Genomic DNA, 288,358 nt, shown 5'->3' with positions numbered 1-288,358 from the left:
AATCTCATTCCCCACAGTTACTCAGTACAATCCCTGTGCCAGCCAAATTGTTCTACTTTGTCCCATGAATGTATCATGGGCCCTCAGCTTCCAAGGCTTTGCTTACAATGATCCCTATGGCCCAAATGTCTTCTTTCCCCTCCCCTCACTTATCCAGCTTTGAAACCTGCTTCCAAAAGGCCTTCTACAATATTTTTATCAGTAAAGCACTTCAAATAGTACTTTGTTTCCCCCCCCCGGTTTATGCACTTATGTTATACTGTGTACTATGTTAATCTGTATTTATGTCTTGTTCCCCTGCTGGACTCTCAACTCAAGGAGGGCAGGACCCATGCAGTACAAAACATATAAATGCTAGACGTTGTTGTTGTTGTTAACTTTTAAACTTTGTATCTACCCTGATGATGAAAGCACTGGCTCTGTCCACAGCAGGTATTGAATAAATGTTTATCCAATGAGCTTTGAATGAACATCAGGAGCACCTAGACAGAAATGGCAATCATTCAGGCTAACAGCTAGTTTCAGATTTGCCCACAGGAGGATAAGAAAAGAATCAGCTCACATTTCAGATTCCTGATGGACCTTCCTCATGCCAGCCCTATAAAGGAGGTAGCATAGGTATCATTATCCCCATTTCAAAGATAAGGAAGCTAAGGCTCAGTGATATGTACAGTGTCACACAGCTAGGAAATGTTGGAGCCGGAATCTGAACTCAGGTCTCCTAAGGTCTCTATAAGCCCTGTGTTCTTTCCACTATATCATACTGTTTCTCCTCAGCAACACTGATTTCCTGTTTCTATGTTTGTAGTGATTTGGTGTTGACAGAGTAACATTTGTATTATACAGTAACCCTTGTTTACTAGGTCATAAATGTCAAGTTCCCTTGATTACCACAGGCTTCTGGGTTATAAAGAGCATCAGAGGAAGGAATCTTTACAGAAACCCTAGCAAGTGTTTGAACAGTTCCAGTGACAGGGAACTCACCACCTCATAAAGCATTCTATCCACTATTGGAAAGTTCTGATTATTAGAAAGTTCTGAGTCCAAATTAAGCTACATGTGATACTTTCAAATTGTTCAATATTTTCCCTCTGAAGCCACACAGAATGAATTTAATTAGGACAGCATAAAATTTAGAATCTAATATGAAATTCCCAGAAGATAACAGAAAGGTCTAAATTAAAATAGATCTTTAAGACAACTATCTCAGAAAATTCATTAAAATCAGAGTATAGTTTGAGAGACAACAGGACCTCCTTGAAATTACCTGTCAGATCTATAGCTAAAGAAAGAGTTTGTAACCAAACCAGAGCTAGAGAAGTTCATAGGAGGTAAAATGGACAATTTTGGTTACATAAAATTAAAAAGTTTCTGCACAAACAAATCAATACATGTAACTTAAGTCAAAATTAGGAGAAAAAAGGAAACTGGGTGAAAATTTATTTCAAAAAGGTCTTATTTTTCAAATATATAGGGAACAGAGCCTAATTTATAAGAATAAGAACCATTCCCCAACTGATAAATGGTCAAAGGATATGAATAGGCAGTTTTCAAAGGAAGAAGTAAAATCTAGCAATAATCATATGAAAAAAATTTCTAAATTAATAATATTTAGAGAAATTCAAATTAAAACAACTCTGAGGTATCACCTCATACCCATCAGATTGCCTAAGATGATGGAAAAAGAAAATGATAAATGCTATAGGGGATGTGGGAAATAGATATATTAATGCATTATTGGTGGAGCTATGAATTAGTCCAACCATTCTGGAGAGCAATTTGGAACTATTTCTGAAAAGCTGAAAAACTATGTATACTATTTGACTCAGCAATACCACTATTAGGAGAGATTAAAATAGGAAGAGATTCCATATGTACAAAAATATTTATAATAGCTCTTTTTGTGGTGGCAAAAAATTGGAAACTGAGGGGATGCCCATCAATTGGGGAAAGACTGAACAAGTTGTGGCATGTGGTTGTGATATAAGAAATTATGAAGGTAATAGTTTCAGAAAACCTGTGAAGACTTATATGAACTGATAGAAAGTGAAGTGAACAATTTTCACTTTAAAACACTACTGTAACAATAATCAGTTATGAAAAACTTAGTAACTGATCAATACCATAATGATCCACCATAATTCCAAAGGACTCATGATAAAAAAAAATACTATCCACCTTTAGAGAGAGAACTAAAAGACTCAAAAGTGCAAATTGAAACATTTTTTCTTTTTCTTGTTTTTTTTTTAAGAACATGGCTAATGTGGAATGTGTTTTGTATGACTTCATATGTACAATGGGTGTTGTATTTCTTGCCTTTTCAATGGATTGGGTAGAGATGGGGGGAGGGAGAAAATCTGGAACTGAAAATAAAAATAAAATTGAATTTTAAAAAGAGAGATGATAGGATCTTCTTGCAATAGGATTTGAATGGGATCTTATAATAATGGGCTTTGCAAATATATATATGTGTGTGTGTGTATGTTTGTGTATATGTGTGTGTATGTTTGTGTATATGTGTGTATGTTTGTGTATATGTGTGTGTATATGGTGCTTTTTCACAAATTCTTAGAACCAAGAATGTCAGAGCTGGAAGGGGCCTTAGAACATAGAATGTCAGAAGTAGAAGAAGGATGTCAGAGTTAGAAAGGACTTCAGAATATAAGTTGTTAGAGCTAGAAGGGAACTTAATTAAAAATTATTCAGATTTTAATGGTGCTTTAAGATGTGCAAAGCACTTTCCTCAGAACAAGCCTGACATAAGCAATATACTCGAAGTATCATTGTTCTTATTTTACCAATGAGGAAAGTGAAGTTCTGGTTGTTTCAATGGCTTGTCCAGTGTCACAAGCTAATAAATGTCTGAAGCAGGATTCAAACTCTTTTTCTGATTTCAAGGCCAGCACTCAGCTAAAGAAAAGATCTCAAGAACATAGAAATTATAACTAGAAGGGACCCAAAACATCAAATGTTAGAACTGGAAGGGGCCATGGAATTCATCTAACCCAAACCCATCTTTTGGAAATGGATAACCCGAATCTCAGAGAGAGTAAAATGACTTCTGAAGGGAGTTCTGCAACATGCCAGTCATGGACCTGGAATTTTACTGAAGGACTCCTGACTTCTAGTCCAGGGTGCTTTTCATCATACCTCACTGCTCTTTTCTCTATGAGAACTGGATACAAAATAAGTGTATCCTAATCTCCCATTTCTATGCATTTGCACTGGTCACCACACACTTCTGAAATGCATGCCTTCCATAACTCAGAGTCTCTTATAGTCTTCATAGAGTCTCTCTCTTATGTTAAGATCAGCTCAGGAACCATCTTCTGCATAAATCCTTTCCTGATTCCCTCCTCCATGGCTATTGCTCCCCTAAACTGTCTTGTATTTAATTTCTTTGTATGTATTTATTGACTATATTTATGCTGTAGATGTGTGTGTATATTTCTGTCTTTTCCATTAGCACATTGCTAGTAGGGGTTGTTTCATGCTTTGTCCTTGTATCCCCAGTGACTAGTACAGTATCTGGCATATGGTAGGAACTTAGTAAATATTTATAGATTGAAGGATTGTGAAATGTGGTGTCCTGGATATGGAGAACTGACAGTTACAACAGCTACCTCAAGAATAAAGTTGCTGCCAAAACTTCTAACCAACCTTTAATTTTAAAAAAGATTATCTTTATAGTGGAAGAAACGGGTTAAAATATGAATGTAACATAATGAATTTATTTATTTCCTAAATAAGTAGGGAAAGTCACTGGTGCAAAAGGTGCTACAAGCCCCAAATTATGTCAGTAGTATAGAGAGCACTGTAGCCCATAACTTAGCTTGCTCTGTCAGGATCATAAGAATCCACTATTTGGAAACAAAGCTTCCACAGAAGCAAAAGGTTGCTAGGCACAGGACCAACATAGCTAATGGCATAAAGAATATGCCCACTGGGTTTGCCCTGGATTTCTATACCAGGGAGGGGCACCAAGGTTTTATAAACGGGTTCAAGAGTAGGGAAGCTAAATTGTGGCTACAGAGATGAGTGTCAGGAGTGCCACCCATAAAGTATTTTTATGGCCAATGTTTTTGATAAAGGTCTCATTTCTTAAATATATAAAGAACTAAGTCAAATTTATAAGACTACAAATCATTTTCCCAATTGACAAATGATCAAAGGATATGAACAGACAGTTTTCAGAAGAAGAAACTAAAGCTTTGTATAGTCATATCAAAAAAATTATCTAAATCACTATTGATTAGAGAAACACAAATTAAAACAACTTTGAGGTGCCACCTCATACCTATCAGATTGACAGAAAATGATAAATGTTGGAGAAGATGTGGGGAAATTGGGATACTAATGCACTGTTGGTGGACTTGTGGACTGAGCCAACCATTCTTGAGAGCAATTTGGAGCTGTGCCCAAAGGGCTATAAAACCGTGCATACCCTTTGACCCAGTAATACCACTACTAGGTCTATATTACCAAGAGATCATAAAAAAGGGAAAAGAATTCACTTGTACAAAAATATTTATAGCTTCTCTCTTTGTGGTGGCAAAGAACTGGAAATTGAGGGGATGCCCATAAATTGAGGAATGGCTGAACAAGTTGTGGTATATGAATATAATGGAATATTATTGTGCTGTAAGAAACAATGAGCAGGCAATTTCAGAAAAGCCTGGATTTATATGGATTCATGCTGAGTGAAATGAGCAGAGCCAAGAGAACATTGTACACAGTAACAACATTGTGTGATGATCAACTTTGACAGATTTAACTCTTCTAAGCAATACCAACACAATGCCAAAAGACTCATGATGGAAAACACTCTCCAAACCAGAAAAAAAGCATTATGGAGTCTGAATGCAGATTGAAGCATACTATTTTCACTTTTGTTGTTGTTGTTTTATTTCTTTTCTTGTGTTTGTTCCCTCTTCTTCTGATTCTTCTTTCACAGCATGGCTAATGTGGAAATATGTTGAACATGATTGTAATGTATTATCAGACTGCTTGCTGGCTTTTGGAGAGGGAAGGGAAGGGAGGGAGGAAGAAAAATTTAGAACTCAAAATCTTACAAAAATGAATGTTGTAAACTATGTTTACATATAATTGGAAAAAGTAAAATAAAGTACTATTTTAAAAAAAATAGTCACATGGAAAATGCTTAATTTACTATTGATTAGAGAAATGTAAATTAAAACAACTTTGAGGTACCACCTCACACCTATCAGATTGACTAACATTACAAAAAAGAAAAAGGATAAATGTTGGAGAAGATATGGGAAAATTAGGACACTAATGCACTGTTGGTGGACTTGTGAACTGATCCAACGATTCTGGAAAGCAATTTGGAGCTGTGCCCAAAGGGCTATAAAATTGTGCATAACCTTTGATTCAGCAATAGCACTACTAGGTCTGTATCCCAAAGAGATTAAAAAGGGGAGGGATGGAGAGGACCTATTTGTATGAAAATATTTATAGCAAGGTTTGTTGTGTTTTTCTTGTGGTGGCAAAGAATTAGAAATTGATGGGATGTACATCAGTTGGGTAATGGCTGAACAAGTTGTGGCAAATGATTGTCATGGAACACTATTATGCTATAAGGAATGACAAGCATGCTGATTTCAGAAAAACCTGGAAAGGCTTACATGGATTGATGTAAAGTGAAGTGAGAAAAACCAGGAGAACATTGTACACATTAACAGCAATATATTGTACAATGATCAACTGTAGACACTTAGCTATTCTTAGTAATACAATGATCCAAGGCAGTTCCAAAGGACTCATAATGAAAAATGCTCTCAGTCTCTAGAGAAAGAACTATTGGAATCTAAATGCAGATCAGAACATACTATTTTTCACTTTTTAAATTTTTTCATGGGTTTCTTCTTATCTGTCTTCTTTCAAAACATTACTAATATGGAAATATGTTTTACATGATTCACATGTATAACCCTATATCAAGTTGCTTACTGTCTCGGGAAGAGGAAAGGTGATGGAACAAGGAAAAGAATATGGAACTAAACATTTAAAAAATAAATATCCAAAATTGTTTTTACATGTAATTGGAAAAAATAATTTTTTTTTTTAAAAGGAGTTCCACCCAAATCCCATGGAACAGAAGTATATACTTAGTCTGGCTTTGAATTCCCTTCAGAAGTGATTTACCGGGGGCGGCTAGGTGGTGCAGTGGATAAAGCACCGGCCCTGGATTCAGGAGTTCCTGAGTTCAAATCCGGCCTCAGACACTTGACACTTACTAGCTGTGTGACCCTGGGCAAGTCACTTAACCCCCATTGCCCTGCAAAAAAAAAAAAAGAAAAAGAAAAAAAAAAGAAGTGATTTACCCTGGTCAGATAAGCCCTTTGTCTGAGTAAGAATGCTGGGTTTGGTATAATGGAAATATGGATGAGTGGTAAGTCTCTGGGAAGTTTGCAACAACTTGGGTGTGCTGGTCCAGGTTTTTCCCTTCCTGACTTACCTAATATTGATTGAGATTTTTTTGTTGGCCCTAGCTGCTATACATATGAAAAAGTGAGTTCAGACCTTGTATGACATGCCTTTATTTCCCTGGAGATCATGTGTGATCCACAGCCATATATTCTTGGGAGCCAACACACAAAATACTTTCAAGGTGTGATGAGTAGTGACAATATGTCCTTAAAATATGGTCTCACAGAATTTAGAAACAAATTTCCCACAGAAACAAGAAGTTACTAGCCTCAGTGTTGACATATATATTTTCTCATAATTTAACTTAATCTTTCACTAGCGGGGAAACTGGGACACTATCCACTGTTGGTGGAGTTGTGAATGGATCCACCCATTCTGTAGAGCAATTTGGAACTATGCCCAAAGGGCTGTAAAGGTGTGCATACCATTTGATCCTGCAAGACCACTGCTAGGTTTATATACCAAAGACATCCAAAAAAGAGAAAAAGACCTATTTGTGCAAAAATATTTATAGCAGCTCTTTTTGTGGCAGCTAAGAATTGGAAATCAAGGGAATGCCCATCTCTTGGGGAATGGCTAAACAAGCTGTGGTATATAATTGTGATGGAATATTATTGTGCTATAAGAAAGAACAAGCAGGATTATTTCAGAAAGGCCTGGAAAGACTTGTATGAACTGGTGTATGGTGAAGTGAGCAGAACCAGGAGAACACTGTGCACAGAGACAGCAATATTGTCTGATGAAGAACTATGATCCAAAACAATCCCAAAGGACTAATGATGAAGCATTCTATCCACCTCCAAAGAAAGAACTGATATTGATTGAACACAGAATAAAGCATGCTATTTTCACTTTCTTTCGTTTTTTCTTTTATTCAAGTTTTCTTATACAACATTACTAGTATGGAAATGTTTTACATAATTGCACATGGATTACCTATATCTGATTGCTTACCACCTCAGGGAGGGGTTAGGGGAGGGAAAGAAGGAGGGATAGAATTTGCAACTAAAAGTTTAAATAAAAAAAAAATTTTCCACTAGTTGGAAAGCTTGTTTAGTGGTGTACAGCTTCATGAAGGCAGACAGTTGAATCCTAGATGCTGACTTAGCTCTCAAAGTCACCTCCCAAACGATTGTCTACCATGCCGACTTAGTATTGTTGGCCATGGTGCAGACAACTGGTTACAATGCTAACATGAGTGCCTGAGCTGTGGAGCAAAATACTAGCCATGGAGTAGTCTACAACTATATTGTCTTTAAGGTCTTTTCCAGCTACGAATGTGTAATAATGAAAATAACAACTTACATTTTCATAATTCTTTAAAGTTGACAAACCACTTTCCACACAGCAAAGCTATGGGGCAGTTAGTATAAGTATTGTTATATCCATTTTACAGAGGAGAAAACTGAGGCTAAGAGATGCCAAGAGATTTGCCCAATGTCAGCAAGAACTGTGCTGTGTGCATCAGAATTATGGTGCTTGGAATCCTTGTGCAATTTGTTGGTCTGGTTTTTCTTTATTCTCTTTCCAGAAGGAATTTTCACTTTACTTGGTTTTAATGTAGACTAAGAATAATAAGAATAGCATCATATACTTTAACTGTGAGTGTGACCCTAAGGCTCTGTCCTTGGCCATTTTCTAGTCCCTCTCTCCCTCTTTTTTGTCTATCCTTCCTTCTCTGTCTCCCTGTCTGTGTGTCTCTCTCTCTGTTTCTCTCTGTTTCACTGTCTCTGTCTCTTTGTCTCTCTCTTTCTCTCTCTTTCCTCCCCTTCTCTCTCCCTCCTCCATCCTTATCAGCTCTAATTAAACCCATGGGTTTAATTAGTATATCTTGTGTAAGACTCTCACATCTGGATATCTAGCTTTCATCTCTCCTGAATGGCAATCCCCTCACTCCCATCTGCAATTGTCTATTGGATATTTCAAGTTGGATATCCCATGGGCATTCCAAACTCAGTTTGTCATTATCTTTTCCCCAAAACCAATTCCCATTCCAAATCTCTATAAATCTGTCAAGATCACCACCATTTTTCTAGTCAGAAAATCTCAGAATTATCATTGACCTCCTGACTCTTTCTCACCCACATACCCAATCATCAAATCTCAGCATTCCTACCTCTACAATATCTCCTATAACTTCCCCCTTATCTCATCTCATATCTTTACTACCACCCCCTAATTCAGGCCCTCATCATCTCTTGCCTGGACTATTGTAATAGCTTCTTAATTGGTTTCCCTGAGTCAAGTCTCTCTTTTCTCCAATCTATCCTTCAAGAGTTACAAGTGATTTTCCTTTCATACTTAACGCCGCCCCCCCCCCTCCAATGACCAAATATAAAATCCTAATCTGGGCCCAACCCACATTTCTAATCTTACTATATATCACTCCCCCTTTATAGATTCTACAACCCAGAAAAATTAGTAATCCTTACCCTTGACACTCCATCATCTATCTCTGTGCCTTTGCACTGGCTGTCTGCCATATTTGCATTGCATTCCTTTTCCTTTACCTCTTCCTTTTGGAATCCCTTTTATCCCTCAAAATTGTGTTCAAGTGACATCTGCAAGTGAAGGTTTTCTTTCTTTTTTGGGGTGTTGGGGTGGGGCAATGGGGGTTAAGTGACTTGCCCAAGTTCATACAGCTAGTAAGTGTCAAGAGTCTAGGTCTGAATTTGAACTCAGGTACTCCTAAATCCAGGGCCAGTGCTTTATCTACTGCACCACCTAGCTGCCCCTGAAGATTTTCTTAATCCCCAATAAACTATAAGCTTTTTGAGGGAAAGGATGATTTCATTTTTGTCTTGAATTCACAGTTGCTAACCAAGTGTCTGGTACATGGTAGGTGTTTTGATTGACTTGAAAACAGGAAGATCTTGGTTCCAATACTGCCTCTAAGGTTTACTATCCCTATAATCCCAGTTACTTAATATCTCCTTGCCTGAGGGATACTCTGATGTATCTTCTAAATCATAGATTTATTTTATATAATTAAATTTTGCTGAATTTACTGCTTCAAGTAATTTTATTAACTTTACTATTTCCTAAGTAAATCACCATATTATCTGCAAAAAGAGGTAATTTTGGTTTTTTTTCTTTCCCTGTATATTTATTCCTTTGATTTTACTTTCTTGTCTTATTGCTACACCTAGCATTCCTAGGACTATATTGAATAATAGTGTTAATAATTGGATATCTTTGCTTTACTCTTGATTTTATTGGAAAGACCTATAGTTTTTCTCCATTACATGTTTGTTCTCGATCAATATTATCTATTATAATAAGAAAAGGTCCATTTATCCCTGCGCTTTCCAGTATATTTTTTTTAGCAAAAACAGGTGTTGGATTTTGTGAAAAGTTTTCACAGCATCAATTGATATAATTGTGGTTTTGTACTAGTTATATTATTAACATGATTCATTGTATTTATAGTTTTCCTCATATTCAACCAACCATGAATTCCTGGTATAACCCCAATGCTGTCATAGTACATAATTCTAATATTCTAATTATTCTAATATGTTGTAGCCTATTTGCTTATTTTTATTTCAACTTTTTTATAATAACATTCATTAAAGATATGGATTGTGATCCACGTCCCTCAGTGGAGTTACTGTATAAGGAATAATAAACTCACAGAATTTTAAACTTAGAAGAGACTTCCAAGGCCTATAATCCAATTTATACCTGAAAAAGAATTCCTTGTGCTGAAGAAATCATAAATCATTCACATATCTACTTATACAGATCATAAGTACAGGCATCGGGATTGGAATCCAAGTCTCCTGACCTGAAATCCAAAGATCTTTTTCTCATATCATGAATCTGAGAGTTTGTAATCCAAGAACCAGATCATTGACACTGTTGTAATGATAGACATAAGGAGTTCTTTTTATTTTGAAGAGGGCTAATGACATCACTGGGTGATGTCTTGACTTGTGTGTGAATTGGATTTAAATGAGGCAGAGTTGCCACAAGTCATCAGACTCACTCTATCTGCCAAAGTCATAGAACTCAAGTGGCAAGACAAAAGTCAGGACAACTGGCAATGGCATGGGATGCAGTGAATGACCATGCCTGACCAAGCTCTAAGTACTCCACAGCATCTGTTTCAGCTGCCTTCATGGCCATTGAGACAAATTGTTCTCATCTGCCGAGGAAAGTCTTCACATGCTTGGGGTAGACATCCCCCTAAGTCATCAGTTTGCCATTTGTTACCCTCAACCTGGTTTAGCCCTTCTGCCCCCTAATTTACTGGGGTGTGGCTGTTGCACATGCTACAGATTCTTGGCACCATCAGTGAGATTCAGATGAAAGGTGGACACCAAGGCGGATGAGCAGCCCTGAAAAGGGCTTAAAAAGCCTTCACACCAGGCGTGATAGTCCTTGCTGAATATCTCATACACCCCAGCTAATGGAATAGACTTCTTGAGGTGGGATTGCTATACCTCCCCAAGCCAAGAAATGACTTTAGAATGGTCATGATGCTGATATAGCACTCTGAACTAGATCACTTTTAAGGTCTCTGCCAACTTTAACATTCTATGAGTCTATGAGCTCCCAGATACCACTGGCTCTGGTGGGCTATTAGCACAGTATTGCATTAAGCCACCTGCCATAATACTGACACTATTATCTGATTCCTTTCGACTCAGTTTAACTCAATAACATTCATTGTGGGTGAGGCATGGTGCTAGATGACAGGAAAAAAACAAAACATCTGCCCTCAGGAGGCTTACATTCTATACATTCTATGTGGAGAATATAGCATAAACTCAGACAAAAAGGCTTTAGACTAGATGTCTTTATTTTTTTGTGAGGCAATTGGGGTTAAGTGAAATTGCCCAGGGTCACACAGCTAGTAAGTGTCAAATGTCTGAGGCTGGATTTGAACTCAGGTCCTCCTGAATCCAGGGCCAGTGCTCTATCTACTGTGCCACCTAGCTGCCCCCCATTAGATGTCTTTTGTAAAAGGTCATTCTAACTCTAAATATTCACACCTCACTGCACTAGAATCCAGACTCCCTCATTATACCCCAGAAATCCCTTCATCTTGGAAGATAACTTCAACCCTGGAATTCATACCTCAGTTCCCTCCCCTCCTATGGCCCTTGCCTAAGATTGGATGGCTTCTCTCAGAACCTCCATTTAAGAAGGATGCCATGCAGGCCATCTTTTCATTTCTCAATAGACTGCAATACAACTCCACCATGTACTTTCCTCTTCCCACCCCACTTCCACCTTCCTTTTATGTATAGTTGTCTCCCATTTAGAATGAAAGTTCCTTGCGGGCAGGACTTATCTTTCTTTCTACTTTTATTTAAATTCCCATATCTTAGCATGGTGTCTAGCACAGAATAGATTCTTTTTTTTTTTTTTCGGTGAGGCAATTGGGGTTAAGTGACTTTGCCCAGGGTCACACAGGTAGTAAGTGTTAAGTGTCTGAGGCTGAATTTGAACTTCTCCTGAATCCAGGGCCAGTGCTCTATCTACTGCGCCATCTAACTTCCCCAGAGTACATTCTTAACATAATGCTTTTTGACTGACTAAACTCTGGAGACTTTCAATCTAAATAAATGAAAGTTAATTTGATGAGGGAGAAAATACTAATGACTGGGAAAATAAAGAAAGGAACTGACACCTGGAGGAAACTGGATTCTAAGAGGTTCAAATGAGGAGGAAGTGAATTCTAAGCATGAGAACATGCAAAGGCATGGAAGTATGAGATGGTAAAGCATTATGGTAATACTTCTCATGCATAGCTCACAAAATTGTTGTGAAGGTCAAATGAAATTACATGTAAAAAGCACTTTTCAAAACTTAAAGTCCTATATATATATATATATGTCAGCTGTCATGAGCTATGATTAATACTACCATTACTAATAATAATATCATTATTAACAAAAGAAGAGATTGGAGGTTTCAGGAAAGAAGAAAGAAGGTAGATAGATTTCATGGAGCAAGGAAAGGGGCCAGACAGTTGGGCATGAAATGGAAAGGAGAGTCGACTATATCAGAGTAGATCATGGTGGTACATAGTACAAGTCATAGAAGATGAGGAAGTTGTTGTTGTTTGTCCTTCATTCTCAAAAAGGATCATGAAATCTGGGTGATGTCACGACTTGTTCTGAATTGGATTTAAATGAGGCAGGCCTGTGTAAAGTCACCAACCTCACTCTCTCCTCCAGAGACATCTAGGTCTGGTGGCAAGATAGATATCAAGATGACTGGAGATGGCCTCAGGTGTTTAAGGCAATTGGGGTTAAGTGATTTGACCAGGGTCACACAGATAGTAAGTGTCTGAGGTGAGATTTGAACTCAGGTCCTCTTGACTCCAGGACCAGTGCTCTATCTACTGTGCCACCTAGCTGCCCCTAGAAGATGATGAAATAATACTGATAGGAGTGAAGAGATCTAAGTTCTGATCTGAGCTCTGCCTATAGGTAGCTGTGTGATCTTAGACAAGTCATTTGACCTTCAAGGATTTAATTTTCTTCTCTGTAAAATGAAAGTGTGGACTATCTGTTCTCTAAGATATCTTCAATATGCCTCCGAATACTAGTCTCTATGTTCTAAGATCTCTTTTAGCTCTAATGTAGCCTACATTGGATTTTTGCATGAAAAGAGACCTTGAAAATCATCTAGTATCATTTTCTCACTTCAAGTATAAGAAAAGTAAGGTTCAGCAGGGCTAGATGATTTTTCTGAGGTCACACAGTGAGTCAGTTGAAGAGTCAATTCTATAACCCCAATGCTACCACTAACTCAATGTGTGACCTTGGGCAAATATAAAATCATAAGACTACCTCTCTAAACCTTAGCATCCCCCATTTCCTACTGGTGGCTCCATTTTGAGGAAGAGCCCAGGCCAGCCAGACTTCAGTCCCCTCCCCACAGTTCTTCTGACTTTCTAGACTTCAACATTATGACCCAGAAGAGATAACCTGCATCCCTCCTTCATTTCATCTCCCTTTTGTGTTGTCATCTTCTCCCATCAGAGTATAAGTTCCTTGAAGGCAGGAACTGACTCTTTGCCTGTATTTATATCCTCAGTGCATGCCCAGCACAGAGAAAGCACTTAAATTCTTGTTGCTTTGCTTTGCCTCTGTAAAATGAAAATGAAACACTAGACAGGGATGATCAGGCAAAGGACTGCAAGTACAGATCTTTTGGAAAATGGAAGAAAACAATTGCTTACAGTGGAAAGAGTTCTGGATTCACTTAGATGTGTATTCTAGTCTCAGCCCTGTCCCAGACTTGGGGTGGTTTATGCAAGTGTTTTCCCATTTCTGGGCTTCAGTCTCCCTATTTGTAAAATGGAGGATGGGTTGAATTAGGTGGTCTTCAATATCTTTCTTAACCCAGTCATCCTATATGCTTAGATTCTGTCTAACTAGCATTCTATGTTAATAATTGCTGATAGACTTCAGAACTCTGAACAGTGCAGTGACCAGTGTTGACTTCAGAAGGTTGATGATGAAGCAGGCTGCCTACCTCTTAGCAGAGAGGTGATGGATTAATGAGACACTCATTTCCATACTCAAGGAATGTGTCAGTTTGATTTGCTTGATTATGCTTATTTGTCACAGAGGAGGGCTTCTTTGGCGGGGTTGGGGGAGGTTGTGGGTATTGATCGTGATGGGGAAAAAAGAAGAAAAAAGGAGAAAGAGCATCAGTGGAACATTTTCAGAAGGTGATACAGACAAGCAGGGCATTTTTTCGAAATTAAAGTTTTATCGATGTACTTGTTTTTACATTGCAAACATTGACAAATCACCCCCACTCTGTGAGAATTCTCTGGTAAAACAATTAAGGAAAACTAATAATGCAATGACCTCATTTGAAAGTGAATGCAAATACAATGGTCCAAGACAATCCCAAAGGACTATTGATGAAACATACTATCCACCTCCAAAGAAAGAACTGATATTGATGGAACACAGACTGAAGCAGGCTATTTTTCACTTTCATTTTTTTTCTTTTATTCAAGTTTCCTTATACAAAATAACTAATATGGTAATATTTTACATAATTTCACATGGGTAACCTATATCTGATTGCTTACCACCTTGGGGAGGCAGGGAGAGAGGGAAGAAGGGATAAAATTTGAAACTCAAAACTTTAAATAAAAATGTTTATTATTTTTTTAAAAAGAAAGTGCATGCAATATTCTATACCTGTATCACTTCCCTCTTTTTTAATTAATTAAAATATTTTCTCTCTGCCACCCCCCCAACTGGAAAAAAAGAAAAGGAAAATAAACTTGCAGTAACAAATATGTATAGTTGAACAATACAAATTACCTCAATAGCTGTATACAAAATATCTTTGTATTTATATAGATATCTGCCTTCCTGTCTCTCTGTCTGCCTGATTCTGATTATGTACCCTAAATCTATCACATCTCTCTAGTGAATAGCATATTTTCTCATTGGTCCTCTGGAATCATGAATGGTCATCATATTGATCATAGTTTTTTTATTTTTCAAAGTTCTTTATTTTTGCAGCATTGTTGCTATTATATAAATTGTTCTGGCTCTGCTCATTTCATTCATCACCTATTCATTAAAGTCTTTAAAAGTGTTCATTTTTATAATATTGAGGGTACAGTATACATTGTTCTGGTCCTGCTTACTTCACTCTGCATCAGTTTATATGTCTCTCCATTTCTTTTTGAAATTGTCTATCTCCTCACTACCCCAGTTCAGGCCCTAATTCCCTCTCGTTTGGGGTAAATGCAAATGTAAAATGTAAATGTAAAAGGTAAATGTAAAAGAGTAAGTGAAGACCCTTCTACCTCTGGGAGTCTGATTCTGTGAAGGAGCTCTTCTCTAGCAACCAGAATGGTCTCTAATTCATTCTATATGAGCATTGGTGAAGAGAACTGTACTTGTTTAGCCTGGAGAAGGGAGATTTAAAGGGGACATAGCAGCTGTCTTCTAGTAACTTTCTTTCTAGTTCTGAAAGGCTGTCACATGGGATAAAGATGTATCCTTTCCATTTCTCTCCAGGCTACAATCCAGACTCTTCCATCATGCTCCAGAAAAACCTATCTTAGAAGATCATTTCAGCCCTGGAATTCACAGCTAGAAGTACCCTAAGTCCCTGAAGCTCCTTCCTCTGATTGTACAGGCCTTTCTAGAGCCTCCATTTCAGGGGGCACCCAAGTGAGCCATCTTTTCACTTCATATGAGGCTGTAACCCTCACTTATTTATTCCTCCTTTCCCTTCATCCACATTTTTTCACCTTCCTTTTATGTGTGGCACAGGGGATGTGGCACTGTGTTAGGAATCAGGAGATGAGTTCAAAATCGACCTCAGACACTTATATGTGCAAGTAAATTGCTTAACTTCTGTTTCCTCAATTACCTCACCTATAAAATGCAGCTAACAACACCTACCTCACAGGATTGTTGTGAAGATCAAATGAGTTAATTTTTATAAAAAGGGATTATCTGGGCTCAGACACTTGACACTTACTAGCTGGGTGACCCCAGGCAAGTCACTTGACCCTCATTGCCCCACAAAAATAAAAAATAAAAAAGAGCTGCTGTAAAAAGGGATTAGCACAGTGCCTGACACATAGTAAGTGCTATATAAATGCTTATTTTTCTCTCCACCCCCATTAGAATGTAAGTTCCTCTAGGACAGGAAAGGTTTGTCTTTCTGCTTATATTGATATCTCCAGTACTTAGTGAAGTGCCTGGCATACAATAAGGGGTTAATAAATGCTTGTTGACTGACTGAATAAACTTAGTAGAAATGTGGAAAAAGCAACAGATTTGAAGTCAAAGGACTCAGATCTGCTGTTCACTAGCTGGCTTTAGATAAGTCATTCAATTTCTCTGGATCTTCATTTCTTCATTTGTAAGGGTGAGGGTTGGACTAAATAACCATTAAGTAGTTGGACCAGATGACCTTTGGACTCTTTGATCATTGAAAGGATCCAGGAAAAGGAGCTAGGTATTCTAAGAAGCAGTGGTGAGAAGGAAGAATATGCCAGGAATGAAGACAGCCATCCTATACAAAACCATGGAAATGGGAGGCGACATGTTATGTGTGAAGACCATTGAGTAGGCCAGTCTCACTGGAATGCAGAGTGTGGAATAAGCCTGGAAAAATAGACTAGAGCCAGGATGGAAAGGGGCTTTCAATACCATAAAGAGGATTTTGTGTGTTAATCCCAGAGGCAATAGGGAATCACTGAAAGCTCTTGAGCTGGCAGGTTCCGAGTTGGCAATGGCATGAAGTAGATTGGAGAGGGGAGAGGCTCATGGTCAAGACACCAGTTAGGAAATGATTTCTATATCCCAGGTAAGATTTTTAGTTCCAAATTTTTCTCCCTCCCTCCCTTTCCTCTCCCCTACCCAAGACGGCAAGCAATTCAATATAGGTTATATATGTACAATCACATTAAACATGATGCAGGGGCAGCTAGGTGGCACAGTGGATAGAGCACCGGCCCTGGATTCAGGAGGACCTGAGTTCAAATCCGGCCTCAGAAACTTAACACTTACTAGCTGTGTGACCCTGGGCAAGTCACTTAACCCCAATTGCCTCACTAAAAAAAAAAAACCCAAAACCCAAAAAAACCCATGATGCAGATGTTTGATGGCAGAATTGACAAGATTTGGAAAATACTTCAATGCTGAGGTGAAAGAAAGGGAAGAGTCGAGGATGGTTCTGAGGTTGACTAGAATAGTACCCTTTCCTCATCTCCACCTGAGTCCCTCTCTTCCTCTCGAGCATCTTCAGCACAAAGCCTTTCTTGATCTCCCCAGCTGCTAGTGCCCTCCCTGACTACCATGTATTTAGCTATTTTGTGCATATTTGTATACCTTCATTTTATATTTATGTTACACATACTTGTATATGTACTTGTGGGCTCCCCAACTAAAATGTAAGTGACTGAGAGGAGGGATTATTTCATACTTTGTACTTACATTCTACAGTGCCTGGAATATATTAGGTGCTTAATAAATACTTGTTTTGGATTTATTTTGTTGTTCAGTCATTTCAATCATGTTTGACTCTTTTGTGACCCCTTTTGAGTTTTTTGTTTTGTTTTGTTTTGTTTTGTTTTTTAGCATATGATGCTGGAGGAGTTTGCCATTTCCTTCTCCAGCTCATTTTACAGATGCAGGGTTAAGTGACTTGTCCAGGTTCACACAGCTAGTAAATGCCCCAGGGCAAATTTGAACTCAGGAAGAAGAGTCTTCCTGACTTCAAGTTCATCACTCTATCCACTGCGCCATTATTCTCCATGTATAGGGAAATGAGCAGGTACTGACAGTTGTAAAGCATTGGTTTGAAATGAAAGACTAAAGGTAGGGGGATGGTTTGGGTTGCTTGCTTTGGTCCCTGCTCTATTGCAGAACCAAGAAACTAAAAATCCTGTGAAGATGGATAAGGGAATTGGAGATCATGTCATAGAATCAATTGAAGGAGCTAGATACAGCCAGCCTGGAAAAGTGAAACCTTAAGGGGAATAAGGAGAGTTGTCTTCAAATATTTGAAGTGCTGTCATGTGGAAGACAAATGACACTAGTTCTAATTGACCCCAGAAGGCAGAGCAGCGAGCGGTGGTGAAGCTTATGGTGGTGCTGGAGAGACAAGCATTTTAACTTCCTAATGATTAGAGCTATCCAAACATAGAGTCACCTTGTGAGGTTATGAACTTGATGCCACTGGAGGCCCTCAAGAAGAAGCTGGATGGGGGGCAGCTAGGTGGCGCAGTGGATAAAGCAACAGCCCTGGATTCAGGAGGACCTGAGTTCAAATTTGGCCTCAGACACTTGACACTTACTAGCTGTGTGACCCTGGGCAAGTCGCTTAACCCTCATTGCCCTGCCCCAAAAAACAAAAAAGAAGAAGAAGCTGGATGATTCTCTGGCAGAGAAGTTTAGAAGAGATTCCTGTTCAGGTACCTATGAGGCTAAGGTACCTCCAAGTTCTCATATTTTGTGATTCTATACTCATAGTCTAGAGACTCAATTTCCTTATCTGTAAAATGGGGGTGATAATACTTGCCCTACCTACCTCACAAGAACCAGGCACTTGTGGGGGCTTATCCTAGCACAAATCTGACCTTAGATACTTCCTAGCTGTGTGACCTTGTGAAAGCCACTTAACCCTGTTTGCCTCAGTTTCCCTATTTGTAAAATGAGCTAGAGAAGGTAATAGAAAACCACTCTACTATCTTTGTCAAGAAAACTCTAAATGGGGTCATGAAGAGTCAGAAATGACTGAAATGGATAAACAAATGCCAGCTTTGTGACCTTGGGCAGATCACTTCTCTCTGAATCTTAGTTTTCTCATATATAGAATGAGAATAAGAATATAGGAACAAGCTACCACACAGAGCTGTTGTGGGGATAAAAGGAGATGATGGAGCGAAAGTACTTTGTTCCTAGAAAAACACCATAGGGGAAGAATGATGATAGCAATAATGATTACATCACTACCTGCCTTGAGGCCTTGGTTTTACCTAGTTTTAAAATTGGGAGAATCGGGGGCAGCTAGGTGGGGCAGTGGATAGAGCACCGGTCCTGGAGTCAGGAATACCTGAGTTCAAATCCGGCCTCAGACACTTAACACTTACTAGCTGTGTGACCCTGGGCAAGTCACTTAACCCCAATTGCCTCACTAAAAAAAAAAAAAAAAAGAAAAAAAATTGGGAGAATCATTCATGCCATATATCACAGCAATAATAATATTTTTGGGGACAAGACCTGAGATTTCATTGGTATACAGAACTCCCAGTGAAGGAAAATCCCTCCACCAATGATCAGCAATATCTCTGTAACTTCTAGGCTTACAGGGTAGCCTAGGATACAGAGAGGATATTCTGGACTGCTTTAAGGTTTACCAGGTGCTGTCCTGGTAATAAACTTGTCAAGAGGATTAGTGTAAGCACGTTTTACTCTGGAGGCCACTGAGGCCCAGAAAGATTAAAGCAAATTGCCAAATTAATGTAGCTAGTTAAGTATCAACTGAGATACATTGAAAACTCTTTGCTGTCACATTTTACTTGTGACTCTGTTGTCTTGCATATAATAAACATTTAATAACTGCTAATTTTTAAAAATGTTTTCTTTAGACAGGATATAGCACAAGTTAACCAGGTTACCTTGCTGATATTCAATGGGTGTAGAAACCTGGTAGGAAATTGTATGAGGTTTTCTCATAAATTTGCTACCCTGTGGGCTCAGGGAAGGCTCAGTGTCTAAGAAATCAACAAGCCAATAGGTTATTCAGTATTGGAGGCCTTTGCTTTAATGCTCAAATCGTCCTATCCCTGCCTCATCTTCTCCTTGGTGCTTCCTACTGTTGCAGAAACAAACAAGAACAGCAAAAACAGGTTGCCTGACGCCAGGGCCAAGGATCTTTCCACTAGAACACATGGTATTGACAAAATATTTAATCATCCTGATGTTTCCAAGTATACAGGTATTTTAACCCAATCAGCCCCCTATCGGCCTCCCCCGGACCCTTTGTGACCATAAGTAACCCAGCCATTTCCTCTCCTCTGGACATGAGTTCCCTCATTTCTAAAATGAGGGTGGTCAGAGCAGATGTCCTCTGAGGCCAATCCCAGCGCTGACATTCTATGTTCTAGGACATCTGAGCTCTAGTCCTTGCTCTGGTATTTGCTAGCTGTGCTACCTTGGACAGATAGCCTCAGTTTCCCTCTCTGTAATAACTGACATGTACCTCTAGGACTTTAAAGTTTGCAAAACATTTTACTTACATGATTTCATTTGAGTCACAAAATAACCCCATGAAGTAGGTATTATGGGTACTTTTTTCCATTTTACAAATCAGACAGCTGAGACTCTGAAGGTACAAGGGGCTTGGCCACAGTCATATTGCTAATAAGTGGTCAGGAGGAGGATTAGAAACCAGCTTGTCCCAGACAGCTAGGTGGTGCAATGAATAGAGCACCATCCCTGGAGTTGGGAGGATCTGAGTTCAAATCCAGCCTTAAATACTTACTAGTTGTATGACCCTGGGCAAGTCACTTAACCCTCATTGCTTTAAAAAACAAGAGCAGCTTGCCCCGACTCCAGGACTCTCTTCACTATACTCTCTATCAAAAGAAGGGCTTGGGGCCATTTGAGGGGGTGCACACCTGGAATCCCCAATACCAAGGAGGCTGACAGTGGCAGATGTAGAGCATCAGACTAAGCAGATCTGTTGACTACACTAAGCCTGGCATCAATATGTCAAGCTTTTAGGAGGGGGAAGTGAGGACATGCCAGGCTGCCTAAGGAACGATGAGCCAGGCCAAGTCAGAAAGAATGGGTCAAAGCTCCTGAGTCCGTCATCCACAGGATCAGTCTGTGACTAGCCCCTGCACCTCCAGTCTGAGTGAGACAGGGATCCTCAGTCTTTAAAAAGAAATAAAAGGAAAGAAAACGAGGGGGTTGGACTAAATGGGATCCAAGGCCTGTTTCATCTCTAATGATGTAAGTTATATACATAAAAGTCTGTTGCTGCCTTTCTTTACTCTCACAAGGCCACTGCCCCCACTGCCCCCCTCCTCCCCTGGGCTTGCAACCTCTGAAAGCCTCATTAATAACCTCGGTCCTTTAAAGGTCCCCTAGGGGTTTCCTCCCCTGCATCCCCAAAACCTCATGCAATCTTCAGGAAACATATCAAAGTTGGTGGGGGAATTGAGACATGAGGGAGAAAAACTGGTTATTCCATTCTCACTGGGTTAATTAGAACTCTTTAACGAGACCTGCTCTCTCTCCCCCAGGGACCAATTTACCAAGGCTAGGTCAGCAGATGAGGCAAAGGGTGGGGAGGTTAGAACCAGTCTGACAGAGCAGGGAGACTGAGTCCCAGTAGAGGGACCCCAGCTGGGGATGTGCTTAAAGGGGAACATCCAAAGAAAAGTTTTTACCATATCTCTCTCCAGCTGGAAAATGAATTGTTTCCCACTCCCTCCGGGGTCAAGTCACAGAGAAATCAAATCACACAATATCTAACTTGGGAGAGATCTTAGAATACAGAGTGTCAGAGTGGGAAATCACACAATGTCAGAGATAGGTGAAACCTTAGGACATAGAATGCTATAAAGGCTGAAAGAGCCCTTATTGCAGGGAATATCAGAGCTGGGAGGGACCTGAGAACCCAGAATGTCAGAAAAGGGAGAGACCTTTTAACACAGAATGTCAGAGATTAAGAGAGACCTCAGAACAAAAGAATGTCAGGGCTGGAAGGGCCCTTAAAACACAGAATGTCAGAGCAGGGAGGAAGGTTTAGAGCACAGAATGTCAGAGTTGGGAGGGGCCTTAGAACCTAGAATGTCAGAGCTGATAGGAACCTTAGAAGACAGAATGCCAGAGAAGGGAGAGGCCTTAGAACACAGAATGTCAGAGGTGGGAGGGGCCTTAAAACACAGAATGTCCGAGCACAATGAGCTCTAAGAACGGAATATCAGAGATGGATCAAACCCTAGGCCATAGAATGTCAAAATCTAATATTAGAGTTAGAACAGAAAGGATATAGAGCATCAGTGGTAAATTGCTCTCAGAACAAAGCATAAGGAATATTATTGCTGAAAGGGGCTTTCAAACAGTTATTACCAAATGCTACAGAGAGGTATGCTCTAACACATGACAGTTTACACACAGTATCTCCTTTGGCCATGTTTGAACATCCTGGATATTCTGTTCTTGTTGAGTTTTCATGACATTGCTCTCTCAGTTCTTCTCTTGCCTGACTTGGAAGTCTCCTTCTCAGTCTCCTTTCTGGTATCATCCTTTATATCCCGATCCTTAACTGTGTGTATACCACAAGGTTCTGTCCTGACCCCTTCTACCTCTTGATGCCTTAATCAACTCACATGGGTTCAATTATCCTTCCTATGCAGACAATTCCCACATCCACGTACTCAGCTCTAGTCTGCCTCCTGAGCTTTGGCAATGGCTTATCAGACATTTTTAACTGGGCGTCCCATAAGCATCTCAAACTAAACATGTCTAAAATAGAACTCATTGTCTTCTCTCCTTCCCCTACCCATCTTATGAATTTTCAGATATCTGTCACTTTACCATTTTTTCAGTCACCTGGGTATGAAACCTTAAGTCACCCTCAGTTCCTCATTCTTATTCACTAGATATGCATTTGGTTTCCAAGTCTTGACAATTGTTACTTCCACATCTTTCACTTCCATTCCCTTTTCTCCACTCACACACTCTACCACATTATTAGCTCAGCCCTACATAACTTCTTGTTCAGATTACTGTCATTGCCTCCTAAATGAAGTCCCCCATCCACAGAGTGGCCATAGTATTATTCATAAAACACTGATTTGACCATATGATTCTCATGCTCAGTAAACTACAGTAGCTCTCTATTACCACTAGGATAAAATACAGATGGTCTATATTTGGCATTTAAAGTCCTTCATAGCTTGACTCTGACCCACCTTTCCAACACCATTACACATTATCCCCCTTTATGTATACTTTGGTCAAGCCACACTGGTCTTATTGCTTCGCTTCACATGTGATATCTCCCATCACTGTGCCTTTAGGATGGCTATCTCCCATTCCTGATTACTCTCCATCCTTACTTCTGCCTCTTAGAAGTTCTAGGGTTTTTTTTCCTAAACTGAGGTTAAGTACCCTCCCACTACATGAGACCTTCCTTAACCACCACCCCAAGTTACTGATGCCTTCCACCAAAAAATTATCTTCTTTTTCATTTTTTCATATACTTACATGTATATAATATAATCAAAACTTGAGCCCTCTGATTCCAAGTCATATTTAGGTTTTTCTTATGTTTTATTTTAAATAGCATTTTATTTTTTCAATTACATGTAAAGACAAGTTTTAACGTTCATTTTCTATATAAAATTTTGAGTTCCTAATTTTCTCCCTCCCTCCCTTATGCCATCCTAAAGACAGTAAGCAATTTGTATATGTTATTAGGCATGTTATAAAAGAAGAAACAGAAAAAAGAAAAAAAATCACAAAAAATAAAGTGAAAATCATATACTTCGATCTGCATTCAGAGTCCATCAGTTCTTTCTCTGAACGTGGATAGCATTTTCCATAATGAGTCTTTTGGACTTATCTTGGATCATTGTGTTGCTGAGAAGAACTAAATCAATCATAATTGATCATCATACTATGTTGCTATTATTGTGTGCAATGTTCTCCTGGTTCTGTTCACTTCACTTTACTGTAATCTCCTTGATAGTATTTTATTTAAAAGGTTTTCATCACTATTTATTAAGGAAATTTTTCTATAGTTTTCTTTTTCTGTTTTGGCTCTTTCTGCTTTAGGTATCAGCACCATATTTGTGTCATAAAAATTTTGGTAGGACTGCTTCTTCACCTAATAGTTTATATAGTATTAGAATTAACTGTTTGTTTTTTGGAATTAACTGTTCTTTAAATGTTTGGTAGAATTAATTTGTAAATAACATGACCCTGAGGATTTTTTCTTAAGGAATTCATTAAGGGCTTGTTCAACTTCTTTTTCTAAAATGGGGTTATTCAAGAAAGGAAAATGTTGGATGTGGAGGGGATATAGAAAAACTGGGATCCTAATCCAGTATTGGTGGAATTGTGAACAGATTCAACCATTCTGGAGAGCAATTTAGAATTATGCCCAAAGGGCTATAAAACTGTGCTTACCCTTTGATCCGGCAATACTAAGCAAACTGCTAGGTTTATATCCCAATGTCATCCCCCCAAAAAGAAAAAGATCTATTTGTACAAAAATATTTATGGCAGCTCTTTTTGCAGTGGCTAAGAATTGGAAATCAAAGGAAAGCCCTTAATTGAGGAATGACTAAACAAGCTGTTGTATATGATTGTAATGGAATATTATTGTTCTATAGGAAATGACAAGCAAGATGATTTCAGAAAAACCTGGAAAGACTTGTGTGAACTGATGTATAGTGAAGTGAGCTGAACCAGGAGAACATTGTGCACAGTAATGGCAATATTGTTTTATGAAGAACTGTGAATGACTTAATTATTCTCAGAAATACAATGATCCAAGACAATCCCAAAGGACTAGTGATGAAGCATATTATCCATCTTCAGAGAAAGAACTGATATTGATTGAACACAGACTGAAGAATGCTATTTTTTCACTCTTTTTTCTTTTGAGTTTTATTATTATTACATAATTGGACATGTATAACCTATATCTTATTGCTTACCACCTCAGGGAGGGAATTGGGGAGGAAGAGAAGGAGGGATGGAATTTGGAACTCAAAAATTAAAATTAAAATATTTATTATTTGAAAAAAATAAAAATAAAATGGGGTTATTCTCTTTCCTCTTCTATTAATATGGGCAATTTACATTTTTGCAAATATTCATCAATTTTGCTCAGATTACCAGATTTATTGGCATATAATTGGGCAAAATAGTTCCTAATTATTCTTTTAATTTCCTCTTCAATGATGGTGAATTCACCCTTTTTCATTTTTGATACTAGTAATTTAGTTTTATCAAATTAACCAAAGGCTTACCTATTTTATTGTTGGATTTTTTCATAAAACCAGCTCTTAGTTCTATTTATTAGTTAAATGGTTTTCTTTAAATTTTATTAGTGTCTTCTTAAATGTTTAGGGTTTCAATTTTGGCATTTAATAGGGGATTTTAAATTTATTCTTTTTCTAGCTTTTTTAGTTGCATGCCCAATTCATTAATCTGCTCTTTCTCTAGTTTATTGATGTAAGCATTTAGAGGTATGTATTTCCCCCTAAGAACTGCTTTGGATGCATCCCATAAATTTTGGTATGTTGTTTCAGCATTGTCATTCTCTTTGATGAAATTATTGATCATTTCTATGATTTGTTCTTTGACCAATTCATTCTTTAGGATTAGATTATATAGTTTCCAATTAACTTTTTATTTATCTCACCATGGTCCTTTATTAAATGTATTTTTATTGCATTATGAACTGAAAAGGATGCATTTAATATTTCTGCCTTCATATTTAGGTTTGATTTAAGGAAAATCTTCCTTTAAAAAAGAGTTATCCAAGAGTAAAATGGCCACCTCAAAGATGTGTGCATCCTGCACCCCACTCCCATTAAAGGCCTTCCACTGAAGACTGGATGACCACTTGTCAGAAATGTTAGAGAGGGGGTTCTTGAAGGACAGCTTGTATTTATGAATGGTCAAAGGAAATGAACAGACAATTTTCAGGGGGAAAAAATAAAAGCTATCAACAGTCATATGAAAAAATGCTCTAAATGACCATTGATTAGAGAAATGCAAATTAAAACAACTCTGAGGTACCACTTCACTCCTATCAGATTGGCTAACATGACAGAAAAGGAAAATTTCAACTCTGGGGGGGATGTGGAAAAATAGGGACACTAATGCAATGTTGGTGGAAATATGAATTGGTTCAACCATTCTGGAAAATGTTGGAGTATTACCAAAGAGCTATAAAACTCTGCATACCCTATGACCACTACTCGATCTGTATCTCAAAGAGATAAAAGAAAAGGGAAAAGGAACTATATGTATAAAAATATTTATAGTAGTTCTTTTTGTGGTGATAAAGAATTGGAATCTGATGGGATGTCCATCAATTGGGGAGTGGCTGAACAAGTTGTGGTATATGATTGTGATGGAGTGCTATTGTGTTATGAGAAATGATAAGCAAGATGCTTTCAGAAAAAAAAAGAAAAAGAGAAAAAAAGAAAAGAAAAAAAAGAAAAAGAAAAAGAAAAGATGTTTTCAGAAAAACCTGGGAAGACATAAAAACTGATGCAGGAAAACATTGTACATAATACAGCAATATTGTAATGATGACCAAATATGAAGGAGTTAGCTACTCTAATCAAGACAATGATCTAAGACAATTTCATAGGACCCATGATGAAAAATGCTATCCACCTCCAGAGAGAGAACTGATTAACTTTATTTGTAATTTTTTGGGGGGGTGAGACAGTTGGGGTTAAGTGACTTGCCCAGGGTCACACAGCTAGTAAGTGTTAAGTGTCTGAGGCTGGATTTGAACTCAGGTCCTCCTGATTCCAGGGCTGGTGCTCTATCCATTGCACCACATAGCTGTCCCTGATTAACTCTAAATGAAGACTGAAGCATACTTTTTCACACTTTCTCTATCTTTCCTACTTTTCTGCAATATACCTAATACAGAATCACATTTTGCATGATTTCACTTGTATAATTGAAATCATATTGTTTGGTTTCTCAATGAGTAGGGGAGGGGAAGGACAAAGTTTGGAACTCGATTTTTAAAAAGAATTTTTAAAACAATATTAATAAAAGAAGAAGGATAGGTTGGACTAGTGCCTTCTGAATTCTCTCTTAACTCTTAAGAATCAGATTCTGTGATTCTCAAATCCAATTTCATTGACCTGAATATGAATCTAAAGTGTGGGATTTTGTGCTGGGAATGGGGAGATCTGAGATTGTTTGGAGTCAGAGATGCCTTTGCTGCTAACTCCTCAGCCTCAGTTTCCTCATATGTAAAGAGCAGAGGCTACACTAGATGATTTCACTTTCAGCTCAAAAATCCTATGGGGGTTATGTTAGGAGATCACTGCTAAAAAGGACATTAGTATGACAGAGCATGAAGGCATCTTAGAGAATATATAGTCCACCCCTCCTTTTAGAAAAAAGGAAATTGGGGCCCATGAAGATAGAATGATTTTTTCTAAAGTCACATGACTAGCTTTGGGCAGAGCTCAGATCAGAATTTAGATCTCTTCCCTTCTGTCATTATTATAACCACATCTCCAGGACTATGTACTTGACTGGATAACCCAGTCTGACCCCTTGCTCTAGTGGGTAAGTCCACTCATGAGACTCAATTAGAGATTAGCAGATTGCTTGGGAAATTTTCAGAGAATTAAACCAAAGGGAGTTGGATGTCTTTATGGGGCATTTCCAAAGAAATGTGGTTGTCCAAAAATACCACCCTTCTCTGCTTTAGGGATATTTCTGCTCAAGCATAGAGGGTGGAGTAGTGTACAAACCCCAAAATGGGTGGGGCTTCTAGGTTGCTTCTTCGAGTCTGTCTGCTTCTGCCACTGCCCAGATGAGGTTACTCCCTGTCCCACTTCCAAAGCATTTAATATCAACAGTTGTGTCTTGGGGCAGTTTGTTTACTTTGGGGGCAGAAGCATCAACATTTCTAGGAGTTCAGCCAAGCCAGATCCATGGTCAGGAGTCTTCTATGTGGCTAGGGACTGCACTTCCACTATAGCAATCTGATTTCTTGAAGACTTTCAATTATGGGAAAACATTCCTCCTAAGGCAGCCCATTCATCTTTGTGGAAGTTAAACAAACATAAGAAGATTTTCATTAGATCCAGTCTAAATCTGCTGATCTTGTGCCACAGCCAGTTTCTTGCCAGCCACCTTGCTGGGGATCCTTTAGGCCAGGGACATTGCCCTGGAGAAATTCACTCTTTCAGCTCCCAAATTCCTATCTTGGGATGCCATAGTCCTGGTTGGTGAGTGGCTCACATAGACTACTTTATACATGCATGCATGCATGTATACATTCACACAATACACACACGCACATATATGTATCCAGGGTGGGCCAAAAGCCACGAAGGGATTTCAATATTTAATAACTATTTTTTGTTTTTAATTTACAATACCATTGCATAATATACAGTGTATATAAAAAATGAATTTATATTACATGCTAAAAATCAAATCTCATAAATGGTGAAAAATAGAGAAAAATAATTTTTAAAAAAGTTGTTAAAACATCATTACTTTTGGCCCACCCTGTATATGTATGTGTGTACATGTATGTATATGCATTATGCATGCATGCATGTGTGTGTGTCTATGTGTGTATAGGCAGCCCTTGCTATGTTCTCGGATTATACTTGGGCAATATTTTCATTAGATACCACCTTGTACCCTGTGTGCCCCACTCTGCTGTCCAGAAATCTGTGACTATTTACTATGCAAAGGATATAAATGAGAAAGAGGCATAGAGACTTTCTAGTCTCAGAATTCCAAGGAATTAGAGAACATAAGTGTTGGAAAAACCCTCAGAAGCCACCTAGTTGAAGCCTAATCTGTGCATTAATTCTCCATAACATCCCTGGTGCATGGAATCTAGCCTTCCCTGGAAGACCACCAGTAAGGGGAAGCCTTGGAAGACTCAGAACACTCCAGACCATGGTGTTCATAGTCTAATATTCACAGACTTTCTGCGGAAGCCATTCTGCTATCTCTTTTGCTTCCTCAATCTGGCTTTTCAGAAACACTTTAGATCAAGGTCTCCTTTCTTGGGTCTTGCCTGTGAGAAAGGAAGGAAGGAAGGCATTTATTATGTGCCTACTATATGCAACTGTTATCACATTTGATTCTTACAACAACCCTGGGGTGTTATTATTATCCCCATCTTACAGATGAAGAAACGGAGACAAGCAAAAATGACTTATCCAATGTCACCCATCTAGTAAGTGCCTAAGATTAGATTTTAACTCCTGACTCCTGACTCCATTTATTGTGCCACCTAGAAGGGCAAAATGAACTGTTGTTATTTACCCCCAGAGAGGGTGAGGGTATGATGGGAAACAGCAGATGAAGGCTTAATTAGACCCTAACAGAACTTCTTAGCACTCACTTCAATTCAATTCCACAAGTCTCCTGTGTATGTCTGTGCTATTGAAAAGAAAAAATAAAAGAAATGGAGGCCCCACCTGCAAGATATTCATGATGAAACATACACAGAATGGTTAGAGAATAATGTAAAAAAGCACAATAATGGTAACAATAATAACATATGGGTATTTTTATACTTTCAAGGAATCTCAGCACTTAAGAAAGAAGCTCAAAGAATATGTGGTCCAATCCATACTTGAATAGGAATTCCCTAAATTTAAAAAGAGGTCATCCAATATCTACTTAAAGAATTCTAGGGATGGGGATGATAACTACCTCCCCAAGCTGCCCATTCTTCTTTTATAGGCTCAAATTGTGAAATTTTATTTTACATTACGTTCCCAATCCCACCTCTGATCCTTACTACTTATGTGACCTCGGGTGATTTGGGTCTTAGTTTCCTCAACTGGAAAATGAGAGGGTTGGATTAAATATCTTCAGAGGTCCTTTCCACACCTAGATCTATGATCCCTCCCATATCATCTCCCCCACCTCCCTACTGCTCTTAGTTCTGCTTTCTGGAGACAAGGAGTAAAAGTCTAGTCATCCTCCCAATACTAGGAGACGATACTCACATTCCCTTAAGATTTCTCTCCCCCAAGCTCGATACAGTTCCTTCAACCAACCCTCTCCAGCTCCTTCCTTATCCTAGTTAACTTCCCCTAGTTGAGGCTGAAATGTGGAAGAAAAGGAGGGGAAGAAGGACCACTACATACACATACATAGGTATACATATATGCATGTGCATGTGTGTACATATATACATACACACATTTCTATAGAAATATGTGTATATCTATATCTATATCCATATCTATATATATAAAGAGCTTTACAAACCTTAAATCTATGTGTGAGATAATTTGATACAACAACCTTGAGAAGTGCTATTATTAATCCCATTTTATAGATGAGCCAAATGAGGCTGAGAGAGGTCACACAGCGTCTGAGGCAGGATTTGATCTTGGGTCTTTTTGGCTTTCTGGCTTGAAGTTGTAGACACTATTCCTCCATGCCACCTAGCTACCTCAAGTAATAGAAACAATGGTTTTCCCAAATATGGGGAGCTGGACACTTTGAGAAGGCAGCAGTTTCTCATGGCCCAATAATGAGGTCAATCCACAGGTGAAACCTCCCAGGAGGGAGATTATCTAGTAAGGGTCAGAAGAAGAAGTGATAAAGCAGTGCCCAGTCATCCAAAAGCAGCCATCTGTCCACCAGACCAACCCCAAAGAAACCTTGTCATTCTGGGGCACATATCCAGGACATGACAAAGAGACCCTGGAGACTAATCAAACTTGACAATCACTACCTGTCCCTGTTGATTCATGTGAAAAGAAGTACAAAGACAAGGAACACAAAGAAGATACGGGATAATTAGGAATTATAGAGTCCTGGGTAAAAAACTGAAGGTTTTAAAACATCACTTCTAGCAAGTGAAGGTGGGGCTTCTGAAGGGGGGGAAAAAAGCAGATTTCTGAATTGAAAAATCCATTAAAATTGTATGTGGGTAAAGGATTTTGTTTTCTAGACCACAACTTAAAATAGAGGCTCTTGACTTAAAAAAAAAATACAAGAATGATGAGTTTGTGATTAAAATGGAGAAGAAATCCGGGCATTGACTGATAAGGACTTTAGATTTTAGGAAAGCAGATCTTGGGGTTCAAAGAAAAGGAGGATCCCATGGGTTAAAATTCTACAGGAGAAGTCTGCCCTAAAGCATTCAGAAGCTCTCAAAAATGAAATCCTGAAGAGATCAACAACAATAATTCTCAGGAATAAAGGGAGGAGGTGTCTAGCGAGATTGATGTGACTGCGCAAGGAACTCATTAACTAACTTAATATATAGTAAGCAAGGGCGGGAGTGGAGGGGGGAAGAACAGAAGTGGAATTCCGCAGAACTGCTCATTCCTGTTAGAATCGTGTCAGGTGTTCTTACGGGACAATTGCTGAGGACAAGAAGAAAAAGCCTCCCCACCCCCACCTCCCTCCGCCTAGATATTTCAGGCAAGAAAAGAATCAAATTAGGTATAGGACGACTACTTATCAAGGACAGGATAAAGATTTTGGACCGTGGAGAGAAAACAGAACTCATTTGGCTCAGGAAGGCTGGCTTTCTTCAAAAGGAACAGGATAGAGAAGGAACCTACTCTGCCCTGGGTCTCCATTGTTGTCTCACAGCACTACAGCCCGCTGCCTTCCTCATTGAGAAGGACTCGGAAAAGAGCTGCACCTGATATCAAAAAACCGGAGTCCCCCTCCCCCTCTCTTCTTTTCCCTCCCCATCCCCCTCTCTGCATTCTTTCTCTCCCCTCTCCCCACATCTACTCCATTTGCTATCAGGAAACCTCTAAGCCTGGATTGGCAAGCATCCATGTCCCATAATCTGCTGACATGTGGGGAGATCGTATTGATCGTCGTCTGAGTCCTGGAATCATCCTAGAAAACCATAGCTTGCCTATTGTTATTTCCACTAAGTACCCACCAGGACTCCATCCAGGACCAGAATCTTCCATGGGAGCTGAGGGTCGTTTTTCATTTTTTTTTAAAGGTGAGATGTGTACATGAGCCCAGGTAGAAACCCCTGGTAGCCAGGGGCACCAGGAAAGGCTTCATTGAGGTAGAACGTAGCTTTAATATGAGTTTTGAAGGAAACTTGAGTTTTGAAGAGGTGGAGGCAAAGAGAGAGTGAATTCCAGGCATGAGGGACAGCCAGTAGAAAGGTGCAGAGATAGAAAATGGGTTATCATGAGGGCAAAACAGTGAGTAGGTTAGCATGGCTAAATCCTAGAATATAAAGACAGGATTAAAAGTGTAAGAAGATTGTAAAGGAAGCAACTCGGCCTGATTGTGACAAGTGAAATGTTAAGAGAAGAACCTTAAATTTGGTCCTGGTGATATTGGGGGGCTACTGGAGTTTATTTAGCAGAGGGTGACATGATCAGGTCTGTACTTTAGGAAAATAAAATTAGAAGCTATATGGAGGATGGATTGGGGTAGAGACAGTCTCCTGCAAAGACATGGAAATGGGAATGCCATGCACATCACTTATAATATATTGGGCTTTCCCAAATGCCCAAATTGCTGCAGCCTTTTTCTCTAAGTTTCCTTCCATCTGCTCTTATTTATCTTATCGACACCTACTTGTTATATATGTGTGTGTGTCTGTGTGTCTGTGTCTGTGTGTGTGTCTGTGTTTTCTGCCTTATTAGAATGCAAGCTCCTTGAGGCCAGGTAATGTTATTGCCTTTATTGTATCCTCAGTGCTTAGCACAGTGCCTGGAATATGGAAGGCACTTAAAAAATATCTGGTTGGTTGACTGGAAAAAATGCAATGTCATTGTGAAGAACAGCAAGTAAGTCACTTTCTCTGGACCATAGAGTGTATGAGGGCAGTAGCTGAAGCTAGATATTGAAGGGCTTTAAAGTGGTGACCCTTCATGGTCAACAGGGAATCAAAATACAAGATAAGCAATGGCAAGAGACTACCTAGCTGTTTTTAGTGATTTTATATTACCAGCTGTGGTTGTACTGTATCCAAAAGCAGCTAATCGGCCAGTCAATAAGCATTTATAAAGCACCTACCACGTGCCAGCCACGACTATGCTAAGTGCTTTACAAATATTATCTCATTTGATCCTCACAACAACCCTGTAAGGTAGGTTATTATTATCTCCATTTTACAGATGAGAAAATTGAGACAGGAGTTAAGTGACTTGCTCAGGGTCCCACAGCTAGTAAATGTCTGAGGCTAGATTTGAAGGCAGATCTCCTGACTCCAAGTCCACAGTTCTATCCACTGTAGTAGGTAGTCACCACTGAAAAACTGGCAGATGTATATGCTGGGCTGATGTCAGTGACCTCCAAAAGACCTCTGAGAATGTTAGAGATGCCATAGAACCAAAGAAGGGCCATTGCGGGTCCTATTTTTTAATGGAAGAAAGTAGGATCAGAAAGCTCTAGTCCAGTGATCTTGACTTTTATTCCCAGCAAAATACATTATTAAAGGGTTTGTTTGTGAGCATTTAGAAAGGAAAGCAATGATCACTAAAAACCAGAATGACTCCATCATGTAGATCATTTATGAAATATATGTTTCTTCTCTGCCAAGGTAACAAGACCAGTAGATAAAGGGAATGTTATAGGTTTATTTTTGCTTTATCCATTTCAGTCCTGTCTGACTCTTTGTAACCCCATGTGGGATTTTCTTGGCAAAGATACTGGACCGATTTGTCATTTCCTTCTCCACTCATTTTACAGATGAGGAAACTGAGGCAAACAGGGTTAAGTGATTTGCCTAGGATCACATAGCTAGTCAGAGACCAGATTTGAATTGGGGAAGATGAGTCTTCCTGATTCCAGGCCTGAGGTTCTATCCATTGTGCCACCTAGATGCCCCTTTTATACACATAGCAAAGTCTTTCATGCTTTCTTTATGGACAAACTATGAGTTAGATGATAGGACACTTAGGTGGATTGAGCATTGGCTGAAGGACTGAACTCAAAGGATAATCATAAATGGGTCAATGTCAGATTCTTGCTTAGGAGAAGATTAGACAAGGTGACCTCTGAGAGCCCTTCCAACTTCAGGTTCCATGATGCTCAACTACTGCTTTGCATAGTTTTATTTACCAAGGAGAATGGCTTTTCTGAGTTTGAAGGAAAAAACAAAAATTTGAAAGGCTAGCAAAGAGTTGACATTAAAGATAAGTGAAGAGATGGAAAAAGAGGACCAAACTGGTGTCAGTGAATTTGAGTCACCAGAATACTGAAATAACAGATGAACTGATTATAGAACCATTGTCAGTGATCTTTAAAAAATTGAGAAAAGGAAAAATGCTGCCAAAAATTAAAAAAGAGAAAGGCCTTCAAATTATTGGCCAATGAACTTGACTCACTGCCTGGAAGAATTCTAGAATATGTTATTAAAGATGTAGTTTGTAAACTTCTATGAAGTAATGCTGTGAATGATCACTAAGAGATAGAATGGCTTCCTTATGAATAGATCACCCTGATTTCCTTTTTTAATATGGCAATTAGACACTTGGATTTCAGCAAAGCATTTGCCAAATCAATCGACAAAGGCTTATTAAGTGTCTGGTAAGTGCTACGTAGGGACACCAATACAAAAATGAAACACTCTTTGGTCTCAAGGAGTTCTATTCTGTCAGGGTAGACAGCATACATGTAAGCAAATATTTATGAAATATATACAGGATAAATTTGGAGAGAGGAGGCTACTAGCAATTGGAGAGAGGATAGAGAGAGGTCTAGGAAGGACTTGATCAGACCAAATCTCTCATACTAGCCTTGTGAATCATGAGGGCTAGAAGGATTATACAGTTGAAGGATTCATAATTGGTTGAAATGCCAGATCCCAAAATAGTCATTAATGAAACAACTTGGAGGAAGAAATCTAGTGGGGTGCCCCAGAGATCTGCCCTTAGTGATTTGCTGTTTAAGATTTTTTTATCAATGGTTTGGATGAAGCCATTGTGATGAAATAATGGGATTTAGCAGATACTCAAAGACCCACCTGGAGATTAATCTAGACTGATTGAATCAAGTGAGAGTGATTGACTGCTGATTATCCTACTTCAAGTTAATTGGATTGTAATCACACCTGGCTATCCCTTAAGAAGGTATTGTTCTCAGAAGCTAGACTGTGAACTCAACTTGAGAACACCTTCAAAACCAATGGATTTGGATGACGCCAACCAATCAGCTTGAAGCAGTGTTCTAGACATATAAAAAGCTTCCACAATCAGCTTGCTGGAAAGTTCCTGATTAAAGCAGGCTGGTGGAGGAGGACTTGAGGAAGAACCCAACCAGGCTGGAACTCTAGGCTAGGTAGGACTTCTTTTTCTTAACTTTCTGAACTCTTTGTAAATATCTGTATGCTTTAATAAATGTTTAATGCCCAAAGACTGGTGCTGAAGCTTCTAATTTAAGGCGGCCACAATTTAGATTTTAAGCATCACACCATATTTACCAAATTTGAAGATGATGCAATCTTGGAAAGAGTTGGTGGACAAACATGATCTTGAAAGATTATGAACCCGAATAGAATAATGGACCAAATCTAATAAGAGATATATATTATATATACACACATACATACATATATACACATATATGTATATATATGTGTGTGTGTGTATAAATTTCTTCTTGGGTTCAAAAATCAAGTGCACAACTACAGAATATAGAAGATGTGGTTAAACAAATGGTTATGTGAAAAAGATCTGTATCTGCTTTTTAGTAAAAAACATCCTCAACATGAATCAACAATGCAGTATAGCACTACTGGGATTTGGGTTTGCATTCAAAGAAATGTATCATGCTGACCCCCTAAAGTGAATATCCCACTGTCCTCTGTGCTGGTTATACCCAATCTTGAGTACTGTGTTCAGTTAAAGGGCAATATAAATTTGGGAAAGACACAAACAAACAAGAACATACCCAGAACACAAACAAGTGGAGGAACCTGGGCAGGTGGGGGGGGGGTTCCACCTGGCAAAGGAAAGACAGGAGAGATACAATCAATTTTTTTCAAGTGCTTAAGGCAGAAGGATAACTCAGGGCAATGGATCAATTAATTGTTCTATGGCAAGCACTGTGCTTAGGGGATATAAAAACAAAAAGCCAAACATTTCCTGCCCTTAAAGAGCTCACATTCTAATGGAGAGCATCTTTCCCTCTCCTCCACACTCTCTCCAACCTTGGCCATAGTTAGACCTTCTGGAAGACTTATTCTTCTCATCAGCATCTGAGTAGTATGCCCAGAGTAGCAGTGATTGGTGGCAATGTTTTCATCAAACCTGAGAATAAACTCGACAGCTAGGTAGCTTCAAGAATCTACAAGGAACCCGGAATAAATTTATACCATACCTAAGGGGAACTTCATGAAAACTCTACAAATAGGGGTAGGGGGAGAGAAAGGATTTCATATAATTATGAGCTTTGAGATTATCCTTTTGCCATATGAGCTATCTAAACTCAACTTTACTTTCCTTTAGACATTAGATACACCTGTAAGAGAGTATGTTCCAAACTTTGTGGGGGGTGTTTTATAACCAGTGATCCCCTTATACTGCCTTAATAAATATCTTAAGTGAAAACCTAATTAAGTCTAGCTGGCTAATTGATATCAACTGAAAATTTTGGGGTGAAGCACATGGCTAGGGGTTTGTGAGATATATTATTAGGAAAACAACCTCCCTTGTCCCTCAGAGTCCCCAAGATCCCTGACGGGAGAGGTCACTAGACAAGCTCTGGGAACACAGCCTGCCACTGTGAGTGGGACTTGAAGTATGATTCCCAGAGTCTGTGTTATAGGAATATAAGACAAATAAAGGCAGAAATATGAAAACCTTAGATGGAAAGATACCAACAGCTATAGGGACTGGGAAAGGCCCCCTAGAGATTGTGACTCAAAGTGACTCTTTAAGAAAAGTAGGGATTCTAAGAGGCAGAGGTGCAAGTGGAGAGCATTACAGGCATCGGATATAGCCGGTGCAAAAGCACAGAAATGGTAGATGAAGTATAGTGTGTAAGAAAGAACAAGGAGACCAGTATGGCTGGACCATAGATTGCATCGTGGGGAATTATATGTAAGAAGCCTGCAGAGAGGGGCAGCTAGGTGGTGCAGTGGATAGAGCACTGGCCCTGGATTCGGGAGTACCTGAGTTCAAATCCAGCCTCAGACACTTAACACTTACTAGCTGTGTGACCCTGGGCAAGTCACTTAACCCCAATTGCCTCACTAAAAAAAAAAAATTTAAAAAAAAAAAGAAGCCTGCAGAGGTAAGAAGGTGCTAAGTTATAAAGGGCTTGAGGTTATAAATAGAGGAGTTTATATGTGATCCTGATTCCCCACCTATGGAGGTCAAACCACTCAAACTAAGGTGATCTTAGTTGAATATACACAATGTTGCAGGAAGAATATTAACTGTATGTCACCATGCAAATCATTTGCCATCTCTGTTACCCAGTTACCACCACTGTGAAATGAGGATAATAATACTTGTCTTATCAACCTCACAAGGTTGTAGTTTAAAAGTAATCTTTCCCATAAATACAAAAATATTTATTTTAAGATGATTAAGAATTGGAAATTATGGGGATGCCAATCAATCAGGGAATGGCTGAACAAGTTATGATATGTGAATGTAATGGAATACTATAGTGCTATAAGAAATGATGAAGGGGATGGTTTCAGAGAAATTTGTGAAGGCTTAATGAACTGATACAAAGGAAAGTGAGCAGAATCAGTTGGACAGTTTGCCCAATAACAACAATATTGTAAAGACAAACAGGTTTGAAAGACTTAAGAACTCTAATCAACACAATGATTCACCACACTTCCAGAGAACTCATGATGAAGCATGCTACCCACCTCTTGAAAGAGAAATGATAGACTCTTAGTAAAGATTAAGGCGCATATATGTGTGTGTGTGTGTGTGTGTGTGTATATGTATATGTATATGTATATGTATATATACATATACATACACACACACACACACACATATATATATATATATATATATATATATATATATAAATAACACGGCTAGGGTGGGAATTCATTTTACTTGACTAAATATGTTTTTAATGGATTTTCTTTCCCTTGCTTTTTCAATGTGTAAGATGGGAACAGAGACAGCAAGTGGAGAAGAAGGGGAATTGTGAGGGAAAGAACATGGACCTGAAAATAAAATAAAAGTGAATTTTAAAATACTCCTTGTGAATTGTGAAGCTTTGTAATAATGGGAGTTGTTGTTATATGTCATGACCCAAGAATCTCCCTCCCAAAATGACAGATGCATCATTTAGAGACAGATGTTTTGGCTTTAATTCAGTTCCTGATTTTCAACCCATCCCACAACCAGCCCTTAGCTCACTTTTATATTTATATTCTTTTATATTCATGGATTTTATGCATATATTAGGTATCAAATAAATGCCTATTCACTGATTGATTGAAAGTGCTTTGTAAATCTCAAAGTGCTATATAAATATGAGTAAATTTTTAGATTGATCCAAACCTGTGTTCTGCCTTAAGATTCAAAGCTTCGGAATTACAAAGGGCATACAATTTGTGAGACTTAAAGACTGAGAGTCCATGAATGTTTATTTAACATGTCGAATATGACTCATCATCCCCAACCTTGCGATTGAGTTGTTAGGTTGGCACCCAGAGTTCAGCTCAGCACTTTGGGAGGACCCACTTAGTAAATTTATGACACAATATGGACAAGAGCCTCACAGGAGATAGGCAAGAATGGATGGATCATGATCTACTTTGTAGTTTTCTAAGTATTACCCATAGAGATTTGGGGGGGTGGCAATGAGGGTTAAGTGACTTGGCCAGGGTCACATAGCTAGCAAGTGTCAAGTGTCTGAGGCCGGACTTGAACTCAGGTCCTCCTGAATCCAAGGCCAGTGCTTTATCCACTGTGACACCTAGCTGCCCCCATGATCTGCTTTGTTAGAAGGAATACGCCCACCTATGAGATCATATATCCACTGGAGTATCAGAGAATAACATCAAGTTAGCTTTCCTTTCTTTTTATTGAAATATAAGAAGACTAGGAAGTCAAGACAGAGGGCAGAGAATTTTACTGATATAAACTGGATGCCTGAGATGGGAATTAACTTGGCCTGTGAGGAGGACAGTGACAAATTAACTAAACTGAAGAAGGGAGGGCATAGACAGGGAGATCCTTGAATGTTATATAACGAACTTTATGCAGGAGGTCATTAAAGGCTTTTTAGCAAGGGAATAATGTAATCAGAGAGACAGCAATATAATTAAGCTATGGAAATAATCCAGTCTGGAGATGATAAAAGTTTGAGTTCTATTGGTGAACGCTAGTGGCCATAGGGAGGGGGAGGAAATAAAATTGGAAAGGTGGCAGATTGTGGAGGTCCTTAAATACCATGATAAAGCATTCGCCCTTCTCTTGGTGAGCTACAAAAGGGGAGGGATTTGATCAGAGGTGGCCTGTAGGAAGATGATTCTGGAAGCGTGTGCATGATGGACTAGAGGGGGAATCAGAGGCAGGAGACCATTTAGAACATTATTGCAATATTCCAGGTAAGAGGTGATAATTTAGCTATGTGAGAAGACCAGAGAGGTTGAACGCAAAAATATTTAATATTTATTTTTGGGTTTGGGAGGGGTGTTTGTTTTGGGGTTTGGGTTTGGGTTTGGGTTTTTTTGGCAGGGCAATGAGGGTTAAGTGACTTGCCCAGGGTTACACAGCTAGTAAGTGTCAAGTGTCTGAGGTAGGATTTGAACTCAGATCCTCCTGAATCCAAGACTGGTGCTTTATCCACTGCACCACCTAGGTGACCCCGAACACAAAAACATGGAGATCCTGGGTCTGGAGTGAGTTACCTCAGAAGCCATCTAGTCCAACCCCATCATTTTAGATATGAGGAAACTGAGGCCCAGGGAGGTTAAATGATTTACCCAAGGGTGAACTGATAACAAGTGTCAGAGGTAAGATTTGAACTGAGGCCTACTTGACTACAAAGCAACTGAGCTTTTCACTGTGTTACACTACCTCCTATAGATCTGACAGAAGTTAATAGTTGATGGGCTGTGGCAGGTGAGAGAGGGAAGAATCTACAGGACTTAGAGTCAAAATGGACCTAGAATATAAGAAGGTTTGATCTTTAAAGACCATCCAAGGGGGCAGCTAGGTGGTACAGTGGATAAAGCATTGGCCCTGGATTCAGGAGGACCTGAGTTCAAATCTAGCCTCAGACACTTGACACTTAGAAGCTGTGTGATCCTGGGCAAGTCACTTAACCCTGATTTCTCGGGGAAAAAAAGAGAAGAAAAGAAAAAAATCTAAGTAGTATGAGTCTGGTGATGGACTTTGTAACTGTCTAGCTAAATGTGGAGAGACTAAGCACTAGAAAGTTGGCCACAAGGAAATGGACATGTTTAGCCTGGAGAAGAGACTCACAGGGGACATGATGACTGTCTTCAAATATTTCACAAAAGAACTGTAGATTTAGAGAAGGAAAGGATCTTTAAGATCATCTCATCTAAGCCTCCCATTTTACAGACAAGGAAAATGAAACCCAGAGAAGTTATTTGCCCCAAAGTCATACAAGGTAGGAAGTAATGGAGGCACGGTTGGAAACCAGGACCTCTGACTCTTAAAAGCAATGTTCTTTTCACTGTGCCAGTCACACGGACAAAGGATTGGGTTTATTTTACTTAGCAAAGAGAAGAAATAGGAATCATGGGGTGGAAGTTACAGAGCAGTTGATTCAATTTCATTTTGATGTAAAGGAAAAACTCCCTAACAATTAGAGCTTCCCCAAAAGTGGAATGGACAGTTTCTGGAAGGTAGATGATTTCTTCACACTGGAAATCTACAAAAAGATGTGGGGTGACTTCTTACTGGGAATACTTTAGGGAGCATTACTGTTCAGATTCATGTTGAACTAGACCTTTGAAATTTCTTTCAGCTCAGAGTTTCTGGGATCCTCTGATTAAATCTTGGCTCTGACTGGTTTAACTCAACTCAGCTCTGATTTATTGGCTTGTTCATTACATAAGCGTTTTCAGACAGAGTAGAGAGGTGGCTGTTAGAGACATCTCCGCCCCCGCTTCTATTGGGCTCTGAAATAAGATTTCCAGGGTTGTCCTTCAGACTTTCCTATTCCAATCAACAACAGCACCATCTTCCCAGACACGCAGCTCTATTGTTTAACCCTGGGCAAGTCACCTTCCTTCTGTGGGTCTCAGTTTCTTCCTTTGTAAAAAATAAAATGAGGGTCTGAATTGGATGGTTCCTTCTCTGTAAAAATGGGAGGCTTAGATGAGATGATCTCAAAGATCGTTTCCTTCTCTAAATCCACAGTTCTTTTGTGAAATATTTGAAGACACTCTTCATGTCCCCTGTGAGTCTCTTTTCCAGGCTAAACATGCCCAGTTACTTTAATCAGTCCTATTACATTGTGGGTCCTAGTGCCCTCACCATTCTGATTGCCCACATCTAGACTCATTCCGGTTTACGAACATAATAATAAGAGCTAGCATTTGTACAGGACTTCCAAGGTTGGCAAAGCACTTTACATATGTTATCTCATTTGATCCTCACAACAATCTTTTTTATTATCACCATTTTATAGATGAAGAAACTGAGGTTCAGAGAGGTTAAGTGACTTGTCCATGGTTACACAAATACTAAGTGTCTGAGTCAGGATTCAAACTGAGGTCTTCCTGACTCCAAGTCCAATACTCTACTCATGGGGCCACTCGGCTGCTTTCCTGAGATGTGATGCCCAGTCAAGCACTGCAGATATAGTCAGATCAGGCCAGAGTACAGCAAGGTGATTAATCCACTTCCCACCCCCTCCTCACCCACTCCCCAAACACACACCCTGCTTGTTCTAGACACTGTTCTTCTCTTCATGCTGCCTAGGATAGCATTCCTTTTTTGGCTACTGCTTCTCACTGTTGACTCATTTTGAGCTTTCAGTCTACTAAAAAGCCCTGGACCTTTCTCACACAAATTACTGTCTAGCCACACCTCCCCCATTCCATATGTGTTCAATGGGTTTTTTCTGAGCCTAAGTGTACAAGGGGCATCAGAGTAGAGTGGGAAGATCATACAGTCAAAAGAGCACTGGACTTGGAGCCAGGGGAGCTGGTCTTACATCCCAGCTCTGCCATTTATTGTTGGTGGTCTTGGACAAGTCACCTTATCTCTGTGTGCCTGTTTCTTTATCTGTAAAATGATAGGATTGTGCCCTGTAAGTTCTCAGTTTTCCTACCTCTTCTGAGAGTATGATCCTGTGACACAGTGTCTGACAATGTCATAAGAAGATTCAATACCTCCCTATGGCCTCTAGCATAGAATGGTTTTCTCTGGTATTTAAAGCCCTTCACATTCTTTAACCTGTCTTTCCAATGTGGTTTCAAATGGACCATAGTTGATGTTCCCAATATACAATTCCTACCTTTGTTTCTTTCCACAGTCTGTCTCCCTTCATGGAATGCCTTCACTTCTCACTCCTGCCTTTTGCAATCCATTCCTCCCTTCAAGTCTCAGACCAGATAGTGCCTCCTACAAAAGATCTTTCCTGATTACCCTAGCTATTACTGCTCCCCACTTCTGAAATTACTTGATATTTCATTTGTCTATATTGTGGTTTTACTGATCTTTGTACATATTATTTTCCCCTAGTAGAATATAATGTCCTTGAGAGCAGGGACTATTATGCTTTTATCTTTGTTCCCTCCTCCCCTCCAACCTAGGACAGTGCCTGGAATGTAGTAGGCGCTCAATAAATGTTTGTTTATTGTTTAAATAAATTCATCTGAGTTGAATGGAATTGATTTGACCCTATTTGCTTTTCAACCCCATTGTGTTTTTTCTTGTCAGATCTGGCCCATTTTTCTAGCCTCTCCAGGCCTTTTGGCTTCTATCTGACATCCAGTATGTTAGCTATACCTCCAAATTTTGTGCAATATGAACACTCGATCAGCTTGCCGCCTATGCCTTCACCCAAGTATGAACTAAACTTTTAAACAGCCTAGCACCAAGGACAGATCTCTAGCCACTCCTCTGGATCTCCTTCCAACCTTTTGTTGTTATTCAGTCATTTCAGTGGTGTCTGACTCTTTGTGACCCCATTTGGAGTTTTCTTGGCAGACACTGGAGTGGTTTGCCATTTCCTTCTCCAGCTCATTTTACAGATGAGGAAACTGAGACAAACAAGGTTAAGTGACTTGCCCAGGGTGACATAGCTAATAAGTGTCTGAGGCCAGATTTGAACTCATAGAGATGAGCTTTCCTGACTCCAGGGTCAGCATTCTATGCACTACGGTGCCACCTAGCTGCCAGCCTTCCAAGCTTTAATGACTCCCTTTGGGGCCATTCATCCACTTTCAGATCTACCAATCATCCTATTGTCTAGCTTATATTTGTCTGTGTGGTCCTCAGGAATGTCATGAAAGGCTATTGCTAAAATATAGGCAAACTATTGTCTACAGCATCACCCTCTTCTTCCAAGCTAGTAATACTGTCCCAAAAAAACATAAAGCAAATAAGGCTAGTCTCACATGATTCATTCTATATGAAGTTATCCAGACTCTTTGTGATTGTTGGGTCTAGGCATCCACCCACGTCCCAGATCCCCCTAACAGTGTTATCATTTAGCCCACATTGTCCACCAGAATGAAATGAGAGACTTTACCAAATGCTTTGCTGAAATTCAAGGATGTTGGCAGCATTTCCTGGGTTGGTCACTCTAGTAATGCTGTCAAAAAGGGAATGAATTCAGTCTAGCATGACCCATTCTCAATGAAGCTATTCTGTCTTTAGGGATCACTGCTTCCCCCTTTTAAATGCTCCCAAAGTTTCTCTTTGAAAAAAAAAATTGAAAGAATAAAAAAAAAAACTTCTGGTAATCTGACAGAAATGGAAGTCATGTTCCCTGGCCTCTAGTTTTCAGATCCCACTCTGTTCACTTTTTAAAGGTAACAATAATAAAAGCTTCTTAGTATCCTCCTCCATGAGATCAATGTTTATTCAAAATAGAAAGGCCTGACAATCTATGCAGAAGGAAAAAACCCACAAATGGGTTTAAAAAATGTTTATTTTTTAGATTCCAATATTCAGTTTAATGATAAACATACTGAGTTAGGACATCAACACATTTGTTTAGAATAGATACCGCAAATGAGCATTAAGGTGGATTCGGAATTGAGTAGGAGGAAGAGACTGAGTTGTTGTGCTTGGAAAATTGTGTAGGGCTTTTAATAATCCCAAGATGCTTCCTGTTGCAAAGGCCCATTTTTCTTTTTTCTTTATTAGCTTAGAGTAAGCAAATTTTATTTATTTATAAGCAATATTTTATTTTTCCCTAGTTACATGTAAAGACAATTTTTAACATTCATTTTTAAAAGAATTTTGAGTTCCAAATTTTCTCTCTCCCTCCCTCACCTTCCCCCTCCCTGGGACAGTAAGTAATCTGATATGTTTGGTCATGCAAAACATGCTACCATATTTGAAAGATCCATTTTTCAACACAAATGTTTTCCCAGCAGTGTTCTATGATTGAAAATCTGAGAACCTCACAATCTTTGAATAACCAAAATTGCAGGTGACCAAGGTAAAGGAGAGATGCGTGATGGGAGCTAGGAAGCATGATCTCTCTTCTAAAAAGTCCCATAAGGTGTCTCATTGAGGAAATGTATCATCAGAAAAGGAGGCAGCCTGGTCATGTGGGGTAAGGGAGGGATAAAGGGTAGACAGCCAGGGGGCTCTACTGCCACCCCCACAATGTAAAACTGGATCTATGATCTCACCACCAAGAGGGCAGATTGCAACCTGTCTATGCCTTCTCACTCTCGGCAATTCTTGTCCATGTTTTTCCATAGATCTTGCCCAGATGACCTAACACTTTAATATTAGCAAAGTACTTTATAAATGTTATCTCATTTGATTCTCACAAAAACTCTGGGAGGTAGGTGCTAATATTATGCCCATTTTACAATTGAGGAAACTGAAGCCAAAAAGAGGTGAATGACTTGCCCAGGAACACACAGCTAGGAAATGTCTAAGGCCGGATTTAAACTCAATACTTCCTGATTACAAGCCCAGCACTCTCTCCTCTGTACTCTGACTGCTTCATTGATAATAATACTGCCTTATTTCAAAGCGGTTCCACATACATTATTTCATCGAATCTTCAAGAATTCCCTGTGTCAACAAATCCTCAAATTTGAGAGTTGTAAGGGACCTCAATGGTCATCTCCCATCGACCTACCACATAGTAGGTGCTTAAGAAATGCTTGCAGATTGATTCATAAGCTTGTTTTTTCTTTTACCCATGGCATCCAGAACTGCCTTTAATACTCCTAATGAGGTTTGGCCAGGGAAATGAGCAAACAGGAAGAAAAGATTAAAGACAGAAGGAAGCCTAAAACATAGAATGTAGGATGCCACAGCAGGAAGGAACCTTGCAGTATTGGGAATTAAAGTTGGAAATGACCTTAGAGGCCATCTGCTCTAATCTCTTTGTTCTAAAGAGGTGAAAATTGGGACCCAGAGATGGAAAGTGACTTGCCCACAGTCCCACAGTCATTACGTGGCAGAATTTTCCTCTTGTTATGAAATATGGAATCATAGCTAGAAGGAACCTGAAAGATCATCAAGTCCAACACCTTTTTTTACAGACAGGGAAATGGTCCCAGAGGGGGAAACTGATTTGTCCAAGGTCACACAAAGCTCATGAATAGCAGAGCTGGAACCCAGATCCGGGTCTTCTACTTCTTTCTCTGCCACTCCACTCCTCTTGCCTGCGCTAAATGAGCCTGTACAGGCAGAACTCATTCTGAATCCATCAATCCATCCATCCATCCTTCCTTCCTTCCTTCCTTCCTTCCTTCCTTCCTTCCTTCCTTCCTTCCTTCCTTCCTTCCTTCTTTCTTTTTTCTTTCTTTCTTTCTTTCTTTCTTTCTTTCTTTCTTTCTTTCTTTCTTTCTTTCTTTCTTTCTTTCTTTCTTTCTTTCTTTCTTTCTTTCTTTCTTTCCTTCCTTCCTTCCTTCCTCCCCCTTCCCTCCTTCCCTCTCTTCCTTCCTTCCTTCCTTCCTGAGACCGGCTTCAGTCTTCTGTGCCCCTCCCCCAACAAGTGATCATCCTTCCCATCCCCATTCATCTTGCCTCGAGCCTGGGATATCTGGAGCCTGCCTTCAATTATGAGCCAATAAATATGAGATGGGCAATGAGATGGTTCTCCCTCTCCCCCCGCTCTGCTCAACGTTCCTGAGGAGATTGGATTCCGTGTCGTTCATTTTTTATCTTCAGCCCTGTGTCGGATGGGGAGATACACAAAAAGGACGAGTAGGTAATTTTATCCTCTCTCTGCTTATCAGAGATGGAGAGAAGGGGGGAGCCATGCTTCCCCTGGGCAGATGCTTCTTCACTCCCCTCCTCTGCCCTACCCTCACAGAGAGCTCAACTCTCATCCCCACCCTCCAGCAGAGCCTCCCTAAAATCTCCAGCCCTGGCTCCCAATTCCTAGGGTCCTACGCCTTGCTCAACCAAAGTAGGGTGGGGGACCAGCCTAGGAATTGGGAGACCTGGTTCTGATCCCAGTTCTGCCACTGACTCACTGTGTGACCTTGGGAGAATCACTTAATCTCTGTTCTCTGTTTATACATCTGTAAAATGAAGGGATTGGACTAAGTGGGGGGAGGGGGAACTGAGGGATCCAGAGACAGAATCTGGAGCTCTGGAGCAGGATCAGTATGCCTTCAAAGGTGGACTAAAGTAAGATGTTATCAGTCCTGTGGTGGCACCATAAGGCCTCAGGGACCCAGGAAATATAACCAAGTACAAGGTTGTCGATTGGCACCAGAGGAGCCTGGATGCTGAGTCTGTGGCTCTTGGCCTGGGGCACCTGAGTTCTCCCTGTCTATGTCGAGGGTGGCAGAGGCACGCCAGCCCCAGCTGTGAGGAGCAGCGGGATGTAGGGCTGGGAGGAAGGTGGGCCACTACACTTAATTATTTCTTTCTACTTTCTCCTCTCTCCCTTTGCCCCCTTCCCATCTCCCTTTCTCCATCTTCCTCCTCTCCTTTTCTCCCTATTCCTTTTTCTCTCCCATTCCTCCCTCTCTCTCTCTCTCTCTCTCTCTCTCTCTCTCTTTCTGTCTCTTCCTCCTCTTCCTCCCCTTATCTCTCTCTCTTCTTCCTCCCTTTCTCTTCCTCCTCCTCTTTTCACCTCCCCCTCCCCCCCCCCCCGACTCAAAATGTGTTGCTATCACATTGGGTGAGTGATTCATCTTTGTCTACCAATGTTGGGGAACTGTGAAACCCTGCGGGGAGAGAGACAATAGCTGTCGGCAGTGACGCTTCAGGCGGCCTCTCCACTCCCGCCCCTTCCCCACCCTCCCTCTGGAGGCTCTCTCTGCTCCCTCCACTCCTGTCCAGTCAGCCTGCTGCCCGGCCCTCACTTCTCCTATATGTATTTGGCACAGCCTCTTCCTGGAGGCAGGGCCATAACAGGAATCTCTGTTCCTGGGGCAAATACCACAAACCATCCCTGAGGCATGCAAGACCTGCTGGAGCATCACAAGACCAAGGCAGGGGACGCTACTCCCACCCCCACTCCAGGAGGAGACTGGCCAACTGCTAGCTTCCTTTTTAACTAATTATTCTTAACAACAGTCCTGTGTCTGAAACATCCTGGCTGTGTGACCCTAGATGGGTCACTCTAAATTCTCTAGTGACCCAGGCAATTGTCTAATGCTGTGATTTGCAGAGTAGGAACTGACCAGTAGGCTGGTATTAATAGAGGTGATTACATCACCTGGCTTTCTCTATATCCTACATATGGTCAAATCCAATGATTTCTAACTAGGTGCTAAGGTCAGTTGTTTCTTCATATTTCATACCCCAAGAAGTATGAAGACAGATTACTTGAGGTGGGGCTGGTCTGGGGGTCAAGTGTGACCTTTACGACAAAAGAGAAATGCTTTTTTTAGAGGGATTAAAAGAAGGTATGAGCCACCACCCCTGCCCCTCCCTCTCCCAAATTCTCCAAGTATCAGGTCAGAGCTGTGAGGGACCCTAGGGATCATCGGGTTCAACTTCTTCCTTTTACACAGGAGGAAACAGAGGCCCCAGAGAGAAGTTATTTATTCAAGGTCATGGAAGCAGGACTGTTCAACTCTTACTGAAATGGCAGCTGAACTGAGGCAGAGCCAAAAGGAGCCTAGATATCAAAGCCTCACAGTCTCTTAGAGCTAGAGACCAGCTTGTCCAAACTCCTTTTAGGGAGGAAGATGCAGAGGCTGAGTCAGTGTCAAAGCAGAGGTAGAACCCCAGACTGCTGACACCCAGGGTGGCACTGTGTCAGCCAGGAGGTTGAAGTCTACCTCCCTGGGGGAATTGGTCCTTCCAGAGCAGAAGCCTTTGGTCATGTGACCCTGGGCAAGTAGCTGATCAGGGACAGGGGGAGGGTCTTGATCCTTTAAGTGTACCCCAGCCCCATGCTTCCCAACTCCCTTATGCAGGAAAGTTTGAGAAGACAAGGACAAAACCCTGGGAGAAAGAAAATGTGCCCTGGTTAGGAAGGCCCTTGCTAGGAAGGCTGGGCCCTCCAGAAGGGGTCGAAGGTCCATGACGTTTCCCTGGACTTTGTTCTGCTCCCTTCCTCATATCTCTTCCGGTGACCCAGGAAGGATGGTGCTGAGAGGGAGGAGACTCCTCTCTGGGGTGGCATTTTTCCCCTCACCGGGAGCACAATGGTACCCAGCTTTCACAGGCCTCCCCGTCTTAACTTACAGGATTGCTTACTACACTTTCTATCCAATCTTTCTTTTTTTGTGTGGGGCAATGAGGGTTAAGTGACTTGCCCAGGGTCACACAGCTAGTAAGTGTCAAGTGTCTTCAGGTTCTCCTGAATCCAGGGAGGTGCTTTATCCACTGCACCACCTAGCTGCCCCCTCTATCCAATCTTTCTAACCAAATTCCCACTTGCCAGTGTGTTGATGGTGCACCAGGCTTCTGCCCAGTTAGGCTGCTCCCTTTCCCAGGTGCAACAGTAAACAATAAGACCCCTGAAGTGTTACTGCTATTGTCATCGAGATGCCTAGTTCACTGGGCCAGGACCATGGTCTAAGCCAGAGCCCAGTATCCCTCCTCCCCCCTAGGGAGCTCAGGTTCCAATAGCCTTGACCTACAACTTCTCCATCTTCCTTCCATACCAAGCCTTGCCTTCTTGCCCTTGTCCCCCCACCCCAGCATCTTTACCTCCTCCAGGAAGATCTCTTGGATTAGGCTCTCTAAATTCTAATCATCTCTTTGCTCCACTTCCCCTCGGCACTCATCCAGATAGTTGGCCTCAAATCCCCCTGGATTTAGGATGTTTTTATATCTCTTGAAGGCTTTTTCAAATTGCTTTTTCTTATGTGTGTTTAGGTCATCCCAAGTGTTGTATGAGGGAACAGAAATGGCCCTGAAGAAAATCAAGATGGGGAAAGCAGCTGGACCAGGCCAAGTACAAATAGAGGAGGCATATAATGAAGATGACACGATTTTAAATCATTAAGCAATCAATTCATAAAATACCTTACATAGGGGAAGATATTAAATTCCTGGGGAAAATCATAGATATTATTATTATAACCAGGGAAAAGGCAATTGAAAAAAATATTGATAACTAGCAACCCATATGCTACCTTCCTATTTAGACAAAATCTTTTTGAGAAAAAAAAGTTTGTGTATATAGGCATAATATACACATATATATGTGCGTGTGTAGGATATATGTATATGTATATATATACATACATACACATGTATATGTATAAACATATGCTTATGTTTGTGTATGCTTATATGTACACATATACATACATACATTATGTGTGTGTGTGTGTGTGTGTGTGTGTGTGTAAGGTTAGTTTTTCCTTTAAAGACATCAAAACAGTCCCTGAGATTTAATTGGTTCCATCTGTGGACATGAATTCCTGGTCTCCCAAGTACAAAAGCATCAGCCCAGACACAAGGAGCTGGAGTTCTTCCCTAGGGTTTTGTGACCAACATTTGTGCAGCATTGTGAACAACAGTGGCACAAGAAAGTTGCCCTCCACTGAATCCATTGTATTCTCAATAAATATCCTTTCTCTCTTCTGAATGGCCTTCCCCTGCTACAGTTAAGTAAACCATATTTGTTAACTGTTAACCCAAAAAAGACATCATCTACACATATAAAGGGTATCCTCACTGAAGGTATGCAAAGGGAACAAGACTTTCACAAATGATATTCTATAACCACAGTTCTATAGTCACACAGAAAGGGGCAGAAAATATGTGACTCTACTATGCTTATTGCCTGTTGATTATAAAAAGGCATTTCATTTGGTAGAGCATAGAGCCGCCTAAATGCTCTCTATCAAAGTATATCTCAGGCATATGTTAAAATCTTTCAAGATCCCTTGGAAAATGTTGTTTGTCAAGCAAGGTATAAAACAAGGAGACATATATGATCACTGATGGTGTTCATCACTGTCATGGAGGATGTCTAGTATAGAATGCAAGTGCAAAGGGGTTGTCTATAGATAGATACTCCTGTTTTGGGGTAGTATTATATTAAGCCCCAGAATATTGCAGACTCCTAAATGAGGTCCATAATCACTCTAAAATGTTTCATCTAACTATCCACTCAGGGAAAATTAAGTGGATGACAAATACCTATTGTCCATTTTATGATATACAATTGGATGGACACTGTGGATGTCACCTCAGAGAGCTGATTAGTCAGTATTGTGGATAGACAATGATCTGTGTCTAGAATGTATTGAAGGTGCGATGATCCAAGACAACTCTGAAGTGTGATGAAATAATGGGATTTAGCAGATACTCAAAGACCCACCTGGAGATTAATCATTTTTACTGTTTCATCAAGGAACACCTGTTCCTAGAAGAAACAAAGGGGGGAATGTGATGAAATAATGGGATTTAGCAGATACTCAAAGACCCACCTGGAGATTAATCAAGACTGATTAAATCAAGTGAGAGTGATTGACTGCTGATTAAGCCTACTTCAAGTTAATTGGATTGTATCAAGTTAATTGGATTGTGATCATACCTGGCTATCCCTTAAGAAGGTGTAATTCTCAGAAACTAGACTGTGAACTCAACTTGAGAACACCTTCAAAGACAATGGATTTGGATGATGCCAACCAATAACCTTGAAGCAGTGTGTAAGGACCGCCTCTGTTCCAGATCTATAAATAAGCTTCCAAAAACAGCTTGAGAAGGAGTAGCCTTTTTTTTACCGGCTTGGCGGGACTCCTGGTAGCGTGGCACAGACGGTCTGACTCACTCCAAAGGTGGCCTAAATCGGTTTGGTGAGTTTTTATAAGGAATATAGACTAAGCCTAGATTTAAGACGATTTGTACTGTATTTCTATTTTCCTATCCTTCTAATCAACAACACCTTGTATACAATAAAGGCTCTATCTAGAAAACCAGAAGCTTCTTCCATTTACTAGTCTGGGAGATAAATTAAGGGAAGGGTTAAGTAGGGGAGATTTATGATCTAATATCCAATTTTAAATCTCACAGAAGGACTTATGAAAAATGCAATCCATCTACAGAGAAAGAACTGATGGTATCTGAATACAGATGGAAGTATGTTTTGTTTTGTTGTTTCTTTTTTCTAAAGTTTTTTGTCTGCTATGTTTTGCATGACTGCACATGTATAACATATTGAATTGCTTGAGTTCTTAAGGGAGGGATAGGGAGGAAGGAAGAGAATTTGAAACACAAAGTTTTAAAAATCAATGTTACAATTTGTGTTTTTTGTAAGGTGGGGAAAAATCCTAAATAAATAAATAGAATGTATTATTGAAGGAGAAAAACCTAGATTACCTTTGGAACAACTGTACAAGGAATCACCCCAAGCTTATCCCTGAAACAAAAGTCCATCTTTTTAACATCAACATTCATCCAATGAAACTACATAAATCAAGGTCTTTAAAGAATAAAAATTATGGGTCACCTAAAAGACAGTGCAGAAAGTATAGTAGAAATAAGTAGACAAAAGTCATCAATGAATAATTTCACCTAGGAAGCAGTGTAAATGTGAATAAGCATTTACCATGTGTCCAGCACTGTCTTTAGCACTTGAAATACTTTTTAAAAATAAAAGCTAAGTGATTTAAAAAAAATGTTAACAACCTTTACTTCATTTGATCCTCACAGCAATCCTGGGAGGTAGGTGCTATTATTATCCCCACTTTACAATTGAGGAAACTGAGATAAATGGAAGTTAAGTTATTTGCTCCAGGGTCACACAGTTAGTAAGTGTCTGAGACTGGATTTAAACTCAGGTCTTCCTGACTCTGGGCCTAGAGCTCTATCCACTGAACCACCAGATACATGAGTGGAAAAGAAGCTTAGCTGGTCATGTATAAAGATCAAGGGAAGGAACTCGGAGGTATCACAAATCTACTGAAATCTTGAAGTTTTGAAAAAACCATCATTCTGGGAGGTCCCTGAAAGCAAGGGCCTTACCAGCCTCGATAGATCAGGAGTTCCTGAAGGTAGGTGCTAGACTTCTCCCTTCCCTTCCCATATCAGGGTTTCTTCAAAGGCAGAGGTTCTGTCTCCCCATCAGGCCCTGGACTCCTTCATCTCAGGAGCTGTGTCTTCCCACTTTGTGTCCCCTCAACATTTGTTCCCTCCCTCATTTCCCACCTTCCATCTAAGGCCAGTTTTGCTCAGCAGAAGTGCTTGGTGTTTAAGGGGGGGAAGGGGGGAGAGTCCTGGTTCCTTTCTAGGACTTATAGTAAGGTAGCATTCCTTCTGAAGTGAGGAGTCATCGTGTTTTCACTACTCCATGGTTCAAAGAGAAACAATGTGAATGATTGGTTTTAGTTTGATTTTAATTTTTAGCATTTAAAGAGGACATTAAGATAAAGCACTTTACATTTGTTAATTCATTTTATTCTTCAGACTGATGCCTAGATGCCATGAGAGTGATGTATTGGGTCAATAAGATGGAAGTTACTTCAATAGAATGTAAGCTCCTGGACGGCATGGGTTGTTTCATTTTTGTCATTATATTCAAAGTTCCTCGTACATTGCCTTGCACATAGTAGGCACCCAATAAATACTGATTGAATTGACTCAAGAGGAAGAGGGTCATGAAATGTTCAGTCCACAGAAATCTGGGGGCCTGAAGATCTAGTATTTTGTGGGGGATGGGAGAATGGGGAGATGGGGGGGAGGGAGAGGATAGAGTAGTAATGTCTTGGGTCTGAGTTAGCAAGAGAATCCCCAGTGACTCAAAGCAAGAAGAAGCTGTAATAGAGGAGAATACAATTAACAACTGTCTATAATATATAGAATATGAGAGCTGCAAGGGATCTTGAAGATTATCTACTTATTCCTCGTTCTTCATTTTACAAAGAGGGAAACAGGTGGATGGTGGAAGGTCATATGACCATTTAGTTGCCAAGCTAAGACTAGAATCCATCACACTAAACTCCTAGTTTACTGTCTTTCCTAACACACATGATTCAAGGTGTTCCTCCTCTTGAAAGCCTCACAACAAAAGTCCTGTCTATATCCTGTTTGTACATGATGGTTGGCATGTTGTCTTCCCCAGCAGACTGGGAACTCCTTGAGGGCAGGGAATGTCTTTTAACTTTCTTTGTATCCCCAGACCTTAGCACAGTGTCTGGCACATAATATTAATAAATGTTTATTGGCTGACTGATTGCCCTTCAAATACTTAGCTGCTGCAATGCCTTTTTTAAATTTAAAGAATGAAGCACAGTTATGAGGACAACAGAACGAATATTAATTTCTCTGCTTTTCACAGGGAAATTGACCACCTATCTTCTCTTTCAAGCAGTCCCTTCTTTCTTTGGCACATGTTTAGCCACAGTCTGTCATGTCTCCCTCATTCCCCACCCCAACTATGTTCTTTTAACAATATTTCCCCAGATGAAAATGCAACAGGTATGATCTACACCCAAAAAGTTATAGGGAAAAGAGCACTGAACAGAAAGTCGAGGGGCCTGGCTTCTGGTGTCCTTGTTACCCTCCATTTTGCAAAAATTCAAGGTACTCAAGCCCAATAAACCTAATGGATGCTAAACCCTCTGGGTCTTGCTCTCTCTGCTTAGATATGTGGTGAGTAAAACTATATGTGTGGTCACCTTATTTCTGTACCAAGTTTGGGGAAAATGAGCTGGGGTTTCTGATATATTTGTTACTTATAAATTAGAAGCTTTGGCACCAGTTTGGGGGCATTAAGCATTTATTAAAGCATAACAAGTATTAGTAAAAAGAGAATATCTGGGTCAGAAAGTTAAAAAAGGCCAATCTAACCTAGAGGAGAGAATAGAGCTCAGCCTGGCCTACTTCTTCCTCCAAGTCCTCTGCCACCACAAGTGCCTCAGAGAGCCTAACCATGAGTAACTGAGTGTGGAAGCTTTTTATGGGTCCAGAGGAGAGGTGGTCCTTACACACTGCTTCAAGCTAATTGGCTAGCATCAACCAAATCCATTGGTTCACTGGACTTGAGGGTGGTCCCCTGTTAAGGTCAGATTTCACACCCTCTGATAACACACCTTCTTGAGGGCCAGGCAGGTGTGGTTTTAATTGAATTAACTTTAAGTGAGTTAATCAGCAAAGTCAGTCAATCCAATCAATCTTAATCCAATCAATTCCCTCCAGCATTCCTCAAACCCTACTATTTTCTCATATATAAGACAATTCAACAATATGCATTGGGTAAGTCTCTGGGGATCTGAAGACAAATACAAAATAGGCACTATTATGAAGGAATTGATACTCTACTGGGGCCATCTTACATAGCTATTTTAGACTCCAGAGGCTTGGGTTCTACTCCCAATTCCATAACTTTCCAACTGTTTGACTTTTGACTAGTCACTTTTCTTCCATGGGCTTCCCTTATCTTTATAAATGGAGAGGTCAGACTAGATTGTGTTCAAGGTTCTTCCTAGCCTTCGTATTCTACATTGTATGTTCTAAGGTCCTTTCCAGAATTAAAATTCCATATTCTAAAGTCTCTTCCACTACTGACGTTTTATGGGCTAAGGTGTTTGCTAGCTCCAACATGTTCTATTCTATGTTTAAATGTCCTTTCCAGATCTGATATTCTATGATGCATCTCAAAATCTCCAGGGAAAGAGGCAAAGCTGAAGCTATGAATTTTTGCACCTTTGGCAAGGTGGAATGAGCTGAGGATCTCACCTGGGACATAGCCCCAAGATGGTGCTATTGATACCCTCTGAGTTTCACACTTGGAGGTAAAGCCTTAGTCACTACTCCTCCTCCCTTATGGCTCTGGGAGAAGGGAGACATAATTTACAAAGTCTGCAATGTGCAATTAGCTCTTTGGCTCTCCTGAGATCCTGGGAGCCCCTGTGGGGAGCACAGAGCAGATACTGAGGGTGAAAGAAGAACACATTGGGCATAAAAGCCCCCTGGGCTAGGAGTCTGAGATAATTATGGGGCTGAAGAGTCATGGATTTGCCCATGGCCCAGCTAGCATGGTAAGGAAATATTGTGGATATTGGACATTAGGGAAGAGAGAGGATGGGAGGGAGGAAAAGAGAGGATGAATATGAGAAGGAGAGCAGAATCAAAGAAAATCAAGGCTTCAAGCCTGGGTGATGAGAAAGATAGTGGCATCAACAATAGAAACAGGGATTTGGTATCAGAAGTGTAGATATGGTATGGAGGAGGGGGAGGGAGTTTGTGAGGGAAAGCACACTAGACATCACAAATGCTAGGTTCTCCACCTAGATCTGTCATTAACTCACCGGGTGACACTGAGCATATCCCTTCACCTCTGAGTTCTAGGTTCCACTTTTGTAAAATAAGGAGCTGGATTCTAAGTTGGTCTCCAAGGTCTCTTCCAACTCTGGCATTCTGTGGTTATGTGGGAGTTCAGTGTTAGACCTCATCAGTTTGAGTTGCCAGCTAGAATATCTGGGTAGAGATGAGAGGGAGGTAGTTCAAGAGACAGGTCAGGGTTGGAGCTATTGATTTTGATTCATTTGCATAGAAGTGACGAGTGAGCTTATGGGAGTGGACAGGCTCACCAAGGAAAAGTGGATAAATCAAGTTAGCAAGCAGGAAGCATTCATGAATTGTCTACTGATACAAAAATAAAACAGTTCCTGCCCTTGAGGAGTTCACATTGGATTGGTGAAGACAACATATACATCTATAAGATATGCAGAATGAATTCTTTAAAATGCAAAGTAATTTAAGGGAAAAGGGAACTAGCAGATGGAGAGATCAGGAAAAGTTTTGTGGGGAAGGTAATGCTTGAGCCAAATCTTGAAGGAAGCCAGGGATTCTCCAGCCAGATAAGAGACAGGAGAGCATTCTAGGTGTGGAAGATGGCCAGTGCAAAGGTACAGAGATGAGAGAGGGACTGCTGTGTGTGAGGAACAGCAAGACATTCTGCATGCAGAGAGCACAAAGGAAAGGAATGGACAATGAGGCTGGAAAGGTAGGTTGGGATAGGTTAAGAAGGGCTTTAAAAGCCAAAGAGAAGTTTTATTTTATCCTAGAGGTGATGAGGAACCTAATAGTTCCCTATTATGCAAATTTATGGTGTGTGTTGGGGGGGAGTGAGTGAGAGAGGCAGAGACATAGGGAAAAAGAGACAGAAACACAGAGAGAGACACACACAGAAACACACATACACACAGAGAGAAACAGAGACAGACAAAAAGAGAGACAGAGAAAGAAACAGATACAGACAGAAACAGAGAGACAGAGAAAGAGATAGAGACAGAGAGAGACAGAGAAAGAAACAGAGAAACAGAAACAAAGAGACAGAAACAGAGAAAGAGACAGAGATCTGTGATTAAGGATGATGTTGAAAATTATGTTGAGCCTCTCCATATCCTATCCATTTCTTCATATCCTACCCTTTATTCCATCCTCTACTCAAGTCCCACTTACCTCCTCTAGGAAGCCCTCCACCTTCACCCCTCCCTTCTCTGACTGCTTAAATGCTTAGAATCTGCACTATACATTCTAGCAGGTGCTTTGTACCTATTCTCTACCTCTTGAGTCTCCACTTAGTTCTCTGAAATCAAGGATAGCTCTTTCTCCTTCCTTCCTATGGCTCACAGAGCCTAACACAGTGCTCAGCACATACTAGTTGTAGAGTAGGGAGAGGTTTGAGAGAATGGAATGGGGCAGCTAGGTGGTGCAGTGGATAAAGCACTGACCCTGGATCAGAGGACCTGAATTCAAATCTGGCCTCAGACACTTGACACTTAATAGCTGGGCAAGTCACTTAACCCCCATTGCCCTCCAAAAAAACTAGAACTGAGAGTGTCTATTGGCCATTCTTTCAGAGAGAGAAGGGAAGAGGGCCTGGGACAGAATTTGGGGGAACAAAGGTCAGAAAGAGGAAAGGGGGAAGGAGGAGCCCCAAAAGCACAGGTCAGAGGTAGGAAGAGATGAAGTCAAAGAATGGCCTCCTGTGAGGCTAGCATGCCAGATACAGGAGGGGCTCAACAGCATCAGAAGCTGCAGAGAGCTCAAGGAAGGTAAAGCCTGGGAGAAAAGACCACTCAATACGGTATCCCATGATCGCTGGAGAGCTTGGAGAGTGGCTTTCATAGAATGATGACATGGGATCCAGATTGCAGAGGACTGACGAATGACTAGAGAGTGAGAAAGCAGAGTCAATGAGCGGAGATGATACCTCTAGGAAGCTTAGCTGTGACTGAACAGAAATCAGATGCCAGCTTGAGGGTCCAGAAGGGTCAAGAGAAGGGGGAGGTTTTTCTTGGCTTGGCTTGGCTTGTTTTTGTTCCTTGAGGATGAGGAGATCTGAACATGTGCACCAGCAGATGGAAAGAAGTCAGTAAATGTGGAGACAGAAAAGCAGACATAGAAAGTAATGCTCATTGGAGCCAGGCTCTGGAGGGCACCACAAGGGCCGGGATTGAAGAGCTCAGGTTTGGGGGTAAGTTGACAAGGAGAAGTGAGGGCTACCTCTCTCTCTCTCTCTCTCTCTCTCTCTCTCTCTCTCACTCAGAGGGCAGAAATGAAGGTGGAAGAAGTTTGGAGGAATAGAGAAGAGTGGAAGGAGCTCATGAGGAATGGTCTAAATCATTCCAATGAAGCTGAGGTCAAGATATCTCTTGTGAGCGTGGGTGTCCATGGTGCTATTGGTGACTTGAGGAAAGAAGATAATGGAGAATGTGGAGAATTGAGGTGGAGAGATTCAGGACAACAATAGAAAGCAGGAGCTACAGAGCCCCAAACACCCCCTAGTTGTATTAAAGGAAGCTCATTGCCTGCCTTGGGAGTGTTATTGGGGAAGAAGACCATAGATGGTCTTTGAGTGGCCACAAGAGGCAATAATATAGAATTTAGGATGGAGGGAGAAGAGACTGCTGTCTCAGCCTCTACATATCCATTTCTTTATATCCTGCCTTTTATTCTAGCCTTCACTCAAGCCCTACCTACCTCCTCCAGAAAGCCCTCCACCTTCACCTTGCCTTTTGTCTTGTACCTCTTGTCTACCTTTTGAGTCACAACTTAGTTCTCAAAATCAAGGATAGTGTTTTCTCCTTCCTTCCTGTGCTGCACAGAGAATAACACAGGGCTAGGCACACACCATCTGTTTAATATGTGTGATGTGGCAGAAATAACTGAAGAATCAGAATCAGGACACCAGGGTTCTGGTTTCCGCTCTGCCACAGACTTGCTGTGCATATGCAGGAAGAGCCATTTCCCATCTTCAATGAGGGTTTTGGATTAAAAGATCCTTCATGTTACTGGAGCATGAGGACCTGGAATGTTAGAGTTGGAGGGGACCTTAAGGGGAAAAAAAGACTCTAGAACGTCAGAATTGGAATGTGCCTTAGATGTTGTCTAGTCCAACCACCTCCTTTTACAGATGAGGAAACTGAGGCCCAGAATGGGAAGGAGGCTTCAATCAATAAATCAACAGGTATTTTTAAAATACTTAGTGTGGTAGTGTCATAGGTAGTGGGTATATAAGTACAAAGAATTAACAATCCCTACTCACAAGAAGCTTATGTTCTCATGGTAGAAACAAGTAGGGGAAGGGGAAGGGGAAGGGAATATGTATTATAGAAGCGCCTGCTATGTGCCAGACACTATGCTAAGAACTTTATAAATATTATCTCTTTTGAGCCTCACAACAGCCCTGGCAGTCAGGTGTTATTGTTACCACCATTTTACAGAGGAGAAAACTGAGATATAAAAGTGAAATAATTTACCTAGAGTAAGCATCTGAGACTGGATTTGAACTCGGGTCTTCCTGACTCTAGGTCCAGTGCTCTACCCACTGTGCCACCTAGCCACTGCATAGTAATAAGCGCTTATATAAATATATACAGCAAAAACCATAAAGTGAATAAATATAAATATATAGAAAGTAGTTGACTACAAGGTAGTTTAGGAAGAAGGGCACCAGCATATGGGGGTTGCGGTCAGGAAAGGTTTCAAGAAGAAGATGGTTCTTAAGCTGCATCGGAAATGAAAAGGCAGATTTTAAAAGGGTGTGTATCCCAGGCATATGGGATGGCCAGTGCCAAGGCACAGAGATGAAACATGGAGTGTCTAATGGTAGGGCAGAGAAGATTTGGATGAGAGATAACTTTCTCCAGGTCTCTGAAGGGCTATCATGTGGAAAAGAGGTTGGCGGTATTCTTCTTAGCCCCAGAGGGCAGAGCTTGCAACAAGAAATAGAAGTTGTAGCCTCAGCATTAGGTTCAATTGCAAACAGGTCCTGACTGTTAGAGGGTCCCCAAGTGAAGCCCCTTGTCTTTGAAGGTAGTAAGTTCTGAGTCACCGGAGTCATTCAAGCAGAAACTGGATGATTCCCTATCAGGGGGGTTGTAGAGGGGATTTTTGTCCAAGGACAGGCTGGAAGAGACAACCTCTGAGGCCCCACTACTATGGGACCAAGCTGAGTCCTTCCCCCAGGCTCACAGATAACCAAGGCCATACCTTGGCCTACCCCCCTGACAGGCAGAGGCTCTCAATATCTAGTTCAAGTTCAAAGACCCAGAATGATGAGACTTCCCTGCAGTGCACAAAAACCTTCCCTCACCTGTGTCAGTCTCCTTGTCCAGAGAAAAATAGCGAGCCTCACCATACGGGGGAAAGAGCCCTCAACTCATTCAGAAAACATGGCTTCAAGTCTTGGTCCTGCCATGCTACCTAGGACCTTTCCCTTTCTGGGCTTCAGAGGGTTGGAACAGCTGACCTCTAAGGGCATGGGATTATAGATTTGGGGCTCTTTGTCCATTGGATCTAAGGGCTTTAGAGATCATTGAGTCTGATAGTTTCATTTTATAGACAAAGACCAAGACCCAGAGAGGTTAAGTCATTTTCCCAGAGTAATACAGCTATTGAGTATCTGAAGTAGAATCCAAACCCAGTGTTTTATGACCTTGGGTGCAGCCCTTTATCCATCACATCTCTCTGCCATTATCTTCTTTCCTCAAGTCACCAATAGCACCATGGGCACCCATGCTCACAAGAGATATCTTGACCTCAGCTTCACTGGAATGATTTAGACCATTCCTCGTGAGCTCCTTCCACTCTTCCAGCTTTCAGTGCTATGACCCTATCAGGCCTCTTCCAGATTTGAAATTCCATATTGGATATTCTAAGGTCCCTTCCTGTTCTGACAGTCTATGGTCTCTGTTCTAAGGTCCCTCCCTTTCTGATAGTCTGTGGTTCTGAATCTCGGTCACCTGGGAGGCCATTCCTTTAAGAGGGCAGAAACTCTAAACTGACTGTCTACTTCTGGCTTCCTGTCCCTGTCACCTGCAGCCAGGGCCTAGAACCCTTAACCTTTTTGTTCTAGAAAAAAATATAAGCCGCAGGCCAATGGACTGAGGTTAGATATGAGTCTGGACTTAGCTCCTTCCAAATTTGTATCTACTCTAGGCAGTTCCCTATTCCCAAAAGAGATCACCCTCAACATCTGGGAGAGGATGGTATAAGAGAGCCAACTGTTGATGGTCACTCAGAGAATCATAGACTTTTAGGGCTAAGAAAGACCCACCACTTATTTGCTTTGTGACCTTGAAGAAACCAACTTCCTCTCTCTGAACCTTAGATTCCCTCCAAGGCAGATTGGGTAATCTGTCAGGGCCCTTCCAGATCTAATTAGCTCTCCCTTCCTATGAAATTACAGGTCACCTAGCCCAATCCTGCCATCTTGTAAAAACCCCTAGAGAGACAGTGACTTTTCCAAGGTCACAGAGGGAGTCAGTGGCAAAACTTAGACGAGAACTCATCTTCTTCCTGTCTCTCAATTCTCGTGCTCTCTCGGCCACATTTCCACATATTGAGGAATAGCTATCAAGCTGACTTTGTTCTAGGTTCTGTAGGGGAATGGAAGGAAGGACAAGGCTTATCCCTGGACTCAAGGAGCCAGATGGGAAGTCAAGAGTTAGTGTATAGTACAAGACACATACTAGAGCTTATGGTACAGACTCTGTGGATCTCAGAGGGAGGCCAACAAGGGCAGAGGAGGGCTTGCTGGAAGTGGTGGGTCTTGAGCTGGTCCTGAAAGGATGGAAGAATAGAAAGAGGCCAATAGAAGGGTAGGTATCATTGCATTTCAAAGGCATCTGAGCAGCTTCAGTCCCAGACAGCTCCAGGAAACGAGGGTAGGGAGAGGAGAAGGGGTAAAAACACAGAGACAGAGCTATGGGAAGACAGTGAGCCAAGATGGAAGAGTGTGACTTTGCCCTCTCCACTCTGCCACTTTTCTACCCTAATACTCATCTGAGTCAAGCCCAACCTTCAGTTCCTCCAGGACAGGGCTGGGTTCCCTCAGGCCTAACCATGGGTCTAAACTTCAGTTGAATTTCTTCTGACTAGAACATCACCCAGTGGTATCGCTCTGGCCTCAGTCACTGTCGCCTAGAGCCTTTGTGGATTTGTCCCATGTGAACAGCATAAATATTGTCCTGAGTATAATTTTTTTATACATTTGCTAAAAGCAGTTGAAGATCTGTGAACAATATTAATTCATTTATACCTGAAGGGATCCAGGGATTCATATTAATTCATTCATAGCTGAAGGGGTTCATATGATTTTTTTACTTCTTTGTTCCCACTCTATATTAAATGTGTAACATATTATTCACACTATGTATTATTCCCTCTAGGACCTAACTGGACTCCAAACTGGATTTCATTTTTTAAAAAGGCTTATGAAAATTAAATCTATGCTTGTTTCAGATATAAGGCAGTTCTAATCTCTTAAGAGTAAAGGTAAGGTACCTTTTGGTTGACTATCAATAGTCCTTTCAGGCGTCAATTAAATTGCATGGTATGTTGGACGCTCTGGACTGAATGTGAGGAGATTTAGGTTCTCATCCTGGCCCTGTAACTATATGAACTTGAGTAAATAACTTCCCTTCTCTAGGCCTGTTTCTCCCTCCATAAAATGGGAATGAAGAGGCAGGGCATGATCTCTACAGTCTCTGATGACTTCGAGATCCTATGAGTTCTAGATTCCAGGGTAACATCTCAGAACAAGGGTGCTAGTACAATACCACTGGGTATTTCGGGACTTGGGGAATTCTACATGAAGGAGAACTCATCATGGTCTAGATGACAAAGATAAGAGCTCCCATTTCCTTAGCATTTCAAGGCTTATAAAATGCTTTTCTCATTACTGCTAGACAGTGCAAGGATTATCATACCCACTTTACAGAAGGAGAAAGTAAGGCCAAGAGAAGGGATGGGGAATTAATCATCAGAGTTAGGACTAGAATTTGGGTCTTCTGACCCATCTTGCTTCCATGCTACCTGAGCCCCCCATTCCCCTCTCTGTTTCCCAGGTGTACTAGGTCACCATGGTCCACTGTAATAACCAAAGCATGCCTCCCCCCATGACAGTCTTCATACTCCTGGGCTTCCCAGCTCTTCAGGAGGCCCCTGTCCTGCTCTTCTTCATCTTCCTGGCCCTATACACCCTCATCATTGTGGGCAACATAGTGATCCTAGTGGCTGTGGTTGGAGACCCCAGGCTTCATAAGCCCATGTATTTCTTCCTGTGCAACCTGTCGGCCCTAGATGTTCTCTTTACAACCACCACTGTGCCCAAAATGCTGGCCATGTTCCTCTTCCAACATAATACCATCTCCTTTGCCGGCTGCTTCCTGCAGATGTATAGTTTCCATACCCTCACAGTCATGGAATCTTTCATCCTGGTGGTCATGGCCTATGATCGCTATGAAGCCATCTGCCACCCGCTGCACTATCCTGTCCGCATGACTCCACAGGCCAACGCCAGGCTGGCAGCGGGTGCCTGGGCCGTGGCACTGATCATCCCAGCCCCGGTGATGGTGGAGACATCACAGTTGGAATACACAGCCAGGGCCACAGTGGAGCACTGTTTCTGTGACCACCTCGCTGTAGTAAGGGCTGCCTGTCAGGATGCTGGGACTGAACAGCAGACTTTTATTGGCTTCTGCATTGCTATGACTGTCTCCTTGGTGCCTCTGTTCCTGGTCCTCTTCTCCTATGGGCGGATCCTGGCCTCTGTTCTAAAGATTGCCTCTCAGGAAGGTCGGTCCAAGGCTTTTTCCACCTGTACCTCTCACCTTCTGGTGGTTGGTACCTACTACTCATCCATTGCTGTGGCCTATGTGTCCTACCGAATGGAGATGGCCATTGACCTTCACGTGCTCAGCAATGTCATTTTTGCCATCTTGACCCCCATGTTGAACCCCCTTATCTACACATTGAGGAACAAGGATGTGAAGGAAGCCATTAAGACTGTCTTTCTAAGAGTACTTCCTCACTTGAAGAACTCTTAGCCAATTTGTATGAATAAGACCCAGGACTCTTACTAGACCACAAACTCAATATAAGGCAAAAGTATGATTTGGCAGTGAAAAAAGCAAATGCAATCTTACACTGCAGTAAAAGAGGCCAAGTCGCCTAAACAATCAAGGTTTTCTTGTTCTGCACTCTGTGGAGAACCCCATTTGGAATATTGTTTTAGGATCAGGTGGCCACATTTTAGGAAGGACGTTGCCAACATGGAGAGTGGCCAAAGGAAGGCAACCAGGATAAAGGGACAGAACAGAAAACCATTGAATATGGGGGATGGTCGAAGGATTTGAGAGTGTTTAGTCTGAGGAAGACTTAAGGGAAGGCTATAGTTTGTTTTTTCAAATTTTCAGTCGTTTCAGTTGTGTCTGACTCTTTGTGACCCCATTTGGGGTTTTCTTGGCAGAGATGCTGGAGTGGTTTTTCATTTCCTTCTCCAACTCATTTGACAGATGAGGAAACTGAAGCAAAGAGGGTAAAATGACTTGCCCAGGGACATACAACTAGAAAGTGTCTTGGGTTAGAATTGAACTCATGAAGATGAGTTTTCCTGATCCCAAGTCCAGTGCTCTATCCACTGTGCCAACCAGCTGCCCCTTTTCTTCAAATACCTGGAGGAAATGTGGAAATAGGATTAGATTCTTTTTTTTTCTTCTTGAACCCAGAGGACAGAACTAGAAACCATTGAGAAAGCACTATTTTTAACTACCTACTATACACAAGGCACTGGAGGTGCAAAGAAAAAAGATGAAAAAGTCCCTGCCCTCAAGGCGTTTATATTCTAGTGGGCAGAAACAACATATATCCAGATAAGACAATACAAAAATAGATAGATAGATAGATATGGATGGATGAAAACATAGATGGATAGATAGATGATAGATAGATAGATGGATGGATGGATGAATGGATAGGTAGATGATAGACATATATATACATACACACACACAGAGTAATTACAAGACAAAGAGTACTGATAGCCTAGAGGCACCAGGAAGGTGTTGTACAGGAGGTGGAATTTGTCTTGAACCTTGAAAGGAAACAAGGTAATCCAAGGAAAAGAGGGAAGGGGAAGAACAATGGAGGATACCTGTATAAATCATGGAGGTAGGAAGTGAAAGGTCATGTATAGGGAATGGCAAGTAGGTGAGTCTGATGGGAACAGAGAGTGCACTGAAGGGAAACAATGTGAAATCAGCCTGCAAAGATTAATTGGAGATAGATTGTGAGGGACTTTAAATGCCAAACAGGGGAATTTGTATTTTATGTTAGAGGAAAGATGGAGCCACTGAAAACTGTTGAACAGAAGAATGAAACAGTCAGACCTATGCTTTACAAATATCAGTTTGGCATCTGGATGGAAGATAGATTCAAGAAAGGAAAGACTTGAGGCCAATTAGGGGGCTACTGGAGTAGTCCAGGACAAAGATGATGGATTCTTCAAGCCAGGTGGTGGCTATGTGAGTAAAGAGAAGGGAACAGAGGTTAACGATATTGTGAGGGCAGAATTGATACGACTTCACAACCTGGAACAGTAGTTGCAGAGAGTAATTTAAGGTTCAGAGATGCCCAAAAAGCAGAATAGACTAACTCATCAATTTGGGAGGCCCACTTCACTGGAGGACTTGAAGCAAAGGATGGATGAACAACTGTCAAGTATGATCGATGGAGGAATCTTTTTTTATGTATTGGTTGGAATCCATAGCCTCTGAAGTCCCTTCTAATTCTGATTCTTAAAGTCTCCATGGAGGGGGGGGAGAGTATTTACTAGGAATTGAAACAGCCTCTGGGGTAGGAGGCAAAAACTTCTAGATAACAGGACTGGTCTGGTCACTGAAGGTAGCTCAGGTTGTTGGCTTCCCATCTCTATTTTGGGAAGTTATTCATGGTCTCCCTTACTTTGGTCTTCAAAGGCCCATCAGAGACAAGAGGGGCAATACTGAATGGATCAAGGGGAGAAGAGAAAGGATATATTTTTCCTATGTTCTTATTCCAAAAAGTTCAATGCTTTACATTAACCCCTTCAAGTGGAAACATTGGCCTGGAGACCACCGGCTGAAATGAATACATCATTGAACTGATTGGGTTTTTAGTGTATTGTATATAAACTTGTATATTTTGGCTGTGTGTGTGTGTGTGTGTGTGTGTGTGTGTGTGTGCACGTGCGCACACAATATTTCCTATCAAGCCCTGAAGGCAAAGTCAAGAACCATTTATTAAGTGCTTACTATGTGCCAAGCACTGAGAATAAAAATATAATCACAAAGAAAGGTAGTCTCTACCCTCAAGGAGCTTACATTCTAATCATTCTTACAGCGAGGACTATATACAAAAGGAAGCTATAAATGTGGGGGTCATGTGGGGAGAAGGTACCTGGTGAGGAGGGCATTATGGAGAAGCATGGGGGAGGGCAGCCTGGAGAGGAATGAAGAGATCACTGGCCTGGAAGCCCTTCTTCAGTGGAAGTTCGGGGAAAACCCACCCAATCAGGGAAAGGGTTCCAGGAGCAACAGGTGCTTCTGAGGCACCTTCTCCTCAGACTAGGGGCTCCCTTCAGAAGGAGGTTCCCTGCAGACAGAGACTCCGCAAACATAAATTCTCAGAAAGGGACTGAATTTCTTTTATGTTTTTCATGGACTCATCCCCAACCTTCCTTCCAAACGACATTTCTCCATGTGTCTGCAAAGTGACGTGGCTAACCCAGAAGCAACAGGGTATAAATTTTGGCTAGAGTATTTAGAAGCAAGGATGTTTTTTTCTTGAGCTATTCATCCCCTCTCACATGGTTCCACATGAAATCAAGCATATTTATGAAACAACTGGCCAGGGTTTGAGATTCGGTCTGAGATCAGTGTCGAGGCTCATTCTGGGATGCGGATAAGGATCATGGTTCAGCATGGGGCCAATGTTAGGGCTCTTTTTGTGATGGGGATCTTGGTTCAGTCTGGGACAAGTATTTGGGATCATTCTGAGGCTAGTCAAAGCTGAGGCTCTGATGAGGGATCATAAAACAATAGATCTAGAACACAAAGGAATTTCAGAGGCCATCTAGCCTAAGTCTGAGTCCATCAGGACTATAGTTATCTAAACCCATCACCCAACATGTCTCAGATGAGGCCCTGAACTAAGTTCAGTGGGAAGCAATTAAGACCCTGAAGGCCCATTCCCGACAGAATGCAATCTATGCAGAGGGACAATCCAGTCCTTCCAGAAGACTCCTTGGTTCTGTTTTGCCTTTCTCCTCCAGCTTCTAGAAACTCAAAATCAAGTTCAGTTTGTCTAAGCTTCTCCATTGTTAATCAGGGAAATGTCAGAAATTGGTTTTCCCCCAAAGTCCTGAATCCTCTGGGTTCCATTATATCCTTTGCTGTGATAATTAATATCCAGGGGACAGGTGCGGTTCTTCTGCTTGCAGCCTCCAATCTGAACAGGCAGCAATAAGTCTCAGTCTGACACAGTCAGGCAAATCTCAGTTGCTATTTTTGTAGCTCTCTCCATGCATAGTACATTGGTCTTTTGGTGGGGCAGTTGTCTGCCATTTGATTTAAGATGTCCTGAGAATCTGTCTTTCCCTTCTTCCTTCATATCTCACCTTTCTCTCTCTCCCATCTGTTCATTCCTCTCCTCTATCACAGTCACCATCTTAAGACAGGTGCTCATTGCCATCCAAGATCCTCTTGCCTCTACTTTCTCCTCTGGGCCATCTTTCATATGCTGCTAGACTGATATTCCTTATTGCATAGATCTGATTATGTCACCTTGCTTTAAAAACCCTCCCTGTTTTCTTCTAAGTTCAAATTCCATTCATTCATTCATTCATTCATTCATTCATTCATTCATTCATTCATTCAACAACCACTTGCTAGCCTTCTAACAGATCTTCCATACTTCTCTCCCTCTCTCCTCCCCACCCTGCTGTTTCCCCCTCCCTCCTCTTTCTCCTCTCTTTTCTCTTTCCCTTCTATCTCTCCTCTCTTTTCTCCCTCTCCCTTTCTTTTCTCTTTAATTTTCTTCTTTTTTCTTTCTCCCTTTCTTCTCTTTCCCTTTTCTCTTTCCCTTTCTTCTTTCTCATCTCTCTATCTTTTTCTTCTCTTTTTCATTCTCTCTCCCTCTCTCTTCCAATCCAACCTTTGTCTACTGTTAGAAAAAAATATATATTTTAAAAACTTATAGATCAGATCAGATCACTCCTCTTTTAGAAAGTAAAACAAAACTGAAAGAAGTTTGAGCTACTTAATCTGGCTAATCCTATCAACAGATTTCTCCATTCCATGAACTCTGTGGTCCAGACTACCTGTTCTACTCTCTCTAATTCCAAAACACATACCATGCTTTCCTTCCTCTGTGCCTTGGCTCCTTCTATACCCTCTACCTGGAATGTCCTTCCTCTTCTCTGCCTGTTGCCCAATATAAATACTACCTCATCCAGGAGGCCTCTGTGAGAAAATAATGGGTTTTGGGGATCCCAGAGACCTCCCCCCCACTTAAGGGCCTAACTGCCTGAACTTTTGTTTTGTTTTTTTGTTTGTTTGATTGGTTTTTTGGTGAGGGAATTGGGGTTAAGTGACTTGCCCAGGGTCACACAGCTAGTAAGTGTCAAGTGTCTGAAGTAGGATTTGAACTCAGGTCCTCCTGAATCCAAGGCCAGTGCTCTATCCACTGCACCACCTAGCTGCCCCTGCCTGAACTTTTAAGACTGGCCCAGAATCAATCAAGTTGGACCTTGGACTCTGAATGGAGATAATAGCGATTAAAACCACACCTACCCAAAAGCCTTTCCCCTCAGAGGGTCTGTCCTCTGAGACTCTGACCTCAGCACGTACTGCTCATGGACCATCCTCAAGTCCAATAAACCAATAGATTTGAATGATGCTAGCCAATTAGCTTGGAACAGTGTGTAAGGGCTGCCTCTCCTCCAGACTGCAAGGAGCTTACTCTCCCATGCTTTCTTGGCCTGGGACCCTGAAGGAGGCAGGCACGCTGGCCACTCTCTCTCCCCTCTATCCTAGGTATGTAGGGCTTCTGAACTTTTGGAGCCATGTGCTCTCTCTTTACTAATATTTAATATGCTTTAATAAATGCTTAGTGCCCCAAACTGGTGCTATTGCCTCTAATTTCTAAGTAACAATATATTAGAAACCCCAGCTAAATTCCCTAAAACTTGGGACAGAGATAGGCACCCCCATAAAATTTCAAAAGGCACACCTCCTTGCTCTTGCCAGACACTAACAGCCTGTTCCCTTAGACCTCACAGAGCCCTCTGTTTGTACCTCTCAATATATTATGTTTTGTCATATATTACAGCAATCTGAATTGATATCTCATTCTTCTACTAGACTATGAGCTCCATGAAGGTAAGGCTTGAGTTTAACTGAAACTTTTTATTTCTCCCAGTGCAAAGCACAGTGCTCTGTGCTTCATCACAGTGATGATGAGAGTGATTATGGTGAGAGTGAGAGTGAGGGCAAGCTTGGACAATTACCCAACCCTACTTCAAGCAGGTAACACAATGCTAGTCCTGATACTTTTATCAAATGGGAACACAATTGGAGACCTGGTCTAAGCCCAGACACCTCACTCACTCACTCAATAATGGGCTTTAGATTTGATGCAGAATAAAACCCTTGATCAATGTAGATGTCTTTAAAAGCCATTATGTAAACTATAATAATGCTTTACAGGAAGCTGTTCAGATTGACTGAGGAAACTTTCCTATTGATGAACATTATGGTTCATCTATAAAAAAAATCAAAAGGACCCATCACTCACTAGCAGTATCTCAGGGTCAGTAATGAATGATAGCAATGTCTTCATCAGAAGCCAAAGACAGACTGGATGCAATGAAGAGATTCAGATTAAATCCAAATCCTCTATTCCTTCTCCAGCCAAAACCTTAGGCTCTTTCTTCCTCCCTCCCAAATGATTCCTTCTCAGGGGCATGTCTGGAGGTTTCTTTCCTTTGCCAGATCCTCAAATCTGAAATCTCAAATCTGGGTTCTGAACTGGCTCGCTCTTTTATAGGTGATCTACAGGGCATAATTAAGTTTTCTCAATCATTCTGAACATCCTTCCCATGTCACATCCCTCCAGTTCGTCCAATGGCTTTCAAAGACACCTAAATTGATCAAGGACTATCACCCTCTTTCTTCCCCACACACTTAGTCTAAAACTTATATTTTATTGATTGAGTCAATGAGGCTAAAGACCAAACAACTGGGATATGTTCTCACCTGATAAAGGTATCAAGGTATAGCATTTGGTGACTTTAATGGGGTGGGATACTTATCTAGGCTGACCCCCTACCCTTAACAACAACACAGTCATTACCAATAACAATAAAAGCTGACATTTAAGGTTTGTGAACCACTTTACATCCATTATCTCATTTGATCAGCAGGCACTTAATAATTCAATTCCTGCACCACTTTAGGTTTACAACCTACCTTTCCCATACAGTATGAGAGAAGTATACCAGTATCATTATCCCCATTTTATAGAAGAGAAAACCAAGCTTACAGAGCCTTCTGGGAGTCCCATGGCCAGTGGAGATAGGACTAGAACTGTTCTGGTCTAATAATTAAAGCTGTCCCAAATTAGAATGGATTGCCTCTGGGGCAGGGGCAGATTAATAGGTCCTCCCCTCACTGAAGGTCTTCAAGCAGAGATTGAATGGCCACTTGGGGGTTAGGTAGAGGGAATTATTGGTCAGGTCTAGGTTGAACAAGGTTCCTTCCAACTCTTAGAGTCTCTGATTCTGTGATCAAGATCAGTGTTCCCAGGGGTAGCTAGGTGGTGCAGTGGATAGAGCACCAGCCCTGGATTCAGGAGGACCTGAGTTCAAATCCGGCCTCAGACATTTGACACTTACTAGCTCTGTGGCCTGGGCAAGTCACTTAACCCCAATTGCCTCACCAAAAAACAAACAAAAAAAAAGATCAGTATTCCCACTTAATAAACCTTCACACAGTGTTTCTTGAAGTTCTCATCATTTCCCCTATTAATTTCTATTTTCACTTCCATAGTGGACAGAGGAAGTGACATGGTTCTTTACTTCCCTTTGACCGAATGAAGGGCCTGAAATAACACAGGCCTAAGTGATAACCTTGAAGATTGGGGCAAAAAGTCTTAGGGACATTCTGTTGTCATCTGCTTCTTGTCTAAAGAAGATGGTGTTTGTCTTCTCTCAAATTTCATTGTTGTCCCTGAAGTACAATAGAGAATTAAAAGAAACATTAAATGGGAAAGAAGCGAAAAGTACAATAAGACAGTGTCAGAATGCACCACAAGCTGGGATGCTCCTGGACACTGCTATTCCACTTGAGGTTATATTTTCATATCTTTTGGATTCAAGGTTCTCTTTAACAGTAAAAGTGAAGCTGAGACATACAGGACACAGAAGGTGGGAGGGAAGGCATTAAAGAGAGTAGAGACAATATGAAGATGCCAACATCACAGAGGGTGCAGAGTTCTGAACATCCAGCCAGTCTCCCTAGGTGAGGGAGGTGGCTTCCAAATAGGGTCTTGAAAGGTGAGTAAGATGTCAACAGAGACAGCAGGGAAATGAGAGGAACTAGAGAAGACCCTAGAGGACAAGGTGAGGAAAAACATGGATGGAAGGGTTCAAGATGTGCTTGGGGATTGGTTTCCCTAGGGAACAATAGATGGAATTTACAAGGAGGCTAGATTTATGGCTAATATGAGGGAAAAATTTTCCTAACAATAAAAGCTATGCCGACATGGGATGGGAGTTTCAGATCCTAACCACTTGAGGTATTTAAGCAAAGGATGGATGACTTGTCAGACTGGTATAGACAGAATTCATGTTTTGGGTAGAAAATGGGCCCTCTGAAGGCCCTTCTAAATGCCGTGACATACCGCTCAGTTTGACTGAAGATTCAAATATGTGGAGGGGAATCAGTATAATAAGACTGGAAGGTAGAATGGAGACAGATTACAGAGAGATTTTCATACCAAGAAAAGTTTTAGACTCTGTCCTATGAATGTGAAGAATCATAGAAGGTCTTTGAGTAAGGGAGGGATCCTCATATTTTTAGCTACATTTTTATAATCTCCACCACACAGGCAGGAGTGGTCTCTCCCTTTTGAGCTTCAATAGCCCCGTTTCTATTTCCCTGTCTTGTATTATGGTTACTTTCCCACACACACATCCCCCCTCCACTAAACTATGCGGTCCCTGAGAGCCACAATCAGGTCTGATCTAGTTCCCTACCTTTAACCCTTCATAGATACCTAGCACAATTCACAGGACCCTGTGCTCAATAAACTTTCGCTGATTATTGATGAACTCAAGAGCTTTTCTTATGGTCAGATTTTAGTATAGGAGTAGAGCCAAGTAATAGAGATCTTAGAGTCAGCTGGCTTGTGATGTTTCCCATATTATCCTCCATGTGGATCACAGCACCTATGCAAATGTGAAGGAATTTGCAACTCCCCTGAAATTTCATGAAATTAAAACTTCTCGTTCTTCAAAATGGCCAAGGGAGAATAGTGCAGCCTAGTTCAAGTGAAAAAATGACCCTGGACACAGGAGCAAGAATCATGTATCCTAAACCTTGTGACCTTGGACAACTCACTGAGCCTCAGTCTCCTCTTCCACAAAATAGGGGCAATAATAATACTCATGCTCCCTATCTGCCAGGATCGATGTGACGCTCAGATTAGATGATGAGTGTGATCTTAGGAGATGCAAATAAAAGAGAGAGAAAGTTTCACAGATCACTAAGCCACAGTTCCTCATGGAGAGGAGGGGTAGTGGAAGAGATGAGCTGACTGAGAGGGAGTGAACTCATTAGGAATTCCACTACAGGCCTGCAGGGGAACCTGAGGTTGTAGGATGCTGCCATCTGCTGGTCAAGATAAATTTTGGCAGCCCACCAAAGTGAAGAAATCTCAATTCTGTTCTGTTTCTGTCTTGGATTACTCCCTGAGCCACCCTAGACAAGTTCTCCTCACTAGGCCTCAATTTCTTCATCTGAAAAATGAGGGGATTAGATTGTAGGCCCTGCAGCATCTCTTCCAGTGCTAATATACCATCCCATTCTACTAGTAAACATAAGAACTCCCATGTATAATAGCATTTCTAAATTTACAGAGTACTTTCCTTCCAATGGTCCTATGAGGGAGATAGTACAGATATTATTATCCCCATTTTACTGATGGAGAAACTGAGACTCAGAGAGTTTGGGAGACTTGCCCCAGTCCCAAAAGCATTAGAATTGGGATGTTGTAAGTTACATGTTTTAAAGTCCCTTAAAACTTTGATATACGTTCAACATTTTAAGGACCTTTCCAATTCTAGATTTTACATACTGTTCTAACAGCCTATGTCCAAAGGTCCTTTCCAGCTCTGAAATTGAATATTCTGTGTTCTAACAGTCTGTTCTAAGGTCCCTTCTAGCTCTGACATTTTATATTCTAACAGTCTATGCCCTAAGGCAGGGCAGCTAGGTGGTACCCCGGATCAAGTACAGGGCCTGGAGTCAGGAAGATTCTTCTTCCTGAGTTCAAATCAAGCCTCAGGCACTTACTAGCTCTGTGATCCTGGGCAAGTCACTTAATTCTGTTTGCCTCAGTTTCTTCATCTGCAAAATGAGCTGGAGAAGGAAATGGCAAACCACTCTGGTATCTTTGCCAAGAAAACCCCAAATGGGATCAAAAACAGTTGGACGTGACTGAAATGTCCTAAGGTCCTTTCTAAAATCCAATCCCAAACTCATATTTTAGAATTTTACGTCAACTGAAAAAATCCAAGTTTGACATTTATTAAGTACCTATTAGGCACTGCGCACCAAGGAAACAGAGATAGATAAAGACTTCCTGTCCTTGAGGAGCTCAGAGCCTAGAAATGGAAAAGAACATCAGCAATAGACAATCCAATCAGGGATGTAACTACAAAGTCAATGACCTTAGATGTTTACACACAAATGCAAAGTATAAGTAACAAGTAGTATGAGAAAGAGATCCCAAGACAAAGGAACATTTGATCTCACAGGTAAATGACTGACTTCAAAATCAAGTCAGGTCCCATATTTCAAATATAGTTTCACAAGAAAGTATCTTTTGGGGTACCTAGGTGGCACCGTGGATAGCACACCGGCCCTGGAGTCAGGAGTACCTGAGTTCAGATTCGGCCTCAGACACTTAACACTTACTAGCTGTGTGACCCTGGGTAAGTCACTTAACCCCAATTGCCTCACCAATAAAAAAAAAAGTCTCTTTTTCAAAATAAACAGAATGGGCAAAGAAAAGAGATGTGCTTAACACTTACTAGCTGTGTGACCCTGGGCAAGTCACTTAACCCCAACTGCCTCACTTTAAAAAAAAAAAAAGAAAGAAAATAAAAGAGATGTGGTAGCATTACATAAAGGGACATGCTGCCTCTCACAGAAGCAGCTGCCTTATCGCAGTGCAGTGAAATATCAGAAATTGTTACTCAGGTGCTATGTCATAGTTGGGGCAGCTGGGTGACACAGTAGATGTAGTGCAGGGCCTGGAGTCATCTTCCTGAGTTCAAACACAGCCTCAGACACTTATTACCTGTGTAACCCTGGGCAAGTCACCCTTTTGCCTCAGTTTCCTCATTTGCAAAATGACCCAGAGAAGGAAATGGCAAACCACTCCAGTATCTTTGCCAAGAAAATTCTAAATGGGGTCAGGAAGAGTCGAACATGACGCAAATGACTAAACAGCAACATTTCTTAGCCAGCCACCAGGTGGCAAGCCATGCTTGAGCCAGGCTCAGGTAACTGCAGACGGGGAGTAGGACCTATGACTCTCAACCCATGGCACATGAGTGCCACAGGAACTCTTAGAGACTCAGATCAGATTTCTGTTTAAGGATATGAAAAAAATATGGTAACTCATAAACTTCATAGCTTGGCTCTCATCTCAGTGTGACTCTATTCTTTTCCAACTTTGCATGTCCCCTAAGAATTGCTTACTCGTATCTAGATTGAATACATTTTTCTAAAACAGATTAAAATTAGTAAAATATAAGATTCAAAGTCCATAGCATCAAGGTGGCTCCTCGGGAGTCTGAAATCTCAATTCCCCCAGACTCTTTCATATTACTCTCCCAGATATACTCCAGTGAAAACAAAATGAACTGTCAACTTCTACATCCCTGTGACTAAAAAGGAAAAAAGAGGAGATTCAGAGAAGGAACCACTCACTGTTCAGGGTGAAGGGGATGATGATAATAATGGACGAAAGGGAGAAGACAGATCTATTGAATTTTCAACTTCATCTCATTTTCTTTGTCAAGGAGAACAGTTTTCAGGCCAGAAAGAAGAAAACAAAAATGGTAAACAGGGAGGTGAAACCCAAGATCCACAAGGAAGTAATTTTTTTTTAAGCACCTAGATACTCTCAAATTAAAATCCCCTAGCCACCTTGGTGTTTAACAATGGCGGCATTCATGAATCTTCCCTCTCCCTTACCCCCAATAGCCATTCCTGTCAAATCCTGTTGGTTGCACCTCTACAACATCATACAAGCAACCAACTAGTGAATCAGTAAGCATTTATTAAGCTCTTACCATGAGTCTCCCACTGTAAACCCAGGGGATACAAAGAAAAAGGTAAAGCAGTCCCACCCTCAAGGAGTTTACATTCTAATGGAAGAGAGAATATGTAAATAAATACAGGAGATATTCAGAGTAAATACAAGGTAACCTTAGAGGGGAAGGTGCTAATATCTTTGGGGCATTGAAAAAGACATGGGGTACCTACCATACATGGTTAGCAAGTGTAACCTGGATAAAGATTCATCAAAGGAGCCTGAAAAGTGGTCTGACAGATTAGGTGACAGGAGGAGAAACAGGAGAGAGCAGTGTCATGAAGACCTAGAGAAAAGAGAATATCAAGAGAAGAATAATGGACAATGTGAAAGACTGCAGAGAGATCAAGAGGTATTCAGATTGAGAGAAAGAAGGCTATTGGATTCAGCAATTAGGAGATCATTGGTCAGTCAGTTGATAAACATTTACATGCCTACTATGTGCTAGGCACTGTGCTAGGTGCTGGAGCCACAAATATGAAAAAAGAAACACAGTCCCTGCTCTCAAGGAGCTTAGAATTTAATGGGGAAGAGGGGGGAAGACTATTCAAAAGGAAGTTTTTTTAAAAAGTGGGGATGGAGAGCTAGGAGGAGAAGGTACCCAAAATGAATGGAGAAGTTAGCAAAGTTTCAAAGTAGTGCAGCTAGGTGAAAAATGAGATGTCTGAGGTGAGGTCTTAAATGAAGGTTTGGAGTTCATTGCCCCATCCTCCAATCAGAGAGGCATAGGGTAGTAATGAGTTAGAGTATCAAGGCTAATGAGATCACAGGATAAAGAGGTGATCTCATAACTTTGGAGAGAACAGTTTCAGTAGAATGATGAGGTCTGAAGCCAAACTGTGGAGACCTAAGAAGAGAGTAAGAGGAAAGAAAGTAGGGACACCAATTGTAGATAGCCTCCCCAAAGAGTTTAGTGACAAAAGGAAGGAGAGGTATGGGACAATAGCTGGCATGGACGGATGGATCAAGTGAGGATTTTTGAGGATAAAGGAAACATGGGCATGTTTGTAGATAATAAGGAAAAAGACAGTAGATAATGAGAGATTGAAAAGAAGTGAGAAAATAGGGATGATAGAAGGGGCAATCTGCCCCTATTCTCTCCATGTACATAGCCACAACTCTGGTTCAGGAACTCATCACCTAGACTTCTCCATTAAATTCCCAATTATCCTCTCTTCCTCAAGTCTCTCCCCATTCCAATCAATCTATCAAATCCTCTCAAAGTGGTTTCTCTAGACTTTAGGTCTGATTATTTCATCCCATGACGGAATAAACTCTAGTGCTTCTCTATTATCTTTAGGATATTCATTCATTAAGTCACTCATTATTTATTTATTTATTTATTTACTTACTTACTTATTTATTTATTTAATACTTTATTTTATTTTATATTAGGGTATATATTATCTCTAGGATAAAACATAAACTCCTTTATCTTGTGTTTAAAGCTTTTCACAACCTGGCCAGTCCCTCTTCTTCCAGTCTTGTTTCATGCACACTGCGCCACCTAGCTGCCTCTTCAAACAGTTTAGCAGTCATCTTTATAAAGGAGTCAGCCAGGGCAGCTAGGTGGCGCAGTGGATAGAGCACCGCCCCTGGATTCAGGAGGACCTCAGTTCAAATTCGGCCTCAGACACTTGACACTTATTAGCTGTGTGACCCTGGGCAAATCACTTAATCCCAATTGCCTAACACACACACACACACAAAATAATAAAATAAAAATAAAGGAGTTAGCCAAAAATAACTTACCCAGCAAAACTGAGTATAAGGCTACAGAAGGAAAAATAGATTGTCAATGAAATTGAGGACTTCCAAGCATTCTTAATGAAAAGACCAGTTGTTTGAAATTCAAACACAGGAATTAAGAGAAATATAAAGAGGTAAACATGAATGAACAATCATAAGTGAATAAACAAGAATAAACTGCTTAAATTCTAATGTGGAGAGATGATATATCTGTCTCCTCCAAACCCTATTATCATAAGGGGTCAGAAAAGGAATATAATTAAACAACACTTGTGAGTGGTTCTGTTTTGATAACCTTTAGAAAAGAATGGAAAGAGAGAGGAAGCAAGGGGAGGAAAGTTAGGGGAAATTATCTCATATAATTGAGGTGCAAAAGTATATATCTATATAAACAAGGGGAGATAGGGGAATTGGTTGACACTTGAATCTCACTCTCATCTGAACTGGTGAGATTAGCATAATGACCAACCATGATTCGAAGAGGATCAATGATGGAACATGCTAGCCACCAGATAGAGGTGGACTCAGGGTATAGAATGAGACATATTTTAACAGGACACAGCCAGTGTGGAAAATGTGTTTTTCTTGATTATACACATTTTTTAAAAGTTTTGTTTATCTTCTATTCTCAGTTAGAGGAGGGGAGATTTAGGGAGAGAGGGAATGAAGGTGTGTTTGCTATTTTAAAAAGGTAAAATATACTTTTTCTTTTTAAAAAATATTCCTATTATAAGGGAATAACTGGAATAATAACTTCCTCTTTGGAAGGAGGGGAAGGGATATATTTTGAAATACAAGTGATGAAGAACAAAACATATCAAATGTTTTAAAAGTGTAACGATTGGAATGACGCCACCTGCTGGAGACTTACTGTAGAAGAGTTCCACCCATGAAGTGATGGTCTTTGAGGGCAAGACCAGGAGTCTTTTCTTTGGGCATCAGGAAGTGACGCGGCTAGTGGGAGGAGGAAGGAAGAGACTGGCGCTGAGTCTCGCTCTCTTTCCTGAGGACGATGGTGGAGAAGGGAGCTAGAAATGTGCTCTCCCTTTAATAGATAGGAATCTAGGCCTTTCTCTCTCTCTTTACCAAATTCTTATTCTCCTTAATAAATGCTTAAAAGTCTAACTCTTGCTAAAGCTTATAATTTATTGGCGACCACTCATTAGATATTTTAGACAGTTTAGCTAGAATTTTAGCCCTTAACAAAAGAAAAAGAATTATGAGTGGTAATATTTTAAGTGATACCACTCTGTGAGATTTTGCACTTAAAACAAATCAATACTAATATTATTGTTATTATTTTATAAAAGCAACTTAGCATAGCAGATCTTTAGAGAAGCTCTTTAATCTAGGAAGACATAGGTTCAGGTCAGTCTCTGATACCTATTGACTGTATAGCCCTGAGTGATTCACTCAGTGAATGTCAGTGCTCTGGGCAATTCTCTGAGACTAAAGAGAAGTTGCCAATATGCATTAGTAGAGGGAGTTTCCTCACCTGGAGAGCTCCTTATATGAATGAAGTCATAGGTCCATTCCTTAGCTTTGATTTTTTTATAAACAAAAATCATAAAAATTAATCATCAAATATCTGTGTATATTCCAATATTTTATTGCTTGTTTAAGATTTGTTTAATGTAAACATTATAATAAAATTTTAATTTAGTTTGAGTAAAATGCAAGTCATAAAATTAAAACGATTGTATTAAAAACATGATAGATGTAATTCATTGTTGTTGTTGTTAAAAGGGGGGAGGTGTGGGGCAGCTAGATGGTGCAGTGGTTAAAGTACTTGCCTTGCATTTAGGAGGATCTGAGTTCAAATCCAGCTTCAGACACTTGACACTTACAAGATGTGTGACCCTGGGCAAGTCCCTTAAACCTCATTGCCCTACCAAAAAAGAAAAGAAAAGGGTGGAGATGTTAATACAAAAAGGTTGGAAAACCCTGTACAGGAAGCAACAGGAGCCTTTTTTTAGAAAGCGGTAGAATCAAACACTAGGTGGCAGTATAGGTCTAAAAGGGAGAGGGATCCTCAAGAATTCGTTGATCACGAGCATTTAATTCAATTCAATACACGTTTATTAAGCACTTACTTTGTGCCAAGCAGTGTGCTAAACTGGTAGGGGTGGGGTAGGAAGACACCAGGAAGTGTATCTTGCTTCATGAAGTTCAGACCAAGCAGACATACAGATGTGAGGTGTTTACTGTGTGTACCAGGCACTATGCTAAGTGCCAGAGATACAAAGAACAGAAGAATTAATGATCCGCCCCATTTCAAGGAACTTATAATCGACCGGGGGAGACAACATGCAAAGAATTATGTGCAAACAGTATACGTGCAGTATAAACTGGAGATGATTAACAGAGAGAAAACACTAAGCATTAAGAGTGATCAGGAAAGGTTTCCAATAGAAGGTTGGGTTTTCGTTGGGACTTGAAGGAAGCTGGGATGAAACTGATCTAGTTTTGAATGGCTGCATGCTGTCTTTCACTACTGTCACCACTGTCTGGTGTCGAGGTGGATTCTTGAAAACCTCACCAGAACTTGTGACAGTTTTGACTTGGTCCCAGTTTCTAATAAACTGTGCCTTGGTGAAGTAGAAAGAACACTGGAAAGAACAGCCACCATATAGCTGAGTGGAGGGTGGACTAGAAGTAAGGAGAGACTTGAGGCAAGGATATCAAGGGCAAATAGTCTAAGCTTGAGGTAATGAGGGCCGGTGGCAATGTAAGAGAATAAGGCATTCTGCTATCCATCCATTTATTCAATCCACAAGCATTGATTTATTGCCTGCTGTATGCAAAACACTGTCTGTCTAAAGTCCTATGAGAGAGACAAAGTGTAAATAAGGCATGGTCTCTGCCTTCATGGGGCATGGAGACTGTGTGTGTGTGTGTGTGTGTGTGTGTGTGTGTGTGTGTGTGATTTAATTTCCCCTTCCCCAGCCTGACTTATGTTATCACATGTGATGAGGTGTCAATTTGTTAAGAAGGTATTAATACCAGGTGAACCTTTTATGAAGGGCAAACAACTTACTCTGATTAAATCAGATTTCATTCTACTGGACATATTGAAAACTGGCCATTCTCTAGGAGGGAAGGGGGAAAGGGAATAAGCATTAACTAAGTTCCTGATATGTGCTAGGCACTTTTACATTATTTTATTTGATAGAAAAGTTTAGATGCATTATTACATTTGGAATTGTGGAAGGTATAAAATTACATTACCTAACATAGGTTGGCAAGAATGTTAAAAAAAATTAGAAAGACACTTGGTCTTATTGTGATACCTCAATTAGCATAAGCTAATTTTATCTAATAAAATACTATTTTTATCCAGAAAAATGATGAAAGGTCTTTTGAATTTATAAATAGAGTAAATAATCACCTTTGAAGATTGATATCAAAAGGATGAATTAAACCCAAAGACACAGGTGTCATTAGAATGGAACCATACTGAGTCATGGTATATTTACTGTAGTTATAAGGTATAGCTATTTGGTGAGACATATAAAAAACATACAAAATTTTGAATTTTTAAATAATATTTTATCTTCCCCAATTACATGTAAAAACAATTTTACATTCATTTTTTTTATTTTGAGTTCCAAATTCTATTCTTTCCTCCTTCCCTGTCCCTTCCCTGTGATAGTAAACAATCTGATATAGGTTACACATGTGTAATCATGTAAAACATAATTCAAATCTTTAATTATTGAGAACAGTTCAACTGTTTGAACACTTTGAAAACTCTTTATACCATTTTCAGCACATCAGCTACAAAAATCAAGAATGAGTTCACTCCAGATGAACTGAATGGAACAAAATATCCTGGTAGTAAACAGGGGAAAAAAAACCATACCAATCCATTGGAAGAACCTAAGAGCAAGTTACTAAAAATTCAGATGGCTTGATGAAAAATGACCAGCTCAGTATAAATAACAAAATTTTTTTTAAAAAGGTATCTTTTGTTTAACTGTAGCTTAACAAAACAATTTTGCGTGTATTAACAAATTGCAAGAAATGCAATTCTGGAATGTAAAAAGTTGAACCCCAGAAAGTTATCTTTGAGGAAAAAAATAGGACATAAGGATGGAGACCATCCTAGTCCCCAAACAGTAAAAATTAACTCATCTTCATGTCACTAACAATTAATGCAGGAACATTACTGTTAAGATACCATCAGAAGAGGGGGGCTGCTAGGTGGTGCAGTGGATAAAGCACCAGCCTAAGATTCAGGAGAAACTGAGTTCAAATCTGGCCTCAGACACTTGACACTAACTAGCTTTGTGACCCTGGGCAAGTCACTTAACCCCCATTGCCCTGCCAAAAAAAAAAAAAAGATAACATCAGAAGAAAAGAACCATTATTCGTTGTAATTGTGAAGTATTTTATCACGTATATGTTATATGCACTAAGAGGGAGAGAGGAACCAACAGGCCTCAAAACCATTGGTGAAATAGGGGGATGTCTACACTAAAGTCTTCACATGGACTTCCCCCAGAGTTAGGGGGATGTCTGCCCTAAGTCTTCATGTAGACTTTCCACAGAGGAATGTCCAAATGACAACAAATTTTTTCCAATGGCCACAAAGGCAGCTGAGGCAGGTGTTGTATGGAGTGCTAGAGTTTGGTCAGACATCAAAGATGCAAAGGTCTATAGTCAGTTTTTCTGACTTTTGTCTTGCCAATGTACTTTAATGAATCAGGAAGAGAGAGTGAGGGTGGTAACTTTGTGTAAGTGTTCCATTAATCCAATTCACATGCAAGTCATCACCTCATGATGACTTTGAAAACAAAGGACAAACAACAAGAAGGAGAAGGAGTTGATGCCCATAGAACCAGTGTCAAAAACTGAGAGAAGCTGTGGATCACAGTCAGGATTACACAGGATATAACAGCTTCTACATTAAAAGATTGGAGAACTTGGAATATGATATTCCAGAAGACAAAGGAGCTATGGTTAAAACCAAGAATCACTTACTCAGCAAAACTGAATATAATCCTTTGGTGGGGAATGGATATTTCATAAAATTAGGGACATTCAAGCATTCCTGATGACCAGAGCTGAATAGAAAATTGACAATTCAAATATACAACTCAAGAGAACCACAAAAAAGTGAACATGAAAGAGTCATAAGGGATTTAATAATATTAAACTGTTTATATCTTACATGGGATGATGATACTTGTAACTCCTAAGAAATTTTTCTTTATTAGGGAAATTATGAGTGTACATAGCAGAGGGCATGGGTGTGAGTTGACTATGATGGGATGACATCCAAAAAAAAATAAAATGAAGGGGTGAAAAAAGGAATGCACTGGGAGAAGGGGAAAGGGGGAGATAGAATAGAGTAATTTATCTCATATAAAAGAGTTGTGGAAAAGGTTTTACAGTGGATGAGAAGATGGGGGAGTGGACAACACTTGAACCTACTCTCATCACATTTGGCTCAAGTAGTGAATAACATACATAGTCACTTGCATACAGAAATCCATCTAATCTGACAGAAAAGTAGGAGGGGAAGGAATTTAGAAAAGGGTGGGACTGACAGGAAGGTGGATTGGAAGGGATGGTAGTCAAAAGCAAAACACTTTTGAGGGTGAATAGGATAAAAGGAGAGAGAGAAAGTAGGATAAACAGGCTGGGAATAGGATGGAGGGAAACACACAGTAATCATAACTGTGAAAAAAAAATTACAGCAAGTTTCTCTGTTAAAGGTCTCATTTCTCAAATATATAGAGAACTGAGTCAAATTTATAAAAATAAGAGCCATTCTCCAATGGATAAATGGCCAAAGTATATGAACTAGCAATTTTCAGATGAAATAATCTATAGTCATATAAAAATGCTCTAAATCATTATTGATTAAGGAAATGCAAATTAAAACAGCTCTGAGGTATCATCTCACACCTATCCAACTGGCTAATATGACAGAAAAGGAAAATGATAAATGTTGGAGAGGATATGGTAAAATTGTGACACTAAATCACTGTAGGTGGAGTTGTGAACTGATTTGACTATTCTAGAGAGTAATTTGGAACTATGCCCAAAGGACTATAAAACCATGCATACCCTTTGCCATGTAAATACCCCTACTAGGTCTGTATCCCAAAGTGTTTAAAAAAAAAAAAGGAAAAGGACTTATATGTACAAAAATATTTATAGCAACTCTTTTAGTGGTGGCAAAGAATTGGAAATTGAGAGGATGCCTTCCAATTGGGGGATAGCTGAACAAGTTGTGGTATGTGTAAGGAAATATCATACTATAAGAAGTGACAAGCAGAATGTCGTCAGAAAAATCAGGAAGCACTTATATGAACTGATGCAAAGTACAAAGAGCAGGTACAGGAGAAGACTGAACATAATAATAGCAATATTGTATGATGATCAACTCTGAATGACTTAGCCATTCTCAGCAATACAATGATCCAAGGCAATTCTGAAAGACATATGGTGAAAAATGCTATCCATTTTCAGAGAAAGAACTAATGGAATATGAATTCAGATCAAAGCATAATGTTTTTTAACTTTCCTTATTTTTTTTAATTTGGGGGAGATGTCTTCTTTCACAACATGACTAATATGGAAATCTGTTTTATGTGACTGTACATGTATAATCTATATCAAATTGTTTGCCTTCTCATTGAGGGGGAGAGAAAAGAATTTGGAACACAACTTTTTTAAAATGTTAACTGTTTTTACATATAATTGGGAAATAAAATATTAATAAAAAAGAAAGATCACTGTACTTCATGATCAAGAAAGAGAACAAATAAGAAAGCTACTGCTGTAATAAAAACCAAAAGCTGCTTCTAGAAGAGAGGAAGACTCCAGGTCAGATGATGATCATTTAATTACATGTCAGTACCCATCAGTGTCATTCCACCAGTTTTATCTCAGGCAAAAGCAAAAAGGAAATCACAGAGTAATAGAAGTTCAAAAGATAATGTGGAAGGATTAAGTCTAAAAGCAATTCCATTTTCTCATGATGTATCAGTTATATAGAGAAAGTAGATTACATCAATAGGCAGCTATAGTAAGCAGCTTAAGTTAACCAAGAGTAGAATTACTATCACATGATATTGATCATAAAACACCCAGAAACTTAGAAGGTAAGGGCAAGCGTACAAGAAATATTAAACAAACTAACGGACTTAAATGCAATGTTCCAGGTAAGTCTGAAGAGGCAATCACTCTTAGAGCCAAACAAAATTCTAGAATAGCAATATGTGATATGCTTGGATGCAGTTCCTTTTTTTGTTGTGGTATTGTATGCCATTTGTGAGATTATTTACTCATTGCTAAAATGTGACTACATGCATGTATTATTGCTGTATTCAGAGACACAGAATTTTACATGTGAATTATATATTTGGTTGTATATTTTCTGATAATTTTTATCTATGTATGTGTATACATAGCCAACATATAGATAAATATAGATATAGCCATGAATGAAAATGGTTGCTTTTGCCTATATATTTTATGAAATGAGAAAAATGTATGCTGTGTTGATCCAATGTAAAATGTTAATATTTGCTTTTGGTAGTAATATTTTGTACTACTATTTTATCTTGACATTTTAATTTTCAGAGCATTACAAATACTCATTGAGTAATCTGTCTCTTTGAGGCCATTTTTATAAGGAGCAATTAATGGTGAAAAAGGCAGAAAATATTTTTTGCCTCCTCTTGCTAAAAGATAATTTACCTTGTTTATTGCCCATAATTTGTATATGGGTCTTATTATTTGTTTCTTTCTTGGATTTTGAAGCCTGTAAATTACTAGACTTCCTTACTACTACTTTTCTTATATTGTAGCTGCTAGTCTCTAATCTCCTATTGGAAAATTTTTAGGCAGTTTTCTCTCTTGATCTTCTCATAGTAGTATATGCATATGTATGTATATGTATATGTGTGCATATGTGTGTGTATTATTCTGTACTTAATAAAAAGAAGTGTTTCCATTTACAAAATAGAAAATAAAGAGGATTATACATGAAACAATAAATCATTATTCTGTATAGCTTGCTCTTCCTTATAAGTATATTTATTGTAAGTATACAATAAATTCAACATATAACTTTTAAAGTTCTCCGGTTTGCCTTTCCTTCTGTTCTATTTCATGCATTAAAAACTTTAACAACTCTCCTTTATTTGGGGGGGGAGCAAACTATTTTTGGTCTCCCTATCCCTACCCGAAAATTCTCCCCCAAAACTAGAGGGGGGAAAAAGAAAAATAAAATCCTTATAACAAATATGAATAGTCTAGAAAACAAATTCTAACATTAGCTGTGTCAGAATATTTTTAAATAATATCTTATTTCCCCCCAATTACATGTAAAATGATTTTTAACATTTGTTGCTTTTTTATGTCTTGAGTTCCAAGTTCTATCCCTCCGTGCCTTCTCTCCTCCCTCAGATGGTAAGTAATCCAATATAGGTTATACATGTTATAAAACATGTTATAAAACATTTTCCTCTTAGTCATTCCCTGCAAGTAAGCTCAAACCAAAAAAAAAGAAAGTTAAAAATAGTATGCATCAGTCTATATTCAGATGTCATTAGTTCTTTCTCTGGTGACAGATAACATGTTTCTTCATGAGTCCTTTGGATCATTGTATCACTGGATCATTGTATCACTGAGAATAGTTAAGTCCTTAAAAGTTGTTCATCATATAACATTGGTGTTACTGTGTACATTGTTCTCCTAGTTCTGCTCACCTCACTCTGTATTAGTTCATGTAAGTCTTTTCAGGTTTTTGGAAATCATCCTGCTTGTTATTTCTTTTCTTTTCTTTTTCTTTTTCTTTTTTTTTAGTGAGGCAATTGGGGTTAAGTGACTTGCCCAGGGTCACACAGCTAGTAAGTGTTAAGTGTCTGAGGCTGGATTTGAACTCAGGTACTCCTGACTCCAGGGCCAAAGCTCTATCCACTGTGCCACCTAGTTGCCCCCTGCTTGTTATTTCTTATACCACAGTACTGTTCCATCAGAATCATATGCTACAACTTGTTCAGCCATTCCCCCACTGATGGGCATCCCCTCAATTTCCAATTCTTAACCACCACAAAAAAGAGCTGCTTGCTATAAATATTTTTTACAATAGGTTCTTTTCCTTTTTATTTTTTTAAATCTCCTTGGGAAATAGAACTATGAGTGGTATTGCTGGATCAAAGGATATGTAGTTTTATAGCCCTCTGGGCATAGTTCCAAATTGCACTCCAGAATGGTTGGATCAGTTCACAATTCCACCAACAATGAATTTGTGTCCCAAGTTTCCTGCATCTTCTCCAATATTTATAATTTTCCTTTTCTGTCATATTAGCCAATCTGATGGATGTGAGGTGGTACCTCAGAGTTGTTTCAATTTGCATTTTCCTAATCAACAGTGATTTAGAGCATTTTTTCTATATGATTATAGATAGCTTTGAATTCTTTGTCTGAAAACTGCTTCTTCATCTCCTTTGACCATGTATCAATTGGGGAATAACTTGTATTCTTATACATTTGAGCTGTGTCAAAATATTTATGTTTTATATTTTATTCTACATTGCCTCTCAGGAAGTATATATAAGTCTTCACCATTCCTCTGGAGTCATGACTGGCTATTATATATCACTATTCTTAAATTTTTCTAAGTTATTTTCCTTTATAATATTTTTGTTATTTTAAAGTTTATTCTCCTGGTATTACCCAATTTATTCTTCATTAGTTCATAAAATTCTTCCCCAGTTTCTCAGAAACCATTCTTTTCATCACTTCTTATGATGAAAAATATTTCATTATATTCATGTAACATAATTTGTTCAGTCATTCCACAACTGATGGACATTCCCTTAGTTTCTAGTTCTTTAAAGCCACTATAAAAAAGAACTGCTGCAAATATTTTTATACATATGAGTCTCTTTCTTCTTTCTTCAATCTCTTTGGGGTCTAGACCTAATGGTGGCATTATTGGATCAAATTTAGTGATTTTGGAGCATAGTTCCAGATTGTTGTCTAATTCATAGATCTATCACCAATGTAGTGTTGTTGTTCAGTCATTTCAGGTACATCTGACTCTTTGTTGCTCCACTTAGAGCTTGCTTGGCAAAGATACTGGAGTGGTTTGCCATTTCCTTCTCCCGGTCATTTTAGAGATGAGTAAACTGAGGCAAACAGTGTTAAGTGACTTGCCCAGGGTCACACAGCTGGTCTGAGGCCACATTTGAACTCAGGTCTTCCTGACTCTAGGCCCAACATTCTATTCACTGTACCACCTAATGGCCCGATAATGTATTAGTGTACCCATTACAGCCCTCCCATTTGTCATTTGCCTTGTCATCTTGGCCACCTAACAGGTGTTTTTATTTTTTCTATCCTTCTGTTAGGAATTTGGAGCATTTTTATATGGCTATTGATTAGATTTTTTTCTTTGAGAATTGATTCTTCATATCCTTTGAACAGTTATCTATTGGTGAATGCCTCTGATTCTTATGTATTTGAATTCATTAATTATATATATATATTGGATATATTAATTTATTAGGGAAATTTTCTGTAAAAAAAAAATCCAAGTTAACTCTTTCTTTCAACTGCATTGGTTTTATTTGTGAAAAAAAACTTTTAAATTTTATATAATTAAAACTGTCCATCTTGTCTTCTATCTCAGCCTCATTATCTCATTAGGTTGTAAACTCTATCCATAATTACAAAAGGTATTTCCTTCCTTCCCATTTTAATTTGTTTAACATGAGACCTTTATTAGATAAGCTATGTATCCATTTGAACTCATCATGGTATATTATTTGTGTATATGTGTTTATGCGTATTATTTCTGCCAGACTGCTTTCCAGTTTTCCCAGTTTTTATTGAAAAAAATATATCCTAGTAGTTGGGATCTTTGGGTTTAATGAATACTATGGTACTATGTATATTTGCATCTATATTTTGCATACCTAGTATTTTCCACTGATATACTTTTCTTTTTTTTTAGAAATTCCAAACAACTTTGATGAATTTTACTTTATAATATAGTTTTATTTGTAGAACTACTACCTGCTCTTCCTTCCAACTCTCCTCCCATTATTTTCTTTGAGATTCTTGAACTTTTGTTCCCCTAGGTATTGAGAATTAGGTTATTCTAGAATCTTAGAGACTGCTCAGGTTGGTGACCTGCAAGCTTTCAGTGTACCCAAGGTGCTCTGATCATCCAGGGCAATATCTAAGTAGTGCCCTTCTGTTCTGAGTTCTATAAATTCCTAAACTGAGTCTGAGTCTGAGCAAGACAACTGTGAGCTTGCCCCTGGGTTGGATCTCCAATAGACTGCTACTGGACTCAACTTTGATCATACAGCCAGAATGCTCTAAAATGAGAGAACTATGGGATCTTTTTTTATCTGAGTTTCCTATCTTGGTTGTTCTCCTACAGGTTTCCCATTGGATAAGAGGTTGGATCTGAGATGCTGCTCTACTCTAAGGGTCAAAGCCACACACCATTGGAGCTTGCTTCAGCACCAACTCTTAACTTAGTAAAGAGTTTATGGTCTATGGCCACTCCCTGCCCTGGACCAGCACTCTTAGGCACAAGTCCTTTTCTCAGTCTGCACTTGATATATGGCCCAACATGGGGTAGTGACTGTGAGGCCAGATAGCACCTAGTCCTGTCTCTTTCAGTGTCAGGTCCCTCTGTGCTAGATCTTGGCCATTCTTCTTACACTGGTTCACTGCCAAGGACAGTCCCCATGCTAGAATGATCTATATGGATACTTCTTGCTAGCCCCTGCCCCTGGTGTATACAGGTATTTCTATCTATCTCCCTATGCTAGTCTGGGTTGGAAAATTACTTGTGATTTTTTTAAAATTTCCTAATCATAGCTTAGTCTGATGCATTGTTCAGATCTTTGTGTAGTAGTTATGGGAGAGAATTTGGCAGTATCGTTTGCTTCTCCTCTGGCATTTAGGCTATTCTATAAACCCATTTACACAAGCAAAAGAACAAATGGATACTTGAAAAGTTATACAGACTATAATGGATCAGAAAATGCACAAATGAATTAGCTTTTCTAATGGAAATGAGTTAAGTTCTCAGCTCAAAGAGGGATACCAATCTTAACCAAGGAGAAATTCTCCAAAGTGTCCAAGGAAGCAATCTGGAAATTAGAGACATATGCTGAAGAGTCAGTTTCCTTTACATGTCTGCATCTTCAAGTCTTTCTATTCCCATCCTTCTCCCAATCTCAGAGTCATTCCTAAAGAATGTCTGGAACCACATGGGTCACTGCTGAAAACTATGTCTCCTTCTCCATCTCTCTTGCAGGCACACAACCTCAGGTCAGATTTCTCTCTCTTTCCCAATTAGGAGTCTTCTGCCTACACACTGGCATGTATAATGCCCCAGGATTAGAATTCCATGTTATAATGAAATATCCTATTAAGTTTTTTTTTCTTGATCATTGTTCTCAGGTACTACAATTATTTTTAAATTATCTCTTCTTACTATGCCCAACGGGCTATAAAACTGTGTATACCCTTTGATCCAGCAATACCACTTGCTAGGTCTATATTCCAAAGACATCCAAAAAAAGAGAAAAGGACCTATTTATACAAAAATATATATAGCACTTCTTTTTGTGGTGGCTAAGAACTGGAAATCAAAGGGATGCCCATCAATTGGTAAATGGCTAAACAAGGTGTGGCATATGGTTGTAATGACATATTATTGTGCTATAAGAAATGACAAGCAAGATGATTTCAGAAAGTCCCAGAAAGACTTCCATGAACTGATGTATAGTGAAGTGACCAGAACCAGGAGAATGTTGTGTACACAGTGACAGGAATATTATTTGATAAAGAACTGTGAATGACTTAACTATTCTCAGCAATACAATGACCCAAGACAATCCCAAAGGACTAGTGATGAAGCATACTATCCATCTTCAGAGAAAGAACTGATATTCATTGCACACAGACTAAAGCATGCAATTTTTCACTTTTTGCATTTTTTCTTTTATTCAAATCTTATATAAAATGACTTATATGGAAATGTTTTACATAATTGCACATGTATAGCCTATATCTGATTGCTTACCACCTCAAGGAGAGAGAGGGCAGGGAGGGAGGGGGGAGGGAGAGATAGAATTTGGAACTCAAAAGTTTAAATAAAAATATTTATTTAAAAAAATTATTTCCCCTTGAACTGTTTTCCAGGTAAGGCTTTTTTTCTTTTAAAACAGAAGACACTTTACATTTTTCCTACTATTTCAATGTTTTGGTTTTATTTCAATATTTCTCATCATCTCACAGAGTCATTGATTTCTGTTTGGTCCATTGTAATTTTTAGTGAATCCATTTCTTGGGCAAGGTTTATCACCTTAGCAGTCTAAGAGTCTCATCCCAAGTCTTTGTTCTATAGCTTTAATTTCAATCAAACATTTATTAAGTGCTTGCTGTGTGCCAGTATATACCCCTTCTCTTTTGAAGACATTAACTTCAGTCATCATCAGTGAAGAATAGATCATCTGTCCTCCTAAAGTCTTTATTTTCTTGCTCAGGACTTCATAACCCTTAGCAATGATGCTTAAGTTGTTTCTGGTGATGCCATCTGTCCTTAGATGAATTATAAGGAGGGAGTAATGATTGTCTAGTTTTGACTGATCTCTCTCATGACCCAGACAAATGCTCTCCTAATACAGCTGGTTTCTCCATCATTCTTATTATACTGATAGACACTGTGGGATCCATCAGCAGGGAACTACCAACTAAAACCACTTGTTCCTTCTTCCTCTCATACCCACTGGATAGTCTCTGGGCCTGTCATGGAGCAAATAATCTGCCTGGTGCTGCTTGGCCCCAAGGAGCATAACTAGGGGCAATGGGAAAATACTGCAGAGAGAAAACCTGTAGGTTGGACTAAGAAGGAAAAAATCATTTATTAAACAGTTACTATGTGCCAGGCACTGTGCAAAAATGCACTGTGTACTTTACAAATATTATCTCTTTAATCCTCATATTATTGGGAGGTAGGTACTATTATTATCTCCATTTTAGAGCTGAGGAAACTGAGGCAAACGGAGGTTAAGTAATTTTCCCAAGGGTCACACAGTTAGTAAGTGCCTGAGGCCATATTTGAACTCAGGTCTTCGTGATTCCAAGGCCAGTACTCTATCCAATGTACCACCTAGCTGCCAGCTAGATGGTTTCTGAGACCTCTTTAACCAAGATGCTATGATTCTGTGGTGTTGCTTACCTGTGTGCTCATTTCATCATTCCTTGGAACTTAAGAATCTTCTGTTTTTCCTGGGAGAAATACCAAGAAAGCCTCACACCTGTTAACAGTTAGGAGGGGTCAAACTAAATCACATCCCAGAGTCCTTTCAAATTCTGGGATTCTGGGATTATTTCCAAGGAAACTTCATGCAAAGACCTGCAACCATATACATACATGGATGCACATAAACACAGGGTAGCATCCACAAATGTGGTTCCTATTTCTTGCTGTCAAGCTAAGAATTGTTATCAAACAAGTCCAGCTAATCTTGGCTTCTTAATTAAGCATCAAGTTTAACAACAACTCTGAGATGCTTGGCCCCATCTCCAGGTTGAGTTACCTAATGCTCTAAACAAGAAGCTTGCTCCATGCCAAATTTCATCCCCAACCCCACTTCAAGGAGAGAGAAGAGATGGAGAGAAAGGACTCAAATTCCAGATCTGCTCCACAGAGGCAGAAAGATTACTGCTCAATTTTCCTAGCTCACAACTTGAATTGACAATTAATTAACTTCAACTCAGGTCCAAGCACAGATCTCTTCTAGACACAACTGGTGGAAAGGAGAGCACTGGACTGCACTGGACTCAATTCAGTTAATTGTGTGTCTACTATGTGAGAGCCACTGGGCTAAGCACTGGTAATTGTTATTGTTCAATTGTGTCTGACTCATTTAGACCCCATGGACTATAGCATGCCAATGCTGTCCATGAGGTTTTCTTGGCAAAGATACTGGAGTGGTTTGCCATTTTCTTCTCCAGTGGATTAAGTCAAACAGAGGTTATACAGGGTAATACAGCTAGTATATGGGGCTGTATTTGAATTCAGATCTTCCTGACTCTAGGCCCAGTGGTCTATCCACTGAGCCACCTAACTTTCTTCTGGGGTCTGAAAATGGGCATCAGGACAGACAATGTCTTTAAAAAGACTCTCCGTTGGCAAGTTCACAGTCCAAATTAGTGGGCTTTTTGCAAAGTCTTTAGCCTGGCCAAAGCAGAACAGAGTCAAAAATTGATTTCCTTTTGTATGAGCTGCCAATACTGGATAAGTTCCCTGGTAGAAAAGCCAGGGGTGCAGTCAAGCACTTGAATTTGCAGGTATTAAACCTAATGCAGTATAAAAAAGAGGTCATTGGACTTGGGGAAAGTCCCAAGATGCTCAAGGGGATCCCAAAGTAAGCATCTTCAAATCTGATAGGCTTGACATGTGCCATCATTTCATAAACTCAGAGGATCAAGTCTCTGGACAGCATGTAACCCAAACTACTACAATATGGTAGAAATAGCCCCAAAAGGATACTCCTAGTAGGAAATTTTTTTTTAAGTTTCTTTTGGAAAAATTCTCTAGGAGACGATAGCCTATGAAAAAGTTCTCAGACTGGTTATAAATCAAAAGATTTTTCGTTAAGTTCCCAGGGTTGATAAAAACATCAGCCTACCTTCATTATATACTTGTTCATAGGACAAAACTCTGTAATCTAAGTGAATGCCATGATTGTCTTCAAAGTGAGGTTGCAGTATGTGTCTATAAAGTCTTGGTGGATTAGGTTGCCATAAAAAATGCTTCCATCTTGTATGGATGAGCCCAACATGTTATTTTCTGGCTCCATTTGGTGGCCTAATAAAAAGTATATTAGGACTTCTTGTCCCCACCAAGACTTCTTTGCACCACAAGTAACCAAAATGGCCTGCCTGGCTTTCACATCTGCAGGGTGTAAGGCCACCAAGATGACAAGGAATGGGCCCTGCTTGGAGCAAGTCACTTGCTTGCAGAGTATAAAGAGTATGAATCCTGTATGGTAAATGTATTCAAACTAATAGAAATAAATCCCATTGTGGTTCTCAGTCAGAACATGGCAACCATAAGGAAGCAGAGTAGCCAAAGGCTCCATCTTGGGGATCTCACAGACATTCTTCACCTTCTGGTGGTCAAAGGGGAGGTTGGAGTCAGGCTTCAGGGGCTCATAAAACACTGGAGATACAAAGTCATAAAACAGTTCATGATCTCAACGAGCAGGGAGGCTGGGAAGGGAGGGTGGACACAATTTGGACACCGATAAGCAAATACATTATAACTTGAGATGTCAGTTTTCCCCATATATTTGTGGCTGCGGTTTGACATGGAAAGTTTATACCTTGTCTCCTTCCCAGTCTCTTTTTTCTCTTTCCCAAAAGTCTCTGTCTATAAATCAGTCTATAAATCTCCCCAAAACGTATTTAGTGTCTGCTGATGTTGGGAACAAGAACAACAGATAGACCAAGAAACATAATTTGGAGAAAGTAGGGTTTATTGAGTTTGCCAATAGGGGAATCTCACTTGAAGAGGCAAAAACTCTCCAAAAAAATAGTATACAAGTTTTATATAGATTTCAGGGAGTGAGGAACAGGGTAGGAGAACAGGGAAAAGTTGATCAGTCAAGGTCCCTGTTGCTGGGGCTCATAGCTGATCGGGTACAATAACCTTTACCCAGTTTCAAGGTTAAGGATTTCTGCATAACAGGATGCCAGAGGCTAGGCTGTTTCTTGAAACAGGTTGCACCACAGGATACCATGACTTGTCCTACTTTGTGGTTCATTGCATTGCAAGCACTAATGGGAGAGTATAAATATATATGTGTGAACAAAATTGAATGATTCTCAAAATGGAGTATCTCTGGATCCACATGTCACAGGGGTGTCCTTCAGAGAACTGTTCCAGCCACTTGTAGAGGGGTGGGAGTTAAACAAAGTACTTTGGCAATGACTAACGATAACTGGGAAATCAAGTGATATCCTTACTCAGGTGATAGAATAGTTGGTAGGTCACTTTGGTTAGGAAATATTGAGTATAAAGGAGAATGGTATGAAATACAGATGGAAAAGTAGATTACATACATGTCAGAAGCCCTGGTTTTGAATTCTGGCTCTGTCACTTAATGACTATGTGACCTCAATGACATTTTCCTAAGCCACTCTTTCTATAGCACTCATTCCCTTTGGCTCACTGGTCAAGGTGGAAGAATTAGAATAATTCTTGTTCCCCATTGCCATTTCTAGGTTCTCTACCTCCATCAATCAGTAATCTCTCCTCCTTTGAGGTTCATGCTATTCATCTCTACCACCCAATTGAAATCATGGTAGCTATTGTCTACAGACCTTCAAGTCACTTCCTCAATGAGTTTGGTACATACCTCACAATTTTTTGCTCCTCATCAACTCCTGGCCCCATAGTAGGGAATTTCAACATATATACCAACTCTCCCCCCAAAACCCTAACCACTCAATTCCCTTACCTGTTCATTTCCTCTGACCTAATCTTCTACCCCACTTTAACCATATACAAAATGGTCTTGAACTTGATCTTGCTATCACACACAAACATTAACACCTCTGTGGTAAAGAATTCTGAAGTCCTCTTATCTAATCATAATTGTCTTTTTACCTCTCCCTTTGCCTTCCCTTTCTAAACTCAACTAACATGCCAACAGCATGACCGCCAATCCCCATGACCATCATCATTTCTCTCCCATGGCACTAACCATTCTCTTCTTTCCCCTTTTCCTTTTGCCATCCTGGTAAATGAATTCAACCCCACCATCCCATTCTCTTGAGTCCTTAGTCCCTTTATATTTTACCAATTGTGCCTTGCCAAGTGTCAGCCTTGGGTGATACCCATCATCTGCCACCTTTGTTCTTACATGCATGCTGCTGAATGAAGGTGGAGAAAATTATACAATGGTTCTGATTGGATCTACTATAAATTCTTATGTTACAAAACCTCAGCTGAGCTTTCACAGGTGCTAGATAATACTCTTATACTTCACTCATCAATTCATTATCTCACTCTCCACAATGGCTCTTTCAAATGGTTTCATCCCTCTTTAGGCCTTTTATGGTTCCCCCTTCCCCTACACTCTCCACTTCACCTTGACTCATATTTTATAGAAAAAAAAATTGAGGTCATTAACCATGAGCTCCCTCTTCTTTCCTCTCATCTCATATCACTCAGATGCCTTCTGCCACTCTCTCCTCTTCACCCCTGTCTCACATGATGAGGTTTCCTTACTCTTTACCAAGGCTAACCTCTCTACCTGCTCAAGTAATATTCCATCCTGTCTCCTCCAACAGATTTCCCCAGTCATCCCCTCTCTATCACTTCTTTTTTTAATTTAAAATTTTTATTTTTGGTTAGAAATTCTCTCCTTCCTTCAACCGCCCCCCCCATGCATTGAGAAGGCAAGAAATATATATGTGTACATATGTGTATGTGTGTATGTATAAGTATGTATATATGTGTATATGTTTGTGTGTGTATATTGTATATGTATATATATACACATACATATTCCAGTAAAACATATTTCCACATTAGCTATGTTGTAAGAATTAAAAACAAGAAAAATGAAGGAAGCAGGAGGGGATACAATTTTTCATCAGTTCCTTGGAATTTTTGTTGTTTTGATCAGAGCAGCTAAGTCTTTCACAGTTAATTGGTAAAATTTGCTTGTAAATCCATTTGGTCCTAGGTGTGTTTTTCCCCCTTTAGGGAGCTCATTTGTGGCTTGTTCAATTTCTTTTTGCAAGATAGCATTATTTAAGTATTTTATTTCTGTTTCTGTTAATCTGGACAATTAATATTTTTGTAAATATTCATCCATTTTATTTAGATTATCTGTTTTATTGGCATATAGTTACATAAAATAACTCCCAATAATTGCTTTAATTTTATCTGGATTTTACCCTTTTCATTTTTCATATTGGTAATTTGTATTTCTTCTTTTTTTAAAGTTAATTAATAGTGTTCAGATTAGCTAATAATGTATTTATTTTATTGTTTTTTCATAAAACCAGCTCCTAGTTTTGTTTATTACTGCAATGGGTATTTTAATTTTATTTATTTCTTCTTTGAGTTTCAGTATTTCTAATTTGGTTGTTAATTGGGGGGTAGGGTAATTTCTTCCTTTTCTAGCTTTTTTAGTTGCAAGCCTAATTCATTGCACTATTCTTTCTCTCTTTTACCGATGTAAGCATTTAGAGAAATAAATTTTCCTCTAAGTGCTACTTTGGCTACATCCCACAAAATTTTTGCATGTTGTCTCACTGTTGCCATTATCTTTAATGAAACTATTGATTGTTACTATGGTTTGTTCCTTGATCCACTCATTATTTTTAATTGTATTTTGTTTTATTGTTTCCAATGACATGCAAAGATAGTTTTCAACATTCATTTTTGTAAGATTTTCAGTTTCAAATTTTTTCTCTCTCCCTTCCCTCCCCCCTCCCAAAGACAGCAAGCAATCTGATACAGGTTATACAATACAATCATGTTAAACATATTTCCACATTAGTCATGTTGTGAGAGAAGAATCAGAACAAAAGGGGAAAAACCACAAGAAAGAAGAAACAAAAAAGCAACAAAATAAGTGAAAATAGTATGCTTCAATCTTCATCCAAACTCCATAGTTCTTTTCTAGATATGGAGAGCATTTTCCATTTGGAATTGTCTTGGATCATTGTATTGTTAAGAAGAGCTAAGTATCACCGTTGATCATCACACAATGTTGTTACGATGTGCGATGTTCTCCTGGTTCTGCTCACTTAACTCAGCATCAATTCATATAAGTCCTTCCAGGTTTTTCTGAAATCTGCCTGCTCATCATTTCTTACAGCACAATAGTATTCCATTACATTCATATACCAAAACTTGTTCAACCATCCCCTAATTGATGGGCATCCCCTCAATTTACAATTCTTTGCCACCACAAAATGATTAGCTATAAATATTTTTGTACATGTGATAAAGACCTAGTAGGGGTACTGCTGGGTCACAGGGTATTCTCAGTTTTATAGCCTTTTGGGAATGGTTCCAAATTGCTGTCCAGAATGGTTGGATCAGTTCACAACTCCACCAACAATGCATTAGTGTTCCAATTTTCCCATATTTTCTCCAACATTTATCATTTTCCTCTTTTTGACATATTACCCAATCTAATAGGTGTGAGGTGGTACAGAGTAGTTTTAATTTGCATTTCTCTAATGAATAGTGATTGAGAACATTTTTCATATGATTGTGGATAGCTTCAATCTCTATCTGAAAACTGCCTGTTCATATCCTTTAACCGTTTTTCAATTGGGGAATGTGAGAAAAGAATTATTAATAATAAGTGTCTTGGGGGAACCCAAATCAGTTTTAGCCTTTTCTCTCTCCTCCCCCTACCCACACACTTCAAACACATCAATTCTTAGGAGGAAGTTTTAATCCTGTTCAGGGTGGAAATTGTTTCCCAGCTTTTTGCTTTCCTTCTTAGTTGCATTGATTTTGTTTGTGCAAATACTTTTTAATTTGATGTAATCAAAATGATCCATTTTGCATTTCATAATATTCTCTATCTTGTCTTTGGTCATAAATTCTTCTACTCTCTATAGATCTGACAAGTAAACTATTCCTTCTGCTTCTACTTTGCCTATGGTATTACCCTTTGTCTAAATCATATACCAATTTTGACCTTATTTTAGTATATGGTATAAGATGTTCATCTATGCCTAGTTTCTGGCATACTATTTTCCAGTTTTCCCAGAAGTTTTTGTCAAACAGTGAGTTTTTATCCCAGAAGCCTGGGGTCTTTGGGTTTATTAAAGAGTAGATTGCTATAGCCATTTACTACTGTGTCTTGTGTGCCTAACCTATTGCACTGATCCACCACTCTATTTCTTAGCCAGTATCAAATAATTTTGATGGTTGGTGCTTTATACTATAGTTTTACATCTGGTATGGCTAAGCCACCTTCCTTTACATTTTAAAAATTAATTCCCTTGATATTCGTATTCTTTTGTTCTTCCAGATCAATTTTGTTATTATTTTTTCTAAGTCTATAAAATAATTTTTAGTAGTTTGCTTGCTATGGAACTAAATAAGCAAATTAATTTAGGTAGAATTGTCATTTTTATTATATTAGTTCAACCCCCAATTGATTTTTTCCAATTATTTAGATCTGATTTTATTTGTGTGAAAAGTGTGTTGTAATTGTCTTCATATAGTTCCTGGGTTTATCTTGGCAGGTAGACTCCCAAATGTTTTATGTTGTCTACAGTTATTTTAAATGGAATTTCTTTTCTATCTCATGCTACTGAGCTTTGTTGGTTTTATATATATATATATATATATATATATATATATATATATATATATATATGTGTGTGTGTGTGTGTGTGTGTGTATGTATGTATACGTGTATGTATATATATACATATATTTAAATAAAAGTATTTTATTATTTTCCAGTTACATATAAAGATAGCTTTCAGCATTTGTTTACATAAGATTTCCAATTTCAAATTTTTCTCCTTCCCTCCCTCCCCTCCGTCCCCATCTCCCCCAAACAGCCGGCAATCCGATATAGGTTATATTTGTTGGTTATATAGAGAGAAATGCTGATGATTTATGTGGGATTATTTTAAATCCTGCAACTTTGCTAAATTTGTTAATTATTTCAAGTAGCTTTTAGCTGATGCTTTAGAATACTCTAAGTATACCATCATATCATCTGCAAAGAGTGATAGTTTTGTTTCCTCCTTGTCTATTCTAATTCCTTCAATTTCTTTTTCTTCTTTTATTGCTAAAGCTAACATTTCTAGTTAAATATTGAATAATAGTGGTGATAATGAACATCCTTCTTTCACCCCTGATCTTATTGGGAATGCTTCTAACTTAACCTCCTTACATATAATGCTTGCTGATGGTTATAAATAGATATTGCTTATGATTTTAAGGAAAGTTCCATTATTGTCATTCTCTTTGAAGAAATTATTGGTTGTTTCTTTGATTTGTTGTTTGACCCACTCATTCTTTAAGATGAGATTATTGAGTTTCCAATTATTTTTAGTCTATCTTTCCATGGCCCTTTATTACACACACTTTTTATTCCATCGTGATCTGAAAAGGATGCATTTAATATTTTTGCCTTTCTGCATTTGACCATGAGGTTTTTATGCCCTAAAATATGGTCAGTTTTTGTGTAGGTGCCATATACCACTGAGAAAAATCTATATTCCTTTTTTTGATTTTTGAATAGAATTTTATTTTCCAAAATATATGTAAAAACAAATTTTAACATTAATTTTCTAAAACTTTGTGTTCCAACTTCTCTTCCTCCCTCCATTCCCACCCCCACCCACAAGAACTCAAGCAATTCAAAATAAGTTATACATGAGTAGTCATGGAAAAATTCCCATATTAGCTAGTTGTGAGAGAAAACAGTAAAAAAACCACAAAACTTCAGATTAAGGAATTGTCAAAGAGGAAAAGAAAAAAAATTTTTAATGTGTTTCTGTCTGTTTTCAGATACTATCAGTTCTTTCTCTGCAGATGGGCTCCAATCTTCATAAGTCCTTCAGGGTTATATTGGATCATTGCCTTGATGAAAATAACCACATGCTTCCCAGCAGATCATCCCCCACTATTGCTGTTATTTTGTATACAGTACATTTCACTCTACTTCAGTTCATGTAGGTCTTTCCAGGTTTTTCTGATAGTATCCTGTTCATCATAACCTGTATATAGTACCTTAAGCTTGACAGAGAATTTTCTTCATAATAGCCCAGCAAAGTAGGTACCATAAGTTTTGCCATTATAATCAATGATCATAACTATTTCCCTCCATCCCACTCCCTTCCCATGACATTTACTCTATCTTCTTTTTACCTATTCCTCCTCAAAAGTGTCTTACTTCTGACTATCCTCTCCCCTGCTCTGCACTCCCTTTTTTCACCCTTCCTTCCTTATCCTCCTCTCCTCCTACTTTCCTGCAGGGTTAAATAGATTACTCCTCCCAATTGAGTATGAATGCCATTCCCTCCATGAGCCCACTCCAATGAGCTCAAGGTCCCTGAGCTTTTCTTCCTCCCTCCTCAACCCTCCCTATGAGATCAAGCAATTCAATATGTCATACTTGTGCAGTAATGCAGAACATCTTCATCTTCCTTGAAAGTGTTTTGCTTTTTACTGCTCTCTCCCCCAATCTGCCCTTCCCTCCTTCCCTTCCCCCCCACCCCTTAACTCCCTCCCCTCCCTCAGGGAAAAAATATATTACCATACCTACTTGAGTATGTATGTTAGTCCTTCTTTGAGCCAATTCTGATGATATTAAGGTTCACTCACTCCCCAACTCCTTCCCCCTCTTCTCCTCCCCATCACAAGCTTTTTTCTTGTTTTCTTCATGTGAACTACCTCTCCCCAGACCATCTCTCCCCTTCTCCCTCCCCCAATCTATTCCTCCTATACCTCAACCCTATTTTCAAGATATCATCATGGGTTAGTTAGGTGGCACAGTGGACAAAGCACCAGCCCTGGACCCAGGAGGCCCCAAGCCCAATTCCGGCCCCAGACATAAGACACCCCACCCTGTCTGCCCCACAAAAAACAAAACATAAATGCTTTATAGATATCATCTCTTCATATTCAGTTCAGACCTGTGTCTTCTGTGAGTTCCTTACTGAGATAGTTCTTATGAGTTCAAAGTATTAGCTTCCCATGTAGGAATGTAAACAGTTTGATCTTTTAATATCCCTCATGAAGTCTTTTTTCTGTTTACCTTTTTATGCTTCTCCAGGGTCTTGTATTTGAAAGTCAAATTTTCTATTCAGTTCAGGTCTTTTCATCACAAATGCCTGAAAGACCTCTTTCTCATTGAAATCCCATTTTTGCCACTGAAAGATTATACTCAGTTTTGCTGGGTACATGATTTTTGGCTGTAGTCCCAATTCCTTTGCCCTCTGGAATATCATATTCTATGCCCTTTGGTCCTTTAATGTAGAAGCTGCTAGATCTTGCTTTATCCTTATTGGAGTGCCACAGTATTTGAATTCCTTGTTTCTAGCTGCTTGCAGTATTTTCTCCTTGACCTGGGAGTTCTGGAATTTGACTATAATATTCATGGAGGTTTTCCATTTGGGATCTCTTTCAGGAGGTGATCGGTGGATTCTTTCAATTTCTATTTTAGCTTCTGCTTCTAGAATATCAGGGAAATTTTCCCTCACAGTCTCTTGGAGGATGGTGTGTAAGCTTTTGTTTTGGTCATGGTTTTCAGGTAGTGCAATGACTTTGAAATTCTCTCTCCTAGATTTATTTTCCAGGTCAGCTGTTTTCCCAAGGAGATATTTCACATTGCCCTCTATTTTTTCATTAAATTGGATTTGCTTTACTGTGTCTTGGTTTCTCATTAGCTTCCATTTGTTCAATCCTAATTTTTAGGCAGTAATTTTCATCAGACAGTTTTTTAATCTCCTTTTCCATTTGGCTTTTCAAACTGTTGACTTTTTTCTCATGACTCTCCTGCATCACTCTCATTTCTCTTTCCATTCTTTCCTCCCTTTCTCTACATCTTCTTTCTTCAGGCCTAATTGTATCTGTTGTGTAGTAGATATCCAAGTTATCAGATTGCCTTCTGTATTGGGGCTGAGGTGCCTCACAACTGGCCTGCTGTGCCACTATCCTGCTGAGTCAGGACCAAGGGGCCTCACCTGTTGATCTGTGCTGTGACTTAAAGCCTGGCTTTCCCAGGTATCCTCTACACTGAACTGCTCTTTTACCCAAGTGAGACAAACCTTTCCCAAAGTCCTTCTAAATTATCTTAAGGTAGAAGATTGTTTCACTCCTTCTTTTTGTAGGTTTTATAGCTCCAGAAGCCATTTAGAGGTTTGATTTAATGTTTCTGAGGGAAATTTGGTAGAGCTCAGGCAATTTCCAGGCTTCTCTCCCCCATCTTCGCCCTTCCCCTTTACCTACTTATTCTTTTTTTTCCCATACAAGTATTTTATTTTATTATTTTCTAGTTACATGGAGAGAACATTTGTTTTTTGTTTTGTTTTGTTTTTTGTTGTTGAGGCACCTGGGGTTAAGTGACTTGCCCAGGGCCACACAGCTAGTAAGTGTTAAGTGTCTGAGGCCGGATTTGAACTCAGGTCCTCCTGACTGCAGGGCCAGTGCTCTATCCACTGTGCCACCTAGCTGCCCCGAGAACATTTGTTTTTATAATATTTCTAGTTTCAAATTTTTCTTCCCCCATCACCTACTTATTCCTTAAGATCAGATTATTTTATTTCCAACTAATCTTTAATCTATGCATCAAAGGCCCTCTGTTGAATATACTTTATTGCATTATGGTCCCCAAAGGGTACATTTAATATTTCTGCTTTTCTGCATTAGTTTGTAAGGTTTTACATTCTAATACATTGTTTGTTGTATCTTTGCCAAGAAAACCCCAAATGGGGTCACAGAGAATCAGACACAAATGAAGAGGCTAAACAACAACAAAACAGGGAATTCCCATTCAGAAACTGGTTGGATTAGATGCCATCTTCAGGTCCCTTCCTTTCAGCCCCAGGATTCTATGAAATGCAAAGGTTGAAGTTTAGGGTGGGCATGAGAAAAGCTACTATCTCTTTTCTTTCTTTCTTTCTTTCTTTCTTTCTTTCTTTCTTTTTTTTTTTTTTTTTTTTTTTTTTGCTGTTATCTCTTTTCACTGAGACATCCTGGCAGGTCCATTTTATGTTGTAATTCAGAAAGCCTCCCATCCTCCAGCTTTCCCTGGCCTTGTCACACTTTCCTATGTCAATGCACCAGCTGTGGATTTTTTCCTTGGGGCCCTTGGCTCTCTCAGAGGGGTATGGTAGAGGCCAGATAGGCTCTCACTAATGATTCTGTTCCCAGTTGGTGACCAAAGCATCTGTGTTTGGAAGGGCTGTTTCTAAATTCTTACCGCACTGAACATCAGAGATACTAATAAGTAGAGTGACTGTATGTGCCCAGAATATCAAAACTAGGAGCCCTAGAAAACAATGTCAAGCTGGGAGGGATCTTAGAACATTGAATGTCATAGCTGGAAGGAACTTTAGAATGCTGTTAGAACCAGAAATGATCCAATACAGAAAAGTGTTAGCTCTGGAAGGGGCTTTAGAGCATAAAATGCCGAGGTTGAAAAGGTCTTTAGGGGATCAGAGGAGGTAACTGAGCCTTACAGAGAAGGGATTTGCTTACGAGGACTGAAGCAGTCTTCTGACTGCAAGTCCAGGCTTTTTCTAAGTTCATCATGGATTTCAGATACCCTAAAGCATTCAAAAATCAGGGGGAAAACCCTTCTTTTTCATTTAATACCCCCTCCAAGGGAAAGGGGAAGGAATGGCCTGGACCTGAAGAGAGTGCTGGGACTTTGAGTTTCCAATCAATCTAATAATCTCAAGGTGAGGAAATATCAAATGGTTTTGGAATGAGGAGAGAGTGGACTTGAGAGGGTCTAAATGTGTGAAAACCCCCAAATCCTTGTAGTCTCTGTGAGCCCAGGCCTCCCCCACAACGTTCCAATGTGTCCCAATACATTTGGTCTCCATACTTGAAAGTTACATAAGCCTAATTCTACAGTTCCAAGTGGAGGGATGACTATAAACAGACCTTTAAGTGACTGGTTTTCCCTTGGCTAGATTAGGCTTGAGTTGTGCCTTTAAGCTAGTTAGTTGGTTTAAAAGACAGTCTAGGATAAGGTGTTTCAAAAATCTTTGTGTAGTTTTAAGCTTTGAAGTTTTGAAATTACACTAAAGACTTTTGGGACACCTTGTATAATGAAAAGCCTCTAGACCCCCAGAGAGAAGCCTTGGATTCTACTCCTGGATCTCAGCCTCCCATGACATATACACAATAGAACAGAAACAGCAGAATGGAAACTTGGTCTCAGAGCCAGTAAAGCCTAAATTAAAGTCTTGCCTTGGATATTGGCTGGGTGCCCTTGGACAAGGAACTTCACCTCCCCCTTCCAACCCTTCAGTGATGGGCAGAGGTACCAACCTGTGCTGTTGGAGGGAGTGTCCTCATCCAGGAGTTCCCTACATCGATGAAATCACAGACCCAGTCTATATGAAATATAACTTAAGTACAAGAGGCACACACCAAGTTGGTCCCTGTTTCCTGATCTGTAAAATGAGGGATTCAGACTAAGTTCCTAAAGTACCTTCCAGATCTGACTAAAATGGTGCTCCACCTTTCTGTTGTACTGTTTCTGCCTGCCCACAGGAATTCTGGCTGGCTGCCATGTTCCTTCCTAAGACAACTTCAACTCAGTTCTATTGGCCAAAAACACTGTTATATGTAAAGTTCTGGGGTCAGAGCGAGGCCTATAAGAGTGGGGAAATGATGCAATCCCTCCCCCAAGGAGGTTATAACCTATTAGAAAGCTATGATGTTATACCAGCTAAGTATAATACACTATAGAGTCTTCTAAGGGTGAAGGGCAGAGTCCAAGAAGGAAGATGCTCTAGGATAATCTGAAGTCACTTTCAGCTGGAGGTAATCATGGAAGGCTCCGAGGAGGTGGCCCCTCAATTGGGCTTTACAGAAGAAAAGGGTTTTTAATAGGCAGGAATGAGGAAATAGAGTTGGCATGGATGCAGAGGATCAAATGAAATGGGTGAGGATGAAATAGGGTTGGAAATCAAGATTGGAGCTAGACTGGACAAGAAGGTTAAGGCATTTGTAGTTTATTCTATAGGCAACTGGGAGTCATGGAGGGTGTTTCAGAAAAATGACAGAGCAGTAGATTGTAATAATTATTCTGATCATGTTCCAACCTTCTCTTGAGATATTGTGGCAAACATTTTCAAAAATGAGTCAGATAGTTTGGTAACACATAAAGCTTAATTAAGTCTTTATTTAACTCACACAAGAGAAGGCCTAATGCAAAGCTCTCAGGGACAGGAGCACCTGTGGGCCAGAGGCAACAGAGGAAAGAAAACAAGGGAGGTCAGCAGGCCTCAGGCATCATGTTCTTCAGTCCTTGGGAGCAGAAGGAAGAGTAATCAGCCTCTGCAGAGGAGAGGCTTCCTTAAGCAAGGCATACCCACCTTCCTCAATTCTGCCCTTTTTCCTAGTTAATGTGGGAAATCGCTGAAGTGTTAGCCAGTTTATAAGCATTTATTCAGCTAGATGGTGCAGTGGATAAAGCGCCGGCCCTGGATTTAGGAGGACCTGAGTTCAAATCCAGAAACAGACACGTGACACTTACTAGCTGTGTGACCCTGGGAAAGTCACTTAACCTTTATTGCCCCTCAAAAAAAAAAAAGAAAGTCACTTACCTAGGATCATACAGCCTGTAAGGATCTGAGGCTGGATTTGAACTCGGGTCTTTCTGACTCCAGACCCAGCACTCTACCCACTGGGCCACCAGTCTCTGAATTAAGTTTGAGTTAAGTATTTGGGGTTTAAAAGGGTCTCAGTTCAGTATCCAGGCAGAGAGAAAAGATGCTGAACAGAGGCAACCTGTTACAACACAAGCTAGACCCAGTTATCTTGGAGAGTTTGTGGGAAACCACAGGCAGCATATGCAGAATGAACTCACTGGAGGGGAAGAAGCACTGGAGGGAGGGGAAGCAATTCATAAAATCATTGCCTAGAGCTGGAGGGGACCTTAGAGGTCCTATATTCCAACTCCTTCCTTTTACAGAAGAGAAGAACAGCATTGGCATCAAGCAGCAGACTAGAGATTCAAAGTGAGTCCTTTGATTCAAAAACTCAATACCCTTTGTGCTACATCAAACAGCAATCAGGAAGCTATTATAACAGGAAGAACCTACAGGGACTGAACCAGCCTGGGGACAGTGAAGGAGAAGGGATGGGAGTAAAGAAGACCACAGAAGATGAAGATGACTTAGAAGTTAATTACATTTATGGGTTTGGGGCCAGGTTAAGAATCCAAGATAAGTGACTGGAAGGGTCGTGATCCCACCCGAAGAGCTGGGGTAGACGATGAGGGGCGGGGGGTTGGGGGGGGAAGGGCGAAATCAGGTAGAGATGGCCAGGAGTCAGGTAGACATCTCTGGGCAGTATAGCCTGGTGGCTAGAGAGCTGGCCTTGTTCAGGAAGCTCACCTCTACCATGCACTGGCATGGTGAAATACCTTAACCTCTCAGTGCTCAAGGCAAACCTCTGTTCAGGGCTAAAATTCTAGCTAAACTGTCTAAAATATCTAATGAGTGGTCGCCAATAAATTATAAGCTTTAGCAAGAGTTAGGCTTATAAGCATTTATTAAGGAGAATAAGAATTTGGTAAAGAGAAAGGCCTAGATTCCTATCTATTAAAGGGAGAGCACATTTCTAGCTCCGTTCTCCACCAGAGTCCAAAGGCATGTTAAGGCTAAAATTCTAGCTAAACTGTCTAAAATATCTAATGAGTGGTCGCCAATAAATTATAAGCTTTAGCAAGAGTTAGACTTTTAAGCATTTATTAAGGAGAATAAGAATTTGGTAAAGAGAGAGAAAAAGGCCTAGATTCCTATCTATTAAAGGGAGAGCACATGTCTCGCTCCGCTCTCCGCCAGAGTCCAGAGGAAAGAGAGTGAGACCGAGCGCCAGTCTCTTCCTTCCTCCTCCCACTAGCCCGCGTCACTTCCTGACTCCTGGTCTTGCCCTCAAAGACCTTCCCTTCATGGGCAGAACTCCTCTACAGTAAGTATCCAGCAGGTGGCGTTATTCCAATCGTTACAGGCAAGAGAGTGAGCCTGAGCGCCAGTCTCTTCCTTCCTCCTCCCACTAGCCCGCGTCACTTCCTGACACCAAAGAAAAGACTCCTGGTCTTGCCCTCAAAGACCTTCGCTTCATGGGCGGAACTCTTCTACAGTAAGTCTCCAGAAGGTGGCGTCATTCCAATTGTTACACCTCTAAGGCTGTAAAGGGGTGACCTCACCCATTTCCAACACCACAGCAAAACCAGTCCAGAACCAAAAACTAACCACGACCCATGACCCCACTGAAGGTGATCTGTATTGTAACAAGGCCCTCTTGAAGAGGAAGGCCTTCAGGAGCAGAAGTAAAGAGTGTAAGCTTCTCAAGGCCCAGAACCACAGTTTTTCTGTGCATTCCCAGGACAGTGTTTGGTATATGGTAAACATTAACAAATGTTTGACGACCGACCAATCTCTCATGGTGGGATTTGAAGCCAGGGACAAGATGGGAAGGGGCAGATATTTGGGGTCAAGGCCTGGTTTTTGCTTCCTCACTCCGCCATCTTGGCTAAGGCCTGGTTTTTGAAGGGCTATGCTAGGCTCCTAAGTACAGCTGCCTTAGGACCTACTGATAAGGCTGGGGCCTGAATAGTCCAGTCAGGTCACTATAGTGGGCAGGGGCATCCGAAACCAGGGACTGTCCTGCATGGATCGTGGGAGTGTGGAACCCAAGTGTGAAGTCCCAAGATAAGAACAAATCAAGCTGGGATTCCATCTTAGCCAGAGGAAAAAGACTCTGATGCCAGGTACAAGGAATATCACTTATTGTCAGCTAAGAACCACAAAACCATGGACAAAGGAGCCCAGATAATGGCAGCATTACAAAAGAGGCTTGTTTGCCAAGCCTGCCTAGCCCACAAAGAGCCAGCAGGACTCAGTGGGCACTGAAAGACTGGCTGCAGCAACTCATTACAGTGGAAATAAATATACTAAGAGTTAGAAAACCTGTGATCAAATCCTAATTTTGGAACCTCTTGGAACCTCTTCTCCCACCTGTGAAAGGTAGGTGAGGATTCTTGCCCTACTTACCTATGCTTTGTCCTTTTCAGGCTATTATGAGAAGACCTATCAAGAGAGAGTGTGGCACTCCCAAAGAGATCACAAAAAATGGAAAAAGATCCACATGTACAAAAATATTTATAGCTGCTCTTTTTGTGGTGGCAAGGAATTGGAAATTGAGGGGATGCCCATCAATTGGAGAATGGCTGAACAAGTTGTGATATATGAATGTAATGGAATACTATTGTGCTGTAAGAAACAATAAACAGGCGAATTTCAGGGAAACCTGGAAGGACTTGCATGAACTGATGATGACTGAGATGAAAAGAACCAGGAGAACATTATACATAGTATCAACAACATTATGTGGTGATCAACTGTGACAGACTTGATTCTTCTCAGCAATACAATGGTCCAAGATAGTTCCAAAGGACTCATGATGGAAAATGCTCTCCAAATCCAGAAAAAAAAGAACTGTTGAATCTGGATGCAGATTGAACCATACTATTTCTATTGTTTTTGTTATTGTTTTTTTTTTGAGGTTTTTCCTTTTTGCTCTGATTCTTCTCTTATCACATGACTAATGCAGATATATGTTTAATGTGATTGTACATATATAATCTATATCAGATTACTCACTGTCTTGGGGAGGGGGGAGGGAGGGAGAAAATTTTGAAACAAGAAATCTTATAAAAACAAATGTTAACTATCTCTACATCTAACTGTAAAATAATAAAATATTTATATGGAAGAAAAGAGTGTGGCATAGTAAAAAGGGTGCCAGATTTGGATTAAAAGGATGGGGGTGTGAGTCCTGGACCTGCCACATCCTAGTGGCAAAGCCTAAGATAAGCCAGTTTCCTGCTCTGAATCTCAGTTTCCTCATCTGTCAAAAGTAATACTTGGAGAAAATTAACAAAAAGCACCTATGGGCACGCCTTACAGTGTCATGTAAATATCAACTATCATCATCATTATTAACTAGAGACTTTCTCAAAGACAACATTTTCTCATTCAATCTTTCTTCCTCTTCTCTGTACCTGATGAAGAGTCCTTGATCTGTTGTTGCCACTCAGTCATGTTTGACTGTGACCCCGTTTGGGGGTTTTCTTGGCAGAGATAACAGAGTGATATCATTTCCTTCTTCAGCTCATTTTACAGATGAGGAAACTGAGGCAGAGTCAAGTCACTTGTCCAGGGTCACACAGCTGGTAAGAGTCTGAGACTGGATTTGAAACCAGGAAGATGAATCTTCCTGATTCCAAGCCCAGTGCTCTATCCACCATGCCACCTAGATGCCCTTGATCTGAGTTTGTTGCAAAATGGGACCCTCTCAAGAAGTTCCCTCTCTCATAGCAACCCTGGCCAAATGATAAGGTTCCTGCCTTTTCCTCAGGCAAGAAAGTAAAGTTTCTGGGGGAGAGGGAAGCTTGAAAAAAGCTGCAGAGATTACACCATGCTATCTCTATTTTTTTTTGTTTTGCTTTTTTGAGGTTTTTCCCTTTTGCTCTGATTATTCTTGCACAGCATGACTAATGCAGAAATATGTTTAATGTGATTGTACATGTATAACCTATATCTGATTACTTGGTGTCTTGGGAAGGGGGGAGGGAGGGAGAAAAAGTTGAAACTAGAAATCTTATAAATCTTATAAAAACAAATGTTACAAACTATATCTACATGTAACTGGAAAATAATAAAATACCTTTATGGAAAAAAAAGAAAAAAGCTGCAAAAATTAAGAAGGGGGCTCAAGGGGAGTAGACCTTGAAGCAGATCTTTGGGAACAAAGTTACACAGAAGGGGTGGGGTGGGAAGGGAGCTCCCTGGTTTCCTTTACTGATCTCCTCTTTTTCTAGGTGAGGAAGGTGAGGCACATACCCAGGGTCACTCAGCTAGGAAATGCCTGAGGCAATATTGCAACCTGAGAAGCCATCCTTGATGCCTCACCAACTCTCATACCCCATATCCAATTTGTTGCCAAATCCTGTCAACTCTTCCTTGGTCATACCTCTCCTCTGACATGGCCAGCACCCTGATCCAGGCTCCTATCACCTCACACACATCCTACTGCAAAAGGATGTCTTCAAGTCTCTCCTCACGCAAGTTCATCCTCCTCTCTGCCACGAAGGTGACCTTCCTTAAGTGGTCCCAAAGCCTTTCCTATCCTCGCCTCTTCCTATCTTCCCAGTCTGCCTAGACCTTATTCCCCCTCCATGTACTCTACAACCCAGGGGTACTTGCCTCCTTGCTGTTCTCCACATGAGACTTGCCATTCCCCAACTCTGCCTCCCATGCCTGGCCGCCTCCATCACCAAGTCTTGGTTAAAGTCCCACCTTCCACAAGAAGCCTCTCCCAGTCCCCCTTAACATGAGCAACTTCCCTCTGTGATTCTCTCCAGTTTATCCTGCACAAGGCTTGTTGTGCATGCATGCTTTCTCCCCCATCAGACCGTGGGCTATTTAACTGCAGGGACTGTCTCTGTCTTTCTTTGTACCCATTACTCCTGATGCAATGCTTGGCACATAGGAAGAGTTTAATAAATACTTGCTGACCTGACTCGGGGCCTTCTGTCTCTAAATACTGATTATGCAAGAGGTCCCGGCTGGGCTTGGACCATCTAGGCCCCTGGCATCTCCCAACCATGGTGAGGGGAGGAATCCCAGGATTTCAGAGTTCAGCTTGCTCAATTCTTTCCTTCCTGGACTATCAGTGTTTGCTCCTGTCGATCCAGCTTAAGCACCTCCAGGACACTGACACTCTGAGAGGAGACACGACATATGCTAGTCCACACGGGGATCGGCATCAGAGCAAGAGCCAGGAGTGACAGTGAGTCCTGACTCCCTATCCAGCACTCCTTCCACAGTATCCGATCTTGGCAAGATGCCAGTCAGTCCCTTTTGCCCTGTGGAGAAGGGATGGAGAAGGCTAAGAAGTGAAAGGTGTAAAGCAGCCAGGCAAAGTAAGGATCAGAGAACAGCTATGGGTTTCAATGATCTATATTACTTCTGACAATCCCTAGAGGCAGCCGGATGGCTCAATGGAGAAAACACTAGTCCTGGAATCAGGAAGACCTGAGTTCCAATCTGACCTTGGGCAACTCATTTAATGCGACCACGGGCAAGTCATTTAACCTGCTGTTTGCCTCAGTTTCCTCACCTGTAAAATGGGAATAATAATAGAGCTGCTACGGGGTGGGGCTGTTTTGAGGGTTGAATGAGATAATATTGATAAAATGCTTTGCAAACATTAGTGCTATATAAATGCTAGCGATTATTACTACACCCCCCCCCCCCATCACAGAGGCAGCTGTGGTTTCCACATCTCTTGCCCAGTGAGTGGTGGCCAACGCTAGTCTACATTTGAGCGGCTGGCCCTCTCTGAGCCCGGGCAGCTTTCCTCAGTGTGGCTCAGGAGTTCTCGGTCTGTGAAAAGACGGAAGGCGATCTGTTCATACCCATGCTTCTCCCCACACTCAAACAAGCACCCAAACAAGCCCTCTTCAAGGGTAGCCAGGTCAGAGTAACCACTGGGCCCCCTGTGGAGAATCCAGGGCTGGGACCAGCGAGCAGCCTCCAGAGGGGCCTGGTTCAGATAGATCCCTAGGTTGAGCCTGTGTCTCTTGCTTGTTGGGTGTGAATAAAGGAGCCAAGAACTTGGAGGTCTGTGGCTGTTCTGTGCTGGTACAGCGGTGCTGAGCAGAGATGCCGGCTGGCCAGAGAGGCCGCTGCCATCATCTGGGGCTTCGTCTCCCTGAAGGTCTCTCCTGGGCCTGAAGCTCACCACGCTTCCCTGGCAACCATGGCGGGGCTCATGCAACTGCTGGACCAGGGAAGGTTTCTCAAAGTGTTCCCCCAGATCTATGCTGAGCGCTTCAGCCCGACACCCACCGGGGGTCCGGGCACTACAGTATAACACAGGGAAACCATTCGAATTCAGCACTTCTGCAACCTCACATTCTATAGTCGCCCCAGACTGGATTAGCTGCCCATGATTCCAGGTGGCTCCTAGGTCATCACTGTAAAACATCAGAGAATGGGGCTTGGCTCTGACTCGGAAAGGGGACCCCAGGCAGTACCAGCGGGAGAAGTGATAAGCATAGGCAGGGATGACCAGCCTCCCAGACTGCAGCTGGATTCCATGGCCAGGTCCCACAGCAAACGTGGCCCAGTGCTCCACCTCCTCACCAATGACCTCCTCCGTCAAGTCCTGGATCTGGCTCCAAGAATGTCCATGGTCTGAGCTGGAGACAAAACACAGTCGAGCGGCATTCTTCCCTGAACAAATCTGCTGCTGCTCTGTGACATGGTTGCGGACACAGATGAAGAACAGAAAGACCCGTCCGCTCTTCTGCTCCCATACAGGACAGGGGTTCATGGTGCGGAATCCAGGTAATGTGGCTTCCATCAGGGACTCCTGAGGTCCCCACTGAGAACAAGGGAGAAAAAAGAGAGTGTGGGAGACGGCTAAAGGACATGACTTCCACACAGCAAGTGTTCAATAAATGTTTTCTGAAACAACAAATGTATCATTTGTTTAATTGAAAATAGACTAAAATAAGGCAAACCTCTTCCATCTAGAAAAAACAAAGGTTAAGAGGGGAAGTTATAATAATAAAATAATTGTAAAAACGATAACAAAAAGCTTATATTTATAAGATACTCTCACAAAGTATATTATCCCATTTCATCCTTACAACAAGGTTATACAGTAAATAGTGAGTCCTATTGCAATTATTAATATTAATAATGCTTTTGTTTTTATTTATTTAGCCAATAAAATTAATTATTAATAATAATTAACTCACATTTCTATAGTGCTGAAAAAGTGATAAAGCACTTGCCCCACAAGTAGTCTTCTGAAGTAGACAATGCAAGGATCATTATCTTCACTTTAAGAGCAAGGAAGGGTGAAAAGAGACCCCCAGAATCAGGCTGTTGGTAAATATCAAAGTTGATTACCTGATGCCAAACCTAGGGCTCTTCCCACTACCCATATGGCCTTGACAATAAAGATAACTCACTATCATGTCCATTTTACAGATAAGGTAACTAAAGCTCAAAGAGGCTGGTGAATTTCCAAAGGTTACACAACCAGCAAATACAATCCATAAGCAGTTATTAGGCTCCTACTATATGTCAAACACTTTGCTGGGCACTGAAAGGCAAAACAAAACAAACAAACAAAGCTCCTGCCAGCTCTCCTGAAGGTCATGGTTTAATGAGGAAGACAACAAGGTAAACAAATATGTACAAGCATGATACGGACAGGCTAGATAGACAGGGGTGGGGGATCTCAGAAAGAAAGCACTAACATCAAGGGGACTAGGAAAGGCTTCTGGTAGAAGACTGAAATTTCAGCTGAGACCTGAAGGATTCTGTATTGGGCCATACTCTTTCCTGTACTGCATCAGCTTCGTAGGGGACCAGGTCTTCCTTGGAGTTGATCCATTGAATCTTTTTTTTTTTTTTAGTGAGGCAATTGGGGTTAAGTGACTTGCCCAGGGTCACACAGCTAGTAAATGTCAAGTGTCTGGGGCCGGATTTGAACTCAGGTCCTCCTGAATCCAAGGCCAGTGCTTTATCCACTGCGCCACCTAGCTGCCCCTCCTCAACTTACTCTTTCCAGTTTATCATACAACACTCACTCCACAAACCCTTCCATCCAGCCATACTGGCCATCTTACTGTTCTTAAATAGATTCTGTCTCATAAACATATGTGTTTACACTTACATGCATACACATTGTCTCCCCTCATAGAATATAAACTCCCTGAGGGCAGGGATTATTCCATTGAAATCTCTAAATTCCCCATGCCTAGCACAGTGCTCTGCACCCAAGAGGCTCTTACTAAATGTTGAAAAAGTGGAAAGAGCCCATGCTCTTCCAGAGAATCTAGAACCCCACTCCTGATGCTTACTATCTGTGTGATCTTGCACAAACTTCATCTCCCTGGATCTCAATTTCCTGATCTATAAAATGAGGGGGTTGGACTAGATGGTCTCTGACGTCTCTTCCAGCTCTCCATCCGGGCTGGGAGTCAGGCAGACCTGAGGGGGAAGGGAAGAGAACAAGCATCCTACTGTGTGCCAGTGCCCTGTGCTAAATGCTTCACAAATATGATCTCTTTTGATCCTCACAACAACCCTGGAAGATAGCTGCTATCATTATTCCCATTTTACAGGTGAGAATGCAGCGAGCCGCTTAGCTAGTACTCCCCAGTTAAAAATTGGTCCCCACAGAACACTAAGGCAGACAGAGATCAAGTGACCTGCCCCAGGGTCACCTGGCAAGTAAGTGTCTGAGGCTGAGTGGGGTCTTCCTGACTCCAGCTCGGCGCTCTAACCACTGCACCACCTGGCTATCTCTAACCTGTCCTTTCCTAGAATCCTAGCTCTGAAAGGTCCTTGGAGATCATCTGGTCCAACTACTCATTTTACAGTTTAGGAAACTGAGGCCAAAAGAGGGAAAAGCAGCCACCCAAGGTCACACAGCTTAAAAGTGACCGAGCTGGCATTCAAATGCAGCTCCAGAGACTTGTGGAACTTCTACTATACCTCTTGGCTTCCTTCCAGCACTAGAATTATATTGTAACTAGAATGTATCTGTATAAATGGTGGTGGTGGTGGTGGTGAAAATAATAACAACAGCAACAATAATAATATTTATGTACAATGGAGCTCAAATTCAGCCTCGGCCATTTACCAGCTGTGTGACTCTGGGCAGATCATTTAACGGGTTTGTCTCAGTTTTTTCCTCTGTAAATGAGGATAACCACAGCACTTCCCGAGTGCTCGATAAATGTGGTTAATATTAACGCTGCTGCAGTTGTCACATCACATTTTAAGCTGCGACCTTGAATGACTCACTTCCCAGAAGAGCCTCAGTTTCCTAAGCTGTAAAATGATCAGATGATCTCTAAGATCCCTTCCAGACCCAACACATTATGATTTTATGAAGGGATAGAGATACAAATTCCACCATTTCTTAATCTACAGGGGAAAAAATGCTGGGATTTGTTGTTTTGCTTTTGGAAGCAGGCGGTGAAGACAAAAGACCCTTAGGAATTCTGGTTTTCCTGAACTAAGTTCCCTCTTCTGCAGCCATATCCAGTGCAACCTGTGTCCCCATACATCCAGGCAAACAGACCCATTCTTCGATGAGGATAGTGGAGAGAGCACTGGATTTCAACTCAGAGGACCTGGGTTCAAACTTCAGTTGTCTTAGCTACTGCGTAACCTCTGACAAGCTGATGAGCTTCGACCTGGCTTCTGGCCCTTAGTTTCTTCTTCTGTCAAGAGAGCATTGGTCTGGATGTTCCCTGATGTTCCTTGCCACAGTACCTCCAAAAGTCCTAACCATCATCACACCCCCAGAAGTTGGGCCTTGGCCTTGGGCTCTGCCCTTCCCCTGGGAAAAGGCCTACTGTGAGTACTCTAGCCTCTTGACAAGGTCCTTCCAAAGGGATTTCCAGGTTCTTGGAGCTAAAAGGGACCTTATTTCTCACTTACAATACAAATCTCTTCTTCAAAATCTGTCATATGTGGTTCTGTTTCCTTGAGCGGGCTGTGAGGAGAGAGGATAAAGACTAGAATTCCTCTTTCCTCTACGTGACCCCAGAGGTCCCAGTACAGGGCTCAGACCACTTCTCCTTTTGAGGCTTATAGTTCTCTTCTGGGTATAATGAGGGGGCTGGACAAATGATCTCTCAAGGACCCTTCCCTCCCAACTGCAATATTCTGTGTACTAAGGGCCCTCCAAGCTCCAATACCCTGTATCCAATAATTTTCTATTTGGAGACCCTAAGAGAAGGGATCAGTTACCTGCACAGAATGGCCCACCCTCTGCCCTCGTCGCAACACCAGATACAGGGCATCTGTATCATTTACTGTGGAACGCTTCTCTGCAAAGGCTAGCAATACCCGGGCCGGTGGGATATAGAGCAGGGCTGGGATCCGATACGTGATCCCCCTCACTCCTTCCTGATGGAACAGGGTGGTACTGGAGCAGTATGATGTTCCTTCTTCCATGGTCCTGAAAGAAAAAGCAGAAAAAGCAACTGAGACAGAGACAGACAGAGAGAGACAGAGAGAGACACGAGAGAGAATGAATGAGTGTGGGTGAGGGCTCACGCCCATGTAAACACCTTATTGCTCATTAGCTCCACAGAAGTGATTGGGGCCTGGGACACCTCTCACTTTCATCCTGTTCACAGTTGAAGTACTTCATTTTACAGAGAAGGCCTCTTGGCTCCTCAGGGTACAGAAAGGGAAAGCACTTTCCCACTATCACACAGGGAGTTAAGAGCCACAGATTCAATCCAAGGTGTCCTACTCTAAATCCAGAGTTCTTTCCATCACAACCACATAATCACCAACTATCTGAACTCACCAAGAACCAAGTCTAGTGATCTTTCAATGCCTCAATATACAATTCACTGGGCAGTGATCCCCAGTCATCCTGTACACTAGTGAAAGCCCACACCGTACAACATGAATTACTGGTGGAATCTATTGTAGTGGTCTTATTTTCTCAAGTTCCCAATCTTTTGCCTCCCCTGCTTTATGAGATGGCATAAAAAAAAATCAGCAGGCTAGAAGAATACTATTAACTCTGAAAATTCTGCCCAGCTACTAAGTAAATTTTTCTACAAAGAAGCAAAAGATCCCCAAATCAGAATGGTCTTCAGAGGGTATCTAGGGATTCCTCTGTAGCATCCCCAGCAAAGAGTCATCCAGCTTCAGTTTGAAGATCTAGAATGAGAGGGAAGTCACCATCCTAAGAGATGTTCTCACTTATTTGTAAGGCAGATCCCCTTTTCCTGTAACACATTCTATGGTCTTACCAATACAGAAGACAGAGGGACCAGCACTTTCCTTGGGTCATGTGCTCTGGTTCTAACAACACCCCATAATATCAAGTTAGGATTTTTGCTGCCTTGCCTCATTGCTGACTCCTATCAAACCCTGAAGTTAACCAGGACTCCCAGTTCTCTTTCAAAGGATCTGCTTTCTAGCTATATCTCTCCCATCCTTTAACTTGTACAGTTGATATGTTAAACTCCTGATCTGCTTTCTAGCTATCTCTCTCTCATCCCTTAACTTGTACAGTCGATATTTTAAACTCAAGTGCAGGACTTTATACTTCTCTTGATTCAGCTTTGTTGTTGTAGTCTGCTGAGACTTTGGATCCTGATTTTATGATCCAACATACTAACTGTGCCTCCCAGGCTTGCATCATTTGACAATTTTGTAAGCACGATGTCTTCATCCAAGTCATAAATAAAAATAACTCTTGTACCTCAAATTCCAACCCCTCTTCCAACTCTCAACGGTTAAAGTCTCTGTTGTAAGGTCATTTCCTGTTCTGACATTCTGTAGTCTATCTTCTAACTCTTTCAGCTCCAAAATTTGATGGTTCTATTATATTCCCAGTGAATACCAGGGGCTGGCAACTTTTCAGAGATATGTAGCTTTCAATTTATCTGCCTCCTCAAAAGTGGGAAAAGTGTGAGTGGGAACAGGAAGAGGAGAAGGGGCAGTGATGGCCTTTCATGAAGCTGAAGGGGACTCCAGGGAGCTTCTTAAGGGTCCCATCAATCAGCCCAGTGTGCTCAACAGCCTAAACGCCAAGTTGGGAAATAACCTCTCTGGCTGACCAGCCTGCGACTTATCTCAAGGCAAGAGGAAACTACCAATGGCAGAGAGATCACGCAACTTTCCTGAGTTAGAGACAGGGTAGAAGAAAGGCATTTCAGATGGAAAAAAAATTTTTTTTCAAACTCCATGACTCCTTATTGCCTACCAAATAAAGTCCCAATTCTTCTTGCTGACATTCGAAGCCCTTCATCTACCTTTCCATACCTTTTGCATACTATTCCCCTCCACATTCATTTCATACACTTCCGCTATCTTCTGTACACGTCTTTCCCACATCCATGACATTGTTTAAACTGTTGAATTCAAGTCAATAGCACTTATCACACATCTACTGTGAGCAAAGAGCTATACTCACCACTGCAGGAAATACAAAGGGCAGAGAGATATGTAAGATTGACAGCTGGAAAGGACCAGGGATCTCCCTAGATGGAATTTATCATTTAGCAGGGGCACGGAAATGGCATAGTAAAAAAGCCAGGGATTTGGAGTCAGAACACACAGATCTGAATCTAGGTTCTGCCAAACTTGGCCAAGACATTGAGTCTCTAGAGGCCTCAGTTTTGATTCATAAAAAGGGGATGATAATCTCTGCACTAAGTAATTCAGGAGGGTCAAAGAATCATATAGAATACTGGACGTTAAATACTTTGTAAACCCTAAAGCACTATATATAGTCTTGTTATTGGAAGGATGAGACACATATACATGTAATATGTGAAGAATGACGTCCAAACAGACTACCATGCCAGGTCTGAGGAAGCAAGGTCTTTACCAACAAACTGGGTTGGGGGAAGGCCTCCTGAAGGAGGTGATATTTGAACTGGGCTTTAAAGGATGAGCAGGAATTCAACAGGCAATGTAGAGGGAGGAGACTTTCCAAGTACAGAAAACAGAAGCAAAGGCAAGGAGGTGAGAAAGCCTTCTCTCACACCTCTCTACACCCCAGTAAACTGAATTATTCTTTCCCACCCAACAGTAACTTACTATATTACAGTCAGCACAATAGACATTGTATGATATCACATATTTTTTGTATGCATTTTATCCCCCTGCTAGACTGTAAGCCCAAGGAAGTCAGAGGTAATGGCCCATCTGAATTTTGTATATTTCCCAACACCTAGCAGTGTTTGTATACATGGTAGGTGTTTAATTTAGGAAATGTGACAATGAAGTTATTTCTGTATGGCATAACAGCAAGAGCTGATCTCCCTGCCTTTCCCTCTTCTATAATCTATGTTATCTTCCAAATAAAGAAGTCTGCCCATATCATTCCCTTGCTCAAAAAACTTCAATGGTTCTCTATCAGTTATTGAATAAAATATGCTTCAATGGAGGTAGCTATAGTATAACAAAAAAGACACTGGATTTGAAGCCAGAACACCTGTTTCTGTCTCTCATTCGTTGCAAGACCCTGGGCAAGGCACTGAATCTGCTGACCCATCTGTAAATGGGGATAATAATATTATGCTACCTATGTCCCATGACTGTTGTGAGTAAATCACTTTTATAAATTTTAAAAGTGCCCAATATTCCTACATGTTCAAGTCTTTCCCTTCAAGAACCAGCTCTGGTGCCACCTTCTCCATGGCATGAAGTTTGGCAGTAGAGTTACTGTATCATAATAAAGATAATGGATTTGGAGAGGGAATGAACTCCAAGGTCTGGAGAGGGGGGGACCTCAAAAGAATAATATCCACATTGGTACCACTGGGAAAACCACTGGGTTTGGAATCAGAGGACATGGGTTTCAAGTTTTGGCCCTGGGCAGGTAACCTTAACCTTTTAGAGCCTCAGTTTCTTCATGTGTAAAACGGAAATAAAAAATAATAACATTCATAATATCTCACAGGATTGTTGGGAAACTAAAATGAGATAATGTAAGCAAAATACTTTGCATACCTTTAGACGCTATAAAAATATCAGTTAAGATTATTCTTAAAATGCAGTGGGGATTAGAATAAATGAAGTCCAAGACTTTCTTTCAAATTCTCCAACAATGATGCCTTCTCACACTTTTTGGAAAATCCACTCTTTCTCCTCCTCAATTTCCAATAGCACTTTGCTTGAACCTCTCCTTTATTTCCCTCTCTGTTCTATTATAGCTATGCGCCTATGCAGGTCTTCATCTCCCTTAGATTGTAAACTCCTTGAGAGTTGGGTGTATAGATAACTTTCTATACTCAGCCCAGGACTTCCTAAGTTGAATTGAGATATTAAGAGTCCTCAGAGCTCCTGAGCTAAATATCCCACAGAGAAACTGCTTCACACGGACCACCTGCTCCGGATCAAATTAATGCAGTTTTGCCAGGGGACACGGATCCAATGCCAACCATCAGCTGGCTTTCTCTTCTCTACTTCCCCCTCCCCCTAATTCTCTTAAGAACTAAAATTAAATTTTTTTTAAAATATGAGACGATACTTTTTTGCGAGTCTGGAGAGAGAAGGAAGGGTAGAGGAAGAAGCTGGGGTTTGGGCACAAACTCAAAGATACTGCATTTCACAAGTTCAAAGTTGTAGGTAGCCTGGCCTCAAAAGAAAGTTGAGTTCTAGTGAAGTCTTCTAGGTCTCCGTTTCTCCAAGAACTTGGGACAGTATCTTACGGCCCTTTCCAGCCCCGACATTTTCTATTTTAAGGGCCCTTCCGGCTTGGACATTCTACGGTCTCTCCCAGCTCTGACAGGCTGTTCTAAGGTCTGATCCATTTCTAGTTGCAGTCACCTGCAAATCGGATTGTACACCAGGAGGCTTTCCCGTACCACCCCACGTTGTATTCCCGACTTTGCACCCTCCTTTCCCCTCCTTAACTTCCTTATCCTCCTCTCTTTCACCCTTCCCTCTCATCCCCTCCATGTTTGTCCGCAGCCCCCACCATTTTAACCCCAAGCCCCTCGGCCGCCCCCACACGCCCCGCTCACCCAGAGCCCCAGGACGCTCGGGCCCCCAGGCCAGCCCCCCTGCCTCTGGACTCTGCTGAGAATAGATGAGGAGCGTGACCCAGGCAGGGGGCAGGGGGGAGCAGGCCGAGAGCGGCAGTCAAGAAGTCCCGAAAGACCCAGAGTGCAACTGGCGAGACGCAGAGCAGGGGGAGAGATCCAGAAATGGGAGAGTCACAGGGTGGTGGGAAGGAAGACGAAGGAAAACCCAGGAAGCTACCGGGACACAGCGCTTAACCGAGCCCGAATACTGAGCAGCGGAGCCCTGGCGGGAGGCTTTATGCGGAATGTGGAGCATGCGCACGGAGCAACAGAGTCCCACGTGACCCCTCCGGACTGACCCCCTCCGGACTGCGGCGGGGAGAGTGAAGTGTGAAAGGGGCCAAACTTCCCTTCTCCCCCAGGTCTCAGACGGCCTTAACAAATTGTTCCCCCACTGTGATCTTGGCCAAGTAACTGAGCCTCTCTGGTTGGTTTTCTAGTCTTTCAGGAAGGTCTTGGGTTAGAATCTAGTCTTGAAGGATCATCCCTGCTCTCACATTCTCTGCTCTGAGATCCCTCCCAGCTCCGACTCTGTTCCAAGGCTTTCTTTGCTAACTCTGACACTTGTTCTGAAGCTCCTTCTAGGTCTGACACCGTGTTCTAAGGTCCCTCCCAGCCATAACATTCCATGTTCCAAGAACCCTCCCATCGCTGACATTCTGTGTTCTAAGATCCCTTTGAGTTCTGACATTCTGTGTTCTAAAGTGCCTCCCAGCCCTGACATTTGTGTTCTCAGGTGCATTCTGACTTTGACATTCTATGGTCTGAGGGCCCTTCCAACTCTGACATTCTATATTCTTAATTTAAAATCTTAAGACTGTTAGAACTCAAAGGGACCTTAGAGATCATGCGTCCTTCCCGGTCTCCTGAGTCCCAGTACAGCTCACTTTCTGACTGGTGGTCTGACAAGTGGCCTCCATTCCCATTTCCAGAACAAAGGCCCTTGGTCTCATGACTGGACACAAACAGATGAAGCTCACTTCACTCTCACTCCTCTCCTGTTTAGGTAAATCTGAGATGCCAGAAAGGGCAAAACTTGAAGACAAAGACAAGGTGGTCCCAGCAAAGCACAACAGGGCTCAGGTCTACTCTCTTAACCAGCCCTGCCCCAGTTCAACTGAGCCCATCACTTCCTCACAAGACTCTTGTCCCAGTCCCTGGTTGCTTCACATCCCTAGACAAGCCATATGTTGTGGAGGCAACCCATGAAGGGTTATTGCCCTATGCAAAGTTGCTAGACCTTTTTTTTTTTTTTGCAGGGCAATGAGGGTTAAGTGACTTGTCCAGGGTCACACAGCCAGTGTCAAGTGTCTGAGGCCAAATTTGAACTCAGGTCCTCCTGAATCCAGGGCTGGTGCTTTATCCACTGTGTCACCTAGCTGCCCCTGCTAGACCTTTTAAGTTCAGGCCTGCTCAGGTCAACAGGTTCAAGAGCAACTGCCACAACCCTTGATATTAGTATATTAGTGTATAGTTAAGTCCTGATTTAAGTCTGATTCTATCAAGACTTCTGACTGCCCCCTCAGCCCCTGCCACAATCTTTACTGACCTCCTGTGACCTACCAAACCAAATTCTAAGCCTGGCATTCAAGGCCTTTCTTACCCTTCCCTCATAATCTCTCCCCAAGCTTCCCCTTCATTCACTCTCCCACACAGCCAAACAGGATTATTTGCTGTCCTCAGACAAGGCCAGGGCTCTGCCCTCTGAACTTTGCTTACACTGTTTTCTGCACCTACCATGCCTATTGAAATCCTATGGTTCCCCCAAGGCCATCTCCTCCAATAGACGTTCTCTGATAAGCTCCATCTCAACTGTGATGTGATGTGTAAAGTCCTGTCTCTGTACTCCTATGGATCATCACATTCACATCTGTATTCTTATGTTTACGTGCTACTTCTTATACTACTCCGGGAGTTGTCTGAGAGTAGGGACTATCACATGCACATCTCTATTACTCCTAGTGGACACATGTCCACGTTCAAGGAATGATTTATCAAAAGCTGTTAGGGATACAATGGTCCTCAAATCATCTAGTCCGATTCGCTCAGAGGTGATCTCAAAGTTTCCTTCCCACTCTGGTACTGCATATGAAATCACACTCCCTTCTTTTACAGATGAGAAGACTCAAGCTCAGACTGATAAAAGTGGCAAAGCCAGGATACAAACACTGGTGACTAAGGCCTGGTGCTTGTTCCTCTCCCCCTACCCAAGGCCACATCCCTGCCTGCTCTAAATCCTAGGAGCTTCAACTCAAGCATGTTGGTGGACAACTCAATAAAAGCTCCACATAGACACAAGCCGATCTTTCCCTGCCATTAAGACACAACACCATGTTTGCATCTCTTCTTTCCTTTTATTGAAAAAAATTCATTTAGAAAATGGCAGTTAATAAGGGACACAGAACAGAAATTAAGAAACAGGAGAGTTGGGGGGCAAGGGTAGGGGAAGCCATGGAGGACATAAAGAGAACTAAAAATGCCATTGACTGATTTGATTGGTCAAGAGCATAAAACCTGATATCCAGAAGAAGGATCTCTCCTTCCCCTGGGCTGTTTTCCACAAATTAAAGTGATGGGTATTTTGTATTATTACTTTTTAAAGTCAGTCACACCCCCCAATTCGGTCAAATAAATACAAAACTCAAAAGTGAGTCTGTGATTGGAAGCTGTTGTACCCCAAAGGTTTTGTCCTAAAATCCCTGAAGGAGGCAGGGCCTGGGATAAAAAAATAATAATAATGGACAGGTAAAACAGTCAGCCTTAGGGGAAACAGGTTAAAAAAATTTTAGAGCAAGGGGCAGGTGTGGCAGGAAGCGCTGCTGCATGGTATAAGCACTGCCAGGTACAAAGGAGGAAGTCTATAGAGCTTCAAGCAAAAAATTCCTTCCAAAAGTCCTTGATAAGTCAAGAGTCTTTCAATCCAATCAATCCCAAAGGTCAGAGAGCGACCGTAATGACAGGTTGGAGCAAGGCAACCATACAGACCGGGTCGGACCAACGAGTTCGCTGGCTCCCAGCTCCTGGTTCCGCTTTAGAAAATCCTATTGATCCAGAAGGGACTAGGATTTCATGACAAAACATGAGACATTTTCAACATTCTTTATTTGACTCTATCTGTTTTAGTTTCTGGCTTGTGGGTGTTTGTTTCCGGTTTGCTTTTGTTGTTTTGTGTGTGTGTGTTTGTGTGTGGTCGGCAGGATCCCAGCAGAAAAAACACCACTCCTGGAAGGGTTATTTTGTTTTCCTCTCTGTGGCAAGGCTGTCGTGGAGCTTGGAGATCTCAGGCTCGTAGGCCTCCATCACCAGCATCCCACTGTTGTCGAAAAACTTAGCGATGGACTTAGTGAACTCTGCTTCCCTCTGCTGCTTGGTTTTCCCGCTAATGAAGGTCAGCTTCAGGGTATACTTGTCATCAAATCTGTGTACCAGGACACAACATACAGAATTCAAGTTTGGTAAATATACTCATCAATAGTAAGCAGCATCTACTACAGACAACATCTTGTGTTCCGCACATTGAAATGAACCACAACTAATATTTGTGTAGATTTTTTCCAGTTTACAAAACACTTCGTTATCAACAGAGGTAGGTACTGTGGCATAGTCACACCAAAAAGAATATTTATTTGAATTACTGAATTTAATGAAGGTACAACACAATTAAGTGACTTTCTATGGTCACATAGTAAATTAGAGTCAGGATCTCAATCCCAGTTGATTTTTCTTTTCATTTTTAAAATCAACTTAAATATCAAGAAACATGGATATTTTGTTGATTCTCTTTTCTTTTTGCAATATTCACCAACACCCCCACACACACACACCTCCCAACAAGCCGCACAAAGTAGAAGCCCTCCCTTGGCTTCATGTTCTTTTCACTCTTACTGTAGGATCTCTGTCAACAAGGACTTTAATGTAGTTAGATGGATACAACATACCTTAAAGATCTGTGATTTCACTGCTCCCAACACTAATCTGTTACAACACTTTCACACAAAAGGAAACGGTGGCAGGGAAAAGAATAGAAAAGTAGATAGGAAACACAAACTGTTGGAGAAATATCAATTGCTCATGGGTAGACCAAGCCAATATAATAAAAAAGACAATTTTACCTAAGTTAATTTAGTTATTCAATGTCATACCAATAAAACCACCAAAAAATTTATAGAGCTAGAAAAAATAATAACAAAATTCATCTGAAAGAACAAAAGGTAAAGACTATCATGGGAATCAATGAAAAAATGGTACCAGCTAAGAAATAGAGTGGTGGATCACTGGAACAGATTAGGTATACTATATACAATAGTAAATGATCATAGTAATCATGTGTTTGATAAACCCAAAAATGCAAATCTTTTGAAATAAGAACTTGCTATTGGACAAAATTTGCTAGGAAAACTTGAAAGCAGTTTGGCAGAAACTAGGCAGAGACCAACATCTCACATCATTTAACAAGATACGGTCAAAATGGATAAATGATTTAGACATAAAGAGTGATATAAGTAAATTAAGGGAGCATGAGAAAATATGCCTGTCAGATCTATAGATAAGGGATGAATTTATGATCAAACAAAAGATAGAGAGGATCATGGGAAGTCATCAAGGTCTTATTTCTCAAATATATAGGGAATTGGGCCAAATTTATCAAAGTTAGAGCCATTCCGCAGTTGATAAATGATCAAAGATTATGAATAGGCAGATTTTAGAAGACTAAATCAAAGGTATCAATAGTCACATGGAAAAAATATTCTAAATCATTACTGATAAACATAAATTAAAACAACTCTGAAGTATGACTTCACAGCTATCAGACTGGCTAATATGACAGGAAAAGAAAAATGACAAATGCTAGAGGGGATGTGGAAAAACCGGGACACTGCTGCACTGTTGGTAGAGTTGTGAACTAGTCCAACCATTCTGGAGGAACTATGCCCAAAGACCTATAAAACTGTGCATACCCTTTCACCCAGCAATACCACTACTAAGTCCACATCCCAGAAAGATGAATGAAAAGGGAAAAGGACCTATTTGTACAAAAATATTTATAGCAACTTTTTGTAGTGGCAAAGAAGAAATTGAGGGGATGCCCATCAATTGGGGAATGCCTGAACAAGTTCTGGTATATAATTGTGATGGAATAGTACTGTGCTATAAGTAATGATGAGCAGGGTAGTTTCAGAAAAACCTGTGGAGATTTATACGAAATGATGCAAAGTGAAGTGAGCAGAACCAGAACACTGTACACAATAACAGTAATATTTTAATGATGACCAACTATGAACGACTTATCTACTCTGATCAAGACAATAATCCAAGACAATTCCACAGAACCCATGATGAAAAATTCTGTCTGCCTCCAGATAAAGAACTGAAGAATTCTGAATGTAAACTGAAGCATACTTTTCCCCTTATTTTTCTCCTTTTTGTCAGCATTTTCTTTTGCCACATGGCTAACATGAAAAAAAGTTCTGGCATGCTTCAAACATATAGTCAATAACAAATTGATTGCCTTCTCAAAGGAGGTGTGGGAGGGAGGGAATTTGGAACTAAAAAAAAGTAAGCCTGAGGAGTTTGGACTTTAACCTGTAAGCCATGGGGAAGCCACTGAATTGGCTTTTTTTTTTAAGTGAGGCAATTGGGGTTAAAGTGACTTGCCCAGGGTCACACAGCTAGTAAGTGTTAAGTGTCTGAGGCCGGATATGAACTCAGGTACTCCTGAATCCAGGGCCGGTGCTCTATCCACTGTGCCATCTAGCTGCCTTGAATTGGCTTTTTGAGACAATTACAGGATTAGTCCATTAGGGAGATGAATCTGGAGGTGGTATTCAGGACAGATGGGAGTAGGAAGAGACTAGGGAGGGTAGACCCTGCAATTTTATGTGAGAGGTGATCAGAGCCTTTTGAAGACAGTGGTAATGAAAAGGAAATAGTGGACAAACAGATGAAAGAAGAATCAATAGGATTTGGCAAATGACCAAAGGGCAAAGCATCAATAAGCATTTACTAAGACCTTACTATGTGTCAGGACCTGGGAATACAAGGAGACTAAACTCTAATGGGGGAGAGGGGACAGGTGAACAGGCTAGGGACTAGGACAATACATACTACAAATAGGTATGGGCAAGTTACTTCACCTCTAATAGCCCCAGTTTCTTCATCAATAAAATGAGGACGTTTGAACCAGATGGCCTAAGGTCTCTTCCAGCTCTAATGCCATCTTCTATGCTCCTATGGTACGCACAGGAGACACAGGGAATAGATGGAAGTAAGCCTTAGAGAAGAAGGCACTAGCAGCTCGGAGTACAGGAAAGGCCCACTCCAGAATGCCCTTAACCCTTCCCTCTCTGCTTGTCTAAGTCCTACACATCATTCAGGCTTAGTTCTAAAACTCTTCTTAGGTGATACTTTTGTGGATCACCTGTCCCTGGAAGAAGAGTTTGTGTGTAGATGGAAGTAAGCCTTAGAGAAGAAGGCACTACAGTGTGGTACAGTTGGAAGAACAGTAGACTTAGAGATGAGACCTGTGTTCAAATCCTAGCTTTTCGACCCAATGCCTGTGTGACCGTAAGCATGTTACTACACTTCTCATGTGATGTGTGGGGTGCTTAATGAGAACTAGTACCTCTAGTGCGAGGGCCTGCTGAGCCCTTTTCAGGGCTGCTTATCCACCTGTGGTGTCCACCTGCCATTCAACTCTTCCCTGTGGCTCCAAAGAGCCATAACATGTACCAGCCACACCTGGTAAACCATTTCAGCAGGCAGGCTAAAACAGGTTGAGGGTAAACAACAGGCCTCAAACCTGTCAGTGAGTTAGGGGGATGTCTAACTCTAAGCATGTGAAGACTTCCCCTGGCAGAATGGGTGGATGAGAACAATCTGTTCCAATGTCCATGAAGGCAGCTGAAGCAAGCATTGTGAAGCACTTAAGAGTTTGGTCAGACACAGAAGATGCCAAGCTCACGAGCTGCATCCCAGGCCACTGGCAGTCATCTTGACATTGCTCTTGCCACTGGATGTCTAACTCGGAAGAGAGAGTGAGGTTGACAACTTTGCTCAATTCTGACTCACTTAAATCCAATTCACGCTGGAGTTAAGATATCGCTCCATGATGTCAATGGTCCTCTTCAAAGGACAAACATTTCCTCACCCAACTTTCTCACACCCCGCCCCTCCCCCCAACAATGGCAGTTATAATTAAATCAACAGAGCTGGCGACTAGTCATCACACAGTGGATAGAGCGCTAGGTCTGGAGTCAAAAAGACTAAAGTTTAAATTGGGCTTCAGACACTCACTAGCTGTGTGACCCTGAATAAATCACTTAAACCTGTTTGCCTCAGTTTCCTGAACTGTAAAATGAGGATAACAGCTCCCACCTCCCAGGATTGCTGTGAAAATCAAATGAGATAATATTTGTAAAGCACTTAACACAGTACCTGACAAATAGTAAGCACTGTATAAATTCTAGTCAGCTATCATTATCATTATCACCGATGCTTCTAGAAAAGGCATTTTCAACGGACGACCCTATAGTTCTACTCTGTGGAATTCAAAACTTCCCTTGCCATCACTCTTCTACATGTATGATTCTTAAGGGAAGCAATATGTCTCTTTAGTATTTTTAATCCCAGTTCTTACCACAATGCCTGAAACACTGCATTTAATAAATGCTTTCTCATTCATCCCATTCCTTTTTCTAGGCCTCAGTTTTCTCAACTATAAATTTAAGGGGTTATATGACATGATTTCTAAAATCCTTTCTAGTTCTTGGTCCTATGATCTACCTAATGTCCAACCCATTATTTATCTAGCACTTGGAGGAAACTGCCTTGTATTATTTATAAGATTTATTTCTGTTGATATGTCTTAGTTCCCAAACTAGTTTATCAACACTCAGAAGGCAAGAACTGCATTTTATACTTCTACATTCCCAGTACCTGGCACAGAGCCCTACCTGGAGAAGATGCTCAAGGAATGTCTGCCACTGCTATTGATTCAACAAATGTTGACCTATGCACAGAATTCTATGCTAGGCACTGGGGGATTAAAAATGGGGGTGGGGGAGACTTTTCTCTCAAAAAACATAGAGTCTATTAGTGGGAGATGAAGTAGAAGAGGAAGACACAGTATATAATGAAAGTTATACCTAAGAATAGCATGAGTCAAAAGATAGGAATACTTTTCAGAAGAGAAATTATGTACTTTAGTTACTATATTACTATACTACAATGTACTACATTATAATACTGTATATATACCACATATGGAGTAAAGAAATAGTATTAGAGTACTCTATACATTCTCTCGTATATAGTAATAGTACTATATATTTTACTACAGGAGAGAAAATATGCTCTAAAACACCACTACCAAGAGAAATGCAAATTAAAACAATTCTGGGGTTTTAACTCTCATTCAAATTAGCATTCATGACACCCCCCCCCCCCAAAATGAGAAGTTAATATTAGAGGAGCTATGGGAAGAGATAGATGGTTTTATCCCGTTAATGGAACTATGAAGTACTCTGACCATTCTGGAAAGCAGTTTGGAATTAGGGAAGAAAAGTGACTAAAACGTCTACCACCCTTTGATCAGCGATGCCTGCCTGTCGGAAGCATTAATCCTATTCATAAGAGCACTCTTTATAGCAGCAAAGCACTGGAAAGTGTAGGATGCACTGGGCTAGGTGCTAGTCAGTAGGGTTCAAACCTCTCCTCAGATGCTTACTATGTGAGACTTCACCTCTCAGAAAGGAGGAAGGAAACAAGCATTTATTAAGTGGCTACTATGTGCCTGGCACTGTCTAAGCACTTTATACATATTACCTCATTTGATCTTCACAACAACCCTGGAAGGTTGGTGCTTTTATTGTTTCCATTTTATAGATGAGGAAAGAGGAAAACAGGTTAAGTGACTTGCCCAGAGTCAAATAGTTAGTTAAACTATCTGAGGCTGGATTTGAACTCAAGTCTTTCTAACTCCAAGCCCCACACTCTATCACTGTACCACCTTAGTGCCGGTGGAGAGATTCTTGAGTCTCAGTTTTTCACTGGTAAAATGTACTACCTAACTCATAGGGTTCTTGTGAGGGGGAAAAAAATTTTTTTTGCAAACTTTAAAGGGCTACATAAATGTGAATTTGAAAAAAAGGAAAGGGAGAGAGAGGGAGGGAGGAGCGAAAGAGCGAGAAAGGAAGAGAGGGAAGAGAAAAGGGGGGGAAGGAGGGAAAGAAAAAGAAGAGGGGGAGGGAAGGAAGGAGCAAGGGAGGGAGACAATGAATGGCAATAAAAATGCTTGAAGGAAAACCTACTTCTTTATCATATAAAGAATCATGAAATGAGCATACCGTTTAAGACTGGAAGAGAGCTGCCAAACATCGTCGGGATCCATTCCTGACGGATCTTTTCTATGTGCTACAAGGAAAATGCTTTTCTCCTTATATGAAGTATAGATGGTCAGGATTCCCATCATGATGAAATAGGTTCAGGGTATGTTAAGGAAACAGAAAGCTATAACAAGTCACAACAAAGATATGGAAATTAAAGAGACTGTGGAAACTTTCTTCCTTCAGAGATGGTTGTGCTACTGTAAGCAAGTCAACCAGTCTCTCTGGGTCCATTTCCAAATCAGTCAGATAAGACTGGACTCAATCTCTAAGGTCCTTTCCTGCACTACAATTCTATAGCAGTGCTGTTAACAGTTTGTGTCTTCTTTCTCTGAAACCCTTATTTATTTCATTTTTTTTTATGGTACAAAAAGAAGTGGCATGCAGAGGGACACAGACAAGGTGGAGAATATCTGCAAGAGAGGGACCAGAAGCCAGGCCTTAGAAGGGCTGGCTAAAGGACCTGCATCAGAGAAAGAGCCATGGATTTGGAACCAAAGGACATTGGCTTGCATTTTGGCACTACCAGTTACTAGTTAGGTGGCCTTGGGGAAGCCACATCCCTTCCAGCAAAATGGAAGGGGATGGATTTGATGATCTCTAAGGTCCCTTCCAACCTGCAATCTCTGATCTGTCAAAGAGGAATTTATGGCTCCTTCCTAAGATTACCTGCATCAGTCAGGAATGAAACCAGATTTCTGGAGTGCAAATTTCTAAGCACTTCAAAAATCTTAATGATGTTCCTTACAACAATCCTATGAAGTAAATAGTGCCAGAACTACTCATCCCCACTTTAAAGATGATCCAACAAGAGGGGAAGTGATTTGTCCAAGTTCTCACTGCTTAGTGACAGAATCACCACTGGAAACCAGATCTCGTCAGTCCAAAAGTAAGCTGCCTCTTACTCAAGATGATTTCTTTTTTTTTTTAAGGGCAATGAGGGTTAAGCGACTTGCCCAGGGTCACACAGCTAGTAAGTGCCACGTGTCTGAGGCTGGATTTGAACTCAGATCCTCCTGAATCCAAGGCCGGTGCTCTATCCACTGTGCCACCAAGCTGCCCCCAGATGACTTCCTTTGCCTCTCTTTCCTGTTCCTTCTCTCCAGCTTAACTGTAATTCAGACCCCACCTCCCAGGTAAGTAGATCAATCAGCATGTTTTAGAAGGTTAAAAAAAAAAAGCAGAGAGTAAAAGGATATGATATGACACATAAGGCAAGGACTGGCTTCGATGCTGGAAAGGGGTGCAGGTAATCCCAGACCAAAGCCACAACGGCAAAGAAGCAGGAGATCGTACAGATGATGAGGCGGCCATCAATCAAACCAAAATTCTCCACATACTTGTACTTTTCTAGAAGCACCTGGTGAGGAAACAAACGAAAACAAACTGAGGAATCCAGTTAACAGGGATATATTTCTTCTTTTGTGTGTGTGTGTGTGTGTGTGTGTGTGTGTGTGTGTGTGTGTGAGAGAGAGAGAGAGAGAGAGAGAGAGAGAGAGATGCTTTTTTAAATCATATAATCAACATCATGTTAGGACAAAGGATGGACAATGAAATAACAGATCTTTTGAAGTAATGAGAATCATCAAATCATGAAGACAAGGTCAAAGTTACCTAATCTAAGTATTTCAGGATTATACTCTACGCCAAAAATTGGCAAACTACAGGCCATGGGGCCAAATACACCAGTTTTCATATGGCCCGGGAGCTAAGAACAGTTTTCATTTTTTAAGTAAAGTTTTATCACATTTTAAAATGTAAAAAAACACTCTTAGATCAAGGACCTTACAAAAGCAGACAGTGACTGAGTACATAGTCTGCCAACGCCATCTCTAAACCATATATGGCAACTTGAATGTTTAATCTATTTACTTAAGGACTTCCAAGCAAGTCCACACATTCTGCTGCTAACCCAAAGCAATCTGATTCAGCTCTGCATGCCTTGGTACTAGAAACATGAAAAATACAATTGGGAACATGTAAAAAAATATAATCCTTGCCCTAGAGAGATTACAACCTTATAGAAGGATGGGACATGTATACAAATGTGTAGGATACAAGGTAGAATGTATAGGGGCAAAATGTTCTAGGAAAATTTGGGGAAAAGATTTCTTTTAGTTGGAGCTACCCAGAGGAAATGACAACATCTGAGCTGGAACCTTGAAAGAAAAGAATTTCAAGAGATGCAAAGGAATATGTCTTAGCCATGGGGACAGTTTGCATGAACGCACAAAGAAAGAAGGGAACAAAATAAAAACTAGGAACAACTTACTTCTTCCTGGCTGAAACTTAATGAGTATGAAAAAGGAATAGTGTGAAATAATGCTAGAAAGAGAGATTGTAGCCAGAAAATAACTAAATACCAAGCTGAAAAAGCTTATTTGTAATCCTTTTTGTATCCTAGACCCTTCTGGCAGTCTGGTGAAGCCTATGGACTCCACAGAATCATGTTTTTAAATGCATAAAATGCATATGTCTATAAGAGAAACCAATTATGTTGAAATACAGTTATAAAAGCAAGTTGTATAGGGAAGATTATTTTGGCATCTCTATGTCAAGGATGCATTGAAGAGGGGGTGGAAAACTGGAGACACAGACCAGTTGGATTATTTCAATAGTACAGGTACAGTTAGAAAGGCCTGAACTAGGATGGCAACCATGGGAGTGGAACATTTTTAGGCCAATTTGGCAGCTCCACTTTGTGAAGACAAATCACCACAATCCTTTCTAGCTTAGTTTCAATCTTTCAAAATCATTGGTCACTGGAGTCCAGACACACATAAAAAAGACCCACTGGAGATGGATTACTGGTTGTCTGCAGGCAGGTATTTTGAAGGCTGCTAATTTTTAAAAGGAAGCTACAAATGATGTTACAAGGAAGCAAGTACCTTTTTGGCAGAATCATCCAAAGAATTTTTCACCGCAGATCCATCCCACTTGTCAATTTTTACAGGTTTATCATCAATCTTCCACTGGAACACAAATTGAAAAGTTTCACATCAAAGGACTTGGTAACCAACTGAAATTAAAATATACCTCCAAATCCGACAAGGTCCAATTTAGAAAACCCATGAATACACATAATATTTACTCGTTGCCTACTGATGATGCCTGAAGTTCTAGGGAATATAGCAGTTAAAAAAGAAAGAGAAAAATAGAAAATTTTCCAACAGAAAAGTAACTATCACCTCTTCCTTCTGGTAGAGGGAATAAAGACTTTGAATGCACTCCAAAGCTTCCTTGCTATTTCTTGCAACACACAAACACTACACTGTGATACAACATGGATCAGTTTTATTTTGTTCTAAAATTCAATATTATTTTATTTTCAGTTAAGAATTCTCTCCCTCTCATCTCCCCTCCCACTGAGAAACCAAAAAACAAAACCCATTACGAATATGTGCAAACAAGACAAATCCCCACATAAGCATGCATTCCATCCTCACTCCCAGCCCTTGGCGTTTCAATCTGCACTCAAAGTCCATCAGCTCTATATATGGAGGTGGATGGCATATGTTATCATTAGTCTTCTAGAGTTATGTGGTCATTGTGTTAAACAGAGTTCCTAAGTCTTTCAAAATTGTCTTTACAATACTTTTGTTATTGTAATTCTCCAGTTACTGCTTACTTCACTCTATGTCAATTCATACAAACCTTCCCAGATTTTTCTGAAGCCATCCCCTTCATCATTTCTTACAAGTCAATCTCATTCATATGCCATGACTTATTCAGCCAGTCTCCAGTTAATAGGCGCTTGCCCTCCTTCCAATTTCTAATTCTTTACCACCACAAAAAGAGCTGCTATTTTAGTACAATTTTAAATGGATCACTTTGCACGCTGTGTTTTGGAGCACAGAAAGCCACTCTTCAGTAAATTCCACCAAACCATCATTACCTGAACACACACCATGCTTTGTGCCTTCATTCCCTAAATATATCCCTCATCTTCACCTCTACCCACTGATAGTCTATCCATCAAAGACTAGCTCCAATACTACCTCTTTCATGCAGGAATCCTCCCTGACTATTTGACGTCATTGCTTCCTGTGAATTCACAGAAGAGAGAGCTGGGTTCACATCTTGGTTCTGCCCCTTATAAGCAATGTGCCCCTGTACAGGCCATTTCCCTTCTCTGGGACCTGAGATTCCTTATTTATAAAATGAGGGAATCTGACAAGGTGATGACTAAGGTCCCTCCCAACTATAACAATTTATACACCTATCACATCTTACCCTAATGTTCTTCTATAGTTACATGTTATCTGTACTATAATTATATATGCCTATGTCTTATCTATTTTTATCAATGAGCACTAAATGTTTGTTAAATAAATAATAAAGAGTGACATGGCACAGATAAACAAAGCAGTCAATACCAAACTGAGTTTTAGAATATGTTGTTTGGCTTTCAGGGGGACTGGAATGGGAGTAATAGAAAGGAATGTAGAGTTTTTAGCCTCTTCATTATTTGGAACTTAGATAAAAGGGGTTTGCAGTCCTAAGTACTTCAAATAATAATTCCTCACATTTTAATTAAGCCTTAACGGCACCAAAGAACTTTCCTAACATTTCCAGAAGGTGGAATGCTAAGATTTTTATCTTCATCTTACAGATGAAGAAACTGAGGTTCAGACACAAGATTACATCCCGTGTGAAGGCAAGAAATAAAATCACAGAATCTCAATATGTGAAGAGATTCAAACATTGGGAAAGCAAGAAAGACAGAAACCATTACAAATATGTATAGTTAAAATTCCCACATTAACCAGATTCTCCTCACCCACGTTCTACCTCCAAAGTAGGATCCCAGCTACAGATATGCCTAATAACTGATGATCCAGGGTCAGATGGAAAGACTTTCAGGGAAGGGAAACCCAGGACCTCCTGGGGCAGACCTTTCTATTTTGGGGTAATTCTGTTAAATCGGTTTTCTTTATCTGCTAGCTGCTGGGATACAAATACAAAAATGAAATGGTTCTGCCCTCAAAAGAGTCAACAATTTCACCAAAAGGATACAGCATGTAGACAAACCTATATAAATCAAAGTCATCTGAAGGGGGAAAGAGCCTAGCAACTGGAAACACTAAGAAAGTCTCCATGAAGGAGATGGCAACTGAGCTGGGCTGTGAAAAGCTTTCTCAGACAGGAGGTAGTAGTAGTAGTAGTAGTAGTAGTAGTAGTAGTAGTAGTAGTAGTAGTAGTAGTAGTAGTAGTAGTAGTAGTAGGCTTCCACCAGTCGAGGACGACCATGGATCAGCATCTTGAAGAGGCCGTGCAGTCCAGTGTGGGAGCCGTAGCTCCTGCCGCAACAAAGACATCAGAAAACTGCGCTCTTAGTTAGTATGGAGGGCTTTTCAGAATGAGGAACAGTTAGCAGGCCAGTTTGTCTAGAATATGAAGTAGGCGAAAGGCAGCATAATACGCTTATAGGCAAAGTTTCATAAATGATGAAGTGATAGAGAAGTGAGGGATAATTCGGTGATTTCTGATCTCACCTAAAGTCTGAACAGATAAATGCCAGGTCACACTTATATAGTCTTTTACAAAATATTTCTGCTACTCCTCTTTATTTCTTTACTTATTCCCAAGCAGTCTCTTTACTTACTGAGATGACTGCCTTTGAAAGTATTTTAAAGTAACCTTGTTGTCGCTGTTCAGTCACGTCCGACTCTTCCTAACTTCGTGGACCACAGTGTCCACAGGGTCGTCTTGACAAAGATACTGGCCCAGTTTGTCGTCTCCTCCTCCAGTGGATTGTGGCAAGTGGAGGTTAGGTAGCTTGCCCAGGGTCCTGCAGCTAGTAACCATCAAAGGCTGGATGGATCTGGACTCAGGTCTTCTTGACTACAAGGCCAGCACTTGATCTACTGAGCCACTTCCCTGCCTCCTCATATGTACTAATAAAGTGGGCAATAACAACAGCAGCTAGCATTTGCATTACATCTTTAAGGTTTGCAAAGCACTTTAACATATATTATCTCTTCTGACCCTCACAAATGCACTATAAAGGAGGCACATTTATTATCCCCACTTTACAGATAAAGGAAATTAAAGTTGATAGAAGTGAGGGAACTTGTCCAGGGTCATACAGCCAGTAAATTGACTGCAGCTGAGTACTTCAACATGCATTTCTAACTTTTCTAAAGTTACATGAATTGATTTCTATACTACCCAATTACAATTCAAGAACTCTTTAGGGATCACCTTTTAAAGACGCCATCTCATTTTCTACAGCTTGGTATTTCCTAAATTGTAATTAGTACTATTCTACATGAAATAAAAAGGGTTCCCTGAGAAAAATGCCTATGCTAGAGATATATTCACTCTCAAAAACCAAATATAAAATTGTATATGATAAAAATATAATGATTACATTATGAAAACAGATGTGACTTCCTCTATTTTGTTATAAAACATTCCTGGCCATCCGTCATCTAGCAGGGTAATTCCATACCTACCTTTATGGGACCTATCAATCTCTTTCATGCCCCAAAGTGTTCTGTGCCCAATGAGTTTGGGAAATAATGCTTTGAACAAAGGCTAATTTGGAGTCAGAAGGCAAATTAATTTTTCCAGTTTCTGAACCAGAACTTTTAGCCTAGAGAAGTAAAGCTGGAACTGTGTTCAAGTATTTAAAGGGACTGTCATTTAGAAGAGGGATGCAATTTGTTCTGCTTGGCCTCAGAAAGGACAGAGAAGAAAAGAGTCTGACTATAATAATATTAAGCGTACTCGTCTATAGGACCTTATAGATCATATACCATTTTCCTCAACGTGGAGGTTAAAGGTACAGATACGATTATCCCCATCTTACAGCTGAGAAAACTGAAGCTCAAAGAGGTAATGTAACTAGCCATATGAGGTAAGTCTCCTGAGCCCAGGCCCACTGCTCTTTCCACTACACCACAATGGTGAGGCCAAGACTTCACTCACACGCAAATTCTTAGGAAAAAAGCCTTCTGCTCACAGCTCCTACTTCCTGCTTTCCCAGCTGTTTCCAACTCCATTCTCCAAGGCTATCACTGATCTCAACTGCTAAGCCCAATGCTCTTAGTTCTCATCCTACTTGGCCTATTGTCAGTCTGTGGCCTTGCTGACCACATTGATCTCTTCTCCCTTGACTTTTGTGACACTTTATTTTATTTTATTTTTATCGCTGCAGCAGATAGGTTTTCTCCACCTATCTGGTACAGTATCTATCGTTGTATCTCTTTTCTCTCTCTCTCCCTCTCTCTCTCTCTCTATATATATATGTATATATGTATACACACACACACACACACACTCTCTCTCTCTCTCTTTATTTTGGTAGGCTCTTCAGGTCCGGTGGTCTCCAGTATCATCTCTGTATAGTATATCCAGGCTCAATCTCCCTCCTAAACACTGGTCTTGCATCATCAAGTGCCTGAATCTTTAACTGAGCATCCCTCAAGGTCCAAAATGAAACTGGTAACCTCTGCCGACCATGCCCCACCTGCCCCTCCCCCAAACTTCCCTCTCTCTGTACGGAGCACCGGCATCCCTCCAATCACTTAGGTTAGCAACCTCGCAGTCATCCCTGAGTATTTTCTCTCCTTTATCCCTCATGTCCAAAACTTGCTGATTCTACCTCCACTTCTCTGGCAGCTCATCTCTCTACTCTCAAAGCCACCAACATAGTTCAGTCCCAGAACTAGATTATGATCTCTCCCCTCTCCAATATCCCTTTTCCAAAATAATTTTAAAGGACCAATGTGGTGATGTCACTCTCCTCTTCAACAACCTTCAGTGGCTCCCTAACACTTCTAGGAGAAAAAGCAAACTCTTTAGACTAGCACTGCAAACCTCCACAGTTTGGCTCAACTTCCTTTGCCAGACTTATGTGATAAAACTTCCCTTCATGAACTCTAGGTTCCAGTCAGTGTTCCCCAAACTTTACAATCCCTATCCCATCTCTGTCACTCCTAAGTCTGCTTCTGGGTCAGGTGCTATCTCCTATGTGAGGCCCTTCCTGATCTCCCAGGCATCACTGCTCTCTCTCCTTCCTTGGTCCACCTTATATATCTTTACCTATTTTTATGTTGTCTCTCACTCTAGCAGAACATAAGCTGCTTGAAAGCAGGGACTGATTTGTTTTTGTCTTTCTGTCCCTCAAGGTTAGCACAGTGTCTTGCACATAGTGGTCACTTGGTATCTGTTTTAACTTGTTGAAGTCTGTTGTGAAATATATAACCCCGATATCATGATATACTGATTCCATTCAGCAATTACACTTCTCCAGTGGGTCTGCTTCAATAATAAAAATGCCATTAAGTGCAATAACAATAAATGGCTGAAAAATGCAACACTGCGATGAACAGCAGGATGAGAATGAAGTGCTGGAACAGCGTGGGAGACAAAGTCAAATAACTCATGGCACTTGGAACATTAGAGTTGGAAGAGACCTTAGAGATCATTTAGAAACCCTCATTTCTTCTTTGACACTGTGACTAGAGCAGTAAAATCGATCAGGGGAATGCTACAGGCATGGACCATGTGGATTCCAGCAAAGCATTTGACAGTCTTTCATGCTCTCCTTGGGGTCAAGATGGAAAAATATGAGCTAGATGAAAATACAGTTAGGTGAACTAAGAACCAGTTGAAATAAGCGCAAGGAAGAGTCGCTAAGGTCAATCTTTAGGAGGGTCTCCAGTGGAATGCCCTAGGGGGTTGTATTTATACTTGTACAGTTCACAGGTAAAAGATGGATGAAGATATACAGGCATATTTATCAAAGGCACAAATAAAAAAAATAGATGGGTAACCCATAGTAAGAGAGTCAAGATCCAAAAAGATCTCAATAATCGAGAGCGATTAGATGAATAGAAAACTATTAAATTTAATAAATATATGTCAAAATCCTATCCTGAGGCTAAGAATTCAACTATGCAAGTGAAGGAGTTAAAAGGAGAAAACAGTTAAACAAAGGTTCATGTGAAAAAGAAATAGGAGTTTTAATGGACTACAACGTAACTATGCATCAAGTGTGACTTGGCAGCCAAAAAAGTTGTTACCTTACTTTGAATTCACAGAAGCATCATGTCCACAGGTAAGAGTAGTAATGATAACAATAAGAGTCAGCATTTATATAGCACTTTGAGATCTGCAAAGCCCCTGACAAATATCCCATTTTATCTGCACAATAACCGTGGGACGAAGATGTTATTATTATCCCCATTTTACAGATGAGAAAACTGAGGCAGAGGTGAAGCAACTTGCCCAGGATCACACAGCTAGTTAGTAGCTGAGGCCAGATTTGAACTCAGGACTCCCTGACTCCAGACGAAGCACTCTATGCACTAGGGCAGCGCCTCATCACTTTAGTCAGTACTCCTGCTTGAAATACTCCATTCAGCTGCCATTTTGCCTCATTTAGGGAGGACACTAGAGCCCAGATTACTGAAGGAACAGATGTTTAGCCAGGAGAAGAGAAAGCCTAAGAGACAAATGATAATTAACCTCAAGTATTTGAAATCACTTGGAAGAGGAATTATACTTGTTCTGCTTGTTCCCAGAAGGGAGTGTTATAAGCAATGGGTAGAAATCAGAGGCAGAACTCAACTCAATATAAGGAAACATTTCTTAACAATTAGCTGCTCAAAAGTGAAATGTGCTGTTTGTGGAGGTGATGTGGGTTCCCCCACACCAGAAGGCTTCTCTCAGAGGCCACACAACCAACCACAAGAGACTGGAGAGGAGCTTCTTCATCAAGTGTAGTTTAGACAAGATGATCCATTAGGGCACTTTCAACTCCGAGATTCTGCAGTCCATTGCTCAAAAACACAAAAGAAATTAATTAGCAATGAAACCAAGCCTAGAATCCAAGGGCCTGCCAGCTCTCTGGAGTAATGAGATCTTTAGCAAGGTCCTCTGAGGTTATCTAATCCAACCTCAACCCAAAATGTTAATTCCATCTATATTTACAAATCACCCAAATCCCATTCAAAGACTTTTCTTGACAGGAAAAGCAAAATTAGTCCTTCAAGAATTACTTTTCCTAAACTACCTATTTTTTAACCTCCCAGCAGCAAAATCCCCACTACCTGGCACATTTCCAACCAGAACCATCCCACTTCCTCCCCTCCCCTCCTCCAACCCCTACTGCTCAAGCTTCTGATGCATCCAGGCTGTGTGACCCACTGCTGGGCACCTCTCAGTGAGACTCTAAAGTGGCAGAAAAGGTGCCCCTCTCCACTGGCAGGGGAAGCCCCTCACCAGAAGCTTTTACATTAATGAAATCACAGGTTCTGTCAAAAACCAAGCAAATGTTCAGCACTGCGGGCAATGTTTTTTTTTTTTTGAAAAGAGAGAAAAGAAATGACGGATGGCTGCTATCGAGAAGCTTATAATCTAACTGAGGAGGAAAAGATCTAGACATGTTAAAGCAGAAAAAGCACTGGGTTCAGACTCAAGAGATCTGGGTTCAAATACTACTTTTACCATTTACTGGTTGAACCATCTTGAACAAGTCAGCTCACCTTTCGGAGAAACCTTGGTTTTCCCCTCTGTAAGTGAGGACATTATTTACATTCCCTCCCTTCTAGGGCTGATATAAGCAAAGTGCTATATAAGGTATGATATGATTAGTTAAGTTCCTATAATAACCACTCACATTTACAAAGCATTTTCCTTCCAATAACCTTGCCATTATTAATAATCCTCCTTTGACAAGGAAGGAAAGAGATTCATGAAGTTAAAGGCTTTGCCCAGAATCATCCAGCTAATAACAATCAAAGCTGAAACCCAACCTCTGGGCTCCTGATTACAGATTCAGCATTCTTTCCCATCTGCCACCTCCTCTGAAAAAAAGGGTGCTGGACTATATTCCCTGAGGTACTTTCTAGCTTTGACTTGTTCCAACTTAAAAATTGTATTCCCCTTTCTACCACTGACTTGCTCAGCAACCTTCAGAACAACAAAAGAAAGGGAAGCCACTTTCCTAAGCCATGTAGCTAGTATCAGCATCAGGACTTGAACCCAGGCCAGGGTCTTCTGTCTTCAAAGCCAGTACTTATTCTACTACACTCTATTTATTTTACAATCCATAAATAGCCTGAGTTGACTTAAGTTCAGTTCTACAGAACAGAAAGTCACATCTGCAAAAAGATAACTGGAAGCAAAGTATCCTTTGTCAACTAAAAATAATTTAAACATCTATGATATCAGAGTGAGTCCTATTTCCTTGGATGCATCAAAGCCCCCTTCACACTTTAGTAACTAGTTTCATGAAGTGGTGTGGCCAGAAAAATTCAATCCAGTAGCCACTGGCAATTCACCTCTCCAGTTAGGCTGGACCTCAGATGCTTGACACAAAGTCCACTAACAGACTAATACTCAAAGCCTTCCAAAGCTAGGCAAGATATGTCACAGCCTATGTTCCACTGGCACAGTATTCAATGAGCCAAAAGTTATGGCCATACAAACAAGGAAGTTTCAGAGGAGGACTAAACTCTGCTACAATAATATAGGATGTAAGAGCTGGAAAGGCCCTTAAGAGATCCTCCAGTCCAGGAGTTCTTAATATTTTGTCTCACAGACCCTTTTTGCAGTCTTGTGAAACCTATGGATCCCTTAATATTTTTTAATGTATAAAATAAAATACATGGAATTACAAAAAAAGCCACAAAAGTTAGCAAAAAATAAAAATGTAATTTGTTTTCCATCCAACTTCACAGACCCTCTGAAATCTATTTACCCAGCCCTTGAGGAGCTCTGTCCTAGACCCTCTTCTCATCTTCCAGGATACTATTTCACTTGATCAACTCATCAGCTGCCATGGATTTAATTACCATCTCTATGCTGAAGACTTCTCACATCTACCTATCCAATCCCAATCTCTCTGCTGACCCTCCGACCTCACATCTCCAAATGACTGTCAGACATCTCTAACTGGATGTCCAAAACTCATTATCTTTCCCCCTAAATCTTTTCCCCAACCTGCAAGCTTCTCTATTACTGGGAAGGGAACCCCATTCCTGACTCACAACACAGGCATCCTCCTCAACTCCTTACTCTCTCTCACTCCCCTCATCCCTATATCCAATGGAGTAAAGACCTGCCAATTTCACCTTTGCACCATCTCACCAATATGCTTCTCTCCTCTGACACCGCCAGCATCCTGGTCTAGGCCCTCTTCAGCTCATGCCTGCTAGGTGGGTCTGCCTGCTTCAAGTCTCTCCCCACTACAATCCACTCAGCCAATGATGTGATCTTCCTAAAGCGCAGGTCTGTCCCCCCCCCCAACTCAAGAAACTGCAGTGGCTCCCTATTATCTCCAGGATGAAACAGAAAATCCTGTTTGATATTCGAGGCCCTTCAATACCTAGCCTTTCCTACCTTTCCAGTTTTCCAGTCTTGTTACACTTTACTCCCTGCCACATACTCTTCAATCCAGTGGCATTGGCTTCATTTGCTTTCCACAAACAAGACATTCCATCTCCAGGTCCCAGGCATTTTCGCTGGCTGTCCCTCAGGCTTGGAAAGCTCTCCTCCTCTCTGCCTAATGCCTTCCCTGGCTTCCTTCAAGTTCCAACTACAACCCCACCTTCTAAAGGAAGCCGTTCCTAAGCTCTCTTAATTCCAGTGCCTTCCCTCTTTTCATTATTTCCTATTTATCCGGAATATATCTTGTTTGTAAATATTTGCTTGCTTGTCATCTCACCCATTAGATTGTGAGCTCCTTGAGGACAGGCACTGTCTTCTGATTTTTTTCATTGTCTCTAGCACTTAGAATAGTGCCTGGCACATAGTAGGCACTTATAGATGTGTACTGAGCTCTCCCCTTCAGCCTGCTGCTCCTGAGTGGAAAGCAGGCAGCCAGTGTGAAACTGAGCCAAAGGTCTTGCTCACAAGTACACCATGGGTTGGAAAAACCACACTCACTAGGAAAAGAACTTGCATCAAGAACAAGAGTGACATACATTAATGTAGGTGAATGAGCACAAGGACAGTTTTGATATGACAGCTTTGATGAAGAATATGAATGTCCCATTTTGGAGGAAAGAGTAGCTGATGAGTTAGAAAATAAAATGAAAGAAGGTGGAATTATTGTTGGTTACTACACCTGTGACTTTTTCCCCAAACAATGATTTCATATAGTTTTTGTGCTTCAAACAGATAATTCTATATTATATATAAGATTTGGAAACAGGATGTAATATAAATAAACTACAAAAACAATATTCAATATGGAATTTTCCAAACTGTTTATGAATATGCCATGGTCTCCTACATAAACTACTACACTGACTGTCCTGCAACGTACCAGAAAACTAGAGTAATTTACATCAGATAATGAAATAGATTAAGGAGCAGATGAAAGATAATAACTGAACTTTGAGGGGAAACCATAGACTTTCAAGGTTTACCACCTGATGGTTATGTTTTCTTGATGATCTCTCCCTCCACATGCAATAGAAATTAAGATGACATACACCAAATTTTACTATCCAACACTTTTGTAGAGGTGGCAGGTGTACAATACATAATGTTGAGTTATGGCCGAATTAATTTTTTTTTCTCCACAAGAAAACTTAAAAACCCCAAATACAACGAACAAGGTATTAAAGACTTTTAAAGTTTGGAAATATTCAGCATTCTCATTTAATTTGGTTGACTACTAAAGAATAAGTAAATTTGAGAAAATAGGTAGAAATCCTTAATACTTGACATATAAAAGAAAATGAAAATTAGGAAAAATTACTGACAAATAAAACAAAGCCTAAGGAAAAAGCTATAGATACCAAATTAAGTGTTCTATTGGTGGTAAACTGCAGGGTTGTTTGTTTTTGGTTTTTTTTTTAATCTTGGAAGTTGGTTATATATTAGGATAATTACAGAGTAAATGGTGAGATCTTTGAGAAAATAGCATTTTTTTTAGTAGAAAGGTTCACTAAGCTCTTTTGCTTATCAAATCACTGTTGATCCTAGGAATGATATTTGTCTCTAAAGAAGAATAAGCCAATCATATTCTCTATATGTACAAGGGAAATAGCAAGTCTTCTATGCACCCATGGAAACTGTAAACATTAATTTCCTGGTTGACTCAAATTTTGGTCTTGCTAAGTTACATGAAAATTCATGTGATAATGCTTTGCAACTTTATAGGTGATTCTGGATAAAAATTTTAAAATAGTAATTGTGTATTTAAAAAATAAATGTTTAATGACTGACTCATCTGAACAATGTACTTGGCTAAATTACTTTGAGCAAGCCAAAAGGCTAGTAAGAAGGCTAGATGACCAACTTAGCGATCTTATAGAGGGGAGTTTTTCTTCTCAAAGGGGCTGGACTAAGTAAGCATTTATAAGATTAGAGCAAGCATCCAGTCCAAGCCTTTCATTTTACAAGAAATTGAGATCAAGAAGTTAAATGACTTGCCTAGAATCATGCAGCTTCTAAGTAACTGAAGTGGAATCCGAACACAGGTGTTCCTAACTCCAAGTCCTGCACTGTATCCACTATACTAGGGCTTCTTCTCCAAAAATTATAAGTTAATATTTATATAATACATTAAGGTTTGCAAAGCACTTTACATCTATTATTTCATTTGATCATCCACCCTGAGAAGTACATGCTATGATTGGCCCCATTTTACAAATGAGGAAATTAAGCCTGAAAGAGATTAAGTGATTTGCCTGTTAGTGTCTGATGCCATACACACAGGTCTTCCTGACTTTCTGCACTATATCCACTGTGCCCCCTGGTTGTCTCATTTCTGAGGTTCCATTAAGAGTCAATGACTTCGAGGGCAGCTAGGTGGTGCAGTGGATAATGCACCAGCCCTGGATTCAAGAGGATCTGAATTCAAATATGACCTCAGACATTTGACATGTACTAGCTGTGTGACTTTGGCCAAGTCACTTAACCCTCACTGCCCCAGGGGAAAAAAAAGAGTCAATGACTTCAATTTTCTTGGACTCAACTTACTAATCTATAAAATAAAGTCAGGCCCTGATAATCTCTAAGGTCCCTTTTCAGTGCTAAAATGCCATGATTTTTAGGATTCTTGGCTTAATTTTGACACCGATTCACTTTGCAATTTTGAAAGATGGCAGCAAAAAGGTAAATCCAAGATTGACAGCAATGAGCCTAAAAACTTGGTTGGGTCACAGAGAGGGAAGTAGAAATACTTTATTCTATCAGTTATCCTTAATGAATGTAGACAACAAAATGTTTCTTGGACACATCATGTACATTGCTTGAGAATCTCTCTCCACCTTATCCTCTCTCCAGTCTTATCCTTTTTCTAAGATGAAGCACAAATCCCCTTACTCTGTGAGGCCTTTTCTCATCCATCGGGAACTCAAGAACCAAGGAACACTGGAGCTGAATTTCCTTTAGGGATTAATTTCTCCAGCACCCGTACTTTTTTGGATGAATAAACTGAAAGCTAAAGACAGGAAGTCATTTGTCTGAGGCCAAACAGCAAGTTAGTGACAACAGAGCCAGGTCTAGAACCCAGAGATTCTTATGGACTGGTGCAAAGAGAATTGAGGCCAAGGCTCTAATCCCACCTCTATGTATTCTTTATATAACCGTGACTAAAACACTTAAACTTCCTGAGCCTCAGTTTCCTTATCTGTAAAAGGAAAAGATTAGACTAAATTAGCTCTAGAAACCTATAATTTTTTTACTCCAAGGCCCCAGGCTCTTCAGTCACAGAACTGCAGAGATGAAAAGGAACTCAGAGGTCATCTATCCCAATCTCATCCAAGGCAATCTCATCAACAACATGCCCAATAACTGGTTATTCCACTTGAAAACCTTTGGTGGCCAACTCGATTTGAGCTGTTCCTTAAAGGATGTTCTCCCTTAAACATTGTTATTTTTCAAATATCTCAATAAAGACATATTCTAACCATAAATGTGTGTTTGTATGTATACGAACTACTGATCCTGTGCTCTCCTAGATTTCTCTGTGTGTGTGTGTATGTGTGTGTGTGTGTCTATGAGGTTCTCTATTTTAATTTCCTCTTAACAGTAGGAAACTCATTATATAGACTATGAAGTTCTCATGACATTGCCCTTTCCTGGTTTTCCTCCTGTCTGACCTAACCTTTCAGTCTCCTAACTTCTTAACTGTGGTATACGCCAAGGTCCTCTCCTGGGTCTTCTATTCTCTCTCTACAGTGTCTTTCTTGGTGAACTCATCAGCTTTAATAAGTTCGATTACTATCTCTACATAGATGACTCACAAATCTATATGCTCTGCCTCAGTTTCTCTTTTGAGCTCCAATCCTATACCACCAAGTGCCTATTGGACATTTGCAACAAGACATCCTATAAGAATTTCAAAATCAACATGTCCAGAACAAAACTCATTATTCTCACCACTCACTCCATTTTGGAGCTTCAAGATACTACTACAGAGGGCATCCCATAATTCTAGTCACTCAGGGTTATACTATAATCCTCAACTCCTCTCTTCCCCTCACCCCACATACCCAATCAGTTTCCAAATCTTACTATTTCTATCTCCACAACATCTCTCACATCTGTCTTCTTTCTACTGACAGTGGCCACCACCCTCGCTCAGGCTCTGATCATTCCTTACCTGGACTACTAAACCTGCCTTCTATGTTAACTCATCTCCCCGCCTCAAGCTTCTCCCCATTCTCCTCCATCCTCCACACAGCTGCTAAAGGGATCTTCTCTAGAGCGCAGGTATGACCCTATCATTCCCCTACTTAAATTTCAATAGCTCCCTATGACTTCTAGGATCAAAAATCAAATAAATATGTTTGATCTCCAACCCTCTTCACAACCTGGTCCCAACTCACCTTCCCAAATTTGTTGCCCACTCTTCCCTGGTCCTACCATTCTGGCCTTCTTACTCTTCTGCACATACATCACTCGGCCACTCATCTCTGACTTTGGGCTGGCTGTGCCGGAATGCACTCCTTCCTTTCCTCTTTGAATCTCTTTTTCCTTCAAGTCTTAGCTAGTTCCATTTTCTGGCCAGAGGCTTTTAATGACCACCCTTCAGCCCTTCCCTACACAGAGTGTCTTGTATTTGTTTTTTTTTTCTTTTTTCTTTTGTTAAGTGACTTGCCCAGGGTCACACACCTAGTGTCATGTGTCTGAAGTTTGAATTCAGGTCCTCCTGAATCCAGGGCCAGTGCTTTATTCACTGCGCCACCTAGCTGCCCCTCTTGTATTTGTTTTGTATGCTCTTACACATGTATGCATTTGTTTCACTTTGCAGGATGTAGGCTGCCTGAGGGCAAAGCCTTTAATTTTTGTCTTTAGGTCTTTTGTGCCTAGGGTGTTTAATAAATTATTGATGATTAATAATGAGGAAACCAGTCTGAAAGACAGGATGTGTACTGGGGAGCAGTCACTGTGTAACAGTCTATTTGCTAAAGGCTGCCAGACTAGTGGCAAAGAGACTCTTTAACTCAATAAAGAACAATAAGCCCCAAGCTCTTAAGGGTTGTTGTTACTAGCTTTGGGTAGACCCCTGGTATTACAAGCTTCAGACCACCCACACCCAGCTTCACACAAAAGGTTTCTTCCAATGCTTGTTCATTTACCAAACAATCTGCTTTTCTCCTACCATATTTCCTAGTAATCCTATAGAGAAGTAACCGCACTCTGCTTAATGTTCACTATGACCCAGGCTACTAAAATCTGCTTTGGGGACTTGAATCATGTTGGATTTTTGCTTCTTTTTCCCTTCAGAAAGCCCCTAAGCCACTGGCTAGCAAGGGTCCATTCCTGTAACTTACTCTCGTGACTTTCAATCCAGATCATCACACAGACCGCAAAAGCAGTCTTGATGAGCAAAAACACTGAAGTGGCCTAAATTCAGAAGTCACTAGACAAGGTCTGGGTAGATCCCTCCCACCAGAAGGAAGGTTTCAAGGAGAGATTCTGAGCACAAAAACATGCTCCACAAAGGACGGGATGGACTCGGGTGAAGAGAAAAGAGCCCTGAAATGGGAACAGTAGAGAAATGAGTAAGGAAGGAGGGTGAGGATTTGAAGAGGAAAGTAAAGAGAACAACATGGGATGGGGAAGAGGAGGCAGAAGACAAAGAAAAGGGCCAAGAAGAGGAAATGGGATGGAGAACACTGAAGACAACTGGGGAGAGAAATGGGTTATGAGAGCGAGAGACAGGAGGAGATAGGGCAGGAGTGGAAGAGAGAAAGCAGGGGGAAGAGAAGATGATGTAGGGGAAAATGGGGTATGGATGAAGAGGAAGAAGGTGTAGGAGATGGGGTGTAGGGATGAGAAGGCAGAATCTAAAAGAGTAGACAGGACAGGTGAGGAAGAGTAGAGGAAGGAAGAGTCTAGAGGGGAGGAAGAGGAGATGAAGTGGGGGGAAGGAAGACAGGAGGCAGGAGGACATAAGAGTTGGAAGAGAAGAGATATGGGTGGGAAAGGAGACAGCAGGAGGAATGGGTAGAAGAGAAGAGACAGGAGGAGACAAGATAGGAGAAGGAAAGAGGAGACAGGAGGAGATAAAATAAGGGTAGAGGAGATGAGCTGTAGAGAAAGGCAGGAGGAGACGTAATGCAGAGAGAAACGGACAAGAGGAAGGGATGGGGCACAGGGGGAAAGGAGAGGAAGAAATGGGGTGCAGGGGAGAGGGAAGAGACGGTTCATAGAGAGAAAGAGGGTAGAAGGAGATAGGGTATAGAGGGGAGAGCAGGAGTAGATAAGGTGCAGGGAGAAGAGGCAGGAGAAAAGGAAGTATGGGGGGAGAGGGGACAGGAGAAAATGGGGTGCAGAGAAAAAGGGCAGAAAGTGGAATACATGGGAGAAAAAAGGAGGGAAGAGATAGGGTGCAGAGAGAAGGGGCTGGAAGAGGAAAAGGGACTACAGAGGTGAGAGGGGGCAGGAGTAGATGGGGTGCAAGTAAAAGAGGGAGAGAAGAGTCAGGAAGAGAGGACTGGGGGAAGGCAGGAGGGGCGGTGCAGAGAGAGAGCAGGGCGGGGGGGGGGGGTCAGTCAGGAGGTGAAGTGGGTGGGAGAGGACACCGGCTCTGGCCCCCAGGAGAGGAGGAGGAAGAAGAGGAAGGGCAGGGACTGGGCGGAAGAAGCTAGGTCAGAGGTCCCGGCTCAAGCAATTATGGCTAGGCTCAGTCTCCAGGCCCGGCTCCTCACCTTCTCCAATAACCCGCTCTTGTTGCTGCTGACTCGCCCCGGGGACTGTGGCGGCGGGGCCGATGTCCCAGTCGAAGCCGCTGCCACGGGCGGCGGAGTAGCCCCAGCCGCGGTCGCCGCAGCCATCTTGTCTCCCTCTCCCTCCTCTCCTACTTGTCTCCAGCCCATTGGCTGACGCCGACGCCCCGCGCGGGGGCCGACGGGATCCGTAGTTCGATTGACGGTCAGGAGTCGTCGGCGGAAGCGGGCCGCGGAGCATCCTGGAATTTGTAGTCTCGCTCAGGCCGGGCCTCCCGTTGCTGGTGACTGGGCCCCGTGGCGTCCTGGTTGCTAAGGGGCGAGGAAAGGAATGGCGTCGCAGACAAACAAGCTCCGTGCCGGCCCGGGCCCCGGCTCCGGCCGCGGAGGAGGAAAAAGCGACTGAACCACTGCACATCTCCTTCCCGGGAGTGGGGTAGGAGGAGGAGATGCTGCCGGGTCAGGTGCGGCTGGAAAGTTTTGGGAGCTCTTGGGTGAGGGAGGAGCGGAAGGGCCGCAGAAGGGGAGGCGGTTGGCTCAGAACCGAGTCTGTAATCTTGAATACTCTGGCCCTGGGGCAACGTAGACAGGTCGTGCTCCCCGGTATCTCACACCTCCCAGGTTATCTCGGTGGCATTAGATCCAACTTTGCGGTAGTATAGGCTGTGTGACCCCATATTTTGGGCACCCCTGTCACTTGGTACTGACTGGCATTCAAAACCTTTCCCAACCTGGCCCTCTCCTGCCTTTCCGGTCTCCTTATACCTTAGTTCCCCCCACCCACCCAGGGTCTCCAGTGACCCTGGCTTTCTTGGTGTGCCCCCCACATGACACTCCATTTCCCGACTCCGTGCTTTTCCCAGGCTGTCCTCCATATCTGGAACGTTCTCCCTCCCTGACTCCCCTGGCTTCCTTCAAGTCTCAGCTAAAGTCTCACCTTCTGCTAGGAATCTTTTCTGCTCCCCCGTAACCCCCACCTAGTGCCTTCATGCTGAGATTACATCGCATTAAGACTGTATGTATATTGTTATTTGCATGTTGTGAACTCCTTGAAGGAAGGGACTGTGTTTTTACTTTTCCTTGTAATGAGCTTAGCACAGTGCCTGGAACATAGTGACTTAAAAGCACTTAAAAATATATTTGACTGACTAATTAACTGACAGGTTCAGTGCCCTGCGTACTATCCCTTGTGGGTGGGCACTCAAGAGCCTCCATCAAGGCATTGAAAACTACCTTTTGATAGTCAGCTAGAGTGCACAGTTAGTATAAGACAAAGGCATTTACTGAAACAGTAAGAAAAGCTGTAAAACATCTCCCAATAAACCCACACACATTCCCACAAATACAGAGTGCCAGAGGGAAAATGGTTATCCGCCCATAGAGTTCACAGTTGGAGAGGCCCACAAGTAGAAAACACATGTGGTCAAGACCATTTACACCTCTGGCTCTGTGGGATGGAAGGAACAGGATCCCTTCATGGCTTGCTGCATCTATTTTGGGTTGCTCTTCTGGGACCACTGGGACTCTCTGTCTTGGAAGATAATGCTCGGATGCTTAGTCATAGTGTCCATAATTTCCATTTGGGGGACTCATCTGAAATCCTGGCCTAGGACACTTCTAGGGACTTTCAGAAAGAACTGGCATCCATAATCAGGAGCATCAGCTCTGAGGCCCTCCTTCTCCCAAGTAGGATCCCATTTCCAGTCACCAGACTCTTTTCTACTCGATGTGTGTCTGCTTCTAGGAGACCAACAGTGAAGTAGGGAGATATCCTAGAAACATACTGTACTTTCCCAGAGGCAAACAGAAAAAAATGGTAAAGAATAAAGTCGAAAGATGGGTCTTTCCTCTAGAAATGACTCTTTCTTTCTAAAGGATATCAGGCAAAGAACTGGAAATTGAAGTGATGCCCGTCAATTGAAGAATGGCTGAACAAGTTGGGGTCTATGATCATGATGGAATTCTACTGTGCTATAAGAAATGATGAACAGGATGGTTTCAGAAAAAAAGAGCCAAGAAGACTCCTGTGAACCATTGCAAAGTAAAGTGAGCAGAACCAGAGAAGATGACGCATAGTAACAATATTCTAACAATGACCTACTGTGAAAGACTTAGCTATTCTGATCAATACAATGATCCAAGACCGTTCCAAAGGACCCATGAAGAAAAATTCTCTCCACCTCCAGAGAGAGCACTGATGGGCTCTGAGTACAGAGTGAAGCATAATTGTTTTTACTTTATTTTTCTTGCTTTTCTTTTTTTGCAACATGGCTAATATAGAAATATGTTTTGCATGACTTCACATGTATAATTGCTGTCATATTTTGTCTTTTCTCAATGGGTGGGGGAGGGGCTAGAGAGAAGGAGAGAATTTGGAACTCAAATTTTTAAAAAAGTGAATATTAAAAATAAAGGGAGGGGAAAAGCTACCAGGGCCAGCCAATCACAAGAAGTTCACTATGTACCATCAGTTGCCTTCTTCTAATGTATGAATACCCTATAATTCCATTGGATTAAAAAACTTCACACTTTATTGTCAGATTGTTTAGAGAATTCTTTTATACTCTATTGTTGGGTTATCTAGGAAAACTTTTTGCACTTCCTTTACATTTATCTATTCTTCTATGTTACTTTTTATGTTGTTGTTCAGTCATTTCAGTCATTTTGATTCTTTGTGACCCCATTTGAAGTTTTCTTGGCGACAATAGTAGAGTGATTTGCCATTTCCTTCTCTGATTTATTTTACAGATGAGAAAACTGAGGCAAACAGGGTAAGTGACTTGCCCATAGTCACATAGCTAATAAGTGCCTGAGGCCAGATTTGAACTAAGGAAGAGGAGTCTTCCTGACTCCAGGTCTGGTGCTCTTTCCACTGTACCACCTAGCTGCCCCTACTTACCACCCTAATAGTCTTTTGAGGTGGTAGGGTGAGGCAATGAAGGTTAAATGACTTGCCCAGGGTCACACAGCTAGTAAGTATCAAGTGTCTGAGGGCAGATTTGAACTCAGGTCCTCCTGAATCCAAGGCCAGTACTTTATCCACTGTGCCACCTAGCTGCCCCCTAATGTAGTCTTAGTATACACCATTGTATTAAACGTTCTTCTGTCACACATTATTATGTTATATACATTGTTGTATTAGACAATGTTCTCCATCACATGCCATTATAATATAGTCTTTGTTAATCTCATGTAATAGCTAGCCCTCCCATCACCCACCATTTTATTATAGTATAGTCAATCAGCATTCTCAACTTTCTCAACTTCAAGCCTTCCCATGATTTTATTAGTAACCTCATTTTCACTTTCAAATTGGCAACCACCCACATTCCCAGGGATGTGCAGTAGAGAAAAAAATGAGAGGCACTATGCCAGCATCCTGTCTCCCTGCTGCCGTCCAGCCCTCCACAGCAATGTGGCCAGTTCTTCATTGGGGAACAGTTCAACCACAGAGCTGAAAGGGAGATTAGAGATGACAGGTTCCCCCTTTCCCTTTTTTACCTCAGGTTTCTTTTGACATCACCATCCCTACCCTTCCCTGTCCCAACCAGTGTTGCACCTCCTTTCCCTTGTATTATATGGGTTAATTCATGTTACTATGTTAGGAAAAATGTATAAAATCAGAATTAATGTTTTGTTATACAGAATCATATGCAGAAAAGTATATTTTCAGGAATCTTTAGCAAATGATTATAGTTTTTGGTGGTTGTAGGAAACTAATACCCTATTTCCCATAGGTTCAATGTATCAACATTCATTTTTTTTAACTTTCTGGCCTTTTTCTAGGAATTTTAGCCCCATGAAAATTGAGGATTTGACTATATATATTTCCTATTGTTCCCCTTTCCCTTTCCCAGCGAGATATCCTTTTATCCATTCCCCCATAAGAGGGAACCTGGAGTACCATCTCTTTTCCACCTTGGGGCCCATTCCCTCTTCCCAGTCAATGATCATGGGCTCAGGCCTCTTCAGCTTCCTGGCTATGGGGAAGATATGGCCACTTAAAGGGAATGACCTACTACAATTCTAGTAAGATGGCAGACCACTGGACCTTAATATCTACCCAGCCAATGAGTCTTAAAATCCACTGAGTCTTTCCATCTGCCCCGCTACAGAACCCTAGGGAACCTCTGGGTCTTACTGTCAGTCCAGTAGCCAAACTCTTCTGCATGTGTTATTTCCCCCTATTAGAGGGTAAGCTTCATGGAATAAGAGACTATCTCTCACTTTTCAATGTGTATCTACAGCACATAGCACCATGCTTAGCACATAGCAAATGCTCAGTAAATGTATATTTATTCCTTCATTCAATGATTCTCATTTATTAAGTGCCTACTAGGTAGCAGGCACTATGCTATATACTAGGTATACAAAAGGAAAATAATCTGTTCCCTTAAAGAGCTTATGTGGAGGAATATCAAACACAAATAAGCAAACATGAAATATACAGTAACTAAATTCATGGGGCAGGGGCGCTAGTAAGTGGAGGTCAGGATAATTCTCAAGTAGAATTAGCTGAGCCAGAGAGTCAAAGGTGTGGGGGTGAGGAGGGAGGACAGTCCAGGAGACAGCAATGAAAATGGGAGTGTCCTGTACAAGGAAGAATGAGTAAACCAGTTTGACTGGACCTTTGAGTGCAAGAGAGGAATAACATAGCTTTATTAAATAGCTTTATTAAAGCTAGAAAGGTAGTTTGAATCCAAGATGTAAAGGACTTTAAATGCCAAATAGTGGAATCTATATGCTAGCAAAGAAGCAATAGGGCATTACATATACCTGTGCTTTAGGAATATCAGTTTTACAACCATGTATTAGTCTTCTCTATCACACATCATTATGTATAATCTGTATTATAAACTGTTTGTGTGGGGTTGATCCAAGGACTTCCTTGAGTGTTAAGGGTAGTGAGTCTTCATTTGAATATATCTTCCTATAGAGGGGATAGACTAGTCCTTTGGTGCCTCGTGGAGTATGGGTTTCATGGATTGGGGGAAACTGCCCTAAAATGAATTGCTGTCCCCCATTCCTGAGATACTCTCACTCATCCCAACTCCCACCTGTCACAAGCCCCATGTTTTTTTCAAGGTTCAGCTCAAGCCACCTCCTATTTGAGCTGATCCCTCTCAGCTGTTAGAGCTTATTAAGGAATGTTAAGGGGTCCTCTGAATGTGTCTTTTTTAGTTGCCATATTTTACAGAAATGTTGGACCCAAAGTATGCAGGAGGCCATGAATGTGTCAAGGACAAAGCCTCCTGCCCGCACCCCCCAAGCTGTATTTTTTGCATCCAAAGCTAGACATGTGTGTCCTTGGGAGTCAAGACAGTTTACCAGTCAGTCTGCACTAGGATGAGAAATTGCTTATGCAGCTGGGACCCTTGGAGATAGGCAAACCACCTTGTCTTCATAGGATAGCAGTTCTCAAGGAAAAGAAAGTGGCTTTTGGTGTCACCTTGCGCCTCCCCTTCAGGAGGGTTTTTGTCCTTTTCCCACCTTTACTGTACCTTACCCTCCCTGCCCCCACGCAATGCCCCTTTAGATAGAGATTTGGGGTACCTCCTCCTCCCTTTGTCCCACAGTTATAGAAATGCAAACTTCTGTATGCATTATGAACTCTTTGGGTTCCACATGCATATTCATTTCTCTTGTAGATTTCCTGTAAGTTTTGTGAAGTTGTGATTGCCTGTCGACAAGCCCTCCTCCCTGAAATTACTTTGGGTGTATTTTGTTTAAGAGAGGCAGTTTGGTAAAGTGGATGAAGAACTGGCCTCAAAGCCAAAGCAAAGACTATTCTGAGTTTACTATCTCTTAGGGGTATCTCTTCTCTAATACCATTGGCTGATTCTCCCATTGTAGGTGTGTTTTCCTCTCCCATTATTATCCTCAAGTAACCATTGCTCCAGTTCCATTTAAACGTTTGTCATCAACTATCTTTTACATAGGGATATTTACTTTGAAGATATAGCAAGAACAGAAATGTAACTATTTCCCCCAGCATCTAGAAGGCACACTCTCCTGTTTATCACCTGTCTCTGAGAATAGTGGGCTCAGACTTAATGGAGTTTTTACTTAGGATTGGTCCTACTAAGTTCATGTTCAAATGTGGCATCACTACCATATGAGTCGCCATCTCAGTTATAGCTAGGCTGGGTCCTGAAGGTAATACCTTGCTCCTCAGAGCAAAGATGCTGAACCAGCCACAAAATTTCTCATGGATTCTACTCTTAGACTCTCAGACCTTGGTTGGTACATTCTCTTGACATTGAAAAACTCACAAGATCATAGCCCCCAACCCCCATCACCTAAAATGAAACAACAGGTGCTGAGGCGGGCAAAGAACTAAGCCCTGTTACTCTGGGATCACATCAACTTTGGATGGGGAAATAGCTCAAAACTCCTCTCTCTCTAGAACATTGTCTGTTTCTCAATATGCTGTCTGGCAGAAGGAAGCCAGATGAAGTGACAAAGTTAAACCAAGAGAGAAGACCAAGGTCAACTAATGATGCCTTTTGAAGGCAGTCAGAATTCTGATTCTACAACTGCAGCTACTCAAAGAGGCCGCCCTTCACTACCTGGTCAGCAGTTAGGAACCAGGTTCATGATGTCTCTGTATGCTCCAGCTTTCTCCAAGGCATTTCCATTAAATGTCTCGATGACTTTCAGACATTTACTACCTATGTATCCCTGGGCAGGTTATTTAATCTCAGCCTCAGTTATTTTCTCATCTGAAAAATGGGAATGATAGCAACACCTACCTCACAGGGTTGTTTTGAGGATTAAATGGAAACATAAAGTGTTTTGCAAACATCAAAGAGCTATATAAATAGTTGCTATGAGCAAGACTCCACAGCCTCCCTTCAGTGTAAAGGATTGTATCCTAGGAGCAGCTAGGTGGCACAGTGGATAGAGTACCAGCCCTGGAGTCAGGAGGATCTGAGTTCAAATCTGGTCTCAGACACTTGACACTTACTAGCTGTGTGACTCTGGGCAAGTCACTGAACCCCAATTACCTCACCAAAAAAAAAAAAAAAAAAGAATTGCATCCTGGCACCCTGTGCATGTTCACAGGGATTGATTGGGCTCAGTTCAATTGTCCCATGGTAATGGGACCTGAGAGCTCAGGTCTTGCCTCTGATACCTGTTGTCTGTGTGGTCCTCACTCTGGCTACTCTCTAAGACTCTAAGTTGCAGACCTGCATTGGTAGAAGGAATTTCCTCGCCTGGGAGTTTCTTATGCCAATAAAATAATAGATGCAGCCTCATTCCCCCTTTATATTTATTCTGTATATACTCATATCTGTGTGAGTATACACACATATTTATGTTCACACACAAGCATATCCCCATATATGTATATGTATGCTTATGTGTGTAGGTGTATATATGTATGTATATATTTGTTGTCCCTCCCAGTAGAGTGTAAACTCTTCGAGAGCAGAGTTTTCATTGCTTCTTTCATTCTTTGTATTTGTATCTTCTGTGCTTTTCAGTGTTTCACACTGTAGGGGCCAAAATTAATATGGGGAGAGTTAATTGGGTGGCTTGCTATAATATTGGGGTTCAGAAAATAATGAGGGACCTCTAGGTCCAAAGTTTCCTCCCCTCCAAACTCCCTTTTTTAGTTATTTCTCCCAGGCCAATAAGAAAGGAGATTAACAGCCTCTTTTCCACAAACAAATCAGGTTTTATTAATGAGAATAAAATATACAGCAAAGGTGGAATTAATTAAGCCACTGACAAGGGAATAGGGAAAGAGGAAAATGGATAAGCTCCCAGGCTCTAGCAAAGGCTAACACAATCCCCAAACTTGCTTCCAGCTCAGCTAATTCAAAGAGCCGGATTCCTTTTTTATTAACTCACCACCTGGGGTCTGTAGTTTCAATAGGAAACAGCTGTGCAGCCTCTCAGCAGTCTGTACCCAGAAACTTACCAACAGGAACCTCGGCGAGCATTCCTTTTTCTGCTTTTACTTCCCCTCCTCCAAAAGGGAGGTCCTTCAAGCTGGATGTAGAGAGTGCTTCCCCTGCTGACATCAGCAGCATACATCACTCAGGGCAGGCCAGGTGTGGCCCATATCCAATCATTCCTAGCTGGTTTCCCAAGCAATATGATCATTCAGGTGGGACCCCTGGGTGTCTGCCAAATTCCATTATTTTATCACAGCACATGGTAGACGCTCAAATAAATATATCTCGATTAACTGAAACATAAAAGTAAATTCCCTTATACAGAAAAGTTCCCTTATACACTGGTGTTTGTCTCTGAAACAAAAAGTCTCTAAAGTTATAAATAGAAAGATAGATATACATATACATACAGAAAATTGTAATACTGTGTTCTTGTTACATATCATATCATTCTAAATATAGGCTGTACTCTTCTTCCAAATAACGTTTTTAGTAAACCTGATTGTTGCTTTATAATCATGATTTAATGAAAGAAACACTCAGAAAGTGGTGAAGACAGAGAAATGATGATAAAGATAAATTTATCTTTATTTGAATTGCAAGAAACATAAGCACGCTTTGTAGTAAATATATTTCAAAAAGTAATTTTGGGTAATGATGTGGGGGTGTGTGTGAATACCCATACATATATTTTCCTTTCAAAAGCTTCTCATTTTCAGAATGGAGCCCATATTCACAAAGAATTTATATTCAAAACAACATAATATATGCCCCTGTTTTTAAAGAGGGATCTTGTATATTTGAGGGCACAACCTGCCAAAATGTATCATTGAACATATCAAAAGATTCCGAGTTCACAGGACTCTCAGAATATGTATAAGGAAGGCTATGGAAGAATAATTTTGTTAACATTCCTGGTGACAATGTGAGGAGTCCTTTGACAAATCATTTAACTCTCTGAGCCTCAGCTTCATAGACTTACAAAGCATTAGTGTTGAAAGGGATCTCAGAATATATACTATCAGAGCTAACAGGAAATTTAAAGACTACCTAGTCCCTTAATTTTATAGTTGAAGAAACTGAGGTTGGAGTGCTTATATGACTTTCCTAAGGTCACATAGCAAGGATAGCAGGAACTAGAAACAGTCTCATGATTTCCCCAGCTCAGTGCTATTGCTTCTACATCCCATTAAATGTAGTAATATATGTGAAAACTGTAAGGTACTGTGCAATTGCCAGGAATTATTATGATCACATTTCATTCATTCATTCAGAAGTACCATATGGGTTGGAATATAAGCCATACTTTCCCTCCAAATCCAGGTCTGGCATACAATTGTTATTCTTTTCCAGTGTTTGTTTATATATTTTTGTCTTCTCAAAGAGGTTTCATTTTAGGGATATTGCCAACTTTGGGGGTAGCCTATACTTGACCGAACATAAAATTTATGTATATGTACAGAAATGAAATGAGTAAAAGAATTTTTGGAGTAATTGTGTCAGGAGCTCTGAGCACTTAATGCCTTTCCTCTGCCATCTTGGCTCTGCCTCCTAGAGGCACAATTAGAGTGAAAGCATTTTTAAAGTATATAAAGGTTATAGGTATAAAATATTATAGTGACTGTCCCACTTTCATCAGAGGGGAAGAGATTAATGAGAGATACAACTAGATATAGGTTGGGACTTGATTCTGGTTGTTGTGAGTCTCAAATGAGTTAATAAATGTGAAAGATATATGAAAAGTCCAATGAGGTTAGGACTTCTGGCAAGATAGTGAAACAAAAGATCCTGGCCAAATACAACTATCTTCACCTTAGCTTAAAAAGAATAAGAAGTGTGACAAATACAGTAAAAGAGCAATAAAAAAGGAAGAAAGAAAAGAAATCTTGCAAGGTATTGCTCACAGAAAATGTTATAGAACAACAATAAAGGTTGTATTTTCAAGTCTGTGCTCCACCTCTCCCCTCCCCTATTCTCCCACCCTGTGCTATGGACTTACTGTGGTCAGTGGTTATATTAGATACTGAATCAAAGTTTGAATCTGGCTAACTGTAGTAGGTGGGATGGGGTGGACAGTCATGAGGAGCTCTCGTTGACCACTTCTAAATTCACTGCATTTATCAGCTCCCCACTACCATTGCCATTTCAGGTCACATAATGAATATTCCTTGCTATGTGCTTCTCACCCAGAGAAGTGGCTACAGTGATTATTAAAATAAAATTTGAAATTAACCGTAAGTGAAGAGAATGAACACCAAGGCTTTTCATCATTCAATCTCAGTAAAGTCTCCCATTAACAATGATTCTATCAGACTCCTCTGCCTATTCATATGGTAAAGTTTGGGAGTCAAATCCCTATGAGGTGAGGGGGAAGAGCAAAAAGATTGAGGAAATAAATAAGCAAAGAAAAATTCCTGCTGAAATGAAAAAAATGCTATAAAATATGAGAATCCCAAGAAAAAACCACAGAGGGAGAGAATGATTCAGCAATAAATCCAGAAAAGAATATGGAATAGTCACAAGGATTTTGAAAGTGATTGGAAAGCCTAATAAAAGAACCAAAGAAAGAGATCAGATGTAAAATAACTATCCTAGAACAAAAGCTAAGAAACCTTAGTAAAGCAATGAACACTCTTAAAAAAAAAAGAATAGAGGATTCCAAAGTTCAGCAATCAAAGATCATTCATCTAGAGCTAGATGTCTAAAGGTAATTTATTCTTAACTTTTCATTTTACAGGTGAGTAAACTGAGGTCCATCAGAGAGGTTAGGTGACATCCCAGGTCACATAGGTAGTAAATAGAAGAGTCAGGATTTGAAGTCAGGACCCATGACTCTTATCTAAAAATATAAGTACAATGTTAAAACAACAACAGCAGCAGCAACAGAAAACAATGGAAGAATGAGATATCTTACCACCACCACCACCACCGCCACCACCAAAAAAAACCTGACCTGGAAGATGGGGCACAGAGAATTAATCTAAGAAGACAGGCTCAAAGAAGAGAAACTGACAAAACAGAAAATCTGTATCAAATTTACTTAAATTATGAAAGAAAATTGCCCACATTTAGAATCAGAAGGCAAGGGTGTTATATTGATAGAATCCCAAGGTTACACTCAGAGGGAAATCCCAGATAAAGCCAAAAAGTGTATTTGTCAAAATATATGGCTCCCAGGTCAAAGAAGAAAAATTGCAAACAGCTAAGAGACAGGTCTCATAGCAAAGAACCTCAATCAGAATCATATAGAACTATTTAATAAGTACAAGGATGAGAAAGTATTGTAATATGATCTATTAAGATGCAAAAGAAGTTAGCTTACAATGAAGAATAACTTTAACAAAAATTAAACATAATCTTACTAGGCAAAAAGAATTTATAACAAAATTTGTGACTTCTAGACCTCATTGTTTGAGAACATACAACTAAATAGAGACGTCAAAGGCAGTTGCAACAGAAAATTAAATTTTCATAAAAAGTTTAATTAAGAAAGGTAAACATAGTTTCACAACTCAAGTAGGCTAAGTGATGATTGAGGGCATAATACTGAAAGAGGAAGAAGAGATGATTTTTCCTTCAGAGCTCCACCATTTTGAAGAGCCAGTGAAGGAACAAAAGAGAGGAATGCTATTTTCAATATTCAAAAGGGGATTGGGGGTGGGGGGAATGCAGAGACCAGAAATAAGGAGGGAGGAATTTACAATTTTTTTTTTGTAATTAGAACACTACAAGAGATTGTTGGGGGTGGGGGTGGTATAAGAAAATAAGAACCTCATGAACTACATTTTTTTTTCTTTTCTTTTTTTTCACACAGCTAGTAAGTATCAAGTGTCCAAGGCCGGATTTGAACTCAGGTCCTCCTGACTCCAGGGCCAATGCTCTATCCTCTGTGCCACCTAGCTGCCCCACGAACTACATTTTTATCTGATCCAGGAGAGTAGGGATCTCATGAACTTTACTCTTACTGCTACAGGAGATATTTCAAAAATAAATCAATGAAAAAGTATAAACTAAAATAAGTGGGGAAGACTGGGCTGAAGCAGTGAAGAGTAAACGAGTACTTTGAGATAGAGGATAGAATTCAGATTGCCTCACATGAAAGGGTGGAAAAAAAGAAATATGAGATTTGTAGGGGTGGGGGAATCTCTAGCATCTATAACCATGAATGTGATTAAAATGGATTAGAAAACAAAACTTTTAAAATGTAAAGATTTATACAGAATTAAAATAAGGGAATGATGTAGAATTTATTATGTCTCAGTAGAATCCAAAAAAGTAGGAGTAGCAATATTTATCTCAGGCAAGTCAATAATAAAAATAGACGTGGTGGAGAAAATAAGCAAGGAAACTATAGTCTGTTTAGAGGCATCATAGCTCTTGGAATAATATCAGTATTAAAAATACATACAACAAATGCCATAGGATTTAAGTACTTAAAAGAAAAGCTAAAAAAAAAAGAATTAGGGGGCAGCTAGGTGGTACAGTGGATAAAGCACCAGCCATGGATTCAGGAGGATCTGAGTTCAAATCCAGTCTCAGACACTTGACACTTACTAGCTGTGTGACCCTGGGCAAGTCACTTAACCCTCATTGCCCTGCCCCCCCCCAAAAAAAAAGAAAAGAAAAGTTAAGTGAATTCAAGACAGACCTAGATGCAAGTCAATAATCATTGAGGATTTCAGCATCCTAATTTCAGACTTAAGGAAATTTAACAGAAAGATAATAGGAAAGAAGAAGCTGAATAGAATATTAGAAAACTAGATAGAATAGATCTTTGGTAATAAAGGGATGACAATCTTAAGAAATATCTGTATTTTGGGCATTACAGAGCCCCTTTACAATTGCAAATTGTTTTCCAGAATAGTTAAACCAATTCATAGCTCTATCAGTACTGTTTTACTATACCTACCTTGCCAGATGCTCTCTTAACATTGAATATATCCATTTTTATCATCTTTGCCATTTTGATGAGTATCAAGGAAACCTCAGTGTTGTTATAATTTATAGTTCTCTTATTATTAGGGATTTAGAAAAGTCTTTAATATAATAGTTGTTCATTTGCATATATTCTTTTTTATTCATAAAAGTGTCTTATTATTTTCCAGTTACATGTAGAAATAGTTTTCAACATTTGTTTTTTAGTTTGTTAGTTTTGGGGGTTTTTTGCAGTCAACGGGGGTTAAGTGACTTGCCCAGGGTCACACAGCTAGTAAGTGTCAAGTGTCTGAGGTCAGATTTGAACTCAGGTCCTCCTGAATCCAAGGCTGGTGCTTTATCCACTGCACCACCTAGCTGCCCCCCAACATTTGTTTTTATAAGATTTCTAGTTTCAAATTTTTCTCCCTCCCTCCTCTCCCTCCCCCCTACTCAAGACAGCAAGCAATATGATATAGGTTATATATGTACAATGACATTAAACATATTTCTGCATTAGTCATGCTGTGAAAGAAGAATCAGAGCAAAAAGGAAAAACCTCAAAAAAGAAAAAAAACATAGAAATAGTACATTTGTATATATTCTTCTCAAAAATTTTTATTTGTATCTTTTGATCATTTTTCTTTTGGAGAATGGCCCTTGGTATTATAGATTTGTGACAGCTTCCCTATATATCTTATATTTCAAGATTTTATCAGAAACATTTGATGTAGAATTTTTCCCAATTCTGTTCTTATTCTGCTCTGATAATTTTGTTTGTGTCAGAACTTTTAAACTCTACATAGGTTTTTTAAAAGTAATTATATAAGAAATTTCATTAAATATTTATCCCCTTTGAACCACTAATCTCACAAGTGAACTTATATCCCAAGGAGAGCAATAACAAAAAGAATGGTCACATTTATGACAAAATATTCATGGGAACTCTTTCTGATACAAAAAAAAAAGAATTAGAAACAAAATATGGATAGCTGTTGATGGGGAATAGTTGAACAAATTATCTTTTTAATATAATAAGCTATTCTTATATTGAAAGAAGTGGTGAAAATCAAGAATTCAGAGAAAAATCAATCAACTTACATCTATTAAGCACCTACTGTATACCCAAGGTTGTGCTAAGTACTGGGGATAAAAATTTAAAAATGAGACAATTTCTGCCTTCAGGAAATTTACATTTTACTGGAAGCAGGGGAGTAGAATGCAAAATATTCTATGATAAGATAATAAGCATACAAAATAAATATGTAGTAATGGGGTGGAGAAGACTGGCACTAACAACCAAAGGAAGAAGGAAGAAATTTTTAAAGAAAATGTCCTAAAAAAATGTCCTGAGTCTTAAAGGGAGCTAAAGTTCCAAAAAGAAGAGAATTCTAGTCATGGAAGTGGAGGAGTTCCAGGCCAGAAGTGGAATGTTGTGCATGGTAAACAGCAAACAGGGCAGTTTGTCTAGATCATAAGATGAAAAAGGAGGAGTAATATGTAATCAGCCTGGAAAGATAAGCTGGTACCAAATGATGGAATCTGGATTTTAGGCTACAGGTGATAAGGAACCACTGAAGGAAGCTTATTGAATAGAGGTGAGACAGAATAGTGCTTTAGGAATAACAGTTTGGAAACCATGAGGAGAATCAATTGGAAAGGACAGAGTCAAATGCAAAGAGACTAATTAGAAGGGTGTTGCAGTAGTTCTGATGAGAGGTGATGAAGGCCTGGATTAGGGAAGGCATGATACAAGTAGAGGAGCCTGGATGTGAAAGACATTGAGGGAGCAGAATCAACAAGACTTAGCAACAAATATGGGGAGGTGAGTATGAGAGTGAAGTAAGGTTGAGAACCTGAGTGTCTATAAGAATGGGAGTACTTTTGACAGAAATAGGGAATTTAGGAAGAGGGATAGGTTTGGGGAGAAAGATAATGAGTTCTGTTTTAGACATATTAAATTTGAGACACTTAGGTGACCTTCAGGCAAATATATCCAGTAGGCAGTTAGAGAAAATGGCAGATGTATATGATACATTGTAAAGAGCAAAGAATGTAGAATCAAGAGAACAATATAGACAAGGACTACAATAATAAAAATGAAAACAAATGGCAGCAGAACTTGAATTAATTGCTCTGACCAATTTTAGACCTAGAGAACAGAAGATGAAACACACATCCCTTCTCTTAGTAGAGATATAGGGGAAACATTATTGCATATATTGTGAGATGCAGTTGATTTGTCAGTCAGTTTTGTTTAACTTTTTTTTGTTGTTGTTACAGGGGAGGGTTCAGTGGTGGTAATATCAAATCAGTCAACAGGTATTTATTAAACATTTACTAAGCCCTGAGATTACAACAAAAGGCAAAAGCATACCCTTTCTTCAAGTAGCTCACAGACTAATGGAGAAGAAAATATGTAAACACCTACGTACAAACAAGATGTTTAAGGATCAGTTGAAGATAATTGACACATTAGCATTAGGCTGGACTGGGAAAGACTTCTTTCAGCAGGTGGAATATTAGCAGAGACTTGGAAGAAGTCAGGGGAGCCAGGAGGCAGAGTTAAGGAAGGAGAGAATTCAAGGCATGAGGAAATTTCCAGGGGAAATGTATAGTCAGGAGATGGAATGTTTTGTATGAGGAACAGCAAGGAAGCCACTGTATTTGAATCATAGAGCAGGTGGAGGGGGAGTAAAGTGTGATAAAACTGGAAATATAGGAAGGGGCTAAGTTAGGAAGGAAGGAAAGAAGTTAGGAAGGAAACATTTAATAAGTACCTACTATGTGCCAGGCACTGTGCTAGGAGCTTTACAATTATTATCTCATTTGATCTTCACAACAACCCTGGAAATAGGTTCTGTTATTTCCACATTTAAGTTGAAGAAACAGAGGAAAACAAAGTTAAATGACTTTCCCAGGCTCACACAGCTAGGAACTGTCTAAGGCTGGATTTGAACTCAGGACTTCCAGACTCCAGGTTCAGTTCTCTATCTACTGCACGACCTACCTAAGGGCTTTAAAAGCCAGTCCAATGCTTTTATATTTGATTGTGGAGGCAACGAGGAACCACTGGAATTTATCATGACATACTCCGGCCAGCAGTTTAGAAAGATTACTTTGATATCTGAGTGGGGGATAGATTTGACTGGGGAGAGACAAACTTGAAAGCTACTGTAATAATTCCAGTATGGGGTGATGAGAAGCAGCATGAGAATGATGACAGAGTCTGAGGAGAGAAGGAGATGTTACACAGGACTTGGCAACTGTTTGAATATCAGGTCTGAGAGAGAAGAGAAGAGAAGAGAAGAGAAAGCACCAGGCTGCAGTTCTCTTCCCTGTCACCATATGTCTTTGAGTACATAGCCCCTTGGTACCTGGGAATTCCTTCCTGATTTTGAGTGAAAGAATATTTTGAATGGGAAGTGTTCAGGTTTGAGTTTGGGAAATCCTGAGATCCCATCATAGATCTCACCAATGATTAGAATTATCAGTAGCAGAGTCCAGCAGGGTTGGGAGGTAGGAGGTGGGAGGTGACCAAGCACAACCTAGCACAACCTTAAGCTAGATGTGCCCAAGAAGTGGTCTTATGAGCCAATTCCTTCAGCCAGTCCTCATATTTCATGGTCTCCCTTTAGTCAAAAGCAAGCCATGTGGCAAGTCAGAAAAGGCTACAGAGTCAGCCCCAGTCGAGACCTTTTTAAAAATTGTCTGGCCTTTCCCAGATTGTCTTTGAGTGTACTTTTTTCTTTTTTTGGGGGGGGGGCAATGAGGGTTAAGTGCCTTGCCCAGGGTCACACAGCTAGTAAGTGTCAAGTGTCTGATCTGAACTCAGGTCCTCCTGAATCCAGGGCTGGTGCTTTATCCAATGTACCACCTAGTTGCCCCAGTGATTATACTTTTGAAAAATCCCACTTCACAGACTTCATGAAATCTACAAAAACAAAGATGCCAAAGTTATTTATGTCCTAAATTTTCCATTTAATGTTTTTACTTTCCTGTACCTGCATATGGAGTCTTCTGACAAACAGGGTCATTCTCAGTGCTACAATACTAAAAAGTTTAACATCAATAAGAAGGGTTCTGCAAGCAGTTCATTGCCTGGAGCTATATCTACTCCACTCAATCACTAACTCATAGATATAAAATTTTAAAACCCCAAGATAAGGTCATTTGAATAGGTGATAACAGTTTGGCTGTATTTCTACAAATCACCAAATGTATCATTTAAATACAGTAGAGACACTCCATTTCACAGTTTTTGAAAATAAATTTTTGTTAATCTTTTTTATTACATTGACTAAATCTCTCCCTTCCCCTTACCAGAGAGCCATCTGATGTAACAGTGCTTTTTAAAGAAAGAAAAAAAGAGAAAATCTTCAAAAAATACCAATACATTGAAAAAGTCTAAAAATGTTCCAACCCAATATATCTCCCACCTCTGCAAAGAAATGAGGGAATGAGGGGGCAGCTAGATGGCATAGTGGATAAAGCACCGGCCCTGGATTCAGGAGGATCTGAGTTCAAATCTGACCTCAGACACTTGACACTAGCTGTGTGACCCTGGGCAAGTCACTTAGCCCTCATTGCCCCACAAAAAAAAAAAAAAGAAAAGAAATGAGGGAATGTCTTTTCTCATATTTCTTCTTCAGGGTCATGTTTATTCTTATAATTCTGCACCGTTCACTTTCCATTGCTTTGTGGTTCTTTCTGTTCTATTGTTATAGTCATTGCGTATATTGGAGGTTTTTCTGGTCTGCTTCACTCTGTATCAGTTCATGTGAGACTTCTCTGAATTTCTTATTTGCCTAAGGACATCTAGCCCTGGGCTTAGAATAAGGAAGACTCATCTTCATGAGTTCAAATCTGGCCTCAGACTCTTACTAGCTGTATGGCCCTGGGCAAGTCACTTAGCCCTATTTCCTTCAGTTTCTTCATCTGTAAAATGAGCTGGAGAAGGAAATGGCAATCCACCCCCATATCTTTGCTAAAAAGAAAAACAAAAAAATAAAACCAATATGGGGTCACAGAGACTTGTACATGACTGAACAACAACAGCAACACAGTTTGTCTAGCCATTCCCCAGTTGATGAGCGTCTACTTGTTTCCAGGTCTTTGCTGCCCACAAAGTACAAATAAATTATAAAAATTTTGCTATATATGAGGACTTTTTTCTTATCCATGTCTTCCTTGGGCTTTATGCCTACCAATGGAATCTCTGGATCAAGAGGTATGGACATTTAGTCACTTTATTTGCATAATTGCAAATTGTTTTCCAAAATGGTTGTACAATTTGTAGCTCTACCAACAAAGAACTAATGTGCCTCTCTTCCCACATTAACTATTCAGATTTCTTTATTTTTGTTTTTTTTTTGCCATCTTTGCCCATTTGTTTGGTGTGAGGTGAAACCTCAAGTGTTTTCATTTACATTTCTTTTATTAATGATTAGGAACATTCCTAATGTGGTTTTTTAATAGTTTCTCTTAAGAACTGTTTCTTCATATTCTTTGCCTACTTGTTTATTGAGGAATGGCTTTTGGTGACATGTACACACATATGTATGTGTAGATTATATGTATATGTCTGAATGTGTATGTATATACATACATACATACATACATACATACATACATACATATATACTCTGTTAGTTGTTGATATATCTTGGATACCAAATCCTTATCTGAGAAATATGATACAAAGATTTTTCCAGTTCAGCTGCTTCATTTCTTAACCTAGATGCATTCATTTTGTTTGTGTAGCAGCTTTTTAATTTCATGTAGCCATTTCTGATTACACATAATCAGTAACAATTACATGAAAAATTAAAGCTTCTGTTCTAAACCGGACATGGGATAGAGGCAATTACGAAAGATAAAATTAATTTTTAATTGCCTATGTCTTGTTTGGTTAAGGATACATCTCCTTGGAGTGGAGGAGGGAGAACATTCTGGGCATGGGGGATACCAGAAAGAATGCCTAGAACCAAGAGATGGAATTTCTTGTTCATGTAACAGTTAGGAGGTCAGTGTCACTGGATCAAAGAGTATGTGTCAGGGAGTAAGGTGTAAGAAGACTGAAAAGTTTTGATAATTATTATATCCCCCAACACACATCTTTACCCTATCTTTTTTTGGGGGGGCAATGGGGGTTAAGTGACTTGCCCAGGGTCACACAGCTAGTAACTGTCAAGTGTCTGAGGCCAGATTCGAACTCAGGTCCTCCTGAATCCAGGGCCTGTGCTTTATTCACTGCACCACCTAGCCGCCCCCTTTACCCTATCTTTTAAGGAGAAATACTTAGTCGAGATGAAGCCTTCTGATCAGGACACAAGTATTTGATCTATTGCCTTCAAGAGACAGTGGAGCAGAGACTTACAGGTTACAAATAAGATGAAGGGCTAAACATTTTCTCCAGTCCTCAGGAACTCAAAACTCTCCCAAATAAGAATTATGTGCAAAGGTAAAGAAAATACAGCTATCTCCACAGGTCAAGATACCAAGAAATCTACATCAGAGAAGGATAATCCCTAATTCCTAAGGTGTTCATGCAGCACCCTCTCCCTGACCAGCCTGAATGCTCTAGCAGGCCAGAGCAACTCAACCCATAGGCTTGCACTCTGAGATCTACTCAGCAATACTCTTGTTGGGGCTATAGTCGCTGCTTTTCCCCCTCACTCTACCATTCTGTGGCAATAAACAGAATACTTTAACTCTGTCCACCCTCTTCTGGAGGAGGGGAGGTATAAGGAAGCAGATCTATGTTCTGCCTGGGGCAGTAGCATGGAGTAGCAGCACTCACCCAGACAAGAAGAAAGGGAATTAAAATCTATCTGTGTGTGTGGGGGGGGGGGGGAGGGTAGGGATATAGGAGCTCTATCAAGCACAAAAGAAAAGTTATTAGACTCCATCTAGGGCTATTTCTGACCTCCTAGAAGTTACCTAGGGTAGGGACTGGGGCGAGTGAACATTCTCCACATTGGGGGAAAGCTGAGAAAGCTTTTATATTTATGCATGTTAAGGGCTAAAATTCTAGCTAAACTGTCTAAAATATCTAATGAGTGGTCGCCAATAAATTATAAGCTTTAGCAAGAGTTAGACTTTTAAGCATTTATTAAGGAGAATAAGAATTTGGTAAAGAGAGAGAAAAAGGCCTAAATTCCTAGCTATTAAAGGGAGAGCACATTTCTAGCTCCGCTCTCCACCAGAGTCCAAAGGAAAGAGAGCGCGAGACTGAGCGCCAGTCTCTTCCTTCCTCCTCCCACTAGTCCGCGTCACTTCCTGACTCCTGAAGAAAAGACTCCTGGTCTTGCCCTCAAAGACCTTCGCTTCATGGGCAGAACTCTTCTACAGTTAGTATCCAGCAGGTGGCGTTATTCCAATCGTTACAGTCCCCCCTGTTGTTCCTCAAGAAACAAAATGTTTCCTTGACGGAACAGTAAAAAGAATATAATAACTATTGCTAGCTAATAATATGTGAACAACAATATAGAAAAGGAAGAGAGGAAAGTTTTGTCCAGAGGGGCGATTTTTTTTTTTGTCCTCATGAACCGACGCTTTGACATTAGTCTTGCAAAGGGAGGGCCTCTGCAGAGAGTACATGTTACAGATGGTGTATATTATAACAGAAAGAGAAAAAAAACAACAAAAACAACAAATCAAAACTGTTCATTTAAAGTCTCTGAAAGTCTTTTCTTAGATGTCCTCTAGGTGTAGTCGTGGAATGGAAGTCTTTTCAGGGGTTGATGTGTGGATGCTGGTAATCAGCCAGGAAAATTTCCTACAAAATTGAGCTTAACACAACTTTAAAATAGCTTTGTCAATAATCAAATCCAACAATGAAAGTTCTCAAAAACATGTCTAAGGGAATTCAGAATCTTAGTTGTTACACATGAAACATATAATAAAACAAAAATTGAACCATTCTTTAAAATTATAATATTACTATAGTCCCCCCTTATGGAGGGTAATTGAGAAGACAATTGCTGCAATATTAATTAATAAAAATAATTTTTATCTTTGTTTTATCACTTTTTGCATCATCTGCCTAATTATCCTCATGCCATTATGAGAAATTAAAAAATCTAATATAATTGGTAACAGGTGTCAAGGCCAAATTCAACACTGTATTTATCATGACACCTGAGATAATTATGGGGGTTACCATAAAAGAACAGAGAAATGATGGGATATGAGCATTCCCACACTTGAGCAATATGTACTGCCCATACAGTATGCCAGGCTTAAAATAGGTGGATGGAATATATGTCCATGCCACCGAACATATTGGAAGAAACTGAGTCAGACTTAATCAGATGCATGGGACTGAGATGTCCATGGCATCAGGCATATAGGAGGGAGCATGGAAGCCAGGTGTAGAAGTGAGATGGGTGGGATGAATACTTCCAGCCATCTGTACAATATTGTGGGGAAAAATAAAATAAAATATTAAACCAAGAGAATCCAACCTCAACATTAGTCAAAAGCCGTTCCCTCGGCCATACCTTGACTTCATGCATGTCTCCCCTCATGTGACAATTCAGTGTCTGCTCTTGCATGTATTCCTCTTGTGATTGGATGGCATCTTGGCCAACTGGCATCTGATAACTCAGAATAAAGGCAATTAATGTCTTAAATGATAAGTTCCCATAATCCAAGTCTCATATGGATTTAAAAATTGAGGATAATAAATGATTGCAAAAAATGTGAATACATCTTGACTCAGAACACAATATATAATTATGCAACAATTTCAAATAATACCCCTTTTTTTTACTTAGTATACAATTACTTTTTTGAAAAATCTGAACATATTTAAATAAAAGTTAAAGCACAACACAATCTCAAAGACAACTTTTACAAATGTTCCCCTCTTTTTTTTTTTTTTGGAATATGCTTATCAAAAATAATACTTCTAGAATCAATTTACACTTGCCATGGCAAACAATTTGCCAGGGAAATGCTTTAAAGAGTTTGATCAAATAATCAGTTGAGAAAAAATAACAAAAACAAACAACTCAGAATATGGGAGCACAATACTCCTAGAATTAACATTGTATAATAAAATCAAAACCATCTTGCAATGTTTCAAAATTAGAGATGAATAAATAGAAAAAAAATACACATGGAACAATAAAAGACAATGAAATTCAAACTAGGGAAATCTAAATGAATATGAACTTAATATTAATAAGAGTATTATAAAATATAAACTTGATCACATGACTATAAAAAGCTTTTACAAATATTCTCCTTGTTTTAAAAACTAAGTATAAAACACAATCTCAAAAGCATGAAAATCTCTATGAAAATAAACCCATACCATTAATTTCAAAATGTAGGTGTAATAGCATAGAAATCCTATGTAACCTCTGAACTGATACTATTAATAATCTGAGTGAATTTAGAACACTTTTGATTCCGATATCTAAAATCCCCAATACTCATATCAATACCTTGCTTCTTACTTCTACATTTCTGTAAAATATATATACTTCCATGGCAAAAGAAGCAGAGTCTTGAACTATGTTGATTGTTATTATTCTTATTCAGCTTAACTTTTTCTTCTTTAACCCCTCTATATTGTCTGTCAGTCTTTTCACCATACAAATGCTTTATAAGATTACTAATTAAAGACAAAAGCAGGTTAGCAAAATTATGAACAAAACGAGCATATCTGGAATTTAAAGGGTTTTCTAAGGTTGTCTCAGAAGCACAGCCAGGCTGGGGAAGGACTGAGCCTGAAGCTGCAAATGTAGTTACAGAAAGTTGAGCATGCGCATCAGATCTCTGGACTTCCCAGGCAGGGGAAGCAATGGGCTTGGCCATAGGAGGAGTAGAGGGTAGGGTCTGGAGAGGAGGGGAGGGACCAGAGCAATTTGAATCAGACTTGATTTTGAACTCAGGCCTGGATTCCTCTTCCCCCACTTTGCCTCCAGGTGCTAGGGGATTAAAAGCTTCTAGAGGGTGGGTCATTGCCTCCAGGCATGCAAAATTAAAGCAACAATTAGTGTTAGAACTGGGAAAAGCTGCGGGAATCTCTTCAGGTTTCTCTGAAAAAGCATGGTTGGGAGAGGGAGAGATATTTCCTTGTGTGAGTAAGTTGCTGGCTCTTTTAACAAAAATAAAAAGAAAAATAGAAAATCCACAAAAACAAAGCATTAACATGATCTTATCCCCCATTTGTCTGGTTAAACAGACTAAAATCAAAAATAGGGTAATTAGGGAGTTTAAAAGGTCCATTCGAAAAAATTTAAAGGAAAACACAGCCAGTACGCCAGTACTTAGCAGTTAAAGGGAGAGGGAGGGGAAATTTCTTACCCAACCAGAAGATCAGAAGACTGAAGTTTAGCTTTCCTCTTCGTGGTCAGCCATCTGTTAAGGGCTAAAATTCTAGCTAAACTGTCTAAAATATCTAATGAGTGGTCGCCAATAAATTATAAGCTTTAGCAAGAGTTAGACTTTTAAGCATTTATTAAGGAGAATAAGAATTTGGTAAAGAGAGAGAAAAAGGCCTAAATTCCTAGCTATTAAAGGGAGAGCACATTTCTAGCTCCGCTCTCCACCAGAGTCCAAAGGAAAGAGAGCGCGAGACTGAGCGCCAGTCTCTTCCTTCCTCCTCCCACTAGTCCGCGTCACTTCCTGACTCCTGAAGAAAAGACTCCTGGTCTTGCCCTCAAAGACCTTCGCTTCATGGGCAGAACTCTTCTACAGTTAGTATCCAGCAGGTGGCGTTATTCCAATCGTTACATGCATAAGGGTATCTAGCAAAAGCATCTAATTTTTATATCTATGCAAAGGGGATCTAGAGTCAGAATGTGAACAGTTGAGAATAATACGAAAAAAGACTGAAATTCCCAAAGATCTCAGGAAGAAAGCTCAGTTAAAAACTGAGCACGAGCAGACAAATCAATAGGAATGATTGGAAAGGAAGTTTACCACCAAGGCATTTGTTGTTGCTCTTCAGTTGTTTTTCAGTCATGTCTGACTCTTCATGACCCCATTTGGGGGTTTTTTGGCAAAGATACTGTTTGCCATCTCCATCTATAGCTTGTTTTGCTGATGAGGCAAACAGGGTGAAGTGACCTGCCCAGGTTCACACAGCTAGTAAGTGTCTGAAGCCAGATTTAAACTCATGAAGATGAGACTTCCTGACTCAAAGCCCAGTGCTCTATCCTCTATACCACCCATCTGCCTGTTACCAAGGCATTTAAACAAGTTCAAATATATCCAAATAAATATTACAAGACAAAGGAAACTGAACTATCACCAGATGAGGCAGAGGCACCCGTTTCAAGAGACCTTGAAACCACAGCAGGATATTCCTGAATTTTTCAAAAGAAAAACAAGAATCTTGAAAAAACAGAATGTATAGCCAAGGGCTATACAGCAGAAATAATTAGCAGAATATAAAAACTTTAATCCTGACTCTCTCCAAGGAAGTGAGAGAACAACAGATTGGGAATATAAAAATACTGAAATGAAAGACAACTTGGGAGAAGCAAAAAAAAAAAAGCAATATTGTTTTTAAAAGTATGATTTATATAAGCAAAGCATATTTTTCTTTCTCTTTTTGTTTGTTTTGGGGTTTTTTGGCGGGCAATGAGGGTTAAGTGACTTGCCCAGGGTCATACAGCTAGTAAGTGTCAAGTGTCTGAAGTTGGATTTGAACTCAGTTCCTCCTGAATCCAGGGCCAATGCTTTATCCACTGTGCCACCTAGCTGCCTGCACATATTTTGTGTGAACATTTTTTTGTCCACTCCAGATCTGGTTGTTAAACATTTATCAGCATATCTCTGATATGTAGTATCCTATGCCAGGAATTCTCTCAATTTGTAATCAGCTCCCCTGGGTTCAATTTTAATCTCGAAATTTCCACATCTAAGTATCCAGTGTTTTGGGTTTTTTGTTTATTTGTTTTCTTTTGTTTTTCAGGACAATGAGGGTTAAGTGACTTGCCCAGGGTCACACAGCTAGTAAGTGTCAAGTGTCTGAGGCTGGCTTTGAACTCAGATCCTCCTGAATCCAGGGCCAGTGCTTTATCCACTGCACCACCTAGCTGCCCCTAGCATATTCTTTTTTTTTTTTTTTTGCAAGGCAATGAGGGGTTAAATGACTTGTCCAGGGTCACACAACTGGTAAGTGTCAAATGTTTGAGACTGTATTTGAACTCAGGTACTCCTGAATTCAGGGCCTGTGCTTTATCCACTGTGTCACCTAGCTGCCCCCGCGTATTATTCTTAATATAGAAAAATGGCTTACCGATCACAATTCTCCCAGAATACAATAAAACAACTTAACCACCATAATGCAAAAAACCACAAACAAAAAATAAGAAACTGTCCAGAACTTCTGATTACAGAAAACAATTTGCTAACTGAAAAAAATCTATAGATTGCTTCCAAGAAAACAACACAAAGCAGCCCTATGATGCAAACCTCAAGGCATAGTGATTAAATTTAATAAATCCAATGTCAAATGACAAATTCTACAAGCAACCAAGAGAAAGATATTCAGATATAAAGGAAAGGAAATTCAAATAATGAAAGGCTATTCTGCACCCAGTGGAAACCACAGAATGGAATAAAACATTTCAAAGGGCAAAGGAATACAGGATGCAACACAAAGTGGCAAAATACATGAAAAACTTGAGCCTACACATCAATGAAAAAAGAAAGACATTATGTAACAGGGTCATTTGTAGCATTCCTACCCCACCATCCCACCCCCAAAAGGAGCAGATTATTTGTTTTGAAAAGTCCTAGGACCACAAAACATAAGAAAGGTAAATAAATACACAAAAACACAAACGACAAAATAAATTACCTTGTAGAGATTTTTTTTTTTTAGTGAGGCAATTGGGGTTAAGTGACTTGCCCAGGGTCACACAGCTAGTAAGTGTTAAGTGTCTGAGGCCAGATTTGAACTCAGGTACTCCTGACTCTAGGGCTGGTGCTCTATCTACTGCGTCACCTAGCTGCCCCCACCTTGTAGAGATTATTAAAGGGGGGGGGGGTGTATCTAGAAAGACAAAAACAAGTATGGCTTTTAAAAAAACAACAAACACTTTCTGTTTTTCTAAAAATACACAAGGTCAAAGCAGAACTTAAATAAAAGTGATGGTGGAGGAACAGGCCTGTAATGTCATCATTAGAAGAAGAATTTCAAACTATTAATAACCCCATGACCCCACTACCAGTGAATCAATGTATTTTGTGGTACTAGACTGTATAATGAGAAAACATAAAATGGTAAAAGTGAGGTAGAAGATATAGGGGGAACATGTGATGTGCCCTAATCAAGTCAATAATAAAAAAAGAAGAGGGAAAAAAAAAAAGAATACATCTCCTTAAGATAGTTGTGAAAGGTATACAAAGTGCTGCTCTTCTAATTTACTTTTGCATAGTCTTTAATATTGATGTTATATATCCCTTTTGAATTTACTGTGGAATATGGCATAAGATGTTGGCCTAAACCTAATTTTTCCAGACTCTTTTTTGGTTTTCCCAGTGCTTTCTTCTTTCCTAAGTACTTTATGTTTTCAGGTTTATTGAACACTGAGTTATTGAGTTCCACTCATTCTGATTCTTACTTGTGCTAGCCTATTTTCTTGATCTTGTGAGAATTGGAATGACACACCCTGCTGGGAGGGACATTGTAAGCTCTGGCCTGAAAAGAAAGCATGTGACTTCAGCATCCAGAAGTGACCTTTCTAGGGTTTCAAAGGTCGGATTGGCTTCCAGAAGTTATGTCTAACGCCTGTAGGTCTTGTCTATCAAAGTTACCAGCCAATTAGCTTGGAGCTGTGTGTGTGGATGGCCCTCTTTCCTGTTTCACAGGGGGCTTCTGGGAGAAGCTGCAGGGAAATGAGGTCTTTTGGCTCTGGACTTGGGGCTTGATGGGAGGATAGAGGCTTGCTCTTAGATAGCTAGATGAAGGTTGCTTTTCCCTCTCTCTCTCTCTCTCTCTCTCTCTCTCTCTCTCTCTCTCTCTCTCTCTATCTTCACTAACTTCTAATACACTTTAATAAATACTTAAAAGCCTAAACTCTTGCTAAAGCTTTTCTAATTTGTCAATCACACATTAGATTTTAAACATCACAGCTAGAATTTTAGACCTTACAATCTACTTCTCAATCTCTTATCCAGTATCAAATAGTTTTGATGGCTGCTGCTTTATGATATAGTTTGAGGCCAGGAAACCCCTTCTTCTATTTAAATAAATTAAATGAAGTTATTTTTTGGTCGACATATGCCTAAAATGTCAAGTAGAGCATTTATATTTTTTCTTAAAAATAAATGTAAGGGGCAGCTAGGTGGCACAGTGGATAAAGCACCAGCCCTGGATTCAGGAGGACCTGAGTTCAAATTCGGCCTCAGACACTTGACACTCACTAGCTATGTGACCCTGGGCAAGTCACTTAATCCTCATTGCCCTGCAACAAAAACAAAAACAAAAAATAAATGTAAAGTGCAGTTCCGTAACCACCTTAATTTTCATTTCTCTTATTTTTGGAGCCATCTTTCTTATTGAATATTTCTTTTTCTTCTGAAAAGACATTCATAATTCTTTGAATACACATCTATTGGATAATGGCTCTTGGTTTGATATATTTAGATCAATTGCCTATATGTTTTGGATATCATATTTTTATCATAGACCACAGCACTAGAATGGACATCAGATGCCATCTAGTCTATCCCATTTCATAGATGAAGAAACTGAGACCCAGAGAGTTTTAATAATTTGTCTGAGATATGTGATGTAAAATTTTTTTTCCCTAATTAATCATTCCTTTCTGCATTAATTTTTGGTCATGCAAAAGCATTAAAATTTCATGTAGTTGAAATTGTCTATTTTTTTCCTTTTATGATTACCTATATGCCTTTTTTGGTTAAGAATTCTTCCCTTCTATTCACAGCTATGGTTGAGAATGGTATCTCCTTTCATGATACTATAAATTTTTATATGATCTTTTATATTTAGGTTACCCATTCAGAACTTATTGTGGTATATAGTATAATTTGCTGGTCCAAGCCTAATTTCTTCCCATCTGTTTTCCAGTTTCCCTGGTAATTCTTTTTCTTTTTTTTTTTTTTTTTTTGGCGGGGCAATGAGGATTAAGTGACTTGCCCAGGGTCACACAGCTAGTAAATGTCAAGTGTCTGGGGCCGGATTTGAACTCAGGTCCTCCTGAATCCAAGGCCAGTGCTTTATCCATTGCGCCACCTAGCTGCCCCTGGTAATTCTTTTTAAAAAAGATACCCTTTCGGGGGAGGCTAGGTTGCGCAGTGGATAGAGCACTGGCCCTGGATTCAGGAGTACCTGAGTTCAAATCCGGCCCCAGACACTTGACACTTACTAGCTGTGTGACCCTGGGCAAGTCACTTAACCCCCATTGCCCCACACAAAAAAAAAAAGATACCCTTCCCCCAGTGGTTTGTATTCCTGTGTTTATCAAACACTGGGCTATTGTCTTCATAGAGAAAGGGTTGTTTTGATTAAATCATGAAAGATGGATTTTGATAAGCAGGGATTGTGATTGGGGAAAAAAGATGGAATGATCAAACTCTCAAAGGTGGAAAAGTATGTAATATATTTCAGGTCCTGTCAGTAATTCAGTATGGCTAGAGCAGAAGATATGTATAGTGAATTAGTATAACCATTACTATACCCCCAAATCTTTTCGCCCTGTAGCCACTACCAGTAACACAAAGAAATCAAAGAGAGGAATCACCCATACCTAGAAAATTTTTATAGTAGAACTTTTCCTTGTAGCAAAGGAGCACCCATCAAATGGGAAATGGCTGAACAAATTAGGGTATCTAAATGTGGAGTACGTTGGAAGAAATGTCCAAAGGGATGAATTCAGAGGAACTTGGGAAGATTGATATGAATGATATGAAAAATGCAGAATGAAATGAGAAGAACCAGATATGGCACAGTGGCTAACTAGGCTTTACTCTGTTGAGACCACAGGGGCTGGTGACCCACCCCAATCCCTGTCGTTTACATGTCTTTGAGGTCTGCACATTCATTGGCTCCTCAACCTCACCTCAACTTCCTGGGGAAAGTTGCCAATGACAGAATATTGCCTTTGACCATTAGCCTAGGATTTTCCCAAAGATGGGAGAAAGTAAAAAAGGTAATCAGTACACAAAATCAGATATGGGATGAATAGTATATTCCCACACACACAAAAATACAGTAAAGAATCATAGAAATATTGGAGTCAATCAGTCAACTAGCATTTATTTACTTTTTTTTTTTTCTGTGAGGCAATTGGAGTTAAGTGACTTGCCCAGGGTCACACAGCCAGTAAGTGTTAAGTGTCTGAGGCCGTATTTGAACTCAGGTCCTCCTGACTCCAGGGGCGGTGCTCTATCCACTGTGCCATCTAGCTGCCCCAACTAGCATTTATTTAAATACCTATTATATGCCAATAACTGTGCTAAGTACTGGAGATGTAAAGAAAAGCAAAAGGTGGTCCCTCTTCACAAGATGCTTGCATTCTGTTTTTGGAGGGGTTTTTGGTAAGGCAATTGGGGTTAAGTGACTTGCCCAGGATCAGTGTCTGAGGCCGGATTTGAACTTAGGTCCTCTTGAATCCAAGGCAGGTGCTTTATCCACTGGGCCACCCAGCTGCCCCCAAGATGCTTGCATTCTGACTGGGAAGAGAAAATGCAAACTACTACATGCAAATATATGCAGGATAATTTGGAAATAATCAAAAGACCTTCAGAAGGCACTAGCATGAAGGATGATCAGAAAAAGCCTTCTTATAGAAGAGGGGCTTAATTGATGCTTGAAGGAAGCTAGAGAAGCTAGAAGAAGGACAAAAAATTCTAGGCAGTGAAAATGCTTGGAGTCAGGAAATGGAAAGTCTAGTGAGAGGAATAATGAGGAGGCCAGTGTCACCGGATCCCAGAGTATGTTGGGGCCAGAGGAGGAGATGGGGAGGAATAAGATGTAAGACTAGAAAAGTAGGAAAAGGAGAAGTTATAGAGGGCTTTATAAACCAAATAAGAGATTTTATATTTATTTGATTTTGAGGGCAATAGGGAGCCACTGGAGTTGATTAAATAAAGGGTTGGGGTGACGTGGTCAGACTTACACTTTGAGATGAATTTGCCACTTGAGTGGAGTGGGGAATTACTTCTTATCTTCTCAAGAGCTACCTTTAAAGGAGACTCCAACCAGGAGCCATTTCTTTTACTAGTAGGGGTGGCATTTCATGTCATAGGCTTTAGCACAGCAACCAGTATGGGTGGGAAGACAACCAGGAAATGACACTTACATAGCCAGAAACAGGCAGATGATGTTTTTGCATATTGAAGTTTCCATATTGTCTCTTAGGGGAAGGCAGAGAACACCTGCACATGCCCCAAAGGGAAGAATAACAGAACTGTTACATACAGTAACTACAATATTTTAAAGAAGAACTAATTGGAAATACCTAAGAACGCTGATCAAAGCAATAACCAGCTATGACTGCAGAGAAGCAGTGATAATTCATGCATGCTATGTACCCATTGACTGGCAATGGGTGGAGGACTCAAGGAAGGTGCATATTGAAACAGATTTTTGGACGTGGACAACGTGTGGATCCTATTTGCTTCTCCAGGCTTATTTACTATGAAGGGGTTTTTGTTGTTGTTGTTTGTTTTCTTTTTTATGGGAACAGGGTGGGGACTCGAGGAGAAAGGAATAGTGACAATAATGTTACCAAAAAAAGAAAAGAAAAGAAAGAGGGTCATTATGGCATTTTAAAAAATGAACAAAAATTAGTATAAAAATAGAGGTAGATTAAGGAGACACAGACTAGCAGGACTTCTTTAGAATGGGTAGGGGAAGCTAGGTGGCACAGTAGATAAAGCACTGGCCCTGGATTCAAGAGGACCTAAGTTCAAATCCAGCCTCAGATACTTGACACTAGCTATGTGATCCTGGGCAAGTCACTTAACCCTCATTTCCCTGAAAAAAAAAAAACAACCTAATGAGTAGAATGTATTATATTAATTTAAAAAGAAATTCAAGCTCTGAGTAATTGAGATATGGGGTTTCATATGTGATCCCCCCTTTTCCTGTAAATGTTCATATTTGTCAAGATTTGCCAAGTTAAGAATAAGAAAAAAATAGATAATTAAAAGACAAGTCAAGGACAATGAATGCCAAGCTAAGGGATGCTATTCATCTCTTCTTCTAGATGAGGAAAGCAAGACACAGAGAAGTCAAGGGGTTTTATTCAAGGTCACACAAGAGGTAAGTATTAGAATCTGGACTAGACTCTGGTCCCTGATCAAGGGCTCTTTCTTTTTTTAAATTCAGTTTTATTTCCAATTTTGAATTCCCTCCCTCCCCTTCCCATTACAATAAGGTAAGAAAAACAAAACCCTTTACAAATATGTATAGTCATGCAAAACAAATTCCTGCATTATCCATGTCAAAAAGAAAAGAAAGAAAAAAAAAGAGAGAAAGAAGAAAATGCGTTTCAGTTTTTATTGAGTCTATCCAGGTAGATAGCATATTTCATCATCCATGAATCCTTTGGAATTATGTTTTGTCAGTAGTGTTGTTCAGAGTTTCTAAATCTTTCAGAGTTGATTATCTTCACTCTATTGTTGTTGTTATATAAATTGTCCTCTTGCTTCTGCTCACTTCACTTTGCATCAGTTCAACTCTTCCCAGGATTCTCTGGAACCCTGTCCATCATTTTTGATAGCACAATAGTATTCCGTCAGATCTCATTCTTAAGGGGTGTATGCCTTTTACCTGTGGGTGTCCTTTGGGGTTTTGTCCTGAGCTCTCTTCTACTACTTTACTAATTTACTTGATGAACTCATCAACTACCATGGATTTAATGACCATCCCTATGCTGATAATTCTTAAATCTACTTATCCTGCCCCAAACTATTGCTGAACTTCAACCTCACATCTCTAAATGCCTTTCAGACATCTCGATCTGGATGTCCAATAGACATCTTAAACTCAATATGTCCAAAACAGAACTCGATATCTTTCTTCTGAATCTTCCCCTCCCTCCTACCTTCCCTATTACCGTAGAGGGCAACACTATTGACCTAGTCTCTCAGGCGTGAAACCTAGGCATCATCCTCCAGCCCTTACTGTCTTTCACCCTGTCCCCTCCCCTCCATATCCAATCCGTTGACAAGACATGTCGATTCTGCCTTTGCAGCACCTCTCCAATACACCCCCTTCTCTCTTCTGATACTGCCACTATCCTGATGCAGGCCCTCATCATCTCTACCCTGCTGGTGGGTCAGCCTGCCTCAAGTCTCTCTCCAGTCCATCCTCCATTCAGTCACTAAAGTGATTTCCTAAAGCTCATCTAATCACATCACCCAACCACCCCACTTACTAAATTCCAGTGGCCCTCTATGGCCTCCAGGAGCAAATACAAAAGGCTTTGTCTAGCATTCAAAGCCCTTGATAACCTGCCCCCCTCCCATTTTTCTAGTCTTACACCTTACTCCCCAACACACACTCTTCCATCCAGTGACAGCCTCCTGGCTGTTACACAAACAAGACACTCCATCTTACAAAGGTAGGCTTTTTCTCTCACTGTCCCCCATTCCTGAAGTGCTCTCCCTTCTCTGTCCCCCACTCTGACTGCTGACTTCCCTGGCTTTCTTTAAGTCCCCACTAAAATCCCACCTTTGACAGGAAACCTTTCACAATTCCAATTCCTAGTCTCTGTTAATTATCTCTTCTTTATTCTGTATATAGCTGTCTTTGTATATATCTGTTTGCATGCTGTCTCCCCAACTCGAGGACAGGAACTGTCTCTTTTATTCCCGGTGCTTTAGCAATGCCTAACATTTAGTAGGCACTTAGTAAATATTGATTGATTGAGTGATATTCTTGACCTTTTGTTCCTCTAAATGAATTTGTAATTATTTTTCTAGATCAATAAAGTAATTCTTTGGAAATCTGATTGTTATGGCACTAGTGTTGTTTTTTCTATTATATTGGCCCAGCCTATCTAAGAGCAATGACTAGCTCTCTAATGATTTAGATTTGTCTTTTGTGAAAATAGATACCTTGATTTGCTTGAGCTCCCCAATTATCCAGGTAATCAGAACAACTGTATGAGGACTGGCTGCTTTGGCTAACACACCAACAATCTTGCAGTGACTAGAGTAAACCTGACTGGAAAATTAGTAACTCTTAAGCCAATTAAGCTTATACCAGCATTGAAGCAGATCCTGAACTTTTTGGTAATGGTGGTTTATGGACCTTCAAGAGACATCCTTATCTTTTTAAATTTTTTTTTTTTTGCAGGGCAATGAGGGTTAAGTGACTTGCCCAGGGTCACACAGTTAAGTAAGTGTCAAGTGTCTGAGGTCGAATTTGAACTCAGGTCCTTCTGAATCCACGGCCAGTGGTTTATCCATTGTGCCACCTTGCTGCCCCAAGACATCCCTATCTTCAAAGACTTATCTGACTACAACCTATGAGACTATGAATGTATCCCATTTATGATCTTATTGCCTTCAGCTCTCCCCTAACTTTGGTTATGGGACTGTCAGCATTATCCTGTTTTTGAGAGATCTCCTTATCAAGACATCTCCTAATCAAGCCTTGAACTGTGAACTGCTTATTGCCAATGGTTTCTGATTTGTGTACCAAAGGCCACATCCTTGAGCTCTGGAATGCTTCACTCCCCCTCCCCTTGTGAATGGAACCCACGGACTCATTACTTTCTAAGACTACCTTTCCCTCCAAAATTCCTTAACTACCTTTGTTTAAAATGTACATAAACCCACACAATCTATTAACTGGGGCCCTATTCAGCATAGGCTGGATACTACCCATGCAGCATGTTAATTTTTTTTTTTCTTCCCAGCTTAATAAAAACCTTTCTTTAATTTTACAGGCATTGTCTTTCTCTGGTTTCCTTCCCTTTTAGGAAGAAGGGGATTTAAATTTTTGAGAACTGGCCTTTGCATTCTCCCATCTTCCTTTTTGGGGAAAGAGAGATCTAAATCCCATCCATCGAGCATTTGCCTTGGTTTATACTTTATTTGTGTGAAGAATGTCTTGTAATTGTATTCAAATAATTAGTTCCTATGTGTGTCTTGGCAACCAAACTTCCATTTTATATTGTCCATAGTTATTTCATTTATTCATTCATTCATTCATTCATTTGCAGGGCACTAAGGGTTAAGTGACTTGCTCAGAGTCACACAGCTAGTGTCAAGTGTCTGAGGCTGGATTTGAACTCAGGTCCTCTTGAATCCAGGGCCAGTGCTTTATCCACTGTGCCACCTAGCTGCCCCACCCTTGTTCCTTCTTTATGAGTGTTTTGCCTCTGACTTCAGTTCCTTCTTATAGACAAAGAGATTAAAAAGTCATTAATGGATTGATGTTGTTATACAGGAAGGCTTCTAGTGGAGTACTCCAGGGATCTGTCCTTAGCCTGTGCTATTAGGCATTTTTATTAGTTACTTGGATGGAAGCATGATTGCCATGCTTATCATGTTTGCAGGTGACTCCAAGTTGAAAGGAATAGGCAGTGTTTGGGATGATAGAATCAAGATCCAGAAATATCTCTGCAGGTGATAATTCATAAGCTGAATCTAATAGTACAACATTTAATAGGGATAAGTATAAAGTCTTATTCTTAGGTTTTAAAAAATAAACTATACAAGTTCAGGATTGGGAAGGCATGGCTAAATAGCCAATAGCTTCAAAAGATCTGAGGACTTTTAATTCAATATGACTTAACAATGCAGCCAAAAAAACTTAAGTGAATTTAAGTTGAATTAACAGAAACATAGTGTCCATAATGAAGGAGTGAATAGTCTTGATGTACTACACCCTAGTAAGCCTCTGCCTGGAGTATTTTTCTCTTTGAAAGTGCAGCCCTGGTAAAATGGAAAGAGCTCTGGGCTTAGAGTCATATATGCCTTAGTTGCTTTCTAGCTGTGTGATTTGGGGCAAGTTATCTAATCTCTCTGAGCCTTAGTTTCCTCCTGTACAAAATGGAGATACTTACACAACTTTCCTCATAGGCTTATTCTGAGGAAAGTAGCTTACAAGCATTAAAGTGTTATATAAATATCCATTATTTTGTGATTGCTCCTAATTTTCTCCTCTAGGGACAAACAGAAGGCTAATATTCTTCCACATGACAACTTTGCAGATAAAATAGTTGTTGTTTACCCCTTAAAGCATCCTGGATAGATTGTCCTATATTTCACCTCCTCTTCTTAACTAAACTCCTTTAAAAGTCATTTGTACAAGATGTTTCCATGTATCCTCTATTTCCTTTTAAATTCCTTGCAATATAGCTTTTGACCTCATTCAATTGAAAATTATTCTCCCTGAAGTTACTAATGATCTCTTGTTAAGTTTCCATTTAAGTTTTTTCCTTTTATTTCTGTTCCCTGAACTGAACACTAGTTTTATTGCGTTAAGGTCTGTAAAGGATATGTTTACCATTTCTACCTTTTTTTGCCTTTCTTTGGGCAATATCTCCATGCCGTAATAGATGGTCAATTCTTGGAAAAGTTCTCTGTGGTCCTTCAGGACCACAATATGCATATTCTATATAGCCCCATTTAGAAGATCTCCTCAATCTCTTAGCTCTAGATTCTACAGCAATTTGTTCAGTTCTGTTTTCCCTTTTGTTTATCATTCTGTTAGACTTACTCAAAGCTGAGAGAGGGACATTGAAATCTTCTGCCATTATTGTATTATTGTCCGTATCTTCTTATACTTTTAATTCATCTTTCCTTTATTAATTTAGATGCCAAGGCACTTATAATATATTAGTTTAATATTGATATTGGTTTCTTGTCTATGTTTTTTTGTTTATCATTTTTTATACTGTGAATTTTGTTTTTGCTTTGTCTGGTAGCATGATTAAAACTCTTGCTTGTTTGGATTCACCTGATACATGGCAATTTTTTTTCCAACTCATTTTTATTTTGTATATGTCTTTGTTTTTAAAATGTGTTTCTTATGTGCAACATATTGTGGGGTTTTATTTTTTTATACAATCTGTCACTCTTCTTCATTTTATTGAATTATTAAATCCATTCATATTTAAAGTTATGAGTGTTAGGTTTCTCTTTTTCTTAAATATTAATTTTTTCCAAGCTGAGATTTTCTCCTTTTCTTCTGTAAATATATTATTAAATCTCTTCAGCTTATTTTAGTATATCTACTTTAAGACAACCCTATTCCTATACTGATTCTCTTCCTCTCATTCTCAAGCCCCACCTCATACCCATTTGTTATCCCCTTCACTAATTTTGAAGTTTTGCTTAACTTATTAATTCCTTTTTCTTTCTTCCTTTTATCTAATCATTTCTTTCCCCCTTACTTTCCTTCCCCTTAATTAATTTTGCTCATTAGTTTTTAAATTTTCATTTTCTATACCTTTTTCTAAAAAGGTTTTCCCTTCCCTTATTCTCTTCCTTATTTCTTCTCCCTTTCTAGGCTATTCCATTCTAGACTTTTGCTCTTTGATTCATGGTCCCATAAATTTATTTAGTTCTTTAGTCTTTGTATTCCCCATGGAATTAAAGCTACTAAGGTAGCTATTATGGGTTCCCTGTTCTACATTCTTTCTGTGTTACTGCCTTGCGAATCTTGCTCGCTAGCCCCTTTTTCCTGTTATGTTTCAGCCTTAGAAATACCAGTTCCTGCAAGTCATAGAGAAAATATTACCCCATGGTAGAAATTTTCCTATGTCCCTGATTGTGCAGTTCATTGTGAATCTTTGCCTTCCCCATGGTCATTTTTTTCCCATTTGCCTTGAAATCTCTTCCACGAGTCCATTTCTTCCTCTCCTTCTGAGTGGCAGTTGCTTCCAGGGGCTCTGATTTACTTTCTTTTGAGTCCTATGATCTCTTAGTTGTGGAAGCAATGACCTTTCTAAATTCTCCTCCCTCTTTACCTCTATGCAGCATGGACACTGTTTGATCCCCCTCTTCCTATAATACTTTCTCCTCTTTGTCTTCCCAACAGCCATTCTCCTGGTTCTCTTCTGTCTCTCTGACTACTTCTTTTCAGTCTCCTTTGCTGGACCTTCATCTATGACTTTCCCACTAATTGTGGCCATTCTCCAAGGCTCTGCCATGGGGCCTCTTCTATTTTTCCTCTATACATTCTCCCATGCCTATCTCATCAGCTTCCATGAATTCAGCTGCCATGTTTCTGCAGATAATTCCCAGATCTACATAACCACTGATTTTGGCTACACAGCTAGTAAGTGACAAAACCAGGACTCGAACCCATATCTTTTTTTTCTTTCCATCCCAGATACTTTTACGAAGGTAACATGAATAATTATGGTTATTAGTATTACTGCTAATAAGAGTTCACATTTCTATGCCCCTTCAAGGTCTACAATGTGCTTTTTTCCCCACAAGAGCCCTGTGAGGAAATAATAATGGTAGCTGGCTTTTATTTAGTGTCCTCAGTTTTATAAAACACTTAACATAAATTATTTTATTTGCTCCTCACAACAACTCTGGGAGGTAGGTGATATTATTATTCCCATTTTATAGTTGAAGAAACCGAGGCAAACAGAGGTTAAGTGACTCATCCAAGGTCATACAGCTAGTATGTATCTGAGGCTGGATTTGAAATTAGGTCCTCCTGAGTCTAGTTCCAGTGGTCTAGCCACTGTGCCACCCACTGTGCTATACATTAAGTGACTTGAGAGTAGACATTGTTCCGTTATTTGCCTAGCATGTAACACAGTGCCTGGCACATAGTTGGTTGCTTAATGCTTGCTGTTTGATTGACTATATAGCTATTAGCTGTGGTAACAGGAACTCAAATCCAAGTCTTCTAAGCCCTTATGTCCATCCATTTCACACTTCCTCATTGTCACTTCCTCTACTATGGTAATGATGGTTTCAGTTAGTTTTTATTAATTTATTATTATTATTGTTATTAATTTCTTCTTTGCTTTTACTTCCTAGGAAACCTTTTGACAGGATGTCAGGATTAGGACTATATAAAGTAGATGATGGATGTCATTATCTCACCAACTGCTTTCCAGCTAGAAGCATATTCAGGACAAGAAATGAAGGTGATGTTAATTCCTAGGCTATTCCTAGGCTTCTTCTCTCTGTGCTATCCCCTATTGCCAGTGGGTCATCAAGCCCTATCCATCCCTTTTAGTCATGGAATCACAAGGTTACTACAAGATCAATCCTGGACTCTCACAGTTTGAAGGAAACTTAGAGAGCATTTAGTTCAGCCTATACCTGAACAGGGATCCCATTCTACAACCTTCCAAACAAGTAATCCACCTTTGCTTGAAGAGTTCCTTTTGTAGGAGGCTGACCATCGCTTAAGGCAGACTATTCATTTGGAGGCAATTTTAATTGTTAGGGTTTGGGGTGGTTTGGTTTTTTTTTTTTTTTTGACATATATTAAGCCAGAAATTATTCCCTTGCAGCTTCTACCCCCAACATCCTAACATTAGCTCTACCCTCTTGAAGTAAGTCCTAACAGATATAATTCATCTTCCAATGTAAACGTAAATGGAATTACCCAGTATCAATTCTTTTCTACAAAATGATCATTTAGTCTTCCCTTCCTAGGGTGAAATGGTTTCCAAACACTCGATATCATAAATTCTGCTTTGGATAGGCTCTAACTTGTTAATGTTCTTCCAAAAATGTGGCCTCACAAATAAATAAGATACCACAGATGATGTCTGACCAAGGGCAGAGACGTACACGATTACTGGCTCCCTCAGTATTATGGACATTATACTTCTCTTAATGCATCTAATTTTCTTTTGGCTGCCATATCACACTATTGGTTCATATTAAACTTATGGTACACTAACTTTACCAGATCTTTTTCACATTATCTACTCTATTTGTACAGCTGATTTTCAAATATCAAATTAGACAAGGCATATATATATATATATATATTTGGCATTTGAATGTATATGTATATTGGCATTTAAAGCTCTTCACAGCTTGGCCCCATTCCTACCTCTCTAGTCTTCTTACACTTTATTCCCCTCCATACATTATATGACCCATCTAAGCTGTCTCACACATAACACTCCATCTCCTGTCTCTGTGCCTTTGCCTTGGCTTTCCCTCTCCCCTAGAAAGCAATCTATCTTCACCTCTATCTATTAGAATCCCTTACTCAGACTCAGCTCAAATGTCCCCTTCTGCTTTACAGATATCATCTCTTCGTAATCAATTCCCACCTGGTCCTCTGTCTAAATTTATTCCTTTGAGCTGCCCTAATACTGAGAAAGTTCTTATGAGTTAGAAGTATCATCTTCCCATGCAGGAATGCAAACAGTTTAATTTTTTAACCTCCCTCATGATTTCTTTTTCCTGTTTACCTTTTTATGCTTCTCTAGGGTCTTGTATTTGAAAGTCAAATTTTCTATTTAGTTCAAGTCTTTTCATCATGAATGCCTGAAAGTCCTCTTTTTCATTGAAGTCCCATTTTTTTCCCTGAAAGATTACACTCAGTTTTGTTGGGTAGGTGATTTTTGGTTGTAATCCCAATTTCTTTGCCCTCTGGAATATCATATCCCATCCCCTCTGATCCTTTAATGTAGAAGCTGCTAGATCTTGTGATATCCTGACTGTGGCTCCACAGTACTTGAATTATTTCTTTCTGGCTGCTTGCAATATTTTCTCCTTGACCTGGGAGCTTTGGAATTTGGCTCTAATATTCCTGGAAGTTTTCATTTTGGGATCTCTTTCAGGAAGTGATTGATGGATTCTTTCAATTTCTATTTTACCTTCTGCTTCTAGAATATCAGAGCTTATGTCTAAGCTCTTGTTCTGATCATGGTTTTCAGGTAGTCCAATAATTTTCAAATGATCTCTCCTGGATCTATTTTCTAGATCAGCTGTTTTTCCAAGGAGATATTTCACATTGCTCTCTATTTTTTCATTCATTTTGATTTGCTTTATTGTGGCTTGATTTCTCATAAAGTCATTAGCTTCCATTTGTTCAATCCTAATTTTTAAGCAATTATTTTCTTCAGAGAGTTTTTCAAGCTGTTGACTTTTTTTCATGACTTTCCCGCATCACTCTTTTGGTTTTTTTGTTTGTTTGTTTGTTTGTTTTGCAGGGAAATGGGGGTTAAGTGACTTGCCCAGGATCACACAGCTAGTAAGTGTCAAGTGTCTGAGGCCGTATTTGAACTCAGGTCCTCCTGAATCCAGGGCTGGTGCTTTATCCACTGCGCCACCTAGCTGCCCCCTTCCTTCATCACTCTTATTTCTCTTTCTATTTTTCTCTACTTCTCTTACTTTATCTTAAAAGTCCTTTTTGAGTATTTCTATAGCCTGAGACCAATTCATAATTTTCTTGGAAGCTTTGCATGTAGGATCTATGACTTTGTTATCTTCTTCTGAAGGTGTATTTTGATCTTCCTTGTCACCAAAGAAACTTTCTATGGTTCACATTTTTTTCTGTCTGTTCATGTTCCTAACCCAAACTCCTACTTTCTTTCCTGTCAGGAATCAAAGTCTCCCTTAGAAAAGACTAGGGGGAGAAGATGCTAGAAGTATCTGTTTTTGCCTTCCTGAAAACCACATCTAGACAGACCCATGTGGACATACATAATATACACGGACAAAAGAAAGCACCCACCACATACAACACCCCCTGCCACACCTTTTTTATCTATGTGATGTCTCTCTCATTAGAAGGTATTCTTTTTGTGTGTGAGGAAATTGGGGTTAAGTGACTTGCCCAGAGTCACACAGCTAGTAAGTGTAATAAGTATTAAGTGTCTGAGGCCAAATTTGAACTCAGGTCCTCCTGAATCCAGGGCCAGTGCTCTATCCACTGCACCACCTAACTGCCCTGGTATGCTTTTTAAGAATGGGGACTCTTATTGCTTGTCTTTATATCACTAGCTCTTAGTATAATAGAAGAAAAAAGGAAATTCTAGACCCATGTGCATATATGCACACACCTCAGCACCACCCTACCCTCTGTCAAGGCCTCTTGCCTGTCCCACAATTTTGCTGAACTGTACGGCTTCTGTCTTCTCTACCTTTAAATCATCATTATGATTACCATCACCAGGTCCAAGGTGAAAACAATAACCATTCAATAAGTGCATGGGCAGAGGTGAGTCTCCTATACTATATTCCTCCATTTGTGTTTCTAGAACATTCTAGAACACCATCTACTCAAAACCACCACTTGTAAGCCCCCGTTTTTTCTATGTACCTCCTTCAGACCATCTAGAATTAAACAGGTGACACCACAGCAAGGCAAAAGGACATTTACTTAAAATTGAATGCAAGGTATTTATAAGGTATTTATACATGTATTTAACAAGGCATTAAAACAGGCAGCAGGCACTTCATCACCTGTTTTTCTTTTCTTTTTTTTTTTAGTGAGGCAACTGGGGTTAAGTGACTTGCCCAAGGTCACACAGCTAGTAAGTGTTAAGTGTCTGAGGCTGTATTTGAACTCAGGTACTCCTGACTCCAGGGCCGGTGCTCTATCCACTATCACCTGTTTTTCAAAACCAGCTCCTACAGTGCCAGGAGGGTGAAACTTCACTTGTCTTTCTCTCCAGAGCTACCTTCTTGACACAGTGTGGCCAGCCCGGGAACAGAAAGAGCATAATGACTTTTCGCGTGGCTGACTAGCAGAGCCTCAAAGTCTAGAGGACCAGGAAGTCTCGACAGCCAAAGGGCGACACATCTCAACTTGCCCACTAGGAAGCCTTGAAACCTCCAGCTGTTATTCTCCAGCATAGCAATGATAGAACCTGAAAGTCACATTGTGCTGCTGTCCAAGTTTCTGAAGGAACAGAATGTCCTCAATGTTAGCAATGGCATGACCAGCTTCTTCTGTTAGCAGTGGCAGGAATTAGTTGCAGCTGAGGGTTAGCCTCCTGGCTCGGAATCTGATTTTCTGAGTACAAAAGAGATTAAGTGATTTACCCAGGGCCCCAAGATATTTTGCATTGGATGTTGGATTCAAACTCAAGTCTTATCTGGGTCAGCTTTCTGGCTCCTTCTTCATCTCTTTTTCCTCTTTCATTTGCTTACCTAGTTCTCTTCAAATGAAATCAGAAGGCAAATGGTGGTTGTTTTTTTTCAGTCCTTTTTCAGTCATGTCTAATTCTCTGTGACCCCATTTGAGATTTTCTTGGCAGAGTTACTGGAGTGGTTGGCCATTTCCTTCTCCAGCTCATTTTACAGATGAGGAACTGAGGCAAGTAGGGTAAGTGATTTGCCCAGGATCATACAGCTAAGCTAGTAAGTGTCTGAGGCCAGAATTTTAAAAAATAATAAACATTTTTATTTAAAGTTTTGAGTTTCAAATTTTATCCTTCCTTCCCTCCTTCCCCTCCCCTTTCCTGAGACAGTAAGCAATTAGATATAGGTTATATATGTGAAATAATGTAAAACATTACCATATTAGTCATTTTGTATAAGAAAACTTGAATAAAAGAAAAAATGAAAGAAAGTGAAAAATAGCATGTTTCAGTCTGTGTTCAATCAATATTGCTTCTTTCTTTGGAGGCAGATAGTATTCTTTATCATTAGTCCTTTGGGATTGTCTTGGATCATTGTATTGCTGACAATAGTTAAGTCATTCACAGTTCATCATATAATATTGCTGTGACCATGCACAACATTCTCCTGGTTCTGATCACTATACATCAGTTTGTACAGGTCTTTCCAGGCCTTTCCGAAATCATCCTGCTTGTTATTTCTGATAGCACAATAATAATCCACCACCATCATATACCATACCTTGTTTAGCCATCCCCCACTTGATGGACATTTGTAACGATTGGAATGTCGCCACCTGCTGGAGACTTACTGTAGGAAAGCTCCACCATGAGGAGAAGGCCTCTGAGGGCAAGGCCATGCAGCTTTTCTTTGGCTTCAGGAAGTGACATTTGCTTGTGGGAGGAAGAGGAGGCGAGGCTGGCTCTCTCACTCTCTTTCATCAGGACTTGGGTGGAGAAGGGAGCTAGAAATGCACTCTCCCTTTAATAGATAGATGAGTCTAGGCCTTTCTCTTTCTTTTCACCAAATTCTTATTCTCCTTAATAAATGCTTAAAAGTCTAACTCTTGCTAAAGCTTATAATTTATTGGCGACCACTCATTAGATATTTTAGACAGACTAGCTAGCATTTTAGCCCTATACACATTCCTTTGATTTCTAGTTCTTAGCCACAACAAAAAGAGCTGCTATAAATATTGTTGTACAAACAGATCTTTTTCTGAGGTCAGATTTGAACTCATAAATATGTCTTCCTGATTCCAAGTCCAGTACTCCATCCACTGCAGCACCTAGCTACAAAAGGGAGATATAGCTAAATAAGACAAAGGATACAGAGTTTCTCCTTGGAAAGGCAAATAAGGAGTTTATTTTGTATCCAAAAGCAGCAAGAAATGCCATTTCTTGAGACATCTGGCCATTTTCATCACAATACTAATAATGAGTATGAGCAAAAAGACATCAGAAAGAAAATTGCCACATATATGCCAAGATCCATGCTGAAAATGAAGAGGCCAAGAAAGTCTTCAAAGAACTCAATAAGATTTTCTCAATGACATTGACATATACTTAATACTTTGGTGATGTCAGTGCCAAGGTGAACATGGGGAAGGATGCTTCAGCATTCAGGATTAGGAAACAAAAAAGTCCAAAGACTTGTGGACTACACACAGCTTTAAAAAATACTTACTTGAAGAAGAGAGTCAGAACCTGTTCTACACCGAGGATGATCCATCTCTCATCTCTGACTTTTCCTTGTCCCTTGTACCTGGAATTCACTCCTTTCTCATGTTCACCTCTTAGAAAATCAAGTTTACTCAACCACTATCTTCTATATCAAACCTTTCTCAGTCTCCTTAGCTGCTAGTGTCCTCCCTCCTCAAACTGTCCTGTGTTTTGTATATATTCTGTATAAACCCAATATAAATGTTAAGTTTCTTGGGGGTGAGGACTGTTTCACCCATGTCTTTCTCTAGCACTTAGCTCCTACTTGTTAGGGCAAAGATCAAAATTATTGCCTAATTAGGAAAGTGAAAATGAGATGATTTGGTATGCAATTAAAACAGCTCTGACATGACCCTTTAAAATAAACTATTAAGACTGAAAAATAGGAAATGGATAAAGGACTGGTCATTGGCACAGATGATCATTCCCTAAGAAATTTAAACTGATATAAAACAATCACTGCAATATGGAGGCGAAAGAATCTAGATACCAATTCAACTGAATTGATCTCCCTGATTAATGCTTGAAAGGTGGTAGCCCAGGGGAAAACCAATTTAGAATATAAGTCAAATTAAGTCATCAAACTTTTATGAAGGGCCTGTTATATTCTTGGCACTGTGCCAATATAAATTCATTTGTCAAATCTTATGGGGAAAGGTTATGGACATGTTCACTTCACAAAAGTGATGATTGGTTAGTAATTACAAATTACAGAAACTCAGCAAGATGCCCAGTTAAGCCAAATCATTAGTAAAATGATAAAAACTGGAAAAACCACAGATGAGCTTTCTTTCATATGGCTGTTAATAGCTCCCACATCATCTTTCCTTGTGGCTTTAAGAGATTATCTGGCCCACCTAGCTCATGGGTAGAGAAGGAACCACCAACCTGACTTTATTCTGATCATACTTCTAATTCACTGAGTAAAGCTGACCTTTCATTTCTCCAGAAAAGAGATATTCTGGGTGGTTCCTGAAAGCATAACTTGGATCATTGGGTAGAAGTTATAGGAAAGCTAATATTGCCTTAACATAAAGAAAACCTTCCTAACAGAAGTGGAATGGACTGCCTTATGATATAGTAAGCTGTTTATTACTGGAGATACCCCCCTCCCAGTCCAGGATTTTTAGGGGATCATGCTACAGGTAAGGATTGGACCAGTTAATAAGTTCCCTTCCAACTCTGGGTTTCTTGTGGGGGGGAAATCCTGCTTTGGAACATCTTAAAATGACAGGATGGAGTTAGGTCCTTAAAAAGAGGTGGTGACCCCCATCTCCACCTGTCAGCTTATGCCCTGGTGTTCCTTAGAGCTGTGCAAATTGACCAGGCTACAACCCTTAAGACTCCTTTTACACCTTAGGAGGTAGTGAGGTCACCATCACTAGAGATATATACATAGAAGAGATTGGATGGTCATCTTCCTAGTGAGGTTTGGAGGGAAAGACTAAATGGAAGTGCAGGCAAAAAACCTGGGATGCCTTCCAGTTTTGAAGCTCCAAGACTCTGTGTCACCAGCCTATAAGTAACTGCATGTATCTATATGAGACATATAAAGAAAATGAATAGAATATTTATGCTGTGTCTCTGTTCTTTCCTCCTCCTCTCCTCTGCTCTCTTCTCTTCTCTTCCCTCCCCTCCCCTTTTCTCACATTCTTCTCTCCTTTCTTCTTCCCTCCCTGTCCCTACATTCTCCCTTTCCCTCCTCTGCCCTCCCCTCCTCTGCCCTCCTTTCCTCTTCCTTTTTCTCCCCTTCTGTTCTTTCTTTCTTTCCTTCTCTTCCTTCCTTCCTTCCTTCCTTCCTTCCTTCCTTCCTTCCTTCCTTCCTTCCTTCCTTCCTTCCTTCCTTCCTTCCTTCTCTTCTTTCCTTCCTTCCTTCCTTCCTTCCTTCCTTCCTTCCTTCCTTCCTTCCTTCCTTCCTTCCTTCCTTCCTTCCTTCCTTCCTTCCTTCCTTCCTTCCTTCCCTCCTTCCTTCCTTCCTTCCTTCCTTCCTTCCTTCCTTCCTTCCTTCCTTCCTTCCTTCCTTCCTTCCTTCCTTCCTTCCTTCCTTCCTTCCTTCCTTCCTTCCTTCCTTCCTTCCTTCCTTTTTTTTTCCTTCTTCTCATTTCTCATTTCTCTTTTATAGGTAAAAGCCACTGGCTGGTGGCCCAAAAAGCTTCCTTAAAGAAGAAGTTCAAGCAAGTAGTGTGCGCACACACAGATGTTCAGGAAGAACACAAAAAACCTTCCCCAGCACAGGTCCGAAGGAAAAGATGGACCTTGATTGAAAACCTGTTCCATGTTCCTGAGAGGCTCATCTTAGATCGGCCATTTTTGGTGAGAAAAAACTCGGCTTTGAGCTCTTGCTAACAAGCTTTCACAGATCCTAGAAGAGCTGGACTGGAGGGGACCCTAGACCAAAGAGCCTGGAGTATTTATTAGAGATGGAATAAAATGTAGAATGTCAGAGCTGGAAGGGCACTTAGATATCATCTAGTCCAACCCCTTCATTTTGTATATGAGGAAACTGAGGACCCAAGAAAGGAAGTGACTTGTGATAAGACAGAACTCATACAGATAGTTTCTGTTTAATCACAGACGTGTGAGGGAAGAAGACATAACTAGATTTTGCCTTTCTCCATGCAGAGAATGGGAAGATCAGGACTGGGGGTAGGCTGGGACACTCATGCTGAGGAAGAAGCCATGTCATTGAACTAATAGTAATAATAACAGTAATAATGTATTTATGTCTTATTTAGAACTAAAAGTCACGATACTTGCATTGGCTTATTTGTACCTCTTAACAATCCCATGAGGTGGTTTAGAAGGCAGAGAGTTTTGCAAGAACATAGGTCTTGGCATTCGAATCCCTGTTCCATTCCTTACTAACTCTGTCACCTTGGGTAAGGCTCCTACTCTCTCTGGGCCTCTGATTTCTCATTCATAAAAGGGGGATAATATTGTAAAAGCCATCACCTCCTCTAGTGTCAAGATGAGGATCAAGGAGGCAGTGGGTGTGAATGTGCTTTGCAACCACAAATAAACTAATAAAACAGGCAGGCATTTGACAGGATGAAGAGGAGGCCACTGGGGGAATGCAAAACATAACTGCATCAGCAAAGGCTTAGAAGGAGGAGGGCACTTTCAGGGGTAAAGAGTTTCCCCCTGGAAATAAAAACATGAAATAAACATAAGCTATTGCTGTCATTATAATAAGTATTATTATGTCTAGTTTTCTCCCTTGTTCAAAAAGGGGGAGAGGGTTTTTTTTGTTTGGTTTGTTTTTTGTGGTGCAATGAGAGTTAAGTGACTTGCCCAGGGTCACACAGCTAGTAAATGTCAAGTGTCTGAGGCCGGATTTGAACTCAAGTCCTCCTGAATCCAGGACCAGTGCTTTATCTTCTGTGCCACCTAGCTTCCCCAGAGAGAGGTATTTGGGGAGATGATTTAGTTTCTAGAGGAAATTCACAAAAGAATGCTCAGTGTGATCATTGGAATCTCTAGACCACTTTGGCCATTAGGAAATAAAAATGGAAAACTGTTGACAACTATAGAGCTCAAAGAAACCTTAACTGACTCTCAGACCAGAGAGCTCTGTTCTGGTTCTAAGAGTTGATGACGACTTTCCTAAGGTCATACAGCAAGTTAGTGACAAGCCTAAAGAAGCTTGCTAAAAGTTACATCACTGGTTCCCAATATAGACTTGACTTCCTTATAGATCTTTCTACTCCCAAGCTTCCCCCTATAAGCCATTACTCACACATTGCAAGAATATGTTTCTTATGCATAAAGCTGATCATTACGCCTCTGCTCAAAAACTGTCAGTGACTCCCTAGTGCCTAGCAAGTAAAGTTTTGACTTCTTCGTCATGGATGCAAGGTTCTCCACAATCTATTGCAACTTTGTTGTTGTTGTTTAATTGATTGATCATGTTCAACATTTAGAGTTTTCTTGGCAAAGATACTGGAGTGGTTTGACATTTCCTTCTCTAGCTATTTTACAGATGAGGAAACTGAGGCAGAGTTAAGAGACTTGCCCAGGGTCACACAGCTAGTGTATATCTCTATTGCAACCTTACCTTTCCAGATAAATGTTATATCACTTCTTTCTATGTACTTTCTTTTTTTATCATAAAAGTATTTTATTATTTTCCAGTTACATGTAAAGATAGTTTTCAACATTTGTTTTTATAAGATTTTTAGTTCCAATTTTTTCATTCTCCCTCCCTTCCCTCCCACCTCCCCAAGACAGAGAGCAATCTGATATAGGTTTTATATATATATATATATACACAATCACATTAAACATATTTCTGCATTAGTCATATTGTGAAAGAAGAATCAGAACAAAAGGGAAAAACTTCAAAAAGCAAAAACAGGGGCGGCTAGGTGGCACAATGGATAAAGCACCGGCCCTGGATTCAGGAGTACCTGAGTTCAAATCCGGCCTCAGACACTTGACACTTACTAGCTGTGTGACCCTGGGCAAGTCGCTTAACCCCCATTGCCCCGCAAAAGAAAAAAAAAAAAAACAACAAAAAAAGTGGAAACAGTATGGTTCAATCTGCATTTAGATTCCACAGTTCTTTTTAATGAATATATACACTTTATTTTCTAGGCAAACTGGACATCCTTTTGTCCCCTGAATGTGCTCTGCACCCTCTTCCCTCTAAACTTGTGTTCATGTAGTTATATTTTTCATTCCCCCACATGCCTTCCATTCACCTGTCAAATTCCTGTCATTATTTAAAGTTTGGCAAATGCCTCCTCCAGGAAATCTTCCTTGGTCCGGAAGAACAGCCTTTTCCTTCAGACCTCACATAGCTCTCTGTTTTATAGCTCTCTGGTATATTTGTTATGCAATAATGTTGTGATCATTATCAGCGTTTGTGTCTCAGACCCTTATTTGACTGAGCTCCTTGAGGGAAGAGACCATTCCTTATCCTAGCTTTGTATCTCTGGCATTCGTGAGCATAGTGCTCAGACTCTTGATAAATGTTATTGTTATTCATAATAACTCACACTCATATGACACTTGAAAGTTTACAACACATTTTCCTCACAACAACCCTGTAAACCACTCAGTCAATAAGCATTTATTAAGCACCTACTATGTACCAGGCACTGTGCTATGCTCTAGGAATACAAAAGGAATAAGGCAAAAGTCAGTCCCTGCCTTCAATGAACTCACAATCCAATGGAAGAAATAGTAGGTAATATAGGAATCATTATATTTGTTGTATTACATGGCAAGGGTCAGCCAAGTTGTGCAGTGGATAGAGTGCCAGGCCTGGAGTCAGGAAGACTTATCTTCCTGAGTTCAAATCTGGCCTCAGACACTAGCTTGTGATCCAGTTTTTCTCAGTTTCCTCATGTGTAAAATGAGCTGAAGAAGGAAATGGCAAACTACTCCAATATCTCTGCCAAGAAAACACCAAATGGGGTGATGAAGAGTCAGGCATGATTGAAAATGACTGAACAGCAACAGATTATGTGGCGTTGATGGAATGAGTTGGCAGAAATAATGCATCAACTTACCTTCAAGACTAATAAACATGAGAGTTCTGGAAGCCAAGATGGCAGAGGAAGCAGGAAATTGCCTGAAATCCACCATAGTCACCTCCAAACAACTATAAAGTTGCACCCCAAAATGAATTCTGGAATAGCAGAACCAACAAACAGACAGGATAAAACAATTTTCTAGCCCAAGACAACTTGGAAAGTTAGCAGAAAAGGTTTGTCTCACTTGGGCAAAAGGGGAGCACAGTCCAGGGCAGGCAGCATCCCAGCAAACCAACAACAGCCCCTACCTTAGCAAGCCAGAGGGAGGCCCCAAGTTCTAAAATAACACCAGACAAACAGGCAGATGCTAGCTATCACCAGCATCCCTGGCATGTGCCTCAGCAAAGCATCATGTGATCCACCAGACCCCTGTGGCATTACCCACTCCTTCCACTTCACCCCCATCTCAGTGCAGCACCAGGCAAGTCACCAGACCCCCACAGCTCTGGCACATCATGAGGGTCCCCTGTGGGCTTCAGGGCAGCACCAGCACAGCACTAGGCAAACAGCTAGGGCTGGTAGCCCCCATCACAAATAGCTTAGGACAGTGCCTCTTCCACCCAAGGAGTAGAACCCAGTTTTAATAGTAATGAAATAAACTGGAAAAGATGAGCAAAAAAACAAAGAAACAAAAAGAAAAAACATGATCATAGAAAGTTATTATGGTGACAGGGGAAATCAAGCCACAAAATCAGAAGAGGACAACAATGTTAAAATGCTTATATCCAAAGCTTCAAAGAAAAATGTTAATTGGTCTCAAGGCCAAAAAAGAACTCCTAGAAAAGCTCAAAAAGGAGTTTAAAAATCAAGTAAGAGGGGCAGCTAGGTGGCGCAGTGGATAGAGCACTGGCCCTGGAGTAAGTTCAAATGCGGCCTCAGACACTTAACACTTACTAGCTGTGTGACCCTGGGCAAGTCACTTAACCCCAATTGCCTCACTAAAAAAAAACAAAAATGAAAAACAAAAACAAAAAACAAAATCAAGTAAGAGAGGTAAAAGAAAAATTGGATATAAGAAATTAGAGTGATACAATAGATTCATGAAAAAAGCCAACAGCTTGATAAAGGAAGCACAAAAAGTGCAAAAAGATGTACAAAAATTTACTGAAGAAAACAACTCCCAAATGGAAAAGGAAGTAAAAAAGTTAACTGAAGAAAATAACTCCTTAAAAATTAGAATTGGAAAAGTAGAAGTTAATGACTCTATGAGATATCAAGACTCACTCAAACAAAATCAAAAGTATGAAAAAAAGAAGAAAAAAATGTAAAATGTCTCATTGGAAAAGCAATTAACCTGGAAAATAGATCCAGGAGTGATAATTTAAGAATTATTGTACTACCCAAAAGCCATCATCAAAAAAAAAAAAAAGACCTGGACATCATACTTGAAGAAATTATCAAAGAAAATTGCCCCTGATATCCTATAACCAGAAGATTATATATAGACTTTGAAAGAATCCACTGATCACCTCTGGAAAGAGATCCCCCAGTGAAAACTCCCAGGAACATTATAGCCAAATTCCAGAATTCCCTGGTCAAGGAGAAAATGTTGCAAGCAGCAAGAAAGAAACAATTAAAATATTGAGAAACTAGAGTCAGGATCACACAAGATTTAGCAGCTTCAATATTAAAGGATCAAATGACATGGAATATGATAGTTTAAAAAAAAAAAGGAAGGCAGAGGTACCAGGACTACAACCAAGAATCAACTACCAAGAAAAACAGCATAATCCTTCAGGGGGAAAATGGTAATTCAATGAAATTAAAATACTTTCAAGCCTTCCTGATGAAAAGACCAGAGCTGAACAAAAAATTTAATTTTCAATTTCAAGACTCAAGAGAAGCACAACAAGGTAAAGAGGAAAGAGGTAATATAACGGATTCAATAAGGCTAAACTGTTTGCATCCCTACATGGGAAGATGATACTTCCAATTCTTTTTCTTTCTTTTTTTTTTTTTTTTGCAGGGCAATGAAGGTTAAGTGACTTGCTCAGGGTCACATAGCTAGTAAGTGTCAAGTGTCTGAGGCCAGATTTGCACGCAGGTCCTCCTGAATCCAGGGCTGGTGTTCTATCCACTGCGCCACCTAGCTGCCCCCCCTCCACTTCCAATTCTTAAGAACTGTATCACTGTTAGTACAGTTAGAAAGAGTATACATAGACAGAGAGTGTGGGTATAAGGTGACTTTGAGGGGCTGACAAAAAATTAAGGGGTGAGAAAGAGGATTACACTGGGAGTAGAAGGAAGGGAAAGGTAGAACGGGATAAATAATTTCACGTGAAGAGGTACAAAAGACCTATGACAGTAGAGGGGGAAATGGGAGGGTGGACAGTGGGCATTGCTTACTCTCATCAAAATTGGTTCAAAAAGGGAATAATATGGCAGTCAGTTGAGTATAGAAATCTATCTTACCCTATAAGGAAGTAGGAGGGGAGGAGATTAAATAAGAGGTGGGAGGCAACTGACAGAAGGGAGAACAGATTGGGGGAAGTGGTAGACAGGAGCAAAACAATGGTGAAGAGGGAAAAGGTGAAAAGAGAGAAGGAAAAATAGGATGGAGGAACTATGAATGTGAATGGGTTGAACTCTCCCATAAAACAGAAGTGAATAGCAGAATGGATTGAAAACCACAATCCTACAACATGTTGTTTACAAGAAACACATTTGAAGCAGACACAGAGTAAAGTTAAGGGGCTGAAGCAGAATCTATTATGCTTCAGCTGAAGTTAAAAAAAAAAGGAAGAGTAACAATCATGATCAGTTGTTGTTTTTTGTTTGTTTGTTTGTTTTTGTGGGGCAATGGGGGTTAAGTGACTTGCCCAGAGTTACACAGCTAATAAGTGTCAAGTATCTGGGGCTGGATTTGAACCCAGGTACTCTTAAATCCAGCTTTATCCACTGCGCCACCTAGCCGCCCCCACTCAGTTGTGTGTGTTTTTTTTAATAGTGTTAAAAATTGTCTTTATATGTAATTGGAAAAAATAAAATACCATTAAAAATAAAAAGAGATAAATGAGAAAATTTTTAAAAAAGACAATGAACATCAAGGAATTAGCAGACCAGCTATCATATAACTAAGTGTAAAAACCATCTTGCGTCTATATTTTCAATTTCATCACTTGCTACTATCTTATATGAACCTTGGACTGGATTTCCCACTGTCCTTCACATGCCCCAAGCTCATTCCCACCTCTAAACTTTGATTTGTACTATTCCGCTATGTGGAATGCTCTCTCCCCTTCTCTCCACTTAAATTTTCTACTCATTTTCATCCCTTAAGGTTCACCTCAGGTCCCACTTTCTCCATAAAGCCCTTGGTGATGGTATTGTTCCTCTGAAATAATAGTATATCATTTTCTTTATCACTCGTTTGATCCAATAAATAACTGGCAATTATTAAAGCTAGAGACTACTAGTTAGAAAGCCCTTTACATACCTATCTCATTTGATCCTGATCCAATGAGGTAAACAGCAGGAAAATATTATTATGCCAATTTTTCAGGTAAGGAAACTGAAGCTCAGAATGGGGCAGTAACAGTATCACTTAGCTACTCCCAGACCTGGGACTCATACTCAGATGTTCTGAATCCAAGTCATTGCATTGTGACATTTGTATCTTGTTGTTCAGTCATGTCTGATTCTTCTTTCTTGATAAAGACAGTGGAGTGGTTTGCCATTTTGTTCTCCAGCTATTTTTACAGATGAGGAAACACTGAGGAAAACAAAGTTAAATGATTTTCCCTGAGTCACACAGCTAGTAAGTGTCTAAGGCCATATTTGAACTCAGGGAAATAAGTCTTCCTGACTTCAGACCTGACACTCTATCCACTATGGCACCTAGCTATACATGATATATTTTATCTCTACAATATATACCACCAATCAAGACCAATAATAAATTACATTCAGAGGCAGCTAAGTTGTGCCATAGTGCACAGAGCTCTGGGACAGGAGTCAGGAAGACTTAAATTTAAATCTGGCCTTAGGTACTTTTTGGCTGTGTGACCCTGGGCAAATCACTTAAACTCTGTTTACATCTATTTCTTCAACTGTAAAATAGGGATAATAATAGCACCTACCTCCCAAGGTGGTTGTGAGGATCAAATGATATAATATTTATAAATAGTGTTTATTCTCTCCTCTTACTCCCTTCTGTCACATATATTATCACCATCAATAATGTCTTATATCTGTATAGTATAGCATGTGAAGATCTGCAATGTATACTACCTGTTATCCTTTTTCATTTTAATAGTATTTTATTTTTTCTAAATTATATGTAAAGACAATTTTTAACATTCATTTTTACAAGATATCAAGTTCTAAATTTTTCTCCCTCTCTCCTTCCCTTCTCCTCTTCCTAAAATGGTAAGCCATTTGATATAGGTTATATATGTGCAATTATGTAAAACATTTCCATATTAGTCACAGTTGTCAAAGAAGAAACAAATAAAAAAGAAAAAAAAACCGTGAAAAATAAAATGAAAAAAGTATGCCTCCATCTGCTTTCAGAGTCCATCAGTTCTTTATCTTTATGGATGTGGATAGCATTTTCCATTATGAGTCATTTGTAATCGTCTTGGACCATTGTATTGCTGAGAAGAGCTAAGTCATTCATAGCTGATCGTCACACAATATTGCTGATACTGTATACAGTGTTTTCCTGTTTCTGCTTATTTCACTTTGCATCAGTTTATACAAGTCTTTCCAGGTGTTTCTGAAATCTGCCTGCTCATCATTTCTTATTGTATATTAGTATTCCATTACATTCACATACCACAACTTATTCAGCCATTCCCCAATTGATGGGTATCCCCTCAGTTTCCAATATTTTGCCACCCAAAAAAGGGATGCTATATTAATGTACATGGAAGTCCTTTTCCCTTTTTTATGACTTCTTTGGGATACAGACCTAGTAGTTTACCTATGTTATCTTCTTTAATTTCTATAACGACACCATGGTATTGGGAATATAGGTATTATCATTCCTAGATTTTTTTGTCTGGAACTGTTTTTCATCATTGGGAGGAACTTCCCTGATGGGAACATCCTACACTGATGCAGATTAGGAAGTCATCTGTAATTTACTGTCTTAGAGAACTTCCTGGAGCAATAGGAGGTCAGGTGACTTGCCCCTTGTCACATAGCAAATCCTGACTCCAAAGTTCATTCTCCATTCACTATTATATACTCTACTGCCTCAGTTTACTAATGAGAAAAATGAACCTGATAAAGCTTACATGATCAGGCAGGGTCACTGGTAACTTTAGAGGAGCAGTTTTGACTGAATGATGAAGTCGGAAACCAGACTATAGAGAGTTTAAAAGAGAATGAAACAAAGTTCATTATAGATGGCCTTCTCAAGGAGTTTAGCCACAAAAAGGAGACACAATAAAGGGTTTTCAGTTAGTGGGGGTGGAGGGATTAAGTGAAGGTTGTTCAAGGATAGAGGAAAAAAGGGGACATATTTTTAGGCAGTAGGGAAGCAACAGGTAGAGAAGGAGAGATTGAAGATAAGTGAGAGGGTGAAGAAGATGAAGAGGGCGATGTGCAGGAGAAGATAGTATGGAATGGGATCACTTGTACAAGTAGAGAATTTTACCTTGTCTGAGAGAAGGACTTCCTTTTAATATGAAAAATTATGAGGTAAGGCTCAGCTGTGATGATCTAGGTTTTACCCCCTTGTTCCTTTTGCTCTTTTATATGTGATCCTATTTACTTTTATCTCTGGAGAAGGGCATCAAGAGCCTCTATAGAGTGTCCATATTCACCCTGGTTTCTGTGGTCAGGATTGTGTTTTAAAGGGTTATATATAGGCTAAAAAAGCTGACTGTTCAGCAGCAGAATGATATGAACTTTAAAGCACTTTACAAATGTCAGTTTTCATTATCACTATTTATATGATACTTAACACATTACATTGCAATTATCTGTGTTCATGGCTTATTCCTGCTTATAGAATCATAGAGAAACCATAGAATGTTAGACCTTAAAGGCAACTTAGAACATAGACTGTCAGAGCTAAAAGGGATCTTCATAGAACATAGAATGTTAGACCTGAAAAAAAAAACTTGAAAATTAAAAAAAAATAATTAAAATAATATGACTGGAAATGTGGTATATTAGTTGCTATAAATCTCTTCAATCTTTCAACCTTAAAAGAAAGGACTGAGACAATGGATATAGAGTAATTACAATGAAATTCACAGGAGAAGACAGCACTCCCCAAGTAACTTAAAAACCGTATGAATTAATGCCAGAAAATTTTAATACTTAAGACTGTTCACTTAGCACCCCTCCCCCCACCCCACCCCCACCATACACACACACCTTTATGTGCCCATGCCAGTGAACATAAGAAACTCCCAGGTTTGTGCCTGGGGTCAGACTCTGGACAGGCACTAATTCTCTTTCCAACAATGGGGCTGCAATGATTCTACTCAAACATCCTGTCCATTTCAAAAAAAAGCAGCATACATTGGTTCTCTCCAGCCTTGTGAAGGAAATGAAAGTGAAAGAAGAAATTGAACAGGCTCAAAAACCTCAATAAAATCCCAGTGCATAAGCAGATAACCCAAGAAGGAAAAGAGGAAGGAAGAGTAAATAAAATCTCAAAGAGTAACCAAAGTAAATGCAAATATTATAATATGAAGGAAAGTGAACCAATAGTGAATAATGAAAGACAGCAGCCTGTAGACTCTCCAGAGATTATGGAACAAAAATAGAAAACTTCAGTGCATTTTCTTTTCTCTTCCTTTCTTATGTAGTTAGTGTGTATGCAGTTCTAGTTCTGCTGATTTTGCTTTGCATTTCAAGTAAGTCATTTCCATATTTCATTGTATGCTTTACAGTTATAATTTTTATGAATTTTGTTGTTACCATACCATAATTTATACAGACATTTTCTAGTTTTTGGAATGTAGGTTGTTTGCAATTTCTCACTATTAAAAAAATGAAATAGGGGCAGCTGGGTGGCACAGTGGATAGAGCATCAGCCCTGGATTCAGGAGGACCTGAGTTCAAATCCGGCCTCAGACACTTAACACTTACTAGCTTTGTGACCCTGGGCAAGTCACTTAACCCCAATTGCCTCACTTAAAAAAAAGTACATTAGTTTACAGAGATCCCACTGGTAAGTATATGCCAAAGAGTTCAAAAATAGAAAGAGAAGACCTATTTATTCCAAAGGGGGAGAAATGGATCAAGGAGACCTCTGAACAACTGATTTGCCCTAACGAACTTGATGAAATCATGGGATGTAAAGGGCAAGAAACAGAGACGATGAATTATTAAGCTATTAAACCAAGTATTAAGAAATGTCTGCCCTTTGTTACCACTTTAGGGCTGAAGTGCCAGCCATATGTCTAGTGTCCCTTTAAGAAGCAAGACTTACTTTCTAGGGAGCAGTTGAGATCAATCTCTAAGGAATGTGAGTTCTGATAGTAGGGAAGAGAATTAGCTATGAAGGAGGATATAACTCTTTTTTAAAAATTAAAAAAAATTTTTTTAGTGAGGCAATTGGGGTTAAGTGACTTGCCCAGGGTCACACAGCTAATAAGTGTTAAGTGTCTGAGGCCAGATTTGCACTCAGGTACTCCTGACTCCAGGGCCGGTGCTCTATCCACTGCACCACCTAGCTACCCCTGGAGGATATAACTCTTGAGAGAGAAATTCCCTTTGCCTCTTCAGGTAGGGGAGACCTTCTCTCCACCCCACCTCTTGGTGTCTTATAGCAGAAATACTTTCCCAAAGGAGATGCCATATTCAGGAAGAAGCAGGCCCAGTCAGTCAAGACATGAGATTAGAGAAGCTTTTCAAGTAGAGAAAGAGTTAACTCTAGTAGTAAGTACCAATCACAGAGAGGGGAAGGTCCAGGAGTCCAAATGAGGTCCTCTAGCAGTGATGTTATGCCCAATGGGTATAGCATGAGGGCAACATAAGAAGAAGAAAGCCTTCAGAGCTTTGAAGTACCTGAAGCATGAGCTACCTTGGCCCCTCACTTATCTAGGAAAATAGGAGAGACGAATTTAAAAATTGAGAAACCCGGAACTCAGAGCTTATTGAAATAATTAGCTGAATTTGGGGACAAAGCCCAATCTACACAACACTTCTCTAAAGGAAGTTTTCTAACAGAATCCCATGTTAATATTGATTTACATGATGGTGTCTGTGTAAAGCTTCTGAGAAAATGGTCATAACAGTTATACAACAAGCTGGCTAGTATCCAGTGCTTCTTTCCATTCCCCATCCTGCTGAGCCTCTTCCATTAATCAGACAAATGAAGGACTATGCAGGACTGGACTAAAGCTCTGGGCTTTGAGCCAGAGGCTGAAACCAAGAGGCAAAGTCTGTGAGCAGGCTGGAAGAGGAAACCATTATTGGGTCCCTTCTTAAACCCTCAGTTCACACCTGGAGAGCCTCCTGCTCAATGCAGGGTCACACAGCTAGTAAGTGTTAAATGTCTGGGGTCGGATTTGAACTCACGTACTCCTGACTCCAGGGACGGTGCTCTATCCACTGCGCCACCTAGCTGCTCCTAAACTAATGTATTTAACAAGCTATAGTCTCCAACAAATGGGAAATGAGCAGAAGAACAGGAATAGACAGATTTTCACCACTTTTTGAGGAAAATTAACCAATGTAAATCAGTTGCCAAAATGAGAAGCCCAAAAGAACCTTAACCTTTTGTAAAATTTTTGACCTTCTTACTAAGTGGGAAGGGTATGTCAGCCAAGGGGAACACTGGCTTAGAATATAAACTCACATATAAAATCTTATTCAGGAGCAAGATAGACGATATTAAGTAGTATTGCCTCATAAAACATTAAGAAGCAATCGATGGAAAAATACATTTGCAGAATTCTTGGAAAGATATGCAATGAAGCCAGATCACATCAAGAGTATTTAAAGGTGGATCTATAAGGAGAAAGCAGACAGATGAAAAATGAAGATTTGTCATGATGTTTTTAAAAATCAAAATCAGGTCTAGGGTGTGGACCTGTGATTTCATAGGTATTGGGAGGTTCCAGTAAAGAAACCCCCTCTCTCAAAGCAGATTAATAATTTGTTGCATAACTTATTCTTAGAGAGTGGTCATGGGATCATTGAGAGGTTGAGAGGGGGAATGGGCCCATGGATTCAACTGGCTATTCAATATAAAATGTCATGGGACTTATGGGAATATGTCTCCAGCACCCTGGTGAGAATTTATATGAATACATAGACAAGAATCTTACAGGATGAGAAGGCATGAATAGATGTGATCTGGAACATTGGGATGGGACTACATCGGTGAGATCACAGATCAATTAGAGGTTTTCTGGTGAGGCAATTAGGGTTAAGTGACTTGCCCAGGGTCACACGGCTAGTAAGTGTTAAGTGTCTGAGGCCAGATTTGAACTCAGGTCCTCCTGAATCCAGGACTGGTGCTCTATCTACTGTGCCACCTAGCTTCCCCCAATTAGAGGTTTTTTTAAAAAGTATTTTATTATTTTCCAGTTACATATAAGGATAGTTTTCGACATTTGTTTTCATAGGATTTTTAGTTTCAAATTCTTCTCCCACCCTCCCTTCCCTCCCTCCTCCCGAAGACAGAAAGCAGTCTGATATAGGTTATGTATGTATAATCACATTAAACATATTTGTACATTAGTCATCTTCTGAAAGAAGAATCAGAACACAAGGAAAAAACCTCAAAAAAGAAGGAAAAAACAGTTCAAAAGTTGAAACAGTATGGTTCAATCTGCATTCATAATCCACAGTTCTTTCTTCTGGATGTTGAGAACATTTTCTATCATGAGTTCTTTGAAACTGTTTTGGATCGTTGCACTGCTGAGAAGAGCCAAGTCTATCACCATTGTTCATCGCACAATGTTGCTGTTACTGTGTACATTGTTCTTCTGGTTCTCCTCTTCTCAGTCAGCAGCAGTTCATGTAAGTCCTTCCAGGTTGTTCTGAACTTCTGCTCATCATTTCTTACAGCACAATAGTATTCCATTACATTCACATACCACAACTTGTTTAGCCATTCCCGGATTGATGGGCATTCCCTCAATTTCCAATTTTTTGCCACCACAAAGAGATCTGCTATAAATATTTTTGTACATGTGGGTCCTTTTCCCTTTTCTATGGTCTCTTTGGGATACAGACCTAGCAGTAGTACCACTGGGTCAAAGGGTATAACAATCCCATAGCCCTTTAGGCATAGTTCCAAATTGCTCTCCAGAATTGTTGGATCACAGCTCCCTCCACCAACAATGCATTAGTGTTCCAATTTTCCCACAGCTCCTCCAGTATTTATTACTTTTCTTTTTTGTCATATTAGCCAGTCTGATAGGTGTGAGGTGGTACCTCAGAGTTGTTTTAATTTACATTTCTCTGATCAATAGTGATTTAGAGCCTTTTTCATATGGTAATCAATATATAGCTTTGATTTCTTCATCAGAAACCTGCCTGTTCATATCCTTTGACCACTTCTCAATTGGGGAATGACTTACATTCTTTTTTTCATATAAATATTTTATTATTTTCCAGTTACATGTAGAGATAGTTTGCAACATTTGTTTTTAAAAGATGTCTAGTTTCAATTTTTTCTCCCTCCCTCCCCCCTCCCCAAGACAGCAAGTAATCTGTATAGGTTATATATGTACAATCACATTAAACATTTCTGCATTGGTCATGTTATGAGAGAAGAATCAGAGCAAAAAGGAAAAACCTCAAAAAAGAAAAACAACAACAACAACAAAAATAGAAATAGTATTGTTTGATCTGCATCTAGATTCCACAGGTTTTTTTTCTGGATTTGGGAAGCATTTTCCATCATGAGTCCTTTGGAACTATCTTGGACCATTGTATTGCTGAGAAGAATCAAGTCTATCACAGTTGATCAACACATAATGTTGTTGATACTGTGTACAATGTTCTCCTGGTTCTGCTCATCTCCCTCATCATCAATTCATGCAAATCCTTCCAGGTTTCTCCAAAATCCACCTGCTCATGGTTTCTTACAGCACAATAGTATTCCATTACATTCATATACCACATATACCAGCCATTCCCCAATTGATGGGCAACCCCTCAATTTCCAATTCTTTTCCACCACAAAAAGAGCAGCTATAAATATTTTTGTACATGTGGATCCTTTTCCCTTTTTTATGATATCTTTGGGAAAAAGACCTAATAGTGGCATTGCTGGGTCAAAGGGTATGCACAGCTTTACATCTCTTTGGGCATAGTTCCAAACTGCTTTCCAGAATGGTTGGATCAGTTCACAGTTCCACCAACAATGCACTAGCGTTCCAATTTTCCCACAACTTCTCCAACATTTATTATTTTCCTTTTTTGTCATATTAGCCAATCTGATAGGTGTTAGATGGTACCTCAGAGTTGTTTTAATTTGCATTTCTCTGGTCAATAGTGATTTAGAGCATTTTTTCATATAGCAATATATAGCTTTGATTTCTTCATCAGAAAACTGCCTGTTCATATCCTTTGACCATTTCTCAATTGGTGAATGACTTGGATTCTTATAAATTTGATTTAGTTCCCTATATATTTTAGAAATGAGGCCTTTATCAGAAGTACTGGCTATAAAAATTGTTTTCCAGCTTTCTGCCTCCCTTCTAATTTTGGATGCATTGCTTCTGTTTGTACAAAAACTTTTTAATTTAATGTAATCAAAATCATCCATTTTGCATTTCATAATATTCTCCATCTCTTGTTTGGTCATAAACTGTTCTCCTTTCCAAAGATTGAGAGGTAAACTATTCCTTCCTCTGCTAATTTACCTATGGTATCACCTTTTATGTCTAAATCATGTACCCATTTTGACCTTATTTTAGAATAAAGTGTTAGAGTTGGTCTATGCCTAGTTTCTGCCATACTATCTTCCAGTTTTCCCAGCAGTTTTTGTCAAATACTTTTTGGGTTTATCAAACAGTACATTACTAAAGTCAGAATTACTTACATTCTTATAAATTTAATTTAGTCAATTAGAGTTTTGAAGAGAAATGAATGGAATTTTCATAATATTTTAGTTTATAATAAACTTTACATTTACAATCTCATTTTCTTATAACAACCTCTTATGGTAGGGGTAACAAATATCCTTGAACATTTAGCAGTCAATCAATAAACATTTATTAAGCACCTACTATGTGCCAGGCACTGTTCTAAGTATTGAATCCAGTGCTTAGCACAATTCCTGGCAGATAGTAGGGTCTTAATATACAAATATTTATTGATTGACTGACAATGGTCAGGATTCCCCCCCCCCCCCGCCTGCCTCTTTAGAGCCATTTTCTTTTTTCCTTAAACATTGACCTATTTGTTTTATTTTTAAAGGAATACATTATTCTCCCTAGAAAGGGGTTCCTTGAACCCCTTTAATTTCTCTGTAGGAGCCAGGCCATCCAACATAACAGTCATTTAGCTGAAATAAAACCATTGCCTGCCCTAACCAGATTCTGCAAAATTCTCTCTTTTCTCTGCATTTACTAAAAGTGAGATCTCTGTCTTCAGTTCTAGCCCCTTTTCTCCTTCATCTTCTCAAGTCCTCCCAAACTCCTCCTGTCCAAAGAATACATTCTACCATGAATACCTGTATCCATTCTCTACTGTCTCTTTCTTATGTAATGATGAGTCAACTTGGACATTTCATTAAAAACCCTCTCTCTCATGGGGTCATTGATAGATGTCTAGCGCCACCTTATGGTTTATACTTCTCCTGAAAAATAAACCTACTCTAGGGGTTACTGATTGAGCAACCCCCTTCCTTTCATAACTCCACTGTAGAAGTAATTCATTGGCTCTGCTTCTCAAGTAAGATACTGTGCAGAAACTAGGTAGATGAGCCTTTTCTTTGTCCATCATGATGCATTGGGAAATCTTCTCTCTCTAGGTAAGGTTCTCAGTGTGTGTATGTGTGATGTACCCCTTAGGCAGTCTCAACCCCTTCTCAGAATAGTGTTTTAAAATGCATAAAATAAAATAAATAGGATTACAAAGAAAATCAGTTATGTTGAAATACACTTATACAAATATTTGAAAAATTAAGTTCACAGATAACATGTTAGGAACACCTGGAGCTCTAGAATCTAGAAGGTCCAAACTCACAATCCCCCAAATTGGGTTATTGAAGAAGTAACTCCATGGAATGGGAAAATTTCTCAGAGTCTCTCTCCTGAGGCCATATCTACCTTCTATGCTATGTGCTTTTGCAGAAACTCTTATCAATGTTCCAATTATTGCCATCTCATGGACCAGGTAAATGCATTCTTAAGTTTCCAACCTGTAGTCAGGAGAAGAAAAAGAAAGACAGAAAGTGACAAGGGATGGAAATTGTGCATGGGCATAGGTTCCTGCCTCCAATCCTTCAGTAACATAAGTATACTCTGCTACATACTGGTTTGTCTTCTCAAAGTCCAAGAGTAGGAGTGAGCAAAAGAGTAAGTAAGCAGATTTTTGGTGGGTATTTTTTGTATTATTTATTCGGTTTTTCTTGAAATATTGAGCTCTATCAATGGTTTATGTATAATTTCATTCCTTTTTGCATGTTTATTTTTATTTATTCTTGTGGATGGTTATCAAGTTTATAATAAAGGCTATATATATATATATATAATGAATTTGGCTTTCAATATGTTGAGTTTGAGGTACCAGTGGGGCATGCAGGTGGAAATTTTCTATAATTTGTTGGAGATGTAGATTTGGAGATCAGAAGAGAGGTCAGGGCTGAAGATAGAGGTAACCTTACTGTTAAGCACAAGGCTCTATACTTAATACATATTTATTGAATTGAATTACTAAAGTTATAGGGAGTCAGAATTTAGTGCAATATAAAGAGGAGTTTCCTAGAAATTAACTCTTCCACAATGGAATTGACTGCCTTGTGAAATGGTAAGCCTCCTGTCACTAGAGGTATGCAAGCACAGATTCAATCATACTTTAGTCAGGGATTATATACTATCCTTAACCAGACCTGTACTGTTCTTTGCTATTCTAAAGTTATATGATTTTTGTGCTTTCTACCTAGTGGCTAGATATCTATTCTAGTTGTACTCAACAAATGTTGAATGAATGAATAAATGGATGGGCTTTAAGTTCAAATTAATTCCTTTTAGATGGCTATATGCCTTCTATTTTGAGTCATGCTAATAACTAGATATAGAGAGGTCATCAAATAGTATGGGAAAATGTGGGGAAGGTAGCATGATAAAGTGGGAAAAGACTTAATCTGCCTGATATCAGATAACCATGTAATTCTAGCACTTTGATGACTGGATGTGATATTAGGCAGGCTCCTCTTCACTGGTCTCAATTTCCTCCTTTTTAAACCTATTTTGTATTGGTTTTCCTCCTCTGTTCATCACTATATCATCATTTATCTGCCATCTGAAAAATATGGCAGTCCCCAAGACTCTATACTTAACCCCTTTTTGTCTCTCTCTGCTCTTTCATCTCCTAAAATTATGTCTCCAGTTCTAATATCTCTCTAAGGTCCATAATCTGAGGTCTATAAACTTGGATGTATATTTTTAGTATTTTGATAACTGCATTTCAATATAATTGTTTTCTGTTGTAATCCTATATAATTTATTTTATTCATTTAAAGACATTAATCTTAGAAGGGGTACACAGGTTTTACCAGTCTGCCAGAGGAGCCCATACCACAGTAAAAAGTTTAAAAACCCTGCTCGGGGGCAGCTAGGTGGTGCAGTGGATAGAGCACCGGCCCTGGAGTCAGGAGAACCTGAGTTCAAATCCGGCCTCAGACACTTAACACTTACTGGCTGTGTGACCCTGGGCAAGTCACTTAACCCCAATTGCCTCACCCAAACAAAACAAAACAAAAAAACCCTGCTCTAATCCATTAAAAGGAGCGTTAAGTTCCTACTTGATACATGTGTAAGGCATTGTGCTAGGTACCTGCTGGGCACAATACAAAACAATAAACAATCCCTCAGGAAGCTTACATGGTGGGAAGGTTGGTAAAAATATAACATGTAAGCAAACAAGTATATAAATGATGATTAGAGAAGGGAGAGAGAACAAAGAACTAGGGGAATACGGACCTGAGCCTTGAAAGAAGCTAGGGATTCTAAGAGGTAGAGGTAAAGATGAAGTGCATTCTAGGTAGAGGGGATGGTTTATTCAAAAACACTGAGGCCAACATGGTGTCTGAGTTCAGGCCAGTTTGACTGAAATGTGAAGTGCATGAAGAAATAAGATGAAATAAGTCCAGAAAGGTAGACTAAAGTCAGATTGGGATGGTCTTTAGTGCCACACTGAGAAATTGCCATTTTTCTTAGAGTTCTTAAACTCTTTTTATTTAAGAAACAAGACCTCTTTGGCAGTCAGTCTGATGAAGAGCTACGGACCCCTTCTCACAATAATGCTTTGAAATGCATAAAATAAAATGTGTAGGATGAAAAAGAAATCGATTATAATTGACATACAGTTATCAAGGTATTGGAAAAGCAAATTCACAAACCCCCTGAAATTTATTTACAAACCTCTTGGTAAGTGAGGGGGGTCAATGGACCCCAGAAACCCTTGTCCTAAAGACACTGAACATTCTTCAGTTAAAGAGTAGCATGGGGACAGCTAGGTGGCATAGTGGATAAAGTACCATCCCTGGATTCAGGAGGACCTGAGTTCAAATCCGAGCTCAGACACTTGATACTTACTAGCTGTGTGACCCTGGGCAAGTCACTTAACCCTCATTGCCCTGACCAAAAAAAGAAACAGACAGACAGACATGGTCTGCGTTTGGGTTTAAAAGGTTATCTTGGTAGCTGTGTTGAGGATGGATTGGAGTGAGGAGGAGGGGAGACCACAAGTTAGGAACCCAGTTGGCTCTTGCAAGAGGTGCAAGAAAGTGAGAAGTTATGAAAGCTCAAGTTCTCTGTGAGAGGAGAGCAGAGAAGTGAGATAAGGAAGTAGAATCAAGAAATCTTCACAATTGATTATATGGAGGGAAGGAGGTGAGGGAGAGGAAGGAGTCAAAGATTATGTTGAAGATTTGAACCTGGGTGACAGAAAAGATAGTAGTACTCTTAATAGAAATAGGGGAATAAGTGGCAAATTGGAAAGAACACTGGGCCTGGGGTCAGAAAGATTCAACTTTCTGAGTTCAAATCCAGCCTTGATATGTGACCCTGGACAAGTCACTTAACCCTGTTTGCCTCAGTTCTCCCATTTGTAAAAAGAGCTGGAGAGCAGCTTTGCCAAGAAAACCTCAAATGGGATTGTGAAGAGTCAGACACAACTGAAACTACTGAACAACAACAAATAGAGAAATTTGGAGAAAAGGGTGGGTTTAGATGTCAACTACAGTCTGCTACTGAAAAATTTTCACTTTGTTATTCCATCATCATCATAAACTCAATATGTCCAAGATAGAACTCATTACATTCCTCCTCACCCCACCCCCAATCCTTCTCTCCTTCAGACTTCCCTAGATCCGTTGAAGACCCCACCATCTTTCCAGTTCCCTAGGTTCTTCCTTCAAAGTTATCCTCAATTCTTCTTTTTCCCTTATCCCTCACATTCAATTAGTTATCAATTCTCCTTCCATGACATTCCTCACAGTGATACCTTTTCTCCTACTTCCCTGTCCTCATCACCTGTTGCATTGATAATTGTATTAGCTTACTTAAAACTGATCCCCATGTCTCTGGTCTCTTCACTTCTCCAATCCAAGATAAACTCCTCAGCGTGACATTTTAAGGCCCTGTGCAAGATGGTTCCCAACCACTTTTCCATATTTATTTCCTACTACTTCTCTCCACACATTCTACATCACAGCCAAACTGACTTTCTAATTGTTCTCCAAACTTGCACATGCCACTACCCACCTCCATATCTTTGCACATACCTGGAATGCATTCCCTCCCCTTAGAATTTCTAGCTTCCTTGAAAGTTCAGCTCAGTTCGTATTTCCTATGTGAAGCCTTTCCTGATCTACCCCATTGTTAGTACTCTCTCCCTCCTGAAATTAGTTTGTATTTACTTACCTATGTGCAAATTCTACCCCTGCAGGACAATGTAAGCTTCTTGAGGGCAGGAAATATTTCATTTTTGTCTCTATGGCTTCCAGAGTGCTTGTTGAATTAAATCGAATTGAACTGAATTGAAAAGGCTGGATTAAATGACCTCTAAGATTCCTTCTGGGTTTAACATTCTGTGTTCTGTGTTCCAAGATCCCTTCTATCTCTGTCTGGGAGGATTTGGCATCCTTTATTTTGCACAATTCCAGATGACTGTGCCATACACTGCTGTGGGCTGAATGACATTGCTTGTGTACATTTGGCATTTTGGAAAGGCCTCCAGTGTCACAGTTTGAATAAAGAACTCTCTTGTTATTCTTGTTCTGAGTGGTAATGAAAAGAGCTAACTGTTGTTTGTTTTTTCTAGCTGAAGCACCACTCTGTAAAGAGACCTACAGATTTGTGTACTGTGAATATCAGTGGCCAGAAGATTGCAAAAGTAAGTAGAAACTGGTTTTTAACAGCCTTTGCCAAGGATACACTCTGATCCCAACAGAAATATGCTGCAGTTTATCTCCTTTGGCAACGTCATTTGGCTGGACCTGATTGTGTTGCCACAGAAGGAATAGTCGGCTAAGATTTGGGAGGTCTGAGCTCTATTACTGGGCCTGCTGCTTCCTGCTTGGGCACACCAGATACCCTCTCTTGTCTTCAGTTTCTTCTTCTATAAAATGTTGTTCACTCATTTTTCAGTTGTGTCCAACTCTTTGTGACCCCCATTTGAGTTTTCTTGTCAAAAACATTGAAGTGGTTTGCCATTTCCTTCTCCAGCTCATTTTACAGATGAGGAAACTGAGGCAGACAGGGTTAAGTGATTTACCCAGGGTCACACAGCTAGTAAGTGTCTGAGGCTGGATTTGAACTCATGAAGAAGAGGGCCTGGCACTCTATCCACTATACCATCTAGCTGCCCCTTCTGTAAAATGCGGGTAATGATTTCTGGCCAACCTTCTTCCCTGGGTTTCCTACTGTGAGGATCCAGTGAGACAATATGAAAACACTTCACAGAATCGAAGAATTTTACAGTTAGAAGAAACCATCTAGCCTAGCCTAGCCCATAACCCAAAGGAATCCTAATTAATAATAATTGTAATAGTGATAATAATGGTAATAATAATAATAATGACAGGAATAATAGTAGCAGTTCTAGTAATAATAACCATTGCTGAAACACCCAGTGCCTTCACGAGCACCTGCATAGAGGAGGGGCCCACTGCCCCCAGTGACATTCCATTCCACTTTTAGACAGCTCTGATTGTCAGGAAGTTTATCCTGACCCCTAGCCTCACTAGGCCTTTGTGCAGCTTTCTATGTATGCTCCTGGTTCTGCCCTCTGGGGCCCAACAGAACAAGTGTAATCCCCCTTCCACATGACGGACCTTCAGATACTTCAGAGAGCTCTCGTGTTCCCCCCAGTCTTCTCTTCCCTAAACGTCCTCAGCTTCAGCTGATCCTCATGCATCATGGACTCAAGACCCTTCACCATCTATCCCGATAGCTCTATCCAGAGGTTCTTGATCTTGTCTGTGTCTTTAAACTGGGGTGCCTAGAATGGAACCAACATTCCAGATGAGCTCTGTCCAGGGTAAGCTACAATTAGGCCTTTGGTACCTCCATATTCTTGGAAGGTAGGCCTCTCTTAACAGAGCCCAAGATGGTGTTAGCTTTTTGGGCTGCTACGTCCCACCGTACTGCTGGCTCATGATGAGTTTGCAGCCCACTAAAACCCCCAGATTTTTTACAAACTGCTAACCACCCTGCCCAGATCCTGTACTTAGGGAGTTGATCCTTATTCCATTCGTCCCAGTGCTCTTCCTGTCAAGACCTTTTTGAATGGAAGCTCTGCCACAGAATGTGTTTGGTGTCCCTCTCAGCTTAGCGTCACCTACAGATCTGATAAAGCATTCTGTCATTGCCTAAATCCAAGTCACTGACAAAATACTATATGGCATGGGGCCAAGCACGAACCCCTAGAACTATGTAGCACATTGTAAATTGTACATTATAAACTGCAAACTACAAAACTTTATAACCTATGAAGGGATTTGTCAGCTTTAAAACACTTCGTAAACGATAATGCCCTTGGTGGAACATAAAACCCTCTGCACAAATGAAGGTTTATTTTTGCCTCCATGTAGCACGGAGAAGGCCCTGGCTCCTGAAAGGCTAGACCAGTGGAGAAGTAGCTTAGACAGTTCTTTGTGAGTTGGAAAGTCTCCAAGTACAGCTCCCTCCATACCCCATCCTGTTGGCTTTATGGCCCAATTAAACCCCCTTACCCAGAAAAAAAAATAAGAAAAAACAAGGCTGAGAGACAGCCTATAGGTGTCTGGTATATGAGCGCCAGCCCAGCTGTGGGTCAAGAAGCTCCCCACCAAAGAACTGGCCTCCAGGGAATGGATTTGTACAGGCCTAGCCACTCTTAAAATGATCCATAAGGTGGGAAGGACCTATGGTCTCCAATATTGCAGGGTATCCACACAACAAACTCATGGATTCTTGAAGTCCTCAAACATGATTTTGTGGACTTGTGGAGTCCTGGATTTGTAGCCTGAAGTTCTGGGTCCACATTCTGGTCCTGAGACTAGTTTTAGGATATTGGTCCAGTTTACTTCTCTCTGAATGTTAATTTTTCTCATTTGAAATAGTAATTCTCATACAACTTCTCCCAAAGATTTTTGGTTTTTTAAATTAAGGTTTTAATGATATCCTTTTTTTTTCTGGTAAAAGTATTTTAATTTTTTTCTAGTTACATGTAAAGATAGTTTTCAACATTTGTTTATACAAGCTTTCCAATTTCAGATTTTTCTCCCTCCCCCCTCCCCTAGACAGCAGGTAATCTCATATAGGTATATATATATATATATATACATATATATATACACACACACACACACATATATGTATATATATTATAACATTAAACATATTTCTTAGTCATGTTATAAGAGAAGAATCAGAGCAATGAGGAAAAACCTCAAAATAGAAAAACAACAGCACCAAAAACAAAAGAAATAGTATGGTTCAATCAGCATCCATATTCCACAGTTCTTTTTTTTTTTTTTTCTGGATTTGGAGATCCCCTTCCATCATGAGTCCCCTGGAACTCTCCTGTACCTTTGAATTAGTGAGAAGAATCTAGTCCATCACAGTTGATCAACACACAATGTTGATGATACTGTGTACCATGTTCTTCTGGTTCTTAATGATATCCATTTCAATTAATAAGTATGTATTTTCTTTCCCTACCCTTCCTGCTCTACTCAACACATACACCTTTTCCATTTGAAATTTGACTTCAAATGGGGTCAAGGAAAAAGAAAAAAGAAAACATTTATAACATATATTTGTAGTCAAGCAAAACACACTCCTTCACTGACCATGTTGAAAGAATGTATGTCGGGGGCAGCTAGGTGGCACAGTGGATAAAGCACCAGCGCTGGACTCAGGAGGACCTGAGTTCAAATCCGACCTCATACACTTGATACTAGCTGTGTGACCCTGGGCAAGTCACTCAACCCCCATTGCCCCACAAAAAAAAGAAAGAAAGAAAGAAAAAAGAAAAGAAAATAAAGAATGTATGTATGTCCCACTCTTTTTTTTTTTTTTTTGGTTAGGCAATGAGGGTTAAGTGACTTGCCCAGGGTCCCACAGCTAGTGTTAAGTGTCTGGACTGGCATTTGAACTCAGGTCCTCCTGAATCCAGGGCCAGTGCTTTATCCACTGCACCATCTAGCTGCCCCCTATGTCCCACTCCTAACCCAGAGTCTGTTACTTTCTCTGTGAGGAGGTGAGTAGCATGCTTCATTATTGGTCCTTTGGAATCATGGCTGGTTACTTGGTTTATCAGAGTTCTCAAATCCCAAAATTTTTCACTTTTATAATATTGTTATTATTTTATAAATTGTTCTCCTGGTTCTAATCACTTCTCTGTGTATCATTTCATACAAGTCTTTCCAAATTTTTCTTCTCATAATTTTATTTTTTACTCTATTCATATACTATAATTTTTTCAGCAATCCCCTAACTAATGGGCATCTCCTTTGTTTCTAGTTCTTTGCCAATACAAAAAGAGGTGCTATAAATATTTTTACACATATGGCTCCTTTTCTCTCAGGTTTCTTCTTGGTGTAGACCTAACAGTGGTATCACTGAGTCAAAGGGTATGCATGATTTAGTAACTTTGGGGTCATAGATCCAAATTGCTTTCCAGAATAGCTGTGATAATTCACAGCCCCACTAATAGTGCATTAATGTGTCTCTTTTTCTTTGCCCCCTCCAATATTTGTCATCATCCCTTTTTTTCAGCTTTGTCAATCTGATGGGTGTTTGATTAGAACACAGAATTTGCATTTCTCTAATTACCAATGATCTGAAGCATCCCCCCACCACTGCCATGATCATTGATAGCTTCAATTTCTTCTTTCATAGCATTGTTGAGAGGAAAGTACTCTGTAAACCTAAAAGGGCTTGTAAAAGGGAACTGCTATTGTTGTTATTATTATTACAAGCACAGAAACTTCCTTTATAAGTAACAATCAGGGCTTGTTTAAAAAAAACAAACAAGCACGTGGGTACAGAAACATGCCACTCAGTGTCATAAATTGTTGCCATCAAGACACTTGAGGCAAAATGTTCTATGATTCTCTTAGACTATAAGATGCCTCAAAACTCATCTTAATGTTGATATAACTTTATGCAAATCACCCACGTATAATACAGGTCTTACCAAACTGACATTCTAACTCTAGAAGAGATTCAATTCACTTAAATAATTCAATACACATTTATCAAGTGCCTGCTCTGGGGCTGGCATTGTGCTAGGTACTGGAAACCAATGACCTGATTTTATAGAGAAACTGAGGCCCAGAGAGTTTATGTGAGCCTCCCTGCATCATTTTTGTTGTGGTTATTGTTCAGTTACTTTTCAGTCCTGTCTGACTCTTCCTGACCCCATTTGGGTTTTTCTTGGCAAAGATACTGAAGTGGTTTGCCATTTCCTTCTCCAGCTCATTTTTAAGTGAGGAAACTGAAACAGGGTAAAGTGACTTTCCCAGGGTCACACAGCTTGTAAGTGTCTGAGGCCAGATTTAAACTCCAGAAGAAGACAGGACTTGTTGGGTAAAACTGAAGACAAAAGGAAAAGGGGATGGCAGAAGATGAAATGGGTAAATAGTGTCATGGAAACAAGGAACATGAATTTTTGAACAGTCTTAGATGGTAGAGGATAGAAGGAATTGGCACACTATGGCTCAAAGGGTTTCAAAGAGGGGGAACCAAATGACTGAACAACAACAATAAAGATGTCTTCGTGATTTCAGGTCCAGCACTCTATCCACTGGCCCACCTAGCTGCCTTACACTTGATCATCCCCATGCCTAAGTCTCCCCAGTGCCCCACTCCACCTCCCTCTCTGCCTCCAGGTGGTGTGGAATCAGGAACAGTCTTCTTCTTGAGTTCAAATCCATGCCAAGAAAACTCCAAATGGGGTCATGAAGAGCTGGACACAACTGAAACACCTCAACAAGTTGTTTGTCAATGCACTGACAGAGCACCCTACTTGGAAAAAAGCCCAATAGATTATATACATGAGGAAGATGGTGGTACCCTCAATAGTACTAGGGAAGCTGGGAAGGAGGTTTTGGGAGGAAAGATAATGGGTTCTATTTTGGATATGTTGAGTTTGAGCAATCTATAAGACATCAGATTCAAGAAGTCCAAAAGGAACTTTTATATGTTGCCCCTCTAGAATTGCAGCCAGCGTAACCCCCTCCTCTTTTCAGGCTTTCCGTATTATACTGAGTGCAATGATCTCTCCAGATTTATGTACACAGGGAACCTGATGTGACTAAGGAGAGTAATCAGATTTGTGGTAGAGTAAACTGCTTTATAACAGAGTTCTACTATAATTAATAAGACACAGCTTCCCACAGATATTGCCCTAATACCCACTGAGTTTTCCTGAAATGGAAATGATATTGTGTTCTGCTTTGTTTTGTCTCATCACCCCACCCTTCCAGGCTAAGGAAAAGGACTTCAGGCACTTTGACGCTGTTGTTTCTATCAATGCATCGGAAAACTCATTACCTCTAGGTAAGCTCTCCCCTGGTAGAAATGCCACTGTCCCACACCAGCTCTCATCTGTTCTGATTTAACTATTGCTTACTGATGGCTGCATCTCACCATGCTCTCTAAGCCTGTAGGACCTCCCCCTAACCCCCACTATGGCCTATTGACACTTTACCATTCCTTCAAAGCCCATCTCAGGTGTCATCTTCTCTGTGAAGCCTTCCCTCATCCTCCTAGTCAGTAAGGACCTTCTTCCCTTCTACTAGATGTCAAAGACCTTTGTTATCATCTCCCTAATCTGCTCACCATGACCTATTATGTAATATAGTTATAACTATATGTGTCCCTGCACTGAAATCCTCCTCCAGTGCCCCATCATGCTTCAGAGGTGACCCTGAATTCTTGAAGATTATGCCAAGGGCCCACAAATCCTTGTAGGCTTTGAGTATGGGCCTGCCAATAGACTGGATGTCCATCATCCAAAGACCAGCCTAGCTAAATGCACAAAGACTCCTGGCTAGAAAGGGGACCACCAGTTGATGAATTTTTCTCAGCTCCATAGCTCATAGGGTTGTGATCAGAATCACTGGAGGGAAGATCTTCTGCTGATTTAAATTAGTGGGCCTTTGATATATTGAAATAAAATGCATATGTTGTCTTCCATGACTATGTCTGGAGCTCCTGAGGGAATGTACTGTGTCCTCATGCCTGATCCATGCCTAACACAGGGCTCTATAAGTAGGTGCTTAATGAAGTTTGATTGAATTAAATCTAGTTGACAACTAATGTATGCAAGGCCCTGTGCTAGGGACTATGGCAGATACAAACATATATATATATAAAACAAAGGTCTTGTCCTCAAGGAGATTATAGTCTACTTGGGGGAAAAGGACCATAAACTTAATAACTCTGTGCCTTAGACTTAATCTCTCTGACTTTCACCTTCCTCTTCTATAAAATGAGGATAATAATACTTTCACTGGAACCTCACAGAATTGTTGTAAGGATGTAATGAGATCATGAGTATAAAGTATTTTGTAAATAGGAGCACTATATATTCTGTGAAAAGTCAATACAAATATAAATAACAGTTCGAGATACTAATAAAAATATCATTTAATGATACAGATGGTAAATGTTAGAGAAGTAGCCTGAGGGGGAAGAAGAGGTAAATGTGTACTGGAGTGGTATAGGAAGACTTTAGGAAAGAGAATTGACTTAACTGGGTTTTGAAGGTTAGCAAAGATTTATATAATTAGAAAAGAGAGAAATATACTCCAAGAAGGGGGAGTGATGTATGTAGAATCAAAGAGAAAGGAAAACAGAACACCTGTATAAGAAAAATTTTAAGATTATAGAATGTCAGAACTAGAGGATATATAGAACACAGACTTTGGGGGGCTGGGAGGAACCTTAGTACACAGAATTTCAGAGCTGGAAGAAGAGATCTTGGAACAGAAAATATCAAAGCTGAAAGGGACCTGAGAACATAGAATATCAGAGCTGGAAGGGGCCTTAGAACACAGAATGTAGAGCTGAGAGGGTCCTTGGAACACAGAAGGTCAGAGCTGGAAAGAACTTTGGAATATAGAGTTAGAAGTGGCCTTAGAACATGAGAATATTAGTATTGGAAGGGAACTTGGAACACAAAATGTTAAAACTGGAAAGAACCTTGGAACATAGAATTTTAGAGCTGGAAGGTGTTCCTGCCCATCAAAAGGAATGGTGTAAGTGCTACTGATGATTAAAACCCTATTTTCCAAGTTCTGATTGAGAAAGTAAATTGGAGGTCATGCAGAGTCAAGACAGAGATCATAGGGTAACCAAATCTAAGGTCTAAGTATATGTTAGGAGTTTGTAATAGCAACTGAAAAATGGGACAGTCAACCCAGAAAAACAGTGAGGGTCACTAAAATAATGATTTGTCTCAAGAATCTTCTCTAGCTTAGTGTTTTAACTGAATCATTGATAAAAATGTTAAATAGCTATACATGGGTAGTCATGGAATAGCATAGATAAGCACAGATCCCTGGAGCACCCCCACTAGACATTTCCATAAAAATGTAATTAAAGTTTTTGTCAATAACTTGGATAAGTGCCAGATTGAGCCTTAGGCTTAGCACTGAGGTGGAATGGATGGAATGCTCAGATGACACAAAGCTGAGAATGATAATACTGAAGGACAAATTCTGAATCTGAATGAGCATTGACTAGATAGGACATTGGACCAACCTAATAAGAAGAAATTATGGAATTAGGGAAAGATGTATTAGGAATAAAGATAAGTATGTGTACTTCAATTCAAAAGATGAACTTTACAAGTTCAAGATGGGGAGGTATGGCTAGGTAGAAGTGCATCTGAAAAGAGATATGGAGGTTTTTATGAATTGCACTCAGTATGAGTCAACAGTGAGATATAGCATATATCTAATGTGGTATAAGATAAAGATATGACATGTAGATCTTGGGCTGAATTAATAAAGACAGTGTAAAGTTTAAAGGGGTTGATTGTCCCAGTGTAGTCTGCACTGATTGGATCCCATATGGAATTGGTATATTTAGTTCTGAATATGACATTTTAGGAAGAATATTGACAATCCAAAGGACATTGAGAAGCAGAGAGCCAGAATGCTTTTTTTGGGGAAAAAAAAGGACCTTAAGATCATGCCATACAAGTATCAGTTGAAGGAACTGGAAATGTTTACCTTGGGAAAAAGAAGAGGTCAGTAGACACAATAACAGTCTTTGAGTATTTGAAAAGTTTGTCACATGGAAGAGAGGTTAGACGTGTTCTGCTTGGCTCCAGAGGACAAAAGTAAAGATTAGACAAAGATGAGACTAGTGGTGATTGGTGACTGCCTGCTGAGGGGAACTGAGGCAGTTATCTGTCAACCCAATAGCATTAGGGAGACCTGATATCTTCCTGTAGCATGTATCCAAGAGATAACAGAGAACAGATAACTTGTCAAAATAGATAGCTACTCCCCACTTCTGGTGATTCATGTGGGCACTGCTAGAAGGAATTAAAAAATAATGACCAGCAATTATGTAGTCTTAGGCAAGAAACTGAACACCTTAGGGGCACAAGTTGTGTTTTCATCACTGCTATCCACTGAAGGCAAAAAGATACAGCAAAGAAAAACTAATCTGGGAGATGAACAGCTGGTTAAGAAGATAGTGTCTGAGAATAGGATTTGGGTTTCTGAAACATGGCTTAAAATATAGGAATGCAGATTCATAGTCAGGATGGAGAACGCCTACAAAAGCAGGTAAAAATGTGTCTGCCTTCTGTCTTGCAAATCTAATCAAAGCAGCTTTAAACTAATGGGGATGGAAGAGGGAAGATGTACACTCTTTCCTCTTCCATCCTTGTATATATACATATAAATACATACATATACATACACTCAGACATATACATACACATACACATAACCAACAAGTTAGCTACTGTGGAAAGAAGCTATAATGAAGGAAAAGTAGCTGTTGACAAAAATCTAAGAAAACAGCCAGTTTTCTGGGTCAAAAGCCAGAAAAAACCCATGGCCTCAAAAGTTTATATTCAAAAGATTAGATTTTAGGGAACAAGAGATGAATTAGCAACCCTAACATGAGGAGATAAATTTGACATCATATATATCATTGAGATTTGGTAGAATGAAACCCATACTTGGAATGTGTCTCATAGGTAGATATTTTATTTAAGAAGAATTAGATAAGTAAAAGTGAGGTTAGCATTATATATTAAGAGGAAATTCAGAACTAGAGTGGAGGAAAGCATGGTTGAGATCATTTGAGTAAAAATCATTGGAGGAAGAAGCAAATGTTTTTTTATCATGGGAATATACTATAGACTAGCTGGACAGAAAGAGGAAATAGATGAGGAGTTCAGGGAAAAGAGCACAAGTGTGGCACAGAGGCATGACATAATAGTAATGGAGATTTCAGTAGTCCAGACATCTACTTATGTCTCTCCTCCCTCTCTCCCTTCCTCCTTCTCTCCTCTTCCTCTTCCCCCCTCTCCCTTTCTCTCTCTCTCCCCAAATCAAAGGAGTTAATAAGTTCTTGACTAGTTTTAATGATAATTTCATACTTTAAAAGGTAGAGGAACCAACAATTCTAGATATGATTATCACCAGTAGAAAAGAACTGGTTGTGGGGGTGGAAATGATGGAAATTCTGTGAAGTGACTATTCTTACTTAGAATCTGTAATTTCAAAGAGCTCAAAGGAAGGATAGGTAGGATACCATGAATTAAAATTATAGCCCAAGAAATTGGGATACTCTCAAGAATTAAATTATAAAGACTCAAAGTAAAATAACTAGAATGAGAAAATAATCAATAAGCACATATGAAACACCTACTGTTTGCCAGGTACTATGCTAGGTGTCAGGGATATAAAAGTGGGGCAGTCCCTGACCTCAAGGAGTTTACTTTCTTCTAGGGGGATATAGGGGTGAGTAAATACAAGATAGACACAACATAAATGCACAATTATTTAATAAGGGGAGGGCACCAACAATCGTAGGACCCAGGAAAGTTCTCTTGAAGGAGCTGGTACTTGAGTTGAGCCTTAAAGAGAGCCAGGAATTCCAAGAGGCAGATATGAGTGAGAAGATTATTTTAGTCTGGGTACAGAGGCAAGAATTGGAATGTCTAATATTGGGAATATGGTAAGAGAAACTGTAGTTTTTAGAAGAGGACTGTGTGAATACACAGAGAGCTTGCCAACTAATTTAAATGTTTAAAATATAAATATAGAAGATAGAAAAATGTCAGGTAACAAGCAGATGAATGTGAAAGAATCCTTATCCTGTAAGAATAGTGCCAGGAATGCTAACACTCAGAACTGAGTGGAGAATGACAAGGGAAGGGAAGGACAACAACAACAAAAAATCTTTAGAATCTACATTAGGGGGAAAGTGGAAGAGAAGGAATGGGGCCACAGCTTGAGGTGAATGGGACAGTGAAAACTCATGAGAGAGAGAAGAGCTGCTCAATTCTACTTTTGCTTTTGTTTTCTCTACCAAGAAGACAGGAAAGATCAATATTTAAGTAAGGAGGTGATAAGAGAGATTTTAGCTGTTCTTGAGAAATTCAAGTCACCTGTGCCAAATAAACCACATACCCTTGAGTATTGAAAGAATTGTTTGTTGGAAGTGATTGCTGAACCAATCAGTGACATTTCAAAGATCTTAGAGAACAGAAGTACAACATTATTACAACAAATGTTGTTCTGATGTGGGAAGAAAAAAAAAAGGACAGAGATTGGAATCTGCAAACTACAATCCAGGGAATTTGACTGAGATTTCTGGGAAAATTCTAAAACATATTAAAGAGATGGTTGGTAAACATTTAGAAAAGGAATCCTCAATCACAAGGAGCCAGTATTGTTTCAGCAAGAGCAAGCGATTCCAGACTAATTTTATTTCCTTTTTTGATAGCATTACCAAACTGGTAGATTAGAAGAATGTTGTAAATTTAGTTTGCCCATTTATTTACTAAAGCATTGAAAGTCTTTCATGCAATTTTGTGGAAGAGATTGAGAGATAGAGGTTTGGAAATAATATAGTCAGATGGATTTAGAACTGATTGAATGGCCAGTTTCAAAGATTAATTATCAATGGTTTGATTTCATCTTAAAATAATATTTCTCGGGAAGTGCCTTGGAGGGAATCTATGGTTGACCCTGGGCTGGTTAACATTTTTACCCATGACTTGGTTAAAGAGATAGACAGCAAATTAATCAACTATGCAAATCACACAAAGCTAGGAAAGGTAGTTAACACACTAGATAACAGGCTAGAAAATTATGTTGACCCATAACGTGACATTTAATTGGGAGGTGAGTGCAGTTATTAAACCTGAGGCAAACAAAGGTTAATTGACTTGTCCAGGGGATTTTTTGTTTTGGTTGTGGTTGTCTTTTTGTTGTTTGTACTTCATTCTTGAAGAGGACCATGACATCAGGGTGATGTCATGACTTGAAGTGAATTGGATTTAAGTGAATGAGAGTGGTACAAAGTCACCAATCTCACTCTCTTCTCCAGAGCCATCTGGGCCCAGTGGCAAAATATACATCAGGATGACTGGAGATGGCACTGGATCTTCAAAGCAATTGGGGTTAAATGACTTGCCCAAGGTTACACAGCCATGAAGTGTCTGAGGTGAGATTTGAACTCAGGTCCTCCCACCTTCAGGGCCAGTGTTCTATCCACTGTGCCACCTAGCTGCCCCCTCCAGGGTCACACAGCTAGAACAAGGAAGTATGATATAAGTGGAAAGAGTCCTGGAATAAAGGTGAGGAGTCCTTGTTGCTAACTTGTGTGACCTTGGTCAAGTCACTTCTCCCTCTGGACCTCAGTTTCCTCATATGTAAAATGAAGATATTGGACAAGATTTGATTCAGAACAGAAGGATCTACTTACAGGATTACAACATCATCAAATCTGCCCTTGACACCATCTGCATGGTCCATATGGTTCACTGCCATTTTTCCTTACTGTCACAAATCCTATGAGCCTCCATTTCCTTATCTGTAAAATAAAGTGGTTTATATAAGTATAAACTGAGTTTAGTTGATCTCTCAATATAGGATCCTATATAAACATTGCCTATACCCCACCATTGCTCACCCCCACCCCCCAAAGTTCTTGTTTATGGTCCAAGGGATGCCTCTATAGTCTTGGTTCATTGACTGAGTAGAATGCTGGCTCAGGCACCATTTCTGCCCAATTCCTCAGGTCAGCTTCATAATCACTCATACTTCCTTGCCCTTCCCCTTGAAGGGTACTTTGTGCAAGTCCATTTTGGGATTTCACAACATTTAAAGTACTTCAGATAACTTCTATCAACAATAAGGAAAGAGTAGTGTGGAAACACCATGTGCCAGTTTTTGGACTTGAGGTAGGGTATGTGTGTGTGTGTGTGTGTGTGTGTGTGTGTGTGTGTGCATATGTGTGAAGAGAGAGGTATATAGCTAACTAGCTATACACACATATATAAATATATACATATATTTGAGTTATGCTCTTACAGTGCATTGGTAAGGAAAAACCAAATTTGACTCTCTGAGGAAAATCTAGCCCTTAATTAATACAAGACTGTTTGAAAACATTGCACTCTCTCCATATTTGGAGTCCTACAAGGCTCTCCTGGGGAGAAAGACTAAAAGCAGACATGGAACAATGGGAAGAACACTGAACTAAGAATCAGTAGACTTGGATTTGAATCCCAGCTAGGCCACCATTTTACTTTGGGCACATCCCAACATTTTTGGTCCTTGGTTTGTTCATTTGTAAAATCAGAAACCTAAACTGTCATCTTTTTAAAAATTAAAATTTATAAGCTGTCATTATTCAGCAATCTCTCCCCATTGAGGTTCATGCTATCTAAACATCATCCAATCCAGATATGGGTAGCTGTTATCCACCAACCCCCCAAAACATTCTTTGTCCTTTCTCACTGAGACTCGTGTCTCCCTCTCCACCCTGATTTTTGTGTTCATATTAATGGACTTCGACATACATATTGAGTTTCCCTCTAATACCCTAATCTCCAAATTCCTTAATCTACTCAGCTCCCATGACCTACTCAACTACTCCCTCATAGCATCACCCTCAAGTGTGACATCTCAACTCAATATATCCCAAACAGAACTCATTATTTTTCCTTTCCCCCACATGCCTCTTCTCACCTTTCTTATCACTTTTATTTTTGTGTGTGGGGCAATGAGGATTAAGTGACTTGCCCAGTGTCTGAGGTCAGATTTTAACTCAGGTCCTCCTGAATCCAGGGCTGGTGCTTTATCCACTGCGCCACGTAGCTGTCCCCTCTTATCACTTGGCACCACCATCTTCCCAATCATTCAGGCTTACGACCTAAATGTCATCCCTGACTTCTCACCTGAACTCACCATGCATTTCCAATACGTTGCAATGTCTTATTATTTCTGCCTTCACAATTTCCCCCCTTCTCTCTATCTACATGACCACTGCCCTGGTGCAGGCATTCATCCCCTTACTAGGTTATTACAATACCTAGGTTATTGCAATAGCCTTCTTTTTTTTTATGAGATATTTTATTTTTTCCGTTACATGTAAAGATAGTTCTCAACTTTTGTTTATACATGCTTTACAATTTCAGATTTTTCTCCCTCCCTCCCCTCCCTCCCCCCTCCCCTAGACAGCAGGTAATCTGATACAGGTTATATCTATATATCTCTATACATATACATATAGATATATATATATATATACACACACATATATATACACATAATAACATTAATCCTATTTCTGCATTAATCCTGTTACAAGAGAAAGAATCAGAGCAGTGATGCAAAACCTCAAAATAGAAAAAAAAAAACAAAACAGCACCCAAAACAAAAGAAATAATATGGTTCAATCAGCATCTATACTCCACAGTTCTTTCTTTCTTTTTTTTTCCTTGGATTTGGAGATCCTCTTCTATCATGAGTTCCCTGGAACTCTTCTGTACCATGCAATAGCCTTCTAATTGTCTACTCCTCCAAACTCTCTGCTTTCCAATCCATTCTTTACCCAGCTGCCAAAGTGATGTTCCTAAAGCCCAGGTCTGATATGGGTATCTGAATTACTCATTAAACTCCAGTGGCTTCCTGTTTTCATTGTTCAGTCATTTTCAGTCATGTCTCACTCTTCCTGACCCCATTTGGTGTTTTCTTGCCAAAGATACTGCAGTGGTTTGCCATTTCCTTCTCCAACTCATTTAACAGATGAGGATACTGAGGCAAACAGGGTGAAGTGACTTGTCCAGAGTCACACAGCAAATAAGTGCCTGAGGCCACAGGTCTTCCTTACTCCAGGCTTCGCACTCTATCCATTGTGCCACCTGACTGCCCAGGCTTCCTATTACCTTCAAGGTATAATCCCCTTTATAATGGGACCCCATTCTACCTCTCCAGTCTTTTTAATACACTTCACTACCCTAGACACACTCTACAATCTAGCAACACTGGGTTCTGCTGTTCCTCCCACACAACACTCCTTCTCCCTCTCTTTTCACTAAGTGAAACAAACTTGGAATGTTCTCTCATGTCCACCTCCCAGGTTCCCTGGTTTCTTTAAGACTCAAATCCCATTTTCTACAAGAAGCTTCTTTTCCCAGTCTCCTCCCCCATTCTGCCACCTCCTCCCACATACATCGCTATGCCTTCCCTCCCAGATTACCTCCCATTTACACTTTAAACATATTTTATGTTCATAGTTATTTTCATGTTGTTTCCTGCATTAAAATGTGAACTCCTTGAATAAAGGGACCGTGTTTTTGCACAGAGCCCAGAGCAGACACTTAATAAGTGCTTGTTAATTAACCTGTCAGAATTAATAAATGCTTGTTAATTGACCTGGCAGAATTCCTGTTTTTCTTCCACACCCAATTCAGATGTCATCTTCTACATGAAGCCTTTCCTGACCCACCCCAACCCCAACCCACTGTTAGTTCCCCTCCTCCAAAAAATATCTTGTATATATTTCATATGTACTGAAACACTCCAGTGTTGTCTCTCCCAGCTAAATTGTAAGGTCCTGGAGGGCGGGGACTTAAGGCTTTGCATCCTCAGCACTTATAGTCTATGTTGATGATAAGTACATGGGGGATACAAAAAAAATGCTAAGCAACTCAACTCAAGAGACATTTATTAAATGCCTGTTGTATACCAAGCCCTGTGCTAAGGATACAAACACAAAAAATCAAACAGTCCCTGTCTTTAAGAAGTTGACCTTCTCCTGGGAGGACACAACAATCCATGCAGATATACATAGAAAAAACAAAATAATTTCAAGAGGGAGAGAGTGTTAAGATCTGGGAAGATTAGGACAGAGGAAGCACCTGGGCTATGTCTTGAAGGTTATTCAAGAGGCAGAAGTAAAGAGAGAGAGCATTGTAGACAGCCACCCGTTTTGGGGAACTTGACCAGACTGTTGGTGGTCATGGACTTGTTGGTGGGTGCTAGTGCATCCACTGTGGCTGAGTCCACAGCATAGGCTCCTGGCCATCAATAAACAATCAAAGCATTAAAAACCAACCTTCTTCCTCTTCTTCACCCACATGATGTGAAAGAAGGCTCCTAAATGGTCTGGTACACAAAGGAGTCCATGCTGCTTGACAGGCTTGCCTGATGCTCAAGGGCCTTCCTGAAGCTTGGCTTCTTGGCTCTCTGAGCATCAGGAGTACAGGCACCAGGAACACAGAGTGGGGAAAGTTCAGGGGTCATAACCAAGTTGAGAAACTCAACCATAGCACCATGCTTATAAACTAATTTTACAGATAGGGAAACAGGTGATGACCAAAGGCACATGCTAAGTCTTTGATAAGACTAAGTCCAAAGTCCAAGTGTCCTGACTCCCAACTAAAGATATTTGGGGGGGGGCAATGGGGGTTAAGTGACTTGCCCAGGGTCACACAGCTAGTAAGTGTCAAGTGTCTGAGGCAGGATTTGAACTCAGGTCCTCCTGAATCCAGGGTCGGTGCTCTATCCACTGCACTACCTAGCTGCCCCCCCAACTGAAGATATTTTACCCAACAACACTACCTTTTTCTTAGGATAGTGCTTGGTAGCAATTTAAGAGGTGAGTTGGCATATTTCTGGCACGCAATCAGGAGGAAGGGTGATTCAGTCTAGCCTGCTTTAGGACAAATCTAAAAGGTTCCTAAAACCTCGATTCATTGAATGCTCTGTTCACATTTTGGTGATTTGAATATTCCTTTGCTTTCTTCCTTATTGTTGAAAATCTTAATATGTTCAGTTCCACTTTCCTGACTTAAAAGGTAAAAATCTAGTGAACACAGTTAGATTTTTGACAGTTAAAGATTTTGCAAGGTCATGATTCTGAACATATACCTGACATAGGAGAAAGTACTAGAAAAGGAATTGGAGGCTATGGACTCCAGCCTCATCTCTGCCTGTGAATCCCATGACCTTGGGCAAATCATTTAACCTCGTTGAGTAAAGTTTTCTGTTTTGACATAGCAAATGCTCTCTAAGATCCCTCCCAATGCTGATATTATCAGGTCCTGTGAACCACAGTCCAGGTCATACTACGGAAGGTTTGTTTTGTTGTTTTTACTGAATTCTGGGCACAAACATGTTTTCTTGTCATTTGTTTCTGTCTACTAAAAGTAGAATCCCTCCCCCAAATCCAAGAAACATTGCTTACATTTGCATAGTACTTTATAATGTGTAGAATCATAGCTTCTAATATTCTTTGATTTTAAGGTTCTATGATTCTAGTGTTCTGTGATCTTGCCAGATTCTATGAGACCATGAACCATGAACGATTCCAAGATTTCGCTCTAACTTAAAGATTCTTGCTACTTCAACACTTCAGAGGTGTGATACCACTAGTCTGGGTATTCCCTCCAATGATACAGATTTTAGCCCTTGTACAGCTTAGGAGGTGGTCTAGGAGAATTGCTGGGGCTGAAAATCTTACCAACCTGGCAGTAAGTCTTTCTGGGCCTGTCCTCAAAGCCTCCCAGGTTGGTAGAGATTGCCAGAGTTTGCATTCCATAGTCTTGGCCTTTGAGTACCTGGGGTCACCTTCCTGGTGAGAGGAAGAAGATTGGTGCCTAAGCTTGAGTTTAAGATTCTATTATTCTAAACCCTTTTTGTTTTTGTTTTTTGCGGGGCAGTGGGGGTTAAGTGACTTGCCCAAGGTCACACAGCTAGTAAGTGTCAAGTGTCTGAGGCCGGATTTGAACTCAGGAACTCCTGAATCCAGGGCCGGTGCTTTATCCACTGCGCCACCTAGCCTCCCCCTAAACCCTTTTTAATACTATAATTCTAAGTCTTTAGGATTCTAAGTACATTTGAATCTATAACATTAGAAGAGTCTTTGATTCTAAGATTTTATTATTTTAGCATTCTGTGTTTCTAAGCTCTCTTGATTCTGACCCTATATAAGAATATAAATTATAAACTAGAATATAAGCTCCTTGAGGTTAGGAATCATCTCTCATTTATCTTTTTATTCCCAGTGCTATTAATGAATTTGAATATTCTTTATAACTTAACATCCCCATCTATGCAAAAAAAAAACCAAAACCCTGAATTTGTTATTTTAGTATTTGGCTCTTGGGCTTCTTATTCAATGTGTGATTTTTAATCTGTAAGTCTCTATGAGATGCAAGATGCAGATGTTATATTTCTCATTTCCCCATTTAGAGGTATTTCACACATTTCCTGCTGTAAAGGAACTGGAACTTGCTTTCAACGGAATTAACACTATCAGCATCAAGATGGGAGAATTTCGATTCTTGGAAGTAAGTCTGGAGACAGGATGTCCTTAGAGAGGGGGCCTCCTTGCCATCTCTCTGACTGTGGGTTTAGAGCACCCTCCTCACAGGAGGTGTTAAAACTGTGCTTCTTGGTATCTCATCATTGTTGATTCAGTACCTTTCAGAGATGAATTCGAAATAAAACTGAGCTCAAATCATGGTGTGGGTGCTGCCACACTTAGCAACCAAACTTGAAGCCTGGAGACCTCACTGTCTTCTTACTGACTTGTTCCTCTGGGCAATCATTTTACTCCTCTGGGGTTCAGTTTTCTCCTCTGAAAATGGATACAATAATAGTCTCTACCTCACAAGTTTGGGTGTGAGGATTTATGAAAGAATGTGTGTGAAGTGTGCAGCCACCAAGTACTGTAGGAATTGTGAGCTTTGATAATGATTACAAAAATAACGAATGCTTATTATTTATACACAAAATTTTCTTTAAATAATTTTAATGATAGCTTTTCTAAAATATATTCTATATGTAACATATGACCTAGCACCCCATGCTCTGGATTATGTGTCCCTGGTTCAAACTTGGAAGCATACCCTCACTCTCCATCACACACACCAGTCACTCTCTCTTTGGCTCAGTTTACCCTGACCCAGAATTCACTCTATGAAATTTCAGAATAGAGTTCAACTATACCTCATACCTATTTCTCCACGGATATGGGCGAAAAGATCCCCAGCTGCCATATAAGGCATCAAAGAATAATGTATCTATTAGATATAGATAGGCCTTTATTTAACAGTGCCAAAAATACTTATAGGACTTGCAGCAGTTCCTAAGTAATCAATATCATTCTCCTTCCTTTCCAGTCAGTCCCTGCGGATGGCATTTAAGGTTGCTCCACAGGCAAACCCCGTCCCATCAAACCAAAAAACCCAGGAATAGCAGAGAGCAAAGTCTATGCCTTCATTATGCTCATTCTTGTCATAGCTTAGATTCCCCTGATGCTTCCTCAGTCTTAGGGGACACATGCAAAATAGTCTTTCTTCAAGAGGCTGGCACTACTCAGCAACTCCTGTTCTTTCTAAAAAAGCAAGGATCTGTCTCCAGGCTATCAGACTTAAGGTCACTAGGGGCAACCTCAAGGCTGACGCTGCCCTGAGTTTCTCTTCCTCTCTCTAAGAAGCTGGAGTTCAAGAACCTGGCCCTCTTAATCACGCTGCCCCATGGCTTCTATCTCAGTCCAAGAGGTCACACCATTTATTTTTTTTTTCTTTTCTTTTTTTTTTTTTTTTTGGTGAGGCAATTGGGGTTAAGTGACTTGCCCAGGGTCACACAGCTAATAAGTGTCAAGTGTCTGAGGCCAGATTTGAACTTAGGTCCTCCTGAATCCAGGGCTGGTACTCCATCCACTGTGCCACCTAGCTGCCCCACACCACTGATTCCCAGGGCTGGGACCAGGAAACTTGGAGACTCTCTTTCTGGGCCAATAGGGGTAAGAGCTCATGAAACTTTCAGAGACTTTTGCCCCAAGGAAAGCTATGTGTGACTTACAGTGGAGGTTTCATCACCACCAATGGCCCTGGGATCCTGGTCTACCCAATTCCTGTGGCAGACTGCCTTGGGCAAAAATGAAATGGTCCCACGGGCCAAGTCTACAATGGAGACTCCCTTTTATAAGCCAGAATGAAGGGGTGGCCCCTCCCACAGCAGTCCCTCCTGACCAAATCACCTCCACAAGAAGTTAACAAGAGTCATAGAGGCAGGTTCATACCCTTCCTAGAGAGGTTCAATCAAAATCCCACACAAAGGCTTACTTCCCCATGAGCTCACTAAATGATTAGCCTCCTATTTGTCATTTTCTTAAACAGAGGACACAGAGGATAAATTAGCCCTTTTTTTTTGATGATTGTAGGCATTCATGATTTATTTGGAGTGATGCCTTCAGCATGTGAAAGGGAGGGGAAAACTACTTTTCCCTACAACAAATGGCCTTAGGCTGCTGGAGTATGTGAGTTCTTAAGAGGCAGCTGGGGCAGCTAGGTGTTGATGTGGATAGAGTGAGGGCCTGAAGCTGGGAAGACTCATCTTCCCCAGTTCAAATCTGGCCTCAGATACTTACTAGCTGTGTGACCCTGGCCAAGTCATTTCATCCTGTTTGCCTCAGTTTCCTCATCTGTAAAATGAGCTGGAGAGGAAATGGCAAGCCGCTCCAGTACCTTTGCCAAGAAAACCCCAAATGGAGTCACGAAGAGTCAGGCAGGACTGAAACAGCTGAACAAGAAGAGGCTGACACAGTGATAAGAGTCAGGATACCTGGTTTCAAGCCCTCGCCCTACCACTTACTAGCTGTTAGGTCTTGGGCCAATCACTTTCTGAACCTTAGTTTTCTCATCTCTAAAATGGGGATCATCATACTGGGCCTGCCTCCCTCAAAAAGTTGTTGTGAGGTAAGCCCTTTGCAAACCTCAAAGTGCTGCAGAAATGAAAGCTATTGTTATTGAGACATTTCTGTCTCCTCCCTTGCTCTTCAGAGCAGCCAAGAGCTGGCACAGTTCACTGCTGTTACAGTATCCCAGCCTCTAGCAGCAGCTGTCTTCCTGATAACTCATCCCATCTCTTCCACCGGGAGCTAGGAACTCAGATCACCAACTTTCTTAGAATTTTGTGTGAAAAAAGAATAAATAGGCTTTGAGTGAAGGTCACAATTAAGTCCATGAGCTTTAATTCATTCAGTGTGCTCAATCTATGTATTTACTTAATTCCATTTATGTTGTTTCCTTCTAGTTTCTCAAAATAATAACAATAATTTACATATTACCTGTCAGACCTTGGGTAAGTCACTTAGATTCTGAGCCTTCGTTTCCTTTCCTGTAAAGTGGGAATCATAGTACTCCTTGTTGGAAAGTGCTTTGTAAACATTAAAGCCCTATATCGATGGGACCACATATCATTACTTATGGAGATCTTTATGCTTCACAAAGTGCTTTGTTCAAATCATCCCCCTGAGGTTCTTAGAGCTGGACAGGATTTTATAGATGATGTCATCTAGCATGCTCATTTTCTTTTTTTTTCAATGTTAACATGTAGTTTTCTTTTTTCTCTTCTTGATCATGAAAGTATTTTATTATTTTCCAATTACATGTAAAGATAGTTTTCAACATTTGTTTTTGTAAGATTTTGAGTTCCAAATTTTCTCCCATCCTCCCTTCCCTCTCCCCTCCCCAAGACAGAAAGCAATCTGATATAGGTTATATATGTACAATCACATTAAACACATTTCTGTATTAGTCATGTTGTGAAAGGAGAATCAGAGCACAAGGGAAAAACCTCTAAAAAGAAAAAAGAACAACCCAAAATTAGAAACAGTATGGTTCAATCTACATTCAGAAGCCACAGTTCTTTTTTCTGATTGTGGAGAACATTTTCCATCATAGCATGCTCGTTTTCTACACAAAGGCAAATGGAAGTGCAGAGTGATCAAGCCATTTGACCAAGGCTACCTACCAAATCCTTGGCACAACTGGAGCTAGATCTCAGGAGTCTTGACCCTCCAAGTGGAAGCCTCTATTAGATTGCAAGCCAGGACCAGGGTCATTTTTCCTCCACCTTACTGCCTCCATTAGCTGTGTTCCAGACTGCTGAGATTGCCCAATTATAGGACCACAAAGTTCAGAGCTAGAAGGCACCTTGAGATGCTCTAGTCCAAGCTCCTCATTCCACAAATGAGAAATCTTAGATCCAGAAAAGTTAAGTCATGTATCCAAGGTCACACAGGTAATAAGAAACAGAGCCAGGATAGATAGGACGAAGGAAGGAAGGAAGGAAGGAAGGAAGGAAGGAAGGAAGGAAGGAAGGAAGGAAGGAAGGAAGGAAGGAAGGAAGGAAGGAAATAAAACAAGTATTCATTAATTATCTACTATGTGCCAGGCACTTTACAAGTATTATCTCATTTGATCCTCACAACAACCTTGCTATTATTGTCTCCATTCTATAGTTGAGGAAACTGAGACAAAGGTGAAGAGACTTGCTCAGGGTCATACAATTAGTAAGTATCTAAAGCTGGATTTGAATTCAGGCCTTCCTGTTACCAGGCCCAGTGATCTATGCACTACACCATCCAGCTGCCTCTGTATAAGTGAGTTATTACTGTGTACAAGTAAGTTATTGCTGTACAGTCCACATCCTTTTTGCATGGAGCTTTGCAATTAATGGGAGAGAGGAAGGCTTGATGTCTTCCCAACCTCCCTTCTTACCCTTTCATCAGCTGAAATTGCTCACTGCCTCCTCAAATGTTCCCTCACTTTGTGTGGGTGTCTCCTCTGCCTCCACATTATCCCTCACATAGTACATCTTGCACATATCTTTTTCCTCTTAATAAATTATAAGCTTCTTGAGGGCAGGTACTGAGTCATTTTTAATTTGTGTATCTCCAATTTAGCATAACAGCAGGTATTTAATAAATATTTTTCAGGTTAAATTGAATAAATTCATGGGGAAGTGTGAGAAGGGGAAGGGGGAGGGATGATGGAGAATTCCTACCAGCATTCAACCTTGGTGGCTAGTGGCCACACTCTGGCACACCCTGGTAGAAATTCTCATAAGACTCAATAACTGGGGAGTTAAAATGACAGCTTCCATTTCTCTAGTGTTTGACTATTTATAAAATATTTTCCTCATTTTGCATTACTGCTCTGATTTTTTATCTTATAACGGGATTAATGCAGAAATAGGATTAATGTTATTATGTGTATCTATATGTGTGTATAGATATATACCTATATCTATATGTATATAGATATATAGATATATAGATATAACCTATATCAGATTGCCTGCTGTCTAGGGGAGGGGGGGAGGGAGGGGAAGGAGGGAGAAAAATCTGAAATTGTAAAGCTTATATGGACAAAAGTTGAGAACTATCTTTACATGTAACGGAAAATATAAAATACCTTATATGTAAAAAAAAATATTTTCCTCAGAAGAGCCTTGTGAAGTAAGCAGGCAAGCATTATAATTATCTCCATTTTCCAGATAAGCAAACTGAGGCTCAGAGTGGTCAAGGGACCTACCCAAGGTCACATAAGCAGTAAGTGATAAAATGTTACGCAATCGGTTGTTGTATATTAACCTGTTGGGAATGAGGCTCAGTAGTCTCATTCAAATATTCTACGCATAAAATCAAGCCTGAAATCCCACTTAATTCGAGAGGAGAAGGTCAAGATTCCCAAGGTAAACTGACAAGAGGTATCCTCCTTTTGGCCAAATGTTGACCAGTTTTGATAACGTAATGACTTTAAAAGGCTTTCCAAGGACAGAGAGCAGGCCAGTCCTGAGCTGGAAAATGCTCTGAAAACACAGCCCTATGGTGATGAGCTCAGAAAGAATCCTGGGCTGGGATTCATGATCACTGGGGGCTAGCAGCTTCCTGGCCACTGACCTTGGAGAAATCTCTCCCTTCCTAAATTTGTGGATTGTTGGACTTGGAAGGGCATCATCTAATCTCAGCTCCTTCTTTTATACAGTAGGAACCTGAGACCCAGAGAAGGACAAAGACTCACCCATAGTCTCACAGATAGTGGCAGAATCAGAATTCAAACCCCATAGTTACTGATTCTCAATTGGATGTTCTTTCCAGTGCATCCTACTGCTTCTCTAGAGGCCCGTTCTGCCTTACCCTCCCACTCCCCTTGTAAAACAGGGCAGGAGAAGGGGGAAGCTAGGTGGCACAGTGGATAAAGCACCAACCCTGAATTCAGGAGGACCTAAGTTCAAATCCAGTCTCAGATACTTGACACTTCCTAGCTGTGTGACCCTGGGAAAGTCACTTAACCCTCATTGTCCCACCAGAAAAAAATAAACTGGGCAGGGTAGTGTATATTGGACTTGACAGTCTTTAAGGCTCCTCTCATTCTTAGAGTCTGTGGCCCTGGGAGTAAATGGGAAAGGGGTATGTTATGTCCTGTATAATAATAACACATTAAATGAAGAAGGTGGGCTGGACAAGCAGGGATTTTCTCCTCTGTCAGTGACAGAGAAAGCTCTGGGGGTAAGATACCAAGGGTGGGATTTCTAGCTATATAGCTCATAAAGATGCTCTTCTCCATGATCTGACCCTCTCTGAGTGCAACTATGGAACAGATACAGCTGAACTGTTGGCTTCTGTTATCAGAATTAACTCCAGGGGAAAAACCCACTGGATCCCAGCATGTCTAAGAAAGCTCTATTAAAACAGCTGTGAGTAGCTTCCTCATCCCTGCTGCCTTCCCACTCCAACTCCACTTTCACCATGCAGCCCAGGGACCACCTGCTTCTTTGCTCCTTTCTATACCTGCTGCTCCCAGTCCAGTACACCCCTTGGTCCCCAGCTAGAAGTGATCTGTCCTTTGAATCTCATCCACCCCTCTTCTTGACCTCCCCCTGAGCACTGATCATTTTTTAGTTTGTGTTATCCTTGTCTGTGAAGCCAATATAAAGCCACTCCTCTAAACTGGGATGTTACTATATCCCATCTCCTTTAGTTCCCCTAATGCAATCCACACCCCAGCCAAATTGTAAGACTAAGACATGAATTTGCCCCATTTTTTCCCATTTCTCTATCTTTGCTCACAAAATCCCTATGGCCTGGGATGTCCTCTCCACCACCCATCTACGCCAACCCCCACCCACCTGTACCAAACATCCTGTCTCTGGCTCTAGAAATGGTACCTATCCTTCGAGGCCCAGCTCAGGAGCCTGACACTGTCTGGAAGCTCTTTGTGATCTCTGCAGTCAGAAAGGACATGTCCCCACTCTGCACCTTCATAGCTCTTTATGTTCCTGTTCTTTAGTTAGTTATATATGTATTTCATCTTCCTTAATAGATTATAAGCTGTATTATGACAGGAACTATCTTATTCTTTGTGTTTCTTCTAGGAATGAGTACAAGGCCTTGTCCATGGTTGGTTCTCAATATACAGATAGATAAATGGATGATAGATAGATTATAGATAAATGATGATAGACAGACCGATAGATAGATAGATAGATAGATAGATAGATAGATAGATAGATAGATAGATAGATAGATAGATTTGTTGAATTGAATTGATAACACTGGGGTACATTTGAGAATTAGGGGCCTGAATTTTAGACCTGTGGTTGTATTCCATCCACCCCCCCTCTCTTTAACTGAACTATGCTTCTAACTTGCTTCAAAAACCTTCAAGTCCAGAATAAGGAAGTCATTCTCTCTATTTATAAAATGAGAGAGCTGGCCCCAATACCTTCTAGACCTAAATCTGTGACCCTACAAGCCCAATCCCTCATAAGTTGCTGTGGCTATAAAAATGCATCCCCTGCTGGTCAACTGTCTGCTGATGAACATCCCCATACTGTACTGGGCTGGCCCTAGGGTGGCAGACATTCTGTCCATTGCAGAACCTCTATATGAATGACCTTCCAGTTTGGTAGACCCAGTCAGAGCTGACATTCCACAGGCATAGCTTTTGTAAGCCCAGGGTCCCCTCCAAATTAAAACAGGTGAAACTAGAGGGACTTGAATGAGGATGCTTTAACTGCTGTGGAAAAATAATTGCTCTTTGCCTAAACCCTTTCTAGAGAGCCAGAATTCCCACTATTTCATAGCCCAGGTGTATAAGACATTGTCCTTAGTGTCTATTAAATTTGTCATTCCTAAGTAGTGATCTAATTTTAACATCTGACTTAATTCACTCTATAAATATTTGCTAAATGCCAAGTGTTTTCAGAGCTTCATGCTGGGGGAGATACAGAATTTAGAAAAGACACAGTCTAGACCCAGTCTGTTGTGGAACTTACAGTGTAGAAGAAAATAAGACGCAAATACATCTTAATCATCGTCACTATAAGAGTATTTCTCATTTTTACAGCATTACAAGATTTACAAAATACATTCCCCCTAATGATCCTGTGAGGCAAGTAGTGCAAAGCATATTATTCCTGTTTTACAGATGAGGAAACTGAGGCCCAGAGAAATGAAATTACCTGTCCTGAGATCACATAGCTAATAGGATCAGAATTGCTCTGTGTTAAAGGTTCTGTCCGCCATACCACACTCTCTCACATATTAGATGACACACATTATAAAGGTGCAAGCAAACTTCTGGGAGACATTAGGGGGAAGGAAGCCCATTGCTGGCATGGAGGATGAGGGGAGGTTTTCCGATGGAGGTGGCCCTTGAATTTGCCAGGAATTTGGTAAGCAAAGAGGAATGGGGAAGATGTTCTAGTCAATGGCATCATTCCTTTTCACAAGCTTGGCTGATGCTTTACAGTGGTTTTGCTGGCCCAAGTACTGTGTGTGGACTCTGAGATCAGATACAATACCTGGCCTCAGGAATCTTTCAGTCTAGTCAGAAGAAAAGATATGGACACACATAATTCCATATAAAATAGGTTCAAACAAAGTACTATGAAAGGAAGAAAGAAAGACCATTTTATTAGACACTACATGCTGGGCACTTCTAAGCCTTGGAGAGCAATCATTCAACAAGTATTTATTAAATACCTATTATGGGCCAGGTATGGTACAAGGAGTTGGGGATACAAAAACCTCCTCACAAGCTTACATTCTAACTGAAAAGATGAGAATATATATATGTTTATATGTGTATATGTATGTATGTATATATATATATATACACACATCAGAATAAATTTAAGAAAAAGCTTCCTGCAAAAGGTGGTATTTGAGCTACTCTTTGCAGGAAGAAAGGGACTCATTGAGGTGGAGGGGAGGGGGAGGCCACATTCCAGGGTGGGGAACAACTGGTGCAAAGGCAGAAAGAAGGCAAATGAAATGTTGTGTGTCAGGGACCAATCTGGCTGAATCACAGAGAATGGGATGAGGAAGAATCATATCATAATGATACTGGAAAGACAGGCTGGGGTAAGGTTGTATGTGGCTTGAAGAACTAATCACACAAGATTATATTTGATTCTACAGACCATAGGAAAGCCTCTGGGGCTTATTTAATATGGAAGTGACAGTGTGCACTTAAGGAAAATCATTTGGTAGCAGTGTGGAGGATAGACTGAAGTGAGGAGAGACTTGAGGCAGGAAAACCAACTGGAAAACTGTTGCGATAATGTAGGCAAGAGCTGATTACATGGTAACTATGTAAGTAAAGGGAAGGGCTCAGGTGTGAGAGATGTGCAGCTAGAAAATAAGAATTGGCAACTTAATAAATATATGGGGTGAGGGAGAATAAGTAGTTAATAACCCCAAGGTTATAAACATGGGTAAGACTGGGGAAAATGATAATTCGTTCAATAGAAACATGGAAGTTTACAAGAGGGTTAAGTTTTGGGGGAGGAGAAAATAAATTTAGCTTTGGAAATGTTGAGTTTGAGATGCTTTTAGGGCATCCTATTTGAAATGTCCAAGAGGCAATTTGTGGTACAGGGTTGAAGTGAAAGTATTAAAAACTGAGGTTGGTTATATAGATTTAGGAGTCATTAGTCTGGAAACTATCATTAAACCCATGGGAGCTGATGAGGTCACCAAGAGAAAGAGTGTAGAGAGAGGAGAGTAAGGAGACCTAAGACAGAGCACTGGCATACATTCACAGTTTGGGAACATGATATGGATGATGAATCAGTGAAGGAGGCAGAAAAGGCTCTAATATAATAATAATACAACAAATATAGGGGAGTGGTGACCAAGAAGTGATATTTTGGTTTAGAAAATTGTAGTGATGGAGAATGGAGCCCAAAGGGCGTAGACTGACATATCCTTTCCAGGAGTGACAACAGTTTATTTGATTATGGTTTCAAAACTGGAAGGGGTAGAAAGAAAAACTGAAGGTATACTTGATGGCATGGCAGCTAGTGAAAAGTCTGGGAAGTGACAGAAATCAAGTTGGGGACCCAGCCTTAGCTGTCGTGTAACTGAGATAGGCCCTAGTTAGAACAGTGGGGCCTCAGAATACTGGAATACTGGGCTTGAAAAGGTTGTTGCAGATACTGGGCTTGGTTTTTGTGAGATTCAAGATTCAAAGAAGGGGAGATTTCTTCTAGTTGGGGGCCTGGGGTAGGTTTCCTGGAGAAGTAATTCTTGAGTTGGGCCTTGAAGGATGGTCAGGAGGGGAAAACATACAATATAGTAGGATGTCATCCCATGGGTAAGTTTCATTACAATGCACAATATGCCATAACATTTGGATGCTTTTTCCCCCTATCTTTTTGGAACTTAGCACCTGGATCTTTCATTCAATAACTTGTCTCAAGAGGCCATCCGTGAACTGGGAATTCTGCCTCGCCTTAAGATATTGCTTCTAACAGGAAATGGGCTTACTTCACTTCCTCCCAACATGGCTGTCACAGAGCCGTAAGTGTCTATTTCTGACCTAGCTTCAACAGAAGCCCTCATAGAACCCAAGGATCTCCTTTCAATTTGCTTTTCAAACTGACCTTCATGGACTTGTAAAAGTCTCCTTCAAACATGACATCTGACCTAGTCTCACCATGCTCCATAGTGTAAAGCTATAAGTATCTCCTTTTGATATGCCTTCCAACCCATCTTCAACACAGTCCATTCCCAGACACAAGTGTCTCCTAATTTACTTTCCAACTTACCTTCCCACCTAGTGGCCGCATTAAACATTCATTTAAAATTCAGCCTATTGTGTGTTAGGCACTAGGGAGGTAAACTGTTTAGATAAAATATGATCCCTGCTTTCATGGAAATTACAGTCTAATGAGAAGACAAAATGTATATATAGATAGCCATATCTGAGAGCCTAGAGTCCAGGGGAGTAGAGGAAAGTATCTGGAAAGCCGTGCAAGGTGAAATGAAGTGAGTGGAGTTCATTAAATTATTGAATTTAATCTTGTGTGCTTGGGTTATTGTGTCCTTGTGTCTCATGTTCCTGGGTCTTATTATTCATTTCTATTAAAGAAATTAAGACTCAGTAGAAAAAGTTACCTGTTAGTCTTAAGCACCTACTATGTGCCAAGCACTGTACTAAGCACTGGAGATACAAAAACAAAGCAAAAGACAGTCCCTGCCCTCAAGGAGCTCACAGTCTAATGGGTGAGAAAACAAGTAAACATATATGTACAAACAAGCTATGTACAGGATGAATAAGAAATAATGGAGGGACAGCACTGAAATTAAGAGGGGTTGGAAAAGGCTTGCCGAAGAAAGATGGGATTTGATCTGAGATTCAGAGAAGCCATTGGGCAGAGATGAAAAGGGAGAACATTCCAGGCATGAGAGACAGCCAGGCAAAATGCCTGGAAAGCAGACTCCATTGTCCCTAGCTCAAAGAGGATGTTGTGAGTGGAGGGGGGATGCTCAGTGCAGAGCCAAGGTATAAAAAGACTGAAAGGTGAGAAGGAATGGCGACCAAGTTACAAAGAGCATTGAATGCCAAAGAGAGAATTCTGTATTTCATCCGAGGGATGATATGTATAGAGCCATAGAGTTTATTGAGTAAGGGGGTGACTTGGTTGGACCTGTGCTTTAGGAAAAATCATTTTGTCAACTGAATGGAAGATGTCCTGGAGTGGGAAGAGACTTGAGGCAGGCAGACCTTCCCTACCACACACACACACACACACACACACCAAGAAGGCTATTGTAATAGTTTAGGCATGAAGTGATAATAAGCACCTGCACCAGAGTTATGGTAGTGTCAGAGGAAAAGAGGGGGGTATAGTCAAGAAAGGTTCCAAAGATGAAATTGACAGGCCTAGGCAACAAATGGATAGGCCAGGCCAATCAAATAAAAATGAAAATACTACCCTAAATTAGTTTATTCATTACCATGCCAAACTACCAAAGGATTACTAGAAAAACAACAATGAAAGTCATCTGGAAGAACAAAATGTCAAGAATTTCAAGAGAAATAATGGGAATAAAAGGATTAAGGAAGGGAATTTAGTGGATCAGATCTCAAACTTTACTACAGGCTGTAATCATCAAAATGATTAGGTATGAGTTTTTAAAAAAAAAAAAAAAAAGAAAAGTTGACCAGTGGAACAGATTAGGTATCCAGCATACAGAAGCATGAAGTTAGTAGTCTGGTATTTGATAAATCCCAAAACTCCAGCCACTAAGACTGAGCAAAATCTGATGAGAAAGCTGGAAAGCAATCTGGCAGAAGTCAAGTTTAGACCAACACCACACAATATATTCCAAAACTAATTCCAAATGGATGTATGATTTAGATATAAAAGGTTATATCATAAACAAATTACAGGAAAAAAGAAGGAAATTTCCTTTTGGATCTTTAGGTAAGAAAAGAGTTCATGACCAAACAGGGGATAAAGAGGATCACAGAAAACAAAATAGAAAAATCTTGATAATATAAAATTCTAAAGTTTTTGTGCAGACAAAACTAAAGTAGCTAAAATTAGAAAGGAAATAGTAAATGCCAGGGGAGGGGGAACTTCATAGCGAGCTTCTCTGATAAAGCTCTAATTTCCAAGATGTATGAGGAATTGATTCTAAATGATAAGAATGAGAGCCATTCACCAATTGATAAATGGTCAAAGGGTATGAATTTGTTCTCAATGGAAGATATTCAAGTTATCAACAACCATATAAAATGCTTCAAATCACTAATAATTAGAGAAATGCATATTAAAGCAGCATTGAGGTTTCAACTATACCCATCAGATTGGTAAAGATGACAAAAAGGGAAAATGGTAAATGTTGGAAGGTCTATGGAAAAACAGGCATGTTGATGCATTTTTGGTGGACCTGTGACTGGGTCTAACTGTTCTGGAAAGCAATATGAAACTATACCTAAAAAAAGTTAGCTATCAGTACTCTTTGTTCTAATGATACCACTATTAGGCCTATAATACCACACAGAGATTTTTTTAATCGAGAGAGAGAGAGAGAGAGAGAGAGAGAGAGAGAGAGAGAGAGAGAGAGAGGGGATCCTTATAAGCAGCTCTTTTTGCAGTGGTAAAGAACCAGAAACGAAGGGAGTGCCCATTGATTGGAGAAGGACTGAAAAAATTATGGTACCTGAATGGCAGTGTATTGTAATTATGGTATATGGAATATTATTGGGCTGAAAGAAATGATGAAAGGAATGATTTGAGAGAAACTAAGGAAGATTTGTATAAACCAGTGCAGAATAAAATGAGCAGGACCAGAAGAAGAATTTATACTATAACAACATTGTAAAGGCACCTTTGAAAGACTCAAGAACTGTGATCAATGCAATGATACTCCATGATTCCAGAGAATGGATAAGAAAGGGTGCCATCCACCTCCTGGCAGGGAGCTATTGGCTTCAAGATGCAGACTGAGACATACATCTTTTGGACCTGGTCCAAAAATGCAGGAATACATTTGGCTTGCCTGTATATATTTCTTCCAAGGGTTTTGTTTTCCTCTTCCAATGGGGTGAGTAGGAAGGAGAGTAAATACATGCTTGTGAATTGAAAATCAAATCAAAATGTTAAAAATAGGTACAAGTCTTCCTGTAAATATGGAAGCTATACTCCAAGCAATGAAATGGATTCACAGATACATCTAGATAATGCCATCCAGTAATGGGCAGAGGAAGAACAGTAGTGGTTAAAGGAGCCTGAACCGGCTATTTGAAAACATGACATACTCAACAAGAGAGATTCCATGTCTTCTGGAGCATTTATCTGGAACAGAACAAAAAGCCTCCTAAGACTTATCAAACCTGATTAACACCACCTGCTTCTATGATTTGAGTGGGGACAAAGGAAGCTAAAAATCATGGATAAGGATCACAAGATCTTCAGCAAGAAATGGAAGACCTTGGGGACCCAGGCAAAACTTTCATCACCACTTCTATAAGAGAAAGTCATATTGGGGATGTGAACAGCTGGTTGGAAAGATGGTGGCTATGAACGGGATGTGGATTTCTGGACCCTGATGAACTCTTGACCATTTGTGGGTTTCACCTAACAAAGGCTATCAAAATTATATTTGTCTTGCAAATATAATAAGAAAGCTTAATAATGAAAAGGAGGAGGAAAAGAAAGAAGAGCTTCCCACATCAGTCTCACTGACCCTGCTGCAATAGAGAAGAGTAAGTACAAAGAGAAAGAAACAAGGCTATTAATTCATAGAAAACAATATCTAAGAAGAAAAGCATCAATGAAACCTATGATTTCCAAAGTCACTGTACAAAGACACAAAACACGAATAATATATATATGGCAAGCTAGGGAGCCTAACATAAGGAGGTACATTTAGCTTCATAGGGATAACTGAGTCTTGATGGGATGGAATTTATGACTGGGATTTTACTTTGGCTGAGGTAGATAAAATGATGGTGATGCAGTATCATCAACATTGAGTGTCGATCTACTGTGATGGACTATATTCTTCTTACCAATGCAATGGCACAGAAAAGTTCCAGGGAACTTGTGATGGAAGAGGATCTCCAAATCCAAGAAAAAAAAAAAAAAAGAACTGCGGAGTATAGATGCTGAATGAACCATACTATTGCTTTTGGTTTTGGTGCTGTTGTTTTTTTCTATTTTGAGGTTTTTCATCATTGCTCTGATTTTTTCTCTTATAACATGACTAATGCAGAAATAGGATTAATGTTATTATGTATATATATGTATATATGTGTGCATATATATATATGTGTGTGTGTGTGTGTGTGTGTGTGTGTGTGTGTGTGTATATATATATATATACATATATATATATATGTATATATATATATATATGTATATATATAAAACACCTATATCAGATTACCTGCTGTCTAGGGGAGGGGGGAGGGAGGGGAGGGAGGGAGAAAAATCTGAAATTGTAAAGCTTGTATAAACAAAAGTTGAGAACTATCTTTACATGTAACAGAAAAAAATAAAATACTTTATTAATTTTTTTTAAAGATGCTTAAAAATGCATGGATCAGGAAAACCTCAGTTCAAATCCAGTCACATAAATTTATTAAGAGTGTGACCTTTAAAAATCATTGTACTTGTCTCGGGGGCAGCTAGATGGCGCAGTGGATAAAGTGCCGGCCCTGGATTCAGGAGGACCTGAGTTCAAATCCGACCTCAGACCCTTGACACTTACTAGCTGTGTGACCCTGGGCAAGTCACTTAACCCTCATTACCCCACCAAAAAATAAATAAATAAATACTTTTTAAAAAAAATTATGGTGATGGTGGTAGTGATGGTGGTGGAGAGAAGAACAACTCAATGCTTGTTTTGCATCTCTATTCTCTTCCAACAAGAGTCATCTTTGAACAGGAATAGCTATAACAAAAATGGCTAATGGGATAGAGAAACCCAATATAAGTGAAGAGATAGTGAGGTAATATTCAGTTGTCCTAACAGTGAATTGGATTATGTAGCATCACATACACTTGGACAAACCTGGGATCTCAGTGTATGGAAACTATCTACCATCACATCCACCTCCCATCCATAATGTAATTCTCCTATGTTATTCTTGTCCATGTTTTTTCATTATTTCTCCTTAGAAGAATCATCTAACACACTGGAGGCCTTCCATTAGTTCTTTTTTTACTGTCTTGTGGATGACAGTGTAACCAAGTCACAGAACTGGTGCCAAATTTCCATACTCATTCATAAAATCATAGGAATTAGGGGTGAGAGATCCTAACAGATTATTCAGTCTAACCCCATCATTTTAGAGGTAAGGAAACTGAGGCCCAGAGAGGGGAACAGATTTGTCCAAGGTCACCCAGTAAGTGTCAGGACAAAGATCCAAATCCAGATCCTCAGAATCCTCAGCATGGCTGGTCCAAAGGTCCATGAGGCCCCCTTAAAGAGGAATCATTCATTTCCTTCTTGGAACAGTGACCCTTCCCAACCTTTGCCTTCACAGGAACCTTTCTCTCATTCGCCTGACCAGCAAGCGTTATGTGCTAAGGTTCCAAGCTCTAGAAACACTAATCTTAGATGACAACAAACTCTCTCACCCCAGCTGTTTTGCCAGCCTGGCCGGACTCAGAAGGTAATGCTGACTGCTGTGGGCTAGCTGCTTGAACAGTTTCCCTTCCTGCTCTCGTCCCTGGTTGTCCCAACCATCCCAGGCCCCTTGACACCAAGGGAAGGTCTTAGCCACAGTTCAAGGCTGAGATCACTCTGCTGGGATTTTGTCACTGGATCTTAGAATTTAAAACTGGAAGAAATTTTAGCAGCCGTACAGTCCAAAATGTTCGTTGTACAGAAACAGAGACCCCGAAACAGTCGAGTGTCTTGCCCAAGCTCACGCAGCTGAGTCACTTAAAAATAGCATTTTAGAGTTAGGAAGTAACATAGAAAGATATTCTGGCCTAAACATCTCATTTTATAGATTGGAAAACTGAGGTTCAGATAAACTATCTTGCTGAGTAGTAGAAGTAAGGAGCAGGGCTCTTTCCCACTACGTGATACCACTTATGAGTCAACAAGGCATAAGAACAGCCAAAAAAGTTCATTAAGTCTCAGGCATCAAGATTAGAAGTCACAAATCCAGAAAAAGGCAAGTAATGGCCTTAATTTTATGACTAAGGAAACTGAGACCCACAGACATAAAATGTTTTGTTTAATTACAAAATAACAGTAAGTAGCAGAACAAGAATTCCCACATGGGTTCTCTGATCCCAAGTCCTGTGCTCCTGACATTAAGTGATCCTATCTCCTTAATAAAGGAAAGGTTAATATTCTATAATAATGGCTCCTATTTGTAGAGTACTTTAATCACTCTCCTTACAACAGCCCTGTATTCTGTGGAGCAGGCATTATAGTATTATTCCCATCTTACAAATGAGAAAACTGACAATCAGGATGGTTGTTTGTTGCTTAGGGTTCAGAGCATTAGTAAGCATCAGAGCCACATTTTAAGCTCAGGAATTCTGCCTCAACAACTTTTTTCGATGTAACTCACTAACTCTATTGTTCTTATATTTCCTTTTTTCCCTCTTAAGACTGAAGAAATTAAGCATGGAACAAAACAAGATTTTCCGGATCCCATACCTGCAACAAGTTCAGTTGCCCAAGTACTGTGATGAATCAACCAAGGGAAAGAATGGTTCCCAGAAAGAATCTAACTCCAAACAGAAGCTATCACAAGGTATGAATGGAGCCTTCTTGGAAAGCAAGTCAGGAAAAGGACAACCAGATTATGCCATATTATCGATGAAAAGTGATGTGGACCGGACAGGTGGGTACATTGTATCCCCCCAGAGATTTTACTCTACCCCTAGTTTTATTCAAGTAGAACTTTCAACAATGCTGAGCTTAGGCCTGAAACAAAAGTCCATCCTGCCAACATCCAAATCGATTGCCACAATGGAAAAGTGCTATATCTAAACACTCAAGATGGCAGGTCATCCAAAGGGCCTGGGAGAGATGCATGGTGGATGTAAATAGGCTTCAGTCCATTTCTAACAATAAACCACACACAAAGCAACATGACTGAGAAAGGAGGTAAGCCATTTATGACATGAAAGGGAGAGGAAACTGATAGATGGCCCAATCAGTCAATCAACATTTATTAAGTGCCTACTATGTGCCAGGTACTGTACTAAGCACTAGGGATATAAAATGAGATGAAAGACAATACCTGCCCTTGAGGAGCTTACAATCTAATTGTAGAGACAACATGTAAACAAATATATACAAAGCAAGCTATATATACAGGACAGCCAGGACATGCTTAAAAGAGGAAATACACTAGAATTAAGAGGGGGTTAGGGGAGGCTTCCTGATGAAGGTGAGCTTTTAGTTGGGTCTTAAAGGAAACCAGGGAGGTCAATAGTCAAAGTGGAGGTGAACACTCTAGGCATTGGAGATAGCCAGGGAAAATGCCTACAGCTGAGAGGTGGAATGTCTTGTTTGTGGAACAGCCAGGAGACCAGTGTCATTGGATGCTGAGGAGTAAGATATAAGAAGACTGGAAAGGTAGGAGAGAGCAAGGTTATGAAGGGCTTGGAATGCCAGTCAGAGCCCATGTACTTCACTGGCACCCGTGCAATATCATGAGATCCACAGGAAGGCCCCCAACACACTGGAATCATCAGAGTTGCCTGGGATGAGAAAGCTTGGACAGGCTGTGATCTGCACTGTTAGAATGAGTACCTACAAATGATGAGATCACAGATGCATCCAAGCATTCAGGTATCACAGTGCGATGAAAAGAGAGAGCCCAGACTTGAGAATGATGAGACCTGGATTTTAGTCTGACCCTTCCACTTATTTACTGTGTGAGAAATCACTTTTCAAATGGGGATGACTCCTGCCCTTGCCCTGCCTTCTTCGGTTGGGAGGGGGGAAAACACGAGCTAATGGCTTTGAAAAGTGTTTTGTCAACTAGAAGTCCTACATAAGTAATACCAGCCCACATTACTGCAGTGTTTTGCAGTTTACAAAGCACTCTAAAAATGTGTTTTCCATGTGCACTTAATTATGTTTTCAAGTTTCTAAAATATCTTTGTTGAATTCCTCACAAGATCCTTGTGAAATAAGTAGTTTATTATTATCTTCATTATACAAATGTAGAAACTGAGGCTCAAGAAATGAAGTGATTTGCCCAATGTCATATAGCTAGTAAATGTCAGAGATGGAACTCAAATCTAGGGCTTCTGAATCCAACCCCAGGTTTTATTCCATCATACCATACTATTCTCCCTCTGCTGTCCATTTTCTTCATTATCATTAATCAACTTAGACTTTGTTTTTTATCCGGTTACAGAGGTTATATTCCCATCTTTCCCTGGATATTCATCCAATCAGGTAAGACCCCTTATTTAACCCTGAACCTTTTAACATAGGACAGTAAAAATAACAGATGTAGAATGGAGTCACCAGAGAGCCAGTCTTGGACTCAGAAACACTTGGATTCAATCCCTGGCTCTCAAACACACTATGTGACCCTAAGTAAATCACTTAACTTTTCAGGGTCTTAGGCAAGTCTCTAAGCCTACAGGCTACAGAACTATTATAGTTAATAATAATAACTAACATGTGCTTTAATGTTCATGAAGCAGTTTACATATATTGTCTCATTTGATCCTCACAACAGCCCTATGAGGGAGATACAGTTATTGTTCCCAGGAAACTCAGGATGAGCGCGATAGAAGCAGTGTACTTACTAGAAGTTTCATGTCAGTGAAATCAGACCTGGACTGGTGGTGGTGGTGGTGGTGATTTTGTTGTAGGGATGAAGTGGTAGGGAGGTCCAGACTGCTTATTTCATGTGGGTAATCTTCCTCCACTGTTATTTATATTCTTAGACTTGCCTGGGATACTAAGAGGCTAAATAGCTTGTTTATAGTCACATAGCTAGTACATAAGGGCGGCTAGGTGGTGCTATAGTGCAGAGAGCTCTGGGCATGGAGTTAAAGAAGACTCCTCTTCCTGAGTTCAAATCAGGCCTCAGACACTTATAGGTCACTTCACCCCATTTGCCTCAGTGTCCTCATCTGTAAAATGAGCTAGAGAGGAAATGGCAAACCACACCAGTACCTTTGCCAACAAAACCTCAAATGGGGTCACGAGTCAGACACAACTGAAAGAATGGAACAATAACAAAGCTGGTACATAGCAGGGACAAAATTTGAACCTCACTCCAAGACCTGTGCTATGCTGCCTCTCTAATGATAATGGCAATGACATAAATTAATTGAGCTGAGTGGTAATATTATACAGTTCTAGAGCAGTTTAGAAAACCCTGACTGTCCTTACATTTTTTTTTTTTGCCTTCCCAAATGGGTTTTCAGAAAAAGATGTGACCCAATTAACCAGAAAGCCCTGATAGGGGGCAGCTAGATGGTACAGTGGATAAAGCACTGGCCCTGGATTCAGGAGGACCTGAGTTCAAATCCAGCCTAAGACACTTGACATTTACTAGCTGTGCGACCCTGGGCAAGTCACTTAACCCTCATTGCCGTGCCAAAATTACATACATACATACATACATGATTAATCAATGAATGAATGAATAAATAAAAATAAAAAACAAAAACAAAACAAAATGCCCTTATAGGAGCAAGGAGGTGGCAGAGTGGATAAAAAGCACCTGGGGCTGGGGTACCTGTGTTCAAATGCAGATAACTAGATTTGAAGAGACTTTTTGGCTAAAGACAAAATAATTTATAATCATATGAAAATGTGCCCTAAATCATTATTGGTTAGAGAAATGCAAATTAAAACAATCTTGAGATATCATTTTGGCTAAAATGATTGAAAGGGAAAGCAAAAAATGTTAGAGGGGCTATGGAAAAATTGGGCCACTAACTTTAAGACTGTCTTGAAAATAAATTGAGATGTTTGTAAAGCACTTCACAAACTTTAAAGTACCATATAAATGGTAGGTAAAATCTGTTGTTCAGTTGTTTTCAGTCGTGTCCAACTTTTCATGACCCTGTTAAGGAGTCCAACAAAGATACTGGAGTGGTTTGCCATTTCCTTCTCCTGCTCATTTGACAGATGAAGAAACTGAGGCAAACAGGGTGAAGTGACTTCCCCAGGGTCATACAGCTAGGAAGTGTCTGAGGCAGGATTTGAACTCAGGAAGATCAATCTTCTTGACTCCAGGTCCAACACTCTATCCATTGTGTCACTTAGCTGCCCATTAGGTACCATTATTATTTTTAGCCATTGGACTTATAGAAGGGGATACCAAGTTAAGAGGTAGTACAATGCAGTGCAGTGGGCAGAGCCCTGAGTTCCAGCTGTGATTTTGCTTGATTCACTCTATGCTCTGAGGTGAATCCTTTCCCCTTACTGGGTTTTCTACTGTATAAATGGGGACAATGATCCCTGCTCCAGCCCTCTAACAGGACTATTTGGAAGTAGTAGATAAAGGAACTGGACTTAAAGTCAAGAAGACCTAAATCCAAATACTACCTTCGACACTTACTAGCTATGTGACCATAGACAAATCTCAACCTCTCTGAGTCCTTGTTTCTTCATTTGAAAAATGAGGATTGGGGTAGCTAGGTGGTGCAGTGGATAAAGCACCGGCCCTGGATTCAGGAGGACCTGAGTTCAAATCTGGCCTCAGACACTTGGCACTTACTAGCTGTGTGACCCTGGGCAAGTCACTTAACCCTCATTGTTCCGCTCCCCCCCAACATTTTTTAAGTAAGAAAAATGGGGATAATCATAAGAGCACCTCCTTTCCAGGATTGTTGCGAGGATGAAATGCAATGAGGTGTTTATAGCCTTTAAAGTATTATGTGGATAAATGCTGGCCAATAATAACCATAATGATAATAACTGAAATACTCTACAAGTGTAAGCTGCTAGTAGTCTTTACACCTTATAGTAACTCATATTTTATAGCTGTTACAGTTAACAAAACTCTTTCTGCAGAATAAGCCTATAAGGTAGGTAGTATCTTCATAATTACTCTTCTTTATAGATGATTACAGTGAGGTTCTTAGAAGTTAGGTCACTTGCCCCTCACTGCTTGCAAACGTTGGGGTCAGCATTCCAACGCAAGCCTTCTAGCTCCAAGCCCCATGCTCTGCACTTTATACTAGGTCACCTCTATGAAGGGTACAGTTTGAGTGATACTAATTAGTCACTCTCCATGGCTGCAGATGAAATGGGCTTAAGTGAAAGCAAGAGAGATTATGGTCAAATCTAAGAAAAACTTGATCTTGAATTGAAGTGTAACTGCCAAAACCCTATATAGAACCAGTGACTGAAAGAGGCTATGAAGGCTCTTCCCCTTCAAGGGCTGACAGATAGGCATTCTTTTCTCATTTGGTTTATTCATCTCTGCAATTATGCCTATGTCCCTTTGAACCCTAGAGTTTGGGTCTAATTGGACTCAGACTTTCTGAGTCAGTGCTTAAGTTTCACCATGGACAGCTCCCAAGTCTCTGCTAAGGGCAGAACAAGTTATCTTGGTTCAATTCGATTCAATACAATTTAACAAATTTTTATTAGGCAAAAATCTCTCTAATTATTGGTGCTCTCCCCTTCCTGAAATTACTTTGTATTTGCTCATCTGTGTATGTGTATGTCTAGGAGAATGTAAGCCCCTTGAGGATGGGGCTGTTTTGGTTTTCTTTTTGTCTCCCCAGCACCAAACCCATTGCTTGTATGCCATGTACATAGAAATCACTTAATAAACGGCAATTGACTTGAATTGAATGTGTTTCTTGATCTCATCTCTCAGGAAATGGCTATCCTGGGCCCCAGATTTCTTGGAAGACATCTATCCATCTGCCCTGTGCCACTACAGAGTCTTCTGCCATGAGATAACACTTTGACTTTCTTTTTCTTTTAAGGCAAACAAAGTCTATCCACTTCCTCCCATATTTGAAATTCTTCCTGTGAAGTCACTGAAGGCCCTGAACCAGACATGGGCTCCACCTTTCCCAGAGCTGAGATATCTTAGCCTGGCTCATAACAAGGTGACTCTCTTTTGTCTAGAAGTTACAGGCTGGGGCCCTCCCCTTTAACTATGGCTTCCATCAGAACATGGGCTTCCAAAGGGTGGGAGCTGGAGCTGTATCTTCCCCCTCAGACCAGGGGTTCCCTAAGGAAAAGGGCTCCATCCAGGGATCTCTCTGAGGGCAAAAGCCACATCTTTCCCTTCTGACTAAGGGATTTCTAATGGCAGAGGATATGTTTTGAAGTTCCTACTCAGATGAAAGCTCTTTAAGAGCCTCAAACCGGGGGCAACTAGGTGGCTTAGTGGATAAAGCACCAGCCCTGGATTCAGGAAGACCTGAGTTCAAATCCGGCCTCAGACACTTGACACTAGCTGTGTGACCCTGGGCAAGTCACTTAACCTTCATTGCCCCACCAAAAAAAAGAGCCTTAGACCAAAGGCTTCTTATAGGTAGGGGCCTTTTCTCTTCCCTCAGCCTAGGGAGCTTCCCTGTGGGTGGGAATCTTGCCTCCCACCTCAGACTGAGAACTCTCTAAGATCAGGAGCCATTTATGTCCCTTCCGACTTGAGGCTTCCTGTGCACAAGAACTATTCACCTCTGTCTTCTGGTGTTCTACATTTCCCATTATTAGTATCTAACACATATTGGGAGCCCAAGACATGGTGTTGCCTAAGAGCCCCACTTTGGGACTTCCAGATCACCTGCAGAACCACCTTTTGAGGAAGGGAATGTTCAAGACAAAACTCACACTTTTGGGGCTCCCCTATGTTTCTGAGAAAAATGCCAGAGAGAGCTTAACCTCAAAGCTGTCGTGTCAGCCCAGGATTCAACCTCCTTGACATCCCTAGTACCCAATCCAAGTTTCTGTTGCCTGCTAAATTCCCAATAGCAGACAGTGGCCATTGTTTGGTGGGGAATCACATTCAACTATTGAATCACAGATTCTTAGAATCACAAAATAATAGAATTTTAAAATAACAGAATCCAGAATCATAGAATCACAAGATCTCAGAGTTGTTGGAAGGGAGCCCAGAAGTCATCCAGCTCAATCTATAACTGAATAAGAATGCCCTTCAGAATACCCTTGCTCCGATGATAGAGAATGAATGCTAGAGACTTCCCACCCTAAGCCCATCCCCTGGGATTCCCCAGATCACTGGGGCCTGACCTTTAGTTGGGGTGGGGTCTTATTGATAGAGGTATTCTTGTCATTCCAGATCTCAAATGAGGATGCCCTCCTCCCTGTGGCTCTTTTCCCCTCTCTAAATGAGCTTGTCTTCCACAACAATCCACTGGTGATCCATACAAAGGGTAAAGTATATGCAATTCAGTTTAACACAATAAGTCTGCGTTGAATACCTGCTAGGTAATCTTCCCTAGTCAAACCCCATGTGATTGTGTCCAGTTCTATGCATCTCCTTTTAGGAAGGAAAATGGCAAGCTGCCAATTTCCATAGAGAGGAGAGTTACCACAATGGAGAGGTGGCATGCAGCTTTGTCATATGAAGATCAGCTGAAGAAATTGGGGATCATTAGCCTAGAGAAGAGGAGATTTTGGAGCTTGGGGGGGATGATAATTGACCACTATCTTTTAATCTCTAAAGGGTAATCATCATTTTTATTATACTATGTTATGGAAATGCTTGTTTTATTCCTTAAATTAAAAAATAAATAATTTTTAAAAAATATATAAAGGGCTGGGGGCAGCTAGGTGGCACAGTGGATAAATCACAGGCCCTGGATTCAGGAGGACCTGAGTTCAAATCCGGCCTCAGACACTTGACACTAACTAGCTGTGTGACCCTGGGCAAGTCACTTAACCCTCATTGCCCTAGGCTATAGACAACAGGTTTGTTCTGCAGGACCCCAGAGGACAAAATGACTTCTAAGTTTCAGGGGGAGAAACAAAGAAGGAGGAAGGAAGGAAGGAAGGAAGGAAGGAAGGAAGGAAGGAAGGAAGGAAGGAAGGAAGGAAGGAAGGAAGGAAGGAAGGAAGGAAGGAAGGGAGGGAGGGAAGGAGGGAGGGAGGGAAGGAGGGAGGGAGGGAAAAGGGAAGTAGAGAGAAGGAGAAGAAAGAAGAGGAGGAGGGAGGAATAACAACAACAAGTACAAGAAGAACAAGAATTGTGAAAGAGGTGTGGAAGGTTTCAGAATTGTGAAGACGAGTGGCTAATACATTGAGAAAGTCTTCAGGAGAAAGAGGACCTAAGATAAAGGGAAATGTAACAAGGAAAAGGACAAGGACTGAACCAGAAGGACTCATGGAAAAGGTAAAGGAAATGAATTAGAAGAAGTGAAAAGAAAAAAGAGGTCTCTGAAAGAAGAAAGAAGAGAGAGACTAACAAGCAAAGGAAAAGAACAAAAGGCTAACTGAAATGAGGACCAAGAATCTTACATCCTGGAAGTATGGAAACCAGAGATTGTTTTCCCACTGACACACATAGAATACTCAATGTTTGTCTGTCTGCCCTGGCAAACACAGGTTTAAACACAGGCTGGTTTCCCTCCTGGAAGAGAGAGAGTAAAGGGGCTAAAGGAATGCCTCTCCACTCTCTATGTCATAATAAACAAGAAACTATTCCCTGAAAAAATAAGTAAGGAAGTCAAGGACCTAAAGAGGCAGAAGGGAATCCTGACCCAGGTCAGGAGAGTGGAAGGTAGAAGAATATGACACAGAAAAGTGGCAGACCCTGTAACTGACTCCAATTGCTAAATCCTTCAAAATGTTTCTGATTTTTTTAAGTTCATGAATTTGTAAGCTGGCTTCTTTCCATCTCTGATGTTCAGTTCTTAGATCAGGAAAGCAGAGCATAACAGAGACAAAGAAAACGAAGAAGCCATGCTTTCCTGGAAACATGGTGCGGGGAGAAGGGCCCCTCCCCACCTAATGGCCCACATCAACTCACACTCTCCTCTCCTCCCAGGAAGAGAAAGACCATTTGACCATGTGAGCCTTTTGTATGTTCCCTCGATTCCAGCTCAGCAGCCAATTAAAGGACTTTTTTTTTGTCACCATGAAGTAAATCAACCAGAAACATAAAATATTTGTGATTGCTCTGAAGCAAGATCCTCTATCAGTCATTTACAGAATCAAGCTCACGGATGCATTAGTTAATTTAAAACATTCATTAGGGGGGCAGCTAGGTGACACAATGGATAAAGAAAGCACTGGCCCAGAATTCAGGATGACCTGAGTTCAAGTCTAGCCTCAGACACTTGACACTTGCTAGCTATGTGACACTGGGCAAGTCACTTAACCCTCATTGCCCAGCGCAAAACAAACAAACAAACAAAAAACAACATTCATTAAACATTTACCATGAGCAAAGTACTAAGTTAAATGCTGGGAATACAAATAGAAAAATAAGATTGTCCATGCTCTCAAAGAATGTATATTCTAATGGAAGAGACAACATTCATGGAAGATTTCAGTGGCAAGTCTGATGAAAAGGCTACAGGATCCTTAAGGTATTTAGGCAAAGCAGAAAGTAATGCCTCTTTAATGTGATTTCCATTGATAAAATTATCCATTTTTAAAGCTAAACCATTGATTCAATGCCAAGGATTTTGGTGGCAAGAATTGTCCTTTCTGGGTCTTCAGTCTCTGGGGCTGCATCTCCATGGACATTGCTTCCCAGGATGATGATTGAGAACACTGGACTGGAAGCATTCCTAGTCTCAATGTTTATGGGCTCAGGGTGTTGGTGCTATCTCCATCAGGGTCCTAGGGGAGACATGGTGATTGTAGTTTTGACTTGACTGGCACGTGCTCCCTCCTCGGGGTGCCCCACTGCCTCCACCAGACTGGCTCGCCTGCCTTGTGTGTGGCAAGTGCTGAGGATGGCTGGCCACTTCTCCACAGAAGCCTCCATGCAAGTTGATAATGGGTAGAATATATTGCACATAGTCTAAGAACTCCTCTCATTGCACAAAGAAGAAATCTATTTGAATGCATGAAACAAAACACCAGGTATGAAGTTCTTCCTGAAGAGAGAGCTGGACTCAGAGGAAGAAACAAATGATTGTTCTCCAAAGAATGAGAGTGTGGATTCATAGGCGCTGTCTGTTGAGAAATGTCAGAACAGACAGTAGCTGTGGTTGGTGACTGCCTACTAAGGGATTTTCAAGCAGCTGTTTGAGGTCTTTTGGTTTCCTGAGGCACAATTCCAGGACATGATAGAGAATCACCCGAGAATATCAAACTTGATGACTAAGACACATTTATGGCAATTCACAGGGACATGAACAATGACATCAAAAATAATCTAGAGGGGCGGCTAGGTGGCTCAGTGGATAAAGCACCGGCCCTGGATTCGGGAGTACCTGAGTTCAAATCCGGCCTCAGACACTTGACACTTACTAGCTGTGTGACCCTGGGCAAGTCACTTAACCCCCATTGCTCCGCAAAACCAAAACAAAACAAAACAAAAAATAATCTAGAAACTATTATTAAGGATTATGCAGAAAGACCATTTTTATATTATGGTCCACCTTGGCAGTCAGTCTTGCAAAGCCTGTGGATCCCTTCTCAGGATAATGTTTTTAATGCATTAAAAATAGATAAGATTACAAAGGGCAAAAATTAAAGGCCTTAACAGCACAAGGGACATTTTTCCCTGCTATAGAGTGACAGCAAAGGATTCAGAAGAGAAGATGAAGATTTAGCAAATTAATATACTGCTTAATGATGTAGTATGTGAGAACGGCTTGGATTTCTAGGCCATAGCTTTATTAAAATATGAACTCAGGGCAGCTAGGTGGTGCAGTGGATAAAGCACTGGCCCTGGATTTAGGATGATGTGAGTTCAAATCTGGCCTCAGACACTTGGCACTTACTAGCTATGTGACCCTGGGCAAGTCACTTAACCCCCTTTGCCATACCAAAAAAACCCAAATATGAACTCTTGATCAAGAATGAAATTCCCAGCAAAGACTGGCAAAAATGTACTTACCTAGAGCCTTGTGAATCAAATCAGAAGAGCTTTAGACTGAAAAGGGGAGCCAGAAAACTATCTACATATTGCCACCAAGCTAGGTATCAAGGGCAATAGCTGCAGGGTATGAAGAATAGTATTGGAGATGCCCAGAAACTCAAAGGAAACAAAATTCAAGAAAAGAACCAACAATAAAATCTTGTAGCCTCAGGTATCTACATAAATGCTGTGTGGGTCACAAGAAAGGCAGAACTAGAGATCCAGTGCAAGGAAGCAAATCTGGCCTAATGGGTATCACTTAAACTTGGTGACCTAGGATTCGTAACTGGACTATGGACCTGGAAGTTCACACTTCATTCAAAAGGAACAGAACTGGAGCAAGGGGGTGGGATTAGAGGTGAGGACAGAGGTGTGTTCTATATTAATAAATGATTCTCATGGAAGGTTTACAAAATGTTGCTCATGGCCTATAACAGGTTCTATTTTTCAGGGATTTTTTTCAGCTTTGGAATAGAATTATACTTTTTCTTTCTCAAAGGCATCTAATTTTAGAGGCATGACCTATTTTGGACACAGTCTATACTTGGACCAGTCAGTGCCAGCTGGCTGATAAAGACCAGCAGGAGAGATGATTCTTTACTGATGGTCTATTTATCACTTAAGGCTAGTGCCCAGAGTGTCCAAGACAGCTATTTGTAGTATAGTTACTTTGTGTTTGGCAGGCGTGAGAGTAGTGTTAAGCTATGGCTAAGAATTCAACAAGGAGGAAGCAGAGTAGAGGGGAGAGACAAGGGGGGGCAGGGGGGTCTGGGTATCCTTTCTGCGTATTTATTTGTGGGAGCTGAGCATGTCTCCCTAAGAGTCTGTGCCACAGGGCCCAACCTCAAAGCAGAGTGGCATAAGTGTGTGTGCTGGAGGAGGGGGAGGGATTGCCCTGGTTAGGGTCCTATGTATGGCACTCCATCCCTGACCCAGCCCAGGGCAGTGACCAAGACACATCTGTGTCTCTTCTCTCCCAACAGGTGATCCACCTTTGCTGTATGGCTTCCTCCAGAAAAGACTGGGGATATGCTTAGTTCGAAAGCCTACTGAGAAACTCAAGCGTCCACACATTTTAATTCCTCAGAAGTCCAACCGGAAGGTATAGATGAGTTCAAGGAGCTCCTGTTGGTTTATTGGAGGAAGGCCCAGGATGGGGAGGCCACAGTACATTCTTCTTTGTAGGGGCTAGTCCAGGAGTGGGCCCATCACTAGAGATAACCAGCATGAGCAGGGTGGCCTTAACCCTTTCATCTTGGTGCCTGAAGGGTTCTACCTGAAAAGTGTCTGAGAAAACATAGTTCCTGCCATTAGAAGCTCATTCCTTTAGATTAAACATTAGCCTCCCCCTTACTCCATAAAAATATAGATCTCCCTGAGAGGAGTATTCTGTGATGTATAAGATGTAGATTATCAGAACTGGAAGGAACCTCTGAGCAGAGAACATAGACTAGTAGAGTCGGACAGGCCCATACAACCACCTCATTTTACTGGTAAGGAAAGGGAAAACAATTCACCCAAGGTCACACAGCTAATTAAGGGCAGAGCTGATACTAGAATCCCAGTCCTTGACTCTGAATCCAGAGTCCTTTCTCCTGCAGCACCCACTACCTCTCTTAGCCAGCCATCAGCTAATCTCCCCCAAATAATACCCTTGAAAGGTGTTGATGCAGTTTAACAGGAGACTCACAAGAGTTTGAAAAGCTTTTAAGACACAAAGAATAGTTCTTCAATGGTAGGATTCTGGGCATTTATGGGGGTTAGGGGACAAGAGAGTCTAATCAAATTAAAGCTGTGAAGCCATGTACAATTATCAGAGGGGTTTTACTGCTCTGGCCAAATTACTGCATGACCTCAAATGCACAGTGGCCTGGGTTTCATCAAATCACAGAATCTCTGAGCTAGAACAGGTTTTCATGGTCAACTAGTGTCTAATGTCCAAGCAAAGAATTCTTATAGACTCCCTGACAGGGAATCATCCAATGTCTACTTGGAACTCTCTAGTGACAGGCAGCCCACTCCCTAATGACAAAGGTCCATCTTTTTAACAATATTCTTATGGTGATGCTGTTATACTGCAAGTCATGTAGTACCATAGACTGAATGATTAACACTGAGGGTCTCCCATTGAAGGCATGGTGGCCATCACGGGGCTAGAACAAATTCTCATCGAATTGTTGCCCAGGAGAAGTGGAACAAGGGAGATGCGTGATTGGAAGAGAAAGCTGGCTGATCCATAGACACCCCTCCATTGGTATCCACACATCACCAAGAGATTTGGAGAAAGGTCCTTAGCAAGTTGAGTGGACCTTCTACTTCTTCCCTCCCCCCAATGGGGAATATATGCAAGGGCACAAGCACGAGTCAGAAAAAGGGGGTATGAGTGGGTACTGTCCTCCATTGGGGATGGAGGGAAAGATCCACTCATCTTCCTTTAAATCTGTTGATGTTGTATGGATACCAATGGTGCATGCAGGCTGGGAAGAGAAGGGACTGCTGACATTGAAGAGATCACAGACTTACTGAAATTTTGGACATGTAGTCATTCGTATTTATTTAGCACTTATCATTTTATGAAATCTTTTCAAAACTGACCTTAGGAGTAAAACAAAGATCTAGGCTCAGGTCCTCCTGTAGGTACATCCTATGTGACTCAAATCTCTTTAAATTCCCAGGACCCTTGTTATTCATCCTTCATTCTCAAAGAGGATCAATCAGGCGACTCTCTAAGTCTCTGGGTGCAGACCAGCTGCAACTTTGCAGTAGAGGAAGTTTCTTCTTTCTCATTCTCATGAAATTATTTTTAAAAGCCCCAATCAGATAGGAGGGACAAGTATTGTTTTTCCTGTTTTGCGGAGAAGTAAACTAAGATACAGAGACATCAGGTGACTTCCGTAGGCCAATGTAGCTAATAAGTGTCAGAGCCAGGATCTGATCCTCAGTCTTCAAAGCCAGCATTCTTCTTATTACACTGTACTGCCTGCCCAGATCACATGTAACAGGCTTACATGAGGTTCACTTTACTGTTTGCCTTTGGAGGCCAGATTGTTAGAATTACTGACCCCCTACTTTCATCATTTCCTCCAACTTACAGAGCTCTCTTCTCTCTGAAAGGTTAAAAACAAGTTTGAACCTATGTCTCTCCTCCTGAGCCAACATAGAGCCAAGACATTGTAGGCATGATACAGAATGGCTAACAAGCCCTGTCCTTGTGAGCATGTGCAGAGTTCTCAGCTGATTTTGGAACATACATAGTCATTCTGTGGTTGGCTCTGGTCTGCTAACCCCATAGTGAAGAGAGGAGCCTCTTTCACTATCTGTGGCTGCATGGCTGGGACTGGGAGGTATCAGTTATCTAGAGCCTGCACCCTCTCTTTAGCTAATTTCATCCTGCCTAGAAGCATTGTAGAGAGAGGAGAAGCCTGGGGCCCTCTCCATCCAAGTCCAACATACAGCCTACAGAAATGGTCCTTGGTCCTTGGTCCTTGGCCTTGGCTTTTGTCCTTTCATTTTAGGCAAAGGAGATGACCTTGTGAGTTTGAAAAGATCAGGAGAGCAAGCCACCAGGAGATTCAGGAGCGGAGTTCATGTTAGGGCTCCTAACCAGTCAGTCTAGCTTAGAAGTCCTGAGGAACTGTAAGGTTCTAGTTGACGAGTACCTTATAAATGAACTCCTAGTTTTGGCTAAACAGTCTGTCAAAGAGGTTCCTCTTCACTATGTGAAGCAGTTAGCAGACTGGAGCCAGTTACACAATGTCTGTGTGTGCCACGTGGAAATCACATCAGCTGAGCACTCAGTATTTGCTCGCAGGAGCTACCCAGGCTCATTGGCCACTCTCCCATTACACTGTTTTAAAACAATAAAATTAACCATGTTTTAAAACAGCAGATTCTTACCACAGGCCAGAAAACAAGGAAACTTCTGGGTGGGGAAGGGGGTTGGAGGAGATGGTTTTTACTTAAGGAAGGACTCAAAAGACCAGGGAGGAGACCGAGCATCATCAGAAAGCTAGACAGGGTCAGTTGGAAGCTGAAGATCACAAAAATTTAAATGGCTAGTATAACAGGTAAAAGAATATGAGATTTCAAATGCCAGGAAATCTGTCAGATATTAGGAAGCCAAATTTCAAGGGGGTCCAGAGAGTTCCTACTTTTTTTTGCAGGGCACTGAGGGTTAAGTGAATTGCCCAGGGTCACATAGCTAGTAAGTGTCAAGTGTCTGAGGTCAGATTTGAACTCAGGTCCTCCTGAATCCAGGGCTGGTGCTTTATCCACTGCACCACCTAGCTGCACCTCCTACTTTTTTTGTTGCAGAAATTTGCATGTATCATGTCCAGCTTGTACTGATACCTTGCACTCGCCTGGATAGGACTCACCAACTCTTCCTGACTTGCCCATCCCTGCCAAATCATAGGTCCTATGTACACAGACTCAGGGACAACTCGGGAGCCCCATGTTCCGAACTCTCAAACAGGAAGCCAGTCAGACCTTTTTTCATTTTTATATTATTATTTAACAAAACAATGAAATGAGTTTTAAACTCACCTTGCAATAAAAGTAAGTGCTTTTGAAAAATCTTTCTGAGCCTTAAGGGCCAAAGATGGCATTGATTTACTTCAATTCAGTAAGTGATTGGAGGAGGAGTAAGGAAAGAGCCCTAGAATTATTGTTGGGAGTTTTGGTTCCAATTCCAGCTCGGCCACCTTCATCCTATGTGACCTTGGTGAAATCATTTCCTTTCTCTGGGCCTCCACGTGCTAACCATTAAGATGGGGACAGTAGTTCTGGTGCCATATTCATCCCAGATCAGATCAAATGAGATGAAAGAAAGTGCTTTGTAACTATCAAGTGACTCTTATTATGGGGGTGGGGGGTGTTGTGGGGTACCTTCTGTGACAGGTGAGAAGCCAGATTCCGAAGGTACCAAAGGCTCCTATCATACTAGAGCTGCCAACCCAGGAAGTGCTGGATACACAAGCCCCAGCCATGTCTAGGAGGACCCTCACCCCTCTCCCACCCATCCATTCCTCAACATCCACCATCTTCACCAAAGAGGGCTCTCTGAAGACAGAAACATCCAATGAGATGACTGGTTCTGAGATGGGCTCGGATGATGACATGAAGAGCATAGAATCCTTCTTCATGACCCAGGTGCTTCTGCTTATGACTTCTGTTTTCTGTTTCAGCAGTTCCCATGCCTGGCCAGACCCTGCCTCTGAGAGAGCCAGCATGCAGCCCAGTGGCAGAAAGATCACTGCCCGTGGAGTCAGATCCTGCTTCTTATTAGTGGCGCCCTAGGACCTCTCTAGGCCTCAGTTTCCTCCCCTGTATAATGAAGGAACTGGGTTACAGCAGTCAGCAGATTGATGCTGCCCACAGCAGATTCTGGCCAGGGGGCATTTTTGTGCCATCCACAGGCTAAGGATTTCCTTTTTTACATTTTAAAATATTTTAAAACTTTATTTTGAGATGTAAAAGTCAATTCTTAGCTACCCAGAGGAAGCTAAGGCACACAGGCAGTCCAACAAGCTGTTGACCTTTAGGTCCCTTCAACTCAAAGTCCTGTTATACTAATATAATTTTTTGCAACCTTCCTACTGTAGACACACCTTCTATTATTAGATCTATCTATTAACTTCTTAAGCCGAGGAGCATAACAAGCCAAGTTCACCTTCCTTCTTCCTGCGTTTGCCACTCCACCCCCGTTGTCCAGTTCCTGGGAGCCACCTCCCAAGCTTCTCGAGAACCACTAGGCTGAACCTGCAGGGGATTCAGAGGCCACAGTGAGGCCACTGTGGAGGATTGGGCTGTTTTATTGGCCTGTAGGATTTCTGGATGCTGCTTCATGAGATGGGGAAATCAGGGAATGGCAAAGACATGGTCACTGAGGCCTAATAGTGCAGGCCATGTCTGGGGATATCAAGTCCTCCAGAATGTGAGGGGGACCAGGAGGAGATAAGGCATAAGAGAAAGTTGATTAGGGAAGGCCCTGAATGCCAAGTTGAAGAGTGAAAAGGGAAGATCTTTGTTCAATAGACCATGGGAGCTACTAAAGGGTTTAGAAAATTTTTTATACTCATTCCGTCCCTCTCCTCATCTTCACCCCCCAACCTCTCTAGAATTCCTAGAACGGGAAACAGAAAAGCTGGAAAATCCCTTAGAAATGATCTAGTCCTAGTCTCTCATTTTACAAATGGAAAGGAGAGAGGGGAGATCAGTTAGTAAGTGGCAGAACCAAGACTTGAACATGGATCCTCTGACTCCAAATGCAGAGATCTTTCTGCTGTGCCACACTTTCTTTCTGGGTCCCTCCCCAGTGGGTTCCCAAAGGGAGCTCCAGGAAGGAGTCTGGGGCTGTGTGAGGGCCCTTGGAGCTGATGTTCCATCCACCACCTCAAGGTGTCCCAGGTACAGAGAACTCCGAGGAGCCACAAGGAAATCAAGTCATCAGAGGGGAACAGGAGCATGAAGGACAAGGAAAGAGAGGCAAAGAAGCCAAGGAAACCAAGCACCCCCATCCCAGAGAAGTTCAAAGGTTATAAGGAACTGATCCATACAAAGCCTGACCCCAGCTTCGTGGAGCCTGTCGGTGAGATACTGGGGTGGATTGTCATTTCCTTCTCCAGCCCATTTTACAAATGAGGCAACTGAGGCAAACAGGGTTAGGTGACTTGCCCAGAGTCATACAGCTAGTAATTATCTGAGGCCAGACTAGCACTCATAAAGATGAGTCTTTCTGGCCCAGCACTCTATCCACTGCACCAGCTAGCTGACCCTCCTCTCCACAATAGGCTCACGGTATTAAAAGCTAGAAGAGGATTTTAGGAATAATCCCCCAATCCATCCCCATTATACAGGTGAGAAACTTGAAGATTAAGAAATGGGAGATGACTTAAGGGGGATCCTAGGATCCTCTGTCAATCATAGACCAATCCTCTTTTAGTTGTAAATAAAGAAACCGAGACCAAGAGGGGAAGGGACCTGCCAGGGTCACACCAGAAGGTGAACAGAGCTAACCTAGGTTCTCCAGCTGGAAATGCTGCCTTCTCTGGGAAGCCATCTTGTATTTGTCAAGTCAGAGACAAAGAGTCATGACTTATTAAGCACCTACTATGTGCAGGGATAGTGTAGAGAGGTAGGAAGAACCCTGGGCTTGGCATCAAGAGGCCTGGATTCTAGTCCCACCTTGTCAATGGAGCATTGCCCTGGTTCTCCACAAACCTTAAGTACAGGAGAAAGGTGGATGCTCTTGGCTCTGATACGAATTTGTTGGGTAATTGTGGCTAAATCACTTGGCCTCAATGAACCTCAGTTTCTTCATCTATAAAAGTAGCATTCAGGGCAACTAGGTGGCGCAGTGGATAAAGCACCGGCCCTGGAGTCAGGAGGACCTGACTTCAGACACTTGACGCTTACTAGCTATGTGACCCTGGGCCTCACCCACAAGACAAAAAAAAATTTTTTTTAAAGTAGCGTTCTCTTCCTCATAGGGTTGTCATGAGAAAAAGTCCTTTGTAAACCTTAAAAGGCTTGAGATGTGTGTGTTTCCAATAATAATAAGTAGGCTAGCATTTATATGACACTGTAGGACTTGTAAAGAGCTTCACAAATATCATCTTATTTGGTCCTCACAAATCAGGGAGTTAAGGGCTCCCATCAAATCTATTTTACCAATGGGGAAACTAAGGTGAATGGGTTAAGTGACTCATCCAGGGTCACACAGCTAGTAAGTGCCTCAGACCACTCAGGAACATGGGGATTCCTACCCCCAGGGCCAGCACTCTACTCACTCTTCCACTAGCTGAATGATTATTACTGAGACTCTTCTGTAGGTGGGCCTGGTATAAGGGGATTTTATATTGCTATACTCTCCAATTGGATGACTGTTTTGAACTAGGGTGCTCTCCAGTTGGTCTGCTGAAACAATATTGGCAGGAGCATCAGAGCTGTGGTCACCCATTGGTCTGACAATAAGCTGCCCCCCCCATCCTTCCACTCTGAACTTTATACTTGGACTTCTTAATGTTAGAGCCATCATAGATTTTCGGGGGGGAAGGTGGAAGTTAGGCTGCCTTTGTACCCACATAGGTATTTAAGAGTTTATTTAATGTTCTACTCTGGTGAACTCCAGCTTCCCTGCTGTAATGGAGAGGCATTTGGCATGGATAATCTTGAATGTAGCTCAGGCCACCCCCAATTATGGACCCCTGACAGTGACCCCAAATTCAAAGCACACGTGGGTTCAACATCCACTCAAAACCAATCAATCAGTTCATCTGTAAGCATTCGCTTAGCGACTACTATGCGCCAAGGACCGTGCTGAGCACTACACAAAGAAAGGAAAAGGAAAAAGACAGTCCTTGTTCTTATGGAGTTCAGAGTCTAACAGAGGGGAAGGGAGACAACATGCAAACTATGTACAAATAGGTTCTCTACAAGATAAATTGGACATAATCAACAGAGAGAAGACACAAGCAGTAAGGGGAATCAGGAGAGGCTTCCCATTGAAGGTGGGATTTTAGCTGGGACTTTAAGGGATCCAGGGAAGCCAGAGGGGGAAATGAGGAGGGGGAGAATTCCAAGCACAGGGGACAATTGGATAAAATGAACAGTTAGGGAATGAAGTACCAAGAGTACAGAAGGCCTTTGTCACTGGATCGAATAGTACATGGGAGTAGGGGAAGTATAAAAAAGCACAGGAAAGGTAGGCTGGGGGCCAGGCATTGAAGGGCTCAGAACACTAAACAGATTTCATATTTGGCCCTGGAGGTAACAGGGAGTCAGTGAAGTTTATTGAATAAGGGGGTGATCATGTCCCTTTGAGCTTTAGGAAGATAACTGGACAACTGTGGTGGATGAGTGGGATGGAGAATGGATTGGAGTGGGGAGAGACTTGAGGCTGGCAGACCCCCCCCCCCCCAGCAGGCTGTTGTAAGAATCTAGGTGTGAGATGCTGAGGTTCTGCACCAGGATGGTGGCAGTGTCAGAGGAGAGAAGGGGGCATATGTGAGAGATGTGGCAAAGGTGGAACAGACAGGCCTTGGGAACAGATTGGCTATGGGGTGGTGAGAGAGTGAGGAGTTGAGGACAATGTCTGGGTTTTGAGCATGAGGGGACGGGTCCAGGAGCTAAGTGAGCACATCCTTTTGGCCCTAGGGATCCATCAGAACGTCAGGGCCCTGTACAATATGCTCAAGCATCCGCTGGTCTATCGCTCCTCTAAGGCCAAGCTTGATGCTTTCCAGAATCCCTACTGCCCCAAGGAAAAGCAGGTAAATGGGCTACAGGGTTCCTTTGGCTAAGAAAAGAAGCAGGCCTCTTCTGCCCCTCCAACTCCCCTGGACATCCCTCTCTCTAGAACTTTCCTTTCCCCTTCCCTCAGTTCCAGGGGTCTCCTCTATGTCCCTTTATTTCCCTTACAACCTTGGGTTCTCCCCATTCCCTCCTTCCACTTTGCATGTCTCTTCCCTTCATTCCAGGGTCTCTGCTTATCCTCCAATCCGGGAGACTTTCTCCCCCAGAGGTAACCAGGGACACCATCTAGTTTCCTATAAGGGTGCTGACTGATGTTCGCGAGCCCACAACCTCCTCTCGGTGGACTGGCTTGTTTTACCTCTAGCACTCAGGCCAGGGGATGCACTTTGGGAGGGAACTCTGGGCCAGCCATGGGGTGGGGATATGCCTCAGCTAACATATCACTGCCTTCTCCCAACATACAGGTCCCTCGGAGTAAAATTCCTGCCCCTCGGAAGACCCGAGCACAGTTACTGGAGGAAATCTTATATCAAATGAGGAACCCCCAGCAAATAGTGGACAGTCCACTGAGTATGTCTTTCCCTGCCCCTCCCCCAATGGCTTCCATGACTCCAGTCCCAGAAGTACCTTAGTGGTGTCCATAGGAGAGGGAGCAGGGAGGATGGAGGACTATATAGCTCCAAAGAATAAATTAGGGACCCCCAAGTGGAACTGCTGCTGATCCATTATGGGACAGAAGGGGAGAAGAGTCGTAAGAATGGTTTGGGAATGGAAGACTCCACAGCAAACAAACAGTGCCTACATTTTCCCTGTTCAAAAGGCCATAGAGGCTGAAGCCCTTGTAAGAACAGGCAGCCTACATCCCGCACCCCCCCACCCCCACCCCAAACACACACACAGATCCACATGCCTCATCTGGGATTAGGGAGATTATTTTCCCCCTGATCTTGAGAAGAGGGAGGTCTGGAGGCTAGGGAGTGGAGAAGAGGATGAAGAAATGATGTTGGGTGAGGAGAGAAGAGCTAGATCCCTGAGGAATGCTTATTGGATCTTTGAAACGACCTAGTCCTGGGATGAAAAAAGGCTCGAGCTGGAAGGGGCTTTAGAAATCACCTAGTCCAACCTGCTTATTTTACCAATGAGGAAACTGACTCATCTGAGAGAAAGTGACTCATCTGTGGTCCCAGAGCAAGTTAGTGGGGAAGTGAGGCCCAGAAAAAGTATTACCCTGTGGAAACTTTCCAGACTAGGGGCATCGTCACCAGGGATGCTCAGGGCCAGGTACATAAACCATGGAGAGGTGTCCTTTTCTGTTGCCAGGCTCTGTTCTTCGGAAGCGAGCTGAGCGCAGGCTGGAGGATCAGAAGCAGTATCAGGAGGCCCAGCGCCTGCTGAAGGAGTTCAAGGCCAGGTACAAGAGAGTGGTGAGGAGCTCCCTGAAGGAAGTCTTTGATAAACCTGCTAACTATGAAGAATTGGAAAGGATAGACGACTGTCAGAGGCTGTTGGAAATCCAGGGTTTTCTGCAAGAGTGTGAGGACGAAGAGGAGGACGTGGAGCACAAGGACTATGTTTAGACCTTCTCAGGGGCCGCCCACCTGCTCACCTCTCTCTGGGGTCTTGCCCCTCCCAGGTCAGTTCTCCCAGGACTGTGGTCTGAGAGGCATCTGCAGGTCCCTGGCAAGCTATTGGGTGGGTATGGGGGGTGGGAAGAGAGTGGGTCCAACTTACCAGGTGAGGTTTGGTTTTGCAGAAGACCCAGTGACCCTACCCACCCAGGGCTTACCTTTAGGGCCAGGGTCACTGATTAGGGTACTGCTCACACCTACCAGCTGCAATAAACACCCCACATTGCTCACATTTGGATTCTGTTCTTTTATAGGCTCATAGAAATCCCCACTCATCACCTCTGATATCTCTTTAGGACTTACAGGGGACTCCAAGCTCTTGAAAGCTTTGCTGTGTGTGTGGGGGTGGGGTGGGGTGCAGGAGCTCTGGAATATCCAACCAACCTGTAGACTTCAAATGGGATTATAGACTTTAGAGCTAGAAGGGATCCTGTAAGTCTTCTAGGCTAACTCTTTACAAATGAGGAGGTTGAAACCTGAAAGAGAGATGAAGTGAGTTTTCTAAGGACACACAAGTAGGAAAAGGTAGAATTGAGATTCACACCAGTCTTCAGCCTCCAAATCTAGGGTTCTTTCTCCTTTGCCACAAGTATGGGGCTACTGATGTATATGGCATAAGAAAACCAGCCAAGCTAAATGTAAGGCGGCTCATCTCCAGAGGATTGGCAACCAGAGAATCTGTATTTTTTACCATAACCCATGGAAGTCTACTAAAGTGTGGGAAGGGGTCAGGGCCTATCAGTGGAAAGAAGGAACCACATCCACAGCATCATAGACCTTTCAGAGTCCCATTGTTTAGAATTCTAGAGCTCAAAGAAACCTCAAAAAGTCTAGCCACTCCAGTTACTCCCAAGCAGAAGTCAATCAATTCACTTGCCTCTCTACCTGTCCTCTTCAAATGTAGTCCCAGTTCTGCCAATGACTTGCCATGTGACTGTGGCCAAGTCCCTTCTCCTCCTTGGGCTTCAATCTCTCATATAAAATGGTCGTTCTAAGAGACTATCAGCTTTGGCCTTCTGGCGTTTTGATTAGCTTATTTATTATTTATTTATTATTATTTATTAGCTTATTTTCCCAGGACCTCTTGACCTGTACCTTCAAACAGCTGAGCTAGCCACCTGCAGACCAAGAGAAACTCTTGTTGGGCCATAGGCATTCCAGCTAGAGGAAAGACTAGGCTTCTTTGGGGGGTGGGCAAGGAACCTTCTTGACGTCTCCCATAGAAAGAATGTCACAAATGATGATTAGGTTCCCGATAACAACAAGAACAACATTTATTAACTAACATTTCTATAGCAGTTACTATGTACCAGGCACTGTGCTACATGCTTTACAACTATCGTCTTATCTAATCCTTACAACCACCCCGGGAGGTAGATGCTATTATTTTGTGGTTAACCTTTAAAATCCCACAATGTAACTGAAAAATAGTTACAACATTAGGGAGGAAATAGAATTTTGAAGGCTAGCCAGAGAACCTAACAACCTTTAATTTATTCCTAATCTTAAAGAATGAATGATTTTTTTTTTTGGTGAGGCAATTGGGGTTAAGTGACTCACCCAGAGTCACACAGCTAGTAAGTGTCTGTGTCTGAGGCCAGATTTGAACTCAGATACTCATTGACTCCAGGGCCGGAGCTCTATCCATTGCACCACCTGGCTGCCCCAGAATGAATGAATTTTAGGGACACAACAGAATCACCCGTACTCATATAGAGTCACAGAATGTCAGAGCTAAAACAGACCTTATTGAAATCATCCTTTAGAGAAGAGGGAACTGTGGTTCACACAAGAGAACTGAGCCTCCTGAGGTCACACACCTGTGTCAGTGACAATGTCAAAATTGGAAGCCAGATCTTCTGACTCTAGTGCTCCTTTCTACTCCACCACAAAGACTCAGGCTAAGCAAATCTGGGCCAGACAGGCTTAGCACTTGAGTGAGTACCATTTTGGTGAATGTAGCAAAATGGATTCCAACTTTCCCTGCCTGGCCAAGACAGTAAGGGCAGCAAGGAGGGGCCTTTGGGGGCTCTGGTATAGAAGTCAAAGGAGTGTCTGAGCTGTCAGGGCTCTCCTGGTCATCAGGAACAGTCACCACTGAGGGTAGAAGGGGTGGGCCTCCAAGTATGCCCAGGTGGGTCTGGAGAGGTCTTACAATGGTGGGAAGGAAGAGGATGGCTAGGACTAAACCTGATATATCCAACAGGTCAGCCTCTGGTCAGACCTCCAAAGCTCCAAGCAGAAATCCCAGGGACCTTAGGCAAGTAACCCATATGGTCTTAGCGTGTCAGCTACAGGCCCACTCACAGGCTGGCAGTTCCCTGGCAGTCTTCCCCCAGATCCCCAAACCCAACTCCAGAGAATACAAATCAGGAGTTACAAACCTCGGGCTGCAGAAACACCAGTAATGATCATGTGGAGCCGGGAGCTAAGGGCCAAAGGCTGCAGGTTATCCACTGTCTCATTACATGGCATGAAGGTTTGTTTTTTTCTCCAAGTCTTGCCCAAGAAGAACAAGCAGATACTTGACTACACCCATCGTCTTCCTGAGTTTCCTTCCAGCTGGATATTCAGTTTGTTCACCTGACCCATATGCAGCAAAGCTTTTGACCTTCCCGGTCACCCTTCTCCGGATCCCCTCTAGCTTATCCACAAGGCCTTTGTCAACATCTTAAGTCAAATGTGGTGTCCAAAATGGAACAGAACCCTTCAGGAGTGTTCCAACTATGGCAGAAGGCAGTGTTGTTCTTCGCCATTCTAGTCCCAGGGCTTCTGCCTCTCTTAATGTAACTTAAAACTATATTCGCGTCTTTGGCTTGCACATCACAATGGCAACTTCTGTTGAGCTTTCAGGCTTCTAAAATAGTCAAATCTTTTTTTCAGATGAACTGCTACCTAACCCTGCTTCCCCCCATCTCCTACTTTGAAGATGATTTGTTTATCCCTGTTAAATTCCCTCTTGTTAAACTAAACACAGTGTTCCACTAGCTATCCCTTCTACTTTGGTGTCACAAGAATGTGATTTATGCCTTTATCCTTTGATAAACAGTGTTAAATAACAAATGGGCAAGGCCAATGTCCCTGGGCAAAGTTTATATTGAACTGATCATAAGTGCTCCTTGGGTGTAGCCCATTCAACCTATTCTAACTCCCTTACCTGTCCCCCTGTCTAGCACCTTTCCAACTTGTCCATAAAAATAGCATGAGGGACACTGTTATTTCCTAAGATCTAGCCAATCTACAGGATGCCCTTGATTTACCAGCGTACCAACTTTGTCAAGAAAGAAAATCAGGTTAGTCTGGTATCACATGTTCTTAATGAAGCAGTGATAGCTCTTTGTGATCACAGTTCCCCTTTCTAGATATTCACTAACCATCTCTTTAATAATATATCCTAGAATTTTGCCAGAAATTAGCATCAAGTTTACTGGCTAGATGTCTGTGAGATAGTTTTCTTGTTTAAAAATAAGGGTAGCATTTGTCTCTCTTCCATTAGCTCTTCAGCTCTACATGATCTTTCAAAAATCACTGACAAGGGATGGCTCAACAATCTCATATACCAGTTCTTCCAGCACCCTAGGATTTAGTGTGGCCAAAGGAGATGAGGAGATACTGCCACACAGACAGTCACACTAGGGGCCAAGAGGGATGCTCTGAGAAACCATGCTAGGCTATAGGGCAGGCTATCGGAGTCATCCATCAGAATCACGGAGTAGGCAACTGGGTTTGCTGAAACCTCTTGGACTACTGAGACTGAGGCTGGGCATTCCTCATGCTTTTCCTCCTCCCTCCTCTGCTTTTTCCATGAGAGAAGCATGCATCTTTGAAGCTCTGTTCCTCAAGAGTTTATTTGCTTTCTATTCATTCCCTTTTACTTTCTTAAAGCCAGTTTTCTAAGATAAATGTGGTTAACCACACTGTATTACTAATCTATATGTTTCATTACTCAAATGCAGCAAAGGAGAATGGGGATAGAGAGAACACCTGATATATGAAAGGGAAGGAGGACAGAGACAGAGACAGAGACAGAGACAGAGATAGAGACAGAGAGAAGAGAGACAGAGATAGATAGAGAGACAGACATAGAAAGACAGAGAGACAGAGACAGAGACATGAAGGGAGAGGGAGAAGTGGGGAGGGGAGAAGAATTATGGGATAGGAAAGAGGGAAAGAAGGGTGAAGGAGAAGATGAAAAAGGGTAATGCTGCCCACAAGGCTGGGGGGGCGGGTCGGAAATGACTAGGCTAGCACTGCTAGCATAACACTGGGCAGCTAGGCGGCATAGTGGATAAAACTAATGATGATGATGAAAATAATGACATAATAATAAACAATTAGCACTTACATAGCAATTTAAGGTTTGTGAAGTGCTTTATATATGTTAACTTGATAAACCACTGAGCTTAAGAGTCCTTACAGACATGGGTTTATTATCTTGTTTCAAATACTTATCAGCTGTGTGACCATAGGCAATTAATTTCTCTCAGTCTCAGTTTTACCTCATCCATAAAATGGGGAGAATAATGCCGGCTTATTCTTAGCAATACAATGATTGAAGATAATCCCAAAGGACTAATGAGAAAGAACTGATATTGATTGAATACAGGCTGAAGCATGCTGTTTTTCACTTTCTTTCATTCTTTTTTCTTTTATTCAAGTGTTCTTGTATAAAATGACTAGTATGGAAATGGTTTACATGATTGCACATGTATAACCTAATATTATCTGACTTACCATCTCAGGGAGGAGGAAGGGGAGGGATGGATAGAATTTGGAACTCAAAACTTTAAAAAAATGTTAAAAATTGTTTTAACATGTGATGAGGGAAAATGAAAAAATATATATATACATTAAAAATAAGATAAAAAAGAATAATAGCAGCTATTTCACAGGATTGCTGTGAGAGTCAAATGAGATAACATATGTTAAATGCTTTGGAAAAGTCAAAGTACTATATAAATATATGCTAACATCAGTACCACACTGCTGAATTAGTATTCATCCCCAGGCTCAACTAATTTTGAGCTAAATCTCTATTGACCCTGTTCTTTCTCACATTTATATTCATCTTCTATTACCTGCCCTTCTTTCCACCTTCTTTAGGCTTTTCTCAAAAGGTCTCTTTTTTGTTTGTTTGTTTCAATATCTTATTTTTGAGTTTCATAACCCTTCGGGTCCAACTTCCCCTGAAGAATTTGAGGCCATGGAATCCTATCCATCCTTTCTTTGAACTCTGAAATCTACTCACCTCAAAGCTAGGGTGCCAGACTACCCGGTTTTCATTTTCTACTCTATAACAAACTCTTAATTTGCAGTGGGAATTTCATCACCAAATTTCCCTCCTCCAATCCCGGATTATTGGATTTCTTCACATAAGTCTATGTTAATAGAGAATGCCTCTTTAGCGTATATGTGTGTGTGTGCATATTTGTGCCTATCCAGTAACCTCTGAATAAAGTCAATTCTTCCAGATCCACCTTCACAGAATCACGTATTTTCAGAGTTGCTGGGGTGGGGTCCTGCCATCCAACCCTTGCTTGAACAAAAATCCTTTCTAGGACACCCAGCCAGGGCTCCTTTGATTTTCCTCCCTTCTACTTTGGGATGGTTCTGGTAGGAAATTCTTCCTGGCATCCAGTCCAAATGTGTCTCTTTGCAATCTCTGCCCTCTTGAGGCCCAAGAGAACATGTCACCGGAGGTTGGTTCCATGATCAACATTCCCAATTCCTCCACTGATCCTCCCAGAAGCCAAAGGCCTGTGGCCACCCTGCTTGCCCTCCTCTGGATACTTTGCAGCTCATCTATGTCCTTCCTCAAATGGGACTCCTAGAACTGAACACAACATGCCAGATTCCAGTAACAGACCCCACTAAGTCTCAGTGATTGTTCCTGTGAAGTCGAATTTGACATAGCTTGTGTATTTGCATATATACAACCATGGTGATTAAAAAAAACAACAACAAACACCCTCTAGTTTCAAGCTCCATAAATCTTGTCTGACAGGCTCAATTTGTTCTAAATATAACCCCTCCTCCAGCCTTTGCTGGAATCTTCCATCCTCCATGACTGACATTGACAGGGAGAAGGGAAAAGGATAGATATCATTTGGCTATCTCCCTTCCTATGACGTCAGAGGTGGGCAACCAATAAGACAGGACTGCCCAAGAACCTGTCAGAAGATGCAGGCCTCACACACAAACCAAATGGGGAAAGTGACCAAAAAAATTGCATGACATGGAAATTCCAAGTTGGGGCAGCATTCTCTCAGGATCATCATGACCCACTTCCTCCTACTGTTACCCAAAGAACTTCCTATCCAAGTTGCTGCAGCTTCCCTGGATCTCTCCTCCATTGCCCCTGCACACCCCTGTATGTCTCCTGACCTTGTGTTTCCCCTCAGGTGAGTTAAAATCTACCTGTAATAAAGGCCTGTCACTTGGCCCATTACTAGTTGATCTTCTTTTATGAAAGTCTCTAAATCTCAAATCAGCCACAACATACTGGGACACAATTCAGTACTAGAAGTGAGGTTTATTTTGCAAAAGGTCTGATGTGCCTGCCTTTCCTATCCTTCTTCTTTGTCCCCACCTTTCTCCAGTGCCCCCTAGCATGGATGCCATTCTCTTTATTTTTCCCTTCCTCCTAAGTCTCTCTGCTTTCTTTTTTCTCTCTGTCCCTCCCTCTCACTTTTCCCACTTAGGTGCCCTTTCTCCACTTGCAATTCTGTGGCATTTCACAAAGAAAAAGTAGCACGGTATTATGGGGAAATAGGTCAGGGTTTGGGATAGGGGTTTGTAAGTAGGGAACATCATTTTGAAATGTGAAAAGCAGCTGAATTGTCCTGGAAGTGAGTGGAAGAATTTAAAAGACTGAGGGTACCAGGAGCAAATGCGGGAAGAAGCCCCCTCCTCCCCCCCTACAAAAAGTTGTTTTTGCAAATACAAAGACGCGGCAAATACATAGCCTTGGTACTATGTCCATTATAAACTTGACATTTTTGTGACATATGATTTGAGAAATGGATGGCCTAACTTAATGTTGACTTCAGATGCTATTTTGCCCTCCCTGCATGAAGAACTATATGTGGGGGCAGCTAGGCGGCACAGTGGATAGAGCACTGGCCCTGGAGTCAGGAGGACCTGAGTTCAAATTCGGCCTCGGACACTTGACACTTAATAGCTGTGACACCTTGGGCAAGTCATGTAACCCCAATTGCCTCACCAAAAATTTTTTTAAAAGAACTATATGCAGAAGATAGATTCCGGTATTGTGTTGTTTTGTTTTCTTTGACCCTTGGTTTTCTGTTGGATTGAATATTTCTGTAGCATCCCTTTAGCGATGCATGATGGAGGGCTCCTTCCCCAACCCTTCCATTTCAAAGCAGGCACAAATATCCTCTGACAGCATCTTTGTTGGCCATAACAACTTAGCTGCTGAGCCTGAAATCTGTGGATCTACTAAAGGAGAAATCACTGCTCCTCAGGACTCTTCTTTCTGTTGTCCTTGAGGTTTTAGGATTACTCTCTGAGCATGAAATGTGCAGGGGGGTGGGTATGCTTTCCCCTCACTGGATTGGGCCATAAGCCAAGAGGACACGTCTGGGATGAAACCTCAAAGTTAACAATTCCCTTCCTGGGCATTTTCAAGTTGTGGTGTAACAGTTACTGGAGCAACTGCTGCAAAAATACAGGCAGTGACAGGCATGGCAGAGCGGTAAGGAGTTGCCAGCTAGCAGAGAAAAAACCCACAGAAAGGAGCCCACTTGGTGTCAGTCTATCTTCAGTGGAAATGAAATTCAAATTGGCTAATAATCAGCCTGCATAAAGAAGCAGTTTGCAAATATTCCAGTGAGGCTTGAATATTACGAGCCTCTTAAATGCTTGTAATTCTCCTGTGATTCTTTTTTTTTCTTCCTTTTTTGCAGGGCAATGAGGGTTAAGTGACTTGCCCAGGGTCACACAGCTAGTAAGTGTCTAGTGTCTGAAGTCAGATTTGAACTCAGGTCCTCCTGAATTCAGGGTCAGTGCTTTATCCACTGCACCACCTAGCTGCCCCTCTTCTGTGATTCTTTATTGTTTAACATTCCCTTTTGCGTGCAGCCATAAAACAGCCTCTTCCATAGCGGATCCATGTTTGTTCTCTGCAGGGTTTTTTTTTAAACTTCCTCTCCACCTTGAAGAGGAGGACTCCTGAGACCAGAGCCAATAATAGAATCTAAGGGATGGGGATGCTGAAGAGTCTTCTCTTACTGACAGAGGCACCTCCAAAGCAATGAACCCAAGGCAAAGAATGTGGGCAAGGAAAGAACAGGAGTTGGCAAAGGGCACAGGCCTCTGCAGCATCAGGCTCGAGGGTGCCTGGCCAGCCACTGCACTAAACTTCTCTTTTTTCTCCTTGCTAAAGCAGGAGAGGCAGTGTAGCATAGTGGAGAGCCAGTTTCCAAGCCAGGTTCAAGAGCCTCCTCTGAGGCATACTGGCTGTGTGATCCTGGACAGGTGTCTTAACTTCTCAGTGCTTGATCAAGTGTAAGCCACTCTCCCAAAGATTCAAATTGCAAATTGATTAGAGAGGGAGTTTCCTCACTGTGGAGTTCCTATGCCAGTGAAGTCATAGACTCATTACCCACGTCCCAACTAAAGTTGCTAGGGATAATTACTGATCAGCGAATGTGCTACCGAATCAGCAACAATCCACCTGGACCCTCACAAGGGGAGAAAACTTAGCAGGCTATTGATTTTTGTGCTTGCTGAACAGTGATGCACTGGAGTCAGGAAGCCCTGAGTTCAAATCCAGCCTTAGATACTTCCTAGCTATAGAACCCTGAGCAAATCATTTAATATCTGCCTCAGTTTCTTTATCTGTAATATGCAGATCATAAGAGCATCTATTTCCAAAGGCGGTTGTGAAGATCAAGTGAGATATTTGTAAAGCACTTATCATAGTGCCTGGCACATAATAGGTGTTTAATAAATTTTTGTTCCCACCCCCACCTCTGACAGAAGTTAGCTATTCTGGACCTAATCTTTCTCAGTAATCAAAACAGAATTGTGGGATGTTGGGACTATGTAACTACACAATGCTAAAGAGCTTTCTGCTGTCTCAACAAATACAACAAGCAATCCTGAGTCCCCAGTGGCAAAGAACATGACAGTGAGGGATGTTGCTGACCAAGGCTAAGGTCACAGGATATATAATGGATATGTGTCCTTGATAATGTGGAGGAGGCTCAGGGAGGGATGGAGGAGCAGTTGAGAAGGATGCTAAAGAACTACAGATTCTTCTCTTCCATGGCACCTCTGGGACCAATTAAGAGGAGAGTCATTACCCTTGAACCTGCTACACCAAAAATCAGCACTTGAAAATGAAAGGGACCATCCTGTTTGCTTCCTTTCCTGCCATTATGTTAGTGTTATATGGGCAAATGTATTGTTGCGGAACTATCAATAGACACCTCCGTGCCCAGTTAGCCCCATTCTACTGGGGATAAGGACTCAAGGGACCTGTTTTGTAGGGTTGCCTCGAGGCGTTGTCAGTCTGTTGAAAGCATTTGCTAAATGCCTACCACATGCCAGGCACCATAAGTCCTGGGAAGACAAATACAAGTAGAAAGACAATTCCTGCCCTCAAGGAACTTAATGGGTCAGTCAATAAGGATTTATTATGCACCTACCATGTCCCAGCATGGTGCTAACTGCTAGGAATACAAAGAAAGGCATAAAAACCAGTTCTTGCCTTTAAGGAGCTCAAGGGGGAGTATGAGAGTCAGGAGGTGGAATGTGGTCATCTGAAAAACCTATTGTGTATATGTGTGGTGTGGGTTAGGGGATATCTCTCTTAGATCTATCCATCCATCCATCCATCCATCCATCCATCCATCCATCCATCCATCCATCCATCCATCCATCCATCCATAAGGCTTGTGTGTTCCAGGCTTTCACTGTAACATTCACAACTCTCCTGCTTAAAAATGCCTCACTTTTGCTGGAATCTTCCTTGATCTATGATTGGCAATCAGGGTCATCCCCTTGGTCATTCTCTCTCAGCCCCCTCCTTTCCATAAAACTCTGACCCATGCCCCCATCCTTGAGGTGCTCTGAACTATGAAGAAAGAACCATCCTGGTGTGGGGCCCAAATTTAATATATGGAGAGTTAATTGAGTGGCTTGGCAAATACTGGGATCCCAGAAATAATGAGGGACCTCTAGGTTCAAAGCTCCCTCCCCTCCGAACTGCCTTTTTAGATATTTCTCCCAAGCCAATAAAAAAGGAGCCTAACAGCCTCTGTTTCACAAATGAATCAGGTTTTATTAATGAGAATAAAGAAAACAGCAAAGATGAAATTAATAAAATCAAAGACAAGGGAATAGGGAAAAGAAATACAGATAATCCTCCTAACTGTAACCTAAGGCTACACAATTCCCAAACTCGCTTCCAGTTCAGCTAATTCAAAAAAGCAGAGCTCGTATGTTAACTCACCACCTGGGGCTCATAGCTTCAATGGAAAAAGCAGCTTACAGCCAGGGCCTGAAGGGCTCATCTGCCCTGCTGCTGCTCATGCCACCGGGAGGAAAGTGACTCGGGAAAAGAGAGAACTCCCCTCAGCGAGCCTTTAATCTTCCTCCCCCCAAAGGGGAGGTCCTTCAAAACTGCCTATGGAGAGTGGTTTCTCTTTCTGACATCAGCAGCATACATCACTCAGGGAAGGCCAGGTGTGGCTCATCCAATCAAGCAGCCAAATTCCAATAATCTTACCACACTGGCATCCTACTTTTCTTTTCTCTCTCTCTCTTTTTTTTTGTGGGGCAATGGGGGTTAAGTGACTTGCCCAGGGTCACACAGCTAGTAAGTGTTAGGTGTCTGAGGCTGGATTTGAACTCAGGTACTCCTGACTCCAGGGCCAATGCTCTATCCACTGTGCCACCTAGCTGCCCCTGGCATCCTACTTTTCAAACTAGAAAGAGTGATGAGAGTTTGTTTTCCCCTCACTTGAATATAACAAGTCCAGAAAGTGGCCTCTCTCAGGACCCTTGTGACACATCCCCCTGTGGTGGCCTGAAGAGCATCACACCCTATCTTTGGTTGCCACAACCTCACTGTCTGTGTCATTCATTGCTTTTGGCCCAGTGTCCTGTTAAGGGCCTTTTTTGCCTTTTGTGCTTATTTAAACTCTCAATGAGCTGGGACAAGATCTGAGGGCAGGCATGGGTTTTATTTCTCCTTTCTTGGATTTTGTTTCCTGTGCATCCCTACTGACATTCTCCTGACATCATAGCTACTTTCTATGGTATCTATAGTCTTCTCCTCTCCCTTTCTCTTCCTTTTGGGTTTAAAGTCATTTTTTTTTTTGGTGAGGCAATTGGGGTTAAGTGACTTGCCCAGGGTCGCACAGCTAGTAAGTGTTAAGTGTCTGAGGCTGGATTTGAACTCAGGTCCCCCTGAATCTAAGGCTGGTGCTCTATCCACTGTGCCACCTAGCTGCCCCTAAAGTAATTTTTATTAGATTTGTAAGCCTCCAGACAAACACTTTTTTTTCCCAACCAGGCCTTGTTAAGTGATTTTTATTTATGATGAGGAGTACATACTGCCAATATTTTAAGCTCTGGTCTAGAATCCAAAACCCATTTCCTGACACCATCTCATTAACCAGAAATCTTCTTCCCAAATTTTCCTTTCTCTTCTGAAGTCCTTGCCTTTAATCATCAGCAGCGAGGAAACCATCACCTGCCCCCTTAAGGTCAGCAGGACTTCAAACTGTTTAGCCATGTTTCCTAGCTTCATTATGAAAGTAGTAAGATTCATGATGCACCAGGTACCCAGAGGAATCAGAAGTAGGTATTAGTTAGGAGGTTCTCCATCATCATATCCTGTTATCCATGCCCTGGAAAGATAGGAGACTGTATTGTTGATTTCAATATCACAGAATTTTGGAGCTTTAAAGGACCTCAGAGGGCATCGATTCCAACCCATACCTGAGCAAGAACCCCACTTAACATCTCTGACAAGTAGTCATTCAGCCTCTGCTTGAAGACCCAGAACTGGGGACCTCACCACCATTTTGAGGCAGTTCATTCATCTCTGAATTCTTACTAAGTTTTGGCATTTCCCGCCCCCCCCCACATTAATCTCTTCAGCTTCTTTCCATTGCTCCTAATTCTACCACTGGGCTCAATCAGAACAAGTCTAATCCCTTTGCCACATGACCCAGAGTTATAATTAATGCCAGGCCACTGGGGCCCTGTTCCAAGGTTCCAAGAACCATGAGGCATGCTTCCATACCATTTTATGATACTCTGCTGGCCCTGAACCACCTTGCCTCTCCTCTCTCACCTTTTCCTAATGATCTAGTTGCTACCATGCCTGTCTTGGGTACCCACCTTTTGCAGGCACAAGTAGAACAGACTGTGTTGGGCCATGTAGCCTGGGGATGCCACTAGAGATCATGACAAGTGTGTATTTGGTTTTTTATTTTGTTTTGGTTTTTTGCAGGGCAATGAGGGTTAAGTGACTTGCCCAGGGTCACACAGCTAGTGTCAAGTGTCTGAGGCTGAATTTGAACTCAGGTCCTCCTGACTCCAGGGCCGGCACTCTATCCACTGTGCCACCTAGCTTCCCCCTTCCCCAACCCTTTTTGAGCATCTGTTCTTTATGTATTTTCTCATTCCATTTGAATGTAAGCTCCTTGTCTTTTTTTGCTTATATTTTTATCTCTAGGGCTTAGAAGATCACCTGACAGATAATAAAAAATAAATAAGTATTTTATATAAAACCCAGGATGCACCAGGGGAAGAGTCACCTCAACCACTACCAGAGCACCCTAACCCCTTCACTCTCCCCCAGGCCAAATGTCCCAGAACCTATCTGAGGTGGCCTAGCAGGAAGAAAGCCACTATCTGGGGTGCAGTGTCCCCTTCAAGTTCCCTTTACCTGGGCTGCTTGACTGCTCACAGGCTTTAATGAGATGGAAGTCAATAATTACTCTCTGATGAGATGTAGGCTTACCACACCTTATCATCTACCCTGACTTTATGCCCTGCAATCCGCAGTCCCTAAAGACCAAGCTGAATGAAACCTTTGGCAGGTGGATAGGTAACCAGACCAAATAACCATCAGGCCTGTGGAGCTACAAGCTCTCTGAAGCAACTACTTGCTATACACACCACCTCTGAAAAGCAGCTGCTTAACTGTTGTTCAGCAACCCAAAGAGATAATGTATGGTCATACCATCCCTCTTCATCTAAAGTTGTTGATTATGGGTTGAGTGATGCAAAATGGTCCCTTTAAAAAGCTAGTTGTTGTCTTCCATTCTTGAAGAGGGCCAAAATTAAACCACAATGTTACAGTCAAGATACAGTGCATCTGACTGTGGTTGATCACACCGATATGAGCTTGGAAGACTCTACCACTGGTTGGGCACAAAGAGTCCACATGAACATCTGGAGGGGAGATGTCTCTAAATTTGTGCATATTGTGTTTCTTTTGAGCTACTGAAATTCTGCTTTGCTCATAGAGCACAGTGCCTTCTTTGATGCGGGCAAAGGACAGGGCAAAAAAAGACCTCCATTGTGAACTGGAAATGATACATTCAAGGTTGTGCTTGCTGGGGTCCCTCAAGTGTTAGCACGCTTCACAAACAGGTTGTAACCCCTTTAGAGGCTGAAGTGTCTAATGCCAATCATGTATTGCATCCTCCACTAGCCCAATAGAAGGCCCCTCATTAGGAACCAGCTCCTGAGAAATGCCCCTTTGGTTTGCTCACTGATAGATAGTTCTTCCCTCTACCAAAGTGCATGCAATTGGGTTTCTGTGATCATTAATCCAGGAATGGGACAACCCTGAGAAATAGAGATCCTGGCAAGTCCTGCCAGTGAGCTAAACTGTAAGCCATATGGTTGGCATGTGAGAGAGCCTCAAGGGACTACTGGAATGAGATCTTCATTTACTGATTCCCAAGCTGTGACCCTAGGTCTGAGACCTTGACAGAAGAGGACAGGACAATCAAAAGTTCTTTTCTTTGGGATAATGGAGACCTTTTGTAGATGCCTCCCACTTCATAGTTCTGTGTAGGGCATCTCATCACCCACTGGTGACTTCATATGCTTTCTATTGAACTAAAAAAACAAGTTGGTGCCATTTTGAGAATGGCAGAGGATAGAGAGTGGGCTAACCTGGATATTGAGGCCATGATGCCATGCTGTGCTGAATGAGGAACCACATACCACCCCAAGGATAAGGCAGCTACTTTTGACCAGTGGAGCTTCCTTTGCCAACTACTGCTCACTTATCCCTCATAGTCCTCAAACTGCCCTCAACTAGTGTTTTGGCCCTCTTCCTCCATCTTGAGGCAAGATGTCTGCCCCCTGCTAAGCACAAATCTAGTGGTCACCTTAAATTAGAAGCTTTAGCAAGAGTTTAGTATTTATTAAAGTGCATCAGAAGTTGGTAAGGAGAGAGAGGTAAAAGGCAAACTTCTTCTAACTAATAGACCCCAGCATCCAACCCACTAAGCTGAGTTCAGGAACCCAAAAGACCCCTCCTCAGGGGCTTCTCCCAGAATCCCCCTTGTGAAACCAGAAACAGGGCCGTCCACACACACAGCTCCAACCTAACTGGTTGGTAGTTCTGATTGACAGGTCCCACGGGTGGTTCTATAGATGTAACTTCCAGATGCCGGGCAACTTCCAGATGCTAAAGTCACATGCTTTCCAAATCACATGCTTTCTCTTCATGGTAGAGCTTCCCTGCAATATCTCTCCCAGCAGGGGGTATCATTCCAATTCTAACATGGATGAAGGTGAAGCATCTTTCCTCAGCCCCTGTGTAGGTAGCTCCCCAGTACAGGCTTCCAAAGCAGCAGAGCTTTGGTATTGTCTCCTGAGTAGCTCCCAGGAAGATGAATATCCTGGCTGGTGGGCTGGTGAACACTAAGAGGATGGTGGGTCATAAATCTGGGTATGGACCTTGACACTAGGATGGGCTGTGTGCAAGAGGGAAATGACCTCTTAGCAACCTTAGAGTCAATGACCCCGACTTCTGATGAAAATTGGTGACTGTTGTGATAATATCTGCACGATGGCCCTGATATTCCTGGTGCTGCTCTTACTCATTCTCATCACTTTATATCAGGAGATGGCTGTAACCTGCCCCAACACAACAAAACTGAACGCTGGTGCTTCGGAAAGGGAGGCAAAGTCTCTCTCTCTCTCTGTCTCTCTCTTTTTTTTGTTTTTTTGCAGGCAATGGAGGTTAAGTGACTTGCCCAGGGTCACACAGCTAGTAAGTGTCAAGTGTCTGAGGCCGAATTTGAACTCAGGTACTCCTGAATCCAGGGTTGGTGCTTTAACCACTGCGCCATCTAGCTGCCCCTGTCTCTCTCTCTCTTGCAGGGCAATGAGGGTTAAGTGACTTGCCCAGGGTCACACAGCAAGTGTCAAGTGTCTGAGGTCAAATTTGAACTCAGGCCCTCCTGAATCCAGGGCCAGTGCAAAGCCTCTCTTTAAAGGATTTCTAGTTTTCTCATGTTACTCATCCTTAGTACTGCACTCCAAAAGGAGGCAATCACTTGCTTTTCCCCAACTTTGCCTATGTTCCAGTGCTCCCTGTGATAGGTTTCTCACATCCTTGAGATCATCATTGGCCAAGAGGGGCTCTAAAGTTATTCAAGTAGTGGAAGGGCCCCTAGTAGACCCTTAGGACCTTGCCACCCTAGGGTAGGGTATGGGAGGAAACAGCTGCCATGTAGACTAGGCTCTTTTTCTTCCTAAAGGGCAAAACAATTTGTTTTATTTCTGCATGCTTTAAAAGTCCCCACTGTTAGGATGTCCAGCCTGCCAATATCTGTGTCTTGAGCTATGGGCAAACCCCACTTCTGCAAGAATGGACTACCCGTTGGAATCACCATGGGGCTCTTTGATGCTTTGGAACAGTATGGAGAGGCTGAGGAAAATATGGCAGCATAAGAAGCAGCATTAGAATCTAGCTTGCACCCCCTCCCAATACTGTACCTCCTTGACAAGGATCTAAAAAATGCACCAGACTGAATACTGATTGGGAAAGCCAAGAAAAGTCACAGTAAGTCATTTTTACAATCCAGGGCAATTTAGAGAGATCTGTACTAGATCTGGACACTAGGGACTGAGGAGGGGCCAAATACTCTGGTATCCAGGGATAGAAAAGGTGTCAAGAGAGGGGGCCACCGCAAGAAGCATAAGGGCAGGGGCAGCTAGGTGGCGCAGTGGATAGAGCACCAGCCCTGGAGTCAGGAGGATCTGAGCTCAAATCTAGCCTCAGACACTTGACGACTTACTAGCTGTGTGACCCTGGGCAAATCACTTAACCCCAATTGCCTCACCAAAAAAAAACAAAACATAAGGGCAGAAAGAGATCCCAGGAGATCCTTGAAGAAGCTCTGCATACAGGAACAGGTGCCATCTGACAGTTCTGATGATCCATATCCAGTTCCAGGTCACAGATCCAGGGTAGAAAGAAGTGATTGTAACTGTTAGCCCTTAGCCATGTACCAATCAAGGAACAGGATCCAGGAAGCAAACAGTAGCTGTGGGGTGATGATCCCAGGAGCAGAGGGGAACATCTGAGATGAAAGGGAAAACAGTAGTTCAGGTGCTGTGAATCTGCAGATCCTCCCTGTATGTAAATAGTGGCTGACTCCACAGAAGTCTACTGAAACTTCCAACAAGGAACAAGATGTATTTTGGACACAAGTCTGACAAGAATTTCTAAAAGTGTCAAAAGAATTTTTTAAAAAGAGCTAAAATATTTCTTAAAAAACAAACGAAGGGCAGCTAGGTGGCACAGTGGATAAAGCACTGGCCCTGGATTCAGGAAGATCTGAGTTCAAATCCAGCCTCAGACACTTGACATTTACTAGCTGTGTGACCCTGGGCAAGTCACTTAACCCTTACTGCAAAAACGAAC

General features: G+C 40.7%; 4 protein-coding genes and 2 pseudogenes across 5 annotated transcripts; 3 read left to right on the top strand and 3 right to left on the bottom strand.

Moving 5' to 3' along the window:
- Nucleotides 1–62,511: 62,511 nt before the first annotated feature.
- Nucleotides 62,512–63,477, top strand: LOC122751787 (olfactory receptor 2AT4-like). Its single transcript, XM_043998947.1, has one exon. The coding sequence runs from the start codon at nucleotides 62,512–62,514 to the stop codon at nucleotides 63,475–63,477; it is 966 nt and encodes a 321-aa protein (XP_043854882.1).
- A 28,594-nt stretch (nucleotides 63,478–92,071) lies between these two features.
- LOC122747919 lies at nucleotides 92,072–92,978 on the bottom strand (annotated as a pseudogene).
- A 16,228-nt stretch (nucleotides 92,979–109,206) lies between these two features.
- NEU3 (neuraminidase 3) lies at nucleotides 109,207–120,443 on the bottom strand. Of its 2 annotated transcripts, XM_043998746.1 has the most exons (3): nucleotides 120,163–120,443; nucleotides 115,412–115,622; nucleotides 109,207–112,016 (listed from the first exon to the last, which is right to left on the bottom strand). In XM_043998746.1, exons 2-3 carry the CDS (start codon nucleotides 115,616–115,618, stop codon nucleotides 110,940–110,942), a joined length of 1,284 nt encoding a protein of 427 aa, XP_043854681.1. In that variant the 5' UTR covers nucleotides 115,619–115,622; nucleotides 120,163–120,443; the 3' UTR covers nucleotides 109,207–110,939. The 2 variants fall into 2 exon arrangements, with proteins under 2 accessions (XP_043854681.1, XP_043854680.1); XM_043998745.1 differs by lacking the exon at nucleotides 120,163–120,443 and having other exon boundaries at nucleotides 115,412–115,726.
- A 2,113-nt stretch (nucleotides 120,444–122,556) lies between these two features.
- On the bottom strand, nucleotides 122,557–148,895 carry SPCS2 (signal peptidase complex subunit 2). The gene is made up of 5 exons (XM_043996793.1): nucleotides 148,733–148,895; nucleotides 132,494–132,577; nucleotides 130,805–130,965; nucleotides 129,567–129,701; nucleotides 122,557–123,640 (listed from the first exon to the last, which is right to left on the bottom strand). The coding sequence occupies exons 1-5, from the start codon at nucleotides 148,856–148,858 to the stop codon at nucleotides 123,454–123,456; spliced, it is 693 nt and encodes a 230-aa protein (XP_043852728.1). The 5' UTR covers nucleotides 148,859–148,895; the 3' UTR covers nucleotides 122,557–123,453.
- Nucleotides 137,046–142,955, top strand: LOC122750131 (annotated as a pseudogene).
- Nucleotides 148,896–149,057: 162 nt separating the features above from the next.
- Nucleotides 149,058–271,374, top strand: XRRA1 (X-ray radiation resistance associated 1). Its single transcript, XM_043997609.1, has 19 exons — nucleotides 149,058–149,214; nucleotides 179,775–179,830; nucleotides 186,529–186,638; nucleotides 194,431–194,621; nucleotides 215,261–215,332; nucleotides 220,914–220,986; nucleotides 233,169–233,266; nucleotides 243,446–243,579; nucleotides 249,062–249,190; nucleotides 250,146–250,381; nucleotides 251,912–251,952; nucleotides 255,462–255,587; nucleotides 256,787–256,880; nucleotides 261,526–261,644; nucleotides 265,442–265,693; nucleotides 266,942–267,131; nucleotides 269,699–269,814; nucleotides 270,262–270,367; nucleotides 271,118–271,374. Exons 1-19 carry the CDS (start codon nucleotides 149,200–149,202, stop codon nucleotides 271,372–271,374), a joined length of 2,415 nt encoding a protein of 804 aa, XP_043853544.1. The 5' UTR covers nucleotides 149,058–149,199.
- Nucleotides 271,375–288,358: the final 16,984 nt, after the last annotated feature.

The sequence above is a fragment of the Dromiciops gliroides genome, chromosome 3 (assembly GCF_019393635.1).
Source record: "Dromiciops gliroides isolate mDroGli1 chromosome 3, mDroGli1.pri, whole genome shotgun sequence".
NCBI classification, from domain to species: Eukaryota; Metazoa; Chordata; class Mammalia; order Microbiotheria; family Microbiotheriidae; genus Dromiciops; species Dromiciops gliroides.
The sequence above is the reverse complement of the archived record's forward strand: the minus strand, read 5'-3'. Positions and strand labels throughout refer to the sequence as shown.

Excerpts from the sequence above, each read along its gene's own strand:
- XRRA1 (XM_043997609.1), top strand. Across the intron at positions 186,639-194,430 it reads ATTCAGGACAAGAAATGAAG|GTAAAAGCCACTGGCTGGTG; the intron begins GTGATGTTAATT and ends TCTCTTTTATAG. Across the intron at positions 251,953-255,461 it reads CTGGATATTCATCCAATCAG|GCAAACAAAGTCTATCCACT; the intron begins GTAAGACCCCTT and ends TTTTCTTTTAAG.
- LOC122751787 (XM_043998947.1), top strand. The coding sequence starts at position 62,512 with ATGGTCCACTGTAATAACCAAAGCATGCCTCCCCCCATGACAGTCTTC.
- SPCS2 (XM_043996793.1), bottom strand. The coding sequence starts at position 148,858 with ATGGCTGCGGCGACCGCGGCTGGGGCTACTCCGCCGCCCGTGGCAGCG. Across the intron at positions 130,966-132,493 it reads TGGATGATTCTGCCAAAAAG|GTGCTTCTAGAAAAGTACAA; the intron begins GTACTTGCTTCC and ends TTTCCTCACCAG. Across the intron at positions 123,641-129,566 it reads CTCTCTTCCAGTCTTAAACG|ATTTGATGACAAGTATACCC; the intron begins GTATGCTCATTT and ends CCTGGTACACAG.
- NEU3 (XM_043998745.1), bottom strand. The coding sequence starts at position 115,726 with ATGGGCGTGAGCCCTCACCCACACTCATTCATTCTCTCTCGTGTCTCT. Across the intron at positions 112,017-115,411 it reads GGGTGGGCCATTCTGTGCAG|TGGGGACCTCAGGAGTCCCT; the intron begins GTAACTGATCCC and ends CCTTGTTCTCAG.